General features: G+C 43.9%; 3 protein-coding genes across 3 annotated transcripts; all 3 read left to right on the forward strand.

Annotated features, from left to right (window-relative positions):
• Positions 1-2,373: 2,373 nt before the first annotated feature.
• LOC311233164 (gap junction delta-2 protein-like) lies at positions 2,374-3,435 on the forward strand (the record flags this gene model as incomplete). The annotated part of the gene is made up of 1 exon (XM_084320056.1): positions 2,374-3,435. One exon carries the CDS (start codon positions 2,374-2,376, stop codon positions 3,433-3,435), a length of 1,062 nt encoding a protein of 353 aa, XP_084176182.1.
• A 13,620-nt stretch (positions 3,436-17,055) lies between these two features.
• LOC311233020 (unconventional myosin-XVIIIa-like) lies at positions 17,056-229,172 on the forward strand (the record flags this gene model as incomplete). The annotated part of the gene is made up of 40 exons (XM_084319874.1): positions 17,056-18,039; positions 90,349-90,436; positions 93,606-93,712; positions 99,966-100,142; positions 107,016-107,226; positions 109,965-110,107; positions 113,706-113,806; positions 118,088-118,151; positions 118,376-118,520; positions 120,201-120,365; positions 121,332-121,422; positions 121,846-122,038; positions 123,902-123,988; positions 124,499-124,637; positions 129,580-129,739; positions 136,984-137,170; positions 145,118-145,316; positions 146,060-146,169; positions 146,742-146,807; positions 152,001-152,129; positions 158,418-158,561; positions 161,920-162,009; positions 164,276-164,395; positions 166,055-166,172; positions 173,518-173,645; positions 174,112-174,266; positions 174,666-174,789; positions 174,966-175,166; positions 175,655-175,765; positions 176,098-176,202; positions 176,472-176,618; positions 177,635-177,748; positions 177,958-178,074; positions 184,647-184,730; positions 186,556-186,693; positions 198,205-198,390; positions 217,793-217,932; positions 218,824-218,868; positions 225,175-225,297; positions 227,735-229,172. The coding sequence occupies 40 exons, from the start codon at positions 17,056-17,058 to the stop codon at positions 229,170-229,172; spliced, it is 7,374 nt and encodes a 2,457-aa protein (XP_084176000.1).
• Positions 28,138-82,842, forward strand: LOC311232895 (uncharacterized protein; the record flags this gene model as incomplete). Its single annotated transcript, XM_084319730.1, has 6 exons — positions 28,138-28,214; positions 34,497-34,629; positions 80,227-81,027; positions 81,820-81,912; positions 82,192-82,263; positions 82,831-82,842. The coding sequence occupies 6 exons, from the start codon at positions 28,138-28,140 to the stop codon at positions 82,840-82,842; spliced, it is 1,188 nt and encodes a 395-aa protein (XP_084175856.1).
• Positions 229,173-288,358: the final 59,186 nt, after the last annotated feature.

Genomic DNA, 288,358 nt, shown 5'->3' on the forward strand with positions numbered 1-288,358 from the left:
ATTAATAACTATCTATAATATAGTACTTTTCACACATGGACCACAGTCCAGAGTGCACCACAGCAATTTGTATAAAATGAACATAGGCATAAAATCAGCACACAAATTGACAGAATAGAAAACATGCATAAATTGCAGACATAAGAATAGGTATAAAGGACAATAAAAGTAGTGCAATGTAAACGTGTAGACTTAAGAATAGGCATAAAATAAGTACAATAGTACAATGTCGCTCGAAGTCATGTGAATCCCCCCGGAACAGTCAGTCCCCCGAACACCCCACACATCAATCCCTACCACATCCACATCTAAGACACACCCTCTGATATAAGATTGTATAACATAACATTGTATCTATAGCAATCTACACAACAATAGGGATGTTGTGTAGCCTTTCCATTTTCATAACCGACTTAGTTGACTGTTGAAAAGCAAAAGAGGCTAGGGAATTTTCTCGTGAGCTGCCATGGCCGATGGCTCCCGACGTGAAGGGGAAATGTGGATTCCACCTGTTCCAAGCAAACTCAAGGGACCTTAAGGACCAGCCAGTCACTAAAACGGGTAGGAACACTGGAACAGGTAGGCTTCAAGTTGTGTGCTTGTGCCTGAACCATGTGGTTCAGACCAATCAGCATCAGCTATGGGCGTGGTTTAGATCCAATCACCTGCCATAGGAACATATAGGTTCTATAAGAACGAAATATAATGTACACCAAACAAGGTGTAAATATCCTTAGAAGATCTCAGCTGATCCTGCAGTGAAAGCTGTCTTGAAGAAAGGCTGTCACCTCACTATAAAAGTATTGAAGAATGAATCTGAAATTGGAGGAGCATTTAGAAATTTCACTTAACAGGCCTGTACATTTTCTTCTTATTTAATTATTTTATTTTATTTATTAAAATAAATCACTTATATAAAATAAAATCACTTTTACCTCAGCCGCCGCCAATTTATAGCAGGCACAAACCCACGCTTGAATAAGTATTGTTTACATTCATTCCAGTATGTTCTTTGAACTCTGCGCTTGACCGGAGTGCCCCTCATTGTACATTTAAATCTTTGTCCCACTGTACATTGGAAGCCTTTGTCGGCATACAGTACAATGAGTGTTTGGGACGGAGTCGGGGGAATATGTGTGGTCAGCCCGTTCTCCTCTCATCCGGCTCAATAGACTCCATGACGTCCAGCAACCAGTTCCCACTTCAAAATATAGTTATGCGGATCGCAGTTTCTCCAGCTTTGGATCGGAGAGAATCAAATATTCCGAAGGTAAGCCCCGTCAGATCACGACCCACGGTCACCGTTTTAATGTCACTTCACCGTTTGTTTACCATTTGTGCAGCTTTTGCATTTTGTTGTTTTTTAACGTGCTTCTATGAACTGTGAGTGGATGCTATGGATGATTTAAAGAATAATTTTATAAACCCTGTTTGTAACGGGTCGTGGTCTCTCTGGGACCACAGGTGAAAGGACAAATTCTCAATATGACAGCGATATGATATTGTTTCCATACTGCAATGTAATTATTTGCAGAATACATATGCAGTAATACATTTAATACATGTATGTGTCATGCTTGCAAGTATGTAATAATCACAAATACAACACACAACACGTATGATGAAAAAAACTTCAGTGATTTCAATACACAGGAAAATAACTTATACTGGACAAATCCATGTGATGGAAGAGTGCACATATTTGTATGTTGAAGGAGAATAACCAACACATTCCAACACAAAAAGGCAAGACTAATGTCTTTACAATTGTATTGTATGTTGGACTTCATGGCGGTGAGATGACGAGTTACCCTGAGGCTGTGTCTACCTGTGATGGACACCCAGTTGTCAACAGTTCAAGCATGCTTCAACATCGCTCCTACTGCTAAACCACGAGGGCATTAAGATTAAGATGAGGAAGTGCTGTATGAAAATGGTTCAATTCTCAAATGAGACATTCAGTAGGACTATTGTGCTAAACAGTTCTTGACCCAGCTACTGGACCCCCAAATCCTCCAGGGGCACTGCACTGCTGATGACTCTCAACTTTGACCTCTCTCAAGAAATATATGTGTAGAGAGACCTACAGTATGTGGGTCTAGTGTACCATAAAATACATGCATGCTCGATACTTATTCCTGCCATTGCCCTCTAAGCATTAGCACTAGAGTTGGTCCCTGGGCACTGTACTGTGGCTGCCCACTGCTCCTAAATAGTTAAGATGGGTTAAATGCAGAGGGTATATTCCTGGTATGTCAAATGTACTTGGTGAATAAAGACTTTCCTTCCTAGGGGGGATATGCGGAAAGATAAATTCTGATTACCTAGTGTAAAATGGCCAACAAAGTAATATATTTTGTCATTTCCCCAGAAATGGGAGACTGGGCCATTCTTGGCCGCTTCCTAACAGAGGTGCAGAACCACTCCACAGTCATCGGCAAAATCTGGCTGACCATGCTGCTCATCTTCCGCATCCTGCTGGTGACCCTGATCGGGGACGCTGTCTACAGCGATGAGCAGTCCAAGTTCATCTGCAACACATTACAGCCGGGATGCAACAACGTCTGTTATGATACCTTCGCTCCTGTCTCGCACCTACGCTTCTTCGTCTTCCAGATTGTGCTCGTCTCTACGCCATCCATCTTCTATATTGTTTACGTCCTGCACAAAATCGCCAAGGACGAGAAGTTGGAGATCGAGAAGGTTCAGGTGGTGGCCGCAGAGTGCCCGCATGTGCACGAAAGGCCCAAGCACGTTGGACTGGAGGAGGAGGAAGTGGCGGCGCTAGAGGCCAGCAGCTCCCATTTCAACCCTTGTATTGAGGAGGAGTGGCGCTCTAAGGAGGGCGTCGAGTGCGTGGAGCACAGTCTACTGGGGGAGGACGTGAGGGATGTGGGGCGGGACCCGACCCAGCTCTCCAACCAGGTCCTCCTCACCTACATCCTACATGTGGTGCTGCGCTCCATCATGGAGATCACCTTCCTGGTGGGGCAGTACTACCTGTTTGGCTTCCAAGTCCCCCAACTCTTCCGCTGCGAGACCTACCCCTGCCCCACCCGAACAGACTGCTTTGTGTCTCGCGCCACGGAGAAGACCATCTTCCTCAACTTCATGTTCAGCATCAGCCTGGGCTGCTTCGTTCTGAACATTGTGGAGCTGCACTACCTGGGCTGGGTCTATATCTTCCGCGTCCTCTGCTCCGCGTGCTGGACGTGCTGTGAGCAGCCGAAGAGGGACACCATGGAGCGCATGGGCTTGTACGACGACCACAACCCGTTGCTGCTGCAGCTCAAGCACTCGTTACGCGGCAGGGTGGTGCTGCAGACACCGCCCCCAGTATCCCGGGAGAAGAGTGACAGCGCCGTGGTGACACAGACGCCTGCCATCTCCTTCGAGACGGACTCCACAGTAGAGTGCACCTCCAAGAGAAACTGAAACTGTACAACGTGCCAAGAATGGGGAGAGGCAAGACGTCGTGGCTGTAGATTCTGTCAAACTGTATTTTCCCTTTACTGTTTTCCTTTTAATAATCCATTACATTTATATAGCGCTTTTCTAGACACTCAAAGCGCTCTCCACAATGTAGGGTGGAAATTGCCTCCTTCACCACCACTGGTAGCACCCAACCTTGGGCTACGCAGCCTCAATGACTGCCATACACTGGCACCAGGCACACAGCACACTACACAATGGCTGAACGGCTCAGGAGACAGGGATTGATATCAGCCAATTAAGGGGAAGGGATGATTAGGTGGCCTTGATGTCAGAGACTTGATTGGGAATTTGGCCAGGAACGTCGAGGAACCCCCTACTCTTTGAGATAGGCGTCCTGGGTTCTTTAACGACCGAGATTCAGTCAGGACCTCGGTTTAGCGTCTCATCTGAAGGACGGTTACACCTTTTGACTTTTGCTTACACCTTTTGACTTTTGACTTTTAATGACCGATATGGGAGTGTGCAAATGCTTCTCTGCTTAATTCCTACTGGTTACTGAACACGCTGCATTAATGTTATGTTTGATGCTTAGCCTAACCTGACCTTCCCTCTCAATCAATCCCCTGTAACACCCCCACCCACCCCCACCCCTCTTACCCCCCCCCTGGCTGCTGCTTGCTCTTTTTATCTTTCTCTTTTTGTCCTTTGTCTATGTTAATTTACTGTTCTATATGGTTATTCTTGACTTTAAGTTTGTTGTTGTTTTATGGCAGGTGTTGCTCGAAAAAAGAGCTCTTTGAGCTCAAGTTTCTTACCTGGTGAAATAAAGGTTCAATAAATAAAATTTACTTCATTTGTATATGTTTTATATGTTTTTTTCCTTCCTTCTTTTCTTTCCTAAGTAAGAAAGAGTTCAAAACCAACAATTATTTGAGTCCTTTACAGTGGATTTAGTCATTTTCAACAAGTTAATATAGGTATTTGAGGTCCCCTAAAGATGTCTTTGAAATACGATAATTATCATACGTCTAGCCTGTACAATTGAAATTCAGATCCAACTTTCCGACTAAACTTTAGGTAGAAAAGATAAGATTTAAACGCAAGGCGCCACCTTGTACACGCACAATTTATTATCTTCACACGCACATACATGCACATAGCGAGGGATCTTGTCACAGCTGAACTGCAGAAAAGGCACAATTAAACTCACTTAACATTTTCTCAATATTGGGAAGACACACAAAAAGATAATTTCCACAATAGGTCCCCTTTAAGTCATTCCATAAAAAGAGAGACACTTTTAGACACACACCCCCACCCCCACTAATCGAATGTTTAACTCTTTAATTGCCAGACCCGAGATATCTCGGGTTAACTCGCCATGTGTTGGAAGCCAGACCCGAGATATCTCGGGTTTTGGTCGTTTTTTCTTTTATTCTATATTTTTATTCATTATTCATCCACTGACCTCGGTGTTGCCATAGGAAAGGGTTTTGAGATCGCCAAAGTGCAATACCGGCCGCATCCTGCCAGATGGCAGTGTCGCTCACCCTTTGAAACCTTATATCTAACTCCGTGTTACACTCAAATGTTTCCGGGCGCTATATTTAGACAGAGCCGAGTAAGTCGCTTCATCCGACCACTTCGAAATGCGTCTGGCACACTCGATCCATAAGTTGTGCCAAATTATGTCCGGGACCAGATGGACACCAATACTGGAAATTGCGATCAGACAATTGGAATATTCTTTTTGGAATACCCCCGACCACAGGTAAGGACTATCTGACATCAATTTCAGCTTGATCCAACAATGTTTTCATATCGATCCAGCTAATCGGTTTCTGTAGTGTTCAACACGAATGCCGTTACTGGCCATAAAAGCATAACCCCCCCCCCCCTTTCATGCATTCATGATGAAACATAATACCTATTACCTATTATATACATTTGATTTGGAAATAGTAGTGTGTCCAGGCAGGAAACGCCAACGCTTATAGTAGAATTCACGTTGCGCCCTATAACTTGCTTCCCAGGAATTATCCCGGATCACTCTGAAATTATACTTATATTCACCACGGGATAACGCGTGAACGTATGCATGACATTTTCTTCTCTTTTTTGCATGTTGGACGGAAGAAAATGTTGCGTTCTTTTAATTGACCTTGAAAGATGAGGAGAGGGTGAATATTCAATATTACAGAGTATTTACACAAACAGCTGAGAGTGGACACACAGGTTCTACTTAGCTCTGGGCTCAGCAGGAGTGTGTCCAGCTCCTTCCATCACATTGACATTTATACTTTTCTGGTTGGTGTTTCTAAGCGAATGAGGTGGCTAAGCGAATGAGGTGGTTAAGCGAATGAGGTGGCTCTCTTCCAAATTAGCAGCGTGGTTCAGGGCTTACACACGACTTAACAAGGTAAACTGTTGAAATAGCAAGGATCTAGAATTACAGTCTGTCTCCTGGTGGTTTCTGAAGGAGAGGCAGGGGTCATGGTGACACATAGGCCTTTGCTTGTTTTAATACAATATAATAACACATTTGAATGGTACACACATTTGTAGATATTTGTCTATACATTCTTACAATTGATAAATGGATTGACTCATAGATATTATACATATTGCAGATCTTGACAATGCTGATATTAGTTCCTCTGGTCAGCCAGAATTGTCACCTCATCAGTCCTTGGCCTGTGGGCCTGTGGCTTTAGCAACAGCTGCACTGACCTTCCGGTCACAAATAGATCTTGACCACCTCAGTAGCTACAGACAGGCTGAGATGTATACAGGCTGAGATTTACATGAAGACTTGATAATAAAAGACATGGATAGATGTATCTAGGGACATAAATAAATGGATTTGAGCCCACAAAAGTCACTGTCAAATGACCATAGTATTATCCTCATAGCTATAATATAGATATAGCTCTCCAAACATAGTGACACACAGTGAAAATATGTAATGGAAACCTGGCACGTTAGCTACAAGGCCAAGACTAATAGCTGGCACTGAATGAGTTAAACAGACTGTATGTCAGCATACATTCTTAGTTCAAAATCTGATATTGACTTTCATGTTGAAGATAAAGCTCAAAGCCTATTATCTAATCTATAAAGAAGCCTATATCTAATTTATCACGAGCAGTGAGTCTTTCAGTGTGAATCAGTGTTATTGTTGTTGAAATGTTGGACATTTACCAGGGTACAGGATCTGATATACCTATCTGCTAGTGCTATAAGTTAAGGTGAATGCCTACCGTATGTGGAAACCTGGCTTGAATATTTGTGGGCGGTGGGTATGCTGTTTGCATGTACATTGAAGTTATCAAGTGGGACATTGGGTTAAGTTAACCTTGCACATAAATTGGCTTTGTGAGATCACAAGATCACGCAGGAATCCTTCTTGCCAGGCTTCAAATTGTGTGATTGTGTCCGAACCATGTGGTTTGGATCAATCAGCATCCTTTGAGGAACTACTGGCAGCTATGGGCATGGTTTAGATCCAATCACCTGCCAATTCCAACAGTTTCAAAGGACGACTTGCCCAGATAGTCAGGTTAGACTTAAGTCCATGACACTTCCAAGTGTTTCAGCAGTCAATTCTGGCATCCCAGAAACAACCACCCTTACAGTATACCTGTCCTACATTCAGTCCTACACTCACCTACAATACATCCAAATCTACTCTTGAGGCCTTTTAAAAATGAACTTAATCAATGTCAACATCCATAGGCTAATATGACAGCTGAGCCCCACTGCCTTGAAAACAACCTGCTCAGCAGTTTAGGAACTGCATTGTGCCAAAAGCTAAATGACCAGTAGTTCTCCAGTGGCTGAGGTCCCCTATCACCGATATAGGGACTATCAGGCTGGAAAACCACCTCTGTATTTTCCTCATAAAAAGAAGGCCAAGCGGGACCATGGAGTGGGCAGACGCCATCCTGCCGCGCAGGCACATTATGGACCAAGCCGTAACCGACCTGCAAGGATGAAACTCCCTGAGCGTACGAAGGATATCTCCCCGGCGCTGCTCGGAGAGAGTTGTCCTCATAGACCTTGAGTTTAGGAGTAAATCCAAATATTCCACCTGCTGGCTGGGAAGAGGGGTACTCCTCTTCCAATTCACAGCGAAGTCTGGGACCTGGTGGCCTCCTCCGACTGAGGACCAGTATGTCGTCTATAGTAGAATCAAATCCTTATTCCCTGCCGACGTAGAGATCCTAGCGCGGTCTCCATGAAGCACTTGGTGAAAGTGCGAGGGGCCAGAGAATAGCCGAACGGCATCCTCTGGTATTCATACGCTACTCCATGAAAGAGAAAGCGCAGGAATTTCCCGTGAGGAGGAAAAATCGGGATGTGAAAATATGCATCCTTCAGGTCTTGCGGCACGACGCAAAACACAAGCAGATTTCTTGAACTGATTTTAATGAAGATGCTCCATCCAACCTCATCCAAACCGTAAAATCTGCATGAAATACAAATGCATACAAAAGATACCATTAATATTACAAGTTCATTAAAACCCATGGTCTGAACGTCACTGTAACATATACCACAATTATTATCTACAACAATCAATACCTTATTGGCTGTGTGCCAGTATATGAGAACATCGATGCGTTATGGAAGTATGTCTTCTGTCCGTTTCTTGGAAGATTGTCTTGTTATGTTGACTTGATGGATTGTTCTTTGCTTATTAGAACGCCAGGTAAGTCCATTACCATTCAAGTTCACGGTTCCAACTCAAGAGAGCGAGAGGGCGGAAACACGTCACCGGATACCAGGTGTGTCAACTCTCGTGAGATGTGGTAATTGCGCAAACAAAATAGAAAAATAGTGCGCCACTAATATATATCTTATATAAAACAAATAAGAAATACAGTGAAAAGCAATTGAGTGTATTATTACTATTATACAAAATAAGCATATAAATTGTAAACATAAATAACTATATTAACCAATTGTTAACCATAGCTGCAGTTACAATTGTCCTTTACAGTTTTGAATGGAATTGCCATGAAACCCAATTTCATGGCAATTTGTTGTACCAAGGATACAGAAACATTTATATTCTGTTGCTCAACTATTTAAAATTGAATCAATAATTTTCAACAGTATCAGTTTACTTTATACTGTATCTACACCGCATATACATAGACATTCTCAATATCTCAAGTAACTCCCAGCTCTCTTTCTCTCTTGCCCCTTCCTCATCTCTCTCACCCTGCTCTCGCTGCGGCGTGGGGCGGTCCACACTGAACTGGCCCATGCAGTTCATAAGGTAGGCTATACTGCCACCTGTCGGGATTCAATCATCATTGCAGGTCCCAGCCACACTCACAAAGGCCCGCGCAAGTGTTTAGAATAAGAAAATAGAAAAAAAGGAAAAAGGAATCGGAAACGAGATATCTTGTTTTTGGCGCTCAAGTGTTGGCTCTCGGAAACGAGATAGCTCGTGTTTGGCGCTCAATGAGTTAACATTTTATTAATGTTGATAAAAAGCAAGTTACCATGCAAAAAAATAACTCTCCTCACCATGAACACACCTGCTTTTAAATCAAGTCTTGGTTGATCAACTATCAAGAGCATCAATTAACTCCTAACAAACAAGACATGTCCAGTTACTGTTTTAAGGTTTGAAATGAACGTAGTGCTGAATTATTGTAACATATGAATAGTGAAATATAGACAAATCAGACATATCCTACAAACTTGCTCAAACTATTTACAAGAACATTTACAATAGAATGTGGGTGTATAAGCCCCCATCAAGGAGTCTCTCCTTCCCAGCCCCATTCATTATCTCCACCAGGCAGAGCATGAGTGTGTGTGTGTGTGTGTGTATGTATGTGTGCATGCATGTGTGTGTGTGCATGCACGTGTGTGCACACCAGGTGAAGATTTGCGCCCTACTGAGAGCACCTTTCTAATTGTCTATAGACCTATTCGCTGTTTACAAACATACCGCATTCGAGCCAATCAACAATACCAACTAAGTGATTGATTGATTGATTGATTGAAAATTGTATTAACAGATTGCAGAATGGGTACAATACAGTACAGCTCAATACACACAATTGTTAAGGGGATGCAGACCAGAGAAAGACTTTCGTCTTGTTTACATCAGGGTCCCCCATTTTCAATTCATCATAACATATATGACATACAGATAGACAGTACTGCTACATCTATATTCTATACATTTATGACATACCAGATTTACAAATACAGTACTGTTTGTGATACAAAAATAGTCTAAAAAAGGGAGTATATACATTTGACGAAGAAACTGTACATTGGAGGAGGTTGGGTAGGTGGGGTGGAGGGGGGGGGGGGATTGGGTAAGTGGGGTGGGGTCACGTGACTAAGTTTCCCCCTACCTGCGCGAGCTGCTGCGCTAAAAAAGTACAACAGGGCTCTATGGAGAATCCCTGACTAAAAGTAGTTCCAAACGAAAACGGCTGGATGTAATTTTGCCAAATCAGCATGGCTGTGAGTGTGAGTCTTTGACTTTTACATATCTAGCTTTGGCATGGATTGATTGTTTAAATCGCTAGCATGGCTAACAAAATGCTAATATATTGTAGTCTGCCCCATTGTTCTGACCAGGATTAGGTTCCTTTTGCTCCCTTGATGCACGCGCACACTGAGTCTGACGTATACAGCGAACAGGTCTATGGGGCGACCCTAGATTTCTAGCTTCAGGAGAGTGGGGTGCATGTTCACACATACTGACTGACATGTCCACAGGAAGAAAATGGGTGGATTCTTAAAATGGGTGATTTCATTTTAGTAGCGTTATAACCCCCACTGTTACAACTGAACAGCACATGTGTGCACAATTGATTGAATTGATCAAGCCCCGCCCTCTTTTATTGATCTTCCAATCACAACTGTTGCGTTACCCTGGATGGACAGCTTACCCGGTCATGTCATATTGATAATGTTGTAGCTGAGATGGGAAGGGTTAAATTATACATGCCACAAAAAGAGCACAAGCTTCAACTTGTGTGGAAGAAAGCTGAGTCCATGGCACCCCCTGCCCCACCATCCAACCCCTTGCCCCTCAGCCCTACAGTGCCACCTGCCTCACCATCCAACCTTCGTGCCCCTAATCCAGCCACGCATCACAGTTTTGCACTGCAGGAATTTACTGAGAAGGACGTTTTAGAAGTACTCAGCAAACTCGACCCCAAGAAACCTCCTGGCCTTGACGGGTTAGACCCGTTTTTCTACAGAACTGCAGCCCCCATCATTGCTGAACCTATTTCCCATCTATGTAACCTATCCCTGCATACAGCAGAACTGCCCTCTGCTTGGAAAGCAGCCTTGGTACGGCCCCTGTTCAAAGGAGGAAACAATACTGACCCCAACTGCTACCGCCCAATTTCAATTTTACCCTGTATAGCAAAAGTGCTAGAGAGACTAGTAGTAGTTTGCAAACAACTCACAAGCTTTCTAGAAACCTACAACATACTTTCGGAAAACCAATCTGGCTTCCGCTCAGGGCATGGATGTGAGACTGCTACGATGAAAGTCCTCAATGATGTCCTCAATGCCCTTGACTCCAAACTCTACTGTGCTGCTGCCTTTATAGATCTGGCCAAGGCCTTTGACACTGTGGATCATGAACAGCTTTTGGAGCGGCTGAGAGACATTGGTGTCACTAATCACAGTGTAGCATGGTTCGAGAACTACCTCTCTGATCGCACTCAGTCAATAAAAACCGACAACCTATTAACCCAGTCCCTATCCATCTCTAAGGGGGTCCCCCAAGGCTCCTTACTAGCTCCAATCCTCTTCTCCATATATATAAACAACATAGGCCAGTTCGCTGGAAACTCCCTAATTCACCTCTATGCTGATGACACAGTCCTGTACACCTCTGGTCCCTCCCCGGATGCTGTCCTGAAAACTCTCCAGGAGAGCTTTCTAAAAATCCAAGCTGGTTTCTCCGCCCTTTGCCTGGTCCTAAACACCAGCAAGACCAAAGTTATGTGGTTCGGCCACAAGGGTACCTCCCAGACTGGCACCATTGTAGCCGCTGATGGCAAAAAGCTTGAACTGGTCACCTCTTATAAATACCTGGGAGTGTGGATCGACACCAAACTCTCCTTCTCTGAACACCTAACTAAACTGCAGGCCAAAGTCAAAGCAAGGCTTAGCTTTCTGTATAGGAACCGTTCCTCCTTCACTAGATCTGCTAAACTCACCCTGGTCCAGATGACTGTCCTGCCGCTATTTGATTTTAGCGATGTAATCTACCGCTTGGCCCGTAAAGGTGATCTAGAGCGCTTAGATATCCTATATCACTCCGCCATTCGCTTCGCTACCAATGCCCCCTACAGGACCCACCACTGCGAGCTATACTCCCTAGTAAACTGGCCCTCCCTGGAGATTAGACGCAACATCCACTGGCTGGCCTTTGTATATAAAACACTTCTAGGCCGTAATCCCCCTTACCTTACTCGCCTAGTCCACCCTCGTCCACTCCCAAATTACCACACCCGGTCAGCCACACATATCCTGGTAAACGCCCCCCATGCCAACTCCTCACAAGGCCGTTCCTCCTTTCAGTACGCAGCAGCTGATAGCTGGAACACACTACAAAAAACCTTAAATATGGAAACTTTGGAAACTATGGAAACTTTAACAAACTCCCTAGAGCACTCATGTAGATGTTTCTCCATGTGCTAACACCATGCTGCCACTATTGTTCTGTTGTCCGCCAGTTGTTGTTCAGTTCAGTTGTTGCTCTGTATGTATGTCCTGCCTTTTTAATAATGTTCCTTTGTGTTTTATTTTTATTTATTTGATTTTATCCCCCATCCCCTTTCCCCTAGGGGGCTTTTTACCCCCAAATAGGCCGTTATTGAAAATAAGAACTTGTTCTTAATTAACCTGCCTATTCAAATAAAGGTTTGATGATGATGATGATCACGGCTATATCAGTATTATAGAGTTAAAATGTGCTGAACATTTGTGATACAAACTACCAAGTTTTATATTGAAAACGATTGAACAAATTTAATTTGCTTTTAGCTTTTCTGCTTTTTGTTTGCATACATTATTATTATTGGTGTTGTTAAATTATTATTATTATTATTTTCTCACTCTCTCACACACACACACACACACACACACACACACACACACACACACACACACACACACACACACACACACACACACACACACACACACACACACACACACACACACACACACACACACACACACACACACACACACACCTCATGTGTGTGTGTGTGTGCACCTCATGGTACCAAAGCACCTCAAAGGCGCTAAAACATCACAAACATCACAAAACAAACTGGTCAGACTTCTACTTGACCTAACCCCTAGAACCCACCTCACCCCTGCCCACTTTGACTACCTAGGATGGCTTAGAGTAGACGACAGAGTACAGCAACTTGCAATGGGCCTGGTCTACAAGATACACTATACGACTAAGATACCCATGTACATGTCAAAATACTTCCCAAAGGTCAGTGAATACCACGACCACAACACCAGAGGAAGCTCAACAAATCATGTTAAACCCAGATTCGGCTCAAACAAGGGACTAAACACGTTTCGCAATTATGCAACATCAATGTGGAACGCCCTACCCAAAGCTGTAAAGGAATGTGAATCCTACCAACATTCAAAACCGCTCTCAAAGAGCACCTACGGGAGGCTGCAATTCGAAACTGGCCACCGTAAATGTCCAAACCCACCACCCCCTCCTAATAGACAGTCTCCTCCCCACCGCATCTCTCCCCACCCTATGTATATTTCTCTCCCACCCACCCACCCCCTCCTAATGTACAGTCTCCTCCCCACCGTATGTATATATTCTCTCCCCACCGTATGTATATTTCTCTCCCACCCACCCACCCCCTCCTAATGCACAGTCCCCTCCCCATCCATCATATGTATATACTATGTCAGGATCTATGGGTAACAGTACTGCATATTTGCATATCGTATATGTCACAAATGTAACAGTACTAAATACCTGTATGTCATGTATGTCCCTATGCCATAAATGTCATGTATGTTGTGTATGTCATAAATGTCACTATGAATTGAAAATGGGGGACCCTGATGTAAACAAGACGAAAGTCTTTCTCTGGTCTGCATCCCCTTAACAATTGTGTGTATTGAGCCGTACTGTATTGTACCCATTCTGCAATCTGTTAAATAAAGTTTTCATTCATTCATTCATTCATTCATTCATTCATTCATTCATTCATTCATTCATTCATTCATTCATTCTCACACACACACACACACACACACACACACACACACACACACACACACACACACACACACACACACAGTCACACACACACACGCTGTCAATGATGGTTTTAATGATGCTTACAATTTTAACAGTATTACTAACTGTTATGTTATAGTAATGGTTTTCATTACATTACAGGCATGATGTTCTTGATTGATTGATTGATTGAAAACGTTATTATCAGATTGCAGAATGGGTACAACAATACAGTATGGCTCAATTAAATACACACAATTGTTAACTCATTGACTGCCAGCTATTATCCTCATCATATAGTAGCTACCGCCACCGCTGTAAACGGTGGGAGTCGCTCACCTTGTTTGCAGGGCTATTTAAATATTATAGCTATATATACAATACTATGGCCCATTTGACATCGAGTATCTATCGTTCAAGATGTGAAAAAGGAATATTTTTTCCATCCATACATTCTCATTTTATACCGTGGTGAATATAAGTATGGTTTTAGAGTGGTCTGGGGTAATTCCTGGAAGGCATAGCCTGCGACGCATATTATACTTAATCCATTGGCATTTCGTCCCTATACACGCTACAATTATAAATTCCAATGCATATGATTGGTATATTATGTTCCATCATGCATGCATGAAAGGGGGGGGGGTCGTTTCTGATTAAGTGATTGTCAATAATGGCATTCGTTAGTACAACAGCATACGTTGATCAGGGCGATGGCTATGAAAACAATGGACAACCAAGCTGAAATTGACGTTAAATTGCTCTTACCTGTGGCCGATGATATTCCAAAAAGAATATTCCAATTATTTGATTGCTATCTGCTAGATCTTATGTCCATTTGGCCCACGCCATAACCCCCCACAGCATAATGAATCCGGCGTCCCGAAAACGATTCAATGCGATCGGGTGAAGATCTTGATCCACGTTACAAGAAAACTCCACCCGGATGACTTTCAATGACGCACAGCCCCATACACAGAGTCAGAAAGGAAGTGTGACATCGGCCGCATACCACCAGGTGGTGGTATTGGACCTTTGCGATCTCAGACACATTGCCACACAGTACCACAGCCTTCCAGGATGATTTATGAATGGAAATAGCGAATAAAAGAAACAACGATCCAATAACGTATGGTTGGCGTTATTCGATTGGCGGACAAACACGTATTAAATAGTTGTTGGCGGCCATTGAGTTAAGGGGATGCAGACCAGAGAAAGACTTTCGTCTTGTTTACATCAGGGTCCCCCATTTTCAATTCATGACAATAATGACACACGCAACATACAGATATATATCTTGACATTTCTAACATATATGACATACAGGTATACAGTACTGTTACATTTGTGACATACAAGATATGCAAATATACAGTACTGTTAAACAGAGATCCTAACAGATAATATATACATACGAGGGGGAGGAAACTGTGCAATAGGAGGGGGTGGGTGGGTGGGAGGGGGGGTTTGGACATTTATGGGGGCCAGTTTCGAATTGCAGCCTCCCGTAGGTGCTCTTTAAGGTGGGTAGGGATGGAGAACATGGAGCCTGGAGGACAGACAGTGTCCTAGTTTTCTATTCTAGCCATGTTACCAGGTTCCTTAACAAAAGCAAATAGTACGAAAAGCAGCTAAAAAAGTTGATTCTCTCAAAAGATAATAGGATCTTGCTTGTATGATGATGAGCTGTACAGTGTTGTCATTCCTTAAAAGAAGTCAAATGTTTTATTTTTGTTTTATTTTATTGTGTCTCATCTCTTGTTATGTTATGTGGCTATTCATAATTCAATGAGAGGGTTAAGATACACTAAATCTATTTAGCATTCATATAATTACCATTGTTATTTATCGTGGTTTTCCTTTGAAGTTGGGAGTACTGGGTGGTATGAGGGGATCTGAAGGAGTACTGGATGGGTATGATGAGGGGATCTGAAGGAGTACTGGATGGGTATGATGATGGGATCTGAAGGAGTACTGGATGGGTATGATGAGGGGATCTGAAGGAGTACTGGGTGGGTATGAGGGGATCTGAAGGAGTACTGGATGGGTATGAGGGGATCTGAAGGAGTACTGGATGGGTATGAGGGGATCTGAAGGAGTACTGGGTGGGTATGAGGGGATCTGAAGGAGTACTGGATGGGTATGAGGGGATCTGAAGGAGTACTGGGTGGGTATGAGGGGATCTGAAGGAGTACTGGGTGGGTATGAGGATATCTGGTGATTATTTCGCGATCTACCAGAAGAGGTCGCTGCAGACCGGCTCACAGTAACTCGCACACCTCTTTGCACTGACCTGATTGACGAACACACCCAAGCTCCCGAAATCGTCCGCTTCCACGCATCTCTTATCAGACGGCGGTCTTCAAAGTCCTGCGACCATCCGACGGTGAGTAGGCTACCAACACTAGGCATGTAATAATCAATCCAATGTTATTGATATGCATATTTTAATCCTTCACTTGTATTTATGAAGCCAATGGTGCAATAAAGAATGAGGACAAGCGGCTTAGTGAGCGCATTACGACCAAAGCTTCGGATGCATGTGTTGAACAAGTGACCTGGTGAAAAAAAAACGTGTCATGCGAAGTGTAAAAGTCATGCGTGTACAACTATGGTAGTGTTTCTTAAAAAAATAAAAATAAAAGTCTTCTATTGCAAGTATAAAAAGTGTAATGAAAGTGTTAATACTCGGCGCTGATTTGACGACGGGTGTTTAGCAAGTGTAGCGTGAGGTGTGTGTGTGTGCGTGTGTGCGTGCGTGCGTGCGCTCGTGTGTGAGTGAGGGGGGCGGCACAACGATGCCGACAACTAATACTGTAGGCCTGGCCTATTATGGAGAAAGGAGGGAGAGAAGGAGAACATTAACAAATGCTTATTTGATTGGCTCCCTTTCCCCATAATTATGGCTCTTCCTGCAGATGACATTCCAGGTTGTCCCACATAGATACTGTAATGACCTGAGCTGAGGACTCTGTCTGACTCTTCATAGCATGGGACCCCCTGCCCCAGTCTGACTCTTCATCGCATGCAGGGACCCCCTGCCCCAGTCTGACTCTTCATCGCATGGGACCCCCTGCCCCAGTCTGACTCTTCATCGCATGCAGGGACCACCTGCCCCATGCAGTCTGACTCTTCATCGCATGGGACCCCCTGCCCCATGCAGTCTGACTCTTCATCGCATGGGACCCCCTGCCCAAGTCTGACTCTTCATCGCATGGGACCCCCTGCCCCAGTCTGACTCTTCATTGCATGGGACCCCCCTGCTTCGGCCTCTACTTGCAGACCCGGCGCGGCCCTGATTTGTAGGTTTGGGCAGAGGAAGCCAGAACATGTTCCACCTAATCAAGAAAGACAATGAGAAGGAGAAGGACGCGGGGAAGAGGGAGAAGAAGAGAGACAAGAAGGAGCGAATGACCCAGGCTGAGCTGAGGAGTCTGGAGGAGATGAGTATGAGGAGGGGCTTCTTCAACCTCCACAGAGGTAGCTCCAAGAAGGAGTCCAAGAATAAGCTGGAGATCTCCAGCCCCATCCCCATCAAAGTGGTCAACAACACGGAGCTCAGCCTGACGGACATAAAGGGCCACATGAGTACAGAAAGCTCCGGTGGCGACGTCAAGGGAGACGGACCGGACCCCCGTCGAAGCTCTGTGAAGGAGCGGGCCGCCAAGTTTACCGCATTAGCCAAGCAAAACTCTCCCAAGGTCCAACGCGCAAAGAGCCTCTCCCTGTCCCAGAGGAGCAAAGAGGGTCATCCTTCAACAGCCCCGACTCTCTCTGGACAGAACTCTGCCACCGCCCCCTCTCCTCAGAGAGAGAGCTGCACGTTTGAGCCACCGCACAGGCCCATCTCTCACTTCCCGGGTTACAAGAGGAAGAGGGTTCACATCCCACAGGTGGTGGAGAAGACCTTCCCCACTGCCGACCTGCGGCTGCCCGTGTTGCTGCCTCCGCCTCTACCAGAGCCCAGGGACCTGGAGCTGCAGCGACGCAACACCGGCGACTTTGGCTTCTCCCTCCGGAGGTCCACCATGCTGGACAGGCGGTCCGACGGAGGCGCGTACCGACGCGTGGTGCACTTCGCCGAGCCAGGCGGTGGCACCAAGGACCCAGCGGTGAGCCTGGTGGCCGGAGACAGGCTGGTGGAGATCAACGGTGTCAACGTGGAGAGCAAGAGCCGGGATGACATCGTGGAGATGATCCGTCAGTCCGGGGAGACGGTGCGGCTGAAGGTGCAGCCCATTGTGGAGCTGAGCGAGCTGAACCGCTGCTGGCTGAGGACCAGTGAGGGGCTGCACACTGATCTCCTGAGTGATGTGAGTACTTTAATATGAACCCTTATTCACCCGGGCAAGTTGACAAAGAACACGTTCTTATTTCCGATAAAGTCTTGGGGGAGTAGTTTTGCTGAGCGTGGGTGGGGAGTATACCATAATATAACGGAACTCTTTGGAGTATACACATTGGAGCATTTCAATTTAAACATTTCACAGAAAATGAAACGTATAAACCCCCAACACTTATGGACACCTTTCTGTTGATGGAAATATAGCTTGATGTTCAGCAGCAGTAGAATAAGGCTACATTGAGACTGCAGGCAGAAGTGGCCCAAATCTGATTTTCTTAGCTTGTGACTCCGATCTGTTTCTTTTCACGACAATGTGAACAGCACAAATCACATGGAATCTGATCTTTTCAATTCTGATTTGGGCCACTTTCTTCTTTTCATCTTAAATCAGATACAGGTCAGATTTTTTTGCAATGCAACCTCAGTCATGGTTATGCCTTGTGTACCCTTTCACTCTGTGTAATATATCAACCTATTTTCTCGCATTTGGCTTTTCTAGAGGGATGAGAAAGTGACTACTTTCTTTTAGGTAATTGCAGGGTTGTTGTACACTCATCAATTTGTTACATATATACAACAACTGATGTCTCTGAGAAACGCGTCAAGTATTAATATTGTGTGATAACAAGCGGCAATCCGCAATAGCTGCGACCATGTATGTGCATGCATGTTGCATACAAACAGGATAATAACAGTAACAGTGAAATGGCTTCATGGATACAAATAGCAGCATCTCCTCCATATTGATCATCTACAAATAACAGCAGATACTCAATACCTTGCCAACTGCTTGGCCCCTCTTACCAGTCACCTGGAGGCCCCACGACCAGCTTGTGTACTAGGCTACCAAATATAAAAACTAAAAGTTTACTCTTGTAGTCTAGCTGTGAAATGGTCTGCAGTGCACCAGTTGTTGATATTTCATCATCTTGGTTAGAAAGGCTATAGGTTGTAGTTAAAAGTACAACCAACCTCTAGAACAGGGGTGGGCAATTATTTTTCCCAGGGGGCCGAATGAGCAACTGAAAATATGTTGGAGGGCCGGGCCAAAATTCCAAACTCAATTATGCATAATATACATTTTATTTATATATAAAAAGCAGTAAATGGCATTGTTTTGACCCCTGGCAAGAGTGTATGTTATTATTTGGCAATTAAAAGGTGAGGTTAGCTTTCAAAAATATCATTTTTCTTTTTTTATCAGGCATTTTGAGTTTCATATACTATTGAAACAAGGATTTTCTTAGCTTTCTAAAGACATCACATCATCTTATAGCAAAAATAAACAAGACATGTCACTGAACTGTGTAAAGAAAAGTGTCCCAGTTTTGTAGCCTTTTTTACTTTACATGCCTATATTAAACATTTAATGTTTTCAGAATTGTGCAAAAAAAAGAAAAAAAAGATCAAGTGTCCCATTTCACTTGTTATATTTCCACATTTTAGTGTTCTTCAGTTCTTTTTTTTTCATTCAGTGTGAGCAATCCAGTCTCTGTTGAGCTTTAACAAGTCCATCAAAGTCAGGTTGCATGTCTGAGGTGGAGATGCGAAGCACAGCTGCCAGATGTTCATCAGTGAGAGAGGATCTGTACCTGGACTTGGTAAACATCATGACTGAGAATGTCTGTTCACATATGTAGGTGGATCCAAAGAGAACCAACATCTTCTGAGCATGTCTCCTCATGTTTGGAAAGTTCTCCTCCTTGAGAGCAGAGTAGAACTCTAGCAGTGATGCTGACTTAAAGTGCTCTTTCAGTAGTGAATCAGACTGCAGGTCAATGAGTTCAAGCAGAACAACTATCAACACTGCAGGTAAAGGGAGAGGAAACCAGCTGCATTTCATCCTCAACCTTTTTGAAATCTTGAAAACGCCTTGAAAATTCATCATGCAGTGCTCCCAACATGGATGAGTACCTGTGCCGGTGATCAGCTGATGGTTTGACTTCTTTCAGGGTTTTCATGTGTTTGAGATTGTTGCTGCCTAGTTGCCTTGAAATTAATTGCAACTTTGTCATGAAGGCTTTCACATGGCTATGCATTTCATGAGCAAAAATGCCCTTGCCCTGCAGTTGTGTGTTCAGTAGGGATGGGTACCGTTCACATTTGAACCGATACCGGTACCCAACGGTACCTTTTTTCTGTACTTTAGTCTCTAAAAATGTAATCTACCTACCTCAGTTGGAAAAAAAAATCCAAACTTCAAATAACCACACTTTCAACCGTTTTCGGCTTGCCCCGACTGCTTTGTTGTTGAATCAAGTCAAATCCTAGGTAAGCGTATATTGTGCGTGTGAACGTTGACATGAAAAGAAAAAAGTAAAAAAAAAAAATTAAAATTTTTTTTTTTTTTTTATATATTTTTTTATTATCATGTAATCTTTCGCGGGCCGGTCAGAATCATCCGTACAGCCGTACAATGCCCAGGTCTGCTCTAGAACCAACAGCTCCCTAAGATTTTCATTGACAATAACCACATCATCACTTTTTATTTGTTTATTATCTTTTTCCTTCTTTTTTTCCGTTTTTCTCCCATCCCAATGTTAGTCGTTATGCCAATTCCCAATCCCCTTCCTGGTCGTTGTGCACTCTACCCTCTACCGTCGGTCCGGGAGGGCGGAGACTATCACATGCTTCCTCCGACACATGTGTAGCCAGCCCACCACTTCTTTTCACCTGGCAGCACAGACTCTCACTGGGAGAGTGTAACGTGTGGAAGGTCACACTGTCTCTCTTAGATCCTTCCCTTGATGTGCAGGCGCCCCGACCGAACTGTAGGAGTCGCTGTTTACAACAACCAGGACCCACCCTTGCCAGGTTTCCCACCCTCTAACACTGCCAATTGTGTTAGTATGGACGGTCGGCCAACCCGGAAGCACCACAGCTGGATTCGATCCCACTGTCTCTGTGGTGGTAGACAGACGCTTAGTCCGCTGCACTACCCAGCCGCCCCACATCATCACTTCTGAATCATCACTACACAGATTAAACAAGATGTTAGAGAACACTTCTGAATCATCACTACACATATTAAACATGATATTATAGAACACTTCTGAATCATCACTACACAGATTAAACAAGATGTTAGAGAACACTTCTGAATCATCACTACACAGATTAAACAAGATGTTAGAGAAGACTTCTGAATCATCACTACACATATTAAACAAGATGTTATAGAACACTTCTGAGTCATCACTACTACACATATTAAACATGCTCTGTTTCACAGTAGAGTGTTTATAAAGCAATATGGAAGTGATATCTTTTTAAATCAAATCTACTATGCTGTCGTGCCTACAGATGTAAAGCTCCTTGTATACATGACGACCATTTAAGATGTGAGACATGGTTTCAGCTATTTGTTTGTGACCATGATGTATTCAGGAAGGAGCGTGGCTGTTAGGAAGCTACTTTAGATGGAACACACACACGCACGCACACACACACACACACACACACACACACACACACACACACACACACACACACACACACACACACACAGGGTTAGAGTTGCTATTTGCAGGTCATATAAAATCCAGTCAATGCGATGGCAACTCGTTTTCTTTTTCAGTGCTCTGTTGAAGAAGCGTTCGACAAAGACGATGGCTGTGCTTTTTTTTAACCCTTTCACTACCACACTACCAAATGATTAACCCTTTCACTGTGAGAATACAGAAGGTTAACCATTTCACTGCCACACGACAAAGGGTTAACCCTTCCACAACCACACTATAGAAGGTTAACCCTTTCACTACCACACTACCAAAGGGTTAATCTTTTCACTGCAACAATACAGAAGGTTAACCCTTTCACTGCCACACGACAAAGGGTTAACCCTTTCACAACCACACGAATAAAAAATATTTTTTAAAGATTAAATAAACGACAAACTAACAAAACACAAAAGAGCTTGTGCAAAAAATCTTGAGTTGCTGTCATCCCATTCTTTGGATTGTTAATTATTGTGGATTTAGCCTTTTTTTGGACAAACAACCCTACACATTACACACATTGGGCGCCAGCCATTAGCCGGGTCCCGTTGTAGCTATGCCACGCTTTAAAGATAGGAGTGCGTCACCTTGTTTGTAGAGCTATATCTATATTCTATATTATAGTTATGGGGACAATACTATGGTCATTTGACAGTGACTTTCTTCCGGCCAAGATGCAAAAAAGAGATCATTTTTCCATGCATAAGTTCAAGCGTTATCCCGTGGTGAATATAAGTATAATTTCAGAGTGGTCTGGGGTAATTCCCGAAAGGCTGAGTTATAGCCTTATATGTGAATTCTACTATAAGCTTTGGCGTTTCTTGCCTGGACACGTTACTATTCCCAAATCAAATGTATATAATAGGTATTATGTTTCATCATGAATGCATGAAAGGGGCACCGGGACTTTTTGGGCACCGGGACAATGCAGGAGGTTTTCCATAGCTGGGGCACCCTCTCCAGCCTCAGGGAGAGGTTGAAAATGTGCTGGAATGGTGCCGCCAGTTGTCCAGCGTACGCCTTGAGCTAGTGCTGGGCGATATGGAAAAAAATCATATCGCGATAACGATATGATAATGTTATCATATTTCTCGATATCGATAATTATCGAATTGTTATAAGTATTTTTTATTATTTTTTTTTTTCAACAACAGATGTATGTTTATTTTGCAGCAATTCTTTGTCATTGCCGCCATCTTTAGTGTTACATCCCCTCACACTCCAGTTCTCAGGCTGCAGCTGGTTTAGAAGCGAAAGTAAACCGGCTTCTCTGCTGGCTGTGGCTCCAGGGGAGTTGAACAGTTCTGGCTCTGCTAGTTTATTTTCGATCTTTTGGCGCTTTTTTGGTGGACAAACCACCGCACATGTGCACCGTGACTTGTGACTGGAGTCTAGTTCTGCTAGCACACATAGCCTACTGTGTACAGACGGTTTCAAACTGTATTTTAAATTAGAAAGCAAACAAAATAAATGGACAAGAGAAAAATAAATCTCAATTTGGTCAGTATTGTCATTTGGACAAGCAAAGCCATTACTTTAAGTTGCAGGCAAGAAAGACAAGTCTGTCCACTGTCTCTGGTTTTAAAACGGCGCTGTTGCAGGTAAAAAAAAAATAAATAAAAAACGATTTTTCTATTTTTTTTATTTCGATATTCGATATCTATTATTAAAATATATCGCGATATTTATCGTTATCGTTATATCGCCCAGCCCTACCTTGAGCACTCTCGGGTTGGTGTTGTCAGGTCCTCTGGCTTTGTACACGCTGATTTTGGAGAGGTGCCTTCGGACCTGGTCGTTAGTGATGATCAGCGGGGTGGGCTGGGCGGGGGTGGGGTGGTGCGCTTGTCGTTGCTGGTGGTGGTGGGGGGTGGGGGGTGGGGGACACTGGAGCGGATGGGTGGGTGGGGGGGTTTGTCAGGTCAAAGGCCGTGCTTTGTTGTCGGAAGCCAGTTATTTTCCTGATCCCTCCCCACACCTCTCTGGCGTTGTTTGCCTGTAGTTGGCCCTCCAGCTTGTCCTTATAGATGTGCTTGGCGGCTCTGAGTTCTTTTTTGAGCTCCTTCTGTATAGTCTTGGCCCCCTCAGTGTCCCTAGCCATGAAGGCTCTCTTCTTCCTGTTCAGGAGGTTTTTGATGTCCCTGTTGATCCAGGGTTTGTTGTTATAGTGCGGTGGCTTAGCACCAGATTTGAGAAGGATGTGGACACGCTGGACAAAAGCACCACATTTTTCCCACGTGTTCCTCATCATCATAGCTTTCATTTTGGGGTAGGGGCCACGTCATCATGATGGATTTCAAGATGGCCGCCATGTAAAATCAAGGTTAATAAATATCTTGGTCCATAGCGCGCTCAATATTTGAGCGAACACAAAGGTATTGGTATCCCTGTAAACTAGAGAAGCTAAGCTTTCCATTGGTATCATTATCATTAAGCCCAACTGTTGGGAAGGAGGTTTTAATAGGCAATGATTCAAAATTATGTAAAATTTTCGCCTAGAAAAAACTGCTATGCTCATCTTCCAAAAGGTCCCTTGGCCGTTCACATGAATATATCAGAGTGGACATTGGTTTTATAGGTACCCACAAGCCTCTTCTTTCCAGACATACCCACTTTGTCCAACTTGCATGCTATTTGGGGCAATAATCAAGCAGGTTTGTGCATGTGGTACAAATGTGTCGAACATTCTAACAACTGCCAAAAATGTGAATGTTGAGTTAGGGTTTGTTGTTAGAATGTTGAACATAGAAGATCAATTTTGGTGTCAAACTACACATTTTCTGGGTCAATAAATGTGCTAATGCTATGAAGAATGTCACCAGATGAATATTTGTACCATTCTAACAACATATTTACATAATTCTTTACTTGTTTAACACTTTCAGTGCCACTCACGAGATTTCTCTGGTTTTTTTTATAGGTGGTTGCATGCCACTCACGAGATTTCTCGGAATTATTATTATTATAATTTTTTTGCGATCTGAAAAATTATTGCATCACCCGAGCCTACCCGAGTATAGCCGAGGGGCGCCGGCGATCACTGTGGAAAAAAGCGCCCCCTGTCGTCTCCCAGATGACATAAGTGATTTTGGAATGGACTCAATGAAAATGAATGGGGAAAAAAATCCGGTACTCCACATTTTCCAGTTCACTGATCCAGCCGGAGTTACTAGAGTTCATTCTGGAGCCTCAGATCCCCGCGGATCATGGAGTTCTACTGTATCGCGTTGGATACATACACGTATCGATTTTTTCAAATGGTGATCAGGAATTGGAATATACCAGTTGGATACCATCTGATGTCAGGTAAGGACTCTATGTTATCAGTGGTAGGATAATCAGAGTAAGTTTGATGAAGTTATAAGCTGTTTTGTGAAATGTCTTCTTTCGGTTTCACTGTAAAAGTCCGTGAGGAAATCAACGGAGCGATTATCAGTGCGCGGCCGTAATGTGCGTGCGTGCAAGTATAATATTGATCATCTAGCGTTTATTTGAAAACTATTCATAAAAAGGCAGACGAATATCAACGTTGTGGAATATTCCACTAAAAGACGATTTTCATAGAATGCTCCAGAATGAGCTGTTTTTTATATCAAAACGGGGGCTTTTCTAACTGCTCTGAAACGGCAACGACGCGATAAAAAAACAATCTGCCTTCACAGCACTGACTGGAAAATAGTCTTTGATAATGCGATGGGCAGATTAGACACATAGCCATAATTTAAAACATAGATTAGGCCAGGGTTAGAAATTAAATTTTTTTTTCAAGGGCTTTTTTTGCCCCCCTTAATTGCTTTTCGGGGGCTTTTTTTTGTATTTCGGGGGCACAACATTTTTATAATGAAAATTAACATAAAGATTATAAAACATTGTTGACACTTTTTTTACAGTCTTCGTCCCTATGTTTGATAACGTAATGTTAATGTCTCCATATATAGGGCTCTACGCTAACCTTTTTCCCAAGGAGCACATGTGCTCCTAAATAAAATGTTAATAAATAAAATCTAAATACAAATTTAGGAGCACACAGAAATTTAGGAGCACAGTGACAATTGTTCAAGTAACACACACACGCACACGATGTGTGACATCATGGCTTGGTTTCATGTTTTGAGGTACCTTCAATTATCTGTAAATAATACATACATACTCTATCTAAATAGATTAAATATTATTGTCCCTGAGTGAGGGCAAGTTGTGTTGTTGTCTTGATATAATAACCGGTTGCCTCTGGATCAACGAATGTCTAATATTGAATAATATTATTAGATATTTTATTTTTAACATCCCTAATTCCAACAGTCAAGAAGCTTGTTTCAAATTGATGAAAAACCCCACACACGCAACGTTTGTGAGTATAGGCTCTGGCCAGATCGATCAATGAAATACGTTGCGCGCTCAGCGCTGTGGAATGAAGGAAATGCGCATCGGGATCGGATTTGGATGTTATTCTTTTGGAGTTGTGTTACAAATGGAATGGTCTTTCCCCGCCGAACACAAGTTACTTAACGTTACACAGAACACAGGTCGCGCTATGCAGATGCTTAGCTTGCTAACGTTAAGATAGCAGTGTAATGCTTGATGAGAGCAGAGCGCTCTCTCTGTGTTCGCAGGAATCGCAGCACCTCTCAAGTGCCTGTAACACGCAGCGGGCCCCGCCTCCCTCCTCCTTGGAACAAACATTCCACCCAAAAACTGAATTTCAGTCCAGTTTCAATCTGAACTATTAACAGCGGAGCTGTTTTGTAATCTTCACAATCACTCGTCTGTCTCGCACACTGCAAGTAAATGATTTTTCCGGTTTGCACACACACATATTATTAGGGGCAATACGAGGGAAATGCTCGCACTGTAGAGCATATATATAATTATATATATAATTAGTAAACTGTCTGGGGCTTTTTTTGCCCCCCTTAACTGATGTTCGAGGGCATTTGGTCAATTTTCGAGGGCATTTTGTAGAGCCATATGAAATCCGTTTTATTATTTTCCAAATTCCATTTTATTTTTTCCCAAATTACGTTTTTTCCGTTTTAATATTTCAGAATTCTGTATTTTGCTTTTTATGCTCATTTTACCATCAGAAATAGTGTCTAATAAGTGGGAATGAATAAATGTCTACAATTGAATATGATATAACAGTCCATTTAATGTTTTTAAGTGCTGCAACTCAGAAATACAGTTACATTTTACACAATACTTTTCAAATAATATTGTGACAAAATAAAAATACACATTTCAAGTGTAAACAATAGATACAGCTAGCTACTACTGACATTATCACAATGTCAGTAGCCTAGCTATATCTATTTTATTGTGATGAAATATAGTAATGCATAATTTAGGCACCTTTAGTTTAGTTTATTTTGTTTATAAAGGACAGTGTATAATGACAATCGTTTGCATTAAACAAATGGATTGCACCAGATTTAGCAAGAAGCTATCATTTCCATCTATAGTCCTATGTACTGTAAAACGTTTCATAGCTATTTAAGTTTATTTCGATTATAAAGGGCAGTGTATAATGACTCGTTTGCATTAAACAAATGGATGGGTGCACTAGATTTAGCAAGAAGCGATCATGTCCTAACGTTATAGCTATTTAATCACAATAGTGTCGCAAGTGTTTTTGTGGCTCCAGTCCACGGAACGTTGACAGAATTAGCAAAACACCTTATCGCCGGAGGCATAAAAGTCATTAGGATACTGCTCTGCTCTGAATTGAGGGCTTATTGGGGAATTTAGTAGCTTCTTGACGATGTAAACACCGAAGCAGCGAGACGCTTGGGAGACTGCCTGTGTTGTGTGTAACCCGCTCTAGCGTCCGCCTCCCCGGTCGCGTGTGCACCAAGCGTTCCACCCAAAAACGGAATTTCAGTCCAGATTAGGCCAAATTCTGCAATATTCCACGTTTTGCAGTTGATTCCATTTTTATTGGTCAATTCCGCGATTCCGTCCGCGATTCCGTGAACGCGGATTTCATATGGCTCTAGCATTTTGCCCCAAGCCCCCGTTAATTTCGAACCCTGGATTAGGCGATATTAACGTTAACATTGGCGCCGATGGTGGCATTCAAGCGGTAAAACGGAAAACCAGGCGTGGCGCTGAAAGTGTTAACAGTCAGACATGCATGAATGCATTTGATATGCTGTCAAGCTCCTGCATGTACTCCACGTCAGCCATAGCGTTGAGGCATCCAGTGAGATAGAGGCCAAAGGAGTGGAGCGCCTCTCCGTCATCGGACTTGATAGTAGGCCAGTTCAGTGCATTGTATATACGCCATTGAGATCTTGTATCCATTTCCAAAATGTTCTTTCAAGAGCCTCCTTGCCTCGCGATAGCCTCCCTCTGGTTCCATGTGAAGACAACTTCTTATCAGCTCTCTTGGCTGTCCATCCGTGTACTGCTCCATGAAGTACAGCCGGTCTCTGTTACTATCTGTCTTGTCCTCCACTCCGTGTTCAAAGGCCCTGATGAATAGCCTGTACCCCATAGGGTCTCCCTTGAATATAGGAATCTGTTGAGGGGGCAGAGTAGCATGGTTTTGTTGCTTCACTAGGAAATCCACCATGGCTCGTGTGGACTCTTGTTGCGGAGACTCTTGTTCCTTCTGTGTAGCACCGCCAGGTGCTCTGGAGCTGCTACTGTAAGCAGGTTCTCCTTTTATCGCTACGGCCTGAGGAGTAGGCGTAGCCTGCTCGTGAGCTTGTGATTCAAAGGGCTTCTTTTTCTATATGTAAGAGTTCATTCCATCCCTACGGGACACTCTGGATGTGGCTCGCTGGCCCTCGTACTCTTCCAGTACTTTGAACTTAGCATCTGCGGCAGCTAAAGCAGCATGGACCTGTAAATCCTCTCTCTCTGCTCCAGCCTACAGTTCCTCCCTCTCTGCTCTTAGCTTAGATGAGGTAGCTAAGAGCAGAGCCTCCTGTTCATCAAGTTGTCGTTTTTGCTTTAGAGCGGAAGCCTGGGCTAGCAACTCAGCCCTCTCTAATTCAACTTTCAGACGCACGCTTGCAGATGGTGTTCTGGAAAGTGTAGTGGATGGTGCTCTAGACTTTTTCCTTTTTACGACGCCGGATGCAGTCTTCAGGCCTGACCTCATCTTGGTGCTTCCTAGACTCCGCTATACGCTGATGCACCTCTTTCATCCATGTGTCAGCCTTTACTGTGAAGTTGTAAAATGTGTCAGCCTGCGGCGTGAACCATTCATCCTGATCTTTCTTCTTCTCCTCTTCTGATGTCTTGCTTAGTACCACCTGGACTGAAGTTTAAGCTCACCGAACTCTCCAAATAGATTGTTGAATTCTACCAATCTTGTACACCTTCCAAGTTACCGTCGTCGTCCTCATCCATTAATTGATTAATCTTATTCATGTGACCAGTTAGTTGACCTAACTTAGCTCTCCTCTTATTGATGGCCTGACGGACATCTTCCTCATAGACCCTTTGTGTCATCTCAACCTTCTTAGGTTCCGACATTTTGTTGTTATCCTTCTTTCAGTGCTCCAGTAGTTTGTGTTGATTCCTTTTTCCTCTTGGAACAGAGTTTTCTTACTAATATGAGGGCCGACGTTCCACTCTACTGGTTAACGTTGCTTACTCGTGAGTAGTACGTTCGTTGATAAAGAAAAATAATGTCCACAGCCGCTCCAGTGTAAAACAAAGATATCCAAATGGTTTATTTCTCTTCCACAGCGAAGTCTTTCTTTACAGAAGTGGTCCTAAAGCTACTTTCCTAAATATTCATGTCACTACTACAAGGTAAGAAAACTGTATTTTCCCAGTCTCCAAAATCACAGCCGACTCGACACATGAAAATTCCTCCACACTGGAAAGCCGTAAATCAACTTGCCGGCTCTTTCCACAGCAAAACGGTAGGCTTGGCACCTTGGTTGCGAAATGCAGGCTTCAGTCTATGTTGTTTAGTCTATCTGTTCAGTCCTGTTCAGTCCTGTTTCAAGCTACACACTGCCTGTTCTTCTTCTTCTTTAGGATTTCCGGCTGTGTAGACTAGTGTTGTCACGATACTGGAATTTCGACTTCGATACGATACCTTGAAAAGTATCGATACTTCGATACCATTTCGATACCCCAAAAAAAATAATATATATATATATATATATATATATATATATATATATATATATATATTTTTTTTTTTATAAACAAATTTAGCTTTTGTTGCTGGTTGATTCTCCTCAGCTTCGAGTCTGGTACTATAAGAGAAGATAAATATAACACTTTTAAAACCCTTTGTTTATCTTTAGATCACACATTTAAAAATAACTGTTCATCTCACTTTTATTGCAAATGCAGAACATGGTATTTTCTCAAGCAGACAGATGTAAACACTGTAATCTGTGTTGCATGTACCTCACAAACTGAACAGTTAGTTACAGTTTCGATTTTTATTTAAAGATAACGAGAGCAAGCGAGAGAGAGAGAGAGAGAGAGGTATCGGTAGATAGAGAGAGAGAGAGAGGTAGCGGTAGATAGAGAGAGAGAGAGAGAGGTAGCGGTAGATAGAGAGAGAGAGAGAGGCTATGCTCGGAGCATTTTAGTAAAGTTACATTTTCAACAAGATTGCTGCTATTTAAACACTTGATGGAAACGGGGTAACGTTAACCTTATGTCGACTGTAGTATTGTATGACCTCGACATAACGTTTACACGTTAACGTTACTCCGTTTCCATGCAGTAATTATAACGGTGGCCAGCTAAGCTAAGGGAGCTAACTGCTAGCAGTAGCTAACGTTAGCTGGTAGCTGTAACGTTACAACGAATCAGCTGTTGATATTATGCGCCATCAGACAACGTATCATGTATTAAACTAGAGTTAATGGTTTAATGCGTCAGTCACAGTGACGTTGAAAGAGCAGCTGTCACGAACCTCTTTCATTTCTTTATGGAGATCCGCGCTGGCACTGCTCTAACACCGCTTGCAAATAGCATTGGGGAAGCTTTAGCTTGTCCTTCGTTGTTTACTTCAAACCCGAAGTACCTCCAAACAGCACTTCTGCTGTTTTCTTTATCCACAAGCACAAGTTGCGGAGGCTCTGCATTTGCCATCATTTTCAGCTAAAAGCTCTTGTTTACAAATACAAACTGAAGACTTCTCTGTGAGGGGGAGGGCTGGACTCGGAGCAGGCGGAACAGCGCGTCAACAACTTGCTGTAGAACACTCGCCAGCTGGTACCGATACTGCAGAAAGTATCGGTATTTCGGGAAATGAGTATCGAAGCCGTTTTAAATATTCAGTATCGATATGTATCGATACTTCGATATTTTTGACAACACTAGTGTAGACGCATCGTGGCGTATTACTGCCCTCCGCAGTTCTTCTTCTTCTTCTTCTTCTTCTTCTTCTTCTTCTTCTTCTTCTTCTTCTTCTTCTTCTTCTTCTTCTTCTTCTTCTTCTTCTTCTTCTTCTTCTTCTTCTTCTTCTTCTTCATTTTATTTTTTTTATCCACTTTTTCTACATTTTCTCCCATCCCAATTTCGTATCATCCAATTCAACCCTCCCCTGTCACGAACGCTGTTTCTTGCCTCCCACAAGCCGGCTGCAATGTGGACTAAGTCATACATAGCACAAGTCCCCTCCGGTACTTGAGGTAACAGCAGTCGCATCTTTTCACCTGCGCAGCTCGATCTCTCAGTGGCGAGGAGTAACGTGTGGGAGGCTCACGCTGCCCCCAACACTTCCTGATTCTACTGCGCAGGCGCACCAACCGACATGTAGGAGTCGCTGTCCACAACGCCCGATCCCCACCCATCAGTTTCCCACCCCCTAATACGGCCAATGTGTATTAGTATGAACGACCAGCTAAACTGAAAGCAATGTGGAGCGCTGGGCTCGAACAGGCAAGCCCAGCGTCTCAGTCATTCGTGGCGAGCGCCTTGCCCACTACGCCATGTAGCCGCCCCACTGCCCTCCTCATTTCTTATACTACGCTAGTAGTATGTTTTCCATAGTATGGTCTCTGGTAAATCAACTTTTAATTGTTTACACTCTTCTTCTTCTTCTTCTTCTTCTTCTTCTTCTTCTTCTTCTTCTTCTTCTTCTTCTTCTTCTTCTTCTTCTTCTTCTTCTTCTTCTTCTTCTTCTTCTTCTTCTTCTTCTTCTTCTTCTTCTTCTTCTTCTTCTTCTTCTTCTTCTTCTTCTTCTTCTTCTTCTCATCTTCAAAACACATTACTATCGTCTCTATCTCCTTCTTCTCTGCTCCTCTTGTCTGTCTCCTTCTTCTCTACAATATTGTCAACACCCACAAAAAAAATAAAAATCACCCCCTCAGGCTCCGAAGCAGACCCAAACATGGAACAAAAAACACAGACAGAGAGAATTGTGGACTATATATAGAGACACAAATGTTCTAGAATGTTCGGTTATGACATCATACAGTGACATCACAAATGTTCCAGAACGTTCGATCATGACATCATACTGTGACATCACAAATGTTCTAGAACGTTCAGGCATGACATCATACTGTGACATCACAAATGTTCTAGAATGTTCTATTATGACAACTAAGACGGTTCAATGACTTTATCTAAATCCAATCAATATTCCTAATGCCGTTTCAATGTAAGGTTATAAAAATAAACATATAAACATATAATACAATAACCTAAATATAGCTTTGGCTCCTCCACCATCTGCCATGCTCTTGGGAAAGACAAGTCCACAGCACTTCCCATCTTCCATTCATACACGGGCTGTGACACAACTTCAACATTTTGCGGGAAAGGGAAGAAGTCTGAATGGGTGGCTTGGAATGCCTACCCTCAAGTCACAGAGGCCTTCAACTTCATGGCAGAAAATCCATTTACTCCTGTGACCATAGAAGCCCAGCACTTTCACCTTCTGGAGCGCTTTACCATCATCCTCTATGACAAGACTAGTGAATTGAAACCTGTCGATGAAGCACGGCGAGTGTTGTTCTGTCAAAGAAACAGATCCATGGAACACATTCCACCTACCCAAGATGCACTTCTGCAACATGTAAAGCGAATTGCTTACCAGTCCAGGCCTGTACGCTGCGACGAGATCGTCGCAAATTGCCCCCTAATTTGGCCGGTGCGAATGAAAAATTTTATCTACTCGCAAGCTTGCGAATAGTGATTTCACCCCTTCATTCGCATTTCACTACACTAACATTAGCCTACAACCAGGGCTGTACAGGCGACATAATGTTGCGGTTGTAATTTCATTAGACAGACCAGCGCGGACATTTAATAACATGCAATTTAATTGACACGAGCAATGGGCTAACGTTAGCTGGTGGTCCCGAGTGAAGCAGGGACGGCGGAGCTATAGGCTAACGTTAGCTGGTGGTCCCGAGTGAAGCAGAGACGGTGGAAAAGTGAGGAAAGGGGGTGGGTTATATTGACAAGTGACAACGCTTGACAACAGAAGTTTAAACATAACTTCATATTTATTAGTTATTCGTTTCTGTATATCATCCACTGTGACTTTCCATCTCCGTGTTAGACTCTTCCTGTTTACATTCGAGTGTGACGTCATCACCTACGGCAGCTTAGACGATCAAAACGCGAACCTAGAACAAAACCCGGGGGGGGGGCTCTCTTGTGCGTTCTCGCCCCCTCTCTCTCTCTCTCTCTCGCTCTCTCTCTACATTCAATGATTTAAAGTAGCCAAACGTTACAGACAGTATAAATACTAACTGGATAGTTGATGATAAACATTTAATTTCATTATCTGAAATATTCTAAAATCATTAAGTCTGCTATAAGCCATTATCCCTTTGTGTGTAATTATTATTTTCTCACAGTAGTATATATATATATATATATATATATATATATATATATATATATATATATATATATATATATATATATATATATATATATATATATGCGTGTGTGTGTTTGGCTAAAGTGGATAGAAAACACAGTACTGTACAAAAAGGGCACCCAAGAGTTTTTATATAAATAGTCTTAGATGTAAATAATTTTTTTTATTAGTGTGTCAGTAGACTACTCTTAGTACATTTTCATTAAATAATTTTTTAAAGCATCTTCATGGTTTAATAATGCAAACATATGTTGCAGGGACTTATTATAATCATCATATTGGCGTGACTGTATGCATCAAAGGGTTAAATCAAGCATTTTTAAGTGCTTTAGGAAATGTCAAAATATTGCGATATATATTGTGTATCGTGATATGGCCAAAAAATATCGCAATATCATTTAGAGGCCATATCGCCCAGCCCTACTATAATGGTAAAATAGTTATTTAAAAATTTGCCCCTAAAAAATATTCTTTGCCCCTAAATTTCTCATTTAGGGGCAAGTGTGCCCCTAGTGAAAAAGCTTAGCGTACAGCCCTGCAGTCTGGGATCTGGGCGATGTCTGACCTGGCCCAACAGCCGGCACCCAGTCCTGAAGGATGGGGATGGACCTTGGATGGAGAGGTCTGGCTTCCTGTGTGGAGAAATCTACCCATGGCATCAAAAGCCTGCAATGAACTTGTGAAGTGCAATTGAAGCGGTTGTGGTGCAAGGTGCTCATGCAAGAAGGCACATTGGAAATGCACATATCTTTGCAGCTGCCATTGTGACAGATATGTCACAGCTTCTGTGCACTCACCCGGAGATTCACTGGACCTCTCTCTCGTGCTTCCTGGACTCCAGCCTTCCTACCGCCTGCCCGCTGAGGAAGATTCCGACCAGGATCAAAGCCAGCGTGCCATGGTTCCCAGTGCCAGACCGTGGCCACATATGGTAGGCTACAGTCTAGTTCTCTAGTCTATTCTATTAAGATTATTTTATTGTTTTGTATTTTGTGCTGCCTTACAACCTACAACCTGCGCTTACCAGTGTTTGCTTTTGCTCCTCAGTGATTCCCCTGGACCTGTCAAGACACCTTGTGACCCTTCTCAAGCCTCACGTTCCCCCAGACGTTCCCTGGACCTCTCCCTCATGCTTCCAGGACTCCAGCCTTCCTACCGCCTGCCCGCTGATGAGGATGCTGACCAGGATCAAGGCCAGCATGCCATGGGTCTAGTGCCAGAACCTAGACACATATATACGGTACAGTCTTGATTCTATTAAGCTTGTCCAGTGTTTTGTATTTTGTGGTGCCTCGCATTCGCTACAAGCTCGTACTTACTCATATTTCCTCTCGCTCCCCAGTGACGCCGCCAACCAACTTTCCCTGGACCACTCCCTTGTGCTTCACAGACCCCAGCCTTCCTACCTCTGGACTTTTGCTCACACACATGCACACATGCTGGACTCTTGCACACACTCTTGTGTGTGTGACTCTTGCACACACCTATGCATATTGGTCATACGCAACATCATTCCCACATAGTCTTTGCACCATATACTTAGTTCCACACTCCATAACAGTTAAATACGCCTATATGGGTTAAATAGTTATAATAATAATAATAATAATAATACATGTAATTTATTGAAGTTCCTATGTCTCTGTGCCACCTCCCTCCACCATAACTTTACGAGATAATTTGCTCTTATAGAGTGATCCTAATAAAATGTCTATTCGATGCATGCATGTCTGACTGTTAAACAAGTAAAAAATGATGTAAATATGTTGTTAGAATGGTACACATATTCATCTGGTGACATTCTTCATAGCATTAACACATTTATTGACCCAGAAAATGTGTAGTTTGACACCAAAATTGATCTTCTATGTTCAACATTCTAACAATAAACCCTAACCCAACATTCACATTTTTGGCAGTTGTTAGAATGTTCGACACATTTGTACCACATGCACAAACCTGCTTGATTATCTCCCCAAATAGCATGCAAGTTGGACAAAGTGGGTATGTCTGGAAAGAAGAGGCTTGTGGGTACCTATAAAACCAATGTCCACTCTGATATATTCATGTGTACGGCCAAGGGACCTTTTGGAAGATGAGCATGGCAGTTTTTCTAGGCAAAAACTTAACATCATTTTGAATCATTGCCTATTAAAACCCCCTTCCCAATAGTTGGGCTTAATGAAAATGATACCAATGGAAAGCTTAGCTTCTCTAGTTTACAGGGAACCAATACCTTTGTCTTCGCTCAAATATTGAGCTCGCTATGGACCAAGATATTTATGAATGGGCAGAACCTTGATTTTACATGGCGGCCATCTTGAAATCCATCATGATGATGTGGCCCCTACCCCAAAATGAAAGCTATGGTGATGGGGAACACGTGGGAAAAATTTGGTGCTTTTGTCCGGCGCATCCAAATTGTTTTGCTAAGCCACCGCACTATTAGGAAAGCAGCGTACCTTCTTAGTGGGTACGATGCTCTCCTCACAGAACCTGATATAGTCAGTTATGCATTCGGTGAGTCCATTGATGTCCTCACCGTGGGTCCGTTGGAACAGGTCCCAGTCTGTGGAGCTGAAGCACTCCCTTAGCTCTTCCTCAACGTCCTCCGACCACTGTGGGACAAGCCTGGTTGTTGCTGTCGTTTGATCACAGGCTTGTATATTGGATCAAGTCTGATCAGGTTGTGATCTGAGCTGCCAAGCGGGGGGAGGGCAGTGTGGCTGTATGCTTCCTTTAGATTTGCATATAGTAAGTCCAGGGTCGACTCTTGTTGTCTCTTGTTTTGCAAGTGACATACTGCGTGAAATTGGTCAGGGATCTGGATATCCTGATATGGCCCTTTATAATGATGAATGCCTCAGGGTGTTTTGTCTGTAACCCCACGACAGTTGGCGTTCAAGCGATGCCGCCCAATAACGAGTATAATCGTTGTTGGCGGGGAATGAGTTAAAGGTTCTGTAAGTGTTAAATAGCTCTACATTCAAACAGCCATCACTGATATAGAGTGTTTGGTCAGTAACATGGGTCTCCCAGTCCCTCCGCTTTGCAGAAAACACAAAATGTATTTCCTGGTATCCCTTCCCACTTTATCCAATGAGGAGAGAGAAACCAAGATTAGGGATGGGAATTGATAAGATTTTATCGATACAATTCCATTATCGATTCTGCTTATCGATCCGATTCTAATTTTAATAAATTAATTGGAAATGCAACAGAACTAGGCTGGTTAGAATAACAACATGCAACTTGACATTTCTGATTGACATTTATCATTTATTGTTGAGCCCCCATGTCAAAAATAAATTAACTATACACTTAACACTTTAACTGCCGGAAGACGCTTTTAGGCGTCCTTCCCCGCCATGCTCAAGTTGCCGAAGACGCCGTAACTCGTCTTTGATATCAATATTTCAAAAATCTGTGATCGGAATCATATTTCCTTTCCGGGGCCCTGAGACACAAGTGTGATCTCCTCTCAATCCTCAATCTGGTGGCCGATCGGCAGATCGAAAAAACGGATGTTACCTTTAACCCGGTAGGACTCACTCCATATGGGGTCCGGGCACTCGCTAGTGTTAGAGAGACTCAGTCTTCACACAGTGAACATCGATCGCTGCAAATAACTCGAAAAAACAACATGATTTGGACGTATATATTATTATACAACCTGGAAATGGACCGGCTATTTCTATATCCCATAATAGGAAAATGTCTGTTCCACGCTCATCGCCCAACGGCGCGAGGAAGATACGGTAAGATTCAGCGTTATTTTTCAATGTGTACGATACTAACTCAGGGTGTCCGCGGGACCTTAAAAAGTCTTAAAAAGTCTTAAATTCAACTATCAACTATTAAGGCCTTAATTTGTCTTAAAATGTCTTAAATCCGACTTTCGGAGGTCTTAAAAACATGCCATGTCATCTTATGTTTCATTGTGAAATCTGGGGGGAAACTATTATTAACGGGAGATAAAGTCAGACTTTTTTTTTTTTTTTTTTTCACGCAAACGGTACGCTGCGCAGTGGGGCGGAACCAATTTATGGTCCTTAATGTGTGTCGCCGTCGGGAGCTATTTCAGAACACCGGAGCATAGGTAACACGTTATTCAAGCCGTAGCGATAACGCTGACGTTTAGTTTAGTTTAATTGATTTGTATTTATTTGCACTCGTTAATTTAACATGGGAAAGTGCAAATTTAATGAGAACTGGCTCGAAAACCCTCTGTTTGCACCGTGTGGTTGGTCCCAGTGAAAGTACGAGGCCCGCTGCAAACTCTGCAAAAAGGATTTTAAACTGGGAACGATGGGAATAAAAGCAGTCGAGTCACGCATGCACAGCGCTAAGCATGTTACCTCTACAAAAACCTGCCTGCAGACAACTTCAATATCAAATTTCTTTTCGACGCCGTCCACATCAACTGCTCAGGGACAGGTAGGTCTACCACCAATTACATCTGCACCTGTCCGGGTAACGTTCGGCTCCACGCCAACCCTTGAAGCTGAGGTACTGTGGGTTCTAAATACGGTCGCAAAGCATCAGTCCTACAATGGAAATGAGGGACTAGGAGAGGTGTTTCAAGCGATGTTCCCTGACTCTGTTAGGATCTATGCGTAACAGTACTGTATATTTGCATATCATGTATGTCACAAATGTAACGGTAATATATACCTGTATGTCATGTATATCCCTATGCCATAAATGTCATGTATGTTGTGCATGTCATAAATGTCACTATGAATTGAAAATGGGGGACCCTGATGTAAACTAGACAAACGTCTTTCTCTGGTCTGCATCCCCTTATTATTGTGTGTATTGAGCTGTACTGTATTGTACCCATTCTGAAATCTGTTAAATAAAGTATTCATTCAACCAAACCACAAAAACAAAACAACTGGATGAATGAAAACTTTATTTAACAGATTGCAGAATGGGTACAATACAGTACAGCTCAATACACACAATAATAAGGGGATGCATTGCAGACCAGAGAAAGACGTTTGTCTTGTTTACATCAGGGTCCCCCATTTTCAATTCATATTGACATACACAACATAGAATAGATAGAATAGAAATACTTTTATTATCCCGTGGGAAATTTGACACTGCAAATCGCTCAACATTTAAACAGGACAGGTCACGAATTAGAATAATAACACAAATCAATAAAGTTGCCTAGGATAAGAGTAGAGTAAAATAGAATAAAAATGAAATAAAATATACAGAAATAAATACAGTAAAAACATACATGACATCATGACATACAGGTATATACTGTAGTACTGTTACATTTGTGACATACGATATGCAAATAATATACAGTACTGTTACCCAGAGATCATAACAGAAAATAGTATATATATATGATGGGGATGAGACTGTACATTAGGAGGAGGGGGGGGGTTGGACATTTACCGTGGCCAGTTTCGAATTGCAGCCTCCCGTAGGTGCTCTTTAAGAGCGGTTTTGAATGTGGGCAGGGGTAAAGTGGGTTTTAGGAGTGAGGTTAAGCAGTAGTCTGACCAGTTTGTTTTGTGATGTTTGTAATCTTGTTTTTAGTGCCTTTGAGGTGCTTTGGTACCATGAGGTGCAGGCATAGTCGTAGTACCCTTGAATGAGTGTACTGAGAGTACCCATGATTTTTGCCATTTTGTTATCGTGAAATTGGTATTAAATTTAATTCTGAGTGGCATTAAAAAGTCTTAAAAAGCCTTAAATCTGACTGGGCTAAACCTGCAGATACCCTGCTAACTGCTATGATGAACATTTGACCCACATTAGATGAATGGTATAACGCTGCCCACGGAATTATAAACGCCCCCTCGGCCATCCGGTCAACATCAGATTACGTGTAGTAACTTCCAGAAGTCCGTCCAGTTGGATTCTTTTATATCGCGCCGATTGCTATCAAACTGTATTTGATCATCAATATAATGCATTTGGGGCTATAAATCACGTTCTGGAGAAAGCTGCAGAAAGAGATGAAAACATACTTATACTTTAGATCATATTTTAGTATGAATGTGTGAATGAAAAAGTTTAACGTTCATACACCCTGAACAATACATATAGGACATTGAATGGGCCCTAATAATGGCAATTTAGCAATAGAATTTAAAAAGTTATAGCCCTGCAAAGAAGGGGAACTTCTACATAGACAAATAGAGCTGGCAACCTATGGTATATCATGAATTTAGCCTTAGGCAATCAAAGTGTTAAATAAAATAATGTATTTGAGATTCTCTTAAACTAATTTAATCTATTGAACTGTAGTTGCATTCAACAGGTCGTTATTGCAAAAGAGAATTCGTTAGCAATAACCTACCTGTATAAATAAAGGTTAAAAGTAAAAACATAAGTAACATCTAGGAAAGCAATTCACCTACCGAAATTCCGAGGCTTCTACCTCCTCTGATGTCGCACACACACAGACACAGAGATGGCCCCCTCCCCCAAGCCCCCACCCGTGCCAGCTCAGTGTTCTCTCTCTGTCTCTCTCTGCAATGAGCATGGCTATTTAGCTAGCTAGCAGCTAACGTTAGTTTACCATGTAAATTAATGACTAGGATGCAAAGCACTTTCAGTTTTCACTGCACATAGAAACAAAACGGTCGCAATTTTCGAGCCCTTTAGGTTTTCCTAGTCAAGGAATCAAATAGTCTGCTATGGCTGCATGCGTGGCGCTAACGTTATTGTTTTAAAATGCGCAACTGTCGGAAAAACATGGCATCGATAAGAGGAATTGATAGTCACGGAGGCATGTGATTCCAGGAATCGGACAATTAGGAACCGGTTCTCCACGGGTATTTGTACTTATTTCAATAAATCTTGAAATAATCTTGTTTCAATGACACATTTGCTTAGAACTAGTTTTTATTTCTTATTTTTGTCCGACCATTTTTACAGTGTGGAGTTCTCTCTCCTGATTGGATAAAGTGGGAACGGGATACCAGAATATTTATATTCTGTTTACTGCAGAGTGGAAGGACTGGGAGACTCATTTTACTGACCAAACACTATATAAGTGATGACTCTTGGAGTGTAGAGCTATTGTTATTATTATTACAGCACCTTTAAAGCCCCCTTTAACACTTTGAGCGCCACTCACGGCTAATCTTGGGTTTACGATAGTGACGTTGAAAGCCACGTCACGGCTTTTCTCTGATTTTTTTTTTCCCTTTTTTTTAGCGATCTGAAATCATATTGCATCACCCAAGCCTACCGTTGGAAATCCAGGGGCCGCCGGCGATCAGATGTGAAAAAAGCGCCCCCTATCGTCTCCCAGATGGTAAATCACCCTTTTGGAATGGACTCAATGAAAATGGATGGGGGAAAAAAAATATTCCAGTCCACATTTTCCAGTCCACTGATGCAGCCGGAGTTACCAGAGTTCATTCTGGATCCTCTGAGCCGCGGCGAGCATGGGTTATACTGTACACACGTTGGATCAATATACTTATCGATTTTTTCGAATGGTGATCAGGAATTGGAATATACCATTTGGATACCATCTGATGTCAGGTAAGGAATCTATGTTATCAGTGTTAGGATAATCAGACTCGTTTTCGAGGAGATATAAGCTTTTTTGTGATATGTGCTCTAGCTGTTTCACTGTAAAATCCATGAGGAAATGAAAGCAGCTATTATCAGCGCGCGGCTCGAACGTGCGTGCGTGCACGTATACTATTGATCATCTAGCGTTTATTTGAAAACGATTCATAAATAGGCAGACAAATATCAACGTTCTGGAATATTCCAGTAAAAGGCGATTATCATCAGGTTGTTTTTCACCTGAAAACGGGTGCTTTTCAAAATGCTCTCAAACGGAAATGAAGCTATAAAAAACCAATCTGCCTTGACAACACTGACTGGAAAATGATTCTTTGATAAGCGACGGGCAGATTAGACTCAGCCATAATTTAAAACATAGATTAGGCGATATTAACGTTAACATTGGGAGTGGACCGTGGCATTCAAGGGGGTAAAAAGGAAAACACGGCGTGGCACTCAAAGTGTCAAGCGCAGAGCTCTCTGAGAGAGAGAGAGAGAGAGAGAGAGAGAGAGAGAGAGAGATTACTTATTCTTCCGTAGGAGGATCATGAACAGACAGACTATGATTATAGTCATAAGCATGCTATAATGCTATTTCACAGTGGCATATTTTGACTAGTGGGCCATACATGGTATGTGTTGTGAAGGGCCAGATTAAACCGAATATATATATTTATTTATATATTTAATTGTATTTGTATATTCTCTAATATTCCCTGATATCCCTTGTATATTCCTTGTACAATATGCATTGAATATCCATTCTAGCCTACTGAACATCCCATAATAGTCTCCATTCTACTATTGGTCGAGACCTTGGTGCCAGGCTGCCATACCCCTCAGACCCAGTTCAAACGTACCGCTCGACATGTACGAACAAGTCCTAGTTCCGCGTAGGAATTTGGCTACCGCACCACTAATGGGACTATTTGTTCATAGTGCGTATATATACTGCGCTACTAAAGTAGGACTTTCTTTTCAGTCCAGTTTCTTACCCTCCAATAGAGTCACAGACGTAAAGCCTCCCCGCGATGCCACGTGTGGGAGTAAGGCCAAGTTCGCCTACCATCGGTATTGAGACATCGTGTATATTAATATTTGAATAGTCATATTTGGCACTATATCGTCGAGTTGGACGTAGTCTATTAAGCTAATAATAGTCTGTTAATATATAGTGCTTCGTGCGGTGAGAATACTACCGTAGTCAGTACCCCATCGTTTCGGGCAGAGAACTGGCTGCTTACCCAGGGTGGTTGACCCTATGTGAAGCTGCACCCGAGGAGCCCCAGAGCCGACGAGCGAGTGGACCTGTATACCGGATTATTCTACCGACGACAGCCCGCCTTCCCAGGCACGGATTATGCTTTGGATACTTTGATTATTCTATGGATAAAGACCCCCGACACTACCGTGTGTTGGAAACCCCCCCCCTGGAGAGGACACAAGGTGAGGAGACGCTCTGCAAGACGAGGTCTCTCCACATCTCTCCCCCGTGGACCGGAGAGAGCCGGCCCACAAAGAGTCCACCTGCTTTCATCTGTGGTCCAAGGATCGCCGGCGCATTGAACGGCACTACAGTGGGTTCTCCTGGGATACCCTTGGCCGGACGAGGCAGCTGGATTCTACCCCCCCCCCCTCCTACTCCTGTCGGCTTACAAGCGACCGGATTAACCCCCTCTAGTGTATCCAGCCTATAATCATTAAAGTATCATTGCTGTTATTCCTTAACTATTCCAGGTCGTATATTTACCACCTGCGCCTTCAGAGATTGGACATTATCTATTGATATACCGACGAATACTCCTTGCCATAAAAGTGCATACTATTTCAATTCATAAATGTAATTAAGTGATTAAGTGCTTATTCTACACACCATCGCTGTGTAGGAAAATAAAGACCTGTTTCTAATTCGTACATTTGTGTTGGATCCGTTTCATCTACGTGAGAGTGTTCATGATAATATATTTATGCCGTGTACTGGGTGGCCGAATATTAAGTACAAAGGTAGTGGTAGTAAGTATCATATCTAGTAATACAGTCAGGGAATTGTACCCCTCAGTTACAGTATGGGTTGAGCTTGCTGGTTTCTGTCTGTGTGTTACGCTTCGATTTGCTTCATATCACAGCCGGGCAAATTAATATAGACTGAAATTAACTTTATATCTCCTGGACGATGGTCATGTAATTCTATAGAAGCATTTTTTATTACTTAAACATGCAAATCGGGCCACTTGTTTGTCAAACCCTTTACCCCAAGGTTGTTGAAATAGTCCAACTTCTCCAAATTTCAATGGAGAGTCTGTCTTTTTTTACCAGCCGCTGTCGTGATGAATGGAATGCGACTCGGATTGAAAATAACTAATTTCACATTCTAATCAAGATGTTAGCCAGTAAACAGACATTTTAACCATTGACATTTTAAGAAGTTGGACCATTTCAACAACTTTGAGGTAAGTGTTTGACAAATAAGTGGCTCGGATTTTATGTTTAGATAATATAAAATGATTCTGAGTAAATAAAATTACATTTTCAGTGGTCAGACATGGTCAAATCATGTAGATGGCATAGTAGACTATAGATTACTACTAAACGGACATGAACACCAAGTGGCAAGCAAGTCTGTTGGGAGATGTCAGTCTCTCTGTGTAGCAGGTTGGTGTTTCTGTTTGGTAGGTTGGTGTTTCTGTTTGGCAGGTTGGTGTTTCTGTTTGGTAGGTTTGTGTTTCTGTTTGGCAGGTTGGTGTTTGTGTTTGGTAGGTTGGTGTTTCTGTTTGGCAGGTTTGTGTTTCTGTTTGGCAGGTTGGTGTTTCTGTTTGGTAGGTTGGTGTTTCTGTTTGGCAGGTTTGTGTTTCTGTTTGTTTGTGTTTCTGTTTGGTAGGTTTGTGTTTCTGTTTGGCAGGTTGGTGTTTCTGTTTGGTAGGTTTGTGTTTCTGTTTGGCAGGTTGGTGTTTCTGTTTGGCAGGTTTGTGTTTATGTTTGGTAGGTTTGTGTTTGGTAGGTTGGTGTTTGTGTTTGGTAGGTTGGTGTTTGTGTTTGGTAGGTTGGTGTAGGGCTGGGCGATATATCGAGTATACTCGATGTATCGCGGCTTGTTCTACATGAGATGTAGTAAATTACTATATCGTGAACATCGAGTATATGTTGTCACGTCGCGGCTGAGATGAGACTTGCTTTAGCGCAGAGCTGTCCTCTCATTTTCATTAGACACAGACTAGCACGGACCTTTAATGACATGCAATTTAATTGACGCGAGCAATGGGCTAACGTTAGCTGCTAACTTATCCCATGACTAGGCTAAGCTAACTAGCATTAGCTGCTAACCCTGGAAACGCTCAAAGCGGACTCCACAACACTAGTTCCATTCGTGAGGAAAGGGGGTGGGTTATATTGACGACGCTTGACAACAGAGGTTTAAACATAACTTCATATTTATTTGTTATTCGTTTCTTTATATTGGGCATCCAGTTCCATCTCTGTGTGTTAAACTCTTCCTGTGTTGACATTCGAGTGTGACATCATCACCTACGGCAGCTTATACGCTCAAAACGCAAACCTAGAACAAAACCCGAGGGGGGGGGGGGGGGCTGGCTCTCTCGCGCGTTCTCGCCCTCTCTCGCTCTCTCTCGCTCTCTCTCTCTCTACATTCAATGATTTAAAGTAGCCAAACGTTACAGTATAAATAGTATACTAACTGGATAGTTGATGATATAAACATTTAATTTCATTATCTGAAATATTCTAAAATCATTAAGGCTACTATAAGCCATTATCCCTTTGCGTGTGATTATTATTTTCTCACTTGTGTATATATATATATATATATATATATGTATATATATATATATATGTGTGTGTGTGTGTGTTTGGCTAAAGTGGATAGAAAACACAGTACTGTGTAAAAGTCTTAGGCACCCAAGAGTTTTTATATAAATTGTCTTAGATGTAAATCATTATTTTTTTTTGATCCACTTTTTCTCCCATTTGACTATATTTTCTCCCATCCCAATTTCGTATCATCCAATTCAACCCTCCCCTGTCACGAACGCTGTTTCTTGCCTCCCACAAGCCGGCTGCAATGTGGACTAAGTCATACATAGCACAAGTCACTTCCGGTACTTGAGGTAACAGCAGTCGCATCTTTTCACCTGCGCAGCTCGATCTCTCAGTGGCGAGGAGTAACGCGTGGGAGGCTCACGCTGCCCCAGACACTTCCTGATTCTACTGCGCAGGCGCACCAACCGACCTGTAGGAGTCGCTGTCCACAACGCCCGATCCCCACTCATCAGTTTCCCACCCCCTAATACGGCCAATGTGTATTAGTATGAACGACCAGCTAAACTGAAAGCAATGTGGAGCGCTGGGCTCGAACAGGCAAGCCCAGCGTCTCCGTCATTCGTGGCGAGCGCCTTGCCCACTACGCCACGTAGCCGCCCAAGATGTAAATAATCTTTTTTATTATTGTGTCAGTAGACTACTCTTAGTACATTTTCATTTAATTATTTTTGAAAGCATCTTCATGGTTTAACACTTAGATCGCCATGGGTTAAATTCATAATTTACCATCCCTAGCCAGCTCTATTTGTTCCCCTTCTTTGCAGGGCTATAACTTTTTAAATTCTATTGCTAGATTGCCATTATTATGGCCCATTCAATGTCCTATATCCATTGTTCAGGGTGTAGCAACGATATACTTTTTCATTCACATATTCATACTAAAATATGGTCTAAAGTATAAGTATGTTTTTATCGTTTTCTGCAGCTTTCTCCAGAACTTGATTTATAGCTCCAAATGCATTATATTGATGATGAAATACAGTTTGATAGCAATCGGCGCGAGATAAAAAATTTCAACTGGACGTGGTTCTAGAAGTTACTACGTATCATCTGATATTGACCGGATGGGCGAGGGGGCGTTTATAATTCCGTGGGCAACGTTATACCATTCGTCTAGTGTGGGTCATATGGTCATCAGAGCAGTTTATATGGAATACGTTAGAAAATAACGCTGGATCTTACCGTATGTTCCTCGCGCCGTTGGACGATCAGCGTGGAGTAGACCGTTTTCGATTATGGGATGTTGATCCTGATGAACCATTTCCAGGTTGTATAATACTATATACGTCCAAATAACGTTGTTTATTGAGTTAGGGCGAGCGATTGATTATCCAGTGTGTTGAGATGGAGTCCGGCTACCGATCGCGAGTGCCCGGACGACATGGATGAGCACTTCCTATTTGGCGCGCCCCTCCCTCTTGGCCGATCTGCCGATCGGCCACCAGATGGCGCTCACGAACCGTTAGACAGTTGAGTGGAGCTCACCAGTACATCTCATGGCTCCGGAGGAGAAATATGATTTCGATCACAGATTTTTGAATTATTGATATCAAAGACGAGTTATGGCGTCTTCGGCAGAATGAGCATGGCTAGGAATGACGTCTAAACACGTCATCGGCGATTAAAGTGTTAATAATGCAAACATATGTTGCAGGGACTTATTATAATCATCATATTGGCGTGACTGTATGCATCAAAGGGTTAAATCAAGCATTTTTAAGTGCTTTAGAGGAAATGTCAAAATATTGCGATATATATCGTGTATTGTGATATGGCCAAAAAATATTGTGATATCATTTAGAGGCCATATCGCCCAGCCCTAGGTTGGTGTTTGTGTTTGGTAGGTTGGTGTTTGTGTTTGGCACGCTTGCCTGCTGGCGTTTTGATGTTATTGTGATCCACACCACCCCTGTGCTCATAGAAGAAGCTGATAGACTGCCAAGCTCTTAGTCAGTAGCCCAGTAACTCCAATATAGCACGTGCGCATGACATCTAGCTAACGGCTGAGTTTAGGGGTGGGAATCACCAGAGGTCTCACGATACTATCACGATACTTGAGTCATGATACGATAGTATTGCGATACTAAATATATTGCGATATGCTGAGTATTGCGATATTAATATTGCGATATATTGCGATTTATTACCTTTTTTCAACTGCAAAGTAAAACTGTCAACATGTTTTATCTAATCAAATAAAGTTCAGTCTGTTCATCTCACTTCAATAATTTTTATTGCAGAACATGGTCTTTTCTCAAGCAGACAGATTTAAACACTGTAATCTGTGTTGCATGTACCTGACAAACTGAACTGTTTGTATTACAGTCATATTCCAACTTAACTGAATGCACATGTGTGCGTGTGTGTGGACTACTGTACTATTACAGGTATTGAAATGAACAATGCAACTTCCTTATACAATAAAAAAATGTAATTTTAAATGTTTTATGAATAATTAAATATCGATACTTGGCGTCTCTGTATCGATACAGTATTGCCACGCAAAGTATCGCGATACTACTACGTATCGATTCCCCCCCCCCCCCACCACTAGCTGAGTTAGGTCACCTGCCTCGAGAAATAACTAAAAGAAAACGTGAAGAAAGGTCTTCACCTGTAAAGTAAAATGCATGTAAAACTTTAATTAAATGTGTCTTTTAAGATTTCATCATGTCCGACAATTGATCATTTTGTGGTTTTAACTGAAGCAAGGTTGATACACAAGCGTTGTCTGAGGAAGGCACACAGCATTGTCAAGGACTGTTTGCCCTTTTCCACTCCAGGAGGCACTACAGGAACCTCGGCTCCAAGTCAAGCAGACTCAGGAACAGCTTCTTTCCCTCAGCTGTCATCTCCCTGAACTCTGTGCCATGACAGCATACCATATAAACTCTGAACTCTGACAAAATTGCCTATACCATAGGCTCCGTTACCCATACTGTACACACTTTGAACTCTGCTGCCTATACTCAATTTATACCTACCTACTGCTTTCTAGGGCTGACCTTCGAAGCTTTTTTTGGCAATCGAAGCTTCGGGGCCGAGCTTCGATTTTAATTCGAAGATTCGGAAAAAAAAAATCTTTTTTTATTTTTAATTTTAATTTTAATTTTTTTTATCTTATGTTGTGGGACTTGTACAGCACTTTCATAAACTTTGTTGTTTTTAAATGTGCTCTATAAATAAAGTGGGTTGGATTAATTAATTAAGTAGCCCCTTTCGTGACTGAGCCAACAAGGTTTCACTCGGCTGTGTGATTTAATTCAAGGTGGATCGCTGTTGTCGTTTGAACAACTTCAGATTTCATGGCAACTACCAATCCCCCAAATCAAGAATGTTTAAGATGAATGAAGTAAGATTTTGATTATTTGAAATATGGCCTGTGTAGACTAAACTATGCACAGAATTATGTCAGTCTACAAGGTCCGGATTCTACATGGTCCGGCAATGTAGACCTTGTAGACTCCACTACAGACCAATTATCAGTGAATGTTCATGCATTTTTAAGAAGGGCAACTTCCACAAAAAAACAAAGAACTCACCAAAACATCTCAGTAGCACCTTATCTAAATTTTATTTCCTATTTTGTTTATTCATCCCAGTATCTTTCTTTCTTATGTGTGGAATTCTACAAGGCATGTATATGTATTTGAGGATGATATCCTTCAAACAGGCAATAGTGATGATATAATTTGGGCAGTGCTGAGCTGGGTTACTTTCCTCCAGTGTATTTGTCCCCCGGCCCCACCCAATGGCCCCATGCGCGCGCACACACACACACACACACACACACACACACACACACACACACACACACACACACACACACACACACACACACACACACACACACACACACACACACACACACACACACACACACACACACACACACACACACACACACATTTACATTTAGTCATTTAGCGACTTACAAGTTCTGTACGACAAGACAGCAAGAAGGGTACAACTCTATCAGCTGAGTAACAATGTTTATCAAAGTGTTGCGTGTTACAGTGTAGGTTAGTTTATTAGGAAAAGTGCATGACCGTAAGGTTAGTCACGGTTAGATTTTTATTTTTTATTTTTTTAATCATTTCAGATAATGGTTGAAGAAGTGAGTCTTTAGTCGACGCGAAAGATTGGACGGGATTCGGCTGTCCTAACTGGGATGGGTAGTTCTCACACACACACACACACACACACACACACACACACACACACACACACACACACACACACACAAATCGAAGTAAATTTTTTTTTTTTTTTTTTACTTCGATTTTTTTTTAATGTTCGAAGCTTGTGCCATCGAACGAAGCTTCGAAGTATTTAAGACGGCCCTACTGCTTTCATAGTCTACAATTGCCCTACACTGTAATCGTAGTAATCATAATAATCACAACTATCTACCTCATACTATAGTCTACCCATATAACACGTACAATAGTGCTGTTACATCTGCACTCTGGTTGGATGCCACACTTATTTTTGTTGTACTGTATGTGGGCTGTATAATGACAATACATTTGAATCTAATCTAATCTAATTACTAAATCAGTAATTCAGTCAGTAATTCACACATGGTTAGCCATTATGCCCCTAGCAATTGAGGAACATTTATTAGTTCTTCTAATTTAGCTGTCTCCCATTAAGAATTTCTAATGTGATACTTCATGCGCATACAAATGTGTTGATTGCACCCTTCCAACCATTTTAGACCAAATTAGATTATATAATTTTTAATAGCCTATTCCGGGTTTGGGTACAATAGCTGAAGCGTCTGCTTGTTGGATTACGGCCATTGGCCACACTGCATCACAAAGCCAGGATAATAGTGCTTCTAGCCTTTCTGTCACTCTCTCTTCCCAAAGATGTCAGTGTGTTTCCTGCTTGGTCTGGCTACTTGGAGGCCTCTGGTCTCTGGTGACTACGGTCTGCACTGATGTCATTAGACTGAAATGGTGCGTAAGCATAATTTTACATTGTGAGAAAAAAATAGAAATAATAATCCATTATTATCAAGACATGAATGGAATAAATCATAAAATAATATATATTGAAAAATATAAACAAAACAAGGTGGAGGCACACACTGAAGGTACTCAGTGAACCTTATTGTTGAGTTTTTACCACGTTTAAAATGTCTAGGGATGTACCGAATAGTTCGAAGCTTTATTCATAACGTTGCCATTCAAATTCTAAATCAACATTTGATTATTATTATTATTATTATAAAAAAAGAAATGTATGTGTCTATTCATTCTGTTTAAACCAATGGGGGTTTTCTTCACAGTTGCAGATAAAGATTAGGCTACACTAATGTTATAGTATTATACTATTATAGTATATGACTCGTCATACAAATTTAAATAAAACATTTATCATAAATGATGTAGCCTATCTGCATCCGCTTGGCACTCGGCGCTCCATCAAGACATCACCATCATTTTCGTACCAACCGTGCCCTTATTGGATTATTTATGTTGACGAAACTGATGAGTTATATTCATTAAAGAAAGTTGATTTAATAAAAAAAAATACTCATTTAATCAGACAAATCACTTTATTCAAATTGAGGATTTTGTTTGAGGATTTTTATTTTATATATATATTTGTATTTATATATATTTTTCTTATGATTATGTCATAAAATATGACGACAGACATTCGAAGCTTCATTCGAAAACTTCAATAGAAGCTTCAAATGTAAAAAAATGACATTCGGTACAGCCCTACAAATTTCCATACTTTATGTAATATAAATGTGTGTGTGTGTGTGTGGGGGGGGGGGGGGGGGGGGGGGGGCTGAACAGTGTGCGACAGACCCGAACACCACACAAGGGTTAACACATCCGGTGCCGTTAACGTAGAACTACGATTCTGTCGCCCAACCGTTGAGTGCCGGAAACGTAGATCTACGTTTTTCTCACGGTATTTCTTTTAATCGCTATTGCCATTCATAATTCAGCGCGGCACCTTGGTCATACTGTTCTGAGTGTGTCTGAGCTGGCAGACGGTCTTATACCGCCCTCTAACGCCTTCGGCCATTATTGCACCCCATTAGAAACGGGTTCGTTTATTTTCTCTACCGAGCTGCGGCGTGGGGGCGGCCCCTAAACACTCCGGCAAAACGCACGCTTGTAGGGATGGTTTGGACAACTGACCCCGCCCGCCCGTTGATGTGCAATGCCCAACAACGTTGGAGACAGGATCGCTGTGGATAACTGGAATGGCAATCAGATAATTGGATTATTTTTTTTGCATTACATCAGATACCAGGTAAGGACACTATATATGGAAGTAGGGATGTCCCGATCGCCTTTTTTTGCTCTCGATCCGATCCCGATCATGTGATTTTAAATATCTATCGATCCGATCGTTTCCGATCCGATCTTTCACATTAGTAATACATTTTGACGCATTTTTGTCAGAAACTGGCAGAGCGAGACAAGCCCATCTGTTGCCTATAGTCCGGGGCGCGAGCGCGGAGGCTTTTGTTATTACATTCACCCTGAGAAATGTGCTTCTGCTTCATATGAGAAATATTAAAAGTTTCAATATATGCGGTTAGGTGGTCGAGCGGAGATTGCGTTCGTCACCAGCCCCGGAGCTGTGAGCTTGGTTCGCCTGTTCGAATCCAGCTCACAGCTCCGGGGTTGTCACCAGCTTGGCTGGCCGTCTGCACTGATACAATTGGCTGTATCAGAGGGTGGGAGAAGCTGGCGGGGTGGGTCCGGGTCGTTGTAAACAGCGACTCCTACAGTTCGGTCGGGGCGCCTGCTAAGCGCGGATTGGACGTGAGGGGGATAGTGTGGTCCTCCCACACGCTACGCCCTCTCAATGAGAATCCGCGCTGCCAGGTGAAAAGAAGCGGTGATTGGCTGGACGTGTGTCGGAGGAAGCACGTGGTAGCCTCCACTCTCCCAAAATGATCTGACTGTGGGGGGTAAAGCGCAGCGACCAGGAAGGGACTGGGAATTGGCATACGACTAACATTGGGATGGGAGAAAATCGGAGGAAAATGGAGGGGGAAAAAGACCAAAAAAAAAAAAAAAAAAAAAGTTTCAATATATGTTTGCACATTAGTATACATTCAGTGTTCGACTTACGTAATGGTCCATTCTGGTCTGAAACGCCGACGATAATCCTCAGTCACGTTATCCTCCAGTTGAAAAGTTAGTCTGAAAACTTCGCCTCCAGCCTGTCCTCCTTGCAAACATTGCAACTGGCTTGACTTTCTATTTTAAAATGCTTAGTTCCAAACCTCTGACATTAAGTCTAGCTGCTCAAGTCAGTGGATATTAACCGTGTTTCGGGAGCGACGTGTTGTACTGTTGTCAGTGATGCCACTAACGCGTTACTAAGTAACGCGTTATTGTAATCTGATTACTTTTCCCCGAAAATAGTAATCTAACGCGTTAATCTTTACAAGCCAGTAATCTGATTGCAGTTACTTGTCCAAGTGGCCATGCGTTACTATTTCGTTACTATCTCATCATAATGCAGACGGAATGCAGTATTTTCTTTAGTTTTCGACAGTCAAATATACGTTTGGAAAGCTTTTCCTTGTATTGGGGAGTGACGTCACAGCACGCAACCTCGCGTGTTGATCCATGCTGGTGGGCGCGGCTGTTATTGTTATTATCAGGCTGACCTGCGAGCTACAGTAGCAGGGAGACACTCGCGCTCGTAACGCTTTCTGGCACTGGAAGTTCACTAGTCTACTTAACGTTTGTGTAAACTAAGCCGGGTGAAAAAAACATTCACTTTGCGGAGGAAACAAAATACTGTCTACCGCATATGGATTATACAGCACAGCACGACCATCGACTTCTACAGGACTCGGAGTCGGAGCTGCACCAGCCAAACAGTATGTTCTACCTTTGAGTTAAACATCTTTTGCAGTGCACTATTCATGAACATGGAACACCATACTGCAGTATGTAGGTTGTCAGTAGCACACTGACAACACTGCAGTATATATATTCCCTCCCCGCCGTATGTATATTTCCCTCCCACCCACCCACCCCCTCCTAATGTACAGTCCCCTCCCCATCATATGTATATACTCTGTCAGGATCTAGGGGTAACAGTACTGTATATTTGAATACCGCTTATGTCACAAATGTATCAGTACTAAATACCTATATGTCCCTATGCCATAAATGTCATGTATGTTGTGTATGTCATAAATGTCTATATGAATTGAAAATGGGGGACCCTGATGGAAACAAGACAAACGTCTTTCTCAGGTCTGCATCCCCTTAACAATTGTATGTATTGAGCCGTACTGTATTGTACCCATTCTGCAATCTGTTAAATAAAGTTTTCATTCATTCATTCACACAATAATAAATAATAATAACGTAGAACCATATCTGAATGGGGCAGGCCTCAAAGGTAGGCTACATATCAGCCTACATGTGGTGTTATTGACCATTTATCTTTTGTGAAATCTATAGATCTATAGATAGCAAGATAGGCCTACCTGCCCTATTAGTACATTTTACTCAAACTGAGTACATTTAAAAAAAATTTTTTGTCATTCTTATGTTGTGGCAGCAGCAGGGGGGACGACTTCGTAACCTAGTTACTTTCAAAGTAACTAAGTTACTCTGATAATCAAGTAATCAGTAAAGTAACTAAGATTACTTTTTAAAGGAGTAATCAGTAATCAGTAATCAGATTACTTTTACAAGTAATCTGTGGCATCACTGACTGTTGTTGTGATGTGGAGCGTGTAGCGTGTAGCCGGTCTAAATTAAAGGGGATGTGTTTGTTGCAACGGTGTAAATTAAAGGGGAATGTGTTTGTTGTGGACAATTATTCTGCTCTGTGTGACAATAAATACATTAATGATGATATATTATATGTAATTTAAAACCAAAACTAAGGCCTCCGTATGAGTTTAAGACGTGGACATGGTCATGTTTGTTGAATAAAATTTATCTTTTTTTGACTGCCGATTTTTATTATTATTTTTTCCCGATCCCCGATCCTCTGAAAAGCACGTGATCGACGCCGATCACGTGATCGGATCGGGACATCCCTATATGGAAGCTTACAACGTGTTTATTGAATTACACAAAAAAGCTGTTTTCGTGTCTTTTCCCTGGAATTACTCAGAAGCACCCAAACTATATTCATATTCAAAACGGTATAAAACGGAAATGTACGGATGAAAAAAGTATCAGTTTTTTGCACGTTGACTGGAAGCAACTCACTGACACTCAACGGCGTTATTAGACCCATAGCTATACTATAAAATATAGGTTTAGCTCTACAAACTACAACTACGTTTACATGGGGTTAATGGACGGCAAGGCCAGGTCACTTCCCGGAAGGGGCGTGGCACTCGATGTGTTAATATTGACAACACTTTAAATCATGTCCAAATCGCCATTGAATTGGTAAAGGAACATATCTGCAACGTTAAGCCACATCCCTGAAGTCTTACTATTCATACGACGCTGTGTGTTCCCCACCCCCCTCGTTACGATGATGACTTTGGCATTTTCAGAAAGAAAAGACAAAGTCAGATATGTATTTTTTTGCCTACTTTTTCTCCTTCTTTTTCTGCGCCACCCAGCCGCCTCAGATATGTTGTTTTTGTCGTTTTTATTGTTCTCATCTTTGGTTTCAACATGGGGGTGACACTTGGACAATTGGAAATTTTTCTGCATCATTTCCTGCATTCTAGTGTACTTTTACGTCTGTAAGGTCAAGATGGTATGGTCCTGTAGGGTGTCTGAAATCATTGGTTAATATATAGTTACAGGTAAGAAGGATATATAAATGTTTTGACCCTCTTATCTTTGACCAATTTAGGAGGGGGTTGTCTTTCATATTAGCTATATCTTTTGAGGGGGACAAATGTACCTCTTCTCAACATTGAGGGGGACATGTCCCCTGCAACGCCCCCTAAAACTACGCCCATGGCTGGGAGTCATTCCTGTCTCGTTATTCACGTTATGCGAGTTTACTCATCTTGTGAGTGGTTTTCACAAATCTCTTCACCCCACATTACAGTGGAGTGAGCAGCAGTACAGTAGAGCAGCCCTATATACAGCTTTCTTCAGATGATGATGATAAGCGTATGATGATAGTCGAAGAGAGACAGAAGTGTACATGAACCAGGATATGGAAGGACTAGGTTATGTATTCAGGGTTTTGCATTCTCCTCTAGTAGGCTACTCATAAATATTACTATATATCATAAACCTTTTGCCACTAATATACCATCTCGCTTTGAGAATGTTTAGTGGATTGGGAATTGCTGTGAGACAAATACTGTAATAATAACAGTACCTCATTAAATTGTAGTTATTTTGGTGGAAATAGGCTTCTTATAGGCATTAGTCATTATCCAACATGGGTTCTGTGGAGCCCGCGGGCATGCCAGTTGATTTGTGAAAATGGCACTTTAATAGGATTTGAAAATATTGAAATGGACTGAAAAAGTCTCCCTTTTGAGTTTGAAGTAATGCTTTGTGCTTCCACTTAATACCACGCTGTGGGACATGACAATAAAGCATCTTCTCCTATTAAGTCCTGGTAGTGAATGGCTGGAGTCTCACCAATCAGCCTTTTTTGCTGATACGCTTCCATTATTTATCTATCCCTCATTACACAAATTTCCTATCTGTCTGCCGACCAGACGAGGAAATTAGCAGAGGAAATGAGCAAATGGGCTTACTCTCCTCCCCCAAGCTGCCCAGTTCAATTACATCATTCCCATTCTCTGATGGGACAGCGCTAACGCACAGCATTAGCACACAGCCGGATTAGAAGGGACGGGCCCTCCTATAGTATAAAGCTGTTTGTTGTCGAGAGAAGCAGGACTTAAGAAGCCATTTCCTCAAGATTAGTGGACGCCCTGTCTACTGCAATCTGTAGCAAAAAAAACTGTGTACAGTGTATTTGTACATATACAACCCGTGCGCTACCTTTAGTGGGCAAATTATCGTACACGTTTGTAAAATGTGTGTAATGTTTTCCATGTGTATTATTATGGTATGCACGGTCAGTTTTGTAAGGTAGGGTCAAAGAACATTTTCCACATTTTAGGGAAAATAAAGTTGTATTCTATTCCATCTTCCCAGGTGCTTGTTTTTGTAAGGGACACTTAACACATTGGGCGCCAAAGACGAGTTAACTAGTTTTTGGCTGCCATGTGTTGAGCGCCAAAGACGAGTAAACTTGCTTTTAGATAATTTTTTCTTTTATTCGATTTTTTTTATTTATTACAGGTTCACGGACCTCATGTTACCATAGGAAATCATTCTGAGATCCCTAGAGTGTAAATGTAAATGTATGTAAATGTTGAGTGCAATACTGGCCGCATCCTGCTAGGTGGCAGTATCGCCCACCCTTTAAAACCGTATTTCACACTGTGTGTCACATCTAATTTTGTCCGGGCGGAGAATTTATACCAAGCCAAGTAAATCGCTTCATCTGATCACTTCAGCACTTTTGAGGCATATCTTGTGCCACTTCATGTCAGGGACCCGATCGACGTCAATACTGGAAATTGCAATCAGACAATTGGAATATTCTTTTTGGATTAACCCCAATCAAAGGTAAGGACTATCTGACGTCAATTCCACCTTGATCCTACCTGGGTTCCATCCTAGAGGCTAATCTTTCCTGTGACAAAATGGCATCCAATGTAATAAAAAAAGTCAACCAACGAACTCTATTCTTGTACCGGATCTCCTCTCTGGTAAACAAGAATACCCTGAAGACTCTGGCAGGAGCACTCATTCAAGGGTACTACTATGCTTGCACCTCATGGTACCAAAGCACCTCAAAGGCACTAAAAACCAAAGTACAAACATCTAAAAAAAAACTAGTCAGACTACTGCTTGACCTGACTCCTAGAACCCACCTCACCCCTGCCCACTTTGACAACCTAGGATGGCTTAGAGTAGACGACAGAGTACAGCAACTTGCAATGGGCCTGGTCTACAAGATACACTACACGACCAAGGTACCCATGTACATGTCAAAATACTTCCCAAAGGTCAGTGAATACCACAATCACAACACCAGAGGGAGCTCCACAAATCATGTTAAACCCAGATTCGGCTCAAACAAGGCTCAAACTAAACACGTTTCGCAATTATGCCACATCAATGTGGAACGCCCTACCCAAAGCTGCAAAGGAATGTGAATCACTACCCACTTTCAAAAACACTCTCAAAGAACACCTACGGGAGACTGCAATTCGAAACTGGCCCGCACAAATGTCCTAACCCAGTTGTACAGTAAATGACCAAGTATGGCTTTGTCAGTATTCCAATGTACAGTTCCCCCTCCCCCCACCCACCCAACCCCACCCCACCTACCCAACCTCCTCCAATGTACAGTTTCTACATCAAATGTATATACACTCTTTTCTGGACACTTTTTGTATCACAAACGGTACTGTATTTGCAAATCTGGTATGTCATAAATGTATAGATGTAGCAGTACTGTCTATCTCATAGGTGTCAAACTCATGGCCCGCGGGCCAAATGTGGCCCGCCAAGTCATTTGATGTGGCCCCCAAGAGCTCTGGTAAAATAAAATAATAATAATTTATAAACATTAATCTTAGGTTAAAAAATAGCGGTGTTTTTTATCAATTTTTTTTTATTATTACTTACATGAAACAAGACAACACATTAATCACAATCACAATACACAGAACTTCACAGGAAAATAACAAAAACAATAATAATACAGAATATAACAATTTATAAATTATAAAGACAAAAAGAAAAGAAAACAGAGTTCAACCTTTTTAAATTTTAAATTCAAAATTCCAGGGGTACTATCTAATAGATGACCAAATAGCGAAGAACTAGCTAAATAGCTGCCCCCCAATAAAATCCCTAGTTAAATTCAAGACATCACAAAAGACAAGACGGACAAGACATTTCCTCCTCCCCCTCCCACGAGACCGCCGGACTCCCCCGAACAAGCACCCCAACCCCGCTCAGCCGCACACGGCGGTCCTAACCTTCTCAGCTGCTGCGAACCATAGGTCAATCCCAGCCTGCCCCACCCCAATCACCCGCGCCGTGGATATCTCAAGATAAATCACATCCAACAGTGTTAGGGACCAGTTAATCACTGAGTTTCTCAGGCTCCTTCCATCTCATTGCTATTAGCTTCTTCGCTGCTGTGACGCCCGCTAGGACAACCCTTTTCAGTTGTACGGACGCGGGTAGTGTTGTTATATCGTTCAGGAGTAGCGTAACAGCTGTGAATGGGATAGTTAAGCCACACAGATCTGAAAGTTTGTCCGCTATTGACCTCCAGAAGCGGGCCACTGGTGGGCAATCCCAATACATATGCATATAAGTGCCAGTGGCCTTTTGAGAGCACAAAGTGCACCGAGAGTCGGTTATCAGTCCCATAGCAAATGGCTTCCTAGGTGTAAGATAGGTCCTATGAATATAATTAAAATTAATTTGCTGGTGATTGGGGTTGCGGGAAGACAATGCCACATTTGCCCAAACATCATCCCAGTCAAACTCGGGGTCCAACTCCGGGATATCCACACGCCAGATTGTATCCAATGATACATTTTTATACGTGGACTGAATTAAGAGCGTATAAAAGTCTGAGACAAACCCTCTGGAGGTCGTCCTGTCCACTATGAGCCTGAGGAAGGGGTGTGGTTGCAAAGTTTGAGCCCACGGCACGCCATGCGCCCTCAGCGCTGACCTTAGTTGAAGGTAAAGAAAGAAGGACTCGCCGGGAAGATCATAACATTCTCTTAAGTCCTGAAACGCACGGAGGCCGTTCTTATCATAAATATCCTCCAGAGTATGAACCCCCCTCCTTTGCCATTGAGGAATATTAACCGGCTTGTGCCCAACAAGTAATTGCTGGTTATTAAAAATTGGAGAGTCCAGGGCCCTCATTCATCAATGTGTGCGTAGAACATGTTCTATTTCTACACGTAAGCACGGAATATAGAACCAGTGTACGCACAGGGAAGTCGGGATTCATCACACGTGCGTACGCAGGCTCTACGCTCCTCCGTAGAACTTTGTTCTACCGTCAATGCTCGTGCATGATTATCCATATATGGTCATGAAAGTGAGGAAACACCCCCCATGGGATGTGAAATAATGGACTGACCCGAGCGGAACTCTGAGAAACTCCACGGAGAATTCACTGCTGTCGAACCAAGAAGACACTATCGCGTATTATGGGATAAATAAAAGGCGGATTTGTAAACGGTGATGTCAGATATCAACGGCTCCCTAAGACCATTGCTGCAATTCTGCCTGGACAGCTCAAAATACTAATAAAGACCGTTCGTTGACCACTGTTTGGCGTTGGTTGTGTGTCATTATAACCGTGCTGTAATATGAATGCCTTTATTAGTTGTGTTCGATTGGCTATATGATTTTTAGAGGCATCTATTTTGTTGTCGGCTAATAAAGACCGCGCTGGAATATGACTGCCTTTTCCCGTGTTGTTTGATTAATACCCAGGGATTAAAGTTCTCCTCAATTTGATTCCAAATCGCGATGGATCTCCCGTCAATTTCCTACCTGCTGCATATGATTTCTAGAGGCATACTACAATCTATTTTGATGTCAGTATTGGGTAGCCTACATAAACAATAATACGAGAGCATATACAAGAACAATGAATCTTACTGCCATGTATGATGTAGCAGATACGCCATGTGTAGCCTGCCTATATGTGATCAATACAAACATGAACTTGAATTCCATCATGTCTGTGTGCGGGTCACTGCGGGAACTCACAAGGCTGTTGTCACAATGTAAATAAGAACGTGCACTGAAAAGTTACAGTATGTAGTTGGTTGATTATTTGTATGACAGTCAGTAAACCCTTGCAAAAAGTATCCGTTTTATTTAATGAATTGAAAACATTCAGCATCGCCTTCCTCCCGGCATCCAGCAATAACATGTATCAGGCAAATGCGCATCGCAACATTGACTGAGTGGAATCCCTTTCTATTGGAAACTGCATTTGTGATGGAGCTTTGACAGCTACAGTAACAGTCTATTGCTCGATCCATCTCCAATATCACGATGGACCGTGCCGCGGTGGCAAAGACCCGAGGGTGGAGAGGATCTTGAATGAATTCCATCATCATATATATATGTTGTGTGTCTGTCCACTATGTTTGTTACTTTGTTATCCCCCCCCCCCCCCCCCTATCTATGTAAAGCGACCTTGGGTCTCTTGAAAGGCGCTATATAAAATGAAGCTATTATTATTATTGTTATTATTATTATTATCATCACATCTGTGCGGGAGCTCACAAATAGACTGTTAGTCTCAGTGAAGTTTCAACGGAGGTCATCTATTCTAACCAACAAATTGAAGTAGAAAGCATTTCGTGACCAATCTTATTTGGAAACATGACACACAAAATAATTTGCTTTTTATTTGAAACAATATCTAATCGCGTTTGGAGGTTGGTGTTTTGCGTCTGCCCCCCGTGCCAAACAAGCAGGCCAACCTCTTGTTCGCGTGTGAGCCCGTTATAATTACACTACTGTCGCTATTTTACAATGAACTATAATGAATTACGGGTCATACAGAAGTTGAACACTAATGCACGGAAGCTTATTTCCGCCTTGAAACTAATGCAGGACTGAGGAGTGCTTATGCGTAGTAACGATATTCTACCACTGGGCGCCAGGTACGCCTGGTCTGACCTGTGCGTAGATGTAAGCACGGAGTCAAGTTCAAATCGAAATTGATGAATCCCACTCTTTGCTTAGAAATGATCGTACGCACAGGGTAAGCACAGATCTGTGCGTAGAACACGTTGATGAATGAGGGCCCAGGTGCCATGGGCATTTAACCCCACACACGACTTCTGTACATTACGCCACGTCTGGATCATGTGAGTTATGATCGGTCCATACCTCAGTCGGCATTTCGAAATAGGGACAGTGGAGTACACCACATCCTGCAATCTTAGCGGTGAGACCGCCGCCGCTTCTAAGGAGCGCCAAGATACAGCATCTACAGGGTCTAGCCAGCACATCAGAGGTCTCAGTGAAAAGGACCAGAAATAAAGCTTAAAATCAGGGATTGCGAGGCCCCCATCTTGTTTCCTACGTTGAGTAGTAGCTCTTTTGATTCTCGGGCGTTTGTTATTCCAGATAAACTTAGATACCATCGATTGTACCTTGCGCCAGTGGTCTATTGGAGGGGGCAAGGGGAGCATTGAGCTAACAAAATTTATCCTAGGCAGGACGTTCATTTTGATTATGGAAGCTCGGGCTTGTAAGGAGTTAGGAAGGGACGACCATCTGTCTAGATCCTGGCGTATTTTATCATAAGTACCCGTGAAGTTGAACTTAGTAGTTTGACTCAGCGTGGGGAATATCTCTATGCCTAAGTATTTAAAATGTTCCACTATGGGGATATCAGCTGGTAGTCGCACCGCTTTGGCCAGCTCATTGAGAGGTAGGCAGGCTGATTTGTTCCAGTTAATCTTAAAGCCTGACAATTTACCAAAGTCGTCGATTATTCCCAATAATTTTGTGGCCGACCGGGAAGGGTCATCCATAAAAATCAGGTCATCCGCATAGAGAGCAATTTTGTGTGGTGTATTATTGATCATTATGGGGACGATGTCCTCCGATTGCCTAATAAATTGGGCCAATGGTTCGAGGGAAAGCGCGAATAGTCCTGGGCTCAGAGGACAACCCTGTCTAGAAGATCTGGAGACTGGGAAAAGTGTGGAACAGTTTTTGCCTGTCAGTATCATTGCCGACGGCGAGGCATACAGGACTTTAATCATATGAATAAAATTCTTTCCAAGACCCATGACCTCAAGTACCTTCCACAGGTATGACCATTCTAGTCTGTCAAACGCCTTCATGGCATCCAAAGACAGAACTGTGGACGGAGCTGTATTGTCTTTACTGTTATCGACTACATGCAACAGCCTCCTAAGATTATCTGCAGCCAGGCGCCCCGGGATAAAACCAGTTTGATCGCAGTGTACCAATACCGTCATAAATCTCTGCAGGCGGTGGGCCAGCACCTTGGCAAACACTTTTAAATCGGCCCTGAGAAGACTCAAGGGCCTATAGCTACCACAATCATTGGGATCTTTGTCCTTCTTGAGAAGTAAAGAAATCAACGCCATGTTGACATCTCTTGAGAACTCCCCTTGTTCGATAGCGTAATTGATCATATCGAGCATCAATGGACCCAGTTGGTCCCAGAAAGCTAAATACACCTCGGGTGGAATACCATCCCAGCCTGGTGCCTTACCCCTCTGCATTTCAGCAATCGTCTCCCTTAGTTCCATAAGAGTGATCGGTTTCCCCAGTTCCTTAGCCTCTTCCTCAGAAATGTGGGGTATCTCAAGCCTGCCAATGAACGATTCAAATTTAGAGTCGTCGAGATTAACCTCTGAGCTATATAATTGTGAGTAAAACTCTTTAAAAGTGTCGTTGATCTTTTTCGAATCAGTAGTGACTGTACCCTGTCGCGTCTTGATCGAGGGGATATCCGAGAAATGATCATTCAAGCGTATTTTCATTGCCAATAGATGGCTAGGCCTGGAGCCGTGAAAGTTGTAATTTTGCCTTGTCCTGTGTATCAAGAACTCAGACTGTTGTTTAAGTATGGAGTTTATTTCTTTGACTATCTTACGTTGTGTGTTTAGTCGTTCACTATAGTTAGTTTGCAAAGATGCGTATAGGTCCGCATATAATGTTTCCAGTCCTTCTAGTTTTTTTGACCGGGATTTACGCAAATTGGAGGCGAAAAGTGTGACATGACCCCTGATAAATCCTTTCAATGCGTTCCATAGGACCCTGGGGTCATCGACCGTGCCAACATTGATCTGCAAGAATTCAGCTAGTTTATTCCTGCCTGAACTCATCGTTCTTTAATAAGGTTGAGTTAAAACGCCACCTGGGAGCTCTCGTGGAGAGCCTGCCAAAGGTTGCCACAAGGAAAATCCCCTTGTGGTCCGAGAGAGCCAGGGGAACCAATGAGACGTCGAAACTATCAAACATATTAGGGGACGCGAATGCATAGTCTATTCGAGAGAAGGTTTTGTGTCTGGCTGACAGGTGAGAGTAATCCTTGAGGGTGGGATTGGATAAGCGCCATAGGTCTGCGAGCCCCGTGTCCTGGGCCCACATCCTGAGGGCCTTAGAGGACCGTTTTTGGTCGCTTGTTTCAGAGGACCCGGACCTATCCATCTCCACATCCCAGCACACATTAAAATCGCCACCCACAATGAGAGAATGACATAACCTATGTAAGAATAGAATTAAACACCTTCATTAACCCGGGGATAGTAATAAGCTATACCTGACACAACCTGTTATCATATATTGTATATATATATTCAACCGACCTTCTACTACTGGAGCCCAAAGCTCAAAACAGCTTGGATATAAAAATAAAAGCATACAAGAAGTTAGTTAAGGACCCGATCACCGTTGAATTGTGCAAACTGATGTCACTTAAACAGCAACAACAACCAAAATACGTAAACATTAACGGGTCTCGAGTATCTCGGCGCGGGCGATAGACACAGCCTGCTAGCTAGCCCGAGGCTAGCGCGTAAGCTAGTGATGAATCCGGCTAGCACACTAGAATCTGTTTTGTACATTGTTCAGCTAGCTCGCTAGCTTTCATAGAGGCAACACACACGTACGACCATGAGGTCAGCATTAGCAAGTAACAGAAGTCATTGGGATGCCCCGCTAGTTTGGATGGGCAGTGGACAGTTAGCATGTCTGGCATGACAACAAGCATCTGTGAGTAGTCCGCCCCATCAATGTATTCAGGCTCACACCGCCAAGTCACTCACCCGACATAGATATCAAGCTACAGTCTCTGCTATCCCCCCCGAGATATTCCTTCGCTTTAGCCAAAGACCAAAATGAACGCCGATCATCGTCCTTACCCAGCACAGATCATTTCGCGGGAGCGAATAGCGTAGGCCTCAGGCCTAGTTTCCATAGCCTGGACATGACCACTTTGTATTCGCCTCTCTGTGCTTGAACCTCCGGCGTAAAGTCTTCGAAAATGGCCACTTTGTGATCGCCAAGACGTAGTTTACCCCTTCTGGCACGGGCCGACCGCATGATGAGCTCCCTCTGCTGAAGCCTGTTCAGCTTGACAATGATGGGCCTCGGCTCTTTGTTCAATCCAGGACTGGTCCTGCCCGCTCTGTAGGCCGATTCACATACGGGAGGGCTGGGGAGGACATCTTTCCCCAGTATTTCCTGCAGCAATTCCGGCATGGTCTCCGAGAGACGGCCTCCCTCGTTGCCCTCCGGTACACCAACAATCCTGATGTTGTAGCGTCTCTCCCGGGACTGCATTTCCACAATTACCGACTGTAGTTTGGCAACTTCAGCCTGCCTAGCCAGCAGGGAGGTCTCCAGACCCGCCATCCTCTCGCCTTGTAGTGAGACCTCTGTCGTTAGCGTGGCTAGTTCGTTAACATTAGCCGAGGAGACAACGTGCAGCGACTCCATCTTGTCTTTCAACGGGTCGACCGCCAACCTAATTTCCTCTGACATCTCTCGATGAAGGTTATCAAAAAATTCCGCCTGCACTTTTCTTTGTGTTTCAGCGAAGCGTGTCTCAAAGTCTGCATGGAGTTTGGTCATGACCGAGAGTACAGCTTCGCTTATCTCGCTGATACCGGGCGACGGCGCGGTTAGGCCCGGTGGCAGTTTGCTGGCTGGGGTGCTCATGGATCTGGTCTCCACCACCGACATCACAGAAAGTTGAAAAAAGTCAACGACAGTAGTTGAAACTCGACGACTCAACAAGCAGACAAATAACAAATATAAATAAAATAAAGACTAATGGGGAGAAAAGTATATTTCGCACGATAGAAGGGAGCTCACGTGAAACACGTCTACTCCATGATCGCCTATCTCCGCCCTCCAGTTATTACACATTCTTACACATACATGTATGTTGAACATCTGAGGTATTGATGAAGTAACAAAGGAAAAAAGCCAAAAGCACTTACTCCTCAGACATTCTTTGACAATTTTACAGCCCAAAATACAAAAAACATTCAGGCGGAATAGGTAACAAAGGGTTGAAGAAATATTGTCTGAACTGTCAGATGCAAACTGGCTGTGTGACATAACCGAGCATCTCGCTCAATTGAATAAGAAGCTGTAGGGACGCAAACAAGTCCCACCCAAAACTTGACCAATATAGTTGTGAACTGAGACAACCCTTATTTTGTTATTTTTGAGTACAGTTACAGTTGTGTGTTCATGCAGACACATAATAGCAATTTCATTACGAATTGAAAATGGGGGACCCTGATGTAAACAAGCCGAAAGTCTTTCTCTGGTCTGCATCCCCTTAACAATTGTGTGTATTGAGCTGTACTGTACTGTACCCATTGTGCAATCTGTTAATTAAAGTTAATTAAACTATCTTCCATTAGTTGGATGTATGGCCTCTGCAAGGTTGTGTGCAGCCATTTGTTTTTGTAACATCTGCTACATCTGTCCCACGTGTTCTTTGCAGCTTACAGTTGTTAGTTATGCCCCTCTTGACTGTGACAAAAAGGTTTTGAACAAACTTAATGTCATAGCTTGTATTTGATGATATTCTTCTTTGTTATTTACTTGAATTGTTTGATCATTGATTGATGGAGTAATATGGGGTTCTGATAAACTAAAATTATTTGTAAAAATAACATAAGCTAACATATATTTTTACATCTATGCAAATGCATATGCAATATGTATAACTTGAATAAGTAATAAATACAGAAACAACATGTTTAACAATATGTAAATGAGTAGCTACATTTATTTTACATTACATTAACATTTATACGGTCTTTGGCCCTTTGAGGGCAACCATAATGCTGATGTGGCCCTCTGTGAAAATGAGTTTGACACCCCTGGTCTATCTGTATGTCGTGTGTGTCATATATGTTATGATGAATTGAAAATGGGGGACCCTGATGTAAACAAGACGAAAGTCTTTCTCTGGTCTGCATCCCCTTAACAATTGTATGTATTGAGCTGTACTGTACTGTACCCATTCTGCAATCTGTTAATAAAGTTTTCAATCAATCAATGATTTCTTATCGATCCAGCTGATCAGCGGGTGTGGTGTTAAAAAAACGAATGCCGTTACTGGCGATCAGAGCATCAAAAAACGACCCCCCACCTTTGATGCATTCATGATGAAACATAATACCTATTATATACATTTTATTTGGAAATAGTAGCGTGTCCAGGTGAGAAACGCCCACGACTTTAGCAAAATTCACATAGAGCCCTATAACTCAGCTTTTCCGGAATTAGCCCGGATCACTCTGAAACTATACAATATTCACCACGAGATAACGCACAAACGTATACATGAAAAAATGTAATCTTTTTTGCATGTTCGACGGGAGATAGTGACTGTCAAATTACCATAGTATTGTCTGTCTCCATAGCTATAATATAGAATATAGATATAGCTCTGCAAACATAGTGACGCACAGTGAAAATAGGCAATGGAAAGCTGGCCCATTGACTACAGGATGAGGATAATAGCTGGCGCTCAATCTGTTAATGCTAGTAGTGTGAAGAAGTCTGTGAGTCATAGTGTAAGTCCTCGTTCCTGTCACGCAGGATTTGGTTTGGACAGATGTAATGAGGAAGTGGCTGATGATCCTGCAGCAGTAGAGAGGGAGACAGATTTGACGTTCTTGGCTGTGTGACTGTCAACAGAGATTGCAGTTTATTTGCTCATGAAGATAGAACTGGTTCTCAGTCAGTTGTTATTAATAGGTTGACCTGGACAATCATCTTCTCATGCTAAATGTTTTTTTTATATTTGGATTTGGAAGAAAATCCACTTCCTGAGTTGATTGAATTGTATCGTTCTCTTTCTTCCAATTTGGCTGCCTGTAACCACTTTCAAAATAAAAAGGTCTAATTTCTGTACAGTGGTAGAGCAGGTAACACACTGGAAAAGAATACTACTGTTCCGCTGTGACATGTATTTATATAAAAAAAGAAATTGTTTACAAGATCCAGTAATAAGACACCAAATTATAATTTATTTGTTGATATATTTATCACATATTATTGTAGTTGAGGGGTAACATGTATGACTCAACATTTTTTACTTCCTTTTTTTAAGTGTTGATTGTTAAATAATTGTAATTGACAGACTGGGTACAAACAATACAGTACGGCTCAATACACACAATTGTTAATTGGGATGCAGACCAGAGAAAGACTTTCGTCTTGTTTACATCAGGGTCCCCCATTTTCAATTCATGATGACATTTATGACATACACAACATGCAGATATACAGATATATATCATGACATTTATGACATACATGACATACAGATATACAGTACTGTTACATTTATGACATACAAGATATGCAAATATACACTACTGTTAAAAAGAGATCCTAACAGAAAATATATACATTCGAGGGGGAGGAAACTGTACATTAGGAGGGGATTGGGTGGGTGGGGGACGGGTTTGGACATTTACGGGGGCCAGTTTCGAATTGCAGCCTCCCGTAGGTGCTCTTTGAGGGCGGTTTTGAAGGTGGGTAGGGATTCACATTATTTTACGGCTGTGGGTAGGGCGTTCCACATTGTTGTGGCATAAGTGTAAGGGGCAGGCTAAATACGATTTTCTTCTCCCTGCTCCTTTTTGCTCGTGGAACGTGCAAATCACTTTGATTATTATATTTTTTATAAAAAAAATTAAGGAACTGTGTATTACTGTGCATTACCATGAATGGTACAAAAAAAATGTGTTAAATGAAATGCGTCAACAACACGAACATCAACGTCAACACAGCAACTGTTGCCTCTTCCAACATGGAGGGAAAATGGGCATTCTAAACATTCTGTGAACGGCTTCTATTGCGTAAGAGCCTGCAGGGAGGAGCGTAACGTGCCAGAGTCAACGGCCACTTTGTGTGGAAAACGAAGACAGACAAACGCTCTCAATGTCAATGATCACACGTCACCCATGTTCCAGTGGCCTGATCTCAACGAGAAGGTCTGTGATTATCAGGCCTATTTATTGTCGCAGTGTACAATCTGGGCCAATCTGTGTACACTGGGATTTCACAAATCTAAGTCCGGGTCAAGTTTGAACTGGGTCAGAATCGGAAGGGTGTTGTTTACGGTGTATACAAGGCTTTAATCTTTAATCAGAGCTCAACGTGTGTAGACAAGCGACACGCTCCCCCCCACTCATACACTCAAAAGGATTAGCAGATTGTGTGAGATATAGGGTAAATATCCGCTCAGGGCAGTCTGTGTGATGATCGCATGTTAAACTCAAGGAGGGAATATGGAAACAGGAAATTTGGATAACCACCTTTGATTTCTGCCATAGTTTGTGTTTGCGTGTGTGTGTGTGTCTGAAATCTGAGGTGTGCAACTTTTGGGAAGAAAAATATGACTACCATCAACATAATAGAAATTTTTGTAAATAATAAAAAAAAAAATTGTAAAAAATCTTGACTTGAATTGTCCAAAACGTTATCTTTTTGAAGCAACAGTAAACCTAGATGTTTCTATGAGTAGATATAGGGCCACTACAGCAAGCTCTCCCTAGCTTCATGTACTGTTCCATGGATACAGTTATCCTCTTAGAACATTTAGCCATTCCCTACTTAAACGCACTTCATACGCCTCAAGGTCTGTGCGGTGTGTAGATGAGACGTGGAAGCAAGTGTATCAGTGTGTATGCAAAACCTGTTGCCTGCAGGCCAGGCGTTGCTAGGTAAGGTGGTGGTGTGTTGCAAGGTGTCTAAGGAATATACACCTCCCGGGAGGAGGCAGGCATGAGGAAGGGGGCTCTCCTAAAGGCCACAGAGAACAGATAAGGGATCTGACTAGAATCAAAAGCCAAGGATAGACTGTATTTTCTAGTTTGTAGAAATTCATAGTGGAACCTTAACACATCCAGTGCCACGCCTCTTACTCATCATTAACCCCTCATGCCACCTATTAACCCCATGTAAACGGTCACCTTGTTTGTAGAGCTATAACCATATTCTATATTATAGCTATGGATACAGTACTCTAGTCATTTGACACTGGGTTTCTTCCGGTCAAGATGCAAAAAAGAAAAAAAGATTCCATCCATACGTTCCTGTGTTATACCGTGGTGAATATAAGTATGGTTTTAGGGCGGTCTATCGTAATCCATGAAATGCTGAGTTATAGTCCTACACGTCGATTACATTGTGGACTCAGCGTTCCTCGCCTGAACCTGCTATTGTTCCGGATTCAAGTCCACATTATCGGTATTATGTTCCATCATGAACGCATGAAAGGGGGGGGGGGGTCGTTTCTGTTTATTCGAGCGTCGGTAACGGCATTCGCATTGAACACTAGACACGGTTACCAGCCCGATCGCTATGAAGGCATTGGAGGATCAGGCTAGAATTGACGTCAATCGCTCTTACCTTTGGCTGAAAGTAATCCAAAAATAATATTCCAATTTCTTGATCGCCATCTGGTAGATCCAATCCCCATTTGATCAACGTTATAAACGACCATAACATACGGATCAAGCATAATTGATGGGCTTCGATGTAACCGGCTGAACTGTGTACTTCGCCGAGAACAAGAAATGAAATCTGAGACCTGGGGTCATTCCACAGCTGAGGATACAATGTTAGAAATGTAGCTTGATACCACCGCGTGGTAGGATGCGGCCGGTACTGCACCTTCGGATTCCCACTATGCATTTTTCAGCCAACACACAGCACCCTGAGAATGAATAGGGTATTAAAATCGAAAAAAAAAAGGAAAAACGACCCAGAAACGAGAATCTTCGTTTATGGCACTGAACCGTTGGGGCACGGAATCTTCGTTTTTGGCAACCAAAGTGTTAAGAACCAATTGAACGTGTAGAATAGGTTCCAAGATTCCATTCCAACAGTGTTGTGATGTAAGGGGGATGTTTACCATTGAGGGCTTTAAAAAAGAAACAAATACCAATGATAGTTACGCTTTTCAATCAGAGAAGGCCATCCAACCTTTTCATAAAGGACACCGTGGTGGTGGGTATCATATCTGTCGCCAGTAATACAGGGCAGAATGATAGGCCGGGTCTAGCGGTTTAAGAGTTGGCTTCAACAATCCTTTCTCTACTAATCACAGAAAAGCTGGATCTATTTCTGCTTGGAAGCAAAAATATGCACATGGAACTTTCTACTATTTATACTCAGTGATTCTCTCAATGTCAATCATGTCAATGCATATTTGATCCTCATCTGATGACCTACTTGATGGAAGAAGCAAGCAGACGACCCGTCACCCCTGACAGTATTTATTGGAAATCCACTGCTCTGCCGGCCCAACCTGTCTTTAAAAAAACAGTTCGAGTCAGCAGGGGAACAGTCACCTGGCTGGTACAGCCGGTAAAATGGGGAAACTTGTAACATTAGCACCGGGAAGGAATGCTTGATGCTTGAGTTGTGAGAACCAACCTTGTATGAAACATCATCACACATCAAATGAGATTACAAAATAAATGGATACAAAGTAGGGATGCAACGTTTTCTGTGACGGCCGATAGCCGATATTTACCAATATCAATATGATATTAATTGATTATAATAAAAATAATTTCCCTTCAGTAATCCAGTGGTTCCAATTTGGGAGTCGTTTACAGTCCAATAGAGCAAACACCATGCCTGATATTCACCAACATACTTGAGTCTATCACAAAATTGTTAATTATTCCATGTTGGTTTGTCCACTTATGAAACTCAAACGATTTCAATGCTCCAACAAATGTGTGACGACATTTTCAAATGGACCACAGTGATTGACCCATCATGAAACTCTCATGGCTACGATCCTTGAGACAGAACTATCCAGCAGAACCTGACCAGATCTGTGGTCCTTGGGGCCCCACTTGATTATATCTTGTCTCAGGGACAAGACATTTGTTGTTAGATAAGCCCAGCATTCCAATACTTTCAATACTGTAGGGTAGGGATGATTTAGAATTTTAGATTTTTTTCCGAATAGTCATGCCAGGCCCCACATTCGATTTTCATGTCGGAGTCGAAAAAATATATATATAATAATAATAATAATAATAATTTAAATTATTATTATTTAATTTTTTTAAGTGAAGCAAACCATTCTTATTTAATAAATTTGTATATTTAGAGGCAGCCTAATTTTCATAGCCTAATTGATCTAAAAGAGGCACATGCTACTGTTTCTGTTTGTTTATTAAAACCGGTTATAATTTTCATATATTCGGTCTTAAGAACAGTAGACTATTCGAAAATGATTTTGGTCAGTCATGCATACTGTAGGGGTGACGATAACGGAGACATTGAAACCTGATCAGAATAGTCACTCTTCTATTATTCTCTCATTGTGCTAACTTCTAGTGACCTCTAGGGGTCCCCGGATCCCTTGTTGAGAACCTCTGAGCTAGATGAATGAATCAATAGAGGGGGAGAAGGAGAGGAGGAGAGGTTTTCTCTCTGTTTGAATTCAGAAATAATTTTGGAATTCGCAAACATTGCAACAGGAAATGAACGTGGGTCCTTATAGAATGTTTATGTTGTCAGGATCAAGACCTGGGGAGTGAGGTCCCACCTGTGATTCTCGCATTGTAGCCTCCCATTGAAGATCAGTATTACAGCCAAACTGTATTCTGTAGGTTCATAATCTTTGACGGAGGTATATATTATTCAATTCTGTTACAACCAATACATGTGTTTTATATTGTAATTAGGGACGTTCGATATTGGCTTTTTTACAGATATACCGATATTGTCCAACTCTTAACACTTTGGTTGCCTAAGGTTAAATTAATGATATACCATAGATTGCCAGCGCTATTTGTCTATGGAGAAAGTCCCCTTCTTTGCAGGGCTATAACTTTTTAAATTCTATTGCTACATTGCCATTATTAGGGCCCATTCAAAGTCCTATATGTATTGTTCATTGTGTAGCAATGTTAAACTTTTTCATTCACATATTCATAGTAAAGTATGGTCTAATGTATAAGTATGTTTTCATCTCTTTCTGCAGCTTTCTCCAGAACGTGATATATAGCCCCAAATGCATTATATTGATGATGAAATACAGTTTGATGGCAATCAGCGCGATATAAAAAATTCCAACTAGACGTACTTCTAGAAGTTACTACACGTCATCTGATGTTGACCGGATGGGCTAGGGGGCGTTTATAATTCCGTGGGCAGCGTTATACCAATCATCTAATGTGGGTCAAATGTTGATAATATCAGTTATTATCGAAGATGGTAACGTTACACGCTGAAACTCACCCCAGTCTCCGCGCGCCGTTGGGCGATCATCGTCGAGTAGACATTTTATCATTATGGGATATATTATTACCCGGTCCATCTCCAGCTTGTATAATGGTATATACGTCCAAATCATGTTGTTTATCGAGTTATTGGCAATCGATCGCTATGTAGAGTGACGAGCTAGAGTCACGGGACATGTACCGAGTGGCCGGAAGCAATACGGACGTCTAGCAAAACCTCTAGTGCGCTTCCTGTTAAGCGCTTGCGCCGATCGGCCACCAGATGGCGCTCCTGAACCGCCAGAGAGCTCAGTGGGTCCTGCTGGTGGATCCCAGGCCAGCGGAGGGACATTATGAATCCGATCGCAGATTTTTGAAATATTGATATAAAGACGATGTACAGCGTCCCCCGGCAACTTTAGCATGGCCAGCAAAGACGTCTAAAGACGGCTCCCGGCACCCAAAGTGTTAATAACCGATACCGATATATGCAGGGTCCCCCCCCCCCCCAAAAAAACCGGAATAATTTCAGGTAATTAACATTACATATCTCTTGTCGTGGAATTAACACAACATTATGCATACTTTTGACAATAAATAAAATCAGAATTAGTTCTTACTTGCTTGCCTGGGTAAATAAAGGTTAAATAAATGTAAAAAAACAGATAATTTCCGATATCACATTTTAATGCCAATATCGGCCGATAATATCGGTAGTAGGGATGTCCCGATCCGATCACGTGATCGGGATCGGGGACCGATCACATGATTTTCAAGAAGATCGAAATCGGGAAAACAAAATCGGGATTTTTTTTTTTTTCAACAAACATGACCATGTTCACGTCTTAAACTCATACTGAGGCCTTAGTTTTGGTTTAAAATTACATATCATCATTAATTTATTTATTGTCGCACAGAGCAGAATAATTTGCCAAAACAAACGGCTGCTTTCACTTTCTTTTTAGCGCCGTAACGTAACGTAGTGCTGTCATCAGATCAGATAGTGGGAGTCTCGTGTCTGAGTCAAGATGGATAAGCTAACAGATAAAATAGTAAAGGGAGAGCTTTTGAAAAGTTCTCAATGCGTCTGGGAAAGCAGCATTTTCGAAGCATTTTGACCGCAGGGAGAACGCTCAAGGAGAGGGGAACGGCGCTGAAGCCATCAACGGTGGATGATGCAATTATTTTCATCCACAGTGCCCGCAAATGAACAGCAGACCGAAGTGATTCATTTGTTATTTGTTCTTTGATTTAGCCGGTTGGCGAAAGTTTGTTTGTTCTTGGATTTACCGGTTGGCGAAGTTTTGTTAACGTTGTTCAACGCAAGAGGTTATTGTTGCTGACGTGACGTTCATCAACAGCGAAGTGGTGAGTCCTGATTTACTCAAATTAATTGGCTGCTGGTTTATGAGTGTTTTCGGTATGCTTTTGTGTCATGAATTATGATGACATTCATGTTTTAGTCTGTCTGCACTGCAGTGTGGGGGCATTTAATTGTTGCTGTTCAGCTGTTGTTAACCGCGGAGCTATGTCGTTATTCGCTTTGTGAGGATTATCGTCTGCGTTTCAGACCAAAATGGAGCAAATCATTACATAAGTCGAACACTGTGAATGTATACTAATGTGCAAACAGATTGAAACGTTGAATATTTCTCGTATGAAGCGTATGAAGGGGCTCAGGATGAATGTAATGTGAGCCACCGTGCTCGAGGCGGGGCTATTGAGGCAACACAGGGGCTTGTCTCGCTTCGCCAGTTTCTGACAAAAATGCGTCAAATTGGTTACTAATGTGAAAGATCGGATCGGGAAAGATCGGTATCGGCAGATACTCAAAATCACATGATCGGGATCGGATCGGGAGCCAAAAAATGCGATCGGGACATCCCTAATCGGTAGGCCGATAATATCGGACATCCCTAATTGTAATCTTTACTTGTTTCCACAGTAACTACTACAGTACCCATTGTGTGTATGCAACCTTACACACATGCTTGCTAGAGAAGAGAATGCTATTATCCCTTGTCTATGTTTCTGCACAGATACACCTGATTGATGGGGGCACTATTTTTGCTATATCAAAGCTAGAATCTTGTGACTCGCTGGCGGTTACTTCTTAAAGTTTCTATTGTTAGAAAAAAAGCAACCTTTAGGTCAGTATAATACTAGAAGGTTTGTGGGCTTCCTCTTGTGGTCAACTGAAAATGGTGAACGTAATGGGAGGAAAGGAATCCCTTTATTACCAAGTGCATTCACCAGGTAATGATGCATTGAACCCATCCCAACTATTTAGGAGCAGCGGGCCAGGCAGCCATAGTCCAGTGTCCGGGGACCAACTGTAGTTCTAATGCCAGAGCCTTGGTCAAGGGCAATGGCAGGATTATTACATTTCATTTCAAATTCAAACCTTTATTTAAACTCGAAAGGCAACTGAGGTTTCCCTAATTTAAAGTCACATCGAGTGTACATACAGCAAGGATAACAAATAAAAGGTTGGAGATCAATGTTTTAAACTCTGCAACAGAGGGGATAATCTCAAGCTTTAAGGACTGTTGGAGTTCATTCCATGAGCTAGAGGCATCATAATGAAATGCAGATTTACCCTGTTCAGAGCAAACGCAGGGGACCTTAAGTAGGTTCCAAAATTCCATTCTAATAATAATGATGGTATAAGGAGGTAGCTTACCAATAAGGGCAAACTCCACACAGAAAGGCCTCCCATCGAGGTTTGCACCGTGATGCATCGTCACTCTAGCATGTGCAAAAAAAAAAAAACACAATTTCTTACATGGTCTTTTATTTGTGTGTGTATGCTTTCGTGTCTGCTGTATAATTTCACGTCGCGCTCTTTTTTCCCCAACTGGCGATGCCCTCGTGATCAGTCTGTTTGTATCTAGACCGTGATAACGGAGATCACCTCTCTGACTCCCCACTAGGCCCTCACATTGGTGGGACACCCAGCAGGGGATGAGAGAGAGCGGAGCGGGGTACTAGTCGGGAGGGGGCGAGGAGGAGGGTAACCAGGGGTAATTGCTGTGGTGCTGCCACTCTATTTATAGTCCCTCTGTATCGCGGCAGCTGTCCCTCCTATGTCTCCCTGCCCAGTTTCCTGAATATATCTCCCCAGCTTGGCTCATATCACGTTACCCTCCCGCTTTAACTTGTGCCTACTGTGACGTCCAGTTCCCTGTGGCCACTCCCTCCCCCGCCCCGCAGACCCCATGCCCAGTGCTGCTCTGCCCTGGTTTACACTGCTCCAGTGAGAGACTGAAGAGTGGAGGTTCTATTATCCAGGCCTGGAGTGAAGGTAACTAGGCTGCGTGTGGATTTGTGTGCACGTGTGTGTGTGTCTGGCTGTGCGCTTTTCTTGTCTATATATGTTTCTCTCTCGGAGCTCCGTTGGGGCTCCCGCTCGCGTCTCAGAATGGCCTCCTTTCCTGCTCAAACCTATTTATAGGGCGATGGAAGCTGGGTCAGTGATGGCGAAACGTGTTGCCACGTCCCACCGACTCCGGGCGTGTTTCCCTTCGAGGAAAAAGAGGGGCCCATTCGTACACGTGCTTAGGCTGCACTTGAAAATGTTATCGTATGTGATGTTCTGCCAAGTCAATCTGGAAGCATATCTTTTGATTTTTAAAAGTACAAGTGATATTCAAAAAGAGTGTCTGAGTTTTAAAAATCGATTCACCTTCAGGAATTTCAGGAAGTGCGTTTTAAATTCAAATGTTGAAAATGGTTTGGCATGAAAAGGTATGATCCAACCTGTTGAAGTGAATGACAACGGATGATGTTCTGTCATCAGAAATCTCTCTTTACTCTTTCGATAGTGAATTGATCCCGACCCTGATGCAATATTTCACTTTAGTAGAACTTTGCTGTCTTACCTCTGTCTAAAGTCATCTATAAGCAGGGGTGTAAAAAGTACCCAGAAATTATACTTACCGGTAAGTGAAAGTATGGGTACCGTCTCAAAATCGTACTCAAGTAAAAGTCAAGAGTATCTAACACTTGAGTAAAAGTAAAAAAGTTTCTACTTTTAAATGTACTTAAGTACTAAAAAGTAAAAGTTTAACTTTATTCCGTTTCGTCCTATTCATCACTCGTACTATCGTTTGTGGCCATCTTCTGTCGCTTGTCACTCTGTCACTGTCTATTCTACTGATAGCAGGTGTTTAATCAAAGATCCCCACTTTCTAGTCTTGCACAAGGACCAATCAGCATAGGTATGGGCGGGTTAATTTTCCATTGATCGGGATTTGATTGGCTTTAAATAAAGTGCGGCTGCAGGATTAATAACGTTAACATTAGTTCGGCCAGAGAAACAAATATACCAATTAAAATGATTGGACCTGCAAGATTTGCACTTTGTAGGTCTGCATTTTAAATGTAAGGAGTAAAAAGTATGTTTTTTTTCTCTGAAATGTAATTGTGTAAAAGTACAAGTATACAAACCTAATAATACTTGAGTAAAGTACAAATGACCAAAAACTGTACTTAAGTATTGTAACGAAGTACAATTACTCAAGTACATTTACACCCCTGTCTATAAGTAAGCTAGCAATCATTGCTGTCCCTGGCATACGTTGTCAACACCATCATTCCTCCCAGGTGTCAGGCTCCTCATTCCCTTCCATTCATTTTGAGGATTATGTCTAAATATAATTCAGAAGTATAAACAAACTACACAGAAATATTATTCTGTGCAATATATTTTTTGAGCTAATATTGCCACTTTCAACTTGTCAGTAAAGGAACTATTTCTCTTTATTACATGGCGTTTTCACATTCGCCGAAATGCTTGCTTGTGATTGGTCAATCGCGCTCGTCAGAGGTCCGTTATTACTTACCTCTGCCGAACAATAATGACCGCTGTGCACAGCTGTTCGCAATCAAGCCCACTGACACTGCATCAGTGCAGCCAATCAGACACCTGCCGGCTGCACTGACAGCGGAGTGTGTGTGACGATGACAGCGGGAGCGACAGAACAGAACTGCATCTGCATTTGATCTCGTCTTGTCGATGTAAAATGAATTGGGTATATTGTTAGTAAGTTAGCCATGTAATAAGCGGGATAATGTATAGCTATACTCGATCATTGTCGCAAAATAATTGACCTTCACTGACGTTTAAAACACCTCTGCGAGGCGCCTCGGTATTCTAAACTCCGTGTCGGTCAATTATTTTGTGACAATGACCTCGTAGCTATACATTATCCCTTACATAGTTTGACATAATTTTCACAGCATGTTTGGAATCACACTCAAACATACGACAAATTGACCAGATCTGCTTTTATTTTTCAAAGGTAATATATCTGTAAAAAACGAATTAAATCAAATGGCAAAAGGAACACGTACCTTTGACTCAGAATAGTCTGTTTGACTGAAATCTGTACAGCAGCAGTTTGTTTATACTTCAGAAGTATGAGATTTAGACTTGGTCCCTAAAATGAATGGAAGTGAATGAGGAGCCTGACACCTGGAGGACTGGTGGTGTTGAGAGTGGATGATGGGGACCGCAGTGGTCACCAGTTTACTTGTAGATTACTTTACATAGAGGCAGAGCTGTGTTTGCTCCCATTGTCAATTAATCATTTTCATGCTGCCCAAGTGTTTTTTATTGCCATCAGGACAAGACTGTGTTGTTCTTGTTGCGTGTGATTAAAGGGCATGTTGCCTAATTGGTCTCAGTGCCCATCCAGTTCTGCATACAGGCGTACAGACCGCTCTGCGTACAGACAGCTCTGCGTACAGACAGCTCTGCGTACAGGCGTACAGACAGCTCTGCTTACGAGTTGAGTTTCTATTGATGCATTGCATCGTGTGGTCACTGTGTGGTTGTCATTGGGACAGTTTTGGAGCATTTTTGTTTGATCGGTCATGGAGAGTAATGAACAGTCAGGGATTGGTTCTGGTCGTCTCAGTGTGGTAACCTGGGAGTCACCTATTAGAAGACGTGTTCTTTGTATCTTTTAAACGTCACTCAATATGATATTCTCATCACAAAGGATGGTTTACACTGGTTAATGGCATTTCAGGAGGTGTATTCCAGACAGGGAATTTCATAAATTATCGGAGGAAGTAACTAGTTAATGGGATACCTGGAGTTCCTTCTGATTTATGATACATTTACAAGAATGCATTTTACGACTTGTTTTTTTTAGACCCATTTCCGCGGGATTGTGTTACTGACACACTGCATTGACGAGTTGCGTTTGCCAGCGGAAGCTGTGAGGCATGTTTACAGGCTGCACTGCCCCGAAGCATCACATGGTGGCACCGCTACACGGGAACCACTGTGAAAGCTGCATGGTAGCCCTTCGGAAAAATGCATGGTGTCTACAGCCTATAAGTGAACTGTTTTCTCTTCACAGCATGCCACCTTTATCATTTCAGCTTGTCATTATGTTGATATGAAAAGTTTTTTCAGTGATTTGATTTGTGCCGTGTCCGTGTGCTCCAGTACATTCCTTTTTGATGACTATATGGTCCAAATGTGAGTAGCACTGGTCCTCATCTGGACACGTTTAGCCTGTGAACTCTCAAGTATGAAGTTATAATACTTGATATACTAGACATAAAGGGTTGACAAATACAGTAAAATATAGAAATAAGCAAACATTTGTTTGGCCTACATATTTCTGTTGATGAATGTGCCGTCATTCTGGTAACAATGAATCATAAAACTGCACATGGCCTGTCCTGCTAGGAGTGTGTGAGCCATGTGTTGTCAGGTCTCCAGTTTTTCCTCTTTGTCTTCATTCATTTAATTCCATCCCTCCTCACTGTTCATGTTTACATTTCACCCTGTTCTTCCTGTCTGTCCTCAGTGCTGCTACTAGTGTGAAGACAGCTAGTCCGCAACTGCTCTGATCTCATCTGCTCTGTCTCTCTGTATCTATCTATCTATCTATCTATCTATCTATCTATCTATCTATCTATCTATCTATCTATCTATCTATCTATCTATCTATCTATCTATCTATCTATCTATCTATCTATCTATCTATCTATCTATCTATCTATCTATCTATCTATCTATCTATCTATCTATCTATCTATCTATCTATCTATCTATATCTGTCAGTCTATCTGTCAGTGTGTGTGTGTCTCTCTCTCTCTTTATCTATCCATCCCTTTCCCTTGTATTCCACCTTTCCCTGCTCAGCCCATGACTTCAGGGCCATCCTATCATCATCATCATCACCATCATCGTCGTCGTCATCATCATGGCTTACAAATCTCGCTTTTCATTCTGGGACCAAAAAAAGGAAAGTGTTGTTTTTACTTTAATGCGATTACACCACAGGTTAATTTATTTACATCATGTGTGTGTTTGCTTCTTCATTTTGTTGTTTTGCAGCCTAGGTGTGACCAATCTCTTTTTTTGCTGCTCATGTAGGTTAAAGAAGAGAGCAAGCCTAATGTAAGTGTCATTTCTCCTTAGGGTGTGTGTGTATGAAAGATACAAAGGATATAGCCTAAGCCTGTCACACGTGCCTCACATTCTTCTCCCACGTTTCAATGAGGTGGGTAGATGAGAGCTATGGGGTAGGTGTTCTGAGTCCCACGGTAAGCACATTTCCCATAATGTTGGCGTGTTCCTTTTAAAACCAATCAAACATGTCTCAAATGTTAGGCCACTGAACGGTAGATACATATTAAATATTAGCATGTGGAATGCGCTATAGACCCTTTTTTCCCCCCATCAACTTCAACTTGTAGGCATCTTGCTCCCGTCTCTAAACCACATGCATGTCTTTTGGGGAGAAACCATAGGGACATTCTGGAGATGAAGGTAACTGAGCCCCTGGAGATCTCTGGAGATAAAACCGCACGTGCATCCTAAAAACATAGTCCATTGTTTACAAGTAGTAAAAGGGTCTGTATTCCAAAGCTCTTTTGTTCAGCCTTAGTCCGGGCTTACCTCCTTCATAATACAACAGAATAGTGTATGATGGCAATACTTCATAAATGATAACATTACAGACCGTGAAACACCAGTGATATCTCCACTGTTGGATGTCTGATAAAGCTGTTCTTCCTGTTTGGTAACAGCTGCTCACTAACTGTTGGACTACTGTGTACAGTGCATGGCTTTTTCAGTGAAGAATAGGTAAAGATTTGGTCCGTTACGTGCCCTTCTCTCTTTGTGTCCAGTCTGACGGCAACAGTAGTCAGCCTCAGCCAGTAACTACTAGCCTCGGGTCAAAGACGGGAAGTGACCCACCGCCGATCGCGTCACCGGCCGGAGAACCCAGCAGCAGCAACAGCGACATGGTCGTGAGGAGGATTGTGAGAGGCGTGGTTCCCGCCGGGAGGGAGGAACAGTCTCAACCGGCGGCGGCTGCGGCGGCCAACTCTGTACCCAAAATCACCAAGGCTGCCCCTAGCGGCCCGGCGGAAAAGGACGACATATCCATGGGCCTGACCACCTTAATGGGTCGAGGCAGGACCAAGGAGCACCGGCCTCGTACCCGCAACCAAGACCACAAAGACGACCCGCCTCCGAAAGAAGACGGGGAGAAGGAAGAGGAGATAGGAAAGGAGGAGGAGAGAGGAAAGGAGGAGGAGAGAGGAAAGGAGGAGGAGAAGAAAGACGAGAAGATGGACGAGGTCAAAGCGGAAGAGGCTACGTCCACCTCGGCGTCCTCCAGCACTCCACCCAACCCTCTGCCGCCAAAGTCTGACCCCCTCGCCCCTCCGACGGGGTTCATACCCGCTCCCAAGCCCGACCCTTTGGCTCCTCCCGTTGGTTTCATCCCTGCTCCCAAGCGGATTCTGTTCTCCCCTGCCCCAAAAGTGGACCCCCTGGCCCCTCCCAAGGGCTTCATTCCGGCCCCAAAACCGAATCCTCTGGCGAGGCCTCCGGGTTTTATCCCCGTCCCGAAAACGGACCCCCTGGCCCCACCCCTGGGGTTTATCCCTATGGCTCGTCCAATCATGGTGAAGAAAAAGGAGGTACAGAGTGAGTGCCTGTCTGGGACTAATCCACGTTGTTGGCCACAACAATATTAATTAACCAATATTAACCCAGTGATTCCTGCACGTCTGAACGAGATCTTCTCAATAATGCTTGCCCTAAAAGACACTTCTTCACATATTTATGGATCACTGTGGCTGTCTTTATGACTTCCAGTATACCACAAAAGCTAGTGCTCAGATTAGTTACTAACAGTCTGGATGTTTTTTTTATTTTTATTTATTTTTATTTTTTATTTACCCTATATTTAACCAGGGTAGGTTTACTGAGCACTTTTTTCAGAAACGGCTTGCTACACGTTGACACAGTTCTGCACATTCAATCGGACGATGCATGAAGAGAACACATTGGCTGTAACAGCTAGCCTACATTATTTAGCCCATCATGTGTTTGACCGGTGAGATTTTGTGCAGTTTAAAGGACCAGTTTGCCGATTTTCAACCTTATCTCTTTCTATCCAAAGTAGGGAAAAACACCTGCAGTTGCTAATGTTCTTCTCTGTTTCTCTGGGGGTGCAGTTGCAAAATCTGTTGTTCTTCCGGGCACCCGGCGTGCCATTTGACCTGCCGGGCGCTGGAAGAACTACAACCCAGTTCAGCTTGGATTATATAATTAAAATATGAATATAGCACACTGAGGAATATATTTCTTCAATAGACTTACCATCAACACTGATTGGACATCCATATGGAAATTGGTGAAGTGCTCCTTTAAGTATGATCTTCATATTGATTTGATGACTCAACTGTAATGTGTGTGTGTGCGTAAAGGTAAAGGATGCCTCTGGTCCTTCTGCGGCCCCCACCGCTAAGCCCGCCTCTGGGGTCGCACAGACCGAGGGTCAGTCTACTTCAAATGAACAGGTGTGTCTACAAGTCTGCAGACACTGTGCAGATAATAGTGTGTGTGTGTGTTTGTTTATCTTCATATTCATGCTCATATTCAAGCATTTATTTCATGGAAGACATTTGTTACATATAGAGAAATATAAGGATATACGTACATGTGACCTCAACATTGTCTACAGTGAACAAAGCTAGTTGTCACTTCTGAACAACAGGTCTGTTCTGTTCAACATGATACTGTAAATTCTTGGTCACTCATTTGCACCTGGCCCCTGCTGTCTTGCTGTCCAACCGTAGGTTTCCAAGTTGACTCCCAAAGAGGAGGATCATAACCGTCTGAAGAGGATCCTCAACCCCGATAGCAACACTGTAACTTCCTTTTACTTCAGCTTGTTTGGTTTGGTTTGGTTTGTTGTGGCATGACCTTGGCTAAACCTTAATGTCCCGTTCCCCAGCAAAAGAGGGAAAGTTGCCCAGAAATGTCCCATTTTAGGCTAAGTGTGGGTTTTAAATGCATTTTGAACACGACTAACAGGGTTCCAATTACAGGCTGACACCCTGGAGTTTTGGACATGCTCTGTCATTTGAACCATAACATGTCCATGCTGTTTTTCCACCGTTTGAGACCGCATGAGTCCAAGTCACAAGAGTTATAGCCTGAGTCATTGTGAAGCCTTTCAGCAGTCGTCTTCGTCAAGCATGAAACACTTTTCATGGAAGCCTCCTCGCGCTCTATTGGGTCATATGAGTTGGACACGTGTCTCGAGTGTTGACGAGTAGGTGATGATATACTAGAACATTATTTTGTGTGGATGGTTCGGTGAGCTTTCTTTTAGTTCTCAAACGTCGGGTTCATAAACTCTTGAATTGGATTGCTAACGTATTGAAAAAGACACGATAGCATGAACTCTTGTGACTCATGTGTTTGACCCTCAGACCTTTTCTTGATTATCAGGAGCATCTAACATAGATTAATTTAGCCTGTAGTGGCTTTCCGAACCAAAACTAAACTAGCCACTGAGGTACTGCTATGTCGGTCGATGGACTAATTGGCGCATAGCTTGTCACCGTAGCAAACAACTGTCCAGGCTTTGATTTACTATATATATTTATTGCTCACCACATATTTACACTGTGTTTTCTAGGTAATCAATCCATGATACCATTCACAAATCCCATCAAACAATATGTGTGATACTATAGTAGTATCTACCTGGGACCACGCTAGATGACAGGTATGGTGTGTGATACTATAGTAGTATCTACCTGTGACCACGCTAGATGACAGGTATGGTGCGTGATACTATAGTAGTATCTACCTGTGACCACGCTAGATGACAGGTATGGTGCGTGATACTATAGTAGTTAGGGATGGGTACCTTTCACATTTGAACCGATACCGGTACCTGTGAATCGATACCGGTACCCAACGGTACCTTTTTTCGGTACTTTAGTCTCAAGAAATTTAATTTACCTACCTCAGTCGTAAAAAAAAAATCCAAACTTCAAATAACTACAATTTCGACAGTTTTCGGCTTGTCATTGCTCCGACTGCTTTGTTGTTGAATCAAGTCAAATCCTAGGTAAGCATATATTGTGCGTGTGAACGTTGACATGAAAAGAAAAAAGTTTTTTTTTTTTTTTTTTTTTTTTGGTTTCTCACTTGATTCGATACTCGGTAGTACCGACGTGTTTCGGTTCGGTACCTCAAAAGTACAGAATTCGGTACCCATCCCTAATAGTAGTATCTACCTGTGACCACGCTAGATGACGGGTATGGTGCGTGATACTATAGTATCTATCTACCTGCGACCACGCTAGATGACAGGTATGGAGCGTGATACTATAGTATCTACCTGTGACCACGCTAGATGACAGGTATGGTGCGTGATACTATAGTATCTATCTACCTGTGACCACGCTAGATGACAGGTATGGTGCGTGATACTATAGTATCTATCTACCTGTGACCACGCTAGATGACAGGTATGGTGCGTGATACTATAGTATCTATCTACCTGTGACCACGCTAGATGACAGGTATGGTGCGTGATACTATAGTATCTATCTACCTGTGACCACGCTAGATGACCGATATGGTGCGTGACATGGTCAAAACATGGTTTGCATCTACCGGCATGCAACACCTGATTACCTGTGCCTGACTTCCTACAATACAATACAAAATCTCACACCTGCCACCCAGTGTGTAATATAGGTACTGCTACACAAGTGTACCAACACAAGTGTACCAAATACAAGTGTACCAATACCAATAAATACACAAATAAAGAAAACAAATAGATGACAAATGCAAATGGCTCCAGCAAAGCCCTTAGGATTGTTTGATTATCAAGCTATATCTGGGTGGTTTATATCCTCAAAGTCAAATATGCTGAAATTTACTATACTTCCTCTTGGCTGTCCTCTGGTGCCATCTCTTCTGTCCTGTCCTCTATATCTCCTTCTGCCTCTGTGGTTCACTGCATCTGGGCCTCGTTGCTGTCCTCTTTGCCGACAGCCCTCTCATAGCTCCACCTCCTTTCATGTACTGCGTGGCCCTAGCCGTGCCTGTCCCCAGGCTGACCACGCGTCCTGAGAGCTTGTTGTCTTCAGTTGACCCATCTGTACCGCGCTAACACACTGTGTTTTGAAGTATTACCAGTATGGATGCCCCGATCACGTTTTTTGCCACCGATACCGATCACCGATCTTCTATGAGCAATATCGGCCGATACACTGCCGATACCGATAGTTTTTGGTTTTGTTATAGATAAAAAAAAAAATCATAATCTAACCCTAACTAACCTTACTGTCATGCACTTGTCCTAATATATACTACTAACCTACACTGTAGCACCAACATTGTAACCAACATTGTTACTCAGCTGATAGAGTTGTGCCCTTCCTGATGACTTGTCGTACAGAACTTGTAAGTCGCTTTGGATAAGAGAGTCGCTAAATGACTAAATGTAAATGTAATGTAAATACCCATTGTTCAATTAATAAACTGTATGCCTCACTGTGTGGAAGAGACTGGGATCATTATTTTGTGCAAGGCAACATCAGGCTTGACTTAAAATATTACTTTCCTAACTTAGTGGAACTAAATGTAACAAATAGATACAAATAGATAGATAGATAGATATAAATGTACTGAATTGTTATTTCTTATTTTATTTCTTATAATTATTATACATTTTTTTTAATTTTTTTTTTTTACCGATACCCGATCCAGCTATTTTAGTGAAGATCGGTCGATACCGATCGATCGGGGCATCCCTAATTACCAGCATGTAAACGACTCTGCATGTCACCAACCCACTACTGCTACCCTCAGTGACTTCTTGGGTTCACACAGAGAGGCTGCAGATACAACCTAACATCCCCTACAGAAACCGCCGGTCTTACTACCATAGATTAGTAAAGTCATCGTGATTAACAGGGACTCTCCGTCCGGTCTCGTTGAGTTTGCCACACTTCCTTTTATACAGTATGTTTGTATTATTTGCATGTTGAAACCGGAAAGCCCTGTTTGCAGTGAGCATTTCATATTTCTAGCTCTAGGCTGTTGGATTGTTTGCATTTACTTCATTGAAACAAGTCACTGTTAACCCTTTCACTACCACACTACAGAAGGTTAACTCTTTACTATCACACTACAGACGGTTAACCTGCTGTCGCGTGGCAGTGAGAGGGTTAACCATCTGTATTGTCGCAGTGAAAGGGTTAATAGTTTGGTAGTGCGGCAGTGAAAGGGTTAAGTTAACGGTTGACTTCTAGATCAACTTCCTCTCCTTACCCTCCTCTAGCCGAGCTCTGTCCAGGACCCAGTGGCCGTCCTACAGGCAGCACACACAGCTGTCTCTCAACCTAAGGTCTGACCGTGGATATGCCTGATTGTAACTTTGGTCATGTCTCGTGTGACATACCTCCTAACTGCGTGATGTCTCACCGCACGATATACTTTAATTTACTGATTTTAATTGTTTTAAATGTATTTCCAAGTCAAGTCAAGTCAGCTTTATTTATATAGCACGTTTAGAATGACTAAAAGCCACCCAAAGTGCTTTACAGGTAGAACACAATAAAAAATGTGTACAGTACAGTAACAAATAAAATACACTACAATTACAGTAAATACGTATAGTACACTAATAAACAAGTAACAGTAAACATAGTTGATCAAAGGCCAGGGAGAAAAGGCATCACTGTATCCCTCTGTATTGTCGATAGGAATCATATAGAGATCAAGCTTATCTGCTACCTATACGCAAACTTTCTTCCAAGTCCGGGATCCCCAGACAGATGCATATCAGACTATGGACCCTCCATTTGAGGTCTGAAGGCTTTTGTTATTAAATATAATTTAGTGTAGAGAGGTGTCTGTACTGTATGCTGGGAGATAACTATGGAGAGTGTGGGTCCTCTGTTATTTATTTAAGTGGGGACCCCTTGGAACCCTCTCGAGGACCCCTAAGGGAGCTATTATAATCTACAGTAGCGTGTTGTGAATGTCTTTAATTTCCAGTTGTCCGTCTGCTCAGGGCCCAGGGGGACCACTCATTAAGCTCTGAAGGGCTCTCGGCCAGAGGGAGCAAATGGGAAGCGTAGCCTTTGCCGGGGCGTGGCTAAAAGACACTTGTTGACATCGATGTCATCGCTGAAGCATACAAACATCCATGATGTCATACTACAAGATGAGGGGCGCCACTGCATGAATCCAGCCCCTACATAAATTCAGTACTACTAGATTCAAGTGCCTAAACATATTTATTTTGCTTTTTATGAAAGTCAGTCTCACAACTACATGTGACTGATATTGATAGAAAGACAAAAATAGACAAATAAAACTTGTAATCAATGTGTATAATGCCATTTGGTTAGGGTTGTCTTTATACTAAGACTGACATCTAGTGGCACATTTGGGTACAGTCAGTGATTGAGTGTCTGCTTGGGTTAGTAGACTTCTCTGACATGTTGTATTACCTTGAAAATAATATTAATTTAAAAAGAAAATAGTGAAGCCAAATGTTTCTCTTTTAAATCAATCAAACATTTTGATGTTAAGTTACTGATCACACAATGATATTGAAATAAATGTAGTCTTTAAATGTGCTATAGATAATTTTTATGTAGACCGATCATTAAAAAATGTCCCCAACATTTCTTATTCATTTTATTGAATTTTATAAAAAAGAAAATTGGTAGGTCCAAAATGAATGTAGTTCTTTACATGTTGTGTGCATAAATCCCCTCCCTATTTACCATTTCCCCACGTGGAATGCACCTGATTAGATAAATTACATGCTGGTGCTCTAGTGCGACATCTAGTGGCTGAATGTTATAGCACCCAGAACTTTTTCTTTATTTCTAGAAATGCTGTTTCTAAAGTGGTACACAGCCTGTCCTCCTGTCTCTGTGACGAATCGTGATCAATGTAACCGACACAACACAGAAACTCTCAGATCCTGGGAATGATTAGGTGCCAAATTTATGGATATTGTCCCTGTATTAGGCGGCTGTTACACTGTTTATTACAGGATTATTACACCAAGTTGGTATTGTAAGCCATATCAAAGCCATCTCAGTGGAAGGTTTGTAACACTTCTATGTTTGTCCTTGGTGTTTTTGTTGTTGATTATTTTAATACAACTAACTTACAAATAAATTTCTAGTGAATGTGGAGATAGTGAATATAGTTTCTTTAGTTTCCAGAATGCTGACTGCTGTGCCTCTGTTGTTGTTGTTGTTGTTGTTGTTGTTGTTGTTGTTGTTGTTGTTGTTGTTGTTGTTTTGTTGTTGGTCATGTCACTCGGGGGCCGGGGCATGACATTTTTTCCTTCAAGTGGCCACAGCAGTGTATGGGTTCAGTGTCACTGGACAATTTGTTTTCAGTCAAAGCAGTTGTTAGACGAATACAGAAGACTGATGGAACATAATATTTGCTGCTGTCAGTGAAAACCTTGTGTCCTTGTATATCTCAAATTCTGGCGATTTTCATGCATTGAAAATGAATGATTCTCTAATTTGTGAGCATTTATCCCAATGTATATCTTAAAAAAACACAGGTATCGATCTGAACATGTTCCTAATTCATGAAAGGTTGACCCTGACAGCAGTGATAGGTTTCCTACCTGTGTTACGATTGTAACGTTTGGTTGGCATGGTGGTGTGTGGAACCCAATGGCAGCAGATGCACGTGGAGATAATTGACAGGAGGCGGAATGCGTGGTTGGCTCTTTCAAAATAACGTGCACTTTAATTGTGAAACACGGAGCATAATATAAAAAGGAACACTTAGAAACTAGAAAAGAAAAGAGAGACTGTGGTCTCAAAACGAAATAAACACAACTACACAGAGTACTCACGACGGTGACAGCAAACAAAAGTAATGACCCAGCAAAGGACTGCTGGGCCAACCACACTTAAATACAGGGACTAATTAGAGACAAGAGGATGATTAGTGAATGACACACAGCTGGGGAGATGACTAAACAGAAAACAACACAAGGTACATATACAAAACATGACCAGACCAAACGCACATAGATACAACACAAGGGAGACAAAACTATATTAGACAACGGTGCACAGCACTGACAACAGATGAACACACAACAGATTAGTGATGACAGACAGGACATTAATAAGTAAAAGATAACAAAGATGAATACACTGAACTAGGCCACCTGGTTGTTGAGAGCCGTAGTTCAGGTAAGGGATATGTCCATGGACAGATGAGGGTTGTGACGCAGTACCGGGGGGAAAATGTCCATGGACAAATGGGGGTTGTGGAGCAGTACCGGGGGGACCGTTACAGTACCTCCCCCCCTCGATGGACGACTCCCAGTCGGCCAAGCAGGCCACCCGGGAAGGGTGGGAGGGAGGGATGCAGCACCGGCGGGGAGAGGCTGGGGAAAGGGGGTTCGGGGAACAGGACCAATGGGAATTGGGCCGGGGGGGGGGGGGGGGGGGTCGACGAGAGAGATGAGGGAGGCTGGAGCAGGGGGGGGAGGGAGGGTGAAGACGATGGGCCAGGAGTAGGATCTGGGGCTGGGATCTCCCCGGTGGCGAGACCTGTCGCCGAACCCCGAACAGGAGGCTCCACGGCGGCAGGACCCGGCGCAGGACCGCGGTCTGGAGGCTCTTAGCCAGCGAGACCCGTCGCCGAACCCCGGGCCGGAGGCTCCTTGGCGGCAGGACCCGGCACAGGACCCGGTGCAGGACCCCCGACTGGGGTCCCTCCGGCAGTAGGTCCCGGCGTCGCTCTCCAGGCATCGCATGGTGAGGGCTCGTCTCCCGGAACCTCCCAGGGAGGAGGAGACCCCAACCAGGGCGGCGAGGGGGACCTGCTGTCCCGGGAACCCCGTCTCCCCCTGGGGCTGCGGCGCCGGGATCCGCCCCCCTTCCCGGACGTTCCCCTGCGGACCAGGCGGCTTCCCTCCCAAGGGTCCGGGAAAGGTGCGGCAGCGGCGATGGCACCCATTGTCATCGGCGCCGCTGGGCCGGCCACTCCGTCCCATGGTGCCAGACCCCGAGCGGCTGCCCGGTCGGCACCCACGACCATAGCACCAAAAATGCAGAGCGCGTAGCTCGCCCCGTCTCCATTCTTCTCTGCTGGGTTCCAAAATGGCTGGGTCATTCTGTTACGATTGGAACGTTTGGTTGGCATGGTGGTGTGTGGAACCCAATTGCAGCAGATACACGTGGAGAGAATTGACAGGAGGCGGAATGCGTGGTTGGCTCTTTCAAAATAACGTGCACTTTAATTGGGAAACACGGAGCATAATATAAAAAGGAACACTTAGAAACTAGAAAAGAAAAGAGAGACGTGGTCTCAAAACGAAATAAACACAACTACACAGAGTACTCATGACGGTGATGGCAAACAAAAGTAATGACCCAGCAAAGGACTGCTGGGCCAACCACACTTAAATACAGGGACTAATTAGAGACAAGAGGATGATTAGTGAATGACACACAGCTGGGGAGATGACTAAACAGAAAACAACACAAGGTACATATACAAAACATGACCAGACCAAACGCACATAGATACAACACAAGGGAGACAAAACTAAATTAGACAACGGTGCACAGCACCGACAACAGATGAACACACAACAGATTAGTGATGACAGACAGGACATTAATAAGTAAAAGATAACAAAGATGAATACACTGAACTAGGCCACCTGGTGGTTGAGAGCCATAGTTCAGGTAAGGGATATGTCCATGGACAGATGAGGGTTGTGACGCAGTACCGGGGGGAAAATGTCCATGGACAAATGGGCGTTGTGGAGCAGGACCGGGGGGGCCGTTACAACCTGTGGTTAGTAGAATTGATGGTGTTACTGCACCAGTCACAATCCAAATGTTTGAGCATTTGGCTGGTATGGTTAATAATATATTTTTTTAGTTGTTCACTGTCTATACACTGCTATGTTCCAGGTGAAGACGGAGGAGCAGATTGCTGCGGAGAAGACCTGGTACAGCACTGAGAAAGTATGGCTCGTCCACAAGGATGGATTCTCACTGGGTGAGTGAAGATGTCTGTTACTTTATATCTCTGTCAAAGTTATTTCAGTTTAAAAGAACACATCCATGTTATGGGAAAGGCATTTACCATTCAGTAGAAAGTAGGGGTGTAACGGTACACAGAAGCCAGTAAGCTACGGTTCGGTACGTACCTCGGTTTTAGGGTCACGATTCGGTACGAGTTCGGTACAACAGGAACAAATATTTATAATTAATTTATTATATATTCATAATTATTATTGTTAAATATTCTCTTTTATTAAGTTATACTTAGTTCCACCTAGGCTTGCCATTCTGTGTTCAGGCATCCACTGAGTAAATTAATTGCCTACCGCCCCCGCCCCCGCCGCCTGTACGTTAATGCCAAGCAAGCAGTGCAAAAATGCTTCCGCATTCGTCACCGCACGCTAGTGCGGTAAAGCGCCCTTCTTTTCAGACAAATGCTACCGTGCGTGCACCGGCGGCGGCGTGCTCGCTCAGGTGCGTGCGTGCGCCGGCGTGCTCGCGCGAGGTGCCCGCGCATGCGCATGAGAGCGGAGCTCAATATATATAAGTCACCGCCCCTTATTCAGTATCTAGCAATAGCTCAATTGGCAAGGACACATGGCTGTGGATCCTATGGCTTGTTTGCTGGCGAGTTCGAATCCCATCGAAAATATTTTTTAACGTGATTTTTTTTTAACGTGTATTCTTTCGCCGGTTAAGGTTAGGCATGGTTAAGGTTAAGGTTAGGCATTGTTTCGGAGTTGGTTAAGGTTAGAACGGTTAAGTTTAGGCGCTGTTAAGGAGCTGGTTAAGGTTAGAGTTTGTCAAAGAGAATGGCAATATAATTTCTATGGTTAAGGTTAGGCATGGTTAAGGTTAAGGTTAAGGTTAGGCATTGTTTCGGAGTTGGTTAAGGTTAGAACGGTTAAGTTTAGGCGTTGTTAAGGAGCTGGTTAAGGTTAGAGTTTGTCAAAGAGAATGGCAATAGACAGCCTATTTCCGCGCGACCTGGGCGCTGGGCGGCGGAAAATGAAAGGCGCATTACTGCATGCCACTACGGTAAATTTTTGCACTGCTTGCTTGGCATAAAGCTACACGCGCCCCCGCCCCCACCGGTGTATGCTTTTGAAGTTTCAGTTTCACTTCTAGATAGGGATGGGTACCTTTCACATTTGAACCGATACGGTACCGGTACCTGTGAATCGATACCGGTACCCAACAGTACCTTTTTTCGGTACTTTAGTCAACATTTTTTTTATTTACCTACCGCAGTCAAAAAAAATATCAAAACTTCAAATAACTACAATTTCAACCGTTTTCGGCTTGCCATTGCTCCGACTGCTTTGTTGTTGAATCAAGTAAAATCCTAGGTAAGCATATATTGTGCGTGTGAACGTTGACATGAAAATAAAAAAGGGAAAAAAAATAAGAAAAATAGTTTTTAAATTTAAATTTTTTTTTATAATTTTTTTTGGTATCTCACTTGAATCGATACTCGGTAGTACCGATGTGTTTTGGTTCGGTACCTTAAAAGTACCGATTTCGGTACCCATCCCTACTTCTAGAGTAGATTCAACTTCATGTGAAGCAAAAAAAGAAGACTATTAAATTCTACATGCAAAATAAAGTTCTGCATCTGCATTCCGTTAGTGGTTAACATACCATTGCATTCGTTCGGTACACAGCGCATATTGAACCGGTTCGGTATGGATACATGTAATGTTACACCCCTAGTAGAAAGCTATCCGGCTGCAAGCTAGCCTAGCTTAGCACAATGGAAGTAGATACGGAAAACAATGTTGGCCAAAAACACCTCTCCCAGAGTTTTAAGCTATAGGGTAGCTGATCCGTATCCACCATTAATTTGTGCTAAGCTAGGCTAGCTTGCAGTCAATACAACACCGGCGTTTCTTCCTACTTAAAGGGGAACTATCTTATAAATGACCTTTTCCAGTGTTTAGGGTCATTTTCTAGCTATGTGGACTTATAGTAATAGGATCTATGTCTCTAATTCTCGATTTGGCGCATTCTTCCAATTCTCATCTCACAATAATGTCCCTCCCTCAAGTGAGTCATCTGAAAATTAGCGTATTCGGCACGTCAGATGGTCCTCATTTGCATAATAACGCCCGCCCCCCTCTAGCTGCCAGCCGAGCGAGAGCGAGAGAGAGATAGACCCACGGTGGTGGACCAACTGGACCTCGGTGTCTGTATTCGACAAAACATGCCGGCGCGCGCGGACCAACTGGACCTCGGCGTCTGTATTCGACAGGCTTTTGTCCCAATCGGCGCACCAACTGGCCCTCTCATACGGACCAACTGGGTCGCGCAGGATAACTGGATAGGCTGTGTCCTGTAGGCTTTTGTCCCAAACGGCGCCTCATAGTCCACCACCACGCTGCGCCACAGCCCACTCCCGGCTCCCTCTCCCGGGAGACACGCAGAGTGTTTACACAGTTCTTTTTTTTTCTCTCTCTCTCTCTCTCTCTCTCTCTATCTCTCTCGCTCTCTCTATCTCTCTCGCTCTCTCTCTCTCCTTTTTTTCTTCCTCTCTTTTTGTCCCCTTCTTTTTAATGTGGAAGTTTTGAGCAATCGCTGGCTGCCTCTGTGGCTCGGTGGGAATGGCATTTTTAGAAGAATGTCTCATACTGTGGTTTTAACCCATTCCTGTGTCCCATCTCTCTCTCGCTCACATACACATATACACATATACACACACACACACACTCCAACACACTCTCTCTCTCTCTCTCTCTCTCTCTCTCTCTCTCTCTCTCTCTCTCTCTCTCTCTCTCTCTCTCTCTCTCTCTCTCTCTCTCTCTCTCTCTCTCTCTCAGACTGTGTGGACTGACTGTCACTCAAAGTGCTTATGGGCGGAGCCAGGCCATAACAGCCTGAAATCCGGAGGCTGAAAAATGATGGTTTTGAGTACTTGATTAGAAATATAAACCAATGCATTTTTTTGAAAAAAAACATACAGATGTCTTCAATAGACTCACAGGAATTGTGTAAAGTTGCCCAAATAGTGCTAGGAATAGTAAAATAGTTCCCCTTTAAGATTAATTTGGAATTATTTGTGGAGTGGTTGCATTTTTCATTGTCCCATTTTGGAAAATGCATTTTTTTTCTTAATTTTGTTCAAGATGATGTCATATGATGTGCATCTTCTCTTCCTGGTAATGCAGCCGATCTACTGAAAACGGAGCCAGGCAGCCTGCCAGAGGGGAAGGTTAAAATCCGACTGGAGAGTGACGGGTCTCTACTGGATGTGGACGAGGATGACATAGAGAAGGTATTTAAAGCCACAGTTAGCTTTTTTCTCCCTTAATCTCTTAAACTTTTTTCTGAAAATCCGCCTAAAATACATACCTAAGTAAATGGAAGATTGCTCCACTTCTACAAGGTCCATTTGCATGTTCCTGGTATCTAGGGACATCTATGGACAAACTAACTGCGCTCCAATATATGCCAATAAGATTCAGTTTTGTGGTATATAATCCTGAGTAATAAGAAAAATTCAAAACAATAAGCAAGAAGTAATTTGTTTGAAGAAATCTAGAGGCCTTTGGGAAGTGTCGTTTTGAAAAATTCCAACGCTCATTGAAAGCTCTGCATGTCCTCTTCTCAAAATGACTACATTTGGCGCGGCTGGGTGGCGCAGCGGACATTGCGCTCGTCACCAACGCAAGAGACACCGGGTTCGAATCTGGCTGTCGGCATTGCCTCCGGCCTGGGCCGGCCGTGGAAAGTCGAAGGGTGGTAGTCTGGTCGTTGAGAACAGCGACTCCTACAGGTCGGTTGGTGCGCCTGCACAGCAAAGTCAGGAAAATGGCGGGGGCAGTGTGAGCCTCCTACACATTACTCCTCGCCAAATGAGAGTCCGCGCTGGCAGGTGAAAAGCTGTGACAGGCTGCCTCCACATGCTCCCTACAACTGGCCAGTGGGGGGCATATGCGAGCAACGATCAGGACGGGAGGGAGAATTGGCACAAGAGGTAAATTGGGATGGGGAGAAAAATCACAGAAAAAGGAAGAGAAAAAAGTAGAAAAAAGAAAATTACTACATTTTCCATCATTCAGCGCGGGCCCCTTATTCAAAATGGCGGATCTCCGCGACCACAACAAACATTTCAAAAACTAAAATCTCACTAATAACACTTTAACCTATTAGCAAACAAACATATGGATGAAAATATACATATTAACTGCTGTTGTGACCAGTTGCGGACTGGGACCATAATTCCTACCGGGAATTTGACTCAGGCAGGCCAGGCCCATACCCAAATGTCGGGTTATAATATGAAAGTGTCCTTTATAGAAGTTTCTCTACTTCACTGGCGCTCTCTGTGATCTAGTCGATTCATTATAGTATCACTCACCCTCGCGCTGCTGCCGTCAGTTCAACATAATGACGCGTTCCTTACATCTCAGCATCCAAATCATCCATCAGACTTATAGCTGTTCTATTTCACGGTCAGGTTCCAACAAACTGTCTTCTTTAACTCCCAACAGTACATCCAATAAAGTGATCAAGTGATCAACATCCAGAGTTTCTACGTCAACTTCAGTCTGCCAGGCCACCGGGAAAACTCCCGGTGGTCCCGATGGTCAGTCCGCTAGTGGTTGTGACATGGTTATGATGTTTATTCTTGAATATGTTTAAAAAATAATAAAATATATATATATAATTATGTCAGACAGTCTAAGAGCTTGATTTATGACGTGATGTGATTTGCGTTCCGGCCAACAGCTAGTTTTCTGTTGCTCTATTGCCAAACCCGAGATAAGTCGGGTTTTGGTCGTTTATTGTTTTATTCGATATTTTTATTCATTATTCATCCAGGGACCTTGGTGTTACCATAGGGCAGTGGTTCCCAAAGTGGGGGTCGCGAGCCGCTGCGGGGGGGTCGCAGATGATTTAAAAATAAATAAATAAAGATTTTTTATTTAAAAATTTTTATGCAGTCAGGCCACTGAACTTAGAAGCAGGCCAGGCCAGTGTTTCTAGTTGCAGCAGTGCAATAGTTAGATAACCTAGGTGGGGAACAAACAGGAGATCACTGCAACTCACACAAGTTGGAGAACTATCTCTCTCTCTCTCTTGCTCACACACACACACAAAGGGAGCCGCATGTGATTGGTGGAGGCGGGACCCTTACAAAAAAAAAAAAATCCATCAAAATCAGTGTTGTTGCTAATCATTGACACATGCTAGCCTGTAATAATCCCCCCCAGAAAAATATACTTTGCATTTGATATATTGAAAATATATGCCCTCACACACACTAGCATTTAAAGGGTTAGACTTATAAAATGAATATGTGGTGTTATGATCCGGGTTGAAGTTGAATAAAAGATTGTATTATTTTCAATCTGACATTATAAAAAAACAGAAAATCCATCAAAATCAGTGTTGTTGCTAATCATACATATACTAGCCTGTTTTTTAACAATAATTTGTGATGCCATCACAAACACTGGCATTTAAAGGGTACAAATAAAAACATTCCTGCACCAGAATGCAGGAAATTAAGTCTTTGTAACAAAAAAATTCTTGGTGGGGGACCCCCAGATCCCCTGCTTAAAAAGTGGCCTGACTGGGGCTATATTTCGCACTATATTTCCTGGCCTGAATGATTTACCCAGTCCGGCCCTGGTTAAAAGCCTCCAATGCTTATTAGTGTGTGTGCGTTTGAACGTTTGCATGTTTCAACCATACATTTATAAAAAAATTAAAAAAAAAATTATAATATATATATATTTAAAAACTATTCTTTTTACCTCCTATAATAGTGGGGGTCGCGGCTCTCTGACACCGTTATTCCGGGGGTCGCGGCCTGAAAACGTTGGGAACCCCTGCCATAGGGAATGAGTCTGAGATCGCCAAAGTGCAATACCGGCCGCATCCAGCTAGACGGCGGTTTTGAGCACCCTTTGAAACCTTATATCTTGGCCTGTGCAACGGTCAAATGTCTCCGGGCGCAGTTTTCTGGGTCGGGCCAGTCGAGCGGTTCTCCCGGTTGCATTGAAGCTCGTCAAATGCCGATCCATATGTTATGGTGGGTTATGTCGTGGACCAAATGGACACCGGATGGACCAGATGGCGAGCAAACAATTGGAATATTATTTTTGCAATACTCCCGATCACAGGTAAGGACTATCTGACGTCATTTCTGGCTTGACCGTGCAATGCTTTTTTACCGATCTAGCTGATTTAAAAACTAACGTTTTTAGTGTTCAATACGAATGCCGTTACTGGCAATCAAATAATCAGAAACGACCCCCCCCCCTTCATGCATTCATGATGAAACATAATACCTATCAGGGCTGTACGCTAAGCTTTTTCACTAGGGGCACACTTGCCCCTAAATTAGAAATTTAGGGGCAAAAAATATGTTTTAGGGGCACATTTTTTAATAACAATTTTACCATTATAGTGCAAAAAAATATGTTCCTCCTGCCTCATTACTGTGGTCCTTTTATTTAACATTTAAGTGCTTTTGTTGTCAGGTTTGTATCTTTTATAATGAACCAAGTGCTGGGCGATATGGCCTAAATATGATATCACGATATTTTCTGACCTTTCGGCGATACACGATACACATCACGATGTTTTTCTTTTTTACCCCAAACAATTCATTATGAGGCTTACCAAGACAGTATGAGTTTGCAAGCTAACATTAAAGACAAAATAAAATACCCATGCATTTAGCATTTTTATATTATATATTAGATTTAGATTATTGGATTATTAGATTATATATTGCATATATTTAGCAATGAGATATTATATGATTTTAGATATGAAATATGATGAATTGAAAATGGGGGACCCTGATGTAAACAAGACAAAAGTCTTTCTCTGGTCTGCATCCCCTTAACAATTGTATGTATTGAGCTGTACTGTACCCATTCTGCAATATGTTAATAAAGTTTTAAATCAATCAATCAATAGCATTTTAGCATTTTTATGAAACTACTGTATATTTGTATGTCTCTAAATGTTTTGATGAATTGAAAATGGAGGACCCTTATGTAAAAAAGCCGAAAGTCTTTCTCTGGTCTTCATCCTCCTGTACTGTATTGTACCCATTATGCAATCTGTTAATAAAGTTCTCATTCATTCATTCTGACGGAAAACAGAATAATTTTGATTGACAGTAGAGTCTGCCAATTACGTCACAACGCTTGCACCCGCCCTGCTGTTCTTAGCACCAATCGGCAAGCGCATTAGTTTTTGACTTCCTGAATGCCCTGTGTGTTGACAACAACAAAGCTACTAACATTAGCTCCCCGCGGCCCACGAGTAGGAGACCAGTGCTCTGCAGGATGACTAAATGAGGCATAATGATTTTACCTCAACGAATGTTATAATAAAAGCCTTTCCATACATCTGTCTGATTGAAAACTTTATTAACAGACCGCGGAATGGGCATATCTCAGCACGGGCTGAGATATGAACGAGTAACGTGTGGACCAGATTGACGCGACACAAGGTTTACACAACAGCCCCCACCCCTTGTTTTATTGTATTTGTACCTGTACTACCTGCTGTCAGCTGTTTATCTCTCTCTGTGAGCTTGATTAGCTCACGTTAGCTAGCGTTAGCTCCGCGGCTAACCCTGAACTAAATCAATGACTAGGTTCTAAAGCATTTAGAGTAGTTTTCACTGCACATAGAAGCAGCCAAACAGCGGGAGAATTTCGGGAGCATATGGCCAAAACCCAGTTAGGAACCATCGATTCCCATCCCTACTACTAACTTTACTTTTCTTCATAGCTAAATCAGTCTATCAGAGTGAGTGCTCAGTTGATTTTCCCCGCTGATCATACCTGAGTGCTCAGCGTCATCACACGCTTTGGATCATTTAGGAGTGAAATTATGCGAATGCAAGGCTTGAAATCCCTACTCGCAAGCCCTCCCCCAAATATTATTTACCAATCGCAACGGCCAATTAAAGGGGCAATTTGCGACGAGATCATCGCAGCGTACAGCCCTGCCTATTATATACATTTGATTTGGGAATAGTAGCATGTTCAGGCAAGAAACGGCAACGCTTATAGTAGGATGAACTTTTTTTTTCTTTTTCACATATTGAACGATAGATATTTGATGTCAAATGGGCCATAGTATTGTATCCATAGCTATAATATAGAATATAGTTATAGCTCTACAAACAAGGTGACGCACTCCTATCTTTTAAAGCGTGACATTGCTACAACGGGACCCATCTAATAGCTGGCGCTGAATGAGTTAATAGAAGGTCTCATTATGATATTTTGTGTTTAAATTCTTATAATTATATATAACCATAAATAACCTACAGTTATACAAATGGTAAGCTAACAGTCTCTTTATATTGTAAACATGGTGGGAGGATAGGCTGATGACCACAGCCAAGTGGTTACTTTTGACCTGCAAACACTTGATTTATCCAGCACTAAAGTTATACAGGTGTAATACTTTCTTTTGGACATGTCAGTGGTGCAGATCTCCTTCCTAAGGGCTTGTGTCCATAGCGGAAGTTTTATGAGTTGTCAGCTCCTTTCTGTCATTCATTTCTATGCTACAGGCGCGACCGGCGCGCTCCTTTTCCCAGCGCCGCGCCTCGCGTTTATGCGCTCTCGGCGGCAGCGTTTTTGGGCGGAGCGCTCCCAGCGCATAAAGTTGAAACTAGTTAAACTTTTGGAAAGGAGCGCGCTCATCAAGGTAACTTTTTTCGACCGACCAATCAACATCCCAATCAACACCCGAACAACTGCCTCTTTGAACTGCTGCGGTCAGGCAAGCGATACCGGAGTCTCAAGGCGAGCACAGAAAGACTCAGAAGAAGCTTCTATCCCCAGGCCATCAGGCTGCTAAACGAACAATGAATGAACACTACACAACAACAACCACCAAACGCACATAGCACACACATCCACACGCACACACTCACTTTAAACAAACACACTGTAGCACCCACCCCACACACTTATAGCACACACCCACTTTAAACAAACACACTGTAGCACCCACTCCCCACACTTTATATTTATTGATGAAGGATTGCACTACAACTCGTACACCTTACTGTAAATTGTACCTAAATTGTACCTCATCCCATTTCTGCTTTGCACTAGATAGTACTGTACATTAGTACACTGCATAGTATTGTATATTATATGGTAACTCAGAACATTGTCTATACCGAACACTGTGACCTCATTTTTCTTCTTCTAAATTACATGCTATATTATGTTATTTGATACTATCTTGTCTAGCACAGTCTCTGGAGCATAACAGTAAGAAGCATTTTGTATGAAAGTATTCTGTACTTCTGTATGACAACTATTAAAGAACTTGAACTTGAACATCGAGGAAGTGGTGGAGCCGCGGCAGTCGCGAGACTCAGGAAAACGCTCTGAGCTTTTTTTTTTGCTTTTCAAAGTGGCCCGCCTTGAAAAAAAAACGTCCGCTATGGACACAAGCCCTAAGACTACGTGGAGCCACATTAACTACAAACCACAATGTTTATGAAGTAATATTTTGCCTTTGATCTCCAGGCAAACCCTTTGACGTTTGACCGTGTGGAAGACCTGGCCTCTCTGCAGTACCTGAACGAGTCCAGCGTGATGCACTGCCTGCGTCAGCGCTATGGGGGCAACCTGGTTTACACCTATGCCGGCCCCAACATGGTGGTCATTAACCCTGTCAGTGCCACTGCCATGTACTCTGAGAAGGTAGGCACACGGTGGGTTAGCGGGAGCAGAATGTTTGTTATGTTTGAATGTAAAGTTATTACAACAGCTATAACTACTGATGATGACCTGTTTTTTCGTGTGCTTTTGAAACTTGGAAACCTAGACCCTAGATGAGGATTGTGTCGTCATAAAATTTTCAAAAATGCCTTTACTGCTGGGAGACGAGGCATGTTGTAAGTAGGGATGCACAATCCGACTTTTTCAGTCCAGATACCGATACCTGGGCTTTGGGTATCGGCCGATAAAGAGTACCGATCCGATACCCATTGTTCAATTAATAAACTGTATGCCTCACTGTGTGGAAGAGACTGGAATCATTATTTTGTGCAAGGCAAATTAACACATAGAGATATAAATGTACTGAATTGGTATTTATTATTTTATTTATTATTATATATTATTATAAAAAAAAGAAAAAAAGATTTAAATTGTCTCCCGATCTAGCTATTAATTTAGTCATATCGTGGCCGATATCAATATCGGATCGGTGCATCCCTAGTTGTAAGAAGTACTGTTGTCTCCCAGTGATGAACCAAGCATTTTGGCGTCGCACCCGTCCCATTCTCATAATTGTAGATCAAAACATTCCCTTTTCTCTATCTGGACGATCCCAAATAATATTGGCTAGACATCGTTTTCCATGCACAATAATCCGTCAAGTAAGTAAGTAAGTAAGTATTTATAAAGCACCTTTCATACATGTCATGTAGCTCAAAGTGCTGTACACAAATATAGGCATATATAACGATAAAAGCAATAAAGTCACAGTGATCAGTTAAGATCAATGTTTAAAAAATAATAATAATAATAATAGTAACGTAAAAATGAAAATAACGTAAAAACAGTCAATTGCTTACCAGTTTGGGAGAACAGGTCCGCACAAACATGTCCGCTCAGTAGCAACCGGAAGTGCACTAAACCAATGCACTTGTATGGTAGGTAGCAATGTTTAGCTCTTATAACGCTAGTGTAGTTACGTTTTTATCAGTGGTCATAGTTGGGTCCATAGTGCTTTACCAAGTCCCATGGATCCATCAGTGGCCGTGTATTGTGTGCGTATGTACCCGTTCCCTCATGTGGTCAGTGGCCAGAGTTTGGGTCCATAGTGCTTTACCAAGTCCCATGGACCCATCAGTGGCCGCGTCTTGTGTGCGTATGTACCCGTTCCCTCATCTAAAGAGTTGGGTCCACAAGACTTTTCCAAGCCTTACGGATCCATCAGTGGTCGTGTATTGTGTGCGTATGTACCCGTTCCTTCATCTAAAAAGTTGGGTCCACAAGGCTTATCCTAGCCTCATGGATCCATCAGGTTTTTCCAAGCCATAACTATTTGTAAGCTAGACTGTATAGGTACGTTTTTAATTTTCCATAAAAAATGTGTATAGAGCTGGCGTTTCTGATGTGTGTTGGTAGTGTGTTCCATAGTTTTGGGGCATAGTTGGCAAATGCCATACTTCCTATCCTTTTTTGGTTTCTGGGCGTGTCTAGTAAACCTGTAGTGGATGACCGTAGCGTTCTTGAGGGCAGATAACTAACTAGGGAATTTGCTATGTATTTTGGGCCTTGCTCATTAAGAGCTTTATATGTTAGGAAAAGGACCTTAAAATCAATTCTATGAGTTATTGGAAGCCAGTGCAGAGTGGCCAGGACTGGAGTGATATGTTCTCTTCTCCTTGTATGAGTTAGTAATCGAGCTGCAGAGTTTTGGATAAGCTGAAGCTTCCCAATGGTTGCTTTGGGAAGACCAGTGAACAGTGCATTACAATAGTCAAGCCGACTTGATACAAAAGCATGAATAAGTTTCTCTGCATCCTTTTTATTTAAGAAAGGTCTTACTTTCGCTATGTTTCTTAGGTGGAAGAATGACGTTTTCATGGCCTTATTTATATGAGACTTAAAGGTCAGGTCTGAGTCCAAGATGACACCTAGGCTTGTAACCTCAGTCTTTACATAGGATGACAGACTCCCCAGGTTTTTACACAGCACTTCCCTTTTCGCTTTTGGGCCGATCAATAGGATTTCGGTCTTGCTTTCGTTTAATTTTAGGAAGTTATTGTTCATCCACTTGTTTATTGCTAACAGACAATTTGTAATGGACTGTATGGCTGTAGTGTTATTTGGTTCTGCAGAGATATATAGTTGTGTATCATCAGCATAACTATGGAAGCATACATTGTGGTCTCGAATGATGTCCCCGAGGGGCAGCATATATAGTGAGAAGAGTAATGGACCAAGGCAGCTTCCTTGTGCGACTCCAAAATTGCTGTCATGTTCCTCGGATACATTGTCTCCAAGCTTAACATAGAACCTTCTCCCCTTAATGTATGTTATGAGCCAATTTAGTACATGATCGGAAAAGCCAACCAGTCTTTCAAGACGACTGATCAAGATATTATGGTCAATCGTATCGAACGCTGCACTAAGGTCCAATAGGACAAGAATTGAGACTTTGCCAGCATCGGAGTTTAGCCTGAGGTCGCTAACTATTTTGGTAAGGGCAGTTTCAGTGCTGTGATTTGTTCTGAAACCTGATTGTAATTCCTCCATGATGTTATTATCTTTGAGAAAGGAGTTTATTTGTACTGAGACTATCTTTTCTAATATCTTGCTGATAAATGGAAGGTTCGATATTGGCCTATAGCTTTTTAGTTCGTTTACATCTAAGTTTGTTTTCTTTAGTAGTGGTTTTACTACAGCCGTTTTAAATGCATCTGGAAAAGTGCCTGTTTGAAGAGTCATATTTATGATTTCAAGGACATGATTTGAGACACTATCGAACACCCGCTTGAGAAATGCTGTTGGTATAGGATCGAGGCAGGAGGTGGCGGAATTACACTCAGAGACAATCTTACAGAGGTCAGGTAATGTAATACATGCGAATTCCCCCATAGTTATCTCAGGTGGGTTTTCACTCACAGCCAGATCTATATCAGCGGTAATGCTTGCTCTAATCAATGATATTTTTCCTCTTCACATTTTGTGGCTGATTGCTGCGGTATATGGGGGGGTGGTATGTTAATCAGCCGGTCGATGGTGGAAAAAAGTACCCTGGAGTTACCCATGTTTTCTGAGATCATTTTGGAAAAATATTCTTTTCTCGCAAGTTGTATTGCCTTATTGTATGCGCCCATGGCGTCTTTGTATAAATTAAAGTGAGCTGTGAGTTTGAATTTCCTCCATTTTCGCTCGGCTATCCTACATTTTCTCTTATTATCTTTAACATTGGTTTTATTTAACCATGGAGAGATTCTATCAGTTTTTACCTTTTTAACCTTCAGAGGGGCAACAGTATCTAACACTGTTGACAAGGTGCTGTGGAAGTTTTGCACTTTCTGATTTAAGGAGGATTCACTGCATTGGTCATATGATTTCATCATACTAGAGAATTTTGCTTCAGCTCTAGCGTCCAGAAGCCTTCTGTGAACTAGGAATTCGCTTCTGGTCTTATGTAATATTAGGCTTGTACCATAGAACACACAATAATGGTCAGAAATTGGAATTTGTTTTACTGATACATTCTCAATGTTTAGCCCTGTTGTTATTAGTAGGTCCAGAGTGTTGCCATGTTGGTGGGTGGCCTCGTGAACATGTTGCATCAGTCCAAAACTGTCCAGTAGGTTCAGAAACTCACAACCCCTGGGGTCATCCTTTTTGTTGATATGAATGTTTAGATCTCCATTAAGAATGATTCTATCATACCTGGTAATGCAGATCGATATGAGTTCTGAAAATTCCTGTATGAAGAGTGGCGAGTACCTTGGTGGTCGATACAATGTCACACATATTACTGGCATTTCTGTTTTCAATACAATAGCAAGGTATTCAAATGATAAAAATGTTCCCAGGTCAATATCATTGCACACAAATTGAGTGGAGATGATTGCTGCTATTCCGCCTCCCCTCCCACTCTGTCTGTTTGATTGATAGAATTTAAAATTGGAAGGGCAGGTCTCAATCAGTGTTGCTACACCAGTGATATTGTCTAACCATGTCTCTACTAAAAACATACAATGTACACCATGTTTTACTATGAGTTCATTTATCAGAAATGATTTTTGTTTCAGCGCTCTAACGTTGAACAGTGCTAGTTTTAGCTGTACGGGTTCTGTAGTGGGGTGTGAGATAGTCTGTGGTTGAACACTGATATTGATAAGGTTAGATTTACATATGGGACGTGATAATGAGTAATTGATTAGTCTTTTGGTGATCAGAATCGGGATGACACTCAACGTGTTTTTTTGTAGCTTAGGCTGCTTCTGTATATAGTCTACAGAGCTAGATATGGTTGGTTGTCAGGCCAGTGATGCTATACTTTGTATGACGTTATGTTATGTTATGTATGACGCACATTTACCCCTGATATGTTTGGATGGATGCCATCGGGTCTGTAATGGTCTTTCCTGGACCAGAGCAGATCAAAGTTATTTATATAGCAAAGTCCTATAGTAGTACAGTAGGTCTGTAGCCATTTGTGCAACCAGAACAGACGGCTAAATCGCTCAGATCCACGACCTATGGATGGAATGGGGCCAGACACAATGCATATTTTACCCAGGCTTTCAATAGTGAGTATTAGTGATTCAAAGTCAGATTGGAGTTTAACGGATTGTCTAGCCATTACGTCATTTGCTCCGATATGAATGATAACGGTGTGGGCGGACGGATATCTGTCGATGATTTCGGGAGTACACTCAAGTAAGTCAGTAACTTTTAAACCGGAAAAACAATACGTAATGCCGTGTGGTATTTGCAAAAACCTGGTGATGGAATCTCCGATGAGTAGGATCTCTGGTTGTTCATGGATGCATTTCCCGTCGTAGATGGCCAGGTTTCTATGGTGAAAAGCCGCAGGAGTAGCGTCTACATTGTTGGCAGGGTTTGATGGTTGGTCGGGCAGCAGCGCCGTGTGGAGGGGCTCGTTCACAGCGGCATTTCCATCGATGACACTCGCCGTTTGAATGATCATACTGGCATGGGCTGCAGAGCACCGCAGACGAGGACGTTTAAACTTTGGGGAGTCGGACCCATCGCGTGAGTCTGGGGAGTTTGGCGATGCGAGAGCAAACAGGGCAATATTAGTATAGACCACCGCAACACTTCCCATATTCTGAAATCATGGCAGAGACAGCAGGGGGAGAAAATGAATGAATGTGAATTAGAGCCTTGACATTAATATAAGTGGTTGTAGGTACGGCTGTGGAGGTGCTGGAGACATGATCCAATAGACTTTTATATGCCGGAGTCTCCTGAACATGGAGAGACCAATCCCAAGTCAATCGGCACTTTCTCGGCCGAGCTATAGTCACTTTTCCGCACCTACTCCCGAACTCCGCATGCACAGATTGCTAGGCGTGGGAATCACCAGAGGCCTCACGATACGATACTATCACGATACTTGAGTCACTATACGATAGTATTGCGATACTAAATATATTGCGATATGCTGAGTATTGCAATATTAATATTGCGATATATTGCGATTTATTACCTTTTTTCAAATGCAAAGTAAAACTTTGTCAACATGTTTTATCTAATAAAATAAAGTTCAGTCTGTTCATCTCACTTCAATCATTTTTATTGCAGAACATGGTATTTTCTCAAGCAGACAGATTTAAACACTGTAATCTGTGTTTCATGTACCTGACAAACTGAACTGTTTGTATTACAGTCATATTCCAACTTAACTGAATGCACATGTGTGCGTGTGTGTGGACTACTGTACTATTACAGGTATTGAAATGAACAATGCAACTTCCTTATACAAAAAAAATATATATTTTTTTATTATAAATAAATAAATAATTAAATATCGATACTTGGCGTCCCTGTATCAATACAGTATCGCCACGCAAGGTATCACGATACTACTACGTATAGATATTTTCCCCCACCACTACAGATTGCCCACGTAGTCTAGGTTCATCAATCTGTGCATGCGTAGTTCGGGAGTAGGTGCGGAAAAGTGACTATAGCTCGGCCGAGAAAGTGCCGATCAACTTGGGTCTGGTCTCTCCGTATTCAGGAGACTCATGCATATAAAAGTCTATTGGATCATGTCTCCAGCACCTTCACAGCCGTAGCTACAACGTTCGTATTATGTCTGTGTGTGTGTGTGTTAGGGGTGGGAATCACCAGAGGCCTTACGATACTATCACGATACTTGAGTCACTCACGATACGATAGTATTGCGATACTAAATATATTGCGATATGCTGAGTATTGCGATATTACTATTGTGATATATTGCGATTTATTACCTTTTTTCAAATGCAAAGTAAAACTGTCAACATGTTTTATCTAATAAAATAAAGTTCAGTCTGTTCATCTCACTTCAATAATTTTTATTGCAGAACATGGTATTTTCTCAAGCAGACAGATGTAAACACTGTAATCTGTGTTGCATGTACCTGACAAACTGAACTGTTTGTATTACAGTCATATTCCAACTTAACTGAATGCACATGTGTGCATGTGTGTGGACTACTGTACTATTACAGGTATTGAAATGAACAATGCAACTTCCTTATACAAAAAAAAATATATATTTTTATTTTTTATGAATAATTAAATATCGATACAGTATCGCCACGCAAAGTATCGCGATACTACTACATATCGATTCCCCCCCCACCCCTAGTGTGTGTGTACTCGTCCTTTGTCCTGTTTACTTGATGTTATGTATATAAGTATTAAGCACGGTCACAATGTACGTTTTCTGTGGACCCCAGAGAAAATAGCTACTGCAATGCTGTAACTAATTGGGGATCTAAGTCAACTAACCTAAACTAAACTAAATCTCTCACAGCTTCACCTCATCTCTCTCTTTTGCTTTGACTCTGTGTTCCCCACCAGGTCATGCAGATGTTCAAGGGCTGTAGGAAGGAGGACACCGCCCCTCACATCTACAGCATGGCACAGTCTGCATACAGGAACCTCCTGACCACACACCAGGACCAGTCCATTGTCTTACTGGGCAAGAGTGGCAGTGGCAAGACCACCAACTGCCAACACCTGGTCCAGTATCTGGTGACCATCGCAGGCGGCGCGGGCAAAGGGTTCTCCCGTAAGTTGTGCAGGAACCAAGAGAAGAAGAGTAACACTATATATGGTTGCTGAGGTTCCCACATATTAATGCCACAACTACTATTTATGTACACAATGTTTTGAACATGTAGGTTCTCATCACCACACACTTGATGAAGAGCTGGAGTTGAAAGCCTTGTGTATATAGTCAAATCAATATGTGGAGGCATTGGAAGCATTTTGAGTTTTTGGATAATTTCATTTTGTGACAGCTGTGTGTGCAAAATGCTATGTGAATTAACACATTGGACGCTAGACCCGAGATAAGTCGGGTTAACTCGCCATCGCTTGAGCGCCAAACCAGAGAAATGTCAGGTTTTAATCGTTATTTCTTTTATTTGCTATATCCATTCATAATTTATCCATCCAGCCTGATGTTATCATTGGGAATGGCTCTGAGATCGCAAGCGGCCAATACCGCTGCCTAACGCCTTGCGGCCGGTATTGCACATCATTGGAAACCCTCTGGCTTGGGCTGTACGTTGATCTAAGAAGTCCGGTCCAGGTTTTCCTTCTCGGGCACGAGTAACGTTTATAACACACGGATTGGGTACACTCGAGCACCGCCGGTTCATGTGTTTTGGTGGATAACGCTGGACACACGATCGCGATCAGTATTTGGAATGGCGATCAGATAATTGTATTATTCTTTTTGCAGTACATCATAGACAAGGTAAGGACTATCCGATATTTCCCTAGGACTAGTACGATATTCTGTAATGTACTGTGTAATGTATGCCGTTGGTCCCGCTCGAAGCATAGAAAAACGACCTCCCCCCTGACCCTTTCGTGCATGCATGATAACTGATAACTGATTACAAAGTCAGCAAGTGTCTTGCCCAAGGACACAACGGCGATGGGATGGACATGGGCTTGAGCGGGATTCGAACCACCAACCCTTCGATCATTGGACGACCCGCTCTACCCCTGAGCCAAAGCCGCCCCTGTTAATGTTACCTGTTTATTGCACAATGTTGTTTTATTGGATTCTATTATATGTTGTTACTACTGTATTGCACATCGTTGCGGGCAAGACCACCCGCATTTCATTGTATACTTGTATGCCGTGACAAATAAAACTCTTGACTTGACTTGATGATGAAACATAATACTAGTGATGCACCGATGTGAAAATTGTGGCCGATACCGATAACCGATATTAATATTGCTGTTCTGGCCGATACCGATATTTACCGATGTCGATATCTGTATAGAAAACACTTTTTTATGATAATCAAATAAAGAGCTACGGTATTTTCCAAAACGCTTTTAATTTTTTTTACCTTTGTAACATATTTTCAGAAAATGACTGATATTTTGAAACTATTTAAGGCCAAAATATGTAAAAAAAAAAAAGAAAAGAAAAAAAATGTATTTTAACGCCGTGACATAGTTGTAGTCATTTTGATCCACACTGTCTGGTCAATATTTGGCGGAGGGACACCATTTTTTGTGATCATATTAGGAAGACCGGCCACCACACGCACAGCAAGTATTAGTCCTCAGCGCTGAGCGGAACTCTATAAAAGCCTCCGTCGACGCCAGGTAGAGTTTTTTTAGTATTTTTTCCCAGAGCGAAGGAGTCACAGAATAATTTCTCCGGGGAATCAACGCACTTTTGATAATTTCGAAACGACAGTGTAAGTACTATTTACCGGTATACTAATTTGTTGGACTTATTCGTTAACGTTTATGACAGTCTATAGTGTTTGTGAGATGTTTTTCCAGAGATTCTGGTCATATTTTGCACTCAAAAAGCTTGTTTCAAAAGTGCCGATGTGATAGAAGAATTTCACCCAGGATGCCGTGCTTTGTGTTGCTGCTAGCTGCGAGCTAACGCTCGACCAACGGTGAACACAACGGTGAACACAATTGACGTATTTAAAATTTTATATCGGCCCTATCTTGATATCGGACCGATACCGAAACTGCCATATCGGCTGATATTATATCGGCGGCCGATATATCGTGCATCACTACATAATACCGATAATCTAGCGTTGATTTCAGATTGATTCAATAATCAGGCGAGAAATGGCATGATTTATAATGAAATACAGTAAAGCGCTGTTTGGCGGAGTTTCCTGGTATTACACAGGATCACTCTAAAACTATACTCATATTCACCACGGTATAAAACGGAAATGTATGGATGAAAATCTGTTTTTTGCATGTTGACCGGAATAAACTCACTGACAATCTGCGTTGTTATTAGATCCATAGCTATAATATTTAATATAGGTTTAGCACTGCAAACACCGGAACTTATCCCCATTGAACAGAGCGCTGGCACACAACGGCCCAACGCCCATAGCGACCCCTGGCGCTGAAAGTGTTAAAGGTGCTATAGATATTTTTTTTATAATACTTCCACAGAGCTTGATTGCAATAATATTATTGATGAATGAATTTATCATTTAAAACATTTTGGCGGGTCCAAAATAAATGTTGTTGTTAACATGTTGTGTGCATGTATCCCCCTCCCTACTTCCCATTTCCCCATGTGGAATGCACCTGATTGGATACATAACATGCTGGTGCTCTAATGTGTCATCTAGTGGCCGAATGTTATCTATAGCACGTTTAAATGTAATCAGAAATCAGAAACACTTTATTTGAAAAATACTTTATTCACCAAAAACAGTTTGACCACATTGAATTGAATTTAACAGAACAGACCTCAACTGAACTGAACTGAACTGAACTGTGCTTCCTTAGCAGAGAAGTGGCAGGCGGTTTACACCATTTTGGAGGCTTTTGGGAACTCCTCCACCTGCATGAACGGGAACGCTAGCCGCTTCTCACACATCGTCTCCCTGGACTTTGACCAGGCTGGCCAGGTGACCTCAGCCTCTATCCAGGTATGTATAAACTGGTACAAACCTGCCATAACGTATTGTAGGGGACAACTGCTAACCATTTACAAAGTGTTTCCCCTAGGATTTTTTTGTTGTGGGGCGCACGTGTCACGGATACATGGTGTCAACAGTGTCATCATAGACGCGCGCAGTAAGGCGGTTGTTAGTATCGGTGCATTTCTCTACACTGAGCTGAAATTAAACGATTGCACATAAATTAGGTAAATAATATTTATTTACAACACATAAATTAACTTATTTACAATTATACATACAGTAGTTACAACACATATATGAACTATTTACAATACAGGGAGGCACATACAACAATCATATAACTATTTACAACCCTTACAAAGCCAATGGTTCAATGGCACATTGCACAGTTTTGGTCATTGCACTTGGTTTTCCTAGGTTTCCTGAAAAACATTTCAAGGGCCTCCTGGTAGCGGAAGTCCCCAACTGGGGGACCGTTAATGGATTGATTGATTGAAAACTTTATTAACAGATTGCAGAATGCGTACAATCAGGGCACGAAATTAACTTTTTGACTCACCGGCCAGTGGCAGGTAGATGAGAAAAATCTACCCGCCAAGCATATTTCTTACCAGCCAAATTTTTTTTAAATAGTTTTTTTTAATAAAATATATATATTATATAATCATACTTGTAGTTGTATTATCTGCAAGACATCGCCACCACGCAACAAGTCAAAATGCTCACTATCTGCAAACAGCTCCACTGTCTGTGTGTATACTCAAGTAAGTAAGTAAGTAAGTATTTATAAAGCACCTTTCATACATGTCATGTAGCTCAAAGTGCTGTACACAAATATAGGCATATATAACGATAAAAGCAATAAAGTCACAGTGATCAGTTAAGATCAATGTTTAAAAAAAAAATTATAATAATAATAGTAACGTAAAAATGAAAATAACGTAAAAACAGTCATTTGCTTACCAGTTTGGGAGAACAGGTCCGCACAAACATGTCCGCTCAGTAGCAACCGGAAGTGCACTAAACCAATGCACTTGTATGGTAGGTAGCAATGTTTAGCTCTTATAACGCTAGTGTAGTTACGTTTTTATCAGTGGTCATAGTTGGGTCCATAGTGCTTTACCAAGTCCCATGGATCCATCAGTGGCCGTGTATTGTGTGCGTATGTACCCGTTCCCTCATGTGGTCAGTGGCCAGAGTTTGGGTCCATAGTGCTTTACCAAGTCCCATGGACCCATCAGTGGCCGCGTCTTGTGTGCGTATGTACCCGTTCCCTCATCTAAAGAGTTGGGTCCACAAGACTTTTCCAAGCCTTACGGATCCATCAGTGGTCGTGTATTGTGTGCGTATGTACCCGTTCCTTCATCTAAAAAGTTGGGTCCACAAGGCTTATCCTAGCCTCATGGATCCATCAGGTTTTTCCAAGCCATAACTATTTGTAAGCTAGACTGTATAGGTACGTTTTTAATTTTCCTTTAAAAATGTGTATAGAGCTGGCGTTTCTGATGTGTGTTGGTAGTGTGTTCCATAGTTTTGGGGCATAGTTGGCAAATGCCATAGTAGCCTCCAGCTCCAGCAAGGATTCTCCGGCGCTGCAGCTGGGCTCCTATACTCTACATTCAGCATGCAAGGATTCTCCGGCGCTGCAGCTGGACCCTATTCAGCATGCCCTCATGCGATGGAAGCCAGGGGCTTGAATACGCATGTTATAAGACATTGATATCAGGAGCTATCTGTAGCTACTGCTAGATAACGTTAAGACAACGCCTCAGTGAACTATTTAGTTTACTGGGACATTTCGTAGTGACTAGTGAGCTAACGTGAGCTACCTAGCCAACGGAGGTATTATGCACTAGACTATTGCTGGAGCATTTGTTGATATCAGGAGCTATCAGTAGCTAGCCGGCTGGATAACGTTACACAATGCCTCATGTATTAAACTAAAAGTGAATAGTTGACTGGGTAATTTTGTAATGGTAGCTAACGTTAGCTCACGGAGGTCCCACTGACTAGACTAACGTCACGGTGACTGTCCGAGGCAATAGCCTCTGTTTACATGGGTGAGGGAGGGGCAGGAGGAGTAGGAGGCGCAGTGCGCTGCATGTCTGTGCTGAGACAGCGAGTGAGAACTCCGCTAAGAATTGGATCATGATTTTCGATCGGTTTTCACATGACTATTTGATTGCCCGCCACATGGCGGACAGACCTCTCAGTCTCACTCGCCAAACGTAAAATCTGACCGCCAATGGCGCTTGGCGGGCTCTAGTTTCGTGCCCTGGGTACAATACAGTACGGCCCAATACAAACAACTGCTAAGAGGATGCAGATCAGAAAAATACTTTTGTCTTGTTTACATAAGGATCCTCCATTTTTTATTCATCAAGACATTTATGACATACAAGACATGCAAATATACAGTACTGTCTAAGAAAAAGAGATCATGCATAATGGCGTTAGCTAAACAAAACTTGTTTTAAGGTAAATTGGCTTTCAGTGTGTCAGAGTGAGCACACTTAAGTTGTTCGGAAATTTGGAGGGCTCAGAGTGCACACTGGACTCACTCTGACCGAAGAGTCAATTTATCAGAGCGGAGCAGATTTTCAGAGTGAATTTATTAACTCACCTTAACACATTGACCGCCAGGGGTTGTGCCCATCTCATACCCCTCTCTGCCACCGTTAAAAGCCTATGGAGATGGTTACCTTCTTTGCACGGCTATAACATTTTTAATTGTATTGCTATATTGACATTACTATGGCCCATTCAACATCGATTATCTATCGTTCAGGATGTGGGAACGTTATACTTTTTCATTCATACATTGTTGTGTTAATACCTTCGAGAATATAAGTATGTTTTTAATCTTTTCTGCTGTAATTTCAAAAACGCTAGTTATAGGCCCAAACGCATATGATAGATTATCGATTGCCATTTCTTTCCCATACACGCTATATTAAAAAATTCAAATGTATATGATTGGTATACATTATGCTTCATCATGCGTGGAGGAAAGGGGGGGGGGTCGTTTATATTTCCTTGATCATCAGTAACGGCTTTATGTAGTATGGGTGATATATTGATCAGACTGATTACAAACAAGGAAACGCACAATCGGGCTGAAAATAACGTTACTGTCCCCTTACCGTGGGCCGATGAGACTGGCGGTGAAAGATCCCAATTATTCGACGCCGATCGCCTAGGTCCATTTCCGGTTTGTATGGCGCAATAAACACCGAAATCATATCGATTATTAAGTTTTGAAAGCGATCCATATGTACTATAGTGTCTGTCAGGAGTCCCGTAGCGAGATGTGACTGCAAGAGGAATTTCCTCTATGCACCGATGGCACTTCCGGTTTTTGCGAGAGTGTAACTCGCCCGACCATCCACCAGGCGGCGGTATAAAAAATGAAATATTGATCTAAAAAACGCTGTACAGCGATCTTGGCGGTCAACGCATGGCGGGCAATAACGCTGAAAAGCGATCTTGGCGACCAACGTGTTAACCTCTTAAGCCCTAGCCATATTTTCTGAAAATCCGCCTGATGATCCATCCACTCCATGAAAGTTGTTGTGGTGATCAATTGTCTGTCCTGTCTTTTCAGACCATGTTGCTAGAGAAAAGCAGAGTGACTAGAAGACCAGAGGGAGACTCCACCTTTAATGTTTTCTACTACCTGATGGCAGGGCTAGACACCTCTCTCAGGTAAGACCAGAGGGAGACAGACTCCACCTTTAATGTGTTCTACAACTACCTGATGGCCGGGCTAGACAGCTCTCTCAGGTAAGACCAGAGGGATCCAATCCAATCCAACTTTATTTATATAGCACGTTTAAAAACGACAAAGTTGACCAAAGTGCTTCACAATCAATCAATAATATAGTAAAAAACACATAGACGATTGATTGATTGATACAATTGATTGAAAACTTTATTAACAGATTGCAGAATGGGTACAATACAGTACGGCTCAATACACACAATTGTTAACACTTTGAGCGCCACTCGCGGCTTTTCTCTGGTTTACGACCCGACCGTTGAATGCCACGTCACGGCTATTCTCGGGTATTTATTTTGTATTTTTTTATTAGCGATCTGAAATCATATTGCATCACGCGAGCCTACCGTTGGAGATCCAGGGACCGCCGGCGCTCAGATCTGAAAAAAGCGCCCCTTATCGTCTCCCAGATGGTAAATCACCCTTTTGGAATGGACTCAATGAAAGTGAATGGGAGAACGGATTTCTGACTCCACATTTTACTTCTCACTGATGCAGCCGGGGTCTACCAGAGTTCATTCTGGAGCCTCTGAGCCGCGCGGATCATGTGTTCTACTGTATACACGGTTGATCAATACATTTATTGATTTTTTCGAATGCCGATCGGAAAATTGGAATAAACCATTTGGATACCATCTGACCTCAGGTAAGGAATCTATGTTATCAGTGTTAGGATAATCAGACTCGTTTTCACGGATATATAAGCGTTTATGTGATATGTGATATGGCTGTTTTGACTGTAAAAGCCATGAGGAAATAACAGCAGCGATTATCAGCGCACGGCACGAGCGTGCGTGCGGACACATATACTATCGATCATCTAGCGTTTATTTGAAAACGATTCATAAAATGACAACGTTCTGGAATATTCCAGTAAAAGGCGATTATCATAGGCATGGGTTGTTTTTCCCCGGAAAACGGGTGATTTTCAAAATGCTATCAAACGGAAATGAAGCGATAAAAATACAATCTGCCTTGCCAATGTTGACTGGAAAATGAGTCTTTGATAAGCGACGGGCAGATTAGACACATAATTTAAAACATAGATTAGGCAATATTAACGTTAACATTGGGAGTGGATGGTGGCATCAAGGGGGTAAAAAGGAAAACCCGGCGTGGCATACAAAGTGTTAAGGGGATGCAGACCAGAGAAAGACTTTCGTCTTGTTTACATCATCAGGGTCCCCCATTTTCAATTCATAATGACATTAATGACATACGCAACATACAGATATATATCTTGACATTTCTGGCATACATGACATACAGGTATACAGTACTGTTACATTTGTGACATACAAGATATGCAAATATACAGTACTGTTAAACAGAGATCCTAACGGATAATATATACATACAAGGGGGAGGAAACTGTACATTAGGAGGGGGTGGGAGGGGGGGGTTGGACATTTACGGGGGCCAGTTTCGAATTGCAGCCTCCCGTAGGTGCTCTTTGACAACACAATACACAATACAATGCACACAGAACTACAAACACGGCAGCAAACTGAACATTTTCTTTTAAATTCTAGGGAGAACAGATGTGTTTTAAGATGGGATTTAAACATTGGGAGTGTTGGGGCCAGCCTAATGTGGGACAGGCAACAGAGGAAGACTCCACCTTTAAAGTGGAGATGAAGCATAGCGATAAATACATATTCATAGCATCACATTAGTATTTAGATAAGCCACAGAAAAAATCACGTTATAAAAATAAGCAGTTTCTAAGAAAAAACTATTTGTTATGTGCATTTTTGAAGCATTTATCATTATGGGCGCGGCCATTTTGTTGCTGACGTCATTGGGCTGGTTTGGTGTATACACTGCTGGTTAGCTGCCTATAGTGAATGGGTCAGTCAGTAAATAAAATGTTGCCTACAAAACAACGGGACCGCGGTGGTTCTGTTTGTATTGCTCCTGGCTGTTCAAACTAATTTTACCGTGTGAGAGAGGAAAGTTGGTTAATTTCCACAAACTACCAGTGAAAAAAACAGTGTTGTTGGCACGTTGGCTCAGGCTGGCTGCACTCAGGCGGCGCGACCAGCCTGTTGGACAGGGAAGGAGGATCTGCAGCGAACACTTCATTGCCTCGGATTATGTTGTTGGGGTGGGATGTTTGTCCAGAAGACCACTAATCAGCTGAAGCCGGACGCGGTTCCCTCGGTCTTTGACAGACAGACCGGCCCAGGCGGTTCAGCGTCGCGGAGCATTCAGCCTGCTGGCTACCTAGATCCACTTCAACCAGCCGAGCGTCGGGAGCTCCAGCAGCTTGTCGATGTGCTAATAGCCTCGGCAAGCTAACGGTAGCTGGCTACACAGCTTGTCGGTGTGCTAATAGCCTCGGCAAGCTAACGGTAGCTGGCTACACAGCTTGTCGGTGTGCTAATAGCCTCGGCAAGCTAACGGTAGCTGGCTACACAGCTTGTCGGTGTGCGAATAGCCTCGGCAAGCTAACGGTAGCTGGCTACACAGCTTGTCGGTGTGCGAATAGCCTCGGCAAGCTAACGGTAGCTGGCTACACGGCTTGTCGGTGTGCTAATAGCCTCGGCAAGCTAACGGTAGCTGGCTACACAGCTTGTCGGTGTGCGAATAGCCTCGGCAAGCTAACGGTAGCTGGCTACACAGCTTGTCGGTGTGCGAATGGCCTCGGCAAGCTAACGGTAGCTGGCTACACAGCTTGTCGGTGTGCGAATAGCCTCGGCAAGCTAACGGTAGCTGGCTACACAGCTTGTCGGTGTGCTAATAGCCTCGGCAAGCTAACGGTAGCTGGCTACACAGCTTGTCGGTGTGCGAATAGCCTCGGCAAGCTAACGGTAGCTGGCTACACAGCTTGTCGGTGTGCGAATAGCCTCGGCAAGCTAACGGTAGCTGGCTACACAGCTTGTCGGTGTGCTAATAGCCTCGGCAAGCTAACGGTAGCTGGCTCCAGGCTATTAGCACATCGACAAGCTGCTGGAGCTCCCGACGCTCGGCTGGTTGAAGTGGAGCTATGTAGCCAGCAGGCTGAATGCTCCGCGACGCTGGTTGAAGTGGATCTAGGTAGCCAGCAGGCTGAATGCTCCGCGACGCTGGTTGAAGTGGATCTAGGTAGCCAGCAGGCTGAATGCTCCGCGACGCTGAACTGCCTGGGCCGGTCTGTCTGTCGAAGACTGAGGGAACCGCGTCCGGCTTCAGCTGATTAGTGGTCTTCTGGACAAACCTTCCACCCCCAACAACATAATCCGAGGCAATGAAGTGTTCGCTGCAGATCCTCCTTCCCTGTCCAACAGGCTGGTCGCGCCGCCTGAGTGCAGCCAGCCTGAGCCAACGTGCCAACAACACTGTTTTTTTCACTGGTAGTTTGTGGAAATTAACCAACTTTCCTCTCTTTCACATGGTAAAATTTGTTTGAACAGCCAGGAGCAATACAAACAGAACCACCGCGGTCCCGTTGTTTTGTAGGCAACATTTTATTTACTGACTGACCCATTCACTATAGGCAGCTAACCAGCAGTGTATACACCAAACCAGCCCCATGACGTCAGTAACAAAATGGCGGCGCCCATGTTGAAAACAGGGATATTATATTTGATTTTTCAGACAAATAAGATAGATTTAACATTTGATTATAGAACCCTGTCTTACACAAGGTACACAACAAACAAACTAGGATCACATTGTTCACTGCTTCATCTCCACTTTAATGTTTTCTACTACCGGTACCTGATGGCCTGGATAGACAGCTTGCTCTTTTATTTAAAGAGCATGCAGTACCATTAGCATCTGATTTCGTATGTCAGGCTTCTTTCTTTCTTTCTTTCTTTCTTTCTTTCTTTCTTTCTTTCTTTCTTTCTTTCTTTCTTTCTTTCTTTCTTTCTTTCTTTCTTTCTTTCTTTCTTTCTTTCTTTCTTTCTTTCTTTCTTTCTTTCTTTCTTTCTTTCTTTCTTTCTTTCTTTCTTTCTTTCTTTCTTTCTTTCTTTCTTTCTTTCTTTCTTTCTTTCTTTCTTTCTTTCTTTCTTTCAGTATACCACATGTAACAATATTAGAGCTGGTATCAACCAGCCTCCATATACTGTACCATCTCTAGCCAATCATCTAAACTCCCTTCTGCTTGTATATGATGTTTTCCTCAGTGTTCTGTTGGTCTAGTACAGTAAGTATTATTTACTCTGAGCTCTGTCAGGTATATTGTTGTTGTCATGGTGACTGACACCTATTCTCTTCCTCAGGACTGAGCTGCACTTCAACCACTTTGCGGAAAACAGCACCTTTGGAATTGTGCCTCCAGCCAAGGTAACTACAACTCCCCCAGTAACTTATTGTGAGAATCTTTGCAGATTCCATTGCACTCACAGTATGTGAATGTGAGTTATGAACATGAATGACCTCAGCTAATCACAAGCTATATACTGTATACCGTATTGTCAAATCGAATATATGTATTTTTATTATTATTATATGTTATTATTTATTTGATTAATGAATACATTATTAATAAATTGTATGTTGTCTCCTAGCCTGAGGACAAGCAGAGGGCCTCCCAGCAGTTCACCAAACTGCAAGCAGCTATGAAGGTCCTGGGGATCAGCAGTGAGGAGCAGAAGGCCTTCTGGCTCATCCTGGGGGCCATCTACCACCTTGGGGCTGCAGGGGCCACCAAGTGTAAGACCCTGCACACACCAAGGGCTGCTTAGTTCAGAGGAAACTCTCTTTGACGTATTTACTGTATTCATCAAATGTAACTTAAGACAACATGCCAACATTATGGGAAATGCGCTTACCGTCTTCTCCAGAGTTGGACAAGAAGATAGATACTAATTCAGTAGAAAGCTATCTGGCTGCAAGCTGGCCTAGCTTCACGAAAATGAATGGAAGCAGATACGGACCACTAGCATAACTGCATAACCTCTCCCGAAGTTTTAAACTAGGCTCGGGGTCCATATCCGCTTCCATTCTGGAAATTTGTATCTACCTTCTTGTCTGACTCTGGAAAAGACGGTAAATGCTTTTACTTACAGTTATTTTTATGTTTGAAGACTCAAGGTGTTCCATTAACGAAACCAATTGAACACCACAGATACCACAAATTCTTCTATGAAAGAGAGACATCAAGAGGTTTTGTTTCAGATTTTTATCATCAATTACTAACGTCCTCATATGAAACCCTCCACCTAGACTCCGTCTGGAGGAGGGATATACCAGACCTGGAAAGTGATTTTGATTGGCAAGAAGCCTGGGCAAATGTTCGACTCACATCAAGGAACCCGGACCATCAACAAATCAATCTTAACTATATTCACAGGACATACTTGACTCCTATAAGACTGAAAAAAATGGGTCTTATACAAGACTCCAAATGCTCTTTATGTACAAATGGGGACGAGGGGACATTTATGCACATGTACTGGGACTGCCCACCAGTTAAGATATTCTGGAAAGAGGTGACCCAGCAATTATCAAATCTCGTAACTTGGAATATACCTGTACACCCCTCTGTATTACTGCTGAATGATGTTTTTGAGTGTGCAGTACATCCACAGCTAAAGAGATTGGTTTTATCGGGTATCACAGTGGCTAAAAAGCTGATAGCATCACGATGGTTCCAACCGGAAAAAATTTGCCGAAAGGTCTGGATTATTACATATCTCGATGTGATCTATCAAGAAATATCTACAGCAAGAATTTTGGGTTTCAATGAATCCAAAATGACATTGTGGTTAGAAGTGGTGGAGAAAATAAAAGCTAGCATATAATGGTAATGTCTGGTTAGGAGCGAGGGAAAATTGATGGATTATCCAATGGGGGGTCCGGGAGGGGGGGGTACGAGCTGGAGCATATGTGTGTAGGTTTTTAGATAACGGGTATTAAGGGTATATCCTATATATGACAATTAACTAAAATGTGATTTCATTGGATGTGCACTGTCAACTAATGCTTGTGTATCTTATCGTGTGTTGTCATGTTTGTTTATATGTTTGTTTAAAAAAATTAATAAATAAAAAAATGTATCACCTGGGCCTTTGATACACAGGTTTACATGTTATATATATCTGAAATAAAAATAAATAAATACTAACCTTCATACTGTCATATTTTTGCACTTAACTACTACTTTCGTAATCCACTGTGACTATATTACTACCTACTATGATAATATGTCTATTCTACTATGCACCCAAGAGTGTAATACGCAAGTTCAACACTGTTTGACGAACAATATCACTTAGCTGCAAGAGTTGTACCCTTCCTGCTGACTTGTTGTACAGAATTTGTAAGTCTCTTTGGATAAAAGCATCAGTTAATGACCAAATTAAAATGTAATGTAAATGTTGTGTGTCTCAGCTGGTAGGAAACAGTTTGCACGTCACGAGTGGGCCCAGAAGGCTGCCTACTTGCTGGGCTGCAACCTGGAGGAGCTCTCCTCCTCAACCTTCAAGCACCAGAACAGAGGCACCGTGCCCAGAGCCAGCACTCTCCACCAGACCGCTGACGAAACTGGAGACACGGGTACTTGACACAACAGGCACACAGACGCATGCAAACCAAACTAAACAACACATTTTGATTTTCTTATTCATTTGTTTATTTCTCAGGGACAATGCAAGCAGGTTACAATAACAAGATACAGATGCATTGCATTATAGGATTTCTAGCTAAGGCTAATTTGCAACCCCTGTCCCTGGTTAGGCTTTTCTACTTAAAAGTGGTCATTACATATCAGCATTACCAAAAGTATATTAGTTCAAATGAGCACATAATTAATAGTGGCATTCTTTACATGATTACACAAACAACATCACATTAGTAATTTTACATGTATTGCGTATGTACATGCACTCCCTTCTCTCACTCCCCCTTTCTCTCTCACTCCTCGCACCACACACACACACACACACACACACACACACACACGATAAACAGGAACATTTTCCTAAATCAGGTTTATTTTGCTGGATGGGTCCAATAAAACAATCTTATGTGTGTTGACATTAAGTGGGAGAAAGTATAAATGTTGAAGGCAATCCTGTGTAAGGCAATAGTTTCACTGGGGTTAGGGGTGCATGTCATCTGCATATCAGTAGAAAAGTTACATTTGGGAATAATGTGATCAAGTGGAAGCATATTTCCAATTTCTTAAAGGGCCTACATCTTTTAATTTTCTTTTCTATATTGAGGCTAGTGTTCATATGTGACCCAATTCTTCCATAAAAGAGTTGACAGATTTTCGTCTCAGTGCATGGGTTTTCCCTGGTAAATCTTTAATTACAACAGGTTTAAGATCAGCAATTGTTGAAAAGATTACATTTAAAACATCATGTTTTGACATAATTGTTTTTGTTCTTTGTATGCACCCCAAATCATGGAATAACCCATATGCCATTTGGTGGATTTACCACTTCACCCTCTCTCGGCACATTCTCATGTCCTTTAACTAACTGTCTCTGTGCTCGTCTGTGTACCTGCTTCTACCAGGACCCAAAACTACAGCCATGGAGTGTTTAGAGGCCATGGCATCTAGTCTCTACTCTGAGGCCTTCACCATCCTCATCTCCTTCATCAACAGGTTAGTATGCCTGCTCCTCTGACTATCCAGACCCGTGGGTCAAATAGTATTTTGCAAATGTTTCTAGCTATTTTTTCCTGGCCCTAATATTAGCAAACAAAACAAACAAACCATAACAAGTATATGCAAGTGCTATTTGGTCTAGGTCCGGTTCTGTGCTATGAATGTTATGGCTGGCCTCCCAGTGTGGAACCAGTCTTGCTGTCTATATTCCTGCTTGTGAGTGCACTGTACCTATGCCTGTGTATTGAAGCTAAACAAGTCTGTTTAACTCATTAGTCTTTACTATCCTCATAGTCTTTCTTATCCTAAAGAGCTACTATCCTTTGTCCAAATCAAGAGTGCACAGTCCATCTATCATGCTGACAGGACTCACTACAAGAGGTTAGCTATAATCCTCTGAACCGTGTGTGTTTCTCTCAGAGCCTTAAAGTCCAGCCAGCACTCCCGCTGTTCCCTGCTCATTGTGGACACCCCAGGCTTTCAGAACCCTCGTCTGGCCAAGCGGGAACGCGGCGCCACCTTTGAGGACCTGTGCCACAACTACGCCCAAGAACGTCTGCAGAACCTCTTCTTCCAGCGAACCTTCGTCCAGGAGCTGGAGAGGTACAAGGAGGTACAGTAGGAAACCGTTGTCCAGGAGCTGGAGAGATACAGGGAGAACGTTGGGGCTGTGACACATCCTAAATAATAATAATAATAAATCAAATTTATATAGCGCCTTTCATAGAACCCAAGGTCGCTTTACAATCAGGACAAAAAATAGGGCAAGGAAAGTAGGGGGGGAGGGGGAAGAGGGGATGAGGGAAAGTAGGGGATAATGGACCTAATTTAATCTAAAACTAACTGATGGGGAAAGCCTTGGTGAAGAGGTGTGTTTTTAGAGCGGATTTGAAGGTGTCCAGGGTTGGGGCGTTGCGGATTTCGGGGGGGAGAGAGTTCCAGAGGGTAGGGGACGCCACGCTGAAGGCTCTGTCCCCAAAAGTCTGTAACCTGGTGCGAGGGATGGAGAGGAGACCTAGATCAGAGGATCGTAGGTTCCGGGATGGAGTGTACTGGTGGAGGAGATCAGACAGGTACCGGGGGGCGAGGGCATGGAGGGATTTGTAGGTGAGGAGCAGGAGTTTGAAGGTGATGCGGAACCTGACTGGAAGCCAGTGGAGATGGATAATCCTCTTATTATTCTAGTTTAGAATGCTGGGGCTGTCACCCATCCTCTTATTATTCTAGTTTAGAATGCTGTGGCTGTGACCCATCCATTTATTATTATTCAAGTTTAGAACGTTGGGGCTGTCACCCATCCTCTTATTATTCTAGTTTAGAACGTTAGGGCTGTGACCCATCCACTTATTATTATTCTAGTTTAGAATTTTGGGGCTGTGACTCATCCTCTTATTATTCTAGTTTAGAACGTTGGGGCTGTCACCCATCCTCTTATTATTCTAGTTTAGAACGTTAGGGCTGTGACCCATCCACTTATTATTATTCTAGTTTAGAGCGTTGGGGCTGTGACTCATCCTGTAGTTCAGTGGTTCCCAAACCTCTCCTCGAGGGACCCCAGCCGTTAACTTATAAAGGGCTTTTTAAGTTGATTCAGGTGTGCTGGTGGTGGAATTTAACAAATACATGGAACGGCTGGGGTGCTTCGAGGAGAGGATTGGGAAGCACTGCTCTAGTTATTATTCTAGTTTAGAATGTTGAGGCTCAGACCCATCCTCTTGTTATTATTCTAGTTTAGAGCGTTGGGGCTCTGACCCGACCCATCCTCTTGTTATTATTCTAGTTTAGAGCGTTAGGGGTCTGACCCGACCCATCCTCTTGTTATTATTCTAGTTTAGAGCGTTGGGGCTCTGACCCGACCCATCCTCTTGTTATTATTCTAGTTTAGAACGTTGATGCTCTGACCCATCCTCTTGTTATTATTCTAGTTTAGAACGTTGAGGCTCTGACCCATCCTCTTGTTATTATTCTAGTTCACCACTAAGCACTGAAATTGATTCACACTGATTTGCATAATGACATAGGGCTGCTCCATGCTGCCTCTCTGAATGGAGGTGAATTGTAGTCTTCATCTGTCTTCATGAACAAAATATACTGATTGAAAGAAAATATGGTGGCTAATTCGTAGCTAGAGATGTGTTTAATGATGGTGAGGAAGAAAGAGTTCATATTGACCTCTTCTAGGAGTCTGATGGGTGTTCAGTCTAGAGAAAGTAGGTGGAAGAATCAGTGTTGGAAGTGATGGCCAGCAAACATTCAAATGAATACTTTGATACGTTGAATTGGAAAGAGAAACCCATGTCATGAGGGAAGAAGATGCAGTTTTATTTCTACTGTAATCAATTCTCCCTAGAAAAGTAGCAGAATCTCTTTGGCCTTCGGCCGTGATAATGAGTTCTCCTTTTCTTCAAATTCACATTATTGTTCACTAATCAGTCCGTTCTTCTGTCTGTCTGTCTGTCATTTCTTCTCCATCCAGGAGAACATAGAGCTTACTTTAGATGAAATAGACTCCAGTACTTCTCTGTCAGTAGCAGTCGTAGACCAAGCATCAACCAAAACACTGGTAAGTACTAGGATTATTTTAATAAGTCTTTATTTACCCTCAGGAGCAATAGGCGACCATTGATTTTCACCAGAACTTATATTTTCTATAATTTTGGCAAAAATCATCAGCCGCCTATTGATTCGTTAATTGAAGAGTTTATTTTCAATTCATATCCACCATTTTAAGGAGAAAAAAGTACACCTACACCTAAATTCACTTTGCATTTTTATTAAAGTTCTTAAAGGAACACTCCACCAAAAAAATAAAGCTGATTTATTACGCCCATAATCTCACAGATATCCAAAAACTATAGACTGTCTTGTGCAAATTAATTTGGTTTGAGAGTTACTAAAGAGTTGGAATGTGTGATGTCACTATGGTGTCACATGTTCCAGGGAGGGATAAATACAGCTGCGTGAAAAAAAGCCACCATATATTGTTTATTTTTTTAAATTTGCCGGAGCTGTATTTAAAATATACGTCTTCCCACTCGCCAAAAGCAAACATGAACTTTGACCTGTGCGACAGGTCCGGAGCACGGGAACAGAGGAGGCGCGGGGCCTCTTGTGGCTTCTGGAGGAGGAGGCGCTGCAACCCAACGGGACGGAGACAACACTTCTGGGACGTCTCTTCAGCTACTTTGGACCTGCTGAAGGAGAGAGTAAAGGTAAGGAGAACCAGCCCAAAGCCTTTATGGGGCCCTAAGCAACATAATTAGGGATGCTCGATATTGGCTTTTTTACCGATATACCGATATTGTCCAACTCTTAATTTCCGATACCGATATCAACCGATACCGATATATGCAGGGTTTCCCCCCCACAAAAAACTGAATAATTTCAGGTAATTAACATTACATATGTCTTGTTGTGGAATTAACATAACATTATGCATACTTTTGACAATAAATTAAATCAGAATTTGTTCTTACTTGCTTGCCTGGGTAAATAAAGGCTATAGAAATGTAAAAAAAATAAACTATACGGATATTTTCCGATATCACATTTTAATGCCAATATCGGTAGGCCGATAATATCGGACATCCCTAAACATAATAGTAAGTTAACATAATATTGCGTTTTTGTATGATTACCATTAGGGATGTCCCGATCGCCTTTTTTTGCCCCCGATCCGATCCCGATCATGTGATTTTAAATATCTACCGATTCCGATCGTTCCCGATCCGATCTTTCACATTAGTAATCAATTTTGACGCATTTGTGTCAGAAACTGGCGGAGCAAGAAGCCCCTCTGTTGCCTATAGTCCGGGGCGCGAGCGCGGCGGCTCTTGTTATTTACATTCATATGTGCTTCATATGAGAAATATTTAAAGGTTTCAATTAGGGATGTCCCGATCGCCTTTTTTTGCCCCCGATCCGATCCCGATCATGTGATTTTAAATATCTACCGATTCCGATCGTTCCCGATCCGATCTTTCACATTAGTAATCAATTTTGACGCATTTGTGTCAGAAACTGGCGGAGCAAGAAGCCCCTCTGTTGCCTATAGTCCGGGGCGCGAGCGCGGCGGCTCTTGTTATTTACATTCATATGTGCTTCATATGAGAAATATTTAAAGGTTTCAATATATGTTTGCACATTAGTATACATTCAGTGTTCGACTTACGTAATGATTAGCTCCATTCTGGTCTGAAACGCCGACGATAATCCTCAGTCACACAGCAAATAATTGCCGTTATCTGAAAAGTTAGTCTGAAAACTCCGCCTCCTGCTGCTTCATGAGTTTTTCCTCCACGCGAAATGTCCTCCTTGCAAACATTGCAATTGCTGTTGGACTGGCTTGACTTTCTATTTTAAAATGCTTAGTTACAAACCTCTAGCAGCTGCTCAAGTCAGTGGATAACGTTTCGGGGAGCAACGTGTTGTTGTGATGTGAGCGTCTAAAATTAAAGGGAAAGTGTTTGTTGCAACGGTGTAAATTAAAGGGGATGTGTTTGTTGTGGACAATTATTCTGCTCTGTGTGACAATAAATACATTAATGATATATTATATGTAATTTAAAACCAAAACTAAGGTCTCCGTATGAGTTTAAGACGTGAACATGGTCATGTTTGTTGAAAAAATAAAATTAAAAAAAAAATCTTTTTTTGACTGCCGATTTTTATTAAAAAAGATTCCCGATCCCGATCCTCTGAAAAGCACGTGATCGGCGCCGATCCCGATCACGTGATCGGATCGGGACATCCCTAATTACCATTGACTAGGGGTGTAACGGTACGTGTATTCGTCCCGCGAATTTACGGTACGGCCGTCACGGTGCGGTACGTGCAGCCATACGACGAATACATGACAGCGCAAACATACCAGTCGCGCATGCAGGCACTCGCGAGGTCCGTGCGAGAACAGCGCACGTGGCTGTGCACAGAGAGTCCGACTTCAGAGCGAGCGAAAGTGCACGGAGAAAGACACATTTACATTAGAAGAACAGCTGCAGCCTGCAGCCCGCCAACACACACACACGGCACGCTTCGCCAACACACACACGCCGCGCATCGCCAACACACACACACACACACGTTGCGCGTCGCCAACACACACACACACGCCGCGCATCGCCAACACACACACGGCGTGCGTCGCCAACACACACACACACGCCGCACATCGCCAACACACACACGCGCGGCGCATCGCCAACACACACACGCGCGGCGCATCGCCAACACACACGCGCGTCGCCAACAAACAACAACAACTGCCGGACTCACGCTGATCAAATAAAAAATATATACTTTTTCGGACTGATCATCTGAGCTCCTCCAGTTAAACTGCTATTGTGTTTAAATCCAAATAATCCTCTGCCATTGTGTAACATGTCATCTGTTCTCTAGTCTTCAGTCTTGGCTTCACGTGAAGTTAAATCCTCTCTAGAAGTGAAACTGAAAGTTGTTAAAGGGGCACTAGGCAATTAATTTACTCTGGATGCCTGAACACAGAATGACACCAGTATCACTGAGTACCACGGCAAGCCTATAGAAAATTATTTTATTTAATAATAATAATTATCATAAATATAATAACACTGAGAGATCACGCTGTGCAGGTGAAAAGATGCGACAGCTGCCTCCTTGTGTACCGCAGGGGACACGTGATGCAAGGCTTGGTCCTCACTGCAGCCGACCAGTGGGAGGCATAGTCTAGCAACGTTCGAGACAGGGGAGGGGAGAATTGAAGGGAGAATTGGCGAGGCGAAATTGGGATGGGAGAATAATAGAAAAATAAGGAGAAAAAGTGGATAAAAAAAAAAAACACACACACACACACACTTGAGCATACAGTCTTGGAACATCTGAAAAAGTCATGGCATCTGGAAATGTTGTCTTTTATGCTTCCTGTATCTGTGATTATTTTGACCATACTGTAACTGTATCAATGGTCCTCATTCTCAAACGGACATACGTAAAAGTTACCAAGGAATTCCTTCATAACTCGATTTGCGTACTTATTTGGCATTCTCGAACGGCTTCGTATTGTAAATTCGTTGTAGGATTTATGTAGGATTTACGAACTCGAAAAGGCAGTCGTAAGTCGGACAGACCGGTGTGCGCCCTGTTTTCAACAGCTTTCTCTGGGACAAGTCATTGGGGATTGCCGATACTAGAGACATCCAATTAACAATTACGTTTAGCATTTATAGTCCTGACTCAATGAGGCATCGTGAGCATTACACACACACACTGCAAACTAAATAAATAAGAAGCCTCAGCGCACGAGCACACACACACGTACTGTATACATGCCAAATTAATCATTCCAGCAAAGTAGGCTTCCATTATTGATTGGCTCTTGACAAGCATGCAGTCGTTCAGTATTGACATTACTAAATGAGATGTCATGCTAATATGTCATGTTCTACAGTAGGACTTACTACTATAATACCTAATAAAACAAGTCATTAGAATAATAGAAGCCTACTTTGCTGGAACGATTAATTGCGCACGTATATAGTACGTGTGTGTGTGTGTGTGTGTGTGCGCTGGCGCACTGGCTGCCTCACTAAGCCATTTCTTCACGCATTTATTTATTTATTTATGGAGCATTTATTTATCCACTCTGGTTGGATGGTGTATTGTACTTGTGCTGTATAAAAACAATACATTTCAATCTACCGGTAATCTAATTTTGAGATCAGTTGCAAATAGTTTCTGCGCTACCTGTTGAATGGATTAGCATGGTGCAGTGCAAATTATAATTTTTTTTGCACAAGCCTCCTTCACCTTATAAGGAGCTGGTGGGGCATGTCTTGTATGCAAATTCAATGAACGAGAACGCACATTTCAGTTTAAGAATGAGTGATGTATTTCATTCATGGGAACCCAGCTGCGAACATTTACGGAGACCGTTTCACACGTTCAGGAATCCGGAGGAGGATTTTCATAAATCTGTTGGTACAACATTTTTACCAAGATATTTACAAAGGTACTTATGAACATGTTCGAGAATGAGGACCATCGTGTGGTATTTTCACACACATTCCTGAAGTTTGATCTGTAGAGGGAAAATAAGCTACTTGGGACTTTTAACCCATTGGCTAATAAATTAGATTAGATTAGATTCAAATGTATTGTCAATATATAGCGCAAGTACAGTACAACACATTTCTTTTTTGCATCCAACCAGAGTGCAAATGTAATGGTAAAGTGCAACAACAATATACAATGTACGGGTTATGTGCAGGTGTACAAGCAAGTATATAGAGGGGTTATATGCAGGTATATTCAGACAAATATGGGTATATACAGATGAATCTTTTCAGAATCAGGTCCCTTCTGCCACTCCTATGTCACTTCGATGTCACTTTAGAACTAGCACTAGGTGTTAATTTTCTGCAGTACTTAACTTAAGTGCTTAAGTAAATTTTATGCAGTAAACAAAGCGAGGGTACTTAACTTAAGTGCTTCCCCAGGGAGGGGGTCGGGGGCTACTGCCCTCAGACCCCCAAGATCATTTTTATATGGGCAGTCTGACTTGGGCTACTGTACCATATATTAGTGTTGCAATGCATGATAAATAAACAGTGAAAAAAGCTAAGAAATTGGATGGGGCTGGGACATTTGGGACGAATAAAAATGTAAGATGAAAATCTTACAGGCAGTGGAGGTGTGAAATCCAGAACAATAGGAGTCACAAAGTGGAGTGGTGGAGTAGTGGTAGAGTAGCAGTAAATGCTGGACTTCTAAGGGCTTCTACTGTATATACATACAGTCATACATATATATATATATATATATATATATGTATGACTGTATGTATATACAGTAGAAGCCCTTAGAAGTCCAGCATTTACTGCTACTCTACCACTACTCCACCACTCCACTTTGTGACTCCTATTGTTCTGGATTATATATATAGTGGATATAGTGGATATATATATATATATATGCTGTAATATAAAGATATAAATGTAAATATGCGGTATATATCACTGTTGTGCATGCTATCATACAAAGTATATGGGTAGACAGTGAAGCAGTAGGTAGGTATAATTTGAGTATAGGCAACAGAGTTGCCTATAAGAGGAAGTATCTAATTTTCAAAGGGAAAGATCCTAAGATATAAAAGGTGTTTATCTGTTATGTCTATGCCAGGCCACACGCTGCTCCTGAAGAGTGAGAGGTCGCATCACTTCCTGCTGGGCCACAGTCACGGGACAGATTGGGTGGAGTATGACACCCGCGGTTGGCTGAACCACGCCAAGCAGAACCCCGCCTCCAACAACGCCGCAGGTCTCCTGCGGGACTCTCAGAAGTAAGCATCTCATTGGCCGGATAGTATGTCTCTTTTTATTTTTTTCTCAGGGAAATTGTACAGTCTACTCCCGTTAGACAGTGATGACTGCACTGAAGCTCAGTTCAGTTATCACTCTTCATCTGAGCACTGGAGGGAAGTCGTGACTCCTAAAGTTTAGTGTGAATTTGGTGTATCCATGTTAAGGCTAAGACGATATGCCATTTGGAAGAATCGATAAATCGGGACAAAATTATAGATAAATATCGATATTTTTATTAGTATAAAAAAATTCATTATATTATATTAATTAATCATATAAAAGAGTATCATTTAGAGGCAGTGTTGGTGGGGCTGGACGCTGAAAAAGCCTTTGACTGTGTGAATTGGTCATTTTTATATAGGGTTTTGGATACATTTGGCTTTCATAGTAGTTTTATTAAAACAATACAGGCTCTTTATGATAAACCAAGGGCTAGAATTAAGATAAATGGGACAGTGTCTAGTTCCTTTGGACTAGAATGCGGGACTAGGGTTGTCCAATTAGTCCCTTATTGTTCGCAATTTTTATTGAACCCCTGAGTCAGTGGATTATACAGAATACAAATATTAAAGGGATAGATATGAAGGGGGGAGAACAAACATTTTCCTTATTCGCGGATGATGTATTAGTGTATTTATCAAGCCCAGAACATTCACTTAACACTTTGAGTGCCACGCCTCCGGTGCCTTGGAAACCTGTTGCGTGCCACCACCAACTTCAATGACAGAGCTCTCATATTTGCGAACGCATAAACTATATCTTAAATTATGGCTATGTGTCTTAATATAGCCATCGCTTATCAATGATTTGTTTGCAGTCAACATTGTCGAAACGGATTGTTTTTTAATCGGTTCATTTCCGTTTTATACCATTTTGAAAAACGCTCGTTTTTTTAAAGTTTCAGAAAAAAATAAACGCCCTTTACTGGAATACACTGGAATACACAAAACACGTTGTAATTTTTCGGCCTATTTATGAATCGTTTTCAAATAAACACTAGATTATCGATAGTATATGTGTACTTATGCACGCTATAGAAGCGGGCTGAAAAATCTATTATCTTATTTCCTGATCGCACACAGACACACACATACATGTTACGAGTGCGCTTACTCTGCATGGTGATTGGAACCCAGATAGCAGATTGAATACGAAAGAAGGCTTGAAATGAGTAGATAAGAGACGGCGTGGTGACGATAACAATGTTTTACTCACAAGACAGGATACATGACTGACAAACACAGGTAACATTTAGACAATGAACCAGCAAGTCTCTGCTGGTCCAGACACTTAATATACAAACACTAATTAGAGACAAAAGGTAATTACAAACAGGACACAGGTGTGGTAGACAAACTTTTTTTTTTTATCAAATTCTTTTTATTATTACTTAACATGAAAACAAGACAACACAATACAATAACCATAATAACAATACACAGAACTTCACAGGGAGATAACAGAACAATAATAATAAAAGAAATAACAATTTATAAAAACATAGTACAACATTTTAATATTAAAGGGGTACTATCCTACAATTGGCCTTTCCCAGTATTCAGTACCGTTTCCCGGCCGTGTGGCTCTATATCAATAAGACTTATGTCTCTAATTCTCATATTGGCGCACTCTTCCAATTCCCCTCACATCCCTCACCCTCACCAAACTGAGTCATCTCAAAACATGCATATCAGTGATGTCAGAGATTCCAGCTGCATAACAATGTGGCAATTGTCACCAGGCCACACAGTGGTTGGAGCCCAGCCTCAAAACGGCTTAAGATCCTGAGGTAGAAAAACGCTGCCCCTGAGTACCCGACCAGAAATACAAAACAATGAACCTTTTCGAAAAACAAAAACCTACAGAGTGTTCCATAGACTCACAGGAACCGTGCAAAAGTGCCCAAACAGTGAAGAAATAGCAAAATAGCTCCCCCCTAATAAAATTCCCCCAGTTAAAGTTAAGAAGGACAAGACAAGACAAAAGACAAGACAGACAAGACATTTCCTCCTCCCCCTCCCACGAGACCGCCGGACTCCCCCGAACAAGCACCTCAACCCCGCTCAGCCGCACACGGCGGTCCTGACCTTCTCAGCTGTTGCAAACCACAGGTCAATACCAGCCTGCCCCACCCCAATCACCCGCGCCGTGGATATCTCAAGATAAATCACATCCAACAGTGTTAGGGACCAGTTAATCACTGTGAGCTTCTCAGGCTCCTTCCATCTCAATGCTATTAGCTTCTTCGCTGCTGTGACGCCCGCTAGGACAACCCTTTTTAGTTGTACGGACGCGGGTAGTGTCGTTATATCGTTCAGGAGTAGCGTAACAGCTGTGAATGGGATAGTTAAGCCACACAAATCTGAAAGTTTGTCCGTTATTGACCTCCAGAAGCGGGCCACTGGTGGGCAATCCCAATACATATGCATATAAGTGCCAGCGGCCCTTTAAGAGCACAAAGTGCACCGAGAGTCGGTTACCAGTCCCATAGCAAATAGCTTCCTAGGTGTAAGATAGGTCCTATGAATATAATTAAAATTAATTTGCTGGTGATTGGGGTTGTGGTAGACAAACCTAACAGAACACAGAGCACAGAACACAGAGCACACAGGGGAAAACAATAACAATAGAACAAACTGAGACCAACAGACTAAAACACATTTACAAAACACAGACAGGGAAACACAAATCTAACAAAATGGAAACAACAACGACAACATAGACAACGAATATAACAAACATAAATGGCAGATGACAATGTTAATTCGGTGTGTGAGCTGATGCCAGATCTGCCACATCTGGCTCAGCCCACCGGTTGCCAATGTTGTATTGTGAAGTGTATTGAAGGGGGGTTGTGAATGTCTGAGTCCTGGACCAACCGAACCGGGCGGAGGGTTGCCGGCTGGTCCCACAGGACCGGGGGAAGTGTTACACATACACACATATGGCACACGCTGATATATAGGTGAAAATAGCTCTGATTATCCCAAGACTGGTCAAATAGATTCCTTACCTCAGATCAGATGTTCTCCAAAAAGATTATTCCAATTCCTGATCGCCATTCCAAATATCGATCGCGTTTATTGATCCAACGCTGGGTACTGGAAACACACATTCTCCGCTGTTCTGGTGGTGGGCGATTACTTGGATCGTCTCCGGTTACTTGTCTGACAAGTAAAATGTGGAAGCAGGACTTTTTTTTCTCCATGCGTTTCATTCAATCCAATCCAAAGGGGTGCAGTACCATCCGGAGAGACGATAGGGGGCGGTATTTTCCCTGTTCGAGTTCAGACAGATCCCCACTGGTAACGTGAGGCTAGATTGATGAAAAATGAATGGAAATCGATAATAAAAAAAATAACGATTAAAAACGAGATCTCTCGTCGGCTGGCACTCAACGGTTGGCATGAACTAACGAGAAATCTCATCGCTGGCACTCTGTTAAACAGTTATTTTTTCGCTTTTAGAACAATATGGGTCATTCTCTGGGTATAAATTGAATGTAACGAAAACGCAAATTCTTAGTTTTAAATATAGCCCTTCAAGAAATATAAAGACAACATTTTAATTACAATGGGAAGCAGGAAAATGGGGATATATATTTCAGATACTAAGTGCGGCTAGCAGGAAAGCCATTACTAGAAAGTGGTTAAGAACAGAAATTCCTACAGTGGATGATTGGATTAATATTATTTATGATATTTTTAAGATGGAAATAATTACTTTTTCTTTTAGGCTGCAACAGGATACGTTTCGGAAGAAATGGGACAGATGGATAATGTACATTATACCGTTAGGATCTTCATTTGTTTAACACATCTGGCGCCAATAACGTCGTACAACGTGTTTCAAGGTCATGCTAATTCTGCCATTCCACGGCGTACAACGTTATTGAGATTATATTAAATTTTTTCACCATGGTATTCATAATTCCCTCACCCAGCCTCGGCTGATACAGTGGGAGCCTGCACAACTCTGCAACGCTTCAATACTGCCGCCTGGTGGTGATCGGGCGAGTTACAACCGGAAATGGATCTCTGGTGATCTCCGTGCACCGGGGAAATGCGTCCGGCACTCACATATTGTTGCGGGACTCTAGACACACATCCGTACATATGGATTGCTGCCATAACTCAATAATCGATATGTTTTGGGCGTTTATTATTATTATACAAACCGGAAATGGATCTAGTCGATCCACGTCAAATAAGTGGGATCTTTTTCCTCCAGTCTCATCGGCGAACGGTAAGAGGACGCTGACGTCATTTTCAGCGTGATTGTTTATTATTATTAATGCAAACTGCTCTGATCAATGTATCACCCATACTACATAAAGCATTTACTGACAATCACGGAATTATAAACGACCCCCCCCCCCCCCCGTTCATCCGCGCATGATCAGTCATAACGTTTAGGATCATGTACAGTTGAAATCTTTTATATAGCGTGTATCGGCAACAAACGGCAGTTGATAATCTATATATGCGTTTATGCCTATAACTCACGTTCTAGGAATTACTGCAGAAAACGATAAAAACATATTTATATTCTAGGCGGTATTTTTGTATGAATCTATGAATGAAAAAGTATAACGTTCCTACATCCTGAACAATAGATAATCGATGTTGAATGGGCCATAAAATGTCAATTTAGCAATACAATTTAAAAAGTTATAGCCCTGCAAAGAAGGTGACCATCTCCATAGGCTTAGAGTGGTGGCAGAGAGTGGTATGAGACGGGCAAACTCCGTGGCAGTTAATGTGTTAAGGTGTATAGATATGTCTATTCGGGTTAATTGTTAAGTGAACCTTGTGTAAAGGGAGTTGAGTGTCAGGAAGATGCACCCCAACATATTATTTTGTTATTTGTTTGCTTTATGGTAGATGCAGATTTATTGGAGATGTACCCCAACATATTATTTTGTTATTTGTTATTTTTGGTTATTGTTTTTGTTTGTCTAGAAAAAAAGAAGTATAGGATGTTATTGACTGTATGGGTCCTCATGTGCGTACTTGTACTTCTGCACTTTATGGAGTTATTAACAATTGATGCAATTTGTACTGCAGATGGCTGAGATAAATGAAGGTGAAATCAAGATATTGCTTGTATGGACCATGGAGAAAATCAATAAAAAGAGAATTTCAAAAAATATATATATATAAAAAAATTCCAATTATTATTATTTAAACAACTAATTTATGTTTATTTTGCAGCAATTCTTTGTCGTTGCCGCCATCTTTAGTGTTACAGATTTCCCCATTCAAAACTACGACAGTGATCCTTCTCATTTTATAGTCGGTGGTCTCTGGATGTGATGGAGGAGTACACTACATTGAATGCACAGTGCAGAGTTGCAATTCAACTGAATTTACATGAAATTAATTAAAACATGCCACAAGACCTAGTATTTTAGTATAGTATATACAGTATTTAAATATATACTGTATATTTGTGTACACATGCAAAAAAAATTATACACAATTTCACACAGTTATCAATAATTATCGATAAATCGATAGGTGGTCTCAGCCTTAATCCATGTGGTGTGTATCGACACAGGACCAGACAACTGGTTGTTTGTGGCACATACAGTGAAATACGGTACAGTGACATTTGGAAATTAGTATTACAAACGCATCATAAAAACAAATCATGACCGATTTTCTTTCCTGAGGATATCACCTAAAATCATGAATTAAAACACTTATTTCCAAGGTGGTCCTCGATGGAAGAAATAAAAACACAGCATTATGTCTACTCTAGCCCTGGAATCTGATTTTCGTCCCTATGGCTGCTGAGCCATTTGCTCTTCCCATAATTTAGCCTTTACCTTTGTTTTAAAAATGCTTTTGGTTTGACATAGGGTACAGTGACATAGGGTACAGTGACATAGGGTACAGTGATATAGGGCAGGGGTTCCCAAAATGTTCATGCCGTGACCCAAAAATAACGGTGTCAGAGAGCCGCGACCCACACTATTATAGGAGGTAAAAAAATTATAATAATAAAATAAAATAAATTACATTTTATTTTAATTTTTTTTATAAATGGAAATGTATGGTTGAAACATGCACACGTTCAAACGCACATACACTAATAAGCATTGGAGGCTTTTAACCAGGGCCGGACTGGGGAAATCATTCAGGCCAGGAAATATAGTGCAAAATATAGCCCCAGTCAGGCCACTATATTTTTTTTTTACATATTTTATTCAACTTCAGCCCTGATCATAACACCACATATTAATTTTATAATTCTAACCCTTTAAATGCCAGTGTGTGATGGCATATATTTGCAATATATCAAATGCAAAGTCGATTTTTCTGGGGGGGATTATTACAGGCTAGCATGTGTCAATGATTAGCAACAACAGTTTTTTGTAAGGGTCCCGCCTCCACCAATCACATGCGGCTCCTTTTGTGTGTGTGTGTGAGAGCAAGATAGAGAGAGAGATAGTTCTCCAACTTGTGTGAGTTGCAGTGATCTCCTGGTTGTTTCCCACCTAGGTTATCTAACTATTGCGCTGCTGCAACTAGAAACACTGCCCTGGCCTGCTTCTAAGTTCAGTGGCCTGACTGCAAAAAAATAAAAATATTATTTTATTTAATTTTTTTGTATTTTAATTTTTTGTATTTTTTTTAAATCATCTGGTGACCCCCCCGCAGCGGCTTTGGGGACCCCTGATATAGGGTACAGCGACTATGGTTACTGATAGGGTTACTGTATACAGCTTGTACGTACCATTAATATACACATTCATACTCAATCATAATTTTGGTTTGTCACTACCAAAAACTGTCCAGGAGGAAGACTGATAGGAGGATAGAGGGGGAGAGAGTTCATATTACGATACCCAAATTACAGGGTAATTACTGTTTAATAACAAAATGTATCTGAAATTACCTTATGATTTCTGGTAAGATCTGGTAATGAAAAGTAATTGTCTTAATATGGATGAGTGCTTTCTGAGGAAGCCCTCGTCCATAATTACAGATAATTACTTGTCATTACCACGTAATTATGTTATTACACTGTAATTATAACTGTAATTTGAGTACTGTAATATGAAATGCAGTCCTTGTGGTAAAGGGTACATGATGCAGGTGGGGGTCTTGACCACTACAGCATATCTGGATGGTGATAGACAGTGATGATGTCTGTTTTTCCTTTGGTGAATTTTTACTTTTCCATTCTAAGCCTTAGTCTACTGTATCTCTTCCAGGAAGAACATCAGTTCTCTCTACATGAGCCGGACCAGTGGAAGCACCGTCTTGTCTGGGTCCATAGCAGGCCTGGAAGGTGTTTCCCAGCTGGCCCTGCGGCGGGCGACAAGCATGAGGAAGACCTTCACCACGGGCGTGGCTGCCATCATGAAGAAGTCTCACTGCATCATGATTAAACTACAAGTGGTGAGAGAGGAGAGGCTGGGGCAGGGGCTGGTCTGACTAGAGACAGGGGCTGGTCTGACTAGAGACAGGGGCTGGTCTGACTAGAGACAGGGACTGGTCTGACTAGAGACAGGTGCTGGTCTGACTAGAGACAGGGACTGGTCTGACTAGAGACAGGGGCTGGTCTGACTAGAGACAGGGGCTGATGTGACTAGAGACAGGGGCTGGTCTGACTAGAGACAGGGACTGGTCTGACTAGAGACAGGGACTGGTCTGACTAGAGACAGGGACTGATGCGACTAGAGACAGGGGCTGGTCTGACTAGAGACGGGTGCTGGTCTGACTAGAGACAGGGACTGGTCTGACTAGAGACAGGGGCTGGTCTGACTAGAGACAGGGGCTGATGTGACTAGAGACAGGGGCTGGTCTGACTAGAGACAGGGACTGGTCTGACTAGAGACAGGGACTGGTCTGACTAGAGACAGGGACTGATGTGACTAGAGACAGGGGCTGGTCTGACTAGAGACGGGGGCTGGTCTGACTAGAGACAGGGGCTGGTCTGACTAGAGACAGGGACTGGTCTGACTAGAGACAGGGGCTGGTCTGACTAGAGACAGGGGCTGGTTTGACTAGAGACGGGCTGGTCTGACTAGAGACAGGGGCTGGTCTGACTAGAGACACGGGCTGGTCTGACTAGAGACAGGGGCTGGTCTGACTAGAGACAGGGGCTGGTCTGACTAGAGACAGGGACTGGTCTGACTAGAGACAGGGACTGATGTGACTAGAGACAGGGGCTGGTCTGACTAGAGACAGGGGCTGGTCTGACTAGAGACAGGGGCTGGTCTGACTAGAGACAGGGGCTGGTCTGACTAGAGACAGGGGCTGGTCTGACTAGAGACTGATGTGACTAGAGACGGGCTGGTCTGACTAGAGACAGGGACTGGTCTGACTAGAGACAGGGACTGGTCTGACTAGAGACAGGGGCTGGTCTGACTAGAGACAGGGACTGGTCTGACTAGAGACAGGGGCTGGTCTGACTAGAGACAGGGGCTGGTCTGACTAGAGACAGGGGCTGATGTGACTAGAGACAGGGGCTGGTCTGACTAGAGACAGGGACTGGTCTGACTAGAGACAGGGACTGATGTGACTAGAGACAGGGGCTGGTCTGACTAGAGACAGGGGCTGGTCTGACTAGAGACAGGGGCTGGTCTGACTAGAGACAGGGGCTGGTCTGACTAGAGACTGATGTGACTAGAGACAGGCTGGTCTGACTAGAGACAGGGACTGGTCTGACTAGAGACAGGGACTGGTCTGACTAGAGACAGGGGCTGGTCTGACTAGAGACAGGGACTGGTCTGACTAGAGACAGGGGCTGGTCTGACTAGAGACAGGGGCTGGTCTGACTAGAGACAGGGGCTGATGTGACTAGAGACAGGGACTGGTCTGACTAGAGACAGGGGCTGGTCTGACTAGAGACAGGGACTGGTCTGACTAGAGACAGGGGCTGGTCTGACTAGAGACAGGGGCTGGTCTGACTAGAGACAGGGACTGGTGTGACTAGAGCCGGGGACTGATGTGACTAGAGACAGGGGCTGGTCTGACTAGAGACAGGGACTGGTCTGACTAGAGACAGGGACTGGTCTGACTAGAGACAGGGACTGATGTGACTAGAGACAGGGGCTGGTCTGACTAGAGACAGGGGCTGGTCTGACTAGAGACATGGACTGGTCTGACTAGAGACAGGGACTGGTCTGACTAGAGACAGGGGCTGGTCTGACTAGAGACAGGGGCTGGTGTGACTAGAGACAGGGACTGGTGTGACTAGAGACAGGGGCTGGTCTGACTAGAGACAGGGGCTGGTCTGACTAGAGACAGGGACTGGTCTGACTAGAGACAGGGGCTGGTCTGACTAGAGACAGGGGCTGGTCTGACTAGAGACAGGGGCTGGTGTGACTAGAGACAGGCTGGTCTCACTAGAGACAGGGACTGGTGTGACTAGAGACAGGGACTGGTCTGACTAGAGACAGGGGCTGGTGTGACTAGAGACAGGGACTGATGTGACTAGAGACAGGGGCTGGTCTGACTAGAGACAGGGGCTGGTCTGACTAGAGACAGGGACTGGTCTGACTAGAGACAGGGACTGGTCTGACTAGAGACAGGGACTGGTGTGACTAGAGACAGGGACTGGTGTGACTAGAGACAGGGGCTGGTCTGACTAGAGACAGGGGCTGGTCTGACTAGAGACAGGGACTGGTGTGACTAGAGATGGGCTGGTCTGACTAGAGACATGGACTGGTGTGACTAGAGACAGGGACGGGTGTGACTAGAGATGGGCTGGTCTGACTAGAGACATGGACTGGTGTGACTAGAGACAGGGACTGATGTGACTAGAGACAGGGACTGATGTGACTAGAGACGGTGACTGATGTGACTAGAGACAGAGACTGATGTGACTAGAGACTGGTGTGACTAGAGACAGGGACTGATGTGACTAGAGACAGGGACTGATGTGACTAGAGACTGATGTGACTAGAGACAGGGACTGGTCTGACTAGAGACAGGGGCTGGTCTGACTAGAGACAGGGACTGGTCTGACTAGAGACAGGGGCTGGTCTGACTAGAGACAGGGGCTGGTCTGACTAGAGACAGGGACTGGTCTGACTAGAGACAGGGGCTGGTCTGACTAGAGACAGGGGCTGGTCTGACTAGAGACAGGGACTGGTGTGACTAGAGCCGGGGACTGATGTGACTAGAGACAGGGACTGGTCTGACTAGAGACAGGGGCTGGTTTGACTAGAGACGGGCTGGTCTGACTAGAGACAGGGACTGGTCTGACTAGAGACAGGGACTGGTCTGACTAGAGACAGGGACTGATGTGACTAGAGACAGGGGCTGGTCTGACTAGAGACAGGGGCTGGTCTGACTAGAGACATGGACTGGTCTGACTAGAGACAGGGACTGGTCTGACTAGAGACAGGGGCTGGTCTGACTAGAGACAGGGGCTGGTGTGACTAGAGACAGGGACTGGTGTGACTAGAGACAGGGGCTGGTCTGACTAGAGACAGGGGCTGGTCTGACTAGAGACAGGGACTGGTCTGACTAGAGACAGGGGCTGGTCTGACTAGAGACAGGGGCTGGTCTGACTAGAGACAGGGGCTGGTGTGACTAGAGACAGGCTGGTCTCACTAGAGACAGGGACTGGTGTGACTAGAGACAGGGACTGGTCTGACTAGAGACAGGGGCTGGTGTGACTAGAGACAGGGACTGATGTGACTAGAGACAGGGGCTGGTCTGACTAGAGACAGGGGCTGGTCTGACTAGAGACAGGGACTGGTCTGACTAGAGACAGGGACTGGTCTGACTAGAGACAGGGACTGGTGTGACTAGAGACAGGGACTGGTGTGACTAGAGACAGGGGCTGGTCTGACTAGAGACAGGGGCTGGTCTGACTAGAGACAGGGACTGGTGTGACTAGAGATGGGCTGGTCTGACTAGAGACATGGACTGGTGTGACTAGAGACAGGGACGGGTGTGACTAGAGATGGGCTGGTCTGACTAGAGACATGGACTGGTGTGACTAGAGACAGGGACTGATGTGACTAGAGACAGGGACTGATGTGACTAGAGACGGGGACTGATGTGACTAGAGACAGAGACTGATGTGACTAGAGACTGGTGTGACTAGAGACAGGGACTGATGTGACTAGAGACAGGGACTGATGTGACTAGAGACTGATGTGACTAGAGACAGGGACTGATGTGACTAGAGACAGGGACTGGTGTGACTAGAGACAGGGACTGATGTGACTAGAGACAGGGACTGGTCTGACTAGAGACAGGGACTGGTCTGACTAGAGACAGGGACTGATGTGACTAGAGACAGGGGCTGGTCTGACTAGAGACAGGGGCTGGTCTGACTAGAGACAGGGGCTGGTCTGACTAGAGACAGGGGCTGGTCTGACTAGAGACAGGGGCTGGTCTGACTAGAGACTGATGTGACTAGAGACGGGCTGGTCTGACTAGAGACAGGGACTGGTCTGACTAGAGACAGGGACTGGTCTGACTAGAGACAGGGGCTGGTCTGACTAGAGACAGGGACTGGTCTGACTAGAGACAGGGGCTGGTCTGACTAGAGACAGGGGCTGGTCTGACTAGAGACAGGGGCTGATGTGACTAGAGACAGGGGCTGGTCTGACTAGAGACAGGGACTGGTCTGACTAGAGACAGGGACTGATGTGACTAGAGACAGGGGCTGGTCTGACTAGAGACAGGGGCTGGTCTGACTAGAGACAGGGGCTGGTCTGACTAGAGACAGGGGCTGGTCTGACTAGAGACTGATGTGACTAGAGACAGGCTGGTCTGACTAGAGACAGGGACTGGTCTGACTAGAGACAGGGACTGGTCTGACTAGAGACAGGGGCTGGTCTGACTAGAGACAGGGACTGGTCTGACTAGAGACAGGGGCTGGTCTGACTAGAGACAGGGGCTGATGTGACTAGAGACAGGGACTGGTCTGACTAGAGACAGGGGCTGGTCTGACTAGAGACAGGGACTGGTCTGACTAGAGACAGGGGCTGGTCTGACTAGAGACAGGGGCTGGTCTGACTAGAGACAGGGACTGGTGTGACTAGAGCCGGGGACTGATGTGACTAGAGACAGGGACTGGTCTGACTAGAGACAGGGGCTGGTTTGACTAGAGACGGGCTGGTCTGACTAGAGACAGGGACTGGTCTGACTAGAGACAGGGACTGGTCTGACTAGAGACAGGGACTGGTCTGACTAGAGACAGGGACTGATGTGACTAGAGACAGGGGCTGGTCTGACTAGAGACAGGGGCTGGTCTGACTAGAGACATGGACTGGTCTGACTAGAGACAGGGACTGGTCTGACTAGAGACAGGGGCTGGTCTGACTAGAGACAGGGGCTGGTGTGACTAGAGACAGGGACTGGTGTGACTAGAGACAGGGGCTGGTCTGACTAGAGACAGGGGCTGGTCTGACTAGAGACAGGGACTGGTCTGACTAGAGACAGGGGCTGGTCTGACTAGAGACAGGGGCTGGTCTGACTAGAGACAGGGGCTGGTGTGACTAGAGACAGGCTGGTCTCACTAGAGACAGGGACTGGTGTGACTAGAGACAGGGACTGGTCTGACTAGAGACAGGGGCTGGTGTGACTAGAGACAGGGACTGATGTGACTAGAGACAGGGGCTGGTCTGACTAGAGACAGGGGCTGGTCTGACTAGAGACAGGGACTGGTCTGACTAGAGACAGGGACTGGTCTGACTAGAGACAGGGACTGGTGTGACTAGAGACAGGGACTGGTGTGACTAGAGACAGGGGCTGGTCTGACTAGAGACAGGGGCTGGTCTGACTAGAGACAGGGACTGGTGTGACTAGAGATGGGCTGGTCTGACTAGAGACATGGACTGGTGTGACTAGAGACAGGGACGGGTGTGACTAGAGATGGGCTGGTCTGACTAGAGACATGGACTGGTGTGACTAGAGACAGGGACTGATGTGACTAGAGACAGGGACTGATGTGACTAGAGACGGGGACTGATGTGACTAGAGACAGAGACTGATGTGACTAGAGACTGGTGTGACTAGAGACAGGGACTGATGTGACTAGAGACAGGGACTGATGTGACTAGAGACTGATGTGACTAGAGACAGGGACTGATGTGACTAGAGACAGGGACTGGTGTGACTAGAGACAGGGACTGATGTGACTAGAGACAGGGACTGATGTGACTAGAGACAGGGACTGATGTGACTAGACAGAGACAGGCACTGGTGTGACTAGAGACATGGACTGGTGTGACTAGAGCCGGGGGCTGGTGTGACTAGAGACAGGGACTGATGTGACTAGAGACAGGGACTAATGTGACTAGAGATAGAGACAGGGACTGGTGTGACTAGAGACAGGGACTAATGTGACTAGAGCCGGGGACTGGTGTGACTAGAGCCGGGGACTGATGTGACTAGAGACAGGGACTAATGTGACTAGAGACAGGGACTAATGTGACTAGAGACAGGGACTAATGTGACTAGAGACAGGGACTAATGTGACTAGAGACAGGGACTGGTGTGACTAGAGACAGGGACTAATGTGACTAGAGACAGGGACTGGTGTGACTAGAGACAGGGACTAATGTGACTAGAGACAGGGACTGGTGTGACTAGAGACAGGGACTAATGTGACTAGAGCCGGGGACTGGTGTGACTAGAGCCGGGGACTGATGTGACTAGAGACAGGGACTAATGTGACTAGAGACAGGGACTAATGTGACTAGAGACAGGGACTAATGTGACTAGAGACAGGGACTAATGTGACTAGAGACAGGGACTGGTGTGACTAGAGACATGGACTGGTGTGACTAGAGACAGGGACTAATGTGACTAGAGACAGGGACTAATGTGACTAGAGACAGGGACTGGTGTGACTAGAGACATGGACTGGTGTGACTAGAGACATGGACTGGTGTGACTAGACACAGTGTTGGGGACTGGTGTGACTAGAGACGGGGACTAATGTGACTAGAGATAGGGACTGGTGTGACTAGAGACTGGTGTGACTAGACACAGTGTTGGGGACTTAATAATCATAGAAATAGTAGGAGCTTCATCATCCATCTGCCTGTGTTTTGGCCTGGTGTCGTTCAGTGGTAACGTTTACGGAATGTTCTCTTGTAATTATTTTCTGAACACTTGTATCTTTCAATAGAGGCCATTGGTTTAAAAAAATAAAACAAATTCGATAGTAAAAATCTAGGGATGTCCAGATCGCATTTTTTTGCTCCCGATCATGTGATTTTGAGTATCTGCCGATACCGATCTTTCCCGATCCGATCTTTCACATTAGTAACCAATTTGACGCATTTGTCAGAAACTGGCGAAGCGAGACACGCCCCTCTGTTGCCTCAATAGCCCCAGTCGAGCGCGGCGGCTCACATTACATTCAGCCTGAGAAAAATATTCAAAGTTTCAATCTGTTTGCACATTAGTATACATTCACAGTGTTTGACTTACGTAATGATTTGCTCCATTTTGGTCTGAAGCACAGACAATAATCCTCACAAAGCGAATGTTGACGTTATCCAGGTGAACGTTCTTCATTCAAGCGAGACATTGCAATCAATACAGCTGTTTGGCAAAGCACCAGCCGCAGAGTCCCCCATTCCTTTGCTCGCTCTAGTCACATAACGTGACGTATTAGATTGGTTGTGTTGAACGCAGCTCTGTTCTTTCCTCCATGCAGAACGTCCGCCTTGCAAACATTGCAACTGGCTATTGGACTGGCTTCGGTTTCAATTTTAAAATCTTCCAAACTTCTGACATTTTGTCTAGCTGCTCCGAGTCATCAGGTGGACCTGCCGGTGTTGCGGGAGCGACGCGTTGTGAGGTCTGCTATTTTCGGCATACGTCACTGTCGTGCAACGGTGTAAATCAAAGGAAATTCTTTTGTTTTGGCAAATTCTTCTGCTCTGTGCGACAATAAATAAATGAATGATGATATGTAATTTAAAACCAAAACTAAGGCCTCAGTATGAGTTTAAGACGTGAACATGGTTACCCGGTATATGTTTGTTGAATAAAATAAAAAAATAATTCTTTTTTTACTCCCGATTTTTTTTCCCCCATTCCCGATCTTCTGAAAATCATGTGATCGGCCCCCGATCCCCATCATGTGATCGGATCGGGACATCCCTAGTAAATTCCCATTAAACTGAGACTGTCATCATTATAATGTTTTTGATCAAGCTCTTTAGACTTGCTGCCTTTCTGGATACTACAGCACTACAGAACTACAGAACATTGGTCAAGATAATTTTCATTAGATGTAATCTATTAGATGTACATATATGTGAGTGCCTATGTATTTATGTGCTTATATATATATATATATATTGCTCTGTATTTTCCGCTGTTAACCACCAGAGTCCCTCACCAGCCTCTTCTTTTCTCCAGGATGCTCTGCTTGACATGGTGCGGAGGTCAAGGGTCCACTTTGTCCACTGCATGCTGCCCAAGGCTGACGCCCTCAGGGCCCTGAGCGAGGCCCCGGGGGATAGCGGAGACTCCGGGCTGATGCAGCTGGACGTGGCCCTGCTCCGTGCCCAACTCCGCGGCTCCAAGCTGCTGGGCGCTGTGCGGATCTACAGGCAGGGTGGGTGAGATGGATGATTGGTTCAGACATACTTAAATGGACTGCAGTGTTTCCCCTAAGATTTTTTTCAGGGGGGGGGGGGTGGTAGGCCATAGTAAGACCTACCCCACACACACACACACACACACACACACACACACACACACACACACACACACACACACACACACACACACACACACACACACACACACACACACACACATATTTGAAAAAATGTGAAGCGACTTGACACCGGTTGTTATTCGGTATTATTACATGGCGTTTTCACATTCGCCGAAATGCTTGATTGTGATTGGTCAATAGCCCCAGACAGCGGTGAATAATTTTTCGATAACCACCGGTGATTATTGTTTTTCGCAGCTGTTCGCAATCAAGCCCCACTGACACACTGTTTCAGTGCAATTAGACACACCTGCCGGGCTGCCGGCGATAATAATAATCACTTTATTTGGGCTGACAGAGCCACAGAACAACTGCGTCTGCATTTGATCTAGTCTTGTCGATTTTGTAAAATGAATTAGGTATATTGTTAGTAAGTTAGTCATGTAATAAGCGGGATAATGTATAGCTATACTCGGTCATCATCGCAAAATAATTGACCTTCACTGACGTTTAAAACACCTTGCCGAGGCGGCTCGGTATTTTAAACTCCGTGTTGGTAAATTATTTTGCGACAATGACCTCGTAGCTATACATTATCCCTTACTTATCTTCTCCCCCTTTTCTTCTTTCCATCCCAGGTTACCCTGACCACATGGTGTTCTCTGAGTTCCGCCGGCGCTTTGACGTGCTGACGCCACACCTCACCAAGAAACTGGGTCGCAATTACATAGTGAAGGACGAGAAGAGAGTAAGTTCCAAGTTTTTCCTATTGTGTGTAAGAGAGAGAGCGAGAGAGCTGTTTTTCCCCTGTGTCTTTGGGGCTGTGTTTCTGTGGAAACGCTGGCAAACAAAAGCCCCTCAGTGCTCGGGGGGGCTGTACCCTCTGCTTGTGTAATCTAGATGTGGCCTTTCAAAGCAGGGGCCTACAGTAGAGAGAGACACAGACACACAGGTAGAGGGCGACACAGGCTGGATGTGGTCAAAAGTGTTATTATGGTATTAAGACCATCATGGCTACCAAGGAGGAAAGACGCCTGGAGCAGGTGGACTGTGACACGCAGCATTCAAGCGGACAGGACGGAAGATAAACAACTTGTTGTAGCCCAGTGGGACACGCAGGGTGTGAAGAGGACTATACGTCAGGTGGACATGGGAGGACAAGCTAGTCTGATCTATCCGCCTTCGGTCTCTCTTGGTATTTAACGTCCTTGAAGTGGAAGCACAGTGGGGAACAGACTGGAGTAGAGAGGGAGAGCTACTGTTCTGTTGAGACTAAACGTGTGTGTGTGTGCGCGTGCGTGCGTGCGTGTGTTCCTCCAGGCTGTAGAGGAGCTGCTGGAGTCCTTGGACTTGGAGAAGAGCAGCTATCACATGGGTCTGAGTAAGGTGAGTACCGCTGTACCTGCTCACACGCCATTGTTCAAATATCATACACCCATAATAAACATGAGACAAACTCTAATGTGCCCAAAAGTAGCAGAGAGACAAAGGCTACGTTCAGACTTCAGGCAAAAGTGGCCCAAATCTCTTTGCTCATATGCAGTGTTGTGCTACTGTAGTTACTGAAAAATAGTAACTAGTTACCATTACTAGTTACTTCATTTCAAAAGTAACTCAGTTACTTTACTGATTACTTACACCAAAAAGTAGTGCGTTACTGTGAAAAGTAACCTTTTGAAACATTATTTCAATCGCTTGAATGTGGTCAATCTCACCAGCAATGACATCGTATGTGTGCCTACCCTTTATCCTTTTACTGGCCAATGCAGCTTTCTGGCGTTGTAAAGTAGTGGGGTTTATCCAGTGAGATGTTATACAGAGGAAGCTGTTGTTGTGGACGGACCAAATGTCTGCGGTGGTCGAGATGTAGTCCAGCCCTGCAAACCTTTTCTTTAGCTCATTTTCCATTTTTGTATGAGTCGGATGAATCCGGGTCTTTAACGTTAGACTCAGCTGCTAGCTTCGTTGAAGCATTCTCCAGGTGCTTCAACAGATTTAAATTGCTGTTTTGGGCAATAGATAGGATCTTTGAGCCAAGACGCAATTTACATTTAACTAAAACGTTCTTTTCTTTGTGCTCGACAAAAGAGAAATAGTGAGAATATCCATGTGTAATAACTCGACTTACTTGGCGCCGCCATGACAGTCTAGACTAGAGTAAACACAAACACACCCATAACGTGTCTCCGCATGTGACACAGGAGTCAGGACTGCACTGCAGCTCGCTACCAATCTACATAAAAATAACGCAGTAACGAACCATTTAGTAGCGGTAATTGAGTTACTGAATTTCAAAAGTAATGCGTTAGAGTACTAGTTAGTTACTGCCAAAAGTAATGGCTAACGCATTAGTCCCAACACTGTTCATGTGTGACTCAGATAAAAAAAAATCACGACAGTGTGAATAGTACAAATCACATGGAATCTGATCTTTTCAATTCTGATTTGGGCCACTTTCATATGTGGTCCTAAATCAAATACAGGTCAGAATTTTTGCTACTTTTACGTCACTCTAGATTGACATTTGTAAATTCTTTATGCCCAACTTCTTTATTGTTCATGTATGCATATTTTGTTGAGAGAGTTGCCGAGCATTTCCTTGATTTTAATTTAATAATGTCTTTGTGAACCATGTCTGACAGTAGTCTTGGAGTGTGTGTCTTCTCAGCCCCACTGACTGAGACCAATCATGTCTCTTTTGTATTTGTGGCATGTAGATAGAGCGGTTTCTGGGAAGAGACAGACATTCTTCATTCTACATTCTTGTAGTTCTTCACCACGGCACTTGTAGAGTAATCATAGACCAGCTTGCGTGGCAGAGAGGCTTAATCCCATCAGGTGGAAGGTGGCCTTCAGCCAACGAGCCACAGTGGCCAAAACAATGGATGCTATGCTCCCAGATAAGTGCAGTGTGTTTAGGCAGTGGCTAACTGGTTACCAGTTCGATTCTGGTTTTCCCGACTTCATGTCGAAGTGTCCTTTTGAGCAAGACGCATAACCTGCTCCCAATGAGCTGGTTGGTCTTGCGTGGCATACACGTTGGTGTGTGGATGTGTGGGTGAATGTGAGGCACAAGTTGTAAAGTGCCAGATAAATGCAATATAAATGCGGTATCTTCCATTTAGGTCTGTTAGAACAGGGGTTCGCAAACTTTTCAGGCTGCGACCCCCAAATAACGGTGCCGCGACCCCCACTATTATAGGAGGTAAAAAAATAAAAAATAATAATAATATATATATACCGTATATATATATATATTTTTTATAAATGGAAATGTATGGTTGAAACATGCAAACGTTCAAACGCACACACACTAATAAGCATTGTAGGCTTTTAACCAGGGCCGGACTGGGAAAATCATTCAGGCCAGGAAATATACTGCAAAATATAGCCCCAGGCAGGCCACTTTTTAAGCAGTGAAACCCTATACATTGTACTTAAATAACTTATTTGGAACTTACCCTTGTGTTTGCTATTTCACTGAAATTATGTTTTTAAGTTGCAGGAAATTGCAGCAAATGGATTTCTTTATTGCAAATATGTTTGCCTCCTGGATCGGGGGGTACAGGATAATAATAATAATAATAATAATAATAATAATAATAATAATAATAATAATAATAATAATAATAATAATAATAATAATAATAATAATAATAATAATAATATATTTAATTTATATAGTACACTTTAAACTCAGTGAGCTCTCAATGTGCTTCATGGCAGAAGGAAAATAAAATAAAAAATAAAATAAAATAAAAGGTTTAAAGGGGCTATGTATTATAAATGTCATTTTTCAGTCTCTAGCATTGTATTATAGTAATAGGAGTTTGTATCAATGTGTTTTAGGGTCTAAATACCATATTGGCGGATTGCTGAGATTCAGCCCAGCCCCTTTCGTCCTCCAGTAAATCAGGTCATTTTGATTTGAACGGCTGAGTCACGTCATTCTGCCGCTGGGTAGCGCACAGTGATGCGATTGGCTCTGTGGTTGGAGCTAATGCCCGCCCCCATTCTACCTAGACTGACTGTACACAGCGAAACCATTTCCTCATACTCGAGAGGGAGAGAAAGGAAGAGAGAGGGAGAGAGATAGAGAGCACTTGGGGGGGGGGGCCTGCAGCGCGCCACACACACGCAAACGGGAGATTGAAAGAAAGAAAAAAAAAACCACAAGCTGCCGGCGGACTCTCATCACCGAGAGGGAGAGAAAGGAAGAGAGAGGGAGAGAGATAGAGAGCACTTGGGGGGGGGGGGGGGGGGGGCTGCAGAGCGTGCCACACACGCAAACGGGAGATTGAAAGAAAGAAAAAAAAAACCACAAGCTGCCGGCGGACTCTCATCACCGAGAGGGAGAGAAAGGAAGGGAGAGAGATAGAGAGCACTGGGGGGGGGGGGGGGGGGGTGGGGGGGGGGGCTGCAGCGCGCCACACACACGCAAACGGGAGATTGAAAGAAAGAAAAAAAAAAACCACAAGCTGCCGGCGGACTGTCTTTTTTTTCTCTCTCTCTCTCTCTCTCTCTCTCTCTCTCTCTCTCTCTCTCTCTCTCTCTCTCTCTCTCTCCCACCCCCTCCCTCTCTCGCTCTCTCTCTCTCTCTCTCTCTCTCTCTTCCCCCCCCCCCCCTCCCTCCCTCCCTCTACCAGTGCAGACTGTGTGGCACTGTCACTCAAAGTGCTTATGGGCGGAGCCAGGCCATAACAGCCTGATTTCTTGAGGCTGAAAAATGATGGTTTTGAGTACTTGATTAGAAATATAAAACAATGAATTTTTTTGAAAAAAAACTTACAAATGTCTTCAATAGACTAACAGGAATTGTGTAAAGTTTCCCAAATAGTGCTAGGAATAGCAATACATAGCCCCTTTAAAACATAAAAATATTTAAAATGAATTAAATAAATTTTTATAAAAAACATAAACATAGGTGAAGATTATAAAACAGGCCCTAGTGGAAGGCAGAATAAAATAAATGAGTTTTAAGGCTGGCCTTGAAGGCAGTAAGGGAGACTGAGGCCTTGATGGACCCTGGCAGCTGATTCCACAGGCCCGGCCTGTGGATGGGGGGTACAGGGGAATAAAGGGGGATGGATGGGGGTACCCCTCCAGACCACCCCCTTAGTTGTGTCTCAGCATCATCTTGTTAGATAATCCTGGGGAAAGCCCTGCAATGGGAAGACAGAATGATTTGGAGCCAGCTGTACTGCCAAGAACATTTAAAGGGTGAATTGACCTATCCCAAGTTCCGCCCTCTTTTCTTGACCTTCCAATCACAACTACTGCTTTCCTCAGTCAAGCTAATATATATATATATATATATATATATATATATAATTTCTTGACCATCCTATCACAAGCGTAGCTTTACTCTTGTCAATCTAAGAGGGGGCAGAGCTTGGGATAGGTCAATTGGCCTCTGGAGTGAGATCAGTATCCAGATTGTCATTCACAAAGCATTGCAGTGGCATCTTAGCAACAGCTGTCTTGCTAGCATGCTAATTACCAGCCCCAAATATTCTCATGGTACTGGAATTGCAGCATGACACAAAATGGAATAGAAAATCTGCCATTACAAATAATACAAATGTATAAAAATTTCTTTATTGTGTTCTTGACTCATCTGCTGAGTAACCTTTATATATACTGTAGGGGTTAAAGATACATTACAGGCTAATTACAATACCTGTAGAGCAGGAGATATTGCAGATTTTTCATATAATACCCAGTTGTTAACACTGTTTTCTGACTTACTGCTCCAGTGCAGTTATTCCCCTGTTTAACTTGTGTGATTTTTTTTCATTGCTGTGGTGTTGAAGGAGGACATCTTAAATTTTTTGCCTTTAGCTAAAACCACCATAACATATTCAACACCTGTCAAGATGATCCTGTGTGTACACTTTACATTTGATTAATATTTGTATGCAATCATGCCTGTTGATCCTGATGTTGATGACAATGACAACGATGATGATGATGATGATGATGATGATAGGACTGTACCGAATAGTTCGAAGATTCAAAGCTTCATTCATAACGTTGACATTCGAATTCTAAATCAACATTCAAATATATATATATATATATATATTTTTATGTGTCTATTCATTCTGTTTAAACCAATGGGGGTTTTCTTCACAGTTGCAGATAAAGATTAGGCTACACTAATATTATAGTATTATACTATTATAAATAAAACATTTATCATAAATGTAGCCTATCTTCATCCGCTTGGCGCTCGACGCTCCATCAAGACGTCACCATCACTTTCATACCAACCGTGCCCTTATTGGATTATTTATGTTGACGAAACTGACAAGTTATATTCATTAAAGAAAGTTGATTTAATAAAAAAAATATACACATTTTATCAGATTAATCACTTTATTCAAATTGAGGATTTTGTTTGAGGATTTTTTAAATGTATTTTAAATGTTTTATAATAGAAGCTTCGAATGTAAAAAAATAAATAAAAATTTACATTCGGTACAGCCCTAGATGATGATGAGGTCGACAGCGATGATTATAATAGATTCCGGGCGATGAAGTTCAATGATTCTGATTCATGATCTCTTGTTCCTGTAGTTGTTCTTCAGAGCTGGGACCTTGGCTAAGCTGGAGGAGCAGAGGGATGAACAGACCAAACGCAATCTGACCCTGTTCCAGGCCACCTGCAAGGGCTATGTGGCCCGACAGGCCTTCAAGAAGAGGAAGGTAGGCTAACTACATACCGGTGAATGTTATTGAAATTATGAAATTTTTTAAATAAGTAAGTAATAAGAGTCTTGGATATTTGTTTGGAAGAAAACCTAAACAAGCTCTTATCTTAAAGCCCAACTTGCAGGTTAAACCCTACTCTTCAATTATGGGTAGTTTACATCATTGGTATCTAATTTCATTATTAATTTTTTTCCATTTGACGCCGGAAATGCCACTCAGAAAGAGTTAAAAAGGTCCACGGACGAATAACATGCACGCGCGAATCAAAAAAGCTTATCAGAGCTATCAGGGCCATGACGTCACGCGAGGCAACTTTCCCCTACTTCTGATCCACTACAAGGAGTTTTGACGAGTGCAGAAAGCTATTTCCTTGATCCAAATGGACGCCTTACAAGACGCAAATGGGTTTAATCGTCGGAGACTTTGATGGACCAGCTACAACTGGTTGAAACAAGCAGGCACGCAGGAAGTGAGTCAGACTTAGGGGTGCGGCGGTCGGAGTCAGAGATAAATAATAATAATAACGTAAGCGCATCATTCGTGATTTTCCATTCATTTGAAAGATCAATATTTTACACTACAACAAACAAACTTGAACACCAACATGTGGACAGTTCACACACGAAATGCAGCAGTTTTTTCTCTAATCAGAAGATGATTTATTGTCGATTTAGACGCAAGCGGCAACAACTAGCGTTTGGATTTTCGTTTCGCACACCGCACAGGGTGTGTGTGTGTGTGTGTGTGTGTGTGTGTGTGTGTGTGTGTGTGTGTGTGTGTGTGTGTGTGTGTGTGTGTGTGTGTGTGTGTGTGTGTGTGTGTGTGTGTGTGTGTGTGTGTGTGTGTGTGTGTGTGTGTGTGTGTGTGTGTGTGTGTGTGTGTGTGTGTGTGTGTGTGTGTGTGTGTGTGTGTGTGTGTGTGTGTGTCACTGACTGTCACAACAACAATCCCAGCAGGAGCGATAATAAACACACATTACCTATTCCGAAGACGGTAGAACACCGATGGTGGTCTTGCGTTCAGGAGTGGTGGAAATAAACTCCTTCATGACAACATGAATGTCCAGTGAGTCCAGAATATCCTGATGCATATGCAGCAAGTCCAGGTTATTATTATTAAAGAAATCAGATATTCGTTTTTTGAGACATTTCTTTTCTGAGACACAAGTAAACACACTCTCCACTTCAGTCAGTCCTCCCTCTCTGCAATTCGTTCCCGCATACAACATCGCCGACAGATATATTCCTTTACTGCGAATTGTCCCAAAAACTATTCCAGGCCGCTATTTCTTTTACCAACGGAATTCCAGTTCCGCGTTTAACGCTTCCAGGCTTCCAGGCCACGTCTATTCGAATCCCAACTGGTTCATGCGTCGGCTACACGCTTGCGGCTTCTTTAATAACGCTGCATTATCGAGACAGCGCCCCTATGAGGATCTGGCAATGAATTCCAAGAGTAGGGTAAATCTGCAGTGCAGTGCTGCTCGCTCTGTGACATTGAGTAGCCTCGGTATTACAATGGAATAAAGGCCAAAACAACTTTGCAGTTGCAGTTACACTCCCCGCCAGCAGGGGGTGCTGCAGCCCCCACCGCACCCCCCCCTTCCCGCGTCCTTGGAAACAAGGTAGTTATAGTTAATGTTTTTAATGTCGTAAAAAAAGAACTACATTTACCACTAGGCAGCCTGTTGTTCAGTACAGCAGCGCTACTGGTCTGTGGGCTGTCGCCTTATCCCCGGGTCATAGTACCAAGCTGGCTATATAGCTCTGGCTAACGTTACCCCGCTAACGTTAGCTTAGCACTATGTCTACTGTCGTGCATGTAAAAGAGTTTTGGGAACGAGTAAAATGTGTAGGTCCTCTTCTCAGACCTGCAGGGCAAAGCACTGCAGGACGCGACCCCGGTCAGACGCCTCTGGTTTTAGCTCCGCAACGATGTACACACTTTTAGCTATTATGTTTGTTTTTTCTACTTTTTTATTTAAAGCAACACTGGCGGGTACGTCATACGACCGTCAGACACTTATGGACCTGAACCCCGGGCTCAAAGAGGAGTTCGGAGACACTTTTGACCTAGAATGGCCAGCAGAAATCAGACGGGAGAATGGCGGCAAGGAAAAGAACAAAGGCCACGGCAGGAAGAGACACAGAGGGAGACGTGGAGGTATCAGACTGAGACTAAAAAGAGCTGCTTACCGCCCAGCAATTCCATCCATCTTTCTGGCGAATGCCCGTTCGTTGGAGGGTAGGATGGATGACCTAAGGGCGAGGGTCCGGTTCCAACGGGAGATGAGAGACATCAACATCTTATGTCTCACGGAGACATGGCTCACGTCGACGACTCCGGACAAAAGCGTATCTCCCTCGGATGCCTTTACAGTCTTACGTGCAGATCGTACCGCTGCCTCAGGAAAGACCATCGGCGGCGGGGTCTGCCTCAGCACGAACAATTCCTGGGTTAATCCCGAGGGGGTGCATGTTCTCTCAAACTCGTGTTCCCCGGACATGGAACACCTTTCTATTCTGTGCCGTCCGTTTCATCTCCCGAGGGAGTTCTCCGCGGTCGTCATGACCGCCGTATATATTCCCCCACACGCGAATACGGGCAAAGCGCTGGGAGAACTACACGATCATCTCAACAAACACCAGATCAAACATCCAGATGCAGCGATGGTAGTAGCCGGCGATTTCAACCAGGCCAACCTGAAGAAAGTGATGCCGTCCTTTTTTCAGCACATCGCTTGCTCCACCAGAGGGAAAAACACACTCGACCACTGTTATTCCCCGTTCAGAGCTGGATACAAGGCAGTAGCCGCTCCGCCATTAACGGGGTCCACAAGCTCGAGCGATCACGACTCCATCTTGCTATTTCCGGCATATCAACAAAGATCGCGTGACGCCGTCGTGTCACGTGAGACAAAGAAGTGGACCGACGAATCAGAGGCCACGCTCCAGGACGTGCTTGCAGACACGGATTGGGATGTATTCAAAGGAAGCGCCAGTGACGTCAGCGAGCTAGCAGACACAGTGGTGTGCTACATTACAACAATAGCCGATGGTATTGTCCCCAGGAAAACGGTGCGGATTTTCCCAAACCAGAAACCGTGGGTGGATAGCACTATCAGAGCAGCTCTGAACTCTCGTACCACCGCCTACAACCTGGGTAGAGAGTCAGGAAACATGGAGGAGTATAAGGCTTCAGTCTATACTCTACGCAAGGCTGTCAAACTTGCTAAGAGGACATATGCTGATAAACTGGAGACACAAATGGCACAAAACGACACAAGAGGATTATGGCAGGGACTGAAGACAATAACTGACTATAAAGTCAGCGCCCCCTCAATGGGGAGCGACGACGCCTCCCTCGCGGACAAGCTCAACATCTTCTACGCTCGGTTTGGTGTAGACAGTGGCGCTGCTGGCTCTCCGGCTAGTGACGTCACTGGCGCGCCGGCTGTTGTGGAGGGGGGGGGCAACCGCGGGGGGGCGGGGACGCTCTCTCGTTGTCGGAACACAGTGTGAGAAGAGCATTTATGCAGGTGAACACCAGGAAGGCTGCTGGCCCAGATGGCATAACAGGACGCATACTCAAGACCTGTGCCAACCAGCTGGCCCCTGTGTTCACCGCCATATTTAATCAATCACTGGCGGAGTCAGTGGTCCCTGCCTGCTTCAAGATGTCTACCATCATCCCTGTGCCGAAGAAACCCTCCCCAACATGCCCAAATGACTACAGACCGGTGGCACTCACCTCTGTGGTCATGAAATGTTTCGAGAGGCTGGTCAAGGACCACATTTGTGCCTCCCTCCCCAGTGATATGGACCCGATGCAATTTGCATACAGGACAAACAGGTCCACCGACGACGCGGTCTCCCAGGTACTGCACAGCACCCTCTCGCACCTTGACCGTCAGAAGGGGGGCTATGTGAGACTGTTGTTCATTGACTACAGCTCAGCGTTCAACACCATAGTCCCCACCAGACTGGTGGACAAGCTGATCGAGCTAGGTCTGAGCTCCGCCCTGAGCGCCTGGGTACTGGACTTTCTGAGCGAAAGACCCCAGGCGGTCAGGGTGGGGGGTCAGACCTCCAACACCATCACCCTGAGCATTGGGTCCCCCCAGGGCTGTGTTCTGAGCCCCCTGCTGTACTCACTCTACACACACGACTGTGTGGCCAAGTTCAGCTCCAACTCCATAGTGAAGTTCGCAGATGACACGGTGGTGGTGGGGCTGATCTCGGACAACGACGAGAAGGCCTACCGGGAGGAGGTTGAGGTACTGGAACGCTGGTGCCAGGACAACAGCCTGCTCCTGAACATTGGTAAAACCAAGGAGCTGATCGTGGATTATAGGAGAGGACAGCAGGAGACGCACACACCACTGATGATTAACGGGGCTACCGTGGACAGGGTGAGCAGCTTCAAGTACCTGGGGGTCCACATCTCAGAGGACCTGACATGGTCAACACACATAGACACAGTAGTAAAGAAGGCGAAACAGCGTCTCTACCACCTGAGACAGTTAAGGAAGTTCAGAGTATCGGGAAAGATACTCCAGTCCTTCTACTCAGGAGCTGTAGAGAGCATCCTGACCGGAAACATCACTGCCTGGTATGGAAACAGCACGGCACAGGACAAGAAGGCCCTACAGAGAGTGGTGCGCTCAGCCGAGCGTACCACGGGTATTGCACTACCCCCCTTGCAGGTTCTATACAACAAGAGGTGCAAATCCAGAGCCTGCAGGATAATGAAAGAGCCTCACCACCCCAATAACAGCCTGTTTCAGCTGCTGAGGTCAGGCAGACGCCTGCGAACCCCGGCTACTAGGACAGAGCGGCTTAGGCTCAGCTTCTTCCCCCAGGCCATCAGAGCCATGAACAATGAACATTGAGTGCTCAGAACATTGAACTGTCCACACACAAGCACACATGAACACACACACGACACGCACACTGTGCACGCTCACACACGAGCAGCCACTTAACACTTTAACATGAGCGGGCACACACTCATGTCGCACACACGCACACTTATGGCCAAAGGAAAGGACACTTTAAATTAGAATAACAGGAACAGTGTATTGCACTACCAAAGCTAACTAGCATGTCCCATATGCTCTGTAAATAACTATGTACAGATACCGAGATGTCACTCCATGTTACCTGTTACCTGTTACTGCACAATGTTGTTTTCTTCTTTGATTCTAGTATATGTACCACTGTATTGCACATCGTTGCGGGCTAGACCACCCGCATTTCATTGTATACCTGTATGCCATGACAATTAAAACTCTTGACTTGACTTGACTTGACTTGCACACACACCATTTTAAATCGGGTGATGTTAGGAGTTTCGAGAATGCTGGCTAGCAAGCTATGCGCCCCGGCATGTTGATACGATAGTAGCCCCTTTAGCCCCACTCGGTGCATCAGTGACGATAGCTATGAGCTAACTAACGCTACAAGCTCAAACACCTTATAACTACTACTATTGTCGTGTCCATAAGTTCCCTGGCATAATACTTGTGAGGACAAAGGTATACAAAGAGGAGAGAACCAGTTTAGATCGGGTATTCATGCCGGCTGGCAAGCTAGACGTCGGGGCATGTTGTTAGCACAATGGCTACCAAGCTAAGCTAAGCTACGTTGGCGTTTGGCGTTGTGGACACAATATGTACAGCGACGCAATGATTTACATTATTACAAATATGGTAACGTGGTTGTGGCTTTTACAAATAGTGGTTGGCTTTGGAGATGGATGGCTATGATCACGGAGCAATAGTGTTGTTAGGTGAAACAGATCATTCATTACTCCTCGGCTAGTAGTAGCAAGGCTCTCTGCCTGCCACTAGCTGTGTGTGACTCTCAGAGCCCCTGCTGCCCTGCACCTCACGTGACGTCAGCATTAAGATGACACACGCATGTTATTGATCCATGGATTAAAATATCCACGTGCGTGGTGATTGTGTTGGGCAGACAAAATGTTTGATAAAAACGCTAAAACTGGGTCAATTTCAATACTTTTTTTCCCCTTCTTCATGAAAGTCACTGTTGGCCTAGTCCACATTGTTTATTGAACAAAAATACAACCTGCAAGTTGGCCTTTAAACCTAAATCCATTTTGCTACTCAGATGAAATACTTTTCACTCTGGATTTCATTTCAGAAATCAATTGACAAACCTTTGAGATGGTTGTCTATTCATGGCCATTTTCTGTTCACATTTGGAATGGATTCAACTGAAATTGACCTTGGTATAATGTATACATTTACTCTGTCGACAGATTCAGGTCCTGGCCATCCGTTGCATCCAGAAGAACATCCAGAAGAACCGAGGTGTGAAGGACTGGCCCTGGTGGAAGGTCTTCACCACCGTGAGGCCTCTTGTTAAGGTCCAGCTCTCCGAGGACCAGATGAAATCCAAAGACGTGAGTTAGCTGTTATGAGTCAGTAGCTTACCTACTAGTAGCTTAAATAGTATACGAACAGGTCGAAAAGTACCTTGCAAAAAAAATAATCGAATCTACGAATTCAAATCTGGCTTCAGAACATCCCACTCCACTGACACATGCCTTCTCTATTTGAACGACCACATCAAACAAGAGGTGGATGCAGGCAAATACTGTGGCATGGTCATGCTGGACCTAGAAAAGGCCTTCGACACTGTCAATCACTCCATTCTGATTGACAAGCTAAAAGCAATTGGTTTTGATAGTCCGTCAGTGAGCTGGATGCAATCCTACCTGGAGGGGAGAGAACAGATGGTGGAGGTAAACGGTACCCTATCCCCCCCCCCCCCTCACAGTGAGCTGTGGTGTTCCACAAGGAAGCATACTAGGACCGTTACTGTTCTTAATTTATGCAAATGAAATGTCGTCAGCTTGTGACTGCAACTTGTTCCTGTTCGCGGACGACTCAGCCCTGCTGGTCTCTGACAAGAACAAGTTACAGGTTGAAAAAACCCTCAGCTCGGAACTCATCAGAATCTGCACCTGGCTCACTATCATTACACCTGGGTAAAACAGAGTCCATTCTCTTCGGTTCCAAAAACAAACTCAGCAAGACCAACGGCTTCTCAGTTTCCGTGTGTTAGATATCAGTGTTTTCAGGCTGTAATCAACTCGTCACCTGTGGTTCCGTGAAGTTTCTGCGTTGTGTTGTTTTTTGTTGAATGATGGTTATCGACCTCCCCCGTACTGGCTGTAACACTGTTTCACCCCGTTAATGCATCCGTACAAAGAATTAACTCTGGAAATGTGGTATCTTTCCTTAGATCATGATGTTTATTCCATAAACATAGATAGATGGAAACAGTTGGAAAGTCTTTGAAAAATCTATTAAATTAATAAATTCTACAGATCAGCTCGATGATTGTTGCGGCCCAGTGGTTAGCCAAAAGCCTTCCCTGTTAGCCGAAGCTAGCTATCTCGTGGCTCCGGAGGGTGGAGGGGCCTCCCATCCCCCACCCTCCAGCTGCTGCAGTCGCTCTGTCCACCTGTCTACGCGTCTGCCTCGTCTCCTAGTCTGAGTCAATCCGGAAGAACTCACAACTATAAAGTATATTCCTTAGCAACGGCTGCTAGCCCATAGCAACCCCACCCTATCTCATCACTATAGCAACGGCTTCTCCCCTCCCTAGCCGACCAGCTATCTTTGTTGATGCTAAAGCACCTCGGCCAATGACCTCGGTGCTGCTGGCTGCTGTCGCTCCCACAGAGCCTGTGCCCAGTTCAACACACAATACAATGTTTAAACTAATATCTATATAGATATGTACTTTACCTTCATGTTATAACCCTTTAGACCTACAACGCCTGCTAATAATGCATTATATATATCCTGTATATACACACAAATGTGTTTCCCCGGTTTCAATGGGATAACACACACAGAGGAGATGTATGTCTCAGCGTTTACAGTTTAACACGGTTACACTGATATCTATAGGTTGTTATAACCAAAAATGAAAACCATTGATTTCATCAAGTGGGTGACAATATTGTCACAAGGAAAGATGAAATTACATACCTGGGTTCCATCCTAGAGGCAAATCTTTCCTGTGACAAAATGGCATCCAATGTAATAAAAAAAAGTCAACCAACGAACTAGATTCTTGTACTGGATCTCTTCTCTGGTAAACAAGAATACCCTGAAGACACTGGCAGGAGCACTCATTCAAGGGTACTACGACTATGTTTGCACCTCATGGTACCAAAGCACCTCAAAGGTGCTAAAAACTAAATTACAAACATCACAAAACAAACTGGTCAGACTACTGCTTGACCTTACTCCTAGAACCCACCTCACCCCTGCCCACTTTGACAACCTAGGATGGCTTAGAGTAGACGACAGAGTACAGCAACTTGCAATGGGCCTGGTCTACAAGATACACTACACCACTAAGGTACCCATGTACATGTCAAAATACTTCCCAAAGGTCAGTGAATACCACGACCACAACATCAGAGGGAGCTCCACAAATCATGTTAAACCCAGATTCGGCTCAAACAAGGGACTAAACACGTTTCGCAATTATGCCACATCAATGTGGAACGCCCTACCCACAGCTGTAAAGGAATGTGAATCACTACCCACTACCCACCTTCAAAACCACTCTAAAAGAGCAACTATGGGAGACTGCAATTCGAAACTGGCCCCTGTAAATGTCCAAACCCAACCCCCTCCAATGTACAGTTCCCACCCCACCCACCAACCACCTCCAATGTACAATTTCCCACCCCTCCTACCCAACCCCCACCCCACCTACCCAACCTCCTCCAATGTACAGTTTCTTCCCCCTCAAATGTATATACTCTCTTTTTAGACACTTTTTGTACTCATAAACAGTACTGTATGTCATATATGTTATGATGAATTGAAAATGGGGGACCCTGATGTAAACAAGATGAAAGTCTTTCTCTGGTCTGCATCCCCTTAACAATTGTGTGTATTGAGCTGTACTGTATTGTACCCATTCTGCAATCTGTTAATACAATTTTCAATCAATCAATTAATCAATCAAAACCTTCACACCCCTACATCTCTCTTCTTCTTCTTCTTCTTCTTCTTCTTCTTCTTCTTCTTCTTCTTCTTCTTCTTCTTCTTCTTCTTCTTCTTCTTCTTCTTCTTCTTCTTCTTCTTCTTCTTCCTCTTCCTCTTCCTCTTCCTCTTCCTCTTCCTCTTCCTCTTCCTCTTCTTTGTTTGAGTTTTATGGCGGTTTGCATCCCAAGTGTTATTTTACCACCAACTACAGTACTCTTTCTTTATGAATGGCTTTTCTTTAGGCTATGAAGACTATTATACATAATATAATACTATATATATATAAATATATATACTAGGCCTGTCCCAAGGTTAAAATCTTGTTGTCAGCAGTACCTCCAGTTTGGTCAGTTGTCCCTACGAACACACTTGGCAGTGGGAAGCCGGTGGGGTACGAGTCCTGGTTGTTGCAATAGCAACTCCTCTGTTCAGCAGGGAGGGGATCTGGGCTGACAGTTAGGTTAGTGAAACTGTATCGGAGGAGGCATGTGGTAGTCTACACCCTGCCCAGATTAAAGAATTAAAAATGTAAGAATGACTTGAAACCCAAACATTTCAAGAAGACTGGTATGGTCCTTTAAATGTAATCATTATGCAGGTGTCTCATTTATCAAACATTGAATATCTCAGTTTGGAATGAAACTCTTTTGCATGCATTATGTCATATAAGAAGGACAAAATGGCAAACGGCTACTTTTTTCCATATTCCATACAGTTCCTTTGTAACATGGCTCTGTGTTTCAGGAGGAGATCAAGCAGTACAAGTCCAAGTTTGAGAGGCTGGAGAAAGAGAGGAACGAGCTGAGACTCAACACTGATCGACTGGACAGCAGAGTGAGTCTCTCTATTCTGACATTTAGATACATATATAGAGAGTGAGATATATATATATAGTGCTGTCAGGCGATTAAAACAAATTATCTAATTATTTACAGGATTTGTAATTAATTAATCAAATTAATCACATTTTAATCGCATAACCATTTTAGGCCTGATATTCTATATTCTATAATCATATTTCAAATGGCATGTCTCCGGATGGCAGAATTCAGTACTGTATCTACAAAACCTTCTGTTTAATCATCTTCCATTTATTCATTTGCTTAGATTTTTCAGGTCTGGTCAATTTTAGCATGGTGTTATTCACAGTCAAAGATAAAAGAAATGTATTGATATTCTCTTGGTTCATTACAATTTACTCAAGCCTAGTAACGGACAGTATTTCTGACACTGGGAATACATTCCCTGAGATCCATAGATGTCCCTAGAATCAGATACCAAGAACATGCAAATGGGCCATATTAAAAAAAAAAGTCAATGTGTATTCTACGTTCTTATGGAATGAATGAGATAAAAAAAAATAAAAAATTTAAAAATAAAAATTCATTTTGAGTTAATTTTCATAACGCGATAATTTGCTGTGTAATTAATTAATCTAATTAACGCAATAAACTGACAGCCCTAATATATATATAGAGAGAGAGAGAGAGAAGAGCAAGAGAGACAGACAGTGAGAGAGGGAGAGATATATAGAGAGAGAATGCAAGCACGATAAATATATATAGAAAGAATGGGAGCGTTATAAATATAAAGTATATACCGTAATTCCTCTAATAGTAACCCCGGCTTGTATTTGTTTCAACTTTAGCGGATACCAGGCTTGTATTAGGAGGAGGCATGTATAAGAGAGAGGCCTATATTTCTAATTTTCAAACAGATCATAATGAATAAATCAACATTTTGTGTCAGTTTGAACCCAGTAAAATGTACTGGGTTAATTTATTGAAACCAAGTACTGTATGAAATACGGTAGTAAACAGTGCAATTACAGGTGGTCAAAAAAAGTAAAATAAAGTAAAATAGTGCAATCACAATACTGGTATAATAATAATAATAACCACTTCATTTTATACAATTCTGAGGTAGGCTTACTCTCTTGGTAAACATTAACACCATACCATTATGGTATTTACTGCACAGCCAGGCCAGCATATAACAACAATAACTAAATATATTGCCTATGGTAAATCCGTTGAGGGAAATACCGTAATTCCTCTAATATACATGAAACCCGGCTTGTATTAGGAGGCCGGCTTATAATTGCTTAGCTCAACAGCGCACCCGGTCATTAATAGAGACCCGGTTTTTAATTGAATACCGGTTACTATTAGAGGAATTACGGTAGATAGGTAATACCGTAATTCCTCTAATAGTAACCGGTATTCAATTAAAAACCGGGTCTCTATTAATGACCGGGTGCGCTGTTGAGCTAAGCAATTATAAGCCGGCCTCCTAATACAAGCCGGGTTTCATGTATATTAGAGTTATTGTTGTTATATGCTGGCCTGGCTGTGCAGTAAATACCATATAATGGTATGGTGTTAATGTTTACCAAGAGAGTAAGCCTACCTCAGAATTGTATAAAACGAAGTTATTATTATTATTATTATTATTATACCAGTATTGTGATTGCACTATTTTACTTTATTTAACTTTTTTTGACCACCTGTAATTGCACTGTTTACTACCGTATTTCATACAGTACTTGTGCTTGGTTTCAATAAATGAACCCAGTACATTTTACTGGGTTCAAACTGACACAAAATGTTGATTTATTCATTATGATCCGTTTGAAAATTAGAAATATAGGCCTCTCTCTTATACATGCCTCCTCCTAATACAAGCCTGGTATCCGCTACAGTTGAAACAAATACAAGCCGGGGTTACTATTAGAGGAATTACGGTATATATAGAGAGCGAGAGAGTGAGAGAGAATATACATATAGAGTAAATGAGAGCGAGAGAGAGTGTGATAGAAATATATATATATAGAGAGAATGAGAGGGAGTGAGAGAGACGGACAGTGTGTATCTGTGTTTGTGTGTCTGTTTCTGTCTCTCTCACCATTTCTGTCACCATTTAAGACTATTTCAAACCAGACCAAAGCCAGCACAGCCCAGGATAGAATTTTAATATTTATTTTAGTGCTAAATAGTACACTGTAATATGTACAAAAATTGATAATTATGAAATGCAGGATATGTAGTGGAGCATAGGGACAATTCGTAACTGCTTAAAAAAGTGTGGTGTGTGTGGTCAGATCACAGAGCTGCTGGCGGAGCTGCTGGATGAGAGGAACACAGCGGAGTCAGCCTCTCAGCTGCTGGAGACAGAGACGTCTGAGAGACTCCGTCTGGAGAAGAACATGCAGGAGCTCCAGGTACAGACTGACCTCAAGTCAGTTTCATCTGAATATTATCTCAGTAGAATAGAATAGAAAATAAATAGAATATAATAGAAATACGTTATTCATCCCGAGGGAAATTTGGCACTACAAATCGCTCACAGTAAACAGTAAACATTTAGGTAGACAAAAACAAAAGTCACAAATACGAATAAAAATAAGCCTAAGAATAAAATACGGTCCGGAATATACATTTCCTATGTTACATTCTAATAGAAAATATACAGAAATATACAATAAGTGTAAAATTGTACTATGTCGGTTTAAAAGTCCAAGAAGATAGTACTGTCACCCTGTGATGCAGTGATGCAGTGAGGCACAGTGATGCATTATAAAGTCTGATGGCTTTCGGAATGAAAATTCCGACAAAATTCGAATATATATTAAAAAAGAAATATATATATATATATGTATTTTTTTTATTATTATAATTTTTTATACTCTGCCTCTCTTTGTTAATTACAACAAGCAATGCTGTTTGTTATTTAAGATGAGGTCGGACTCGGCACTGACAGATCTGTGTTCATTGTGCTGCTTTTATAAATCATCAAATGACGGCTTACAATATTTCATGAAAGCAAAGTGTTTCGTTTGTCTAAGATTTAAAAAGGTTTAAACTTTACAGCACTGACAAAGTTGAACAAAGTGCTGTACAAGTCCCACAACATAATTTTTTTTAAATTGTTTTATTTATAATATATATATATATATTTTTTATCTCAAAGCTTCGAATTAAAATCGAATCTCGGGCCCGAAGCTTCGAATTCCAAAAAAAAAAATCGAAGGTCAGCCCTACGCTTCACAAACAGTTTTTTCCCCACAGCAGTCCGAACACTAAACACCCTGGCCCGCCCCCCTTTGCACAGACGGGCAAGCATCCGTCACTGACTGACACTGTTACATGTGACTGTCCTGTATGTATTTATGTATTTATTGTGGGGATTGGGAGGTGGGAGGGGGGCGTTTGATGTCTGATGTTTCATGTTGATGTAACCAATGCTTAACAAACTGTACCGCAAACAATTACCACCAACCATCGTTGTGTGGCATTAAAGTATCTTGTATCTTGTATCTTGTATAGTGGGTGGCAGGGGTTGTCCCAGTAATGATACCACTTCCGATACTTCAAATTTTATTCCCGGATTCAAACTATTTATAAAAAAAAGTTTGTGTGTGATATTACATTCTATTTGCTTTTCAAAACATAATTATACTACGCTCAGTCAATTTCCCCATAATCTTTTTTTATTATTGGCATTCATACAATAAAGTTATGAAGTTAACTCAATGCCTGGGTAACTCATTAATCGTGTAAAGACCCGCTTATTACCAATGGGGTCCACAAATTATTTTTTATATCATGGTATCTGTGGGGTATTAAAAGGTCTTAAAAAGTCTTAAATAAATTAAATTTATTTAGTTATTAGATTGGGGGGGGGTGGGGGCTGTCGGGAGATTCAATACAATTAAATATATTAAATGTGTTTGTATTCAAGTCATTGTTTTTTTGCAGGGCTACCAGGAGCTTCGTGCGTCTGGCGAGAGCTTGTATGGAACACTCTTATGGCTGAAAACTCCCCAAAAGACTCCATGTGTAAAGTGAAAGTCAGCTGATGTAATGTTTGTCTGTTTCAGGCCAAATTTGACACCATGAAGAAACAGCTGGAAGCCCAGGAGATGGAGGTGATGGAGGCTCGGCTCATGAAATCATCGGAACTCAACGGAGAGATGGACGATGACGACGATGATGCTGGTTAGTGGCCAGTCTGCTCCCTTTTTAGCTGCAACCAGCAGCTCTATTGACCATATTCACACGGTGGCCATTTTGGACTTTTATCATTCCCAAGTTGGAATTCCTTTCCACCTTCCGCAAAAGGAATCCCAACCTGAGCATGATATAAGACCAAAATAGCCGCTGTGTGAATATGGTCAATAGCTTGCTCAGATGGTCAGTTGGTTGGTTCACAAAAGTGTCCCCACCCTCTAGAGCAGGGGTTCTCAAACTTTTTCATACCACAACCCCATTTTATTTAGATTTTTTTTTGGCGACCCCACATTTAATGTATTGCATAATTTCAACATGGAATTAAGGAATATCAAAATAAAAGCACACGTTGTTGAACTTGATCATTCATATTTATTAGAACATTTAATTACAGCACTATGTTATCAATACACATTTATAAAATGAAGCATATTTAGCCAAATATGCACGACCCAATTCTCACCTACCCACGACAGTGCACGTGAGCGGCGCGGCGCGGGGAGCGGAGCGGGCGGTTTTGACGTGAGCGAGGAGTGGGTTTTAAAATGGGTCGGCGCGACGTCCGGAGCGAGAGTTCTCCTCCGCTCCAATCCACTCCAGGCCGCTCACAGTGGTTTAACACTGATGTAATATACATGTAGTACAATGCCAAAGCAACAGATGGCGATGTACAAACATGAAGGCCATTTTCAACCAATGAGAAGGGTGAACCTGTGATATCCTGTTCAGGCTTTGTCACTCACATCCTGTTAGAAAAAGTTTTGACGCCATTGTTGTTGTCGTTAGCTTACATGCTAACGTTAACACTTTAACTGACACACACGAGATATCTCGGGTTTATTTTTATTTATTTTTTAAAACTTTGGCCATTCCGCTGGCTCTTCTTGCGTTTATCGCTTTTTCTCTGGTCGAGAATGACCGACAGAAACAGGTTGAATGGGGGTAGAGATGGGGGGAAGACACTCTGAGAAAGTTACGGCTTTGTCCGGGAATCGAACTTGCTACCCCAGATCCGTGACGAGCACGGTTGTCCCCGGCGCCGAAATAGCGCTCGAGGTACGCGGTGAGCTACTGGAGCTCCCCTCTCTGGTTTATTTTTATGTGGTTGAAAGCCACTCACGAGATTTCTCTGAATTTTTTTATTTAAATTTTTTTAGCGATCTGAAATCATATTGCATCACGCGAGCCTACCCGAGTATACACGAGCACCGCCGGCGATCATATGTGGAAAAAAGCGCCCCCTATCGTCTCCCAGATGACATAAGGGATTTTGGAATGGACTCAATGAAAATTGAAGTACGGTACTCCACATTTTCCAGTCCACTGATCCAGCCGGGGTTACCACAGTTCATTCTGGAGCCTCTGAGCCCCGCTGATCATGGAGTTCTACTGTATCGCGTTGGATCTATACACTTATCGATTTTTTTGAATGGTGATCAGGAATTTGGAATATACCAGTTGGATACCATCTGATGTCAGGTAAGGAATCTATGTTATCAGTGTTAGGATAATCAGACTAATTTTGATGAAGTTATAAGCTGTTTTGTGAAATGGGCTCTTTCGGTTTCACTGTAAAAGTCCAAGAGGAAATCAACGCGGCGATTATCCGTGCGCGGCCCGAATGTGCTTGCGTGCACGTATAATATTGATCATCTAGCGTTTATTTGAAAACGATTCATAAAAAGGCAGACGAATATCAACGCTGTGGAATATTCCAGTAAAAGACGATTTTCATAGAATGGTCCAGAATGGGCTGTTTTTTATCTCAAAACGGGTGCTTTTCTAAATGCTCTGAAACGGAAATGACGCGATAAAAAACCAATCTGCCTTGACGGCACTAACTGGAAAATAGTCTTTGATAAGCGACGGGCAGATTAGACACATAGCCATAATTTAAAACATAGATTAGGCGATATTAACGTTAACATTGAAGTGGATGGTGGCATCAAGGGGGTAAAAAGGAAAACCCGGCGTGGGACTCAAAGTGTTAATGGCAGCGACCATAGAATTGTGGCTAGGCTAGCTATCATCGCTTAATAGAGCTAGTGAATGGATAAACAATGTTATTTAACATTGCAGAATGGGTACAATTACAATGCGGCTCAATACAAACAATTGTTAAGGGGCCCAGGGGGTGTAGACTGTTGTAGTTTGAGCTAATTTACACCATGCTCCAAAAAAAATTAAATCTGCCGAGCGATGTGGCACGGGGAGCGGGGAGCGCTCGATTCAAGGTGAGCGGAGAGCGACTTGGGGGCGGGGTCAACATGAGCGATTAGCGGAGCGGACCAAGCTTTAAAGAGCGAAGAGCGGATTTCTCGCCCGCGCCGATCCGCTCACGTGGCCTGACCCACGACCCCACTTTGGGTCACGACCCGTAGTTTGATAACTGCTGCTCTTTGAGGCTAACATTGTGCATGGAGGTCAAGTGAGGACGTGTTAAGTCAGATTTCTCACAGTGAATTCTGAAAATATTGAGAATTTCAGTTGAAAATGGCATTTTCGCTTTGATACTGTTACCACAATTCCCATTATCATACCGTCTAATAGGATAAACATCAAACACAATACAATGTATTATCTAGTTATAGGCATACCTAAGAACTAAGAAGATATTGTGATATATATCGAGAATGAAAGAAGTCCTTTTTCTATAAATGATTCCTTTGTATATTGTCTGGCTCTTGGCTTTCTGAGACATGGTTTTTAACCATTTCACTACCACACTACAGAAGGTTGACCCTTTCACTACCACACTACAGACGGTTAACAAAGGGTTATGTATATAACCCAGTTCTATGAGTTAAATGGTGCGCTCAGCACCTGTTTTACCTGTTCTGCACTGTACTTCACTTTGTGCACGAGCACTGAATAAAAAATTCCACCATGTACCTTTACCTCCCAACATCCGTCTGACCACACCCCCTTCCGCTTACCTTCATAAGCAGGTGTGTGGCCACCTACTCGCCTCCTTCCCAAACTTTCACCACAAGGTGAGATCAAGGGCCGCAGCGGCGTCCAGGTGCTGAGCGCACCATTTAACTCATAGAACTGGGTTATATACATAACCCTTCATTCTATGACGTTAATGGATTGCTCAGCACCTGTTCTGCAACAGGGGCTGAGCGGGAGCCATAGCCCGACAAATGTACCCCGCTGAGGCCCCCCACAACCATCAGACCGGGGAGGACCGAGCCCCCCCGACCCTCCCTAATGGAGGATACCCCCCCTATTGGAGGTTCACGGGAGGGCGACGGATCCGACCGTGCGAAAAGGCACTCAAGCAACTCAATGCACAGGGTGAGCAGACCGTGGCTTGACCCCACGACTACACACACGCACAACCCGCATGCCACCCGGGAACGAACGGAAGGAACAACCTCGTTACTGCCCCCAGAAATCACGGGGTTTAAGAGCAAACCCAACCCCGTGGCAAGGCCGTAGCAGCGGAGCGCGAAGGAAGACCCAGACCCACTGAAGGGACTGGACCTCCTGGAACGGGGGCCCGGAGAGGTCAATGACGCCAGGCATCAAGACCCCACCAGGCGGTCACTTAGTGACACCGCCCCCCACATCGCCAGCGTATTCGGATAAGGCCCCTCCAAGAGCGGGCCCTTACCCCCCAATAGCACACCGCCTGGCACACTGACCCTGCAGAACAGGCAGTCAGCATGGCCGTAAGCACACAAAAAAGGTTAACCAACGGAAGCAGGCAGCATACCGGGGAAACCAGGCAACAGGCTGTAACCTGAGCCTGGAGCACTGTGGACGAGACAGGCGCCAAAGGAGTCAGCTGAAAACAGCCCTAACCACGCCGACATGCCTACTCCAGGAGAAGGGGCAGATATGCGTGTTTGAACTAAAACATGAAAAGAGGACGCCACCCAGACTGCCGGTGTGAACCGCGCTCGATGGCCCACCCCAAGGGCGTGAGACCCCTCTACATATGTTCAGAACCATTCCGTTATCATCCCCCAGATATGAACGAGAATCCGTCGAGAACCAGTAACAGGTTGTCGGAAGAGGAAAAACCTCCATCCCAGTTGCTTTATAAAAACGCTGTTTTAACCATAAGCAACCAAGGTGTACTAGCTATCCGCATGATCTGTAACAGAACAACCCGAGCTAGCACTATGCATGCGTCGGGACACAACCACATCAATGAACAGGCTATTTAGACCTTTCAGTGAATCCTATACTCCAACTCTTTTTATAAAAAAGAAGGAAGCACATGAATCCCATTCGACACAGCCGGGGGTAAAAACTGTTTACATTTTTACATCCAGTCACCCCTATCAGAGGATTTCAGACTGAATTCCCCAGAGAGCCTTCCCACGTGAGTCGTAGAATGAAAAAGCCATGGTAACTATGAGTCATGTGACCAACCGACTCAAGTTACACATAAAATCGAACGTAGAGGACCCGTAAGTCCTACGTTCTATCCCGACACTTTGACATCAACAGATCGTACGTAAAGATCTAACTCACGGAAGCCATCGTCAACAGCAACGTGCGTAGTGACGTATGCTATGACGGGGGGAAACCCAACACCCAACGCCTGTTTTTAATAGGAGCAGAGTCAGGGTAATCCTTCCCCCGCCCCCCCCCCCCCCCCCCCTCCCTGCCAAGTCGCCTAACGGCTTGGCCCCGACTGGCCTAACAGGAGATGAGTAAAAACCCCTGACCAATCAGAAGAGGGAAGGAGGGGTTTATTCGGCACCCCCTCACAAACCCTTCCCCCTGCACACAATAACAACTGTAGCATATGATACCTTTGGTAGAATGCTAATGAATAGCGCAAGCTAATACAATGCACGCTAGCCACAGAAACTGTGAACAGGGTTTACAACAAAACCAAGTCGTGTGTGTGAATCCTACACCCGCATCTCATGTTGTACATAGAAAAGACACTGATAGAGAGAGCGAACGGCTGGGCCGTGGAACGTGTGTATACGAGCATTACTGCAACTAACACAACAGTGTTGTAGCTCAATATTACTTGTGTAAGCAACAGACCATACAACCAGCCTCTACCTGCATGTGGAGTGTCAGGCCGAGGTAGAAACCCTTCTATAACCGAGTGTATGCTGCAGACCTTGCTTAAGCTCATAACACGAACTCAACCCTTTTATCAATGTATACTAGTGAAGATTCACACTTTGCAACCTCATCATATGTTTTGGTGAAGAAACACACAGTTTGTTTAACAAAAAATACAGTCCCCCTTCAGAGGGGACTTTTTATTTTTGAACAAATTATATGAGAGGCCGGGGAGGGAATTAACAGAGGGGACCACAGGGGAAAAAAGTCACTGGGTCTAGCGGCGCCGGCCGCCTCGAGCCGCTCGGGATTTGCCACCCCGGGAAGCCCCGGAGGGACGGTAGACAATCGGCGGCTGGTCACGACGATCCCTACCGTCTCCTCCAGGCGTGGATGGGCCGGCTGCAGCGGCGGCGCCCTCTCTCGGTGGTAGCAGCAGCAGTCACGGCGGAGGAAGCTCGACGACGTGGCAGCCGTCTGACTCCACCAGCGATGTCGGGAGGGGGAAAATGAGGCTGAAGCACGGAGCGCTCCTCCTGCATTTCTCTGCACGTCGAGGTCATCACATGCAGGGCCTTCCCGAACAGTCCAGCGTCGGAGAGGGGTGCCGTTAGAAGAGGGGCTCTCTTCTTCTCCGGCACACCGGCCTGCTCCAGCCAAAGGTGGCGCTTGATCAGAGTTGCCTGGGCGCGCACTTTCCCAGCGGATATGGCCTGCAGCTGAGTCAGATGCAGGACAGCTCCTGCCGCCTGGGTGAGCTGGTCATGTTGGACATCACCCAGCTCCATGCCGCCCGTCAACATCCCGGACATAAATCTTGCCAGCTGCGCGGCGTTAAAATTGCCGATTTCCCTTGAGGAACCGGCTTGCGTAACGGCTCCCACACCACCTCCGGACAGAGGAGAGCGGCCATCGGCCTATCAAGCCGTGGCATGCCCTCTCTCATACCGTCGACCAAACCCGCCACCCGCGTGACTGGCACGTAGGCGGCGGTGAGGCCAATGATGTGGGACACCACCTGGCCCCGACGAACATAGGCCCCCATTGAGGGGAAAAATGGGTAGACAACGTCCACCCCTCTCACCGGGCGACGCTGCCAGAGATGGCCTATTAGATCATCGGGGACAGGAACCGGCAGTGGCTGCAGACTTTCCTCCACCGAGCCCGCATCCCTCACATGCAGCAGGCTACGACTGGTCAAGGAGCCACATTCTGATGTGGCTGATAGTAGGGCATCCTGCCGACGAGTCAGAGGGTCTTCCCCGACATCCTCAAACAAGGCGCCCCAAGGAGACCCCTCACCCCCCTCCAGTGTTACCTGGACGGGCGGGATACATGTCTCCACCGGGCCTTCGAATAAGAACCCGTCTGCCTCCACCATGTAATCCTCTGTTTCCATCGGGCAGGTAGAGACTCATCGGGCTCCAACAATTCACCAAACCCAGGCCGTTCGCGTCTGCAAGCCACCATCTTGCGACGGGAGTGAGCAGACGCAAAAAGTTTGCGTCTCAAATCCTCCGGAACCAAAGGAACCGGCCGCTCAACAGCGGACGATTCCCCGGAAGCAGAGGAACCAGAGCCATGACCAGGCCATCGCAGAAGTGACGGCACCGGTGCACCAGCTCTTTGGAGAGGCAAACTACCCATCGGACGCCTACCGGGTGTGGCTGCCAACCACGAGAGAGGCAACAGCCCCGCACCAGAACGCACGACGGAGGCGGAAATGGAGAACCGCTGGTGGAGAGTGGCTCTGCGACTCTCCGAAGTAGACATTATGACTTATCTTTTTCTATCGAATATTTATGAGAGAAGAAAAAAATAAGCACACTGTAAACACGTCTCAACTTTCTTCAGCTAACAACCTCGTCAAGTGGGGATCTACCGAAGGCACTTCCTTGTGGTGAAAGTGAAGAAGGAGGCGAGTAGGTGGCCACACACCTGCTTATGAAGGTAAGCGGAAGGGGGTGTGGTCAGACGGATGTTGGGAGGTAAAGGTACATGGTGGAATTTTTTATTCAGTGCTCGTGCACGAAGTGAAGTACAGTGCAGAACAGGTAGAACAGGTGCTGAGCAATCCATTAACGTCATAGAACCTTCTGTAGTGTGGTAGTGAAATGTTAACCTTCTGTAGTGTGGTAGTGAAAGGTTAACCTTCTGTAGTGTGGTAGTGAAAGGTTAACCTTCTGTAGTGTGGCAGTGGTAGGGTTAACCTTCTGTATTGTCGCAGTGAAAGGTTTAACCCTTTGCCGTGTGGCAGTGAAAGGGTTAATTCAACGTGTGACCGCTCCTCCAGGGGGCGAGTGGCGGCTGAAGTACAACCGAGCCGTCCGGGAGACGGAGTTCACCAAGAAGAAACTCACGCAGGAGTTCGAAGACAAGCTGGAGACCGAACAGCAGAACAAGAGACACCTGGATAGAAAGGTTATTGGACTAAAAGTCTTAGTCCACTTTTGTTATCAGACTAAAAAGTCATATTCCACTTTTGTTATCCGACTAAAAAGCCATATTCCACTTTTGTTATTGGACTAAAAAGTCACATTGCGCTTTGGTATAACTATAGTTTTTGACATACTTTCACTTTATATCTCTGTTGCCTGCCAACAGACTGTATATTATATTCTAACACTCATGTATTTACCAGGACACAGAATGTAATTATTCCTTGCACCTCAAACTAGAGTGCTTACATAGAAACCTAATTTACCTGGTTTAGATGTCGGGTGAATGAAGGGAGGGGTTGCAAAGTGTTGGTATGTCCTTTTGGGTATAATAAAATTGTACAATTTATATACATATTTAATACAATTTAAAGGATATTCCATAGTGAGTTTTATCGTAATCCCAGCGTGAATGTTGTAAGAGAACAGAAGCGTCCTCCATGTTGCAGGTGGCTGACCTGCAGACAGACAACGAGGACCTGCAGCGCTCCGTCCAGCAGCTGAAGAAGAAGTGGCAGAGAGTGACGGCGGAGCTGCAGGACACCAAGTCTCACCTGGAGAACCAGCAGAGCCGCAACCATGACCTGGAGAAGAAACAGAGGAAGTACGTCTCTCTCTCTGTCTCTCTCTCTCTTTCACACACTCAGTCTCTCTCTCTCTCTCTCTCTCTCTCTCTCTCTCTCTCTCTCTCTCTCTCTATTTCTCTCTCACACACATACAGTACGCTCTATATCTCTCTCTCACACTCTTTCACACTTTCTCTCTCACACTCTTTCACACTTTCTCTCTCACACTCTCTTTCTCTCTCACTCTCTTATACTCTCTCTCTCTCCCACACACACTCCCTCACTTTCTCTCTCTCTCACACTTTCACTCTCTCTCTCTCTCTCTCTCTCTCTCTCCCTCTCTCTCTCTCTCCCTCTCTCGCTCTCTCGCTCTCTCGCTCTCTCGCTCTCTCTCTATCTCTCTCACACACACATCTCTGCATGTGTGTGTGTTTCAGGTTTGACATGGAGCAGAGCCAGACCCAGGACGAGGTTCAGAGAGAGAGGAGCTTGCGGGAGAAGCTGGACAGAGAGAGGTCTGTCGTGACAGGAGAGGTCTTCAGCCTCAGACAGCAGCTGCAGGTACTGTGACACGCCACTAGGGGCTGAGTGGCTAACTGTGAGTGAGTGAGTGAGTGAGTGAGTGAGTGAGTGAGTGAGTGAGTGAGTGAGTGATAGATAGATAGATATATGCATTTTAATCTAATATAATCTATCTGCCTGTCTGACCCTCTCTGTGTCACGTCTGCTTCTTGCAGGAGAAGGACAGCGAGCTGTCTGATGTGAACCTGAAGGTGCAGCAGTTGGAGGCGGAGCTCCAGGACCTCTCGTCTCAGGAGTGTAAAGACGAGGCGTCGCAGGCCAAGGTCAAGAAGCAGCTCCGTGACCTGGAGGCCAAGGTCAAAGACCAGGAAGAGGAGCTGGACGAGCAGGCAGGAAGCATCCAGATGCTGGAGCAGGTAGGGAGACAACAACCTACTTGTTTATTTTTTTATACATAAATACAACTGATTAGATTGTTGATTGTTGCCGATACTGATATCGGTCAATACCAGGATAAAATAAGGTATCATGATACCAAGAGCCGTGTACCAATATGCCAGAAATCAAAGCAAAGAAACTGGATTTTCTGCATTTCTGACAAGTGATGATGGTCCAGACCGGGACTACAACATGTTTGTGTAGTTTTCTTTTTAGGAGGGTAACCACACCCACCCCACCCTCCGCCCTCCTTCTTCCACCCACCTCCCTCCTCCATTCTCGATTCTCCATCCTCCATTCTCCCTCCTCCCTCCTCCATTCTCCCTCCTCTCTCCTCTTTTAATGGATTTAAATGTTTTTGCATTAGTAAGCCTTTCTTGTGGACATTCCCCTCATATCAATTAAATGAGTGTCTTTGTTTTTCCTCTGTGTGTGCGTCTCTGTCTGTGTTGTCCCTGTCCCTCAGGCAAAGCTGCGTCTGGAGATGGAGATGGAGAGGCAGCGTCAGAACCAGTCTAAAGAGATGGAGAGTAAGGATGAGGAGGTGGAGGAGATCAGACAGTCCTGCAGTAAGAAGGTAAGAGGAGGCTGCTCCTCCTGGATACACTACATTCACCAGATGTGTCATGAGGCGGCATTGGTGCATAATGTTTATTGAGACTGGCACGTCTCTACATGACATTTTGTGTTCCTATTACACAATAATATACTTCTTAAACCCTGACAAATACTGAAACGAAATAAAAGTTAAACTAAAACAAAACATTTTTAAACAAACAAGACTAAAACTAGCAAACTCGAAATAGAAATAAATAAATACAAAAATGTAAATAAGCAACAAAACTATAGACTAAAATGAAGACTATAATAACCATGTCTGTCTGTGTCTTTACACGGTGTGTCCTGTAGCTGAAGCAGATGGAGGTACAGCTCGAGGAAGAGTATGATGACAAGCAGAAGGTCCTGCGAGAGAGGAGAGAATTGGAGTCAAAACTGCTGAGTGCACAGGACCAGGTGTGTGTGTGTGTGTGTGTGTGTGTGTGTGTGTGTGTGTGTGTGTGTTTGTATGTGTGTGTGTGTGTGTGTGTGTGTGTGTGTGTGTGTGTGTGTGTGTGTGTGTGTGTGTGTGTGTGTGTGTGTGTGTGTGTGTGTGTGAATCGGCCACTTAATCTTCCTCCAATCGACTTTTGAGTCTTGAGATGTTCTAAGTAATAAGAATACATAAGCAGTGGATGTGAAGGTGCTTGCTGCATGGTAGTGTTTGATCCTCCCTCTCCTCTCAGGTTAGTCACAGGGACATGGATACGGAGAAGAGGCTGAAGAAGGATCTGAAGAGAACCAAGGTGCTACTGGGTGACGCCCAGATGATGCTGGACCACCTGAAGAACAACGCCCCCAGCAAGAGGGAGATCGCCCAGCTTAAAAACCAGGTAATAATACTAACTAACAATACTACCACTAGCCTACTGCCCAGCTGAAAAACCAGGTAATAATATTAACTAACAATACTACCACTAGCCTACTGCCCAGCTGAAAAACCAGGTAATAATATTAACTAACAATACTACCACTAGCCTACTGCCCAGCTTAAAAACCAGGTAATAATATTAACTAACAATACTACCACTAGCCTACTGCCCATCTGAAACAACAGGTAATAATATTAACTAACAATACTACCACTAGCCTACTGCCCATCTGAAACAACAGGTAATAGATATGAACTAACAATACTACCACTAGCCTACTGCCCATCTGAAACAACAGGTAATAGATATGAACTAACAATACTACCACTAGCCTACTGCCCATCTGAAACAACAGGTAATAGATATGAACTAACAATACTACCACTAGCCTACTGCCCATTTGAAACAACAGGGAATAATACTAACTAACAATACTACCACTAGCCTACTGCCCAGCTGAAAAACCAGGTCATAATACTAACTAACAATACTACCACTAGCCTACTGCCCAGCTCGAAAACCAGGTAATAATACTGCAACTACCACTACTACCACCACCACCACTACTACCACTCATACTACTACTACTACCACTACTACCACTACTATTACTACTACTACTACTGCTGCTGCTGCTACTACTACTACTACTACTACTACTACTACCACCACTATTAATACTACAGTACTACTGCTACTACCACTAGCCTACTACTGATATTGTTGCTACTACTACTACTACTACTACTACTAGTGTTTTTCTAGTATTCCTTGTTGATGGTTATCTTATCTTTCTTTATTGGATTTTGTCCTGTCTCTCGATTATTAACACATAAATCCCCCAGTCTTCCAGGTATCCTGATATTAGAACATTTTCCATGACACCTGACCTATTAAATCCATCTCATTGCTGCCTCCTATCCCTCTATCATTTCCCTCCTTTAATGCATCCTACCTCACCTCTCTCTCTGTCACAGCTGGAGGAGTCGGAGTTCACCAGTGCAGCAGCGGTGAAAGCTCGTAAGGGCATGGAGATAGAAATAGAGGACTTACACATCCAGATGGAGGATGTGGTCAAAGTCAAGATGTCGGTGAGTCCGAGTACCTAATTCAGTCACTTATTATTATTATTATTACTGCAACTATTACTGTATACCTTTTCCTTTTCTCCATCTACCTCTCTCTCTCTCTCTCTCTCTCTCTCTCTCTCTCTCTCTCTCTCTCTCTCTCTCTCTCTCTCTCTCTCTCTCTCTCTCTCTCTCTCTCTCTCTCTCTCTCTCTCTCTCTCTCTCTCTGTTAGCTGGAAGAGCAGGTGAGTCGTCTCCAGAGGGAGAAGAATGACCTCCAGTCTCGCACAGAGGAGGACCAGGAGGATCTAAATGAGCTGATGAAGAAGCACAAGGCAGCCGTCTCCCAGGTGAGCAGTGCCACCATTACGCCGGGATCCCACCAGGTGCGGGCGCAAGCACTTGCGGGTTTCGTGCGAGAACGGCGCGCGTGGCCGTCCACACCAAGTCCGACTTCAGAGCAGCCGAAAGCGCACGGAGGAAGGCACATTTACATTGGAACAGCTGTAAATGCCTATTATGCAAAGTCGGTCCCCGTTTGAAGTTTTTTTTTTAAAGATTTCCAGTTCCAGTGTTCTATTGTCCATTTTGCATGTATAACCAGTTATTATCCAATTAATTAGAATGTTAGAATTCATTTTAGAATGATAAAATCAGTGTGACTGTACTCCTGAAAAAGTATAGTATGGTTTATTTGTATTGGGAAAGATAGACACATTACGCCTCACTCACGCCTGCGGCCTGCGTTCGGTGGGTTTGGGCTGTTAGGCTCAAATCCAATTTTCTTTTTGGCTGAATTTCTTTTAGATGTGGCCAATATCAGATTCCAGTGTTAACTGGTCACGCTTCTAAACTAACCTGCATGTGCAAAGTGCGAATAACGAAGATGTAAACATGGAGGACACTGAAGTCACAGTTTATGGTTTAATTTATAAGTTGATGTGCAGTGGAGGCCAGCTAATTTGTGAGCAGATGATACTGGGGGTGAGGAGGAGGTGAAAGAGAGCCATTTCTTCTTTCAATATGCTTTCAAACACAGACTGGTTATGATTAGAGTTGTTCCGATACCGATACCAGTATCGGAAAAGCCGCCGATACTGGCTAAAATGCTGGTATCGGTATCGGCGAGTACCCTCTAATGCTGCGCTCCGATACCATATGACGTAATTTATCAACAACACTGTGGTCTGTTGAGTAAGCATTATAAAACAAACGGGTGCTTAATCGATTAAAGTGTCAATGCCATTTGTCATTTTAACAGCAGATACTTTCTTAAATGTCATCGTCCCGACAGAGCGGTGTTGACGGGGAACTCATGGGTTCGCTTGGTGGCTGGTGTTATTAGCATTGAACAGCTAACCGAAAGCTAGCTTTAACATTACCTTGGCTAAAGTTGGGGCTATTCATATAATCCAGCAATAATGGCTGCAGACCTGCAAGCAAAGTACAGCAAGTTGGCAAAGGAGTATTCGTTAAATCACAATGTCACCAGTAACGTTACAGTCTTTTCATATACCGGCAGCTCATGCTATGCTAACTTAGCTCACGTTGACGTCGTCATTGAGACCACCTCGCGTACACAATTAATGACATGTTGCGGACAGCCATATCGGTGACAATGTTTAGCTTTTAGTGCCAAATGATAAGAGTCTGAGGCGGAGTCTCAAAAGAGAATGTTGAATATTTATTGTGCAAAAATCACAACAGATCCGACTGCTACTGAAACGGAGCCTTGTAGACAGACTGAGTAGGGTATATCTGCAGAGCCAGTGGGTAGCGAGTGCAGCAACGTATAATGTCCGTGTGGATCATTGGAGTCGGGTATATCTGCAGTGCTGAAGCCCCATACTCATTGATTAATGATACTAATACAAATCTATACAATCACCTGTTGTTGAATAAATACCATTACTTTCTAGTTATTACTAAAAAACAGTATATATAAAACAGTATTTGTAAAAAAAATATATATATATATATATATATTTATAAAAAATGTATATAATATCGTTTTTTTTTTTTTTTTTTTTTTTATGTATGCACTGGTATCGGATAAGTATCGGTATCGGCCGATACCCAAAGCTTAGGTATCGGAATCTGATCGGAAAGGAAAAAATGGTATCGGAACATCTCTAGTTATGATACGTCTCCTATCAAGTTTGGCTTGTACAGAAGTATCACCCCAAATACTAATAAACAAACACCTCACTGTCCCTCCACTGACCACCTCCATCATTGGTCTCTTCCATGTTTCTAATCACAGAGTGACTCCTGACAGCACAGAATTGTGACAAATGTCAATCTAGAGTGACGTAAAAATGAACATGAATTCCGATATTAGTGTTAAGACTGAGGTTGCGTCAGACCTGTATCTGATTTAGGACCAGATATGTGACACAGCATGGTCTAGGCCGCCATATCTTGGCGGAGACAATTCTTCAGAAATGCCAAAAACTTTGCACTATTCAGAAATAGGTCAAAATTGAGATATTGACAACTTTGACTGCAGGATCCACAAAGGGTTTGCGCGGCTTTTTCCGACGCAAAGCCGGTGCTTAAAGCTCTGAAACTCTGTTTGCTATCCACAGAGGAAGCGCAACGGGTGAAATGAGGTGGTAACTGCGTTCCGTCAGCATTGCGTCCGGTGCAATTGGCGCGTATTTAAATGAGGTAATATGGGTGGAACATGTCCCCTTTCTATTCAAATGAGCCTAGTCCAAAAATGCTCCCTATCCACAAAGCCCGACGCCAATTGCACAGAGCAGTTAACGCTACGCACCTACCGTCTTCACAGACATGGTGGTAACTAAGCGCAATCCTCAAATTTATGATTTTTAAAGTTTTTTGTACTCACTGAGCACTCATTGCCACCAATGCAAATGCAAATGAGTGCTCACGGAGTAAAAAAAACAAACACACAAATTATACTTTGGGGGAGCCATTATACTTTGGGGGCCCCCCCATGCACCAGGAATCACTGGGTGTTTCATTACCATATATGGTTAATTAGGGGCAGTTCAGTATGCAAATGCTTACAATCATGCACGAGCATAGACGGTAAGAACATTGGTATTTATCAACACAGAGTGTGCGTACGACCTGTGCACGCACGGTTGATAAATCCCGATTTTTCTGTGCATAGACATTCTAAATTACATGCTTAGGAACGAAAATAGAACACTTTCTAGGCATTATTGATAAATGAGGGCTGTACAACTTAATAAAGAGATTGAATACAATTAAATGGGATATAAACAAAATTAAATATAGCACAATAGAATATAGTACAATTATAAGTGACAAATGTAATTGGAATAGGACATTACAAACATATGCAATGACGAAAGATAGTGACAAAAACACAGGACGCAATGTGTCATGAAAATACAAATTAAGCAAGCTCTATACATTATGAAGTAAACAAAATACAATACAAAATTAATGGAATACTAATGGTGAAAAATACGTTATGTCTATGCCTCATTTCTGGCTTATTTTTCCCCTTCCTGATATCTGCCAACAGCGCTGTCAGGAGTGCAGACTGTGCTGGAGCAGATCAGGAGCAAACTTCACACATAATGGGCGTGTCTGCGCTGGTACCTCATCCGCACAATGTTCTTAGTGGATAGCTTGCAAAGACGGAGCAGATACCGTGTGCAAACCCCGCTCAGTTAAGGGTGCAATTTCCACCGCGCAATCCATTCTTAGTGGATCCTACCCTGAGTGTTTTGAAATGTTCTCTATCTGTTTCCTTATTTGCAAAACTGAATACGACTTGTAAATGTGTTAATTATTCTTAGATAGTCCGGCTGTATTATTTCCCACATTGTGTGAAAAAACTACAGTTTTGTCGGAGGGTACTTTCAGTCTCAAGTTTCGATGATGGAGACGGGCAGAAATGACAGCTGGCACCAAATCTATTCCGAAGAACAGTCAACAGACATGGACCCAGTACTTTGTTGGCGGTGTGAAAATATGCAGAGAAACATTAAATATCTTTGGAACCATTTGTGTTAAATTGTATCTGAATCTGGAGATTATCTTCTCTCCTTAAAAAAACCCATCATAATTCTGCTCTCCTGCAGATCACCTGGAAGGTATTGGCTGGGGTAGGGGTTATGTGTATTGCAATGGCCTTTGAGTAAAGTAGTTTACCATGCATTGTTAACAGAAACAGCTCCAAGCTTTTGAAGGTATCTGGCTCAAAACAAGCTCATCAAAAATCATCATGGTTAATAAGGTTTATTTTATTAATATTAATAAATTTTATTATTTTGAAGGTATGAACCTTGACAATTGCTCAACAATACCCTAAAGTCTGTGCCTGGCCACATATTTAAGTTAATAAAATAAATCCTTGCAATGTTTTACAAAGTAAAAGAAAATAGACTATTTAAGCATTACATCACGCGCAGGAGTGGTTTGTGAAAAATAAACCATGCCTAGGGGTGGTCGTTAGACCCCCCTAGGCATGGTTTATTTTTCACAAACCACGACTGCAAGTGGTGTAATGCTTTTATACAACTGCCACATTCATCCAACCTTATTGCTATACAATAAACACACATTAATTGAAGATTTATTGAAAAAACCATCCGCCAGAAAAAGTAGTTCCCAAAAAAGAAAAAAAGAGAAGTTGCCTCCATGTGGAAGCAGCTCGGAAGTGCATCTAACTGTTCTCAGTAGGACATCCAACCAACTAACACATCCAACTGACTTTCAACTAAGACATCCAACCAACTAACACATCCAACTGTCTTTCAACTAAGACATCCAACCAACTAACACATCCAACTGTCTTTCAACTAAGACATCCAACCAACTAACACATCCAACTGTCTTTCAACTAAGACATCCAACCAACTAACACATCCAACTGTCTTTCAACTAAGACATCCAACCAACTAACACATCCAACTGCCTTTCAACTAAGACATCCAACCAACTAACACATCCAACTTTTCTTTAGTTTTTAATTATGAAGTTAGTGGTTGTTATTGGAATGATTGATTGATTGATTGATTGATTGATTGATTGATTGAAAAATGTATTACCAGATGCAGAATGGGTACAATACAGTACGGCTCAATACACACAATTGTTAAGGGGATGCAGACCTACTTTCTATAGAACTTCATTCTTAGATGCTTCTATTGAAAGTAGGTAAAAAATAAAAAAATATTGCAATTAATCAATCAATTCGCGCGATTTTTATTTTGTTCTACAATGACTCATGACCCATCAATTACATCATCCAACATTGTTTAAGCAACTAAGACTGTGTGTGTGTGTGTGTGTGTGTGGGTGTGGGTGTGGGTGTGTGTGTGTGTGGGTGTGTATGCGACCGAGTGAGTGTGTCTGGAAACCAGACAGTGTGAGAGAGTGAGCTCTGGCAAGGAAGGGGAAGAAAGAAAATAAAAATAATTTTTTTTGTGCAATTAATCAATCAATCAATTCGTGTGATTTTTATTTTGTTCTACAATGACTCATGACCCATCAATTACATCATCCAACATTGTTTAAGCAACTAAGACATTGTGTGTGTGTGTGTGTGTGTGTGTGTGTGTGTGTGTGTGGGTGTGGGTGTGGGTGTGTGTGGGTGTGTGGGTGTGTATGCGACCGATTGAGTGTGTCTGGAAACCAGACAGTGTGAGAGAGTGAGCTCTGGCAAGGAAGGGGAAGAAAGAAAAAAAAAAAGAAAAAATGTGTGCAATTAATCAATCAATCAATTCGCACGATTTTTATTTTGTTCTACAATGACTCATGACCCATCAATTACATCATCCAACATTGTTTAAGCAACTAAGACATTGTGTGTGTGTATGTGTGTGTGTGTGGGTGTGTATGCGACCGAGTGAGTGTGTCTGTGTGAGAGAGTGAGCTCTGGCATGGAAGGGGAAGAAAGAAAATAATAAAAAAAAATAAAAAATTGCAAATTAATCAATCAATCAATCCGCGTGATTTTTATTTTGTTCTACAATGACTCATGACCCATCAATTACATCATCCAACATTGTTTAAGCAACTAAGACATTGTGTGTGTGTGTGTGTGGGTGGGTGTGTATGCGACCGAGTGAGTGTGTCTGGAAGCCAGACAGTGTGAGAGAGTGAGCTCTGGCAAGGAAGGGGAAGAAAGAAAATAATAAAAAAAAAAAATGTTGCAAATTAATCAATCAATCAATCCGCGCGATTTTTATTTAGTTCCACAATGACTCATGACCCATCAATTACATCATCCAACATTGTTTAAAGAACTAAGACATTCGCTGTGACAGAGTCTGTTTATATTTAGTCGTTATGATGCTATCAACATATCCATTTGTTAAAGATTATTGTCCGCCATCTTGTTTTTTCGGCGCAGTGATTGTAATTCGGTTGTGGGCGGGTCCTGGGACCAGGAGCGTGGAATTGTGAAGAATACATACGTGTAAAATGACTGTTTCAGCCAATCAGAATCGAGAAATTTGCATGCCGTTGTATAATTAAAATTAAATGGCACTTTGACAATTGCATTTGCAAAAATATCATGATATTTGATTGTGTGTCACTGTCCATTGGTTTGTTTTCAAATGAGCAAATGTATGATTGTTTGCTTGCTTTTCTTTTGTTGCTAACGTTAGTGATTGTGAATTATAATGATCTTCAGTGAACATTAGGTGAATCCAAATGAGAAAACTCTGAGAAACTCTCTTTGCCCATGGACCCCCATCTGAGCAGATTTTTATTGTCAGATTCAATTTAGTGCAGAACTACATAACTGTACTGAGTTATCTCTCTCTCTCTCTCTCTCTCTCTCTCTCTCTCTCTCTCTCTCTCTCTCTCTCTCTCTCTCTCTCTCTCTCTCTCTCTGTCTCTGTCTCTGTCTCTGTCTCTCTGTCTCTGTCTCTGTCTCTCTCTGTGTGTGTGTGTGTGCACGCGTCAGTCTGCCAGGGACATGACCCAGCTCAGCGACCTGCAGGCCCAGCTGGAAGAGGCCATGAAGGAGAAGCAAGAGGTTCAAGAGAAGGTACAAAGATGAATCAGAATCCTGGAGTGGCTGGGTAGTGTAGAGGTCTAAGCACTAGGAGTGGCTGGGTAGTGTAGAGCAGGGGTTCCCAAACTTTTCAGGCCAGGACCCAGAAAATAAGGCGTCAGAGAGCCGCGTGCATTGGCCCAATGCACATCGTCAGGCTTTTTTTTCTTCTTTTTTTTTGCCAGGCGACCGATTTTTTAAGCCAAATATCACTTCAATCCTATTAAGTTAGTTCAAGTTAGTTATTCATTTATATGTGTTATTTATGAGAGGGCTAACTTGTTGCAAAATAATAATGATAATAATAATAGCCTCATTAAAATACTATTGTTGCTTCGGTTGTTTTCAGCGTTTTATGTGCATAATCTGTTATTTAGTTTGAAATGTTCGTTGAAATAAGTAGATTTTTCGTTTTTGTTTATTTATTAAGTTAATATAAAGCCATATAGTCACATTTTAGAATACAATAGAATACAATAGAAACACTGTCCTGGCCTGCTTCTAAGTTCAGTGGCTTGAAAAATAAAAATAAAAATAAAATAAAAATTGGATTTTTTTTTATTTTTTTTGGAAAATCATCTCGTGGCCCACTCGTGGCTGCTCGCGGCCCACCTTTGGGTCGCGACCCCGACTTTGGGAACCACTGGTGTAGAGGTCTAAGCACTAGGAGCGGCTGGGTAGTGTAGAGGTCTAAGCACTAGGAGCGGCTGGGTAGTGTAGAGGTCTAAGCACTAGGAGCGGCTGGGTAGTGTAGAGGTCTAAGCACTAGAGTGGCTGGGTAGTGTAGAGGTCTAAGCACTAGAGTGGCTGGGTAGTGTAGAGGTCTAAGCACTAGAGTGGCTGGGTAGTGTAGAGGTCTAAGCACTAGGAGTGGCTGGGTAGTATAGAGGTCTAAGCACTAGGAGCGGCTGGGTAGTGTAGAGGTCTAAGCACTAGGAGCGGCTGGGTTGTGTGTGTGTGTGTGTGTGTGTGTGTGTGTGTGTGTGTGTGTGTGTGTGTGTGTGTGTGTGTGTGTGTGTGTGTGTGTGTGTGTGTGTGTGTGTGTGTGTGTGTGTGTGTGTGTGTGTGTGTGTGTGTGTGTGTGTGTGTGTGTGTGTGTGTGTGTGTGTGTGTGTGTGTGTGTGTGAATGAATGACATTTTATTTTCGTGTCATGTCTGACGAGTCTCATCCCTTACGGGATTATAAGACACCAAAAACAACAATTGAACATAACAATCACATCCCATGGTTTGTGTGCGCGTGTCTGTGTGTGTCCTTCCTACCAAGTACCTTTGATCTGTACATGGACCAGGCCTTCCGGGACAAGTATATCAAATACCAACCACTGCTCAGTGTGATGACTGACCTTGGGTATAGGTGTAGATATGGTGTACTTGTGTTCGGAAGTCTTGGCCATGTACACAAATCCACCATGACCGGTCTGAGAATTGCTGCAATGTCTAAAAGAAAAGCCAAACAAATTGCCAAATATTGCTCTGTCTCAGCTATTATTGGCAGCTTAGCCACGTGGAGAAGGAGGTGCTATGTGTACCCTTAAGTGTTCAGTGCTGCTTGGCCCCGATACATTTGATTCCCTGTTTATGTAATATAATTTGTGGAACCAAATAAAGTATTAAAATGTGTGTGTGAATGTATGAATGAATGACATTTTATTTTCGTGTCATGTCTGACGAGTCTCATCCCTTACGGGATTATAAGACACCAAAAACAACAATTGAACATAACAATCACATCCCATGGTTTGTGTGCGCGTGTCTGTGTGTGTCCTTCCTACCAAATAAAGTATTCAAATGTGTGTGTGTCCTTCCTACCTCCAGCTCCACTCCCTGCAGAGCCAGTTGGAGTTCCAGGAGCAGTCCATGGTGGAGAAGTCTCTAGTCAGCCGCCAGGAGGCCAAGATCCGCGAGCTGGAGACCAAGCTGGAGTACGAGAGGACTCAGGTCAAACGCCTGGAGGTGAGGTCATCATGACAGGCAACAGCAGGGAGGTGAGGTCATCATGACAGGCAACAGCAGGGAGGTTAGGTCATCATACTAACAGGCAAGTTGGACTTGCATTTCATGCTCCTGAAAGGAATTTCATGCAACTGAAATGACAAGCTGTTCAAAATAAACTCTGTCCTTCTCACGTAGCCTACTGTATGTCTGCATTTTGAATGAGGGAGGGGTGAGGGGGTCGGGTTGGCCCACCAAGTCATTTGAATCCTAGAAAGTGGACCGGGCAGTTATGTTACGTCATAGCTTACGCTCTGCGCTCTACTGGAACATATCCCATATCAGTCTATATACTGAATACATTTCTCCACATGTACCTATACACACCCATCCGCCTGGCCACACCCCCATCCGCTCCTCTACATAAGCAGGGGTGCGGCCATACTAACAGCTCCTTCCCTATTTTCACCACGGCGAGTGTCTGTATACACTTGAGTTTTAGTGTAAAATAGTTGCTGGAGAGGAGCTGCGTGGACATTGTTTCTTGTTTTTTCTCTCTCTCACGATTTATGAGAAAAAGCTAAGTCATAATGTCTACATCTAAATCGGGGGGTTTGAGCGCTCACAACGTCACCCTTTACCAGCGCTTTTCTATTGCCGCGTCCGCCGTGCGTCGTGGGGCTGCTCTGACTCCACGGTCGTGGCAGTCGGACGTGCCCGAGCGGCGTCCGGTGGGGAGTCTGCCTCTCCGAGGGGCTCACATCTCCCGTGAGATGGCCTAGTTCCAGCTCTGGTTCCCCCGCCAGTGGACGGTCGGCCGATAGGCCGACGGCTCCTCTGGTGGTTGAGGATTTGAGACGCAAGCTATTCGCCTCTGCTCGCTCCCGTCGTAAGGCGGTGAGCTGCAGGGGCGAACGGCCTGGCTTTGGGGAACTGCTGGAGCCAGACGAGGGTGCTCCTGCTCTGTCTCCGTCTCCGAAGGAAACTGAGGATTTTATGGAGGGAGCGGGAGCGCTCTTGTTTGAAGCCCCGATGGAGACGTATCACTCTCCCCCTCAGGGTGTGGCAGGGGGTGTTGCGTCTCCTTGGGGTCCCTTGTTCTCCGATGTTGGGTTAGAACCTCCGACTCGGAGACAAATCAAATCAAATCAAATTTATTTGTAACAAGATGCCCAGCTATCTGCCGCGTCGGATGGTGGCGCCACACATTGCAGCCTCCCGTACGTGAGGGACGCGGGCGACGTGGAGGGAGGTGCGCAAGGGGAGTTGCGTGCCTTGTTCCCCGAGCTCATGGCGGCCGCCGCAGCCGCTAATGGCGTGGCGTTGCCGCAGCTTTTGCCTGCACCTGTCCTGTGAGGGAGGCGGGCGTTGTCTGCCCATTCTTCCTTTCAATGGAGGCCTACGTGCGACAGGGACAGGTAATCTCCCGCATCACTGGCCTTACCTCCGCCTACTTGCCAGTCACGCGGGTGGCGGGTTTGGTCCAGGGACTAAAGGACGGGGTGCCTCGGCTTGATAGCCCGATGACATCCATTCTTTGTCCCGAAGTGGTGTGGGAGCCGTTACGAAAGCCGGTTCCCCAAGGGAAATCGGCTAGGCAGATGGCAACGTGGAGTGACCAGGCATACATCGCCGCGACTCAGAGCCTGGCTGCGACATCTAACATCGCGCAGCTGGCGAGCTACATGTCGGGGATGATGGCGGGCGGGTCGGTGTTGGACGACCATCAGCAATACCTTCACGCCCAGGCGGCTGGAGCCATCCTGCACCTTACTCAGCTGCAGGCGATAGCCGCCGGGAAGGGGCGCGCCCTGGCCACTCTGTCCCAGCGCCACCTTTGGCTGGAGCAGGCGCGGGTGCCGGAGCAGAAGAGGATTCCCCTGCTCACGGCCCCCCTCTCCGATGCTGGGCTCTTCGGGTCGGCCATGCAGCAGATGACGGCTGCTTGCAGAGAGATGGAGGAAGAGCACGCTGTGCTCCAACCCCATTTCCCCCCACCCGATGCCACCGGTGATGGCCGACGGAGACAATGCCGTCGGAGGTTCGCGACCGTTGCCACCACCGCCGCCGCTGCTGGGCCTTCGTCCAAGAAGGCCAGGAGTGGAGGGAGTGCCTCGTCCGCCGCAGCCAGCCGCCCCACGCCCGGAGGTGACGGTAGGGAACGGTGTGACCAGGCGCCCCAGACCCGTCCCTCCGGGCCGGTGTTCTGCGAAATTCTACTACTCTGCTGAATTCTGCTGCCAGCGCTCCTGCACTTGCGCACGCATGCGCATGACCCACAATTGTTCACTCTACAATATTCTGCCACCTTGCTGACGAACGTCTTGTTGAGTCTTGTTGATATATCTTAAACAATATCTTAAACATATGTTTTTCATTGCACCTTTTGAACTGTATACGCATGTAAATATTTGCATGTAATTGGCTTTGCAGCCGAATGTATTTGTAGATGATAAAATGTCGGTACACCTGTTGGAATTCGGAGTGAACTATAGGGTGACGTCACCCAGCTGTCCAAAGATATAGGCGATTCGCGCTACGGCAGCAGTTCTCAGCAGAGTAGTAGAATTTCGCAGAACACCGGCTCCCCGTGGGGGCAAGCACCGTGCTGCACGCGCCAGGCGCCGCTAGTGACTTTCCCCTGTTTACCCCTGTTTCCTTTCCCGCCCCAACCATATGATTTTTGTTACAACTAAATAAAGGGTCCCTCCTGGTGAGGGACTATTTTTTGTTACAAACTGTGTGTTTATTCACTGTATATGTTGGGGATACGATGTGTGAACCCCCGCCTAGCTGTGGGGTTGTTTAGGAGAGCAGGACTGTTTTTTGTAAATCGTTCTGGTCGCTATATATATGTGTGCTTGGCAAGGCCTGTGGCTAGCACTCGGTCGAAAGACTTTTCTTTCCTTATCCTGAAGAAATATGTTTCTTCTTATAGTGGTAATTCTTACCGTTGTCTGAGGGGGTTGTGTGTAATCTGTTACATTGGAAACAATGGCATCGAGTCCACAACTTTGTTGGAGTGTTAGCCTACAGAAGTGCTCGTGTGTATAGCTTGTACCGAGGTCTTGACCCTCTCTTAAACTTCTGTGTTTTTCTTAAAACATGAAACATGGGTGTTGTGTTCGCACATAAGCCTACGGCCTTGTTTATAAACCCCGTTCGCAGACGAGTTGTCGTCTGTGGCTGGCGTGTGTTGGTTTAGCTTATCCTGGTAGGATATACGCTTTTCATACAGCATGCTGGCTACATGGGTATCATCGCTGATGGTTGTTTTTCATCGTATCCGGGGTGTGGGGTCATGAGGGGGTGAACTGATAAACCCCTCCTTTCCTCTTTTCTGATTGGTCAGGGGGTTGGGCCTTCTGTCCTTCAGGCTCCCTGCCGCACTGATTGGTCAGCGCGGCATGGGGTAGGGAGAGGGGGGGGGGGGTAGGGAGTTCCCTGATTCCATGCCTTTTTTGGCCAGGTGGGTCACGGAATTCCCCCCGCCATAGAGTACGTCACTGGGCGCGTTTCTATTTGTTGTGAGACTTCCGTGAGTTCTTTTCAGGCTCCATGTGGTGGACCTCTGTTGTTGTCAAGATGGGTGTTGCGGTGCATGTGAACTTAAGTGTTCTGCTCTGCGCTCTGTTACATATGTCTTGAGCGTTTGGTCACGTGGGAAGTCTCTCTGGGGGTTCCCCGTCCCCTCTCTTTTATGGAGCGGGTTGACAGGGGTGTTGTTTTTCCCTCGGACACGTCATTTGGGACCCATGTCCGTATTTTTTGGCGGCTTCTTGCCGTTCTCCAAGGCGGCTTGAAGGAACGTTATCTGGGTTCTTGTTAGGATTACCATTGATATGTTTTGGGTCTCGACGTGTACATAGTGCTGGCCCTGGGTGCTTCTATGTGGAACCACGCATGGGCTTGCGCGCCTTGGTTGCTCATCATTGAAACAGCGTTTTTATGGGGCAACTGGGATGGAGTTTTGTCTCTTCCGAGCGCCAGTGTACTAGGTTTGTCTCGATGAATTCTCGTTCATCTCTGAGGGATGATAACGGAATAGATCAAAGCGTTGGCAGAGGGGTCTCACACTCTTGGGGTGGGCCACCGGGCGCGGTGCTTTGTGTTCTGACCGTCTTGGTGGCGCCCTCTGTGATGTTTTGGATCGACACGCGTACCTACCCCCCTCCTGGGACTGGGGATGGCGGCGTGATTAGGACACGGGACTGGTTCTGGTCGCGCCGGACCAGGTCAGTTAACCCGTTGTCCGCCGGGGCGCATATCTGCTGTTCTGGTACCCTGAGGGACTTGTGCTTTTTCGGGGGGAAAATGCCGGGTTGCAGGGTTTGATGTTATTGAATTGAATTGAAAACCTTTATTTATCCCCGAGGGGAGATTAAGATGTCCTTTACAGCATAAGCAGCGTAACAGCAATTTAAAAACAGCAATTAAAAAACAGTTTATACATAACATGCAAGTGTTAAAACAAGATGGACAAGTACACAGGGATAAAAATAGCTAAAATAGGACTAAAAAGAGCTAAAAAAAAAGAGTGGTGAAAAAGAAACAAGTCCAATCATGATTGTAGCCACCTCCTCAGAGGCAGGAATACTAAGCTCCCCCTTAAGCTCCGTGAGAGAGGAGAGAGGCTGAAAACCCGCAGTTCTTGCCCGACTGATGGGAGCCGAATCCCCGGATCCGATTTGTCTGATGAATACCCCCAAAACATGGAGGTCCCGAATGCATGGAAGTATTGATTGCGCCGTAACGAATAATTAAAAAAAGATACCGTTAACTGGAATATGTTGTGCCTTTACACATATGTTGGATTATGTAATTAGTTTGTCATGACAAACCAATAAAATATCGCATCCCCGGCTGTCTCTGGCTTGCTCCAGCGGACACCAGAGCTCAGCCAGCGGCGAGAATATCCTCAGCGATGCCGCTCGCGGTAGTCGTTCATATAGTCGTTCTATATGAATTGAAAATGGGGGACCCTGATGTAAACAAGACAAACGTCTTTCTCAGGTCTGCATCCCCTTAACAATTGTGTGTATTGAGCCGTACTGTATTGTACCCATTCTGCAATCTGTTAAATAAAGTTTTCATTCATTCATTAATTCAGTCAATACTTCCATGCGTATAAATTGAAGAAGGCAGACGCGGGACGGACCTCTGCCGCTACACACAGCAGAGCGGCAGCGCTAGCGCGGGTCACGTGGGGGTCGCGGCCAATCAGAGGAACCCGGAAACCGAACTCCGTTGCGGAAAGTATAGATGCGTCCAGGTCTGCTCCCACCACAGAGCTTATGGAGGTGTTCGTGGTTATGTCACTGCGTGTTATCCTTCACTGTTGCTTGGTCCATATTGTGTTGTACCTTGCGCTGTGCTAAAGGAGCCTGGTCCTTCTCCATTCTTTTTTCGCCCCTCTCTTCTCCTGCTTGGCGGGGCTGGGAGGGGGCTGTCGAGGTGGTTCTTGTAACCCTCTGGCATCCCTGTGTACTTCCCGGTCCGCCGGGCCCAGGTCCGGACTCGTTCTCGTCGACCTGTTGGCCTGGGTTAACCCCTTCTTGAGAACTGAAACACTTGTACTGCTGTATAGCCGGTGTATACCCGCAGTTGTGTTTGAGTTTTTTCTTGGGGGGTTATAGGAACAACCGCCTCCTGTTGGGTGGTGGTTGGTTTCCAGGTGTGTTGGTAGCGGAGTCGACTCTCGGGTTAGGCCGGGCTTGACCCCGTCTGCCTGCGAGTGTGCCCCCGCACCTTTCATGACGTCTGCCAATCGTGTCAGCGACATGGTGCACAGCATACCTTCCGCCCCTTCCGCCAGGGTGCTGTTTTCAGCAGACCCCTTTGGCGCCTGTCTAGTCCGCAGTGCTCCAGGCTCAGGTCGAGTTCTTTTGACCTGTTGCCTGGATTGAGGGATCAACCTCTTTGGGGGTTGTCTCCCCGGTGCGCTGCCTGGTCCCGCTGTGGGGGTGTAGCCTCTTGAGTGCTTCAGGGCGGCGTGCTGTAGGGGGGAAGGGCCTGCTCTTGGATGGGCCCTGTCCGATACGCTGGTGATGTGGGGGGTGGTGTCACTAGTGACCGCCTGGTGGGGTCTCGATGCTGCGGCGTCGTTGGCCTCACCAGGCCCACTTTTCCGGGGGGTCCAGTCCCTTCCTGGGGTTGGGTCCTCCTTCGCGCTCCGCTGCTACGGCCTTGCCACAGGGTTGGGTTTTTTCCCTTGACCCCGTGATATTAGGGGTTGTAACGGGGGTTTTGTTTCTTCCCGTTCGTTACCTAGTGGCATGTGGGTTGCGCGTTTGTGTAGTTGTGGGTTCTTCTGTGGGAAGTTGCTAAAACCCTCTTCGCACAGTAGGATCCGATTCCCTCCCGTCCTCCACTAGGGGGGTCCGGGGGCTCGGGTCCTCCCCGGTTCTGATGGTTGTGGGGTGCCTCAGCGGGTACATTTGTCGAGCTTCCGCTCTGCTCAGCTCCTGTGTTCCAGTAGAGCGCAGAGCGTAAGCTATGACGTAACATAACATACGGTTATCTATATAACCATAGTTATGTGAGTAATAGCGAGCGCTCTGCGCTGGACTCACTGAGGACCCCGTGGTCTTCTCCTTGGTGGTGAAAGACTTGGGAAGGAGCTGTTAGTATGGCCACACCCCTGCTTATGTAGAGGAGCGGATGGGGGTGTGGCCAGGCGGATGGGTGTGTATAGGTACATGTGGAGAAATGTATTCAGTATATAGACTGATATGGGATATGTTCCAGTAGAGTGCAGAGCGCTCGCTATCACTCACATAACTATGGTTATATAGATCAAGGGTTCTCAACCTTTCTGCTGCCAAGGCACCCCTATGTTCAATAAAATATTCCAGGGCACCCCTACATACGATAAAGACTTTTCCGGTCCTGTCTTTTTTGCTACAATGATGACAAAAGTGCTTGCTTTCAAAATAATGTTTATTTAAGAAACCGGAAATATGCAGGCTATATAATGCATTATTAACAGGTGTTTCAGGTCTAAATGGCTTAGTACTGTTGACATTACACTGCTTGTAGTAGTAAATCAAATAGCATATTTCTTTAAATAAAATTACAGAAAATTATCACTAAAGTGCTATCTGTTGCAGCTGCACACTTTTCCATAAAAATAGCATATTTGGATAAGTGTGACCATTTCTCAAAAACTGAAAATCATGTATTTTTTTTAATACAGAAAAGGATCACTAAAGTGCTGTCTGTTGCAGCTGCACTGTTCTCCATTAAAAATAGCATATTTGGATAAGTTTGACAATTTCTCAAAATCAGAAAATCATGTATTTTTTTTAAATACAGAAAAGGATCACCAAGTTACCATTTCTCAAAAAATATAAATAAATACAGAAAATAAGCACTCGTTCACTCAGTGGACATTTCTAGCTCAATGCGAGGTCTGCTGCTGCTGGCTAATAATACGGTCAATACGTGGGGAGATCTTTGACACGGCAACACGCATGTCATCCTCAAGGCCCTATATTTTGTTTTCAGAGCTGTCATAGATGAAAAGCCAGCTTCACACAGGTATGTGGTGCTGAATGGTATCAACACCTTAACTGCTGCATCATGAGATACTTGGTACTCAGCACCACACTCTGAAACTAGCTCTCCAGGTGGTATCAGATGAGATTTCAATGAGTTCTTCCAAGAATTTGGATGGAGATGTGTCAGGAAGCTTTGTCTCAATGTTGTCTGTAAAGTTTTTTTTAATCCAGAGTAATTTGGTGATCCTTTTCTGTGTTTTATTAAATAATGATTTTCAGATTTTGAGAAATGGTCAAACTTATCCAAATATGGTATTTTCATGGAAAACAGTGCAGCTGCAACAGATAGCACTTTAGTGATAATTTTCTGTAATCCAAAAAGAATAAAAAAATAAATAAATAAAAAAAATGTTTTTCTCTCAAGGCACCCCTGGCAGCTCTCTGCGGCACCCTAGGGTTGAGAACCGCTGATATAGATAACCGTATGTTCAATTATGTTAAATATATGATATTGATAAAGACTCGAGAAATTGTATCTGAATCTTTCTCTCCCATCAAAATTGAAATCGTATTTCTCCATTGCCATACCCCCCCCCCCTCTCGATTACACAGCATGCACTCCACAGATTGAGTCTGACAGATTATTTTAACTAGACATTAACCATTTGAAGCCGAGTGTTGCACCCACACAAGACTAGACATGTTTTGCAAAACATTAAATATTTTTGGAACCCTTTGGGTCTTTTTCATGTCCACTACACTTAGGCTGCGGTTACACTAGGGCCAGTTTTCGTTTTCAGTTTCAGTTTAGTTTTTCAGAACGCTACGTAATGGCAGGCAAGTTAGACATAGTTTTGCCTCCTGAACAGTGATGTATATACATGTAGTACAATGCCAAAGCAGTAGGTGGCGATGTAGTTCAAACATGAAGGCCATTTTCAACCAATCAGAAAAGTTGAACGTGCCAATACACTTCCTGCTAAAAAACAACAATCCACCATCTTTAAAGGGGAACTATTTTACTATTTCTTTCACTATTTGGGCACTTTTACACAATTCCTGTGAGTTTATGGAACACCTCTGTAATTATATATTTTTTTTAATTCATTGTTTTGTATTTCTAATCAAGTACTCAAAAACAGCATTTTTCTACCTCAAGATCTCGAGCCGTTTTGAGCCTGGCCACCTAAACCACTGCGCCGCGGCGCCGGCGCCTGAACATTATCATGCAGCGGTGTCTTTCTGACATCACAAATCATCACATTTTCAGATGACTCAGTTCAGTGAGGGTGAATATTGTGAGAGGAGAATTGGAAGAATGCGCCAATATGAGAATTAGAGACATAGATCATATTAATATAAGTCCACATAGCTAGGAAACAATGCTAAACACTGAAAAAGGCCATTTATAAGATAGTTCCCCTTTAAATACCTCACGTGAGCCATTTAGCCAACATAGCATTTATTTTTCAGCAAAGAAAGTGCAATAAAAGTGCAATAAACAAAACAGATACATTCACTGTGTTCTGCCTCTCATTTGTTGATGAAACAAAACCAACATCAACACAATTTACCACCAAGAGCGGATAGTTTAGTCTCACAAAAAGATCTCTGATGTTGTTAGCTACATGCTAATGTGAATGGCATTCTCCATGTATATAGTTAGCATCGAGGCTATTAACATAGTAACGTTAACGCTAGTAGAAATGGATGAAAACTTTATTTAACAGATTGCAGAATGGGTACAATACAATACGGCTTAAAGGTCAACCTCCACGTTGTATTTTTGTTCAATAAACAATGTGGACTAGGCCAACAGTGGCTTTTATGAAGGGGGAAAAAAAGTATTGAAATTGACCCAGTTTTAGCGTTTTTATCAAACATTGTGTCTGCCCAACACAATCACCACGCACGTGCATATTTTAATCAATGGTTCATAACGTGCGTGTGTAATCGAAATGATCGTCACAACAGGTGCAGGACAACAGGGGGCTCACCAGGGGGCGCTGAGAGTCACACAGCTAGTGGCAGGCAGAGAGCCTTGCTACCATAGATATATGCTTGCTACTACTAGCCGAATGGAAATGTATCTGTTTCACCTCACTATTGCTCCGTGATTATAGCCATCCATCCATCTCTAAAGCTAACCACTATTTGTAAAAGCCACAACCACGTTACCATATTTGTAATAATGTAAATCATTGTGTCGTTGTTAGGGATGGGTACCGAATTCGGTACTTTTGAGGTACCGAACCGAAACACGTCGGTACTACCGAGTATCGAATCAAGTGAGAAACCGAAAAAAAAATAAAAAAAAAATAAAAAAAAACATTTTTTATAATTTTTTTTTTTTTACTTTTTTCTTTTCATGTCAACGTTCACACGCACAATATATGCTTACCTAGGATTCAACAACAAAGCAGTCGGAGCAATGACAAGTCGAAAACTGTCGAAATTGTAGTTATTTGAAGTTTGGATTTCTTTTTTTACGACTGAGGTAGGTAAATTAAATTTCTTGAGACTAAAGTACCGAAAAAAGGTACCGTTGGGTACCGGTATCGATTCACAGGTACCGGTACCGGTACCGGTATCGGTTCAAATGTGAAAGGTACCCATCCCTAGTCGTTGTACACATATTGTGTTTATAACGTTAGTAGATAACATAGCTTAGCTTGGTAGCTATTGTGCTAACAACATATCCCGACATCTGGCTCGCTGGCCGGCATGAACGGCCGACCCAAAATGGTTCTCTCCTCTCTGTACACCCCGTCCCCACGGATGCCCTGCCGGGGGGCCCATGGACGCGACGGCGGCGGCAGCCGTAGGGTGCTCGACCCCGTAAAAGCTAGTGTTACACGATAGCTATGAGCTAACTAGCGCTGCGGGCTCCGGCGCCCTGCGGCCGCCGCTGTTGTCGAGTCCACAAGCTCCTCCGCGGGGACGGGGGCACACAAAGAGGAGAGAACCACCCGCAGGGACGGCGGGCTATAGGCTAACGTCAGTGAGTGTAGTGGTCCCGACTGCGTGTAGCAGGGACGGCGGAGATATAGGCTAACTGTGATGCACCGAGTGAGCCACCATTGATCTAGTACTATGACCCGGACGGACATAAGGCATACGTTTCCTGAAGTGACGTCACAGCCGTGCTAGGCATAGCTACGGTGCTAGGTGCTAGCGTCTGATAAGCTTTTAGATTCGGCTCATTAATATGCACCTGTTGACCTGTTGTGACGTCGGCGTTTGATAAGCCTTTTTGATTCGCGCGTGCATGTTATTCGTGCATGGACCTTTTTAACTCTTTCAGAGTGGCATTTCCGGTGTCAAATGGAAAAATATAAATAATGAAATTATATACCAATGATGTAAACTACCCATAATTGATCAGTAGGGTTTAACCTAGAGGTTGGGCTTTAATACACACAATTGTTAAGGGTATGCAGACTGTTGTAGTTTTGGACTGGGCTCCTTATAACAATAACTTGACAACACGTTGGTAGCCGCAGCTACTTGGGACAGTTCTGCTGTAATCACTGGAAATAACCGTGCGGGTCTCTACTGTACATGGGCATTGGGCAGAACGGCTCCGTATTCGGCTCGCGCAAATTACATGGCACCATTTTCGGCGAGTTTCCAAAACCAAAACACTTTTTGAGCGTTGCCACTAGGAAAACGCGTTTTCCTGCCAAAACTGTGTTTCTTTTTAACTTGGACATGCAAATGTAATCATTCGAAAATAGAACGTTGCTGTTTTAGCCCAGTGTAACCATGGCCTTACAGAGGATAGCTACCAGCCTCTTTGTGTCTGCTAGCATCACATCCTTACCATTTTACAGTCTATGGACAATGGAAGCCGCCAAGTATGTAAAAGTCAGCATAACATCAAAACTGTAAAAAAGAATAAAAAGGACTGTGTCAGAGTCTTTGAGCTTGGGACGACCCTTGGCATGTTTACCCCACCCTGCCTTCTACCCACGTCTCTGTGTGCATCTATTAGAAGGTTCCAACACGGTTCTGCTTGGTTCCTCCTCCCTAGAGCCTGGCGGGGCGTCTGAAGGAGAACATGGAGAAGATCATGGAGGAGAGGAACCAGTGCAGTGCAGCGGAGAACCGCGAGAAGGAGCAGAACAAGCGCATGCAGAGGCAGACGAGGGACATGAAGGAGGAGATGGTAGAACTGTCCAAGAAGGAAACCGAGGCCAGCCGCAAGAAACATGAGCTGGTGAGATGCTGGGCTCCTCCTTGCCCACATGGAGAAACCTGGCAATGGAAATGTACTTCTTTTTTCTTTTCTCAGAGCAGGTAAAGGTTATGGGAGATGAATCAATATCCAAAGCTATCTTTTAAAATATTATTATTATTATTATTATTATTATTATTATTATTATTATTATTATTATTATTATTATTATTATTATTATTATTATTATTATTTGTTATGTTTAATCAGCCAGTGATTCCATATCAAGCCTGGCTGTAGGTACATCTTGTGACCTTGTTGAAGGAGTAATAATAATAATAATAATAATAATAATAATAATAATAATAATAATAATAATAATAATAATAATAATAATAATAATAATAATAATATAATAATATAATAATAATAATAATATAATAATAATAATAATAATTGAATTACATTTTTATTTTGAACATGTGAACAATTAAAATACATAAAAGAAAATTATAATAATAAAAAGCAACAACAAACCAAACTTCTTAACACTTTGATTGCCTACGGTTAAATTCATGATATACCATCCGTTGCCAGCTCTATTTAACATGGAGAAGTTCCCCTTCTTTGCAGGGCTATAACTTTTTAAATTCTATTGCTAGATTGCCATTATTAGGGCCCATTCAAGGTCCTATATGTATTGTTCATGGTGTAGCAACGTTAAACTTTTTCATTCACATATTCATACTAAAATATGATCTAAAGTATAAGTATGTTTTCATCTCTTTCTGCAGCTTTCTCCAGAACGTGATTTATAGCCCCAAATACATTATATTGATGATGAAATACAGTTTGGTAGGAATCTGTGCGAGATAAAAAATTTCAATTGGACGTACTTCTAGAAGTTTCTACGTATCATCTGATATTGACCGGATGGGCGGGGGATCGTTTATAATTCCGTGGGCAACGTTTTACCATTCATCTAATGTGGGTCAAATGTTCATCATAGCAGTTAGTGTCGAACACGGTAATATTACACGCTAAAACTCACCCCAGTCTCCGCGGGCCGTTGGGCGATCAGCGTGGGGTAGACAGTTTTCCATTATGGGATGTTGAAATACCCGGTCCATTTCCAGGTTGTATAATAATATATACGTCCAAATCATGTTGTTTTTTCGAGTTATTTGCAGCGATCGATGTTCACTGTGTGAAGACTGAGTCTCTCTAACATTAGCGAGTGCCCGGACCACATATGGAGTGAGTCCTGCCGGGTTAAAGGTAACATCCGTTTTTTCGATCTGCCGATCGGCCACCAGATGGCGGTCTTGAACCGCTAGAGGATTGAGAGGAGATCACACTTGTGTCTCAGGGCCCCGGAAAGGAAATATGATTCCGATCACAGATTTTTGAAATATTGATATCAAAGACGAGTTACGGCGTCTTCGGCAACTTGAGCATGGCGGGGAAGGACGCCTAAACTCGTCCTTTGGCAACTAAAGTGTTAAAACAAATAATCAATATTAAAATACCCAAATAGGAGTAGGAAGAAGTATAAATGTATATAATCCTACCCCTTCTTTACTACTCAGTGATTGTGAATATCTTTTGAAGTCACAATCCATATATACATACATACATACATACATACATACATACATACATACATACATACATACATACATACATACATGCATGCATGCATGCATGCATACATACATACATACATACATACATACATACATACATACATACATACATACATACATACATACATACATATCTTGTTGACAGAGTCACCTTGGGACCAAGGGTCCTCTTTAGCCTTAACTGGCGTGGTTTATTTCATATGCACATTTTCACCACAAGACCTGCTCTCCGTGAGAGCTAGAGTGAGAGAGACAGAGGGGGAGGGAACATTCCCTTATACCTGCTACCTGACGTCAGCTGCTATAGCTGCGTCTCCTTACGCATATAGCGCCCTCTTGTGGAACAGTTAAAGTGCAGTTATATTCAATCATATTATTACTTACATTTAACACTCCCACTTATGAATGACGTGTATACTATACAACTTTTCCAAGAAAAAATACAGTTCAAAACATCAAAAGAACATGGCAGTCAATATTACATAACAGGCAATATTTTACACACCAAACATGACCCCTGCAAATCTTTTCAATTTCAGTTTGGAGACAGGCTTGGTCATAGCGTCTGCAACCATGTCGTCTGTAGGATAGTAAACGAGTGTCATCCTTTCTTCTCTGATGACAGATCTAATGAAGTGATATTTTATATCCACATGTTTACACCTCTGTCGGCACACAGGGTTTCTAGCAAGTGCAATGGTTCCCTGGTTAGATAGATAGATAGATACTTTATTAATCCCCTTGGGGAAATTCAGGGTATCTCGCAGCTCACATAGTATACAGACATTGACCATTCCCATACAGTAGTTACACGTTATGTCTGCATCATGAATTAAAAATAAGTACATGATAAAATTCAATTAAATCATACCCATCAATATTAAAATTAAAATTAAAATAGGAGCGTGATTAGATAAAAGCAGGTGTATAAAAACAGGTGTAAAAACAGATGTAAAAACAGGTGTAAAAACAGGTGTAAAAACAGGTGTAACTATAATACGCTGTTGTACAGTCTGATGGCTGTGGGGACAAAGGACCTCCTGTGCCGCTCAGTCCGTGAGTGCAGGGAGATGAGCCGTCCGCTGCGACTGCTGCTCTGCCCCACCAGGGTGTGGTGGAGAGGGTGGTTGGTATTGCACATGATGGCCAGCAGCTTGCTCTGAGTGCGGCTCTCCACCACGGTCCCCAGTGGGTCCAGTCTCCTCCCTACCACTGAGCCAGCCTTCTTGACCAGCTTATCCAGCCGTCTGGTATCCCTGGCCGTGGTATTACCACCCCAACAGACAGCGGCGTAGAGGAGCACACTTGACACCACTGCCTGATAAAACATAAACAACATTTCCCCACACACATTAAAAGACCTGAGCCTCCTAAGGAAGAACAGCCTGCTCTGTCCTTTCTTGTAAAGTGCTTCCGCATTAGCAGCCCAGGCCAGCTTATCATCTAGGTGCACTCCTAAATATTTGTATGATTGCACTGTCGCAATGTTGTTTCCCCGTATGCTGACTGGTTGCAGAGGTGGTTTCGACCTGCGGAAATCCAGTACCATCTCCTTGGTCTTTTTTGCGTTCAGAAGAAGGCCGTTCCGTTCGCTCCAGTCGCTGAAGGCTCCCACCTGGTCCCTGTACTCTCCCTCCTGTCCCTTCCTCACACACGCCACAATCGCTGTGTCGTCCGAATATTTTTGGACGTGGCAAGACTCAGAGTTGTAGTTGAAGTCTGCCGTGTAGAGGGTGAACAGGAACGGAGCGAGAACAGTCCCCTGTGGGGCCCCAGTGCTGCTGACCACTGTCTCCGAGACACAGTTGCCCATTCTGACAAACTGTGGTCGATCTGTCAGGTAATCTGTGATCCAGGAAGTGAAGGAGGGATCCACCCCCATCTTCCTGAGCTTGTCTTTAAGTATGGGAGGTTGAATAGTATTAAAAGTGCTCGAAAAATCAAAAAACATAATCCTCACATAACTCCCCGGCTCATCCAGGTAGGAGTAGGCCCGATGTAGCATGTAGAGGACCGCGTCGTCCACCCCGATGCTCTCCCGATACCCAAACTGCAGGGGGTCAAGGGCGTGTTCAGTCTGTGGCCTCAGATGGTGTAGAAGCAGCCTCTCCAGTGTCTTCATGATGGTTGTCTTCATAAACAACAGTTTTCTTATATACATAGGTATCCATTCCTTCGAGCAGTTGTTCTAGATAAATACATTCCTGTATTGTCAAAGCTAGAGCCATATATTCGGCTTCACAAGTTGATAGTGCCACTGTGGGCTGTTTCTTTGTTTTCCATGAAACCAGTGAGCTGTCTGTAGTCTGTACCCATACTCACACAATACCCTGTGGTACTTCTCCTGTCTGTGGCGTCTGCCGCCCAATCTGCATCACTATAGGCTTGAAGCCCTAAGCCCTCGCTGCTCTTTCTGAAAGAAAGCTGTTTATCTGCTGTGCCTTTGAGATAACGAAAAACATGTTTTGCTGTAATCCAGTGCTCTTCTGTGGGATCAGCAAAATGCTGTGATAATTTACTCACTACAAAACATAGGTTAGGGCGAGTACATGTTGTCAAATAAATGAGGCTACCTACAGCTTCTCTGTACATTTTTACATCTGTCAATTTCTGAGCATCCTCTTTGTAGTCTAGCTTTTGATCACATGGAGTTTCCCTAGTTCTACATTCTTGCATGTCGAAACTATTCAGGATCTTTTCCACATATCTCTTCTGGGATATTTTTACACAACTGGCAGACTGTTCGAAGTCCATGCCTAGAAAATGTTTTAACCTACCTAGGTCTTTCAGTTTGAATCTGGTGGAGAGCATACCTTTCACCTGCTCTACTGTAGGTTTCTAGTGTTGTCTGCTGCGATGATTAAATAATCCACCCAAATCACAATTATCACTTTTCCTGACTCTTTTGACTCCTTTGTGTAAACACAGGGGTCTACTGGGTTCTGTATGAAGTGATCTTCAATTAGACATGTATGAAGCATCTCGTTCCAATTTCGCCCAGACTGTTTCAGGCCGTAAATGAATTTTTCTAGCTTACACACTAGCTTCTCTCCTTTCTTCTCGTAACCTTCAGGTTGTTCCATATATATCTCTCTTATCAATGGGTGCGTGCAGGTAGGCTGTCTACATCCATCTGGTGTAAAATCAAGTTGTCTTCAGCTGCCTTCTGCATCACTACCCGTACACTGGTCAGATTGGCTGTAGGGGAGAATGTCTCAATTGTCTCACCATAGTCTATTCCTTCCCTCTGACTGTAGCCTTTAGCTACAAACTTGGCCTTGTACTTGTCGTGCCCTTCAATACCCTCCTTGATTGAGTACACCCATTTGCCTCCCACTGTCTGTCGGTGGTAACTTTGTTAGAGTAAAAGTATGATTGTCCTCTAGGGACCTCATCTCCTCATCCATTGCTCTCTCCCATTTTCCTGACTCAGGGGATATCATGGCCTCTTTAAAGGTCTGAGGTACACCACTCACTACTCTGTAGCAGTAATCTATGCTGGTAAGTGTACTGTCATCCTCGTCACTTTCTCTCTGGGCATAGTCGTTCAGATACTTTGGGGGTTTATGTTCCCGGGAGGGATATCTCCCACTGCATGAGGCACGTGACGTCACCCTAGGGTGCTTCGTCATCATCCTCTGGGGGTTGTTGACCGTCTGTCTGCATGTCTGTGCTCAGTACACTAGGCTGTGGTGTCTCTCTTTCCTCACACCCTACTCTGGAGTCCAGCTCTGGCTCCTGTGTCTGTGTCTCGTTCTCACATGTTGTCTTTGTGACAAACTTTACTAACCTGTGCTTTTGCACTTTCCCCTTACCGGGATAATAGACTAGAAAAGCGGGGCTGCCCTTGTCATGCCCTACAAAAAGTCCTTTTTCACACCTGGACTCAAGCTTTCCTCTGTCCTGTTGGTAAGCATAACACACTGACCCAAACTTGTGCATCCTGGCTAGATCACACCTTTTTCCTGTCAGTGCTGCAGTTCCTGTCAGTGTACGGGTGGTGCCCGTGTGCTTGTTAAAACACAGATTTCTGGTGTAAGCGGCTTCTTGTACCGCATAATGCCATAGACTCTAAGGGTGCTTTCACATATAGTTTTGGTGGACTCTGTGCGGTTCTGGTGGTGAAGTTGCAACATTGTTGCATTCATCATTTGGTTCGTCTGCATTCACACAGCAATTTGTCAGGGGCACCAAACTATCTGAACAATGTCACGCGGTCGAAAAGGACGCTCGTCTACTGGACACAATGGAGAGTGGAAATCCCTCCCCTTCAGGAAGTGAAATGCGCGTCAACACAAACTGCGTGATAGTAGCAGTAGCAGAGGCGTGGCATTGATCCATCGTTCGATTATAACCCATTACCGCCATCCTCTCGCTAAACAACTTGTACACCTCGTTGTTTTTGTGAGTGCCCACAAGCAGCTGTTTTATTTGGTCTTCTGCCCATATGTCGATCAGGGCTTTCACTTCGCCCAAGTCTGTCCACTAGACATGTTTACACAGTGTGCTTGTTTTGCAGTAAATGCCGCGCGGTAATAATAATAATTGTAACTGAGGGGTACAATTCCCTGACTGTATTGATAAGTATGGTATCATTAAACCACTACCGTCTTATGTACTTTAATTACTGGCCATACAGTACATGATATATAAATATGATTAACACTTCCCACAATGAATCGGTTCCACACAAAGTTGTAATTAAGTATTTATTGCAGCAAAAGGTACATAATATACTTCTCTATTTTACTTTGGATGCGCTTATAAGGCAAATGAATGTGCGTAGGCAAATCAATAATGAATGTCCATTCTCTGGTTACGCAGGAGGTAATTATACAACCTGAATCTTAGGGAATTATATCTATGGTACACTAGTAATATATAGCGGGAGATACTGGAAGGGTCCCCCCGGTTGTAAGCCAGCAGGGGTAGAGGATCTGTCGGTAGTAGAGCCTGGGTCAACGATGATAAGGAGACTCCGAGTACGGGAGACGGTGCAATAAGATCTTGATCCACAGACGAATACAGCTGTTCTCCGTAGCCTGTAGATCCACAGGGAAGAAAGCTAGCCTGCCTCAGGCTCTCTGAGGCGCAGACTCGACGTGGCTCCTCACAGGGTAAATCCCACACACGTGTAGGCGTCGGCGATTCTCCGCTCCATTAATCACAGGACCAAAAGCAAATATAATCCAGCCGCAAAGGGCTATGTAGTTGTCGGGTAGATTAATCCAGTGTACATGTCCACACTGTTCTCGTCTAGGGCTCCTCGGGTGAAAGCGCCATGAAGCAGCCCAGCCTGGATAAGCTCTCTAGCTGATACGAGGAAGCGTTGGTGATGCTGGTCACTGTAGAACTTTAGCCGCACGATACACTATACACAAATAGACTATTACTGACTTAATAGAAATATGTCGCACTCGACGGTATAGCGCCAAACTCTGACAATTCAGTTATTAATTCGCACGCGGTCTCAATGCTCTTATTTGGGGCCAAACAGGCCATACTTCACCGCACGGAGTATCGTGGGTGAGGCTTCAACTTATTGGGTAACATACTTCTGTATTCACCTGCGCCATATTTATATGCACGGCGAACAATCTAGTGCCAACCTCATTTCTGTCTCGTATTCTTGGGCAAGGCCGGGCATGTACAGACATGTCTTGACGGTGGCTTTGAACCTGACTCTGGAGGCATGGCCTTGGCGCCTGTGGACCGCTGTCCAATAGGAGAATGAAATATTATGGTCTGTACTAGGCTAAAGGGATATTCCGTGTATATGTACAAGGAATATACAAGGGATATCAAACGATATACAAATATTATGCAATATATATCAATCAATAAATATATATATTCGGTTTAATCTGATCCTTTGTAACAGCCGCCTCCTAATTAGTCCCACCTAATTAGCTAAACAGAGACAGATTAACCGCACTGTCCACTACTCAATGTCTGTTGTGAGGGGTCGGGCAGTTCACAAAGTCATGGGGTCATGGTCGTCATCGATAGTATCGGGGAGCCTTGGCAGTTCTATTAGCCTCGCCACGGGTCGGGTGTAGATCCGTCCTTGGACGAGCACTTCGGCTGCTCGGACCTTTCCGTCGGCACCGGTGATCACTTTGCTTACGCGGCCAGCCGGCCACATAGCTCGGGGTAGTGACTGGTCGATAATCATGACGACTATCCCTTCTGTCAAATTGTCTCTCTCTTTCACCCATTTCTGGCGGGTCTGTAGAGACGGTAGATAGTGGAGTAGGAAGCTGTTCTAAAACTTGTCAGCCAATACTTGACTGTACCTCCACATTCTTTGGCCGTTCGCTTCTTCAGGCCTGTACATTGTCTGTGGTAGCGTGGGGTCCAGCCGCCCCATCAAGAGTGTGTTGGGGGTGACTGGGTCGACATCTGCTACATCACTTGAGACGTAACCGAGGGGCTTTGAGTTCAATACTCCCTCGATCTCCGTGAGGACTGTCATTAGGACTTCTTCCGCCACGGTCTGGGCCCCAAGCACGGCGTACAGGGCTGTCTTTATTGAACGTACTTCTCGTTCCCAAGTTCCACCGAAGTGAGGTGCGTTCAGGGGATTAAACTGGAAGTCAATCTGGGATGGAGCGAGGTGGGTCTTAAGTTCTGGGCCCATAGCTTGGAAGCTCTCTCTCAGCTCTCTTTCTCCGCCTTTGAAGTTTGTCCCGTGATCAGACAATAGTATAGACGGTTTGCCTTTCCGCGATGTGAAAGGCAGGCCATAAGGAATGAGTCTGTGCTCATGGTTGGAAGGAGTTCTATATGCATCGCTCGGGTGGTCATGCATTTGAATACAATACCCCACCGCTTCTCGGTTCCTCTTCCTTTCTTTATATACAGCGGGCCGAAACAGTCCATACCGGTGGAGTGAAAAGGCTTGTCGCCGAGTCGGAGGCGACAGGGAGGTAGGTCAGCCATCCGGGGTATACTGGGCTGCGCTCGCCACTTACGACAGTCTAGACAGGTTCGCTGGAAGCGCCGCACTGCTTCTCTCCCTTGCAGTATCCAATAACGACGTCTGATCTCCGCGAAGACTCTCTCTGCCCCGGCGTGATGCACATCCTCGTCGTATTTCTTTATGATCAGCTCTGTGACCTTGTGTCGGCTGTTTAAGACTATCGGGTACTTGACGTCATCCGGTAAGTCTGGAGCTCTCCGCAGACGACCACCCACTCTGATGAGACCATGGGCGTCGCTCTCGGGGGCTAGGTGGAGCAGTCTGCTGTCTGATGGGACGGGCTTTGCTCCCTGTAGACAGTCTAGCTCATCGGGAAACGAGTCTCTCTGGGCTTGTTGTAGTAGAAGAAGTTCTGCTTCTTCGTAGTCAGCTGCTGTAATGTCAGTAGTGAGCTGAACCTCTGGGTGGTGCCACAGGAATGTCTTTAGCTGCGCACTCTCTAGGGTGAGGCAATCGTCTATGTCGGGGTCTGTGGAGACGAGTGTGTTCAATCCACAGAACATAGATTTCTTGTTTTCGGCCTCCTCTTTACTCGCTTCCCGTGGGGTGGGTGTAGGCCACTCTTCTTCCGGGAGCTTGAGGAACTCTGGCCCGTCACTGTATAGGTTGTGACGGGTGAGGTCATCCAGGGACATTCCCCGGGTGATGACGTCAGCTGGGTTGTGTTTTGTGTCCACATACCTCCAGCTTGCTACTTCTGTTAAATCTTGAATCTCTGTGACTCTGACTCCCACGAAGACCTTGTATCTGCACGAATCAGACCGGATCCATGTGAGTACTGTCGTGGAGTCTGACCACAAGATTGTTCTTTGCACCGGAATGGTGAGTTCACGTTGGATTAACGTGGCGAGTTGCGCTCCTGCTAGGGCTGCGCAGAGCTCTAGACGCGGGATAGACTGTTGCTTGCGTGGGGCTATTCTTGAGCGAGCCAGGATGAAAGCAGTATGTATTTCTCCTCCCTCCTATCGGGCACGCAAGTAGGCCACTGAACCGTAGGCTACTTCGGAGGCGTCGCTGAAGACGTGCAGGTCCATCTGGCACGTCTCCGGCCTCACTGTGGGTGGGAAGTAGCTGCGGCGTATGTTGACACCTGGGAGTGAGCTGAGTTCCGTCTCCCACTCTCTCCATGTGGATGCAAGGTGCTCGGGTATGGGGTCGTCCCAGCCCTGGTCCTTGTCCCATAACGCTCTTACAATCATCTTTGCCCTGGTGGTGTAAGGTAGAATACATCCCAACGGGTCATATTGTCTGGCGAGTGTTCTGTATACACTCCGTCTGGTGGTCGGTAGTGCAGTCGACCTTTCCTGCTCCTTGGTCAGGGGTGTGTGTTTATAATGGAGCGAGTCTGTTTTCAAGCGCCAGACTAGTCCTAATGTCATTTCTTGGGCTTCTCCTGGGATGGTCGCCATCCAGGTCTCGCTGCTTGCTGCCTTGTCCTCGGGGGAGAGGCTGCGCAATACTTGCGGGTCGCTGCTGGCCCACTGCCTGAGATCAAAGCCGCCTTTGATCAGGGAGGCGCGGAGCTTGAGTAGAAGGGCCTCGGCTTCTTCTGGCGTCGAGACGCTTTGCAGACAGTTGTCCACGTAGAAACTATTTCCTACACTTTGTCGGACCTCTTCATCAGCTGCTGGATCCTCTGCGACGTGCTTTTGCAGTGCAAACGTAGCACAGCATGGGCTGCATGTGGTTCCGAAAGGGAGGACTTCCCATTGATAGATGGCTGGTTGCTCATCCCCGATCCTCTCTCTCCATAGGAACCGCAGCAGGGGCTTGTCCTCCTTCACTAGTCTCACCTGCAGGAACATCCCTTTGATGTCGCCGCTGATGGCCACCTTGTCTTGGCGGAAACATAGTAACACGCCTAGTAGAGAGGGGCCGAGTGTTGGGCCGGGCAAGAGCTCTTTATTCAGATTTTGTGATCCGATCTGGTAGCTGCAGTTGAACACAATACGATCCTTGCCGTTGTGGTGGACTTTGTGGTGCGGCACGTACCATGATTCGGTCGTCTGATCGGCCTCTTTAATGTCAATTTTCTTTGTGTCCCGCTGTGATTAGCTTGTTAATCTCAGCGCGGTACACAGTCTCTTGAGCGGGGTCTCTGGCTAGGCGCCGCTCTGTGTTCAATAGATACCGCTCCGTCGCTTCTTTTGGGGCGTGGAAGGTAGGCATACCCTCTCGCCTCAGGAGTGGAGTTGCGTATCTCATCACTCCGTTGACTTTGACTCTCTTTGTCCCCTGCTCGAGGAGGGCTATAGCGTAAATGTCTTCCTTGGAACGAATGTCTTTCTTTTCGTTCTTAAAGGGCATTGTCTCTAGTGTCCATAGCCTCTCGACATGCTGTAGGAGGGTGGTGTCTTCTTCTGTCACTCTGGAGTGGAGGCAGTTAGTGGCTGCTGTTCGGTTAAGAGACTTAGCGAGGGGGCCTTGTAATGTCCATCCTAGGCGGGTCTCGACTGCTGCAGGACAGCCTCTGGGCCCTGTGTGGACCCGGTCTATCGGGACGATGAGGTCTGCATGGTCGGAGCCTATCAGCAGGGTCGGGGTGGCACCGTCTATGAGCGGTATAGGTAGTTGACGCAGGTGCACATATTTATCCATCAGCTTGGCGATGGGGAAGGTGTACTGCGACAGGCCTATTTCTTGGCTGGTGAAAGCGTTAGTAATCCTATACCGTCTCTCTGGCTGCCCGCTTGCTGCGATAGTGAAGGAGACATTCTCGCCCTTTATCGTCTTTAGATCTCTTCTTATTGTCCGAATCGTCATCTGGTTTTCGCTCCCCCGCAGCCCCAGCTGGGCCGCAGCGGACGCGAGGAGAAGGGTCTTCTCTGACCCGTCGTCAAGGACGGCGTAAGTGTCCATGACCTTATCTTGGTAACTCAGTGTTACGCGGACCACCTTTAAGAGCACCCGGGCGCCCCCGCTGCTGGCGGGGTCAATGTACATAACACTTGCCTTTGTGCTGCTTGAGGGTGCAGGCTTTCTTCTGTTACTGTCGTGTAGGACATCTAGGTGGGCTCCGTCACACCGACTACACCTCTTCTTTAAGCGGCAATCGGCTGCCATGTGACTGCGCGCACATCGGTAACAGCGTCGGTTGGACTTTATCCATTGACTCACCTCGTCGGCGGTCATCTTCTTGAACGTGTCACATTGTGACAACCAGTGTTCCTTTTCGCAGTACGGGCACACCATCTTCCACTTCTCTTTCATCGAGGGGGTACTGTGGTTCTTGCTGCTCGGTACTGATTCTGATTGGTGCATGACGGTCACCAATCTGCGGCCATCATTTGCTCTCCTAGGTCCCTCTCTGGAGCTTGGTGTGCTCCGCATGAACGTATCCAACCGTAGGCTGTTGACTTCTCTCGCCAGGAAGTCGGCTAGGTCTAGGAGGGATGGCTCGGGACCGTTAGGATCACGGTGGTCTCTTTGCCGCCTGAAGCGCTCTTGTCGGGCGGGCGGAAGCTTCTCTAAAATCCTCTCGACATTAGAGTTCGCGTACAGTTCGTGCATACCCTTTTCTTTTTGCGCCCCCAGCATCCCTACCAGGGATTGTACCTTGATAGACAGGTCATCTAGTGAGCGATTGTCTGTGGCTGGGGGTAGGCGGTCAATATGCCTTATCTCTTGTATTACGTAGTCCCATATGCGTCCATATCTTTGGTCGAGTGCTGCTAGAGCCGCTGTGTATGGGGTAGTAGAGGTGGCATAGGCCAGCGCTATATTGTGCGCTCGGGGCACCTTGAGGTGCTTCAGTAGGATAGCATACTTGTACGGTTCATCAGCTACATCGGACATCATTGTCTCTAAGCACATTCGTAGCTCCGTGTACTGTGCTCTGTTCTCGTGGGTGAAGTCCGGAAACGTCGGTGTGCCAATGTATGATGCCATGGATGGCTGGCACATCGGTGAGCGTTGGAAGAGAGGCCTCCTAGGCGAGTCTCCTCTTACGCCTCTTGGTGGGCTTGTACCTGCTGGGTACCATGGCCCGCGTATCCAGGTGCTGTTCCTCGGGGCTGGTCGTGCGTCAAGCTCACCCGTGAATTGAGTCGGGGGTCTGTAGCGCAGAGCCGCGGGGGTAGAGCCTGGGCTGTACTTGACCTCCTGGTCCTGTGGAGTACTGTGCTGCTGTCGGGCTTGACTCTCCTCCTCTCCCTCCTCTTCTTCCTCTGGCAGGTCCTCTAGATCCTGTAGTCATCTATTTAGCCTCTCCGCGGTGTAGACCGTTTCTTCCTTGTAGCTGGGTCTCACTTGGACCGGTCGGGGAAGGGGTTCGGAGGGGGGTATAGGCTCTCTCTGGTGGTCGGGCTCAGGGTCGATTGATCGGGTAGGGGAGGGTGCCCTTGACCCTTGTCTTGACGAGGCCTTGTCTTGACGAGGCCCTGGAACCCCGTGCGGAGGGAGGGGGTGTTGCCCTGGTGATCAGCTGCTCCATTATCTGCGCTTGTAATCGGTCGCGCTCGGCTTCGCGCTTGGTGAGAGCGAGGTCGCGCTCTGCTTCTCTTTGGGCACCGGCAGCGGCGCGCTGGGCTTCGGCCCGGTCCCTTACCATATTCTCTTCCGTCTGAAGGCGTCTAATCTCTAGACGTATACAATCTTCGTCGCTCCGTTGCTGCGCTTGAAGGCGTTCTCTTTCCATGGAAGAATGTTCGCGCTCACTAAGCGTCTGTGCTTGGAGTCGATCGCGCTCTGTTGAGGCTGCCAGGCTGGCGAGGAATGCCTGTGCCAGCATCTTGTCCGCCTCGCTGGGGGAAGACGCTGGTTGAGGTGATCCGCTCCTGGCAGTACTCGTTGGAGATCTGTTCTCCTGTGGCGAGTCCTGGAGATCCATCTCCGGGGTGCTCGCCTCTTCTTGTAGCGGGTCGAGTTCCATCCCTGGAGGGCTGTCTTTATCCTGGAGCTCTCCGGGGACTACTTCTTCGGTCTTGGCGGGGGGTAAAGTCATGTCGGGTCCCTCCTGGTCCCTACCGTGAGCTTGGTCAGTTACGTTAGAACCCACTAGGGCCTCTATTGGCGGGGTAGCCTGGTCGATAGGGTCGGACATAATTTTACTATCTACTTTTTCCGCGTTTACCGTCTGTAGAAAGCTAGGTAGTATATTGGCAACGTAATCCTCTAAGTACTGAGGTGTCTGAGATACGCCCCTTCCTGACAAAAGAAGCCACCCAACTCCTCGTCCAATCAACAGTCATCTCCCGCCTCGACTACTGCAATGCACTGCTCGCTGGCCTCCCGGCCACTGCCACTAAGCCTCTTCAACTCATTCAGAACGCAGCGGCCCGCCTGATCTCAAACCTACCGAAGTCGGCCCATGTCACCCCACTTCTTAGGGACCTGCACTGGCTCCCCATTGCTGCACGAATCCGCTTCAAGGCCCTTGACCTAGCATACCGTGCGGCAAAGGGAACTGCTCCCGCCTACCTCCGGTCAATGGTCTCTAACTACACACCCTCAAGACCCCTACGCTCTGCATCTTCTGGCCGCCTCAGACCTACTCCTATCCAAGCTCCGGGAGGGTCATCAAAGAGAAGTCGCCTATTCTCAGTCCTTGCCCCACAATGGTGGAATGAACTACCCACCCCAGTTAGGACAGCCGAAACACGTCCAATCTTTCGCCGTCGACTAAAGACTCACTTCTTCAACCATTATCTGAATTAAAAAAAAAAAAAAAAAAAATCTAACCCTAACTAACCATACTGTCATGCACTTGTCCTAATAAACTAACCTACACTGTAGCACTCAACACTTTGATGAACATTGTTACTCAGCTGATAGAGTTGTGCTCTTCCTGATGGCTTGTCGTACAGAACTTGTAAGTCGCTTTGGATAAAAGCGTCAGCTAAATGACTAAATGTAAATGTAAATGTAAATGTGTCTGCCGTCTACGCTGCGGGCAATCTACTTTAGGAGAACCGTTTTGTGGAGTGTTCATCATTGGCCATGTCAATATTAATACCACTATATTAATATTACACTAGTTACCCTCCGGCTCGAAGGACCAATTGTAACTGAGGGGTACAATTCCCTGACTGTATTGATAAGTATGGTATCATTAAACCACTACCGTCTTATGTACTTTAATTACTGGCCATACAGTACATGATATATAAATATGATGAACACTTCCCACAATGAATCGGTTCCACACAAAGTTGTAATTAAGTATTTATTGTAGCAAAAGGTACATAATATACTTCTCTATTTTACTTTGGATGCGCTTATAAGGCAAAGGAATGTGCGTAGGCAAATCAATAATGAATGTCCATTCTCTGGTTACGCAGGAGGTAATTATACAACCTGAATCTTAGGGAATTATATCTATGGTACACTAGTAATATATAGCGGGAGATACTGGAAGGGTCCCCCCGGTTGTAAGCCAGCTGGGGTAGAGGATCTGTCGGTAGTAGAGCCTGGGTCAACGATGATAAGGAGACTCCGAGTACGGGAGACGGTGCAATAAGATCTTGATCCACAGACGAATACAGCTGTTCTCCGTAGCCTGTAGATCCACAGGGAAGAAAGCTAGCCTGCCTCAGGCTCTCTGAGGCGCAGACTCGATGTGGCTCCTCACAGGGTAAATCCCACACACGTGTAGGCGTCGGCGATTCTCCGCTCCATTAATCACAGGACCAAAAGCAAATATAATCCAGCCGCAAAGGGCTATGTAGTCGTCGGGTAGATTAATCCAGTGTACATGTCCACACGGTTCTCGTCTAGGGCTCCTCGGGTGAAAGCGCCATGAAGCAGCCCAGCCTGGATAAACTCTCTAGCTGATACGAGGAAGCGTTGGTGATGCTGGTCACTGTAGAACTTTAGCCGCACGATACACTATACACAAATAGACTATTACTGACTTAATAGAAATATGTCGCACTCGACGGTATAGCGCCAAACTCTGACAATTCAGTTATTAATTCGCATGCGGTCTCAATGCTCTTATTTGGGGCCAAACAGGCCATACTTCACCGCACGGAGTATCGTGGGTGAGGCTTCAACTTATTGGGTAACATACTTCTGTATTCACCTGCGCCATATTTATATGCACGCGAACAATCTAGTGCCAACCTCATTTCTGTCTCGTATTCTTGGGCAAGGCCGGGCATGTACAGACATGTCTTGACGGTGGCTTTGAACCTGACTCTGGAGGCATGGCCTTGGCGCCTGTGGACCGCTGTCCAATAGGAGAATGAAATATTATGGTCTGTACTAGGCTAAATGGATATTCCGTGTATATGTACAAGGAATATACAAGGGATATCAAACGATATACAAATATTATGCAATATATATCAATCAATAAATATATATATTCGGTTTAATCTGATCCTTTGTAACAATAATAATAATAATAAGCAGCAGTGTTTTTTTCTTCCTTCTACCCCAAGATGCACAGTTAGATAGATAGATAGATAGATAGAAAGATAGATAGATAGATAGATGCAGTGTGCTTGTTTTGCAGTAAATGCCGCACGCTGCGGTAATAATAATAATAATAAGCAGATGTGTTTTTTTCTTCCTTCTACCCCAAGATGCACAGTTAGATAGATAGATAGATAGATAGATAGATAGATAGATAGATAGATAGATAGATAGATAGATAGATACAGTAGATAGATAGATGCAGTGTGCTTGTTTTGCAGTAAATGCCGCTCGCCGCGGTAATAATAATAATAATAATAAGAAGCTGTGTTTTTTTCTTCCTTCTACCCCAAGATGCACAGTTAGATAGATAGATAGATAGATAGATAGATAGATAGATAGATAGATAGATAGATAGATAGATAGATAGATGCAGTGTGCTTGTTTTGCAGTGAATGCCACACCGCGGTAATAATAATAATATACCCAAGATGCATAGTTTATCAGGTGACTTCCTACGTTTGGTCCGCGTTTGGTCCGATGAAGCGAACCGAGACCTATGTTTTTTGGCGGACCAGAGTTTGCGTGTTTGGTCCGTGGACCGAGTTCGACGCGCATTCACACAAACCCAAAAAAGCGGACTATCGAATTCTGGTCCGATAGTCCGGACCAAACAGCTCTAGTGTGAAAGCGACCTTAGATAAGTTACCATCTATTAGCTTACACCTAGCCATTTCGAAAAGAGTGCGTCCTTCCCTCTCTGCTATCCCGTTCTGGTGCGGGGAGTAAGGACAGGACGTCTCGTGTCTGATCTTGTTCCTTCTCAGCAGTGACTGGAACTCTCTATTTGTGAACTCTGTTCCGTTATCGGACCTTAAGCATTTTATGCTGCCATACGGAGCTACATCTGCAAGGAATTTTTCTGTGGCTTGGAGTGTGTCACTCTTTGCTCTGAGAAAGTAAACAAACACTGCCCCTGTACACACATCTGTGAAAGACTGCACATATTTAAAGCCACCTATGGACTCATTATTTACTGGACCGGCTAGATCTGTGTTAACTAGCTCAAGTGGTGTCTTTACCTTTTCCGTGGGACCTCTGTTCCTTGTTTGAGTGAACTTTCCCTTTATACACACATCACATTCTTTGTTAGGTCTATGCTTTTCACCGTTAATGTGCATGCCTACTGTCACCGCCTGCAGCTTCAGTATATCCTCGTAATTACAATGACCCATGATCTCATGCCATGTCTGAATATCATGACTGACATTACACATATCATTTTCATTACATCCTGTTTGTAGATAATACATTCTCTTGTACACCTCAATGTTAAACCTCGTACCGTCAGGCTCCACAAGAACATCATTACCTTCATTGAAGAACACTTTGGCACCGTTTGCAGTAGCAGATTTGACAGAGAATAGTTCTTGTGGGAACGAGGGTATGTAGAGGGCGTTCTTCAACGTCACTGTACACCGGCGCCCCTCACTGTCTATGAGGCATACCTGTGCGTCTCCTCTCCCCTGCGCCAACCCGAATGTGAGCTTCCCGTCTGCCAGCTCCATGCTGTGTCTCCGGCTCGAAGGTGCGGTCAAAGTTCTTGAATCGGCTCGCAGTATGCGTCAGCATTCAGCTTTGTATCCAGGGCTTGCGCGGCCTCCGTTATTTCTTCCGTGAGGCCCGTCAAAATTGTCTTTTTTAGCCCCACTCCGTGCATACAGCACAATATCCGCTCTTCCCAGAGCTTGTATTCTTCTGCCCTTCCGTTAAACGTGGGCCACTTGCTCCTGCCTCTTGTCGCCATCTTTTGATTGTAGCTTAGCTTAGCTGCCCGTTAGCTTAGCTTTAGCGTCACGTGGTTCTCCCGCTGCTAAACTAGCCTAAACTTTTCAGCTAACTAGCTATCGTTGTTTTGCTCTTCCGTGATCTGGGCCCATAACCTGTTGACAGAGTCACCTGGGGAGCAAAATAACTGGTCATGACAACGAGGTCCTCTTTAGCCTTAACTGGCGTCGTTTATTTCATATGTACATTTCCACCACGAGACCTGCTCTCCGTGAGAGCTAGAGTGAGAGAGACAGAGGGGGAGGGAACATTCCCTTATACCTGCTACCTGACGTCAGCTGCTATAGCTGCGTCTTCTTACGCCTATAGCGCCCTCTTGTGGAACAGTTAAAGTGCAGTTATATTCAATCATATTATTACTTACATTTAACATATCTACATTTAAATTCACAATTCTTTATACATTTAAATATATGTACCCACAATAATAAAGTAAATAAATACTCAGTGATGTGAATATACATCTTTCTAAGTCACAATACATACAGTATATACATAAATACACATATATACACTTAAATGCAATTTTTTTTAATACATAATAGTAATAATAATGATGATAATAATAATTATTTGTATAGTACTTTTTGAAACAGGGTTACTTCACAGATATACAATTCAAAATATGTATTTGTCATATGCACAGTTGGACACGGTACAATGAAAATCTTACTTTGGTAGTCCACCCTTCACACAACTACAAAATATAGACTTAAACTAACTTTTTTATATTAAGAATCTTAAAATCAAACAACACATTTCCTGGTTACTTAAAGGGATAGTTCAGATTTTTGGATGGTGGTATGAAAGTAGTATAGTTAATGCAATTCCATTAGCTTACTTACCGAGTCACATGGTCGAAGTTTTGGCCTGGTTCTGAACAAACCGGGAAGCTTTAGACAGACAGCAAACAGGCTCACAAAACTAAAAAGTGTTAATCCACATCAGAACCTGCAAGCAAAAATTGTAATCATCTACAGCAGAATACTGTGGTCCTCAAGCATTTCCTCTGCTTCAGAGCAGCGTTATGTGTTGGAAGGAACTAGTCCCAGTGTCACGTAGTTACTACGTGTTGGGCCGGATTCCAACATGAATCAAGCATAGGCAATGCTTGAGATACAGTTTTCTTCAATAGATAATTCAAACTTTTGCTTACATGTTTGAATTTTTTACCCTGTTTGCGGCCTGTCTGAAGCTTCCTGGTTTGCTCAGAACTGGGCCACAACTCGGGACTTGGTGAGTAAAGCTAATGGCATTACATCAAGTACTACTAGCAAGTATTTCATACCAATTAATGTCCAAAAATCCAAACTATCCCTTAAGACCCAGGTGATAGTTGTAGCTAAATATGGGACATTTAAATCAGCCATTCAGGGGAAATTCAGGGGTATTAAGCATATTCTGACAATTATTGGTCATGGAAATTGTGCTATTCTTTATGGAACTTCCATAGAAAAGTATCAATTGTGTTGGAACTTGAGAGACACCTTGGGTACTGCTAGTGAAAACCTGTGGGAGGTCTCTTATTGCACTAATTGGCTAACTTTCATCAAAAACTGAACTAATTTGCTTTACAATGCGTCTTGTTCTGTGTCATGATCCCGCTCATCAGGAAATGGACATTGCGAGTCTGGAGGCAGCCAATCAGAGCTTGCAGGTGGACCTCAAGCTGGCCTTCAAGAGGATCGGTGACCTACAGGCTGCCATCGAGGATGAGATGGAGAGTGACGACAACGACGACATGATCAACAGGTACAGTAGCAGGCACCTTACTTTTCCCATGGAATTGCAACATCTCATTTGTGTATTGTATATTGGTGTAGCTGTATATAGGTGTAGCTTGTTGTCGTTATTGCACCTGAATACCAGGACCCATAGCTTCGGACTATAGTTAGCCACCGTGACCTAGTTATTTGACTCTGTACATTGTATGAAAGCTGCCACTGTTATTATCTTTGCTGCCAGATAGTTTCAACCTGTATCTGGAGACCCCCCCCCCCGCTTTATTTTCTGTTTCCCTCGACCCCCCCTCTCTCTGTTTCCCTCTACTCACTCTCTCTCTCTCTCTCTCTCTCTGTTTCCCTCTATCCTCTCTCTCTGTTTCCCTCTACTCACTCTCTCTCTCTCTCTCTCTCTCTCTGTTTCCCTCTACCCCCCCCCTCTCTGTTTCCCTCTACCCTCTCTCTCTGTTTCCCTCTACCCCTCTCCCCCTCTCTCTGTTTCCCTCTACCCTCTCTATATCTGTTTCCCTCTATCCCCCCCTCACCCTCTCTCTCTGTGTTTCCCTCTACTCCCCCCCCCCCCCCCCCCTCTATCTCTGTTTCCCTCTACCCGCTCTCTCTCTCTTGTTCCTTTGTCCTTGTTCTTGTGTCTGTTGGTCGGTTTCCCCTCTGGTTAAACCTCCTGTTGGGACCTGTTTTGTTGGTGATATTGAGGTTTACATTCAACGAGCCCACATGGATAAACAAGTGCAGTAAAACAGCACCTTAAAACGTACATACTATGCTGGTACAGCCCCTGGAGACCTGGGAAGGACTGGAGCAGAAAGCAGAATACACTGTGTTGTTCTTAAGAAAGTCTGTATCTCTCACCTTGTGTTTTTCTCCTTTCCCTTTTGTTGGGTGTCTCTGACATCTCGTCCAGTTTACAAGACATGGTGACAAAATATCAGAAACGAAAGAACAAAACGTGAGAATGGAAAATGCATCGTTTCTTTCTTTTTTTTTTTCCTTTCCCTCGTGCTGTTTCAGTTGATTTCTCACCCATTCGTTGCTACCACACGAGAAAATGATGCAGCATTGAACCTGAGGCTTGTCATGATTTATTGTTTATGATGAAATAATAATAAAAAGAAAAACAATTTAATACACAAGATTATGAATATAAGGGTCTTATCTCATCTGAGACAGCATTTATTTTATGTACAGTATATAAAAAAATCTTTATATATATATTTAGTTAATCTCACTCTTATGGACACATGGTTGATATTCAACTGAATAAGAATGTGCCACATAGTTACACTTACCACTAAGATGCTGCATCATCGTCTCACTGAATAACATCAACCATCAGCCTTTGTTTGATTTTGTCACCACAGACCCGGGCGAGAGGTTTCCATTATTTTGAGTACAGTACGGTTGCAGTTACTGTCTTGTACCACAAGGGGCTGCAGTACATACAAAATGCCCCCCCCCCCCCCATCACTCACTTTAGAGGAAGATTAGGGATGGGAATTGATAAGATTTTATTGATACGATTCCATTATCGATTCTGCTTATCGATTCCTGCTATGTTTATAATTTAAATAAATAAATTGGAAATGCAACAGAACTAGGCTCGTTAGAATAACAACATGCAACTTGACATTTCTGATTGACATTTATCATTTATTGTTGAGCCCCCATGTCAAAAAATGTATTAACTATACACAAAATAATGTATTTGAGATTCTCTTAACACATTCAGGGCCATTGGGATTAGACGGTATGAGGCCAGCTTTTCATTACAAGTTGGCTGCATGCGTGGCGCTAACGTTATTGTTTTAAAATGCGCAACTGTCGGAAAAACATGGCATCGATAAGAGGAATTGATAGTCACGGAGGCATGCAATTCCAGGAATCGGACAATTAGGAACCGGTTCTCAGTTTGATTGTTTATTATAAAACAAAACTGGAAACGGGAAACAAGCCCTCTGTCTGGCTTTTTGTGTCATCCTTTTAACATGTACTTGTATTAATGTAGGCGACCTTGCGGTACCATGTACAAAATGTTAATAAAGTATGAGGAAAAAACTGGAAACGTAATAAATAAAAGGCAGTGAAACGATCAAATAAACACCAAAATATATACTATCTCTATTGTAATGGAAACTTTTCAGCACAGGATAAACTACTGTTTCAACTCAAACCACAGTAGCAAAATGACAATAACCTGGCCAAAGAAAAAGTTACTTGTGTGCTGTTTGGGAACAGTTGACAATGGTTATGTAAAGCTTTTCATCAGCTCACCTGAATGTGTGTTCTCAAATTAGTGCTGGACATGTGGGAAGTTGAGAGCAGCTTTGTTTTTGTCTGACACAGTAAACACCTAAACACATATGTTTTAGGAGTTTTTTCAGTTAAAATCATAAATGTGTCCAGATACGGCCATGGAGACGCATTGTTATTGACTTCCTGGATGTCATCTTCATCAATGCCATCACTAGCGGACTGGCCATAGGGAGCACCGGGAGTTTTCCCGGTGGCCTGGCAGACTGGCATGGCCTGGCTGCCCTGGCAGACTGGCAAATGCTTTTTTATTATTTGTATTTGTTTGTGCCCGCAGTCAGGCCACTGAACTCCGAAGCAGGCCAGGTGAAACATACATACGTGTTTCTATTTGCACGGAGATGTGCTCTCTATATAAGTTCAGGCAAGCAGGCAGGAATGAGTTAACTTGTCATTCACAACCCAGCGCGAGGCAGCGTGCCTGAGCTGGCCTGCGCAGGCCTTGCCAATCTCAAACAAGCCTATATTGATTTAAATCATGATGAGATCGACTGCCGAAACCCGGGAGATATGAACGTTTTGGATAGCTCTAGAATGGGTGAAGACGAACGTCGGACAGAAATTGAAAGAATGAGATGAAAGCAGGGCGCAATCAGAGGTGTTACTATGCAAGTTTTGAATCAGATGGACATTGAAATTGACATGGAAACTCCGAATGTTGATCACTTGAGCAATTTATTGGATGTACTGGGAGTTAAAGAAGACAGTTTGTTGGAACCTGACCGTGAAATAGAACAGCTATAACTCTGACGGATGATTTGGATGCTGATATTGAAGCCGCGGAGATGTAAGGAACGCGTCATTATGTTGAAGTGACGGCAGCAGCGCAGAGGGTGAGTGATTGATATGAATCGACTAGATCACAGAGAGCGCCAGTGAAGTAGAGAAATGTACTGTAATGTAATGTGCACCGGTAAACTTCTTTATAAAGGACACTTTCGTATTATAACTCGATGTTTCGACAATCCATTATTTGGAAAGTAGTTATTCTACACTTTGGTGTAGTGTATACAACTTGTATGGTCCGTGTTTTGTGACAGCTTCGCTGTCCATGGTGCTGAAGGTCGCATTTATACTAGTGTATACAGCCTCTACAGTGCCACCAGTGGTGCAGTGCTCATGGGACGCGGTAGCACACCGTTCCACCTCCTTTCTGAGCAGAAGCACTCGCATGCACGGTAGTGCATGCGCGATTGCGCGTGCACACAAGAATGCATTCCACTCGACTGTGCCAAGTACCCACCTGGCTACTTTGCATAACAATAGCTCAGGTCGTCAGGTGTGTTCAAATACTACAGTTGGACCATTCAACACAAAACCTGTGAATGAAGTGTTACATTCCATTCCTAGAGGCAATTAGGCATCGTCTTTATTCGTGAGGGAACATTTATGCGTATGCGCGGGAGCACGTGCCACCACGTGATACAACGCAGCAAGATACAAAACCAACTAATCATAGTGGGTTTTCTCCGGGGAGATTTCTTTTTCTCGCAAATCTTTATTTAGCAGTCCAGTTTCTCCAGGCAGTAGCGTATAGCGTTTGCTCACGCTATGTCACTACTTGGGTCTAAAAATAGCTACACTACAGTGAACGCTACTTGGTTCAAAAGGAGCAACGCTACCATCACGCTACTGAGAAACGTAGTTAAGCTATGTAGCGTCGCTACTTGTAGCTAGCTACTGCCCAACATTGGGTGCAATACAGCGCCCCTGAAGGGGACTTAGGCAGTAATAGTGGGCACTGTAGATGTACAGTAATACCAGCTCACAGCTGGAATACACCCTCCTGTCAGTGCTGGGGATTTTTAACCATTATTTGGACATTTTGGGAATTAGATTTTAGAGCAGGTAAACTCAGAAGATGGTGGAGTTGTGACATTGCATGCAGGCTTAGTTGTAGAAGAGTGCATCAATAGAAATCCAATGCCTCTAAATCAGGGGTTTTCACTGTGCGTTGCAGTGTTTGCAGGGCTATATCTATATTCTATATTATAGCTATGGAGACAATACTATGGCTCATTTGACATTAACTATCCATCGTTCAACATGTGAAAAAGAATGAATGTATACGTTTGCGTGTTATACCGTGGTGAATATTGTACAGTTTCAGAGTGATCCTGGCTAATTCCTGGTAACTGTGTTATGGAGCAATATGTGAATTTCACTAAAAGCGCTCGCGTTGCTCGCCTGGACATGCTACTATTTCCAATTCAAAGGTATATAATAGGTATTATGTTTCATCGTGAATGCATGAAAGGGGAGGGGGGGTCGTTTTTTTATGCTTTGATCATCAGCAACGGCATACGTTTTGGAGTACGTTACATATGATCGTTGCGATCGATGTGAAACATTGTTGGATCAAAGTAGGATTGATGTCATATAGTCCTTACCTTTATTAGGAGGTATCCCAAAAAGAATATTCCAATTGTCTGATCGCGATTTCCAGTATTGAAGTCGATTATGTCCCTGACATGAAGTGGCACAAGATATGCCTCAAGTGTGCTGAACGCGTTTCGAAGTGGTCGGATGAAAATAAGGTTTCAAAGGGTGGGCGATACTGCCACCTAGCAGGATGCAGCCGGTATTGCACTTTTGGGATCTCAGAATGATTTCCTATGGTAACACAGAGGTCCGTGAACCTGTAATGAATAAAAAAAATCGAATAAAAGAAAAAAACTACCAAAACCTGAGAAATCTTGGGTCTGACGCTCAACCGCTGGCGAGTTAACCCAGGATATCTCGGGTCTGGCGCCCAATGTGTTAATGTATTGCGTAATTTCAACATGAAATTAAGGAATATCAAAATAAAAGCACACATTGAACTTGATCATGTATATTTATTATTATTACAGCACTATGTTATCAATACACATTTATAAAACGAGGCATATTTAGCCAAAATATGTTGCCAGAATATAAAAAAAAATAATACTTGACTTGCCAATGCACAACCCCACTTTCACCTACCCACGACCCCACTTTGGGTCGCGACCCGTAGTTTGAGAACCGCTGCTCTAAATAAATGTTTACCAGATATTCTTCTTGGGATGGTCAAAAAGAACAACTAGTAAAGTAAACAATTTGATTAATTTATGAATTCATTAATAATATTGTACTTATCCGTCTCCCGCTGTCTGACAAACGGAGCTAGTCTTAATTGTAACTTGGTTATGATGTGGGACTAGAAGCCAGTGTACGAGTTTCCCCACCATGTTAGTGTTCTCATAATGGTAATGAGCTTATTATTAATAAACAGTTATGAACACAGTATTTCAGCCGACACAAGCTGAGAGACGCGTCATTGCAGCCGACTAGCTACTAGACTAACTACACAGTACAGTCCTCAAAATTATTTAACCTCTACTGCCTGTCAGGTGCCAGTTTACTAATCTCATCTCATTCCCGTGTGTTGAAATACTGACTGATGTTATTGTATCCTACCAAGAAACCCTTTTCTTACTGTACTTACGTGCATGCGCGTGTTATGTCTGTGAAGTTGTGACCTCCTCAAGTGAAACCCTGTTTATGAGAAGAATTTAGTGCTGCTTTTTAAGAATTCAAATGTTCTTTGAAGTGAAATGAAGGAATGTAGTTTGTAGCGGACATGCCCTTTCATTATCATTTCCTGTTTTCATAGTCATAGTGCATTGTGTCGGAATTACTCCCTCAATCGCATGTTCAAAGATATATGGCATGGAGTCTATTCTTTCTCATTTGCCATCATGTCAACTCACGTGTCTCTGTCACTCTGCCTGTCCCTTAGTGCAGCTCAAGACCAAGAGAAATTCCACCTTCAACCTTAGCGTAACAGCAGATAAACAATATTGGACAAATGTGTTGCTTTCAATGTAAACGGCTTGCGTTCTGTTTTCAGGTCTATTTGAAAGGATTGCTTCAATGACAAAATGACAACGGCAGGTTTAACACTGCTGTCGTGTTCGTGATGAGGGAAGAATGGAAAGGGCTTCCCTTAGCAGACTATTCCATTATAGTTATAATCTCCTACAATAACCATTCTTGTTTTGTATGTAAGGGAAATTATATCCATATTATGTGTGAACAGGGCCAGTGGTTATGATGTTAGCGTTTTTCAAAAGCTCTGTTTTAGCTCCTTTTCTCGTCCACACGTATACAGGCAAAACAGAGCTCTTCATTTTCAGTGACCTAAAACGTAAAAAAAAAAAAAAAAAAGTTTTCAGTTTTTTTTGTCAAAATACTACATTTTCTAAAATATCCATATACGTGTGGAAGGGGGCCTTCGTTTGTTTGTGTGTGAGAATGAGACAGAGTGAAAGACATATAAAGACTTTTTAATTAATCAATTTAATGCAAAGCTGGCAGAGGACAGCAATGTTCTATGTTATGTGACCAGACCAAAGCCTCTTGTAACACTTACTCTAACTTGGAACATGAAATATGGTATGCATGTTAAAAATGGACGATTATGGTAGGCTACATATACAAATTTTAATTAAATAATTATGATAGTCCAAAACCATCTTGAGTTAGGACAAGGAATGCATTAATCCCTGACGGAAATTACTGTAATTATCAGCATCTCATGTGTTAAAAAAAAAAAAAAAAAAAGTGGTGCACAAAGCATCGTGAAGGGCTCTGTACTGAGCCAACATACTAAGTCAACAGTTAAGTGTGTCTCGATTGTTTGTGCATCACTCAGTTACGTTTGAATGTGTGCTGTTTGCAGTGACCTAATCAATCCGGTTCTTGCATTGGAAAAATTTGATTCCTCTCCATAATGTGTCTGTACGATTACCCTGATTTCACCATCCCGATCTGTGCGTATGATTATTCCATGTGTGATATGTGTCTGTAGTGTGTAGGACTAATCTGTATGTATATGGCGTGTCATCTCCACGTTGCCGTCGTCCCCATCCTCGTCCTCATCGTTCCGCCACCTCACTAACTTGACCTTGTTCCTCCGCAGTGGGGACGAGACGGAGACGGACTCGGAGGTGGAGGACCGTGTGGACGGCGTCAAGTCTTGGCTGTCCAAGAACAAGGGCTCCACCAAGACCCTCTCAGAGGAGGGGAATCTGAAGAGCACAAGGTTAGTACTATGACCCTATAGGTGTTGTATTGTGACAACCCCCAAGCCCTCCTGATCCACAGCTCCATACTCCCACTGATAAACTAATGTGTGTAAGGTAAAGGTTAGGTAGATGTAAGGTGAAGGGTAGATTTATTTTTATTATTCTTTCAAATTATTTGTACATTATTTTACCTCAAGAGTCAATTGAGTGGGACCCTCATTTGCAATGGCGCAGAGGGTACATGATAGCATCATAAATGACAAAACATTAAATAATTTAAAGTAAACGGTAAAACAAGAGCAGTCGTACATTCAAAAGCATACCAATATAGTACAAATAAATAAGACTGTGGGACAGTAGCACCTCATTAATAATCTAAGTGCCCTAGTGAGACAAAAGTACTGCATTTTAGGTCTGATATTCCATCACAGACACAATAATAAGATACTCTTATTTCACACATCTTTCTAAAATCTCTGTGGATGTATTATTATTTCTAAATGATTACTCTGCATAAACATGTTATCTATAGCACCTTTAAGGGCTGCAACCAGTGGCGTAACTTTGTTCCTAGCGGTGGGGGGGACATATTAGGGGGCGTGGTCAGTGACGTCGCAGGGGGGGGGGGTAGGTCTTTTTTTTTTCTAATACCAGGTGTGCAATACGCATTTTCCCAGGCGGTGGCGCCTCTTGTAAGAGGTGGTCATCGTGGAGCCAGGGCTTGTCCAGCTGCACGTCCGCTAATTTAATATAATGATACTAGTGAAAAATGTTTAACTCTGTCAAAATAAACGAGCTGCATAGGCATAATAAACTGTAAGCGACATATACATGTTTGCACTGTCTTTTTTCTATTATAAAGTGCCTCTCGAGACTCGGGTGCATAACACATAACAGATCAGTCATTTGATTGTAATGCAGGTGCTCGCATTATAAATCGAATGTATTATTATTATTATAACACATGAACAGATCAGTAGGGTGGTCATTTGATTTCCGGCACCTCGGCGGGTGTATTAGAAATCGAATGTATTATTATTATTATTATAACATATAAACAGATCAGTAGGGTGGGCATTTGATTTGTAGCACCTCGGCGGGTGTATTATATATCGAATGTATTATTATTATTAAAACACAACTCACCATAATGCAGCCCTGCCCATTGTTTCGGATCCTCCAAAATCCCAACTTTGAAACATGTCCTTGTCAAATGTCCACTCTCGTTGAATGCAAGAACGCTACGCCGGGGACGTCTCTAAATGTCGTGCCTTTATTTTTCAATATTCACTAGTATTCGGACAACAGCCGCACACTTCCAAATCGCTTACCTTACCTGTCGGGTCTGCTCAAGTCAAGGGTCCAGGACTCCTGCGTTAGAATGGGCGACAGGCAGCTCTCCACTTCCCTCTGCAATTCGTTCCCTGCATACATCGCAGAGACGCCGACATGCAAAAGGTATTCGACCACCCTCCCGGGGGCTCGGATAGTTCTTGTAACTGCCTCCGTGTTCAAGTTTAAGTTAAGTATGATGTCATAGTCCGGCTGGCTTGTTCGCCATCCGCCAGGGAAACCGCAGATATATATTCCTTTACTGCGAATTGAGAACGTCCCAAAAACTATTCCAGGCCGCTATTTCTTTACCAACGGATTTCCAGTTCCGCGTTGACGCTTCCAGGCCGCGTCTATTCGAATCCCAACTGGTTCATGAGTCGGCTACACGCTGCTTTAATAACACTGCATTATCGAGACAGCGCCCCTATGACTTTGAGGATCTGGCAATGAATTCCAAGAGTAGGGTAAATCTGCAGTGCCGCGTCGCGTCACCGTTTATTATCATGTAACATTGTTTTTGGACGGTAAAAATGTGCGGGGGACAATAACTGCCTTCTGAAAACATGCAGGGGACATGTCCCCCGTGTCCCCCCCCATAATTACGCCCCTGGCTGCAACACTAGAGAATGTTCTACAAAAGCCAGTCATCACACTTTCTGTACCTTAGAGATTCCACCATCTGACACATCATATATGGCTGTCCCCTCTTAGTCGACTAGGTGAGGTTTGGTCTGTCATCAATTAGTCGTTTCTTTATGCTTTTTTTTAATGATTTATATCTTGAAAAAGGATGAGCACATATAAGCATTACATTTAAAGAGGTCCTTCTACATGATTGCATGTTGGAAACAATTTCACAGATTGGTAAATTAAATCAGCTCATTGATTAGTCAACTAAGTATTTATTTAGTCGAGGGCAGCCCTAGCACATCATATACATGTACCTCAGAAACACTTCCTACAACTCCAAAGGTCAACCAAAGCCAGCACAGCACAGTGGTTTTCAGTGTTTTAGAATTACATTAAATTAGAGTGATTCATTTAAAAAATAAAAAATTATACCTCTTGTTGTCTCTCCGTCTCTCTCTGTGGTGTCCATTTTTCTACACGACGCATCAGACATGCAGCAAATGTAGATGCCAAGGAAGGTAAAGAGGGTAAGGAGAAGATGTCGCCTGATACTAGTAAGGAGATGAAAGAGGTAGAGCAGAACAGGTCCATATCGGTGATGAGTTCCCTTAGCTACAGGAAGCGCTCCAACCTGAAGGACTCCATCGGGACGAGAGACGAGAGCTCCCTGTTCAGCACTCTAAAGGAGCAGACGGACACACCAAACCACTCCTCCCTCCGCAAGGCAAAGTCCAAGTCCGGAGACCTCCAGGACGACTGGAAGAAGAGCCAGGCTCAGGACGACCCAGATGACAGGGGCTCTGTCATCTCCATGGCCTATTCAGAGGCCACCAGCAGGGCCAGGAAGGGCCTGGAGTGCCGCTGGACCTCCCGCACCAGTCCTGAAGACTCTGTGGTGTCCTCCAGGAGAGGACAGATGGACATGGACGACGACAATAAGTCCACCGTCAGCAGTGTAAGTCGCTCTAACTTAAGCCTGCACCGCAGCACGTCCTGGAAGGACGACAGACGCCACAGTAGCGGCCGCAGTCCCGGTAGCCGCAGCCCCGGAAGCGCTAGTGTCGCTGAATCCCGCGTGTCCCTGGCCCGCAGCAGTCGTCTCAGTGAGTTCGGTCTATCCGTGGATGATGACGACGACGCCCTAAGCGTGGCCTTCAGCGAGGGGGGTACTTCGGCGTACAGTCCCCGCTCCGCCGGCCGCAGCTTCTCCACCCCAGCACAGCCTCGCTCCTCGGATGGCAATGTGCCGGACACCTCGGACGTCAAGCCGGTCACTCACCGCAACTACCTAGACCCTGACCTGGAGGCGGCCATCAATGAGGTCCTGAGCTTCAAACCCATCAAGTTTAAACGCAGCAAGCTGGAAGACTCTGACGATGACGAGGAAGAGGAGGAGGAAGAGAAGAAGAAGGGAGCGGGAGTCGAGGAGGACAGTAGGAAAAGCGTGCGCAGTGTGAGGGGAGATGACGAGGGTCTGGGCAGCACGTCCAGTCTGCGTTACTCTTCGTCAGGCTCCAAGATGGACTACAGCAGCCGTCCGTCCAGCAGCTTCAGCACCAGCAGCCGCAAGTCCAAGAAGAAGAAAAGCTCTGAGTCGGACAGCTCCTCCCCAGACACCTACCACAGCAGGAAGAGCTCCAGGAAGAAGAAGGGCAAGAAGTCCAAGAAAGGATCCAAGAAGAAGGAAAGCGAGTCCGAAGATTCCTCCTCTTCTTCCTCGGAATCATCCGATTCCTCCTCGTCCAGCTCTAAATCCACCGTCTCCTACCGCAGCTCCAACAGCGTCAAGAGGGGTCCAGATCATCACACCGTGGCCAGCCCTGATGACGATGAGCAGAAGACATCTAGCAAGAAGCAGACCAAGAAGAAGCAGAAGAAGGTGGACAACCTGGTGATGAAGTACCTTTACAAGCCTGACAGTGACTAAAAAACAACCGTGAAAAAGGTGACACTTAGGTTGTAAAGCATGGCGTGATCTAACTCACAAAGGAGTGTGTTAATCACCAATAACGTTGGTTGCATGCTAACCTTGCCTGTCAGTGGATCGGTGTTATTAAAAAACTCTATAACCCTGTGTGTACAACATCAATGCTGATGTGAAGGATGGAGTACTAGTGCCTGTTTTCTTTTACGTGTATTAATTACTTGTAATTGATGTCATGCTAAATGTGCTTTGTGACACAGTTTCTGGTATTTAAACAGAAGGAACCCTTTCCAATGCATGTTAATGGGTATGTTAACCTTAAATAATGGGTTTAAACATCATCTGGCATGATGTTGAGTTGACTAGTACAGGCCATCATTCCTCTGATCTCTTTAGTATCGAGAAACTCTTTGCGTCCTTTCACCAGGCTCCAATACAGTCCTATGGAGGTGGGGCAGCTAAGGGTCAGTGGTCAAACTTGAGTGTTACACTCGGATTGCATAGTAGTATAGAGTATAGACACATTTGCATGATAGGTAGTAGTATAAGGATAGTAACATAGTACATAGTGGTACGGTACATAATAGTAAAAGCCAGTAAGAAGGTTATTATTATTGTTATTATACTTTTTATTTTATTATTTATCATTTATTTATTTATTTTGTATTAATCTAATCTATTAATCTAGGGTTAGTTGTTGCATTGTCTCTGGCACAATGATGTGCGTTAATGTTGTGAAGCTGGATGTTGAGACCCCTGACCTTGACCCCTGACCTGCTTTCTCACCCGCCCTCTACTACAACATAGCCTATAGCCATTATGCAAGACATTGAATACTATGTGTAACAAACTGAACTCAACTGAAAATAGTGAAAGCATTCACCGTTTACTGAATAACATGTTTGGCTCTGGTAATAGCCTTGGGTTTCCAACGCACTTGTGTTGCTTGTTGAGAGAAACTGAGGTTGTTTCTGCAGTTAAGAGCACAGAGGCCTTGACCCTGGAGAAAGTATTGAATGTTCTTCACATGCGACGGCTCTCATGTATTAGCACTGCAGACCCAGGCAGCAGCTGTTGCTAAAGAACTAATAGTGTGTGTGTGCGTTCATGTATGCGTGTTCATGTGTATACAGTATGTGTGTGTGTGCTTGTGTGCATGTGCTTGCGTGTGTTGATGTATGTGTGATCTTTTGCTTGACTTGAACCTCCACTATGCAGGGAAAAAAAAAACTATTGTGTCATCACTGTGTATCGTCTTCACCCCTACAGCATCCCACTGTACCGCAGCCACCACAGCAACACCAGGTGTGGTGAGGAGGAGGAGGAGCGAGGCTCCAGTGGACAGTCTCTAAGGCGGAGCGACAGTGAGGACACACTAGCAGAGACCACAGACACCACCAGGCTCGGCCCACCTCTCTCACCCTCTCCTGAAGAGGCAGGACCAGCTACATTTAGCCCCAGAGCCGAGGAGGGGGAGAGTGTGAGCACATAGTGTAGAACCACTGGGACTCTTATATCCACAAATCTTTAAAGCGATATCGCTGTTGTCATCGCCAAAACCTCTTGCCTCCGAAAACTGTCAACTTTTCAGGAATTGAGGTAAAGCGCCGTTTGGAAGTTCTACCTTGGAGTTCTGAACGGGTTTTGTGTTCCTTGGGGTTGTGGTACCGGCTCACAACATGGAGAACCATGAACATCTTCCATTCAATAAAACTATTTAAAACATGAAAGTAACCAAAAAGGAAGATATGAGTTTTTTTTTGCCAGACAGCAGCGATATTGTAGTTTACTTTGGGATTTGTCACAACAGGTCTGTCTGTTCACTTCAAGAAGCACAATCAAATGTATTTTCTTGTGGGCATGATGATGAGGGGGGTTCCTGGATGCTTTTTCTGCTGGTTTATCAAGATGTGCATGCACTGGATTATAATATGGGTCAGATGTTTAGAGACAAATATTTAAGAGTATATATATATATATATATATATATATATATATATATATATATATATATATATATATATATATTATATACACGTATATCAAATATTAAATACAATTTTGCTCATTTTATTTTGAAATCCTCTTCAATTCAATTCCTCCAAATCATGTGTTGGATATACACTGAGTTTCATGAGGATTTTGGATAGCAACACATTTAAACTTATTTTGGTTTGACTGTCCTAATTCATTTTACGTACTAAATGTACAGTATGTACTGTACATCATACTACATACTGTTGAAGCTTACTGTTCAGTACATGGAGTGCAGTGTGTGCGACATACAACATACTACATACTTGGAGGACTTGCACACCCAGGCGGAAGTGGCCATTCTTAACAGAAGAATTGTTCATTTCCACTCACTAGCCGTGCCATCAGGAAGATGTACTGTCAGTTTTGCGAAGATCACACACAAATGATGCTTCAGTACTTCAAATGATCCAATCCATACAATGCTGTAGCTTTTGATATGCATTTAAATCTCTGTCGCAGACATTATTTGCATACTAACAGATCACGTAAGGAAAATTCCATATTATATTGTATGTAGCATGAAGATTTCGGAAGCATTAAATTACTACGTAGATGAAGGGCAGACTGTCCACTTTAGTTGGACGAATAGTTAACAGCTGTGCTTAAGCTCCATAGCAAGTGTATGATGATTTGCGTATCTGCGTACATACCTAATGGTAAACAGTTAGTAATTTCCAAAGTCACAAGAATATGGAGCTAAAACATTAATGTGTGGCTGTCCCAAGTATTCATGGAGTTGACTGTATATTTTTATATTAGGCCTCCTTGAATGATGATGCTATTTCTTTTCGATCACTATGACCTCGTGAATTTACAGCTAGATGTATATTAAGTCTAAAGTAAATTTTAAAGTGGTAAGCCATAAGATGCAAATGTTTGGTTTATTTTGGCGACAACTACTGGTGATAAGCGATCATTGCTGTTGCACTGTATTGACTTGCTTTCCACCAATTCCAAACAAACCACTGTTGCTGCTGGTGACATGATACACATGACTTCCTGTGTGCCAGATAATTTTCCCGGTAATATCCTACCAGACACCACCGTTTAGAACAGCCGAGTATTGGTAGAATCACTAATGTGTTATATCAGTTGGCCACAGAGAGTGACAAAGTACAATTATTTATATGAAAATGTTTGGGATTATTATTTTAAGGTGGATGTGCGTGCGTCTGCATTGTCTGTCCACCTCCTGTCTGCTCATGTACAGTGGGAAGTAATATGCTTCAAGTATTTGATTATTTGCATTATCTGCCCAGGAGAAGCTTGTCTGCATTTCTTCTTTTTGCAAAAAATTTCCTCATGAGAATATTAATGTGGAACGGAGGACACTGTTTTGTCAACACTTCCGAATGGAATTTGCTTAATGAGGAAAAAAGGAAACTGTTTTATTTGCATCTCGTCAGGCAATGTTGGCTTTACACACAATATATATAGCTCGAGAAAAAAAAAGTTTTGTCTATTTTCATTGTTAAAGAAATTATGTTGAACAAATTATTTGTAACGTGGATGTTTTTGCATTAGATTCATTGTTAATAAAATGTTGCTGTTTACAAAAAAAAAAGGAAATAAAAACATTAAAAAAAAACGAATGGTAAACATTGCAAGAGGCTGGGCTGACCAGACCAGGATGCGTCTATTCTTTTACCAATGGATTTCCAGTTCGCGTTCTGCGATCTGATTGGCCACTGACGTTTCTGGTGCGATCTGATTGGCCACTGACGTTTCTGGTCATGTGACATGTGCGCCCAATCGCGTGACGCGCCCATTTCCGCCTCGAACAGCAGCAAACTACCTAACGCCTAGTTTATCACTGGTTAAGCTTAGGCGACTCTTTCGAAGTTGGTTAAGGTTAGAGTTTGGAATCAGGGTTGGTGTTCTATCGCCATGCTCTAAGACAAACTCTAACCTTAACCAACTTCGAAAAAGTGCCTAAACTTAACCGGTGGCAGAACTTGCCGTTACACGATTGGCGCGACCAGAAACGTCAGTGGCCAATCGGAGCGCGAACGCGGAACTGGAAATCCGTTGGTAAAAGTATTTAGGCGACCAGGATGCGTCTATTCTTATCCTAACCCATGTTTGCGATCTGATTGGCCACTGACGTTTCTGGTCATGTGACATGTGCGCCCAATCGCGTGACGAGCTGTGTCTGCCCATTTCCGCGTCGAACAGCCTGCAAACGACCTAACGCCTAGTTTATCACTGGTTAAGCTTAGGCGACTCTTTCGAAGTTGGTTATGGTTAGAGTTTGGAATCAGGGTTGGCGTTCTATCGCCTTGCTCTAAGACAAACTAACCTTAACCAACTTCGAAAGAGTGCCTAAGCTTAACCGTCGAAAGAACTTGCCGTCACACGATTGGTGCACATGTCACATGACCAGAAACGTCAGTGGCCAATCAGATCGCAAACATGGGTTAGGATAAGAATTTAGGCAACCAGGATGCGTTGAGGAGGAGTTTCTGAGTGGAGCTGTTGGCTTTTGGGTTTAGACCATGAAAGCCATTTACAGTTACATTTAGAACCATATACCTTTTTGGAAGGCCGTTTGCAGTTGTGAAGTCAATCCAAATCACTTGGCTGTGATATATATCATCAACAAGTACTCTGTCTTAAAAGGTGCTATCTAGATGCCACACAAGAGCACCAGCATGTCATTTATCCAATCGGGTGCATTCCACTTGGGGAAATGGAAAGTACGTAGGGAGTACATGTAAACAACAACGTTCATTTTGGACCTGCATTTTTAAACGATAAATTCATTAATCAATGATTTGGAAAAGCAATACTTCTATTCCACACCTTTCTAAAAGCTCTGTGGATGTATTCTTGTTATAGAAATGATCTATATTATTATATATATATTATTATCTATACTATAGCACCTTTAACTATGGATGAACACAACACTAACTTAACATTTGAAAACATTGTTCCTCTGAACACTTAAAGAGTTAAATATGGTTCTATGTCGTTATGGCTTTGCTCAGCAACTGTCTGCATATATCTCGCTTCAGCGTATATACACTGAATAAAAAATTCCACCATGTACCTTTACATGCCAGCATTCATCTGGCCACACCCCCATCCGCTTACCTACATAAGCAGGGGTGGGGCCACACACTCATCTCCTTCTCAAATTTCATCACAAGCTAAGTGCTGCTCACATGCCCACTTGACGTGGAGAAAAATATTTAGTCTGAGGAAAGGAAGAACAAGGAGATACGTTGACATCATATCTTTATTTTCTCTCTCACTATTTTCGAGAAAATACGGCGATATTGTCTTCGTTACTGGAGTGTCTGGTTCATTCCGACCTTCAACGGCTTTTTCGTATTAGGAGCTCACGCCGCTGACATGCCTCCCAACTACAATCCTCCTTGCTGCGGCTGGATGGGGTTACCCTCCAGCAACACAGCTGGACTGTAGGACGCACCGACTGTTGTGAGAAGCGGTGGTTTCCAGGTTGGGTACGTACTGTTTTGCTTGCGAGCTCTGGTTGTTGTTGATGCTGTGGGGGTTAGCTAACAATTTACGAAACGCCGACTCCAGGCTAGGGTCCTCTGCTCGGCTTAAACGGCGGTCGGGGGATCTTGGTCTGACACCCATGATGGCTAATCTAGTGGGCCGCGCTAGGTCCTGGTGATCCCGGGATTCTAGAGCGGATGCTTCTCTGTCCCGTGCAGGCCCCATCTTTCATATACAAATGGAAGTATACCCTAACGAGGAAATGTGGGCATAGGATCTTCTTTATCGGAAGTTCCATGCTCAAAGGGCCCTGTGTATGTCTGGATCACCGTTGACAACTGTGTTCTGACATTTCTTTTTCTTTTCCCTGTTAGGGGAGGGATTGGGACAGCGGCCTGTCTGAAGTGTGGCTTGTTATGTCATTGTATGCAGTTCAGGTGATAGAGCCAGTCAGCTGTTAGCTGCGCAGCTGTTAGCTGCGGCGTTAGCTCGCTGTGTTTACCAGGCTGGTATACGTTAGCTTGTTGCTATCAGCCGAACGGCTGTTAGCTTAATGCTACACTGTTGAACGTTTTCTGTGACTATAACATGCCTTAAACAGTCTGACTACGACGTCATCTTTGACATAGGATGTTAGTCGAACCTACCGGGAGCCCGGCCGGCGAGGACTGCGTCAACATGGAGAACCGTAGCGGCTGGGTGGCGCAGCGACGCTGCCCTAGTCGTCAACACAGGAATGCTGTGTTTAACGTCGGTGCCCCGTTAGCCAGATTGCAGTTCGCTTGGCCTGCGCTCACGGTAGGTAGGTCCCGACCGGACCTTAAACACTTCTTCTTCCTTCCCTTCTAAATGTTTTGTAATAACGATGTTTTACAAAACGGGTGTTGCTGCAATACATTTAGGATACGACGCGTGTTGTGTGTGAATTGTCTTGTCACTGGTATAGCTTCTCTCTCCATACAAATCGGGTTGTTGTTTTACATGTGTAAAAATGATCTGGTTAGTTGTGTTGAGAACATCATGTGTGTTCAGGTACCGTGAACTCACAACTAAGGGGGTTAATTAACCTATAAAGCTATGCTTAGTGACATATGAGTGAAGAATGAATTATTTTCTCAGCCTGTAATGACAATGAACAGTGTGTTCATATATTAACAGGGTTACCTGTTCAACTGGGCCGTATCAAGGGTAAGGTAGAAGGGGTGATCCCCCCGGTTTCCCTGGGGCTTCCCCACCCTCCTCTCAGACATGTTGTTTACAATATATTGTGTCACTGTGTTTGTGGGGATACGATGTAACCCTTAGCTTAGTTGCTGGGGTTGTGCTAACCGCTTGAGAAACTATATTTTCCTAAAGAAAAGATTGTTTGGTCGCTTTTCGTGTGTGCTTAGCAAGGCCTGTGGCCGATACTAATCGAGGATTCTGTATTCTCTCGTTATGAAAAACGGCGTTCCTCTGTAGCAAGAGTGTACTTGCCATTTTTTGTTGTGATGAAGGGTTGTGTGCTTGTGATCTACAACTGGGTTAGGTTGGCCACAGAAGCACATGTGTAAGTCTGGTACCGGGGCTCTTAAAGGGGCCCTCTCTATTCTGTGTTTTTTCCTTAGTAAAAATCAGATAGCAGGTTAGCACATGAGCTGTGTGAAGCTGTTAGACACCTCGTATCATGGGTGTGGGGTCGTAAATGTTATGGTTTGACACCGACCCCAAACGCAACGACACAAGAGAGTAGGATTCAGAGTTGCCAAAAACAAGGGCTTGTTTATTAAGACTAAATAAACAGCACAGACTTGGAAGAGTTCAAACAAAGATTAGAATACAAGCAAGGATGAATGTTGCTGCTCTGCAGCTTCTCCCGGGATGGTAGTCAGGGGAAGCAGACGCTGACGTCAGAGCCGCTCTGCAGACCTCTCTCGGCAGAATCTCCGAGGTGGTTGCGGGACCGAGAGAGAGAGAGGGAGCGAGTTAACTCAGGGTGCAGGTGGAACAGAGCAGGTGAACAGGAGAGGTGACTTGTACCCGAAAACAGAGTTATCCAAGTGACTGAATCTTCGGTGTAAATACACACTGTGAGTAACGTTCCAAACACAATCCCAAGTGATAGATATCTTCGGTGCAAAATAAACACTGTGAGCGAAGTCCCAAAAAACAAATCCAATGTGATAATATCTTCGGTGTGAAAACACACAGTGGGAGATGTTAGGCCAAAATATTATCCCAATGAAACAATCCAAAAAAGGCTAAACGCTGGGTGAGTGACTGTCTGATAAAAAGCTGGAAATCTTCAGTGTTATATAAACACACGAAAAACGGAATTGGATCAAAGACAGTCATAAAAAACTCACCCAGGCGTTGTGCGTAAAGAGCGTTGGAACAGAACGGAGCGAGCGCGTCGCCTCGGGGAAAGGGTGTCCAAGAGGAATGCTTCTTGAATATCCTGGAGGCAAAGCACAGGGAAACAACAGCAGGCAGCAGGAACGGCGAATGCAACTGAAATATCAAAACGATCCAACAAAACTTGAATGGGGAAACGGGGTATAAATAATACGGGAATGCTTAATTGACAAGCAGTGACAGCTGAGGGATGTGATTGATAAGCGTGTGGACGGGGGAGAACCAATCAACGACGTCTCTGGGAAGAAGCGTGTGAATAGGGGAAATGAAATGATTAACAGAAAACAAATGGAACCAGAGCGAGTAGGCTTAAAGGAACAGAGCGAGTAAGTGAGCAAAGGACAAAACCTCACAGTACCCCCTCCTCCACGGGAGCCACCCGGCGACCAGGCCGACCCGGCTCGTCAGGATGGGCACGATGGAAGTCAGTGATCAAGCCGGGATCCACGATGAGCTGCCGGGAGACCCAGCTACGCTCCTCAGGGCCGTAACCCTCCCAGTCCACCAGGTATTGGAACCCCCGGCCCCGCCGACGAACGCCCATCAACCGGCGGACCTGCCACTGGGGGTGACCATCCACCAACACGGGAGGCGGAGGATCAGGAGCTGGAGGCATAAGGGGACTGAGGGAGACGGGCTTAACCCGGGAGACATGGAACACAGGGTGAATGTGCATGGACGCAGGAAGTTTCAGGCGTAGGGCCGCCGGACTGAGTACCTTCAGGACCTCGAAAGGTCCGACGAAACGGGGGTTGAGCTTCTTGGCCGAGGACCGAAGCGGGAGGTCCCTTGCGGAGAGCCACACCCTCTGCCCAGGGAGGTAAGTCGGCGCAGGAACCCGGCGCCGGTCGGCACCACGACAGGCGCGCTCAGATGTCCGGAGCAGCGAGGTCCTGGTGATCTCCCAAACTCGTCGGCAGCGGTCGAGGTGGTCCTGCACGGAGGGAACTGCCACTTCCGCCTCCTGTGCGGGGAAAAGAGGGGGTTGGTAGCCCAGGGAAACCTCAAACGGTGAGAGGCCGGTGGCGGAACTGACCATTGAATTGATGGAGTATTCAACCCAGGGAAGGAAACGGCTCCAGGATGCCGGTCTCTCGGCTGCCACACACCGAAGAGCAGACTCCACGCTCTGGTTCATCCTCTCCGTCTGTCCGTTAGTCTGGGGATGATAACCAGAGGAAAGACTGACCGTCGCCCCCAATCCCTTGCAAAAGGCCCGCCATACCTGGGAGGTGAACTGGGGCCCCCGGTCAGAGACGATGTCCTGGGGAAACCCATGAAGGCGGAACACGTGGTGAGTCAGGAGGTCCGCCGTCTCGGCCGCCGAGGGAAGCTTGGAAAAGGCCACGAGGTGAACCCCCTTGCTGAATCGATCCACCACGGTCAGAAGGCAAGTGTTCCCCTGGGAGGAGGGAAGACCTGTGACGAAGTCTAGCGCCACATGTGACCAAGGACGGCTTGGAACGGGAAGTGGCTGTAAGAGCCCGGAGGGTGCCTGGTGTGAGGCCTTGCTGCGGGCACAGACCGCGCAGGCCAATACGAACTCCTTGACGTCGTTCCGCATGGTGGGCCACCAGAAACGACGAGCCAGGAAGGAGAACGTGCGATGGACGCCAGGGTGGCAGGCGAACCGGCTGGTATGGCCCCAAAGCAGTACCCGGGACCGGACAGAGTCGGGGACGAAGAGACGATGAATAGGAACGTTGCTTGGAGCACGCTGGAAGCGTAGGGCACGTCTAACCACTCCCTCGATGCCCAAGGTGATGGCTCCAACCACTCGGGCCTCCGGGAGGATGGGAGTAGGGTCCTCAGAGGGTGGAGCCCACTTGGAGTGTAACCGGGACAGGGAGTCGGCCTTCGTGTTGCGGGAACCGGGGCGGAAGGTCAGCGAGAAGTCGAACCGACTGAGGAAACTGGCCCATCTCGCCTGCCGACCGTTGAGGCGCCTGGAAGCGCGGATGAACGTCAGGTTCTTGTGGTCCGTCCAGATGGTAAAAGGCTCCTCGGCTCCCTCTAGCCAATGACGCCACTCCTCCAACGCAGCCACGACCGCCAGCAGCTCCCGATTGCCGGTGTCGTAGTTCCTCTCGGCAGGGAGGAAACGACGCGAGTAGAAGGCGCAAGGATGTACCTTCTGGTCTGAAAGAGAACGTTGGGATAGGACAGCGCCCAGTCCAGTATCCGAGGCGTCCACCTCCACAATGAACTCTCTCTTGGGGTCAGGGTGGAGCAGGATAGGGGCGGAAGTGAACCTCTTCTTGAGGGAGAGGAACGCAGCACATGCCGCTGGGGACCAGTCGAACGGCAGAGCGGGGGAGGTCAGCTTGGTAAGTGGCTCCGCCACTTGACTGTAGTTCCGGATGAACCTTCGGTAGAAGTTGGCGAACCCGAGGAAACTCTGTAACTCCTTCCGAGTGGTGGGTTCAGGCCAATCCTCCACAGCTTGGATCTTGCGAGGATCCGCTCAGGTCAAGCCCTTCTCAACGATGAAGCCCAGGTAGTCGACGGAGTCGGAGTGGAAACGGCACTTCTCCGCCTTGACGAAGAGCCGATTGTGGAGGAGGCGCTCCAGCACACGGCGGACATGCTGGATGTGTTCCTCGAGGGTCCTGGAGAAGATGAGGATGTCGTCCAGGTACACCACCACGAACACCTCCAGCATGTCACGAAGGACGTCGTTCATGAGTGCCTGGAATACCGCCGGGGCGTTGGTGAGGCCGAACGGCATCACTAGGTACTCGTAGTGGCCCCTGGGGGTCTTGAAGGCGGTCTTCCACTCATCGCCCTCACGGATACGGACAAGATGGTAGGCACTCCGGAGGTCCAGCTTGGTGAAGACGGAGGCCTGGGTCAGTGGCTCGAAGGTGGAGTTCATGAGAGGTAGCGGGTACTTGTTCTTGATGGTGATCTCGTTGAGCTGGCGATAGTCGATGCAGGGTCGCAGGTCCCCATCCTTCTTACCAACAAAGAAGAAACCGGCCGCCACCGGGGAGGAGGAAGGCAGAATGAGTCCTGCTTCCAATGACTCAGAGATGTAGAGATCCATCGCCTTCTTCTCCGGAACGGTCAGACTGTAGAGGCGGCTGCCGGGAAGGGAAGCCCCTTGGCGGAGATCGATGGCGCAGTCATAGGGGCGGTGAGGTGGAAGGGCCTGAGCCCTGGATTTACTGAAAACCTCCAAGAGGTCGTGGTACTCGGGAGGTATGGACGAGAGGTCCGGAGGCGACTCACCAGCGGGCCTCCGGGGCGGGGGACAGGACGCCGCCTGCAGACACAGGGCGTGACAGGAGGAGCTCCAGCCCTTGATGGTACCGGAGGACCAGGCGATGTGGGGCTCGTGCAGCGCGAGCCAGGGCCTACCCAGGACCACCGGGACAAGGGGGGATTGGATTGGGTGATGAGGAACTGGATTCTCTCTACGTGGTTCCCAGCGATGGTCAGCACGACTGGGCCGGTGCGTTGAGAGATGTCGGCCAGGCGGTGTTGGTCCAACGAAAAGATCTCCAAGGGCCTCACAAGGTCCTCAAGTGGGATGTTGGCTCGGGTAGCAAACTCGAAGTCGAGGAAATTCTCGTCTGCCCCAGAGTCGATGAGGGCCTCCACCGTGGCTCGTTGGTCCCCCCAGGCCAGGGTGACGCTCATCAGATGGTCAGGTGGTGCGCGGCTCTGGGAATGGGAAAAACGGCTCACCAGGATCTCCCGGGGTCTCGGCGAGCCTGATCCTTTGGCCGGGTGGGGCAGTCGGCGATTCGGTGTCCCTCCCTTCCGCAGTAGAGGCAGAGACCGGACCTGAGCCTTGCCTCACGCTCCGCCTGGCTCAGATGAGAGCGTCCCAGCTGCATGGGTTCCTCCTCGCGAACCGAACGGGAGGACCCGCTACCACCTGTTGTGTTGAAGACAGGGCGTCCAGGAGTGACGTCATGCGTCCGGGGAATCCGGGGTACCTCAGGAGGTAACAGTCGGGTCCTCTCGCGCCTTCTCTCCTGGAGGCGTCCGTCGATGCGGATGACGAGGCTAAACAGGTCCTCGAGGGAGTCGGGCACCTCCCGGGTAGCGAGCTGGTCCCGGACTGCGTCACTGAGCCCCCTCAAGAAGGTTAGGCGAAGTGCAGGGTCGTTCCATCCACTCTCCACCGCCGCCAGTCGAAACTCCAGGACGTAGTCAGTTACCCTGCCGCTCCCCTGTCGGAAGGTCCCCAACCGGGCTCCAGGGTCCAGACCTCGGGCTGGATGGTGGAACACTCTGCGGAGCTCCGCCACGAAGTCTGGATAGGAGAAAACAAAATCTGCATCCATTGCCCAGGAGGAAGTGACCCACTGGGCAGCATGGCCTGAAAGCAAGTTCGTCATATAGGCCACTTGGGACCCTCTAGCAGTAAAACGGCTTGGTTGATGACGGAAAACCAACTCACATTGCATGATGAATGTGGCACACTCCTCGGGATTGCCGTCGAACAGCCGTGGGACGGAGAGACGGGGTTCCCGAGGTGCGGGATCAGCTGGGGCTGCGGGGAATGCTCCTGAAGGATGTGAGGGAAGTAAAGCATTAACGGTGTCGCTCAGCGAGTCAAGCTGAACGAGAATACCAGACTGTTGTCCCGCCAGAGCGGCCAGTGACCCTTGAATAGGCAGGACCTGTTCCCTGAGATCCTGCACCGCAGCCGCAGCCCTCTCTAGTTGGTGGCTGTGATCCTTGGTCAACTCGACTTGAATAGCAAGTGCGGTTCTGACCCTCTCTGTGTCGGCTGGGGTCGTCATTTTGGTTGGATCGTAATGTTATGGTTTGACACCGACCCCAAACGCAACGACACAAGAGAGTAGGATTCAGAGTTGCCAAAAACAAGGGCTTGTTTATTAAGACTAAATAAACAGCACAGACTTGGAAGAGTTCAAACAAAGATTGGAATACAAGCAAGGATGAATGTTGCTGCTCTGCAGCTTCTCCCGGGATGGTAGTCAGGGGAAGCAGACGCTGACGTCAGAGCCGCTCTGCAGACCTCTCTCGGCAGAATCTCCGAGGTGGTTGCGGGACCGAGAGAGAGAGAGGGAGCGAGTTAACTCAGGTGGAACAGAGCAGGTGGAACAGGAGAGGTGACTTGTACCCGAAAACAGAGTTATCCAAGTGACTGAATCTTCGGTGCAAAATAAACACTGTGAGCGAAGTCCCAAAAAACAAATCCAATGTGATAATATCTTCGGTGTGAAAACACACAGTGGGAGATGTTAGGCCAAAATATTATCCCAATGAAACAATCCAAAAAAGGCTAAACGCTGGGTGAGTGACTGTCTGATAAAAAGCTGGAAATCTTCAGTGTTATATAAACACACGAAAAACGGAATTGGATCAAAGACAGTCATAAAAAACTCACCCAGGCGTTGTGCGTAAAGAGCGTTGGAACAGAACGGAGCGAGCGCGTCGCCTCGGGGAAAGGGTGTCCAAGAGGAATGCTTCTTGAATATCCTGGAGGCAAAGCACAGGGAAACAACAGCAGGCAGCAGGAACGGCGAATGCAACTGAAATATCAAAACGATCCAACAAAACTTGAATGGGGAAACGGGGTATAAATAATACGGGAATGCTTAATTGACAAGCAGTGACAGCTGAGGGATGTGATTGATAAGCGTGTGGACGGGGGGGGAACCAATCAACGACGTCTCTGGGAAGAAGCGTGTGAATAGGGGAAATGAAATGATTAACAGAAAACAAATGGAACCAGAGCGAGTAGGCTTAAAGGAACAGAGCGAGTAAGTGAGCAAAGGACAAAACCTCACAGTAAAGGGGTGAACTGGTAATCATTTCCTCCCCTTTTTGATTGGTCAGGGGTTAAAACCTCCTGTCCTTCAAGGTTCCTGTCACGTTGCTGTTCGGCACGTTACAGGGTAAGAGGGGGGGGGGGGGGGGACTTTCCTGGTCCCACGCCCTGGAAGATTGGGCATGTGCACCGCAGAAATTCCCCCGCCATAGAGTACGTCACTGTGCGCGTCTCTGTTGGTAAGACTTCCGTGAGTTGTTCAGATCCATGTGATGGATCTGTTTCAGGGAGTTGTCAGAGCTCTTCCTCACGAAGCTCCTCCTCGGGCCTTCTGTGAGTTAGGACTCTCCTTCCCTGTGAGGGAGAATCCTCAGAGTTCAGAGCCTCCTCCTCAGATTGTCAAGGTGAGTAGAACTTCAAAAAGGAGTCCTGCTCTATTGTGTGTGTATTCGATTCAATTCGATTATTGAGTGTGTATTGGTTCAGTGCCTCCTCCTCGGAGAGCCCTAACACAAATTTTACATAGCTCAATGTTGCAATATATTCTTTTCAATCTATACAGCTCGCATGGGAAGTCTCTCTGGGGATTTCCGTCTCCTCCCTATGGCGAGGATGGTGGGATGTAAAAATGTAAACAGTTTTTACCTTCAGCTGCGTCACATGGGATTCATGTCAGTCTGTGTTTCTTTCTTTATTGAATAAAAAGAGGAAGGTACATGAAGCACGACGGCTCCGTGTCGTTCTCCCAGGCGACTTGGAGGAACAATGTTTGGTGTCTTGCTAGACTATCCATTGATGTGTTTGGGTCTCGACGCATACATAGTGCTGGCTCGGTGTGTTTCTGTTAAAGAATCACACAGGGGCTAAGTGCGCCTTGGTTGCTTGTTAAAACAGCGTTTTTATAGGGCAACTGGGATAGAGTTTTGTCTCTTCCGAGCGCCAGTTTACTAGGTTGTCTCGATGAATTCTCGTTCATATCTGGGGGATGTTAATGGAATAGATCTAAACATAGGTAGAGGGGTCTCACGCCCTTGGGGTGGGCCACTGAGCACGGTCCAAATGGGACCGTCTGGGTGGCACCCTCTTTTCATGTTTTAGATCGACACGCATATCTACCCCTTCTTCTGGAGTGGGCATGTCGGCGTGGTAGGACACGGGACTGGTCTGGTCGCGCTGGTCCAGGTCAGTTAACCCGTTGTCCGCCGGGGATGCAGATCTGCTGTTCTGGTACCTTGAGAGACTTGTGCTTTTTTCGGGGGGAAAAATGCCGGGTCGGTCCGGGTGTCACAGGGTTAGGCGCTATGGAGACCCTTTGTTGGGTACATATTGTACTCTGCACTATCGTAATGGCTTACGGCCATACCAACCTGTACACGCCCGATCTCGTTCGATCTCGGACGCTACGCAGGCTCGGTCCTGGTTAGTACTTGGTTGGGAGACCGCCTGGGAATACCAAGTGCGGTGTGCTTAGGGCTGGTTCTCCATTCTTTTCGCTCCTCTCTCACGCGTGGCGAAGAGGGGAATGTTGGGGTGGTCTTGGACCTCCTCTGGTAGCCCTGTGCTTCCCGTGCCGCCGGGCCCGGTCCGAAGTAAAGTTTTGTTGATACCGTAGGCCTGGGATAACCCTTTTTTGAAAACTGAAACACTTGTACTGCGGTATAGCCAGTGTATGCCCGCAGGTGTGTTTTGGAGTTTTTTCTTGAGGGGTTATAGGAACAACTACCGTCTGTACAGAGAGGGTAGTTGATTCCCTGGTATGTTGGAGCAGAGTCAACTCCCGGGTTACCCGGTTGAGTGTGCCCCTGCACGTTCATGACGTCTGCCAATCATGTCAGCCTTCTCTGCCTCGACCCCTCTGTCAGCGCCTCCTCAATGGGGAGCGACGACGCCTCTCTCGCAAACAAACTCAACTCCTTCTACGCTCGGTTCGGTGTAGACAGTGTCGCCGCTAGCCCTCTGGCTAGTGACGTCACTGGCACACTGGCTGTTGTGGAGGGGGGGGGGAACCGCGGGGGGGCGGGGGCGCTCTCTCGTTGTCGGAACACAGTGTGAGAAGAGCATTTATGCAGGTGAACACCAGGAAGGCTGCGGGCCCAGATAGTATAACAGGACGCATACTTAAGTCCTGTGCAAACCAGCTTGCCCCGGTGTTCACCGCCATATTTAATCAATCCCTGGCGGAGTCAGTAGTCCCTGCCTGCTTCAAGATGTCTACCATCATCCCGGTACCGAAGAAACCCTCCCCAACATGTCCAAATGACTACAGACCGGTGGCACTCACCTCTGTGGTCATGAAATGTTTCGAGAGGCTGGTCAAGGACCACATTTGTGCCTCTCTCCCCAGTGATATGGACCCTATGCAATTTGCATACAGGACAAACAGGTCCACTGACGACGCGGTCTCCCAGGTACTGCACAGCACTCTCTCCCACCTTGACCGTCAGAAGGGGGGCTATGTGAGACTGTTGTTCATTGACTACAGCTCAGCGTTCAACACCATAGTCCCCACCAGACTGGTGGACAAGCTGATCGAGCTAGGTCTGAGCTCCGCCCTGAGCGCCTGGGTACTGGACTTTCTGAGTAAAAGACCCCAGGCGGTCAGGGTGGGGGGTCAGACCTCCAACACCATCACCCTGAGCATCGGGTCCCCCCAGGGCTGTGTTCTAAGCCCCCTGCTGTACTCACTCTACACACACGATTGTGTGGCCAAGTTCAGCTCCAACTCCATAGTGAAGTTCGCAGACGACACAGTGGTGGTGGGGCTGATCTCAGACAACGACGAGAAGGCCTACCGAGAGGAGGTTGAGGTACTGGAACGTTGGTGCCAGGACAACAGCCTGCTCCTGAACATTGGTAAAACCAAGGAGCTGATCGTGGATTATAGGAGAGGACAGCAGGAGACACACACACCACTGATGATTAACGGGGCTACCGTGGACAGGGTGAGCAGCTTCAAGTACCTGGGGGTCCACATCTCAGAGGATCTGACATGGTCAACACACATAGACACAGTAGTAAAGAAAGCGAAGCAGCGCCTCTACCACCTGAGACAGTTAAGGAAGTTCAGAGTATCAGGGAAGATACTCCAGTCCTTCTACTCAGGAGCTGTAGAGAGCATCTTGACCGGAAACATCACTGCCTGGTATGGGAACAGCACGGCACAGGACAAGAAGGCCCTACAGAGTGGTGCGCTCAGCCGAGCGTACCACGGGTATTGCGCTACCTCCCCTGCAGGCTCTATACAACAAGAGGTGCAAATCCAGAGCCTGCAGGATAATGAAAGACCCCCACCACCCCAATAACAGCCTGTTCCAGCTGCTGAGGTCAGGCAGACGCCTGCGAACCCCAGCTACTAGGACGGAGAGGCTTAGGCTAAGCTTCTTCCCCCAGGCCATCAGAGCCTTGAACAATGAACATTGAGAGACACAGAAACTGAACTATCCACACACAAGCACACACTAGCACATACACGACACACACGCTGAGCACGCTCACACACTAGCAGCCACTTTAACACTCATGCCGCACACACGCACACTTATGGCCAGAGGAAAGGCCACTTAAATTAGTATAACATCAGGAACAGTGTATTGCACTACTAAAGCTACCTAGCATGTCCTATATGCTCTGTAAATACTATGTACAGATACCGAGATGGCACACCATGTACCTGTTTATTGCACTGTTGTTTTTTATTGGATTCTATTATATGTTGTACCACTGTATTTTTATTGGACTCTATTATATGTTGTACCACTGTATTGCACATCGTCGCGGGCAAGACCAGCCGCATTTCATTGTATACCTGTATGCCGTGACAATTAAAACTCTTGACTTGACTTGACTTGACTGGTGGTTTTCTTTTAATGGAGGCTTTGTCATGCAACAACGCCAGCATACGCCCCTTCCGCCGGGGGGGGGCTGTTTTCAGCTGACTCCTTTGGCGCCTGGCTCTTGGAGGGGCCTTATCCGAATACGCTGGCGATGTGGGGGGCGGTGTCACTAAGTGACCACCTGGTGGGGTCTTGATGCATGGCGTCATTGACCTCTCCGGGCCCCCGTTTTCCAGGGGATCCAGTCCCTTCAGTGGGTCTGGGTCTTCCTTCGTGCTCCGCTGCTACGGCCTTGCCACGGGGTTGGGTTTGCTCTTGACCCCGTGATTTCTGGGGGCAGTAACGAGGTTGTTCCTTCCGTTCGTTCCCGGGTGGCATGCGGGTTGTGCGTGTGTGTAGTCGTGGGGTCAAGCCACGGTCTGCTCACCCTGTGCGTTGAGTTGCTTGAGTGCCTCTTCGCACTGTCGGATCCGTCGCCCTCCCGTGAACCTCCAATAGGGGGGGTATCCTCCATTAGGGAGGGTCGGGGGGGGCTCGGTCCTCCCCGGTCTGATGGTTGTGGGGGGCCTCAGCGGGGTACATTCGTCGGGCTATGGCTCCGCTCAGCCCCTGTTATGCAGACAGGTGCTGAGCAAAGCCATAACGACATAGAACGAAGGGTTATGTATATAACCCAGTTCTATGAGTTATGGTGCGCTCAGCACCTGGACGCCGCTGCGGCCCTTGATTTTTCATTGTGGTGAAATTTGTTGGGAAGGAGATGAGTGTGTGGCCCCACCCCTGCTTATGTAGGTAAGCGGATGGGGGTGTGGCCAGATGAATGCTGGCATGTAAAGGTACATGGTGGAATTTTTTATTCAGTGTATATACGCTGAAGCGAGATATATGCAGACAGGTGCTGAGCGCACCATAACTCATAGAACTGGGTTATATACATAACCCTTCGTTCTTTGTCTAATGTATTAATTGTCAATTGTGTACAACTTGAACGAGGTGGTAAATGCAAGGCCATAAAAAATATCCATATAAAGCTCACACAGCTCAAACGATGCAACAGAAAGTCCTTTTCTATTTAGTTTGTTGTTTCCATTTTTCAAAATCGAGGGATTGATTTGTATCAAACGCTTGCAAAGAGATTAATGAACGTATTCTCAACAGGCTATGTTTTACTTTCAAACAGTTGCTTCCGTTTCATCTTGTATGGTGACCGAATGTAGAACAGCATGTCAATTTTACGGGACAGTAAATTAATACTGAATAGCCTATTATGTAAGAATAAAGTTTATATAATGTATACAACATTTGATCTAAATATAAGCATTTAGATTAAATTTACATTTAGTCATTTAGCTGACGACTTTATCCAAAGTGACTTCTTGTACAAAGTTCTGTACAAGTCTAGGGTACGTACAACTCTGGCAGTAAGATTGTTTGGTGGGCTTCATAGATGTAATACCAGACACCCGTCAGTTAGTCTCAAAGCTGGAATACCCCCCCCCCCCCACACACGCACACAAATGTGGTTTTAGTAGACACTCGAGAGGAATCTGGGGTGTGGCTGAGGAATGGCAGCAGGTAATGGCATGAACGCTTTAAGATGGGAACACTGCTGTCGGTAATGAAGCTATTGGTTTTGAGAGCTTGACCCTATTGATTTTGCATTTGTTTGTGGCATAGGCGTAGATTTGTTGTGTTGCAGGGGACAGGTCCCCCTCAATATTAACTCATTCAGCGCCAATCACGAGTAAAGTCGGGTTATCTCGCCAGCAGTTGAGCGCCATACCCGAGTATAGTCAGGTTTTGATCCTTTGATCTTTTTCCTTTAATCCCCGTTCTACACAGTCCCCCGGAGCCTCCTGGCATAACGTTGGAATTGCAATGACGATCGAAATCTGCCAGGTGGCAGTATCGCCTACCTTATGAACATCATGGGCCAGCTATTAGTGTGTTAGTACCAGCCCGGCCCCCACACAGCCCCCAAAACAACTAGGTCTTTGCGAGCAGCAATAAACAGAACACGTTAGAGAATCGTGATCGCCTAGAGCGAACTATTGGATATTATGAAAAAGACAAAATGGATTATATGGATGATTACGATAAGGTGCATTTGTTGGACTAAGCACTACTGGTAAAACATAAAACAACTATAATCAAATCGACCGATGAGGAAACCTATTCGGCTCCATGGTATAGTCTGACCCGAGCACACAATAGTAACCTGGCTGCAATGCAATGGCGAGCGAACTATTGGATATACAGTATGAAGAAGAAAAAACGGATTATGGATGATGATTATGGATGATAAGGTGCTATGATGTTGGACTATGTTGGACCAAGCACTACTGGTAAAACGTAAAACAACTATAATCAAATCGACCGATGAAGAAACCTATTCGGCTCCGTGGTATAGTCTGGCCCGAGCAGATGAAGTAGACGGATGAAGGCATAAATTATGTATTAGTACATCTAAAACAAAGGTAATGTCTTTTTTTTACGTGTACTTTACCGAAACTCCATCATAAAACATGCGTTTATGTGATCGCTGCTTCGGATAAACAACCCCCCCCCCCCGGCTTTGTGAAGAAACAAGGCCATGTGTTTACCTTTGACCTGGTAATAATGTGTCTCAGGCTACGTTTAGATGGAGAGAGTCTGAACAGAAACTGCAAAAGTCGTCTTGCGGTCTCACTTTTAATTTTGCGTTTAGACTAGCGTTTTAGGATGGAATTCTCCGTGCAGACGAGGCTGTACCGACTCGAGACGACTGAGCCCCGCTGTCACACGATTGGCGCATATGTCACATGACGTGCTGTGAAGACCCGCCCTACTCTGCCTCTGATTCGCAGACTGTGGGTGGGGAATGTGATTGGACCAAAACAGAGTCACTCACAGACAGTGGGTCCAGTCACGCCGCGGGACAGATTCTTGTGTATTAAAAGTACTGCCAATGTAGCCTTCAGGTGATCACCATGGATAGAATCAGACATGCTTTGTTTACGCTTCTAGGCTACTGGCGCATGCCTGTGATGTAAGCAGTACGCGCGACGAGAGCCTTGACAACCCTTTCGTCATCGTTTTATGCGGTTTGACAGTTTAGATGATAGCGCAAAGGTTTATCGTTTCTAGGAATTCCACCCTGGAAGGTAGTCTCACTTTTTTGCGGTTTCACCCCGTAAAAACGCAGTTTCCGTATAAACGAAAGGCACATCCGAAAAAATATTTTTGCGGATTCACCTGCTAGCGTTTCCGTCTAAACGGGGCCTCAGGCGAGCAAAAAACATGATTTACACATACCCGCAGAAAATGTTCTGTAACTCACGTTCCAGGAAATCAGCTTGGATTCGAGTGAAACGAGGCAATGTTTATATTGGAATTGTGAACGAACGAAGGTATGTAGATTTTTCTTTTGCATGCTGTACTACAAATAGTTTCTGTCAAATGAGCCATATACAATAGCTACGCAAAGATCATGAAATATCGCGAAAATGCTCACGAAAATCTGGCCCATAGACAGCAGAGATGGGGGTACACGCTGGCGCTGAATGAGTTAAGAGATACATTTGTCCCCCACAAAAATTATAGCTAATATAAAAGACAACCCCCTCCCCAAAAGAGGTAAAAAAAGATAAGGGGGTCAAAACATTTATATATCCTTCTTACCTGTAACTATATGTTAACCAAAGATTTCAGACACCCCTACAGGACCATACCATCTCAACCTTGCAGACATGCCTCTCGCTCACATTCAGTCAGTGGCTTCTGGCTAGCCTTACATTATGCAAGGTAATGCAGCCAGTGTAGTAATGTAAGTAGCTAGCTACCTTGTTTAGCCCAATACACTTCACTCTCGTACCTTTCAGGGTTTCTGAATTAGATTGTGTCAAGTGTCTACGGATCAATACTACCGTTAGCTAGTTTCTTTTGCCTAGTTGCTATTTGAAAGCAATACAGAATGCCTGAGAGTCTTACTGGATTATATTCCATTATATGGAATTATATGTGTCAGCGAGTACCTGAATGTTGTTTTTTCCTCTACATAAATAAAGAAATGTCCACCATAAATTGATGCAGAAAAGGCACAATTTGGTGCAGAAAAGTACACCAGCATGTAGGAAATTAAGTATTTGATGCTCAAAATTATCAACATCATCATTGGTTAATAGGAAATGGGTTTCCAAAAAAACCTGAACTTGCCTTTTAATATGCACTGAATTGTGTCTCTTTTGTATTTGTGGCATATAGATAGAGCAAAAGGGACAGACATTCTTGTAGTTCTTCACCACGGCACTTGGAAGTGGAAGGTGGCCTTCAGCCAACGAGCCACAGCGGCCAAAACAATGGCTGTTATGCTCCCAGATGCGTGTAGTGTGCTATAGGCTTGTTAGAACGATTCAGAGCCAGCTATACTCGGCAGTGTCGGCACCCAAATGGTCACAAAGCATTCCAGTGGAATCATAGCAACAGCTGTCTTGCTAGCATGACAATCACACCAGCCCTAAATATTATCATGCCAGAGAAAATATGATTAAAATGTAACTGTATATAATGTGCTGTCAGATGAAAACCTGGCATCTTCATGAAGTCGCTTTTAAGGAATTAATTCGAATTTTTAGGCCCACGTTTTCTTTTTTTTTAATGGGCTTCAGGAGTGTGAGGGTACATACAGTAATGTAGGCAGGGCCAGGCATCAAACCCACATTTAATACAAATAAATACCCTCATCAGCACTGTGACGTACCTTGGGGTACGTGGGTTGGTCATTACCATTATTACTGTATTTATGACACCTTCTGAACATCAGGTTAGTATAGTTAATGTGTTGTTTTGTATATGATGTGTGTGTGTGGGTAAACATGAGAGCTAATGCTGTCTTTTCTCTCCCTGTCAGGTGCTGCCCATCCCTACTGAAGAGTGCTGATTGCTAATGAATGACAGCTGATTGGCAATCAGCTCAAGAGGGATGGGTAGTCAAATACCTGACGGCACACACACATCCCCGGCGCCTCATTCTGTCAATTGATAGCGACTAGTGAATTGTGAGGTTGCCATTGTAACTACTGTTGTGTTTGTATATATATATTGTTGGCCTATGTGCCACTTCTCCAGCTGGGTGAGTGTCCTCTTGTTGGCCTTTGTGCCTGTTCCCACTGAGTGTGGACTGACACTTCACTGCCCTCTTTGATGTTGCTTTATTCAAGTGGAGCCGTATATATATATATATATTGGTAGGCTGTATGCATTGCCATTTTTCGTGGACCTGTACCTTTGGTACGTTTTAGCGTCGGTGGATGCTAATTTTGTTTATTTATTTATACTGCCCTTGTTTGTCTCCCCTTTCCTTTTTCCCTTTGTGTGTGTGCTGGGTTTAAATCCCCTCTAAAATAAACATCATCCTCCCTTTGGGGAAAGCCGTGGGTTTCAAGCCCCACCACAATAAATATTATTTACCATTTGAAAACGTCTTTGTTTACTATCTGCCTACCCGGGACTGTTTAAGAAGCATTTTTCTACTGAGGGGGTTGTTTTTTGCTCATGTAACACCTGCCCAGATTACTATCTTGTATGGTCAATAGACCTCTGTACATGACAAGCACCAACACAATAAACCTACATCACTACTTAAAATACAAATAAACTTTTGCAAATACAATTTGACAAAACATCTTAATCTAATCAAATTGTCGTTTCATCTATTTGTGTAAAACATGTAATATTACACATCTTGATCAAACCATACTGTTTTTCTTTTTTTACCATTGAACTACAAATTACTACACTAGATGAAACTGATCTAGACTAAGACTTAACTAAACAAGTCTTGATTAAACCAATGATAAAGGAGATTACCTGAATAACACAGTATCAAACGTCAGAATGAGGTGGAGTCTAGTATTCAATCTGGATGTCAACTGAGCTCCCTGGGTATACTTCTCTGAGCCCTGGCCTGGGCTCCTCTTCATCATAGAGCCATCCTACTCTGAGCCGCAAGCTCCTGTCTCTTCTTCCGGCCTGGGTTCAGCTCTGGGACCAGGCAGGTTGCAGTAATCAGGCCTGGCTTCAGCTCTGGGACTGTTAGTTGTAGTAATCCACCTCAATGTTCTCCGTTCCTCTTAGGAATCTCCTCATGGTGGTGGAGAGACATAACAGCAACAGACCCTCACTAACCGGACCACACCTCTCTCTTCGTGAAGAAACATACAGTAGAATATTATAGAATAAAGATATGTGCAGTACCTTATAGTAGCAATAGAGGGCAGTGTAGGACAGCACCAGGGCCAGCAGCACAATGACATGTCTGATGATGATAGCTGGCAAAGGAGGGGCTGCAACACAGACATGTTGACAACATTCATAAAATCACCGCAGATCACATGATATAACAGCAGATGACATGACATATATTTATATATTCCAAGATGGCTGCCACTGTGCTTCTCTGATAACTTGGACTGGATTATACACCTAATAGTTATGTAATTATATTGTGAATAAACTAGACCATTAATCACCAAATTATAATGAAGCCATAACAGCACAGCACAGCACACAAAGTAGTAGCCATTTCACAGCAAGTTGGAGGGACCACAGAGCAATCCCTATGGATGCCACAAATAACGACCCTACGAGCACCACAGCTGAGCCAAATCGATGCCAGTGGCTTAGTGTCCATCCATCAAACCACTATCTCCAACGCCATGGTAGGCGGCTGCACATGGACAATATTAGAGGTCTTCACAGGTCCAAAAAGTCATGCCTGGACCTACCTAAACAGATTTAGAGCGGCATGTGAGGGGCGGTTGTTCATGTTGTGAGAAAAATTACATTGTACCTAGTAGGGGTGTGACGGTACACAGAAGCCACGGTTTGGTACGTACCTCGGTTTTGGAGTCACGGTTCGGTACGAGTTTGACGAGAAATAATTTTTTTGTTCCACCTAGGCTTGCTGCGGTAGTCAGTGATACCGGTGTCATTCTGTGTTCAGGCATCCACTGAGTAAATTAATTGCCTACCGCCCCCACCCCCCATGGTGTCTGCTTTTTAAGTTTCAGTTTTCACTTCTAGAGTAGATTTAACTTCACGTGAAGCAGAGAAAGACTCATTGTGTGCTTTTTTCTTTCTTCTTGGATCAGCTGTAAGTGGAAGTCGCACGGAAGAAAGTTGGTGTGGGGGTGTGTGTGTGTGTGTTATTTGGCGAACAAGAAAATGATGAACAGGACTTCCGGTTTAGCTTGAGAATGGAGTAAGTCGCATTGGTCAGAGCTCCTCTCCCGTTATTTTTATTTTGCTTTTAAAAGCCTCTTTTTACACCACCAATGCGTTTAAACCTCAACGTATATATCAACTGAGATCTTCAACTAACTATATTGACTGAAAGAATTAAGATGGGACCAAGGAAAGAGAAAGAGAAACCGGGAACTAAATCAACTGCAGATGATCCAATAGTGGATATGGGTTCCGTGCGTGACAGAGCAAGAGAAATCGAGACAAAAACAGCTGAGACTGCCACCTTCTCCACTGCCACCGCAACCACCGCAGATATAGAATCTCTTGCTAAGCTAATAAAGACCTTAACCGATAAAGTTGAAGCTAACACAGAAGCTATCGAATCCAACATCGGAGAGTTAAGGGCAGCGGCTGGTAAACATATCGAACGTACTGCAGCAGTGGAAGCCTGCTTGGTCGAACACATGCAGTGATTCGATGTGATTGACGATGCCATAGATGGAAACGACAAGAAGCTAACGGCTAAGATTGATGAAAACAACGAGAAGCTAACAGATAAGATTGATGGAAACAACGAGAAGCTACCAGCTAAGATATTCGAGCTCGAGTACCAAAACCGCAAAATGAACATTCGTATAGTGGGCCTGGATGAGTCAGTGAGCTGTATACAACCCAATGTCTCGTTTGCGGCAGCGTTAGTTCAGATTCTGGGTCCAGATATTCTCCCTATGTCACCTGAAATAGATCAGTGCTACAGAATTGGCACCCGGAACAACAACACCAATAACAAGCCTAGGGTGGTTATTGCTAGCCTACGTCAAGTTGGAATAAAAGATATGATTATCCGGGAGGCACGGATGAAGAAGGGTATTCTGAAATACAACGGGAAACCAGTTTATTTCTACAAGGATTATTGTCGTGAAGTTTTAACTCTATGAGCCCGTTACAAATCAGCGATGTCTCAACTTTGTGAGAAAAGGTTCAAGCCCACACTGCGGTACCCTGCAAAGATTTCCATCGTCGATAGAAATGGAATGAAGGTCCAGCTCTCCTCGCAAGAAGACGCCGAGGACTACATGGTGGACCCACTATGCGGAGGATAGGCTAATACGGTCTTATTCTTTTTTTTCTGATTACTTCGTTATGGCTTAAACACCAAACGGCGTCAAATAAATTTTGATAACCTTGATTTATAAATAGGTTAATATGTGACGCTGGATACCGTATTTTTTCTAATGGTTCGCTATATCTGGGCCCGCTAGATTTATGAGTTTTATGCAAGTCATTGTGCAGGGCCCTGTTGTTGACATATTGGAATATTCTGGATCTTTTTCAACGTTCGGTGTCATGGAACTTAAACAACACTTTGTGACTATACACACGGTTTAGATCACTTCCGGAAGAACAACAGTCTACACAGTGGAACATCGCCCACCCCTGCTTGGGGGACGAACTGCAAATACGTATTTAAAACCTTCTTTTTATTATATTGCAATAGCTCCACTACTTCTCCATTTTATTTTAAACTTAGCAAAGTTCTTTTAAGATTTAAGCAAATGTTCTCTACTCTTTGAGGTTTCTCTAATTTAGTCCAATACCTCTCTTTTATTCCTCGGTGTGTTTTAACTTACACATGTTCGTATAAGGTTTAAGTGAATATACTATGATATTTTAGGCATATTCTTTTTTTCTTTTTTCTTTTTTTAAATTTTCATATTTCCTTTTTATTTAATGGGAGAGTGGCCAAGCCACTGTTCACATTCTACTAATGGTAGAATTGAGAGTTTTAGATCCTATGGCAATTTGCATAGGAAAAGTAAGGATGAATTGCTCGATCTGGGCAGACTGGTCGTGCACTTTAGAGGGAGGGAGGGAAATGGGGATAGGGGATTATATGTTATCATGCTCATGCACGGCTCTCAACAGGACCTCAATAGTTGGATATATATCCATTATGAATCGTTACTCCAGACGAATTACACACAGAAATACTGCAACATGTTTAGATTATGGCTAGTTTGAATATATTGATTTGGAATACTGGGGGTCTAAACATGCAACATAAACGCAAAAGCGTGCTTACATTGATGAAAAACAAACAGGTTGATGTGGCTCTTTTAAGCGAAACGCACCTTATATTGGCTGACAATGGTAAGCTGGCGGATAAAATATATAAAAACATAAGCTATTCATCTTTTGGAACTAGATCTCGTGGTGTAGCTATAGTTGTGAAACGAGGATTGAATATTAAATTGTTGGACGTATGGTCTGATGCAGACGGACGAGTAACCATTGCTAAGATAGAATACAGTAACAGGAAAATCGCTAATCTTTACGATGCTAACTTCTACGCTACTCTCACTAGAACAATGTTGGATCTACCTGAGTATTCATTTATAACTGGTGTGGATTTTAATGCCATCTGGGATCCCTTGATTGATAATTCTAATACCACCACTTCCAATGATCAGAAACAAGCCTCTAATGCATTACAGGCTTGGGCCAAGGATACAGGTGTAAATGATCTGTGGCGAATACTCAACCCAACGGCCCGAGAGTACTCTTTTTTCTCAGCAAGACACAAGTCATTTTCTAGAATAGATTATGTTTTTGCTTCCCCTAGACTATTTGTTAGCTTTGACGTGGAATTGGTACCCAGTGCACTATCAGATCACAGATATTTACTCCTAAAGGGCTCTTTTAGTAGAATGACTTCCCGAGCACCAAGATGGCGCTTTAACCCGACACTGTTGAAAAACACTGAATTGAATTTACAATTCAACATTAAACTAAATGATTTCCTACAGAGTAATAAGGGTTCGGTACAAGACCCCAGAATGTTGTGGAGATCGGTAAAGGGTTTTATTAAGGAAAACACTACTGTCTTTGCCTCCAACCTCCGCAAGAAACGTCAATCCAAATTGGTAGAAATGGAAATGCTACACTCATCGTTGTTCTCCTCTTTACAACGCAACTACTCATGTAAATTGGAGTCTCAAATTAAAGTGTTAAAAAAAGAGATTAACTCCATTTTAAGACAACAATCTGAATTTCAAATACGCAGTACAAGACAACATTATTACTTTCATGGCTCTAAACCGAGTCACCTACTAGCTATGAAGATACGATCCAATGCACAATTTGCTGATATACCCGCTATTAAGGACCAACAGGGACTTGTTACAGACCCCAAGAAAATCAACGAGACGTTTAGTGCGTTTTACTCTAACCTATACAAGTCAGAAGTGGTATTCGATCATAATAAACTGGATTCATTTCTTGATCAAATTAACCTACCTAAAATTTCAGAGGAAGACGCTAAACAGTTAGATGCACCTATTACACTAGAGGAACTTAGGGAGGCTATATCTGAATTGCAAAGTGGTAAGGCCCCTGGATGGGATAGTATCCCACCAGAACTGTACCTCTCATGTTGGGATGTAATCGGACCCCTATTACTTGACATGATTTTATACTCAATCAAAGAGGGGAACTTCTCCAGGGACGTTAATATGGCACTTATAACTGTCCTCCTTAAAAAAGACAAAGACCCCACCGACTGTGGTAGTTATAGACCCTTAAGCCTCCTCGGAACCGATATTAAGCTGTACGCTAAGGTACTAGCCATCAGACTTCAAAAGCATATGACATCTTTAGTTCATCCTGATCAGACAGGCTTCATAAGAGGCCGCCTGATCACGGATAATATTAGACGGTTACTGCATGTGATAGAAGCCAGCAAAGAAGCTGTACCTCCTGTAGCTGTATTATCCTTGGATGCGATGAAGGCCTTTGATAGGTTGTGTTACGAAGGATCAGATTAAACCGAATATATATATTTATTGATTGATATATATTGCATAATATTTGTATATCGTTTGATATCCCTTGTGTATTCCTTGTACATATACACGGAATATCCCTTTAGCCTAGTACAGACCATAATATTTCGTTCTCCTATTGGACAGCGGTCCACCAGGCGCCATTGCCATACCTCCAAGGTCTGGTTCAAAGTCACCGCCAAGGACTTGCCTGGACATGAACGGGTCTGCGCAAGGATATGAGACAGGAATAAAGCTGGTACTAGTTTGTTCACCTAACGTATAAATACGGCGCAGGTGAATACAGAAGTAGAGTTACCCAATAAGTTGAAGCCTCACCCACGATACAACGTGCGGTGAAGTATGGCCTGTTTGGCCCCAAATAGAGCATTGAGACCGCGTGCGAATTAATAACTGAAGTATCAGAGTTTAAAGAAGAGAGTCGATCCAGGCACTCAAAAAGATGTAAAGTCCAGAGGGAGAATGGTTAAAAAGCCTTTATTAAAGTGGCTAAGTCATTAAAAACGAATCAACATGTTTCGACCATAGCGGTCTTCATCAGGATTGGAGTAACATGTACAAACACATTACCCCCTTAAATACCCACAGGTGAGTGTCAGGTGAAAATAATAAAGCAATAAACACCAAATTATTGAAACGAGTGATGATTGGAAGGCACACGCAAGGGCGGAGCCATCAATCAGTGACAGTGTAGAAAAAAAGAAAATAGAAAATATATATATCAAACCGGCTATAAGTAAAAGCATAGATAAATACTCAGTGAGCAATATACAGAAAATTATAATAGCCTAAGTAGCCTATGTAAGGTATAAAAAATATACACAATACAATGGCAATAAACATAGAAATCAAAGAAAACACATGAAGTCAATATCCTCATTTAGCCCAGGGGCATTAAGAGCGTCAAGGCTATGAATCCAGAATGTTTCCCTCTGATTGAGTTTGCGGATACGGTCACCGCCCCTAATAAGAGGTTTGATATGTTCAATGCCCAAAATTTTTAGTATAGAATCATTATTATTGTGTACTTCTGTGAAATGTCTGGCTATAGGATAAACATGATTTTTGGTTCTGATGGCGTATTTGTGTTCAGCTAAACGATCACGTAGACGCCGCTTGGTACGACCTACATAGAAGATGCCAGGACAAGTACATGACAAACGATAAATGACATGAGTGGTATTACAGTTAATAAAGTCATTAATCTTGTATGATCGCTGAGATTTAAAGTCAGTAAATGTCTTGGTTTGTATGACGTTGACACAGTGTGGACAATTCATACATTTGTAGGTTCCAATAGGTCTCCTAAGCCAAGACTCCTTAGTCGCGGGAGGAAGGTAGCTATGAACTAATTTGTCTCTTAATGTTGGAGCACGTCTGAAAGAAAAAACTGGAGGTTGAGGAAACACTTGTCTGAGAGTGGGGTCACTATCAATAATGGGCCAGTTTGCATTAATGATGCGCTTAACGTGTCCCGCTGCTGTGCTATATTGGGTCACAGAAGGGGCGGGACTGAGACTCGTTCCGTCGTCTATTTTTCTTGAGCAAATCAGATCTATTAAGTGTCTGTGCCTTATTACGTGCCCTTGCGACTACATCAGGATTATACGATCGATTTTCAAATCTGGTAGTCATATCAGCAGCCTGTTGATGAAACTCACTATCAATATCACAAATACGACGTAAACGTTGAAATTGACCAAAAGGAATGTTGTCGATCATGTGAGGGGGATGGAAAGAGTCAGCTCTCAAGAGTGTGTTACGTGAAGTTTTCTTTCTAAAAATGGTGGTGTGTAATTTACCAAATATATCTTTTGAGATAGTAAGATCTAGAAAGTCAATAGTTGTTAAAGAATATTCTATGGACAGACGGATATTGTTATTTAATGAATCTGAACTGTTGGCTTTTCATAGTTATCTCAACTCTTTAAATAACAATATCCGTCTGTCCATAGAATATTCTTTAACAACTATTGACTTTCTAGATCTTACTATCTCAAAAGATATATTTGGTAAATTACACACCACCATTTTTAGAAAGAAAACTTCACGTAACACACTCTTGAGAGCTGACTCTTTCCATCCCCCTCACATGACCGACAACATTCCTTTTGGTCAATTTCAACGTTTACGTCGTATTTGTGATATTGATAGTGAGTTTCATCAACAGGCTGCTGATATGACTACCAGATTTGAAAATCGATCGTATAATCCTGATGTAGTCGCAAGGGCACGTAATAAGGCACAGACACTTAATAGATCTGATTTGCTCAAGAAAAATAGACGACGGAACGAGTCTCAGTCCCGCCCCTTCTTTGTGACCCAATATAGCACAGCAGCGGGACACGTTAAGCGCATCATTAATGCGAACTGGCCCATTATTGATAGTGACCCCACTCTCAGACAAGTGTTTCCTCAACCTCCAGTTTTTTCTTTCAGACGTGCTCCAACATTAAGAGACAAATTAGTTCATAGCTACCTTCCTCCCGCGACTAAGGAGTCTTGGCTTAGGAGACCTATTGGAACCTACAAATGTATGAATTGTCCACACTGTGTCAACGTCATACAAACCAAGACATTTACTGACTTTAAATCTCAGCGATCATACAAGATTAATGACTTTATTAACTGTAATACCACTCATGTCATTTATCGTTTGTCATGTACTTGTCCTGGCATCTTCTATGTAGGTCGTACCAAGCGGCGTCTACGTGATCGTTTAGCTGAACACAAATACGCCATCAGAACCAAAAATCATGTTTATCCTATAGCCAGACATTTCACAGAAGTACACAATAATAATGATTCTATACAAAAAATTTTGGGCATTGAACATATCAAACCTCTTATTAGGGGCGGTGACCGTATCCGCAAACTCAATCAGAGGGAAACATTCTGGATTCATAGCCTTGACGCTCTTAATGCCCCTGGGCTAAATGAGGATATTGACTTCATGTGTTTTCTTTGATTTCTATGTTTATTGCCATTGTATTGTGTATATTTTTTATACCTTACATAGGCTACTTAGGCTATTATAATGTTCTGTATATTGCTCACTGAGTATTTATCTATGCTTTTACTTATAGCCGGTTTGATATATATATTTTCTATTTTCTTTTTTTCTACACTGTCACTGATTGATGGCTCCGCCCTTGCGTGTGCCTTCCAATCATCACTCGTTTCAATAATTTGGTGTTTATTGCTTTATTATTTTCACCTGACACTCACCTGTGGGTATTTAAGGGGGTAATGTGTTTGTACATGTTACTCCAATCCTGATGAAGACCGCTATGGTCGAAACATGTTGATTCGTTTTTAATGACTTAGCCACTTTAATAAAGGCTTTTTAACCATTCTCCCTCTGGACTTTACATCTTTTTGAGTGCCTGGATCGACTCTCTTCTTTGAACTCTGCATTCCCGGTGATCCAAGAGCACCTTAACCTTTATTGAACTGAGCTAACCAAGTTCTCCCTTCTGAGCACCTGGTTGTTTTCTCTCCTGCTTGCTGCATATCAGAGTTTAACGCTGTACCGTCGAGTTCGACCTATTCTATTAAGTCAGTAATAGTCTATTTATGTATAGTGTATCGTGCGGCTACCGTTCTACAGTGACCAGCATCACCAACGTTTCCTCGTACCAGCTAGTGTGCTTATCCAGGCTGGGCTGCTTACCCTGGCGCTTTCACCCGAGGGGCCCTAGACGAGGACCGTGTGGATCATGTACACTGGATAACCTACCGACGACTGCATAGCCCTTTTCGGCTGGATTATATTTGCTTTTGGTCCTGTAATTGATGGAGCGGAGAATCGCCTACACCCACATTTGTGTGGGATTTACCCTGTGAGGAGCCACGTCGAGCCCGCCTCTCAGAAGCCTGAGGCCGGCTAGCTTTCTTCCATGCGGAGCTGCATGCTACGGAGAACAGCTGTATTCGTCTGCGGATCAAGATATTATTGCACCGTCTCCTGTACTTGGAGTCTCTTTATCATCGTTGACCCAGACTCTACTACCGACAAATCCTCTCCCCTTGCTGGCTTACGACCGGAGGGACCCTACCAGTATCTCCCGCTATATTACCAGAGTACCATAGATATAATTCCTAAGATTCAGGTTGTATTATTATCTCCTGCGTAATATGAGAATGGACATACGTTATTGATTTGCCTACGCACATTCCTTTGCCTTATAAGCGCATCCAAAGTAAAGTATATTATGTACTATCATTGCTGCTAATAAATACTTAAATCCAGTTTTGTGTGGAACCGAGTCATTGTGGGAAGTGTTCATCATAAGATACCTGTGTACTGTATGGCCAGTAGTAATGTACATAAGACAGTAGTGGTTAATGATACCATACTTATTAATACAGTCAGGGAATTGTACCCCTCAGTTACAGGTTGGAATGGTCTTATTTATGGGCAGTACTTGGAAGGATGGGGTTAGGAGATGGATTTATTAATATTATCAAATTCACCTCCCCAAACGTCCCTGTGTCGCGCTCGTCTAGACAGGGTTGTCCTCTTAGTCCCGGACTGTTTGCTCTATCTCTAGAACCTCTGGCACAGTATATAAGACAATCCCAATCCATAGAGCCGATCTCAATTAAGGGCACACAGCATCATATCAGTTTATATGCGGACGATGTAATAATGTTCATGCAAAACCCTACCACCTCACTACCTCATCTTTTCAAGGTAATAGATGATTTTGGCAATCTATCGGGATTTAAGATAAACTGGCCAAAATCGGCCTTCCTTCCACTTAATGTGACTGCGAAGCAGTGGCGGCTCCTGGGTTATTCTCCAGATGGGGCGCTAGGGGGCGCTATACCAAACATGTACCACGCATTGGCCAAATAAAGTACAGTCTAATTCAACTTGAAACAATATATAAATAGAAACGTTAGAAACAAACTCGCTCCGTCTCCAAACACACGCATAGGCAGAGAGAGAGAGAGAGAGGGAGAGAGAGAGAGCGAGAGAGAGAGGGAGAGGGAGAGAGAGAGAGAGAGAGAGAGAGAGAGCGAGAGGGAGAGGGAGAGGGAGAGGGAGAGAGAGAGAGAGAGGGAGAGGGAGAGAGAGAGAGAGCGAGAGAGAGAGAGAGAGAGAGAGAGAGAGAGAGAGAGAGAAAAAGATCGCGACTCACCAGCTTGTTGTTGTTAAATTGACAGCAGAGCAGGCAGCAGGGCTTGATAAAGTATATCCACTCCATGGCATTGTCCATTGTGCATGTCCCTCCAACTCACTTTGTTTAATTGAAACGTGGTGGGCTTGATAAAGTGTATAATCCGCTGTTGATGATGTATATCCAGAACACTGTCCACTGTCCACCAGACTGCATCCGCCATATAGCTTGTTAGCTGTTAGCACCACAACAAGACAGTTTGTCCATTTCCGCGTCGAACAGACTGCAAACTACCTGGCGTTCTATCGCCATGCTCTAAGACAAACTCTAACCTTAACCAACTTTGAAAGAGTGCCTAAGCTTAACCGTCGAAAGAACTTGCAGTCACGCTCTAAATAGCTGCATCTCAGTCACAACAACACAACTCTCTCCCGAATAAGCTAGAATTGGAACATAGAAAGTGGATTCGGCCAATCAGAGATCGTCTCCGCGAAATGCTGCTACGGAAAAAAAAACTGTCAGAGAGCGTCTCCGCGAAATGCGGCTACAGAAATTCTTGACGCTGCTGCCTAGACCGCTTCAAATCGCGCCCGGATTCCAACATAATAGTCATATTTCAACGCACAACGCGTTACGCACTGATTGGCTGCGACGGATACAGCGATCGAACAGTGACGCGCACTCAGAGCGCTATTGCGTCTAGCCCGGGCCGAGAAATACAAAAAAATAAAAAAAAAGTTAGTCACTTCCTGTTCAGGAAAAGGAGTATTTTTTATTTTATATATTAACGTTATATTGTGCATTGGAAACACAAACATACTTAAAATGAGTAAATATTATTCATTTTAAACATGTTTATATTATTTATAGGGCTATAAAACAAAAAACTAAAAAATAATTTTTCTTGTTCTTCTCTCATATAACCAGGGCAGGGCCTGAGGGGGGGCGGCGCCCTAGCGCCCCCCAGTGGCGGCCGCCACTGCTGCGAAGGCTACCTCACTCCCAGTAAATATACCAATGGTAGAACACTTTAGATGTCTTGGAGTTGAGATATTTCCCACAATTTGCCAAATGGTGAAGTATAATTATACCGGATTCCTAGATAGGATCACAAATGACTTCGGCAGGTGGTCAAAACAAAAAACTCAGTACAGGCCCGAGCATCAATAGTTAAGATGGATGTTTTGCCTAGAATCAACTTTTTCAGTTCAATGTTGCCGTTAATTTAAATTAATACAAATTTAACCTCACCACTTTTTATTTCTATCTACAATTAACACTTTGGTTGCCTAAGGTTAAATTAATGATATACCATAGATTGCCAGCGCTATTTGTCTATGGAGAAAGTCCCCTTCTTTGCAGGGCTATAACTTTTTAAATTCTATTGCTACATTGCCATTATTAGGGCCCATTCAAAGTCCTATATGTATTGTTCATTGTGTAGCAACGTTAAACTTTTTCATTCACATATTCATAGTAAAGTATGGTCTAATGTATAAGTATGTTTTCATCTCTTTCTGCAGCTTTCTCCAGAACGTGATATATAGCCCCAAATGCATTATATTGATGATGAAATACAGTTTGATGGCAATCAGCGCGATATAAAAAATTCCAACTAGACGTACTTCTAGAAGTTACTACACGTCATCTGATGTTGACCGGATGGGCGAGGGGGCGTTTATAATTCCGTGGGCAGCGTTATACCAATCATCTAATGTGGGTCAAATGTTGATAATATCAGTTATTATCGAAGACGGTAACGTTACACGCTGAAACTCACCCCAGTCTCCGCGCGCCGTTGGGCGATCATCGTCGAGTAGAAATTTTATCATTATGGGATATATTATTACCCGGTCCATCTCCAGCTTGTATAATGGTATATACGTCCAAATCATGTTGTTTATCGAGTTATTGGCAATCGATCGCTATGTAGTGTGACGAGCTAGAGTGCCGGAAGCTATACCGAGTGCCCGGAAGTAATATGGCCGACCAGCAAAACCTCTACTGCGCTTCCTGTTAAGCGGTTGCGCCGATCGGCCACCAGATGGCGCTCCTGAACCGCCAGAGAGCTCAGTGGGTCCTGCTGGTGGATCTCAGGCCAGCGGAGGGACATTATGAATCCGATCGCAGATTTTTTAAATATTGATATAAGGACGCTGTACAGCGTCCCCCGGCAACTTTAGCATGGCCAGGAAAGACGTCTAAAGACGGGTCCCGGCAGTCAAAGTGTTAAGAGCAGCTTTAAAGGCTCATGGAGTTCCATTAAAGGTGCCACTTGAACACCACAGATATCACAAATTATTTTATGGAAAGGAGACATCGAGAGGCTTCGTATCTGAGTTTTATCGTCACTTACTTACGTCCTCATATGAGGTCCTTCCTCTAGACTTAGTCTGGAGGAAGGATATACCAAACTTGGAAGTAGATTTAGATTGGGATGAAGTTTGGGCAAACGTACGGCTTTCATCACGCAACCCGGTCATCAACAGATTAATCTTAATTTTATTCATAGGACTTACTTAACTCCTAGACGTTTGTACCTAATGGGGCTTAAACAAGACTCTCGATGCTCCTTATGTTTAAACGGTGATATTGGTACATTTATGCATATGTATTGGGAATGCCCTCCGGTCAAGACATTCTGGGAAGAAGTAACCACGCAATTATCAGAATTTTTATTTCTGACCATACCTGTACTGCCTTCTGTATTGATGTTGAATGATGTTTCTCAGTTAGCAGCCTCTATACAGGTAAAGAGACACATTTTGTCCGGTCGTACGGCTGCTAAAAAGCTGATAGCATCACGCTGGATTCAACCGGATAAAATGTGCCGGAAGGTATGGGTTCTTACCTATCTCGATGTGATTTATCTAGAGATATCTACCGCAAGAATTTTAGGTGTTAGTGAAGCCAGCATAGCAATCTGGTTAGAGGTGGTGGAGAAGATAAAGGTTAGCATATGAATTTGTAATTCCTGGTGTTAAACGGAATAATGGATGGATTGTCCAAGAGGGGGTCCTGAGGGGGGGGGGGAAGAGCGAGCAAGAGCATAGGCAGGGCCGCCTGGGAGAAATGCGAGGCCCTGTGCGAGATTTAAACGCGATTTGAAATGCTATTTGGCCCTAAACAGAGAGTACACAGTGGCAGAATACCTGAGCACTGTGACTGACCCAATACTAAGAAGATCCTTGACTCGGTACAGACTCAGCGAGCACAGCCTAGCCATCGAGAAAGGCCGCCATAGGCAGACCTGGCTCCCAAGCGAAGACAGACCCACTGCACACAAGATGAGGTGGAAACCGAGCTCCACTTCTTAACAACCTGCCCACTATACCAAGACATATACTTCCCACAAATTGCAAACACCCAAAGAGAGATAGAGAGAGAGCATGTCTGTTTGTGTGTGTGTTAGAGAGAGAGCATGTATATGTGTGTGTGTTAGAAAGAGAGAGAAAGATAGAGAGAGAGAGCATGTCATTTTGTGTGTTAGAGAGAGATATAGAGCATGTCTGTGTGTGTTAGAAAGAGAGAGAGAGAGAGAGATCATGTGTGTTTGTGTGTTAGAGAGAGAGAGAGCATGTCTGTGTGTGTGTGTGTTAGAGAGAGAGCAAGTATGTGTGTGTGTTAGAGCAGTGGTTCCCAAACCTCTCCTCGAGACACCCCAGCCGTTCCATGTATTTGTTAAATTCCACCACCAGCACACCTGATTCAACTAATAAAGGGCTTGTTAAGTTGAATCAGGTGTGCTGGTGGTGGAATTTAACAAATACATGGAACGGCTGGGGTGCTTCGAGGAGAGGATTGGGAAGCACTGTGTTTTAGAGAGAGAGAGAGAGAGAGAGAGAGAGAGAGAGAGAGAGAGAGAGAGAGAGAGAGAGAGCTCAACGGCGGGAAAGAATAGGTTGCATGAAAAACTCACCCTAACGCAGAATCAATGGCAAAGTTGGAAGGAGACGACATCGACGCATTTTCCGTGGAGATGAAAAATACCAGTCCCTTGGGAGTCCTAGTTTATCTGCCACACGTTAGCACTCGATAACTTAGCAATTAGCTAAAGGCAGGGATGGTAACTAGCGTTAGCTAACGCTAGTTACGCGTCCCTGCCTTTAGCTAATTGCTACTCTAGCCGACATAGCTATAGCCTGACTGAAGGTTCTAACATGCAACAACTTTCATCTTCAGTCCATCTGCCGAACATCCTCTTCGTCTTGGCAAAGTTGGCATAACCATCATACTTGGTATTGATAACAAGCTTAATATGGCACACGGTGTTATTTCTTCTGCTCCATGCTGCTTTTCAAAAGACATCCACTCGCTCCTCTGGATAGCGCTGAATAGATCCTGTACCTGGCTGACTGTAGCCCCTTCCCTCGTGGATCCGGGAAGAGCCCGGAACACTATTCTACAAACGTGTCTATCTGCAGAGCAGCAGAGCCGCAGAAACCGGAACACTATTCTACAAACGTCTAATGTGAAATATATAAGCATGTAAGCAAAACTAGATTTTAGGACTGTGATGAAAAAGGGCCTCGCAGGAAGGGGGGCCTCGCAAAAAAAAATAATAATAAAATACTACGTTTTTTTTTTTTTTTTTTTTTTTTTTTTTGATGCCCCCCTTCCCGCGAGGCCCTGTGCGACCGCACTGCTCGCACACCCCCTGAGGCGGCCCTGAGCATAGGTATTGTATTGCATTTATTATGGGTAAATCTTTTAATCTACATTTATTTGGATTTAAGTACTGGACTGACATTATTGTTATTATTGTGTCAATCATAGTCCTGTGATTTATTGTGGATTTCCATTGTTTATGTATTGTGTGTCTGGTTTTATGTAAAAAAGGGGAAAATAAAAAACACTTGTTAAAAAAAAAAAAAAAAATTGTGAACATTTTCAGCAATGACTGCTGTGTTTTACAAACATATATATTTGGGAAGGGGTGAATTTTGAGTTTTGAATTAAATTCTGCACGGGAAAAAAAGCATTCGTTCAGTACACAGTGCGTACTGAACCGAAGGTCCAGTACTGAAAGGGTTTGGTAGTACCTACTAGTAATGTTCAAATAACAAACTCAGCAAGACCGACGGCTTCTCAGTTACAGTGGGTGACAATATTGTCACAAGGAAAGATGAAATTACCTACCTGGGTTCCATCCTAGAGGCTAATCTCTCCTGTGACAAAATGGCATCCAATGTAATAAAAAAAGTCAACCAACGAACTCGATTCTTGTACCGGATCTCCTCTCTGGTAAACAAGAACACCCTGAAGACTCTGGCAGGAGCACTCATTCAGGGGTACTACGACTATGCTTGCACCTCATGGTACCAAAGCACCTCAAAGGCGCTAAAAACAAAATTACAAACATCTCAAAACAAACTGGTCAGACTACTGCTTGACCTTACTCCTAGAACCCACCTCACCCCTGCCCACTTTGACAACCTAGGATGGCTTAGAGTAGACGACAGAGTACAACAACTTGCAATGGGCCTGGTCTACAAGATACACTACACGACCAAGGTACCCATGTACATGTCAAAATACTTCCCAAAGGTCAGTGAATACCACGATCACAACACCAGAGGGAGCTCCACAAATCATGTTAAACCCAGATTCGGCTCAAATAAGGGACTAAACACGTTTCGCAATTATGCCACATCAATGTGGAACGCCCTACCCAAAGCTGTAAAGGAATGTGGATCACTACCCACTTTCAAAACCTCTCTCAAGGGACACCTACGGGAGACTGCAATTCAACACTGGCCCCTGTAAATATCCTAACCCAACCCCCTCCAATGTACAGTCATTTACCTAGTATGGTTCTGTCAATAGTTCAATGTACAATTGTGTTTGTTTGTACAGTGTCTCCCCCCCCCCCCCTCAATGTACAGTGTTACTTGTTTATACAGTGTGCCCCCCGCCCCCCCCCCCAACCACCTCCAATGTAAATTACCCAGTATGGTTGTCAATATCCCGATGTACCCAACCCCCCCCACCCAACCTCCTCCAATGTACAGTTTCTACGTCAAATGTATATACTCCCTTTTCTTGACTCCTTCTGTATCACAAACAGTACTGTATTTGCAAATCTGGTATGTCATAAATGTATAGATGTAGCAGTACTGACTATCTGTATGTCATGTATGTCATATATGTCTATATGAATTGAAAATGGGGGACCCTGATGGAAACAAGACAAACGTCTTTCTCAGGTCTGCATCCCCTTAACAATTGTATGTATTGAGCCGTACTGTATTGTACCCATTCTGCAATCTGTTAAATAAAGTTTTCATTCAATCATTCATTCATGTTAGCCTTTTTCTAGCCTTTTCCTTGGGGCTGCCTGTGATGCATAACATTAAATCCATCCACCCTGGCCAAGGAAGTGGTTCTTGTGACTTCTACAGTATGTAATAAAGATGCTCATCGCTGACTGTCCATTCTAGACCAACTAGAATAATAAAAGCAGAATGGGTCACATAGCCCCAGTGTTCTAATGGAAGTTCTTCAGCACCGGGAGACAACTGCATTATTTTAGGAAGCCATTTCTAGGAAGAACATTTCTAGGCCTGTCCCCGACTAAGGATTTGTATAGTCGACTTTGATTGGCCAAAAATTATATTATAATATATACATATATATATATTTGATCATTCCATTTGGGCTGTGGGGGGTGCTTAATGTCTGAATGAGTCGACTGAAGGCTTCTTGTCCTCTGCGAAAGCATGCAATTGGTCCACTGATGGATACATCTTGATATTTGTCTAGTCTAGTGTGTTCATTAGACAGGTGAAATCCTCTTTCAGTGCCTCTGTGCCCGTTTTCTTAGGCAGTTAGCCTCGCTTGTATACGCACCATTAGCATTAGGCACGCTTCTAGGCCTCTTTGCTTTTGAAAAGAATGATTAAAAAAATAAATTATAATAATAGTATTATATATATATATATATATATATATATATATATATATATATATATATATATATATATATATATATATTTTTTTTTTGCATTCGACTAAGAGGTTGGCAGTCGACTACGGCTCCTTTCGATCGATTAGTCGACTATTGGACTAGTCGAGGTCAGCCCTAAACATTTCTATGACAACAGTGACCCATCCTCTTACAGATTCAGAGCCACTGTCCAATTACAATCACACAGAAGCACACTACAGTATGTGTATTACACAGAACGACAGACCCACAGCAACAGAACAGGACCATACCCAGACCCAATTACATTCAATATCATTTGAACCAGGCCCGTCTCGGGTAATAGGATCCCAGTCGACCCGTGAAGACCTCTGGTGAGTAGATAATGCCAGAATTTAAGTTAATTTAGTGTGAACTGTTAACACTTTAAAATAACATTTCAGTCAGGTTACCTGTGACAGAAAGAGAGAGGAGCTCGCTCTCCGAGGAGAAGTTATGAGAGAAAACATAGATGTGGTAAACACAGCTGTAGTTCCCTTGGTGGGTGTGGTCTGCAGCAGGAAACAGGAAGTGGGCAGAGTGATTGACAGCTGGTTGGGTGTGGTTATGGGTGGTGTTGGAGCCGGTGAAGGTGTGGGCAGCGTGATTGACAGCTGGCAGGGTGTAGTTGTGGGTGGTGTTGGAGCCGGTGATGGTGAGCTGGAAGAAGCCTCCTGGGTACTGTGGCTGGATGGAGCAGCTGATGGTGAAGGTGTAATCCATCATCACCTGCAGCCCCTGCTGTTGCCACTCAGAGACCCCATACATGGAGGCAGAGGGAGATGATTGGCTGAAACAGCAGATCTATAAACATGGAGGCAGAGAGGGAGATGAATGGCTGAAACAGCAGATCTGTAAACATGGAGGCAGTCAACACTCTTGATTGGTCGGATGATATGAAAAATAACGATTGCTACATTTGCTGTTCTAAATACTGGTGTCAGGTAAGGACATCTCTGGGAACATTATTTGCTAGCTGCAACAGCAGTTAGTTTGGAATAAAAAGTAGATTAACTCAGTACTTAGCATGACCTTTTAGCATTGAATGCAAGTAAGTGCAGTGCAAAAATGCAATTATTATCAATATATATTATGTTGTTAAAACAAAAAAGTACTTTAACTTCAGCTTAAAAACTGATTTGCAACAGTTGAACCCCAGACACTGGACTATAGAAGCATGTCAAAGTTAACGCGTTATCGCCCGATTCTATTAATGCCACTATTTTAAAAAATAACTCACGATTAACTTTTAAGAAAACCCCCCCTTTTTTTATTTTTTTTTACTAGACTTCACTCAGGTGTATTATTGATGCTCTCATTGATACTATGTTTGTTTCTGAAGTGTGTGTGTGTGTGTGTGTGTGTGTGTGTGTGTGTGTGTGTGTGTGTGTGTAGGTGTGTGTAGGTGTGTGTGTGTGTGAGATATAGAGAGAGAGAGAGAGGGAGGTGAGAGAGATGAGGAAGGGGAAAGAGAGAAATAAATCTGAGAGAGTGTGTGTGTGAGAGAGAGAGAGAGAGAGAGAGAGAGAGAGAGGGGGGGTGATTACTCAGCCCTTGTGTGGGTGAATGTAACAAGTTCCTAACGTTTTCTTTCCCCTATTATTTCATGCACACTTTATTCATTGTTTTAAATTATTATTTTCTTTTAAGTTATTTTGTGCATCACTCTGTTTTGAATTTGATGCAAATTTGCAATGCATGTGGGTCATCCTTTTGTGTTAAATGGCTGCATAAAGCAAGCATTTGTTGACTCTCATCTTGATAAGAGTATGAAAACTTGGAACTTGAAAAAGATCTGTTTAAGGTAGATACAAAATAAATGCGATTAATTTGCAATTAATCGCAAGTTAACGATGGACAATCATGCGATTAATCACGATTAAATATTTTAATCGATTGACAGCACTAATTAAAACCACTTGGTTTATTGTACATTGCTATCATACATTGTTATATAGACTATAGATTGAGGTAGGTAGTTACGAGACCAGTGAGTTAGGCAGTTATGAGTACAGTGTAAGACAGTTATAGGCAGTGGATAAGTATGAATTGAGTATAGGCAACAATGTTCAGAGTGCATACGGTATAAGCAACAGAGTTTATAATGTATAGGCAACAGAGTTCAGAGTTTATAAAGTCAAGAAAGAGAGAGTAATAGTAGTAGGATATAAATAGTAATATCAGTAGTAGTAGTAGTAGTAGTAGTAGTAGTAGTAGTAGTAGTAGTAGTAGTAGTAGTAGTAGTAGTAGTAGTAGGGTAGTAATAGTAGTAGTAAATGGCAAATAAATGATAAATGGCTGCATTTATATAGAGCTTTTATCCAAAGCGCTTTACAATTTGTTCCTCACATTTTACCCATTCACTCACACACCGACGGCGGAGGCAACCATGCAAGGTGCCAACCTGCTCATCAGGAGCAATTAGGGGTTAAGTGTCTTGCTCAAGGACACTTCGACACGCTGCCCGGGAGGAGCAGGAATCGAACCGGGAACCTCCGGATTACCAGACGACTGCTCTCTACCTCCCGAACCACTGTCACCCCTAGTAGTCGTAGTAGTGATATTAATAGTAGTAGTAATAATAGTAGTAGCAGTAGTAGTAGCAGTAGTTGTCAGGGCAGTAGTTGACATCAACACCCGCCAGATGTGGTTAGAATTCAGCAGTGGCATTTAAAGGTCAACCTTCACGTTGTATTTTTGTTCAATAAACAATGTGGACTAGGCCAACTGTGACTTTCATGAAGAATGGAAAAAAAATTATTGAAATTGACCCAGTTTTAGTGTTTTTATCAAACATTTTGTCTGCCCAACACAATCACCACACACGTGTAGGGATGGGAATTGATAGGATTTTATCGATACGATTCCATTATCGATTCTGCTTATCGATTCGATTCTTTATCGATTCCCTTATCGATACCTGATCAATTTATAATTTAAATAAATAAATTGAAAATGCAACAGAACTACATTTAGTCATTTATCCAAAGCGACTTACAAGTTCTGTACGACAAGCCATCAGGAAGGGCACAACTCTATCAGCTGAGCAACAATGTTCATCAAAGTGTTGAGTGCTAAAGTGTAGGTTAGTTTATTAGGACAAGTGCATGACAGTACGGTTAGTTAGGGTTAGATATATTTTTTTTTATTCAGATAATGGTTGAAGAAGTGTGTCTTTAGTCGACGGCGAAAGATTGGATGGGTTTCGGCTGTCCTAACTGGGGTGGGTAGTTCATTCCACCATTGTGGGGCAAGGACTGAGAATAGGCGACTTCTCTTTGATGACCCTCCCGGAGCTCGGATAGGAGTAGGTCTGAGGCGGCCAGAAGATGCAGAGCGTAGGGGTCTAAGCTGGTTAGAATAACATGCAACTTGACATTTCTGATTGTCATTTATTGTTGAGCCCCCATGTCAGAAAAATACAAAAACTGTAAAAAATAAAACATTAACTATAGCCTACACTTAAATAAAATAATGTATTTGAGATTCTCAACTCTTTCAGTGCCACTCACGAGATTTCTCGTGTTTTTTTATAGGTGGTTGCTAGCCACTCACGAGATTTCTCGGATTTTTTTTTTTTTTTTTTTTTTGCGATCTGAAAAATGATTGCATCACCCGAGCCTACCCGAGTATTGCCGAGCTGCGCCGGTGATCACTGTGGAAAAAAGCGCCCCCTGTCGTCTCCCAGATGACATAAGTGATTTTGGAATGGACTCAATGAAAATGAATGGGGAAAAAAATCCGGTACTCCACATTTTCCAGTTCACTGATCCAGCCGGGGTTACTAGAGTTCATTCTGGAGCCTCAGATCTCCGCGGATCATGGAGAACCACTGTGTCGCGTTGGATCCATACACGTATCGATTTTTTCGAATGGTGATCAGGAATTGGAATATACCAGTTGGATACCATCTGATGTCAGGTAAGGACTCTATGTTATCAGTGGTAGGATAATCAGAGTAATTTTGATGAAGTTATAAGCTGTTTTGTGAAATCTCTTCTTTCGTTTTCACTGTAAAAGTCCGAGAGGAAATCAACAAGGCGATTGTCCGCGCGCGGCCGTAATGTGCGTGCGTGCACGTATAATATTGATCATCTAGCGTTTATTTGAAAACGATTCATAAAAAGGCCGACGAATATCAACGTTGTGGAATATTCCACTAAAAGACGATTTTCATAGAATGCTCCAGAATGAGTTGTTTTTTATATCAAAACGGGGGCTTTTCTAACTGCTCTGAAACGGCAACGACGCGATAAAAAATCAATCTGCCTTCACAGCACTGTCTGGAACATAGTCTTTGATAATGCGATGGGCAGATTAGACACATAGCCATAATTTAAAACATAGATTAGGCGATATTAACGTTAACATTGGCGCGGATGGTGGCATTCAAGCGGTAAAATGGAAAACCAGGCATGGCATTTAAAGAGTTAAAATGTATTTATTTTTTTATTCTTAAACTAATTTAATCTATTGAATAACAGGTTGTTATTCCTCTGACTTCTGTCTCTCACTCACACACTCTCTCTCTCACAAAAAACACACACACACACACACACACACACACACACACACACACACACACAGAGAGAGAGCTCCCCGGGCCCCTGTCCTATAAGGTATTGGCTTGTGTTGCTACACGGACACATTTGTATGTTGCACCACTGTACTTCCTGGCTTACAGTCTTGTAAACAAACATTCCGTCTCTCATTATATGTGAACTAAAGAGTACAAGGTTTACACAACAGCCCCCACCTGCTGTTTTATTGTATTTGTACCTGTACTATCCGCTGTCAGCTGTTTATCTCTCTTTGTGAGCTTGATTAAATAGCGTTAGCTCACGTTAGCTCCGCGGCTAATTTTAGCTCAGCCTGATCTAAATCAATGACTAGGTTCTAAAGCATTCAAGTAGTTTTCACTGCACATAGAAGTAGCCAAACAGTAGGAGCATTTCGGGAGCATATTACCAAAACCCAGGCAATTTCGAGCCATTAAGGAATCAAATAGAGTCTGCCATGGCTACATGCTAACGGCTAACATTATTGCGCAACTGTAGGCAGCGATAAGGGAATCGAAAGTCACGGGAGCCACACGGTTCCAGGCATCGGCCAATTAGGAACCGGTTCCCAACGGGAACCGGTTTTCGATTCCCATCCCTACACACGTGCATATTTTAATCAATGGTTCATAACCAGTGATGCCGGTAATGCGTTACTAAGTAACGCGTTATTGTAATCTGATTACTTTCCCCCGAAAATAGTAATCTAACGCGTTAATCTTTAAAAGCCAGTAATCTGATTGCAGTTACTTGTCCAAGTGGCTGTGCGTTACTATTTCGTTACTATCTCATCATAAATTCATAATGCAGGCGGAATGCAGTATTTTATTTCGTTTTCGACAGTCAAAAATACATATTGAGCTGTTTTTCTTATTTGGGGGTGACGTAGTGTGGCAGTGAAAGGGTTACACAAGAATGTGTCCCGCGGCGTGACTGGACACTCTGTCTGTGAGTGACTCTGCTTTGGTACAATCACATTCCCCATCCACAGTCTGCGAATCAGAGGCAGAGTAGGGCGGGTCTTCACAGCACGTCATGTGACATATGCGCCAATCGTGTGACAGCAGGGCTCGTCTGCATTCGTCTGAGAATTCCACCCCAAAACGCTTGTCTAAACGCAAAATTAAAAGTGAAATAGAGGTAGAAAGTTGCGGTTTCTGTTCAGACTTCCACCCCAAAACGCTTGTCTATGCATATGCGGAGGAAACAAAATACTGTCTACCGCTAAAAACAGCACATCCAATTGCATTGAAAGCATCTGGAATCACAACACTAGCCGACGCTTCGACTAGGTACAGGAGGACTCGGAGGCCAGCCAAACAGCAAAAGAGAGAGATTGTTTCTTTCCCTTTTGATTAATGTATATTTGATGGTGGCAGAGCAAAAGCTCTTATTTGCCAGATTTACAGTTAATTTACATGTTAAAGAGAGACTGATTGTATGTTTATAGAGAGACATTTATAAAAACAATTTAATAGTTACAGTTGATATAATTGAATAGTTCAGCCTGCATTTGTTAGATGTGAATGGATACACTGGTTTTGTAAAACCACTGGCTGGCTGCTCTAATGCTGTGAGCATTATAGACTGTTGCTTTACCATACTTGATGATACAGAAGCTGAAGCACTAGTTTAACAATTTACGTTATGTGCAGAGAAACAAGTTAAAAACAATTTATGCACTTTCAATAAAGCGTTTAAAAAAAACTGTTGGGGGAACGACGACGACTTCGTAACCTAGTTACTTTCAAAGTAACTAAGTTACTCTGATAATCAAGTAATCAGTAAAGTAACTTGGATTACTTTTTAAAGGAGTAATCAGTAATCAGTAATCGGATTACTTTTACAAGTAATCTGTGGCATCACTGTTCATAACGTGCGTGCGTAATCGAAATGATCGTCACAACAGGTGCAGGGCACCAGGGGGCTCACCAGGGGGCGCTGAGAGTCACACACAGCTAGTGGCAGGCACTGATTATGCTTGCTACTACTAGCCGAATGAAAATGTATCTGTTTCACCTAACACTATTGCTCCGTGATTATAGCCACCCATCTCTAAAGCCACAACCATGTTACCATATTTGTAATAATGTAAATCATTGTGTCGTTGTACACATATTGTGTGTATAACGTTAGTAGCTAACATAGCTTAGCTTGGTAGCTATTGTGCTAACAAAATATCCCGACATCCGGCTCGCTGGCCGGCATGAACGGCCGACCCAAAATGGTTCTCTCCTCTCTGTACACCCCGTCCCCACGGGTACCCTGCCGGGGGGCCATGGACGCGACAGCGGCGACAATGGTGGCAGCCTGTAGGGTGCTCGAGCCCGTAAAGGCTAGTGGTACAAACACGATAGCTATGAGCTAACAACGGCCGCCGCTGTTGTCGCGTCCACAAGCTCCTCCGCAGGACACCCGCGAGGACGGGGGCACACACAGAGGAGAGAACCATAGGCTAACGTCAGTGTAGTGGTCCCAACTGTAGGCAGCAGGGACGGCGGAGCTATATAGGCTAACTGTGATGCACCGAGTGGGCCACCATTGAACTAGTACTATGACCCGGACGGGCAAGGCATTTCCTGAAGTGACGTCACGGCCGTGCTAGCTTTTAGATTCGGCTCATTAATATGCACCTGTAGTGACGTCGGCGTTTGATAAGCTTTTTTGATTTGCGCGTGCATGTTATTCGTGCGTGGACCTTTTTAACTCTTTCAGAGTGGCATTTCCGGTGTCAAATGGAAAAAAATAAATAATGAAATTATATACCAATGATGTAAACTACCCATAATTGATCAGTAGGGTTTAACCTGGAGGTTGGGCTTTAACTCTTTACTAGCTGATGTGAGACACTGTAAAGATCAGCAGCTGAATATGATGTAATTATTTTGTGTTACCTGAGCATGCTGCTTCCAGGCTGTCAGTGGAATTATATGACTCCACTGGTCCTCTACAGCCCATCAGTGTAGACTCAACGCCAACACATTGAGGTGTAAGCCCCCATACAGGTCGTTCAGCATAATCATCCCTAAAGTCTAACGAAACAGCAGAGCCACAGTCCAGCTGTCTGCACACTACAGCTGTTGTCATCAGGTTCCAGTCGTAAAACCAGGCGTCCACTGGTCTCCAGTCTCCCTGGTGGTTGATCTCCACTCTCCCAGCACAGCGGCTGCCTCCTTCCATCAACCTCACATCATCAGGCCCTGGACAGAGACAAGAGAGTCAAGCCCTATGGATATGGATATTTTTTTAAATTGTATTTTCTCTGCAATCAGGACCACAGAGACCTCCCTGCAGCCTCCTATCCTGGTCATTTTATGTGAGCCTTATTGAGCCATTTCACCGGAGTGCTCAAGGATATCGTTTTGTGTTTGTTTTGGTGGATTACGCAACATCACATGGCAGTCCCGCTGCACAGCATATCGGCCTCTTCCACCCGTGCGGTCCATCGGCGGACCGCAAATGACATCACATCATAAATCAATCTGTCTAGAGTCAGACTGTCTGACAAAAGTATCGTTTTATTTTTCAAATGTATTCAAGTATAAACATCATAACCATGTCACAACAGCAGTTATAATGTATATTATCATCAATACTTTAGTTTACCAATAGGTTAAAGTGTTACGTGAGTAACAAGTTTTTCTACAACTCAAGTTCAGACATATGTTACTCTATTTCATTAGCACTAAAAGTGAGTTTTCTTCAGAATGTCATCTTTCAAAAGAGACCAGGCTCATGCATGTGCTATAAGTATAACGTATTTTGTTTAGTATTTTGGTTTGCAATAAAAGTATGCACGAAAACTAAAATGGACAATTTTGGGGGCGCCTGTTAACCACATAACCCACTAAAAGAAAATTCCATCAAGAGGACACTGCTATTCTCCCGAGAGGTAAGCTTTAGTTTAAATCATTTTAATAATGTTTTGAATATAGTAAATAAATAAAAAATATTATACTAAAACCAGATTATTATTACAATTGTTCTATAAATAATGAGTAAGTAATAATGTTCTCCATACCTGAGCAGGCGAGGCCAACAGTCTTGCACTGTAAGGAGGTGTTTTTATCTGAACCTGAGGCGACACAGTCCAGGATACTGGACTCGTTGCCGTCACACTGGAACTCTTTGGTCAAGATTGGAGCCTCCACCTCTCCATAGAGCGCCCCCTGGAGGACTAAAGGAGCCCCACAGCCAAGCTCCCTACAGACCACCTCTGCATCCTGCCTGTCAAAGTCAGCTTCACACAGTGACCTCCACGCCTGATCAGATTTCACCTCCACTCTTCCTGAACAGAGACCAGATCCATTCACTAGCCTCACAGACTCTGTAGACACACACACACACACACACACACACACACACACACACACACACACACACACACACACACACACACACACACACACACACACACACACACACACACACACACACACACACACACCAGTGGCGTCGCGTGGGTAAAATAACAGGGGAAGCCAAAAAGAAATTATAAAAAAAAAATTATTAAATATTTTTATTAATATTTTTTTTTTTTTTTTTTTTTTTTTTTATGTCAAGCAGTCACCATGTACACTACAGTATGGCTCGGCGGCCAGTCAAACGTTATTTTTATTTATTTAACAGATTGCAGAATGGGTACAATACAGTACGGCTCAATACACACAATTGTATAAGGGGATGCAGACCAGAGAAAGACGTTTGTCTTGTTTACATCAGGGTCATTAATACTGCTGGAGCATTGGTTAATTTTTGGTCAGATTTTTCCTTGCGCGATTTTGCGCGCCGCGTGGGAGCAAATTCGAGACACATATTCGGTTGCAAAAAGGTGTCCCACGGTCTCCTCTATAGCCGTGAATATTTTCACGTGGATCGGAATCACGGCGCGCCCGTGGGACACTTTTCCGTTTCGGCGAGTTTATTCCACGCTTTCTGTTTTCCTTTTCTAAGCATTTTAGGGGCTACATGTGAATCAGTAAAAGTTGCGGGACACCCAGATGTTTCCACGATAGAAAGCTCGCGTGGATCCCATAATAGGCTCACTTAATACAGCGTTTTTAAAATCACGCGACATTTTCAGGGTCGCGAGCCGACCTTTTCCCCTCGTTTTCGATGATGGAAGTGATTTAGGAAAAGCTTCGGCACGCCGAGAGGTCCCCGTGGATTTAATCTCGCGAGGATCGGGGCAATATTCGGCCCGTGGGAACAGTTACGGGTTAATACAATGTTCAGAGTGCAGAGGGGAAAATATGCTGAGTGTTTTCCTCTCAGCCCCGTTTTAAACTTTTAGGGTGTGGCAGTCAGCTCGAATCTGATTGGCTAGGATCGGATTTGAACTCTATAATGCTGGAAGCCTGGAGAAAGAGACCTACCATCTGCCTCCTCTCCTGCTGCAGTGAGCATAGTGAGGCTGACAGTGTGTTAGAGGGAGTGAGAAGGAGAAGAGGGAGACATAAAAAAAAAAAAAAAAAAAAAAAATTATAACACAGATGCACAGATGAAAAAGAATGTAAACTATATTAAAAAAAATTATATATATATATATATATATATTTTTTTTTTTCATATTTCATATTTGATATTAATTCATATTTTAATATTAGGGAGGCATGGCTTCCGTTGGCTTCCATAAGGATTCGCCACTGACACACACAGTCAGATAAATAGACAGAGAGGGCAGAGGGGGCAGAGAGGAAGAGGGGCTGAGAGAGAGACACACAGTCAGAGAGAGAAAGAGAGAGCCATTTAAGGAAATAGGGACAGCTAGAGATAATTATTTCAGGAGAAATATGATTGTATCAGGACTGGAAACCTTTGTACAGAATGACAGAGACAGATTGTATTTGGTAATAACTTAACATCTGATGTAAACCACTCATTGTGACAGTCATTGTGACAGTTATTGTGACAAAGGGAATGTGAGACTAGAAAGATCAGCGGCTGAATATGATGTCATTGTTACAATTACCTGAGCAGATCACCTCCTGGTCGGAAGAGGAAGGAACCATGTAAGAACTGATCCTCTACACTCCCTCAGTGTCAACTCAGAGCCAGAACAGTCTGATCTAAATGTCCAATAATAAAGATGCCGTGTAGGACCATTCTTATGTTCTATTGAAAGAGCAGAGCCACAGTCCAGCTGTCTGCACACCACAGCTGCTATATTCAGGTTCCAGCCAGAGTCCCTCTTCTCCACTGGTTTCCATTGTCCATTGTGCTTGAGCTCCAGTCTCCCAGCACAGCGGCTGCCTCCTTTCACCAACCTTACATCAGGCTCTGAACAGAGACGAGAGAGTGAGGCCCTGTCCAGAAGCAAGCCCAGCACCTTTCCCACCAACAAGAGAGACTAGAAATAATAAGAGAGGAAGGCTGCAGATGTTCCTGTGATGCGGTGACCTCTGCGATCAATTCCCATGTCTGGGTTTCCTCACATTACTTTTATCTGGTCAAATATTCCAACTAAAACCAAAATGTCAGAATCGGATTGATGATAGAATGGATAACTATTTCAGTTACAGAATAAGGACTTTTACTCTGTGGTTGTTACTGGTGCTTGTGGTTTCTGTCACAAGTCAAGGAAATTGACTAGTTTCCACATGTTCTAAAGAGGTAAATCTTTATTTGGTAATTGTATTACAATGTCCGGGAACGTGATCCAGATGTTTTGATTGTTGTCAGACGATACTACTGAGAGTGTGCTCTGCTGCACATCTCCTGGTAGAAACCTTTCTTAACCAGACTATCAAATAAATCCATACTCTGGTTATTGATGAAATCACATTATTATGTAAACTCTTTAAATTATGTATAAGATTATCGCCTTAATCTGGTTATTCACAGTAATCAGAGTATTGCTTTCATGTAAATGGGGTCATTGATTACAGAAAACAAGGTAACTGAAACAGACTGAAAATGGATTCACTTTACTGGATGAAAATGATGAAACCGGAAGCCGGAGGACATGGCCTCTGCAAATGTAGCTAGCGCCAGCAATATGGTCAGTCTGATATTCTTTATTTTGAATCAGCATATAACACAACTAACCTAGACTATGTGTTGATGCTGGTAGAGGCATTTTTACTAGGATATAAGTCATTGTCCCTTACTTGAGCACAGTCAGATCTAAATGCGGATCATGCTGTGATTGGAATTTGGGGGGAGAATTCAGCTTTTTGGTTAATGGTCACTTGCAAATTTGTCGTTTTAGGACAGGTTTATGCCCTACTGATCATCGATTATTAACAGGAGTGTAAGTCCATTTGGAAAATTCTTTCAAATGTGCATCGCTGATTCTGAGTGACATTTTTTTTCACAGCGATCACAACGTGTCTCCTGTGTGTGTACAGTGTGTGCGTAACGTTAGCGCCAGGCACGGTATAGATAATGTATTTTTCAGCCCGCTTCTCTAGCGTGCATAAGTACACATATACTATCGGAAATCTAGCATTTATTTGAAAACGATTCATAAATCAGCCGTAAAATGACAACGTGTTGTGTGTATTCCAGTAAAGGGCTATTCCTGCGGAATCTTTATTTTTTTCTCGAAATCTCCAAAACTATACTTGTATTCAAAATGGTATAAAACGGAAATGTACTGATGAAAAAACAATCCGTTTCATACATGTTGACTGCAAGCAAGTCATTGATAAGCGACGGGTGTATTAGTAATTAGTAATGTTGATTTTCAGTCATCTATGACATTTTTTGCCTAGATATACGGTATATCTAGGCAAAAAATGTCATATATGTCATATATTATACGTCTATACCAGCACCTGCTAGACTAGAATAGTAGGGCGGGCCATACTTTTTTTTTTTGGAAAATCAATCGAGTGGGGTGTCTAAAATACTGTACGTGTTTTTTTGTGGGGAATTCAAATATGGGATTATTTTTCTAATCGGATAACTCCTACCTACATTGTTTTGGATTTCAAAATGGCCGATTTGACCATTTTTCACCCCTTGGCCATACATGGATGCCAACATGAATCTGAAGGAAATCCTAACATGCAAGGTGTCTAAATGATGTGTTTCTTAATGGGGAATTCAAATATGAGTTCATTTTTGGGATAGGATAACTCTAACCTACATCATTTTGGATTTCAAAATGGCCGATTTTACCATTTTTCACCCCTTGGCCATACATGGATGATAACATGAATCTGAAGGAATTCCTAACATGCAATATGTCTAAATGATGTGTTTCTTAATGGGGAATTCAAATATGAGTTCATTTTTGGGATAGGATAAATATAACCTGCATAATCTTGGATTTCAAAATGGCTGATTTTACCATTTGAACCCATTGGTATTGTATTACAAAATTGCAAAGATAAAAAATATATGGGAAATCATTTATAATGACAACGCCATCAAATTTATTAACAAGTGAACTGTATATAACTGGATACAACTCCAAAGATCAATAATAATAATACTAACAATAATAAATTGTATTTGTAATGCACACAAACACCTAAGTGCTAAATCTCGATTTCCTGACTTCTTGAACTTTGCCAGGTTCCAATATCTTGATTGGACTCATTCTTGGATGGCAAGATCTCCTACTGTACTGCTTTAGCCACCAACCTACAAACACAAACTTAAAGTCAACGTCAGCCATAAATAGGTGAGCTCTTTCCAGAACTACTCAGCAGAAACCTCTGTAACCATTTTAACAAACGTCTCAATGTAGCCTATTGAGAAAATCCATGGGGCTCCATCAATCATCTATCTTCTTAAATTTGATCAGGTTGCACAAGTCCTGCTTGGATTCATTCTTGGACATCAGCCTCCTGCTGGTCTCCTGAGCCCTGATCCCTCCATCCCTTTTTTCTTGTGAAAAGTACTTAGCAGAGGCCTCAGTCACCATTTTAACAACCCTCTCGATGCTTTGTGTGTGGCAAGGCCAGTCGAGAACCTCCATGGGGGTGTTGATGAAGTTCTTCACCTCGGAGGTGCTTAGGGAGCAGGTGAGAGGTGGCTCTGACACATCTTCTGACCAGCTGATTAAGCCACCAATGCTGGAAGCGTCACTATTGATGTGAGGTGTTCTTCTGATCCTGACACAGGAGTCTCCCAGCTGAGTGTCTGGATCCCCCTCTCCCCTGATGGCCAGGATTCTCTCCACCCCCTCAATTCTCTCTTTTTGATCCTCAGAGCACAGCAGTGTTTGGAGGATGGCTTCACTGTGGGCATACCAAGCAGATATTCTCACAGTTGGCATCACAACATCCAGCACCTCCTTCCTCTGAGACTTGAGGCAGTCCAGCTGAAACAGGATGTGCCTAGGCCCTTCGATCCAGGAGTGCTTGACCTTCATGTTGAACCAACATGGATAATACACTCCAATGATGAATTCCACAATGCATTGTAGATTATTCAGGTTCTTTCTTTTAAGTTGATGCTTTGACACCCAGAGCCTGAGGAGTCTGTTTGCTGTGGTGAGCCAGTGGCTGTGGTTTACCGGTCCAATCTCCAGCAGAGCCAGCCTTGCAGAAAGCACTCCATCCCTGATTGCACAGACCAGCTTATAGCCATAGTGTTGATCAGTTGAGAGATCTTGAATGATCTTCTCAGGCAGCTTGATCAGCGGAGGGCCAAGAAAGATCCTGGTGAAGTTAGGATTGATCTCCAAGTCTGTAACAGAATCAAGGAGCTGTCCTATTGGCCCAGACAATTTGTTGTCTGACAGAGTAGCCCCATCAACTTCAACAATGAGACGGCGCAGTGGAAGTTCACCAGTGTGCAGGTTGCACACCAACCAGACCAGCTTTCTCCCCAGGTGCAGCTCCAGCTTCCGCATTACACCTGCCTTCACTCCAGTGTTGACATTGGTCGAGTCTCCTCCAATGGCCCACAAGGTCTTATCAGAACCTCTCTCTTTCAGCCAGGCAAACAGGACCTTAGCAATCTTCTCTGCATGGGACTCCTCTTTAGTTGCTTTCTCTGGTGTAAAGTGGAACAGATAGTTGCTGCCAGGCTCACTAGCAACACTATAGTGTTCTTCCTTGATCTTTGCAGGAAAAGATTGGTCACTGCCCTCAGCTTCCATCATCACATTGGTCATGTCAATCCGCCCATCAAAGAGGATACAGGAGATCCCTCCCTGCACTTCTCCTCAAACTCTTCCCCCAGCTCTTGCATCAACTTTTCTTGTGCTCTCTTAACCTTGTTCTTATCAATCACTTTACTTGTGTCATCTTCTAAGATGAGTCCTGCATCAATCAGAGCTGCAGTTGCTATAGCTGCAGTTGGCCTTAGACCTATGCCATACCTTACACTAGCAAGGGCGATGTTTGGAATCTCATCATAATTTTTCCGTAGCTTTGCTGAAGCTGCAGGGTCAGTTTCAGGAATGAGCTCAACTTCAGGGACTGTAAGGAAGCTCTCAACATCCTTCCTGGCAACCTTGTCTGCTGCTGCAAAGCTTTCTTCTTTGCCCCTTCTCCTTTTCTCTGCCTTCTTTTCCATCCCCTCCCTTTCCAATGTTTTCACCTGTCTCTTGTGCTCAGGCAGATCAGCTCCAGCCATTTGGTGTGGTCCTTTACTTCCAACCTTTTCCCTCTGTCCCTTGATGTAGGCAATATCTTTCACAGGAATCTTTTTGTCTTTGCTGCAGCAACAGTTAATGTGGGCTTGCATCACACAACCCTCACAACCTGCCTCCTCACAACTAGTAATCTGGCACTTGCAAGTTAAAATATCAAATAACTTGTCCAACTTGACAATTAAACTCTCAAGTTTGCTTCTCCCAAGATAAAAGCTCACTGCCTGGTTCCACATCTCCTTGAGCTTGGTCATGATGGTCACCTTTTTATTGACAACAGGTGACTTGAAAAGAGCATTAGCTTTCTTCCACTGACAAATCAGACCGGAGTAGATGTCACTCATTAGCTGGTCCATTGGATAGTTCCTCCTGTCATCTTCACTTTGCTCCCTCAAGTAGATGCCATACCTCAGGATATCCCTCACAGTTGGCAGGTCAGACACCAACAGCTCTCGCCCAGTGCCAACAAGATTATTTAAATGAGAAAAGGATTGTGTCCTTGTTCTGACGTGAGACATTTTCAACCTAAAATAAAAAAAGAAGATATATTATATTCTCTTCACAAGTCCTTATTTTCCTTCACATGTAGCTCCTAGCTAGCTAGCTAGTTCTAGCTAGCTAGCTAGTAGCTAGTTCAAGCTAGCGATGCACCACATAAATTATTCTAACACAAATAATATACAACAAGGTAATTTACATCTATGGGCCTACACATAGCAACATTTACGACCCCAAACTTACCTTATTGGCTGCATGCAATACGAGAGGAAATTATGGACTGTAGCAGATTCTTCCTCTTCTTCTACTTCTTCTTCTTCTTATTTGAATTTCCGGCAGAGTAGACGCATCGTGGCGTATTACTGCCCTCCGCAATTCTTTTTATGGGCTCTTCTTCTTCTCCTTCTTCTCCTTCTTCACCTTCTTTTTCTTCTTCTACTGGACCCCGTCATCAACTACATTGTCCATTGGAGTGCAGCTACTGGTGCTACTTCCTGCCTGAGCCCCCCTCCGCGGGACCCTCCTTGCCCCCTGCTATCTTATCCTGGGCTGCTTTGTCCCTCGCAGCCTTGTCCCTCGCAGCCCCCTCAGCCAATTCATTACACACCTCCTTCCAGTCCAGACCTTCCAATCCCAGATGTTGAACCGCTATCCTAACAATCATCTTCACCATCTCTGTTCTACCCTTAGCCTCTGCCATACCAGTAACTACCCCTGCCACGAAGGCCACAATACCTAATTTCTCCTCCCTTCCCCTCTCTCTTTCCACCTGCTCTACCCTCACTGCCAAATGCCCTCCTTCAACCCCCTGCACCCTTTCTTGGCTACCCTGTCCTGCCCTGCTAACCGCCCCAGCATACGTCCACTTACCCTCCCTTCTCTCTCTCCGACCTCCTTCATCATCACCTCGCACCCCCGAAACGCTACACTATGCTCCCCACCACAACTACAGCACTTCGGCTTCACTCCCTCTCCACAATTCTTGCTTCTTCTTCCACTTATATAGGGACGTGAGCGGTTCTAGAATGTTCAGCTATGACATCATCACGAACGTTCCAGAATGTTGTGGCAGAGCTAATGTTCTAGCCTGTTCTAGCCGGTTCTATTATGACATCACTTAAATGGTAAAATCAGCCATTTTGAAATCCAAAATTATACAGGTTAGAGTTATCCTATCCCAAAAATGAAATCATATTTGAATTCCCCATTAAGAAACACATCATTTAGACACCTTGCATGTTAGGATTTCCTTCAGCTTCATGTTGGCATCCATGTATGGCCAAGGGGTGAAAAATGGTAAAATCGGCCATTTTGAAATCCAAAATTATGCAGGTTAGAGTTATCCTATCCCAAAAATGACCTCATATTTGAATTCCCCATTAAGAAACAGATCATTTAGACACCTTGCATGTTAGGATTTCCTTCAGATTCATGTTGGCATCCATGTATGGAAAAGGGGTGAAAAATGGTAAAATCTGCCATTTTGAAATCCAAAGTTATGTAGGTTAGAGTTATCCTATCCCAAAAATGAACTCATATTTGAATTCCCCATTAAGAAACACATCATTTAGACACCTTGCATGTTATGATTTCCTTCAGATTCATGTTGGTATCCATGTATGGCCAAGGGGTGAAAAATGGTCAAATCGGCCATTTTGAAATCCAAAACAATGTAGGTAGGAGTTATCCGATTAGAAAAATAATCCCATATTTGAATTCCCCACAAAAAAACACGTATTTTAGACACCCCACTCGATTGATTTTCCAAAAAAAAAAAAGTATGGCCCGCCCTACTAGAATAGGCTGTCATTAGCCTACTATGTAGCCAAAGCTACTGATTATAAATGCACAACACTGTGCAATATTACACTTACTGTAGACTTCTGTATATTTGTACTGTATTCCTTTTACTGTATATTTAATTCTATCTTATCATTCTCACAACACAACACCCCCTCTAATGGAACATTCCAGGGTGGATGTGCGTTGCGTCACACTCCGTGGCCAATCTGTGCATGTGCATGGGGAATCGATGCTTAAAAACGGTCTTTTTCGCTGCCAATTTAGTTCTGATCGATTAGGAATGTCTCGCGCCGTGTTCAGGAGATTCAGGCGCATACAAGTCTATTCGATCATGTCTCTAGCACCAGGGCCGCCTCAGGGGGTGTGCGAGCAGTGCGGTCGCACAGGGCCTCGCGGGAAGGGGGGCCTCGCAAAAAAAAAAAATTTTTTTTTTTTTTTTTTTCATTTTTTATTTTTTTTTTTTTTTTGCGAGGCCCCGCTTCCCGCGAGGCCCTTTTTCATCACATACCTAAAATCTAGTTTTGCTTATATGCTTATATATTTCACATTAGACACGTTTGTAGAATGTGTCTGACTTGTTCCTGGGTCTGCACCTGGGTCACTATTGGAGCTCTGGTGCTCTGCAGCAGACATACTATTGGTTTCAACGAAGGAAGTGGTTACTTACATCATGTGTAGTACGCCGCCGGAAACTTAAACGAAGAAGAAGAAGAAGAGTCAGCTGCGTTTGAATATTTCGCGCGTGCAGCTTTTGACTATTATGCTTAGTTATGCCAGCCAAGGTCGGTCATTATCAGTCGGTCAGTCACCAAGGAACGTTGACGAAAGGCGGGACAAATGGCCGGAGCCTTGTCATGATGCAGTCGGGATATAGCCATGGCCCATGATGATGTCGGCTAGTAGCTAGCTTAGCTAAAGGCTATCTAGCGTTAGCTAACCTGCAGCCAAGATGAAGAGGATGGTCGTTTGGCAGATGAACTTTGTCAACTCCACGCGGTTGTCTCCATCCTTTTGGACGTTTGGTGAGTTTTTAACCTATTCTATTAACTCTATTCTATTCCCGCCATGGACATCGCTCTCTCTCTCTCTCTGGAGCTAAACTGGCCGACTAGCTATTGTAGTACTACTAGTAGCTAA

Source organism: Notolepis coatsorum (genome assembly GCF_963971535.1).
Source record: "Notolepis coatsorum genome assembly, chromosome: 8".
NCBI lineage: Eukaryota > Metazoa > Chordata > Actinopteri > Aulopiformes > Paralepididae > Notolepis > Notolepis coatsorum.